General features: G+C 38.8%; 2 protein-coding genes and 7 long non-coding RNA genes across 17 annotated transcripts; 2 read left to right on the top strand and 7 right to left on the bottom strand.

Moving 5' to 3' along the window:
- Positions 1 to 718: 718 nt before the first annotated feature.
- On the bottom strand, positions 719 to 51,444 carry ATF2 (activating transcription factor 2). 8 transcript variants are annotated; one of them, XM_032114146.1, is made up of 15 exons: positions 51,379 to 51,424; positions 47,685 to 47,718; positions 43,790 to 43,899; positions 42,076 to 42,150; positions 41,376 to 41,445; positions 38,839 to 38,935; positions 37,042 to 37,160; positions 34,861 to 34,989; positions 30,069 to 30,247; positions 29,637 to 29,751; positions 29,372 to 29,458; positions 17,760 to 17,909; positions 15,740 to 15,946; positions 9,963 to 10,068; positions 719 to 3,377 (listed from the first exon to the last, which is right to left on the bottom strand). In XM_032114146.1, exons 5-15 carry the CDS (start codon positions 41,421 to 41,423, stop codon positions 3,151 to 3,153), a joined length of 1,464 nt encoding a protein of 487 aa, XP_031970037.1. In that variant the 5' UTR covers positions 41,424 to 41,445; positions 42,076 to 42,150; positions 43,790 to 43,899; positions 47,685 to 47,718; positions 51,379 to 51,424; the 3' UTR covers positions 719 to 3,150. The 8 variants fall into 8 exon arrangements, with proteins under 8 accessions (XP_031970037.1, XP_031970038.1, XP_031970033.1 ...); XM_032114147.1 differs by lacking the exon at positions 51,379 to 51,424 and adding an exon at positions 51,092 to 51,238; XM_032114142.1 differs by lacking the exon at positions 43,790 to 43,899 and having other exon boundaries at positions 51,379 to 51,444.
- LOC116446390 lies at positions 14,226 to 21,248 on the top strand. Of its 2 annotated transcripts, none has more exons than XR_004241201.1 (3): positions 14,226 to 14,783; positions 18,044 to 18,208; positions 19,259 to 21,248. It is a non-coding gene; the product is annotated as an uncharacterized LOC116446390 (long non-coding RNA). The 2 variants fall into 2 exon arrangements; XR_004241202.1 differs by lacking the exon at positions 19,259 to 21,248 and adding an exon at positions 18,613 to 18,968.
- Positions 51,445 to 55,503: 4,059 nt separating the features above from the next.
- ATP5MC3 (ATP synthase membrane subunit c locus 3) lies at positions 55,504 to 58,909 on the bottom strand. Its single transcript, XM_032114968.1, has 5 exons — positions 58,843 to 58,909; positions 58,684 to 58,761; positions 57,631 to 57,708; positions 57,085 to 57,278; positions 55,504 to 55,748 (listed from the first exon to the last, which is right to left on the bottom strand). Exons 2-5 carry the CDS (start codon positions 58,720 to 58,722, stop codon positions 55,634 to 55,636), a joined length of 426 nt encoding a protein of 141 aa, XP_031970859.1. The 5' UTR covers positions 58,723 to 58,761; positions 58,843 to 58,909; the 3' UTR covers positions 55,504 to 55,633.
- A 6,812-nt stretch (positions 58,910 to 65,721) lies between these two features.
- On the top strand, positions 65,722 to 78,258 carry LOC116446815. Its single transcript, XR_004241388.1, has 3 exons — positions 65,722 to 66,686; positions 73,600 to 73,707; positions 75,653 to 78,258. It is a non-coding gene; the product is annotated as an uncharacterized LOC116446815 (long non-coding RNA).
- LOC116446817 lies at positions 77,177 to 80,871 on the bottom strand. The gene is made up of 3 exons (XR_004241390.1): positions 80,766 to 80,871; positions 78,358 to 78,413; positions 77,177 to 77,264 (listed from the first exon to the last, which is right to left on the bottom strand). It is a non-coding gene; the product is annotated as an uncharacterized LOC116446817 (long non-coding RNA).
- Positions 80,872 to 80,883: 12 nt separating this feature from the next.
- On the bottom strand, positions 80,884 to 87,762 carry LOC116446816. The gene is made up of 3 exons (XR_004241389.1): positions 87,588 to 87,762; positions 83,253 to 83,384; positions 80,884 to 80,968 (listed from the first exon to the last, which is right to left on the bottom strand). It is a non-coding gene; the product is annotated as an uncharacterized LOC116446816 (long non-coding RNA).
- Positions 87,763 to 110,122: 22,360 nt separating this feature from the next.
- LOC116446269 lies at positions 110,123 to 117,182 on the bottom strand. The gene is made up of 4 exons (XR_004241108.1): positions 117,013 to 117,182; positions 116,543 to 116,606; positions 112,119 to 112,339; positions 110,123 to 110,201 (listed from the first exon to the last, which is right to left on the bottom strand). It is a non-coding gene; the product is annotated as an uncharacterized LOC116446269 (long non-coding RNA).
- A 9,551-nt stretch (positions 117,183 to 126,733) lies between these two features.
- LOC116446814 lies at positions 126,734 to 137,451 on the bottom strand. The gene is made up of 3 exons (XR_004241387.1): positions 137,313 to 137,451; positions 129,767 to 129,895; positions 126,734 to 126,817 (listed from the first exon to the last, which is right to left on the bottom strand). It is a non-coding gene; the product is annotated as an uncharacterized LOC116446814 (long non-coding RNA).
- Positions 137,452 to 157,491: 20,040 nt separating this feature from the next.
- LOC116446399 lies at positions 157,492 to 159,957 on the bottom strand. The gene is made up of 3 exons (XR_004241208.1): positions 159,826 to 159,957; positions 159,041 to 159,131; positions 157,492 to 157,601 (listed from the first exon to the last, which is right to left on the bottom strand). It is a non-coding gene; the product is annotated as an uncharacterized LOC116446399 (long non-coding RNA).
- Positions 159,958 to 215,395: the final 55,438 nt, after the last annotated feature.

Below are 215,395 nucleotides of genomic sequence, written 5' to 3'. Positions count from 1 at the left end.
CAAGTGTAGCTCATATAGTCAGAAAAAAACCATAATGAAGCAAGGGAAGCCTCAGGCATTGTTCTCAGATTGGGATGAAAGTTGTGCGCAGCTTCACTTCATTTGGTCCATGCATGGAACAAATGCAAACATGCAGCAACTTTACCCTTTTGCTTCCTCCCAAGCCTGCATATTGGGGTTCTCTCATGAGCTTTTCAAATGATAACAGAATGTGCCATTCCACGCATGTTCCCAGCATCCATAAACAAGCCCAAACCATTTTTACTATTCTAAAAAGTATCAGGCGCGAGGGCGTAATTTTTTCTGAACCTTTGACAACACAACTGCGAGCCATTCATTTGACTACAGCTGTTATTTCTGGCTTCATGTATACTGAAATAAGATTAAAATAACTGGAAGTTAGGTGGAAATTCTGATTACACACAGTGCTTCTGCTGTGGAACTCAGGGCAAGCAGAAATGGCTGAGCAACATCTGGGATCACCAAGCTATGCTTATGAACTCATTTATCTGTGGATTACCTTGGGCTCCTGGAACTAATGATACAAGGCTTGTTCCTCAGAAGCTGCTGGAACTCAGCTGCAGAGCAATGGTATTTGCCTTATTTTCTAAAGAAACATACTTGTTCTCGTTTACATAACTACTTTGACATTACAGTAATGACTTTCAGAAAAACGCTGATAATTGCAAGGATGAAGAAATAAGTCTGAAGACAGTGCTGCCTTTTAGAACAATTATAATTTCATTAAAATAGGAACATAACTTAAAGATAGATTTTATTCTCTTTGATGATTTACTCATGCAAACTGCACATAAAAGAAAACAGTACAGTTTGTGAAACATGTCAAATGTAAAGACCCAAAATGCTAAGTACAGAAGTAGTGTGACAACGTCTCAAAACGGAATCCATGGTAGTACGGCTAATACCTTTTCCTATTTGCTGAACACAGATTTTAATGGTTCTTTTGCCAGCCCCACTGTTAAATTCATGAACTGTTTACACATCTCCCATACACTTATGTAGACTTATTTTACAAGCGCAACAGTTTTGTTATAAAAAAACTCCACGTATATGATTTAAAAGCCTTTGTGTTTAGGAGAGCAAATTATAGTATAATCAATGAGGCCTCATCTAGTCCACCAAAACTACAATGAAAAGTGACTGTAGAGCTTTCTTGCAGAATTCACATTTTGTGCCTTAGCAACTCATTTCTTTCTCGCAAGAGGTCCATTGTATTTAACCATCCTGGAAACGTTCAATAACTGTTACAGATTTTTATCTTGAAATTGGGAAAGTAAGACTTTCAAACACATGAGGTTATCAACACAACTTTCTTAGTTTTAAAATACAAAATATTTAGAATCCCTAATATTTTCATGCTTAAAGCCCTGCAATGATACATATATGACTTAGATACTTCTTTGTCCAGTTTTCATTATAGTATGGTTGTATATATATTGCAGAAATTATATTTTCCTGTGGATCAATTACATTTTTAGATTTAAAACTGAACCAAATAGAAATTTGATGGCACTGACACTTAAAAACTCATGATATAGTGTGGAGAAGGAAGAGCAAATGAACTACACAACCCATTATAAATGCATTAAATCTTTGTTATATACATAATGGAATCCTGCTTTACTGCCAGTTGCTACTATGCATCTGTTTTTCCTATTATACAAAGTTTTCCGACCTGAAAGCACACATCTACTTTTTTTAAAACAACTTAATCTATTGTAAAATATTGTACTGTATTTTGAACATGAGTACAGAATCAAAATAGATAATGGCACATTTAAAAAACTCAATATCCTACAGATGATTGGATAATGAGAAAAAGTGTACCTACAATCATCTCATCAGAAACAAACTACATCATGGAATGTTAGTTATCCAAGTTCGCACAGTAAATAACATTTTAAAACTGCAATCACCTATCAGCCAGCATCACATTGAAGGCATCTTTAAACATTCAAGCAAAAGACTGCTGGCATTAACTACTGAACCATTCTCACACACACACCACACACACCACATTATAATTACATTGTTTCCAAGATACGGTAGATACTGATTTTTTTTTTTCCACAAGAAAGGTATCAAAATTTTTGCTACTAAAAGATGACAGTGCTTACACAAGAAATAAGTACAAGTTAGCTTGCAAGTACAAGACAATGACAAAAAAAAGTCGAGTTGTCTGAAGAAGGATTTTAGGCTTTTCTGGCATCCAAAACCATGAGTAAAACTCCTTAGTCTGCAACTCAAAAATCCACAAAATATCATCCTACTTTGGAATACTAAGTATTCCATACTTGATAACCCTGTATTTTACAATATGCTTACTGGTTTCAGCCTAGCAACAAGGGGTGGTTATAGATATCTATTCTGACTGGAGAATTAAAGCTCTCCTCCCACCAGAATCAAGTGTTAGTGTGGGGAAAAAACCCACCTGACATCAATTTAAAATTTAAAAAAAAATCAAATCTATTTAGTAATGATCCTCACCTAGGATTGGTATGTGCATAAGTACTGTATGTCATATACTGTACTGGCCCTATTAAACAAATTAAAAACCCCAACAGTTAAAAGCCAACCAAAATGCTATACATAAAAACCCAAATGTTCTTCTTCCAATGTTCTTCCTCTCATAATGTGCAAAACAACAAAAAGGCAAAAAGACTAAAAGCAAATTTACTGTTACTGTCTTTCTCTTGCCTAGTGCTTTATGACCTTGCTAACGTTACAAAGTCAATAGGGACTATGCAGAACTTTGGTATAAAAATGTCACATAATATTACTATCACAGTCTTGGGGATGACCTTCAGTAATTCACCCCAAAGTTTGTTAAAATAATACCAAATTAAAAATGAAATAAACCACATTGTACTGTACACACACTTTACACATTAAGCACAAAAAATAACTAGTAAAACTAATACTTAAAAAAAAAAAGTCTTTTGTAAAGAGACTAGAACTGGTGTTCTGTGTCATCTCCACCTGCCAATCGTTAAAGCCAAATTTGAGTTGGATTTTTAAAAATGAATAATTTTAAGCTACAATTTCTCCTAGATGGAGACTGGTCTGTTGTTGGTTTCCCTTTAAAGTCACAGATGTGTATCTAAGGAACTGATGCAACCAAGTTTTTAATCAACTTCCTGACGGCTGGGCCTGGGAGGGAGGCGCCAGGACGATCTGGGACAGCACGGGCTCCGTGCTCTGGTCCGCCATCTGCGTGAGCACCGAGGTGGCCACCGCCTCCGCCTTGGACGTGGAGCTCACGCCGTTGGAAGTGCTGACAGAGCTGTGCTGGATTGCTTCGGTGTGCGGGCTGCTGGGCACCGAGATGTCTTCGGAGCTGTCATCTTTATCTGCAGCTGAACAAGAAAAATTCATTTATTCTGTCCCCAGGAACACACACCGCCTCATCCCAGTAACAGCAGTCTCCCCTCAACAACTAAAATTCATGGTGTAATGCAGCACAAATTGTAAAACAAGCTTATTTCCGTTTTTTTAAAGAAAATACTACTTTGTGAGCAGAAAAACCGGACTGCAGTATGGACTGTTCAGGAAACCAGAACATTTTCATGTCTTCAAAGCCATGATTAAAATTTCCTGCCTAGTAAATCAGCCAGTGGGTACCATGCCTAATTCTAATGATGCATATTCACATCAGCTGCTGATTAATCAAACAAGAATAATTCTACATTCAGTAATGAATATTTGTGATCATGAGTAAGATATCTGAAAAAATATTACTGACACTGCTATATTTACTGGACAATACTTACATAAGTTTTCAGCCCCCATTCTTTTAACAGAATGAAGTCCCATAACTTTACAAATGCCTCTCAACAGAGTTTAAAATTGTTAAAACTGGTTTTAAAAGTATTTTCAGAGTATTTCACATGTTCTCCACAAAACCAAAGTTAATTAGCCAGAGTTACATCATTTTTTCCCATGACAGACTAAGCAGGTAAAAAAAAAAATCATCACTGTGCAAAACTAGAGTTTCCAAAATGGTCACGACTTAAACTGTCCTTCTTGCACAGACACTCTAAGTCGTGCTAGAATAATTCTTTTTTCCAGAGTTGCAGAAGTTAGCTAAGGTATTATGCAAACAATGCCAAACTAAAAGCTGAATTCAAAACTAAAAAACCAAGAACAGAAAATTATCCTACTGTTTTTCACTCAAAAATAGAAATATGAATGCTGAATTTCATTATAACTTTTTTGTATCACTTTGTGCTACTTAATGTTTGCAAGTACTTTTCACAACAGTTTTATACACTGACCCAAATCAGTACCCAGCTGAAATATTGGAAGTCCCTTTTAAAGTACTACTGACTATCATGATCCACACCAACACAGCCAGAAGCAGGCACAAGCTATTGCTTGGGACAAAGCAATGGAACAACGCTTGGTTTTCTCTAGTCTTGTCTTTGCAATCTCTTTCAGATTTGCCTGAGATTGGCCTACAAGTTCAGAAGTGTCTCAGGGGAAGAGAAACTATGGGAAAGGGTGACACTAACATGAGGAGACAAGCAATGCTGTGGTATCACATCCTCATTTCCACAGAAAGCCAGGCTAACAGCAGCAACTAAAAGGAACATTAAGTGTCAAAAAACAATAATGAAATAAAGTTTGTGTTTTACTGTGGTTTATATGACATGCTAGCTATGGGTAAGAAAATTTACAAACTTAGCAAGTTGAGACCCCAAAATAAAGATCTTTGAGCATCCCTATGCATACTAAGAACACACTCCCCTTCGAAGCTTGAGAACAACCGTTCAATTATTGACTGCTTCTAGAAAAGAATGGTAAGGTCAAAAAGGATGGGTATGCAAGGAAACTGCTTTCTTTCTTTTTAGAAATACTGCCTACAAGAGCAAGGTGGCAATCTCTCCTACAACTCTACTAAAAGAGCATGGACATAATAGCTTAAAAGTTAGAATGCTCTTATCCACAAGGCCAACTGTTTACAAATTTACACTTTTTGAAAAACAGATCTTTCAAACATTAAAGGAGAGAGATATTGATGACAGTGAGCTAGATCTGCTGACAATTACTGCATATCCAAAGGTTTCATGGTAACTGTATACAGCAAGTGCAAGGAAATTAAGATATTTCCAAAAGGCATTTGTAACCCTTAGAAGAGTTTGCCAATTGAAGAACAGAAAGAATATGAACAAGTATCAATTCAGTTAAAAGTATTCAACAGGGTGTCATCTTTACCATACCTCTATTGAGACCTACATGATCTCATGTAAAAACAAGTAAGAAGGAACATATGCAAACTGTTAAAAATAGAAGCTCTAGTGCCACTTCCTGAAAAATACTCCATTACTAATTATGAGTAGCATATTCTTTCCTCAGACAGAATGAAAAGGCAGCAAGTAGGACAACATGTATCAAATACTGTCTCTTTGCTGTAACACCTGCATCTTCAGAGCTGCTGTTATACTCCTATGAATCTCAATCTTCCTCTCAGCTTCTTTTGCTGATTCTCCATGTCTGTGTTGTCCGAAACCTCCTCATTCTCAATAAAAATGGTTAGTTTTAAATGCTAGAGAGGAAGTTAAATTAGATCACCATCTTTCAGCCAGAGAAGGAAGGTCTTCCACTATTCTGTCTTCCTTAACATGTATTTCTTAAATCAAAAGAAATGCCTGCAATGGTATCACAGTGGTAAAGAACAGGAGAAAGGCCTGATTTTCTGACTTTGATGGGTTCAGGAAGATCCTATGAGCAATGTAAGAAACAGTTACAAGTACAGAGATGACCACCAATGTACAAGAGCAGTGTTCATATTGTAGAGCAGATAAACAAACATGCTGAGCTAAAGACAAAAATGTACATGATTGAGGTATTATCAGATGCCAGGGGCTAGAGAGGGGGAGTTTACAGCAGGCAGGTGATTATATAAGACACAGACCTAACACTGATTTATGGTAATAAACTGGACTGGAAGCGTAAATTCTTGCGATAACATACAAACCGATACTTAGAAATGAGCGGACACCCTAAAGAATAGCTATTTGGATTTTCTTCAATGTCCTTCCTTATGTAGCCCCAACTTTACAGGAACAGTGGTCAAAAACTGAATAAAAAACTCCATTTGAAGAATTAAAGCCAAACAAGAATATCTATGCAATGATTATAGAAGGTATTTAGAAGTCATCTTATTACAGAGGTGACTTGTTTTCCTAAGCCTGAAGACTGGGAATGAAGAACAAAGGCTTTCAGAAGAACACAAAAAAGTCATATTTAAATTCTGAATTCTGACAGATTTTTATTTTCCTTTTTTTCTTAATTGACCAGAGAATTGCCAAGCACAGGATTGTGATTTCAAGAGTACAACTGATTCATAACAGAATCATACAGTAGATAACAATGTAAAAAAAAAAAAAAAGTGAAAGCATTTCAGCTTTTTAATGGCTCCCCCAGCTTTGCCTCAAATCAAGGAAAATGCACAGTCCAAATTAGAAATTAATTCACAGAAATAATGTTTGCTGTATATTAGAAGGCTGAAAATTTACAGAGCTATATCACATGAACTTTCCAAGGCTACATAGAGTCTAGACAGGCTGTGTCATGAGGAGCAAGCCTTTGGACATTGAACACAATGTGGGCTATAGGAAAGATTTAAAGAGCAGCAAAACAATCACAGACTTTTGAGGATATACTAAAAAGTACCTTTTTGGAGTAGTCAAATATTGCTGCTATTTGCTTCTTACCAACAGTATTGGTAAGCATTGCTTACCAATAGCTTTCAGTAAGATAAGCAAACAAAGAGGGAGGGATTTCAGTCTTCTGAAGAAAAAAACCCATCTACACCAAAAAGGGAGTGAGTACACAAGCACTGACGTGATCCTGAACTCCTTTCACTCCCCTGATAATCACTAACAAGGAAGAAGCCTCATGGTAATTCTCATCAGCCCATTCAGGGACTATAGAGGGACCTAAGCCTAGAAATGCTTTTTTCCAGGGAGCTGGCCTTTGTGAATATCCTCTGCAGTCACTGAAGAACCATTGCCTGTCCAGAACAGGCTGCAGGAACATAGTGGTTTGAGAGGTTCAAATCATTCAAGGTCTGAAACTGGTCAGTCACCTTCTATCTTCTTTTTTAAAACTAGCTAAGAAAGAACACAAACCTCCCATTTAACGCCACCTACACCATAGCCTCTATTTATCTTCTTTTATATTCAAATATGAACAAATGCTCTTGAATATTATGATGTCCTTGTCAAAAATATGAAAAAAATACCTTAAAAGTCCTTTACCCCTTTTTTTTTTTTTAAAAAAAAAAACCCTCTGAATACCACAACATATTTTCTTCTCACAAGTTTTCACCTTTGTCCTACTATAAAAGTCCAGAAAAATCCTGACAAAATACAGGGAGTATTGTAGAAGACTTTTAGAAATTATCTAGTATGGAAGATAACACAAAAAATAAATGAACAGCATCTGGATTTCTTGTATACAGAGCACTTTCCCCACCATAGCTGAAGATGCAGTCAGAACCAATAGCATCCTTCTTTGGAAAATAAAAAAGTGTAAGCTGGCTGAAAACTAAAACTGCAAGAGAAATTCATCCACACTGACTCAAAGTACAATAACCATTTTTCTGGTTTCTCTGTCCTGATGACATCATCTTTTGAAGCAGGCACAAGACTTTAAAATAAGGAAAATATGATCCCAAAAACAATTTTAGAAGAAAGGGCTACCTGTGCTGTCATGCTTTTCACTTGGCTTGAGAAAAATGTGTCTGGGAAATACAGAAGATCTTAAAAGATATGTAAAAGTAAAGGCCAAAAATACCCTGAAAAGTGATAGATTATTTATTCCTATTTAAGTGTATAATACATGAAAAACCATCAAATTGTGGACTTGGCTGTTAAAATCTGGTCTACTCAGTGCACAATATTCAGCACTGCAGGAGCTCTTAAAACTAGAGTCTTCGATTTCTTCCACAGAGACAAGACTGTTAAACCACTCACTACATTTTAGAAGCAATTCAGCTTTGATTATTTGATGAATATAATATGCTTAATTAAATATACTTTATAGGAACACCATTTTCATGAACACATTGACTGAAACCTTTTTTCCTCTCATAAATTGTACTGTGGGTATGTCACTTAGCCAACATGCTTTCCCAACAATATTCATGCAGAGATAATGTGACAAAATCCTTTCAGAGGGATGGCATTACAACTATCATTCATGTGAAGCTTTTACTTTCAACAGACTTTTCAAGAAACCGCGCTTTGCTTCCAATCTCCTTGCATAATATTTTTTTTTTCTAAAATGTAGGCTTTTGCCACTGATTAGTATTTTAGGTCTGATTCATTTTGTATTCTTTACTGAATCAGAAGCATTATAGTCCTTTTCTGAGGGCTGAAAACAAGCACTACTAGACAGGCCATTCACGCATTCTTCAACAAAGAAATCCTTGGCATGTAATCACTTAGACTTATGATGAAATATTTTTCATCCCAATTCAGGAACATGAATCCTCAGAACATCAAAATTCAAGAAACCTAGGGTTTGTTTTTTGTGTGTGTGTTGGGTTTTTTTTTTTGTTAAAAACCTTGCATGCATAATGCTATCCCCTCGTAGCTTCTGTATGAAATTATGTTGCTCTGTCAGATGGGAGCCATAATGGCCTCATCCCTGCAGCAATCATTGTTAATATAAATCCCAAACGTATTTCTATACTGTTCCAATTTACTCCAAGATGCTATTTTCTGTCTTGTCAAAATGACTGGAGATCAAAGGACCAAGATTTATAAGCTCAAAACTGACAAAATCAGTATTCTAAATACATATGGCAATACAGAGTTGCTAAATCTCCTGAATCTTTTAAATTAAAAAATATTGCCCATTCTGATGAAATTGCTTACAATGACTACAAGTAAAGATGGTGGCTATTAAGTTTTATCGCAAGCACCTGAGGATCTGTTTGCATGCAGTACAAAATGTTCCTTTATCCTCCTGAATTACTGACACTGGCAAATTAAAATGAAGTGGCTACATATGGCAGAAACAATCTTCACATTTACAAATATCTTGAAATATCACTAAATCATGAAAACGAAAGCTGTGGGTTATATATTATGAATGTTGCCTAATGCATTCCCAGCTCAGTTATTTGTAACAAATTTGTGTACAATGGACAAAATTGGCCATTTATTCTACAGCAGCAGCAGCTGGTTCTGGCACTGTGTATCACAGCCAAAAAGGAAGCTACAAGTCAGGAAAGCATAATTAACCTTTAAAATGCTGGAAAGATGAAAAATCAAATGAACAACTTAAAATAAAAACATGGATTAGAAAATACTGGTATTGACAGTGTCAGTATTCCCCTCAATACTAGAACTGTTTTTAAAAACACCCTCTCTACAGAAAAGCAGTCACTTAATGTGGGTATCAAAACAATCTAGAAGACATTGTACAGTAGGAGCCATGAACCTGCATCTGATTATTTTAATGGCTCAACTGATCCTGGATGTTATGGTAAATGAGGACAGCTGTTATAGTACCTCTACTGAAATCTCATTACAATGAAAGAAAAACACCCACAAGGACCTTTCACTGTATTAGGCTACGATAAAGTATAAAAAATGGTTTATCATGTGCTCTTAATACTTTAATTATATTTTCCAAAGCAGGTGCAGTAACTGATAGTTCTTAAATGCTAATTATCATATACATTCATTAAACCAACATAAACCTTTCAATGTTATGCAACAATTCAATTTTGACCTAAAAATACATTTTTAAATATCACGTATTAATTCTTGTCTTCTAATAACTTCAAGATTAAAAAAAAAAAAGGATCTTTCATGTAATATATGTAATATTAGAACTGCACTTCTCAATTTTAATGCTCATTCACTTCACTTTGGCAGTATTTCATTGATGCAGCCTCAGGCTATAGGTAATGAAACATTACTCACTATGATAGCCAGATTTCTTCTGCATGGCAGTTACAGGGCAATCTTTATGAGCCAGAAGAAGCTGTTTCAGCTGTGCCACTTCATTTCTCAGCAGGGTGACTTCATTCTAAAGGAGAAGAAAGTTATGTACTTTACCAGGCTCAAACTACACACGTTTTAAAGGTAAGCATTAAGTTTTATAGGATTTTCAGTTGTTCATTTAGGGGTAGCTGAAATACAAGAAGTTTCCATTTGGTATATATTGCAAAAATGTACATGTTTCTTTTATCTTAGAAAATGTAAATATTAGCTGAAACATGGCTAGCTTTGTTACATTAACTGGGAAATGCTTCGAGTTTTTTTTAAAATACAACATATGTTTTTCAGTTTGCAGATGCAGAGTCTACATATAGTCTCATTCACATGATCCAGCTACTGTGAGACTCTTCTGGAAGGTTTTGTGATGAATTCTAATCAGAGTAAACCTACATTTAGCTATACACATTTTAACAGATGTCACAGCCAACATTAGAAAAGGGAAAATACAAAAGAAAATCCAAAAAGCCAATGCAGAATAATTTTTCAGTGACTATTTATACTTGGACTTCAAAAAAGAAAATCTCATGTACTGGAAAACAATTTAGCAAATATTGGTTGATTTCCAGACTGATTTTTATTTTGGCAGCCATACATAAACATGTTCTATGAAGGAATCATTGATAATAATGACAAAATCCGGAGATGTCAGCTTGTGTCATTAAAGCAGAGTGCAATCTAAGAGACAGCACCTGCACAATCCAGCGACTGGGTTCATTTCCAGACTGTGCCTTTCCACTATTGGGTGACCTTGAACAAGGTCATTTTACTGCTTTGTGCTTCACCTTCTCCATTTGTAAACTGGAGGACAGCAATACTTACCTCCCTGGGAAAGCAGTTTGGTGTCTATAGACGAGAAGTGCTACGTAACCGCGTTACACGGGATAATCCAAATTAAGAATGGCATGGCACTTTGATAGACCCACTTTTACTTTATAGAGTGGAATAATATTTATTAATCAAATGATCTGCAATGCTTTGTGATCCCTATATCTGGACACAATATGTGTTTTTCATGGGTTATTTTATTTTGAATATAAATCTTTCCTATTAATACCTGAAGTTACTTCAAGTGTAAGAACCTTTGCATATTTGTGTAATATACCACATGTGTGACATAATTATTTAGTAAATGCTTATGTTCATACATTTAGGAGCAAGTTAAAGAAGAAAACCAACAGAAGAAAATTGGATTGCATTTGAAATTATCTGAAAAAATAAACTACAAGAAAGTCAACCTATTTACTTGCAAGCAAGAAATAAAGCAATGCTGCCAGAGATGAGATGAATTACAAGTTAAAGGATTCCAAAAGACAACAATTCTTTCAAAACAGAACTTATTATGTTTAATTACACAAAGTAACTAAAATATCAGACTGTTCAAAGAAAAGCTCCTCTTCTGTGTTCTCTCTCTCCATTTAGAAGACAACCAATTCCAAGCCTTTATACAAGCAAAATCCTCTTAAGGTCTCCTTTTCTATTCAGTCCTTTTATTGTGTAAAATACCCTTTAGAAACTTTTTATTAAAACCAAAGGCTGGAAGATGCCAAAAATCTGACTGCACAGACATTTATAATGGAAGAAAAACGTGATCGCAAACAAAAAGGTTTGTAACAAAAGAAACCCAACCAAAAGCCCCACAAATTCTCTACCAGGTGGCATTACATGTCCTGAAACCTTAGGCTGTTAAGAAAGCACAGGACTATTGCCTCCAGCTCTGTCTGCCCTTAGTTCACCATGTTATTTACTGAGGAGCCACAAATCTTGATGCCAAGCAGGCAGCTGCACAGCATTGACAAAGTTTGGGTAGAAAAAACCACACTGATGTAGTTTTGAGACACTTGATAATCTACAGAAGCAACAATGTAATGAAATATGAAATATAGTTCTGTTAGTTCAAAGGAACTCTGGCAATCAGGAAAAGGTTTGCAGAAATCTTCTACCTTGTCTCCCACATTTTAAGGAAGAGTTTTATACACAAACAGCACATGTAAGTATGAAATTGCTGTTCATCTGTGGAAGTAAAATTAGATGTTTCTGAAGAACTTTTATAACACAGTTTATAGATCAGTGTCAGCTGTATTAAAAATATTAAGACTGCTGCTAGCATAAATACAAAAAGGAAATACATTATCCTAAATAGAAGCAAACTTGGAAAACATGGATCAGCATTCCTATAAAAAGAGGTTGAGGTAATCTCTAGAACAATGCTAGCTGTATATTCCATAACAGGAACACTTGTGCCAACAGTACTATATGCAATGCACACATCACTCGTGACACTAGAACAGAGTTCTGTTTGCTAGACACATGCGTGGGGAATGCCACAGAACGACAACCTATGGTTGCCAGTTACATATTACCAGTAAGAACCACTTCTGACTGGTAAAGGGGACTGCTAGAACCAATTCTTACACATACTGCAGTTAATTATCTTGTATGTGACGACAGCAAGTCTTTCCATCTCATTCAAAACATGTGAACGTGTGGTGGTCATTGAATATGTGGTTAACATGGTGAAAACATGGCTACCAAGAAATACATGACACAAACACTTTTAACAGCTGGCATGAAGAAAGATTATTTCAAGTTTTCACACTGGAAAGGTTCTCCTCATTAGTGAGATAGAGGCAAGCGCAGGTATCAACATTTCTTCAAAGCAGCATGTAACATAACTCATATGCTGTGGAGAAGAATTTGTATGTTCCCACATTTTGAAATGTGCTAGCATTAGAAAGCACGTTTCTGGAGAAAAGCATATTGACTTGTACCTGCACTCCATCTTCCAAAAGATGCTTTCCTTTCTGTATTCTTATGCAGGGAGGACACGGTATATGACACATTCTTCTGTATCTGCCTATTTCTCCCTGCACCCAAAATGCAGATGTAACAGTGGGACCATGGGACCACATTAGCCCTTACTCAGCATGGTGTGGGACAACATTTGTGATACATTTACTAGAAGTATCATCAGAGGCAGATAAATGTGACTTCTGGGGATAGGGGATTGTCTGTGGCTGAGTTAAACAGCATTTTTCCCGTTTCTTTTTGGACAACTTCCTTTATGGGAAAGAATCTTTACTTATGGGCATACTTTCATAATTTAGCCTTCCTAAACAGTTCTGCAGCATCAGTACAAACTATCACTTGATTGCTGCTCACTGAAAACCCACTGTGACCTCACAAGGAAGACAGGCCATTCTTCTAAAGCTTCGCCCTCTAAGATTAATAAAGCAACAGGGACCAAATACAGAACCTATAATGCACTTTGGCATCTGATCCTGCAACATGGCTCGGTGGCCACTACAGACATTGTCAATACCTTCTTAATACATTATACAGCACCCCATACCCTGCAGGATTGTGCAAGGCACAGAGGCCACACAAGGTGGTGAATAAAATTTAAGATCAATAAACAGGTCAACACATTAATAGAAAACACAGTCCACAAGAATCGAAACAGTAAATAAACTTCAAAATGTTGGAAGCATGAAAACAACGTACACAGCAGAGCCTATAAAAGACAGCCTACCTAACCTACCTAACCTGTTACTAGTGATGTAATAGACGGAAATTTTCCCTTACGCAAATATTTGAAAAATACTGCTTAAAAATGAAGTTGCTTTCAAACATTTAAAAGAAGAACTTGATAGGAGTTAACGTACAGAACAATATATATACATCAACCAAGCCTTTTCAAAATCCATACATAGTGTTAGTGAGCTTCCAGTCTTAAAAACTGACATCAGAATCTCTGACACAGACATTACGAGAAAGCCAGTAACAAAGTGTTGAAAGGAGTCAGAATTGTTACATGAAGCAATGCAATGCAGTTGTTTTGGTATGAACAAGCTTTTGGAAATGTGACATCTTGGTAAATTCAGCTGAGCAGGCCTCTTAGATATTAAATAAAATATGAACTACTAACCCAAACAGTCTATAAAACTGCACTACGGCAAAACTCCAAACTTACTCAGTTTTCTATTAAATACAAAGTCAGTAATCACGGGTCATTACTGCCCACTCTGCTGATCAGCTGTGTTAGCCTGTCAAGCTGTTATTACGGAAATATAGGATTGATTAATGTTTTCACATAAAGTACAGTTTAATTATTTCTCTGACATCCAATTTCCTTTAAAATTATTCTGTTCTTTACAGTTAACAGTTTTATTTTTGGTATAATGTAAGAAAATCTTTCTTAAATTCACTATTACTGAATTAACTCTTAGAAACCTTTTGGTTATGGTATTTATGTGATTTTTTTAATTATAAAACTTGTTATATATGTGTGAAAGGCAGTTCACATGATACCAAACACTACTTTCACAAAAAACCTGAATTATGGCTGATTTTTTTCATTCTCCTTCACTCCTTTCTTTGATTATTTAAGCTACAGTGCTACATATAATTATGTAATTAATGGACTTAATTGAGGACTATGCATTAAAGGAATATGTCTAAAGACTGTGAACAGGTATGAGAAGAATACATATTTCCAAGAAATTTAACTAATGCTGGTGCACAGTGTTATGATTCTTGCAACACAGGAGAAACCATTTCACGTTGTGTGCTTAGGTAGGAATTTTTTTACATTTCAGGGTCTGGGATGCTGAGTGTTTTTAAAGACATGAACACGAAGACAACTGATACACCGTAATTTTGATTATATGATAAAACGTAACCTCAACATGCCCTACTTTCCTGTTGGTCAAACTGTGATGTTTTCTATACCAAACAGCACGAGAGGTGAGTTTTCATAGGAAGATGATGATTCTGTGAATTTGACTCAGTGAACAGCTCTGATGAAGAAAAACAAGTGACACTTTAACATATACGTTTCACTGCATTTTCTAAATGAATGCTTCCTTTAGGAATTACATAATTTTTCCTTTCAGCAACTTCCAAAACTAAGCTTTTAGACTATTTTGAAAACAATAATTTGTGCCAATTCTTACATGCTGCTGAAAAACATTAGGAAAGTGTGCTTTAACATTTAATAGTAGTTTAAACAAAAGGGTCACAGACTGCCCTATGGGGAAAAAGTGCATTCACACGAGAACTTTCTGAGACTGACAACCTCAGATGAGGTGGAAAAGTGATCTGCAACATACACTGGCCCTACCCTCTTACAGCACACTTTGTTTCTATAGGATTTAGGCGGCGGTGGTGAAAATTTGCCCCGCCACTGCTGTACCCATTTTGTGGACAAAAGAGGCCTTCAGTATCCACTGATGTCAACCTGACACCTTTTACGAGCACTTCGTTCACTTTAAAGGAAAAAAAGTGAAGTTAAAAAGAACCAAAGGAAATAAACCCAACACTTACTCAAATAACTCAGGCTGTGATACAAATTTAGAGCAAGATGTGTTCAAGGTAAGACTATTTCTTTGCTCGTAAGTGTTGCTTCCAACACATCTTGTCATCTCAGTTTAGTATCCTAATCTGAAAGTTATCTCAAATGGAAAAAAGGATAAAAAAGTTATGATCCTAAAGTTTACATATCTTGAAATATGAGTATGCTCTTATCCTCTAGTTTTACTGCTATATGCAGCTAGTTCTGAATTTTCAAGCCTGAGCTGAGCTACCAGCTATAAAACCATTTATATTTCAGATTTCATGCAAAGTTTTAAGTTCCACTGATCAAGGATCACTGTGTAAGAACAAAAAGACTTACTAATTTTTCCTTGAAATAAAAAGTATACCTGTAACTGGCCATTTAGTGAGCTCAGGTCCTCAGCTTTTTTCTCCAATGACTGCACCCAGACTTTCCGTTTCTGTCGGCACCTGGAAGCAGCAGCCCGGTTTCTCTCCAGGAACTTTCTTCTTTTCTCATCAGGGTCTTCATTGGCAGCTCTTCTTCGCCGACCACCTGTATTTGGAGTTTGTGGCGTAGGCTGAGCTGGTGATGCCTGAAAACAGTCATGACTTAACTCACAGCACTGGCATAAAAAGTCATCACATCTTGAGAAAAGCATTCAGGGCATTTCTAAATACATTTTGGTTATATACTTTTTTTTTTTGAAAGCTGTGCTCGTTTAACTCTACTGTGATGTTTTAAAAACTTTTACCCGTACTTACACTCATGATCATCTTACATTAACATATTACACCCAAAATAGCTTTCAAGCTACATTTAGCAGGAAATGAATTTTCTATTTCTGACTCTTCCCACACACCTAGTCACAACTAAAGGATGGCACGATTGCTTATGCCCACTACACAGAAGCTGTTTGACAAATGCTGGCAGTGCTGAGACTCCCTGATCCCTGGATCTCCAGATAGCGATTTCCTACTTGTTGATATGTTCCCCACCACTGAGTAACAATTTCCCTCAATCCACCCACATTATACGACAGTATCAAAATACTTCAATACTTTAACTTACACATTATACTCATTTCAAAGTTGTATACAGACCCTAGACAAAGATTTAATGAAATATGCTAACAATATAACAGATCTTAAAATCCTTTAGAGATAAGATAGAATGTAACTGTCCACATGACATATTCACACATGCACCTCAACATTCCATCTAGCACAGCAAGAAACATTTTAAACTAAAAACCCCAAACACGTACCAGTTGGAATAAATTCTAGATAGCTAATAATAATAAACCCATGGGAACTCAAATCAGTGTCTTAAGAATAAAACACTTGCTATTTTTGATTAATACTAATTGTAAAATAACTCTAGAATAATCAAACAGCAATTTTCATCTTGAAAATTCTGCTATGTAGTATTATGAAAATATTCCTTAAAAAAACTGTATTCAAGGCAGTGTGGGGGAACAGCAACCTTAAGAAGGAGGTCCATTTATGATGGGTCACTTTTTTCCCCTCTTCTGCTCCAAACTATTTGTTTTGATACATTATTTGATTTCACTGGGCAGTGTAAGAATCTGAGGCTTTCATTACAGATGCAGGTCCTTCCAGTTCTGGGCCAGGTGTGTAGCTTTTATAAAATTAATATTCTGCTATGAATTCTGAAAATAACTCCTTGAGATTTTTCAAAGTGTTTTGAAAACACATTTCCAAGAGGTTTTGAGAAATAGAACAGCTGCAATCCTCCAGGATTCACCAGGAAGTGTCTTTCCTCCAGCAGTACTCCCACTTCCAGTCTGACTCAGAGGTTTTGCCTTTTACTCCCCTGTTCTGATCTATCGTCCCAAAAGGACAACACACCACACCTAAAACCAGAGCCCCCCTTCCAGAACCTGAGATGATGAAGTACACTTAAGGACACAGCTGAAACTTTTCCTGTGGCAGCCCAGGAAAGATCCTTCAAGCAAATTAACATAAGCATGATACCTGATGCAAAGAAAAAATTTCTACGCATATTTACGATATAAAATATAATAAAGATAAAGAGATGCAACAGAGGTACAAAATAAAAGCACTTATTTTTTCAAATATATATACTGAGCAGCTGTAAAAATCTCAGCTACCACAGAATCTCCTATCAATGAACTCCAGAAATCAGGACTTAGTCCTAAATTTGAGCAGATAGATACTACCTGTTTTGAAATCATCATCTTGGATAATAGATTTTAGAAGCATTTAAGAACATGGGAGACCTGGAAACATTTTACATGCTACAGAACTATTGACTAAAAGAGGAGTCTGTTAACATCTATTTTACAAACCAAGAGTATAGAAAAAAGATATCAATTTGCAAAATAAAAGGAGGGGGTAGGAGGCACATGTCCACTCTTGTCATACCGGTGTTTCAGTTGTTGAAGTTGCAGGCTGTTGTAGTGACTGTGGTCGTGGTTCCTCTGACTGAGTCCTAACCAACCCACTTGGATGTCCCTTGGCAGTATCTCCATTTGTTACCTGAGGGTGCTGCTGGGTCAAGGCTGCTTTCAATCTCTGAAAGCAGAAAATAAAGAAGAAAAAGAAAATAAATAATCTCTCATGCTAACTTGAATGCTTAATCATTTATATTAGCAGTTACTTCCATTCTGGAAACAGGAACTCCAACTCTTAGTTGTTTCTTTTTACAGGCTTTCAGCAGTGACCTAGGCATATACCTACAAATAGGTGCTAAGTTTCTGCAAACATGACAATAGCAACGAGGCTTACATAAGATCCCAGAAAGGGAAGGAAGGCAAACTGAATGGAGACATAAACAGAAAGCCTCATCTGTGGTGAACTGTGCCCACAAACAGGTGAGTGGATGGCCATAAACAGTTGCTGAAACTGGTAGTACACAAGGGTACCAGAAGAGTAACGAAAACACATGAAGGAAAATAGGTAACAACCAGAACATAAGCACCTTTCCATTTAAAAAATTCTGGTATTCTCTATCTCTATCCCTATCCATTTTTAAATACCTTGTTATGCCTCCACTAATTCATGGTCTTTACAATACTCACCTCTGCAATCCTTCCTACGGGTAATTAGATAAAAGCCAAGATCTTTGCTGAAACATCTTAATAATGTACAAAATACTAAGAAGCTTCAGGTTTTATGTAAAGATTATTTATGTAGAAATATACAAGGTAACTACTACAGCATGCTACTTTGCAGTAAAAAACTGCTAAAAGGTTTGATGTTCTTTTATTGCACACAGCCACTACAAAGAACAGTAATGTGGAAGTTCAGCTGTATATAATACACCCAAGAGTTACTGACAACCTGATGGACGATTTTCAAACATTTTGTTGACTGCCTCTTGAAAAATACTTCATTCAACTTTTGGTGAAACCTATTAAAACTGTAATATAATACATTCTATTTAAAACAATTTCTTAATCTTAAGCGATAAAGTGTCCAATTTCACTAAATACGACTGCCTGTAATTCCAGATTCTTTCTTAAAATTTCATGAATACTGTATAATTTATCATGAATTTTTCAGTTTTACTGAAGAATGTACCTTATGGTGTCAGAAAATGTTTTTCTACTGAGCGCTGGATTTTTAAAGAATCCAATACAAGTTTAAGAAAAGATTAATGAATTAAACATGACAGTTTGTAGAAATTCTGATAACTTGTTTCATCATATTTTGGAATATGAACAAAGTGTCACCCACCTACTAATATTAATAGAATGTCTTAAGAATGCTAGAGAGAGGCAGCATTTGGCCAGCTCAAAATAAACAGAAAACTTTGCACCTATTTACGTAGATATTCTGTATAAACTGTAGTATCCAATGTCTCTCAACAATTAAGTCATTGGAATATACTAACAGCTCTCTCTTACCCTCCATGATGACAGGCTTTCCTGGATCCTATGCTACAATTAAAACAGATTGCAGATTACCTCTGTCAGAACTGCCAAAAATCTTCAGGTCTGAAATATGGCAACTTAAGTCAACTACATGGACTTCATAGCATGTAACCACCACCAGTAGGTATCCTAACTGAGGACTACAAAGACAACCAAGAAACTCCAACATTCCTCTACTGGCTCGCTATTAAGGAATCTTTAGCCAGTGACTTCTGTAGAAAGTCTGTTCTGTAGTGATTGCTCTGGATTGAATTAACAGCACATTACACCAGATAGGAACCATGCAAGTGCACACGAAAACTGGGAGCTAATCAAGTCCTGTTCCTCACCTCATTTATTGTACCAACTTCATAAGTTTCCCAGAATGAAGGAGACACTTCAGAAAAGTACACAAATCAAACTTACTGATCTGTTTCCCCAGTGCTCAACTTTAACAATAAAAAATTTAGGATAGCTGCAATCATTTGGGCAGGATGACAAAAATTGTCAAGATATGTCCATAATTTTTAGTATATGTACAGCACTCTGGAAGTCCTTAGGTAGTTAACACTTTAATTAAACTCAAGAATTGACTTGTACCTTCCTAATCCTCCTTGCAGGAACAAGCTAACAAAAAAAATTTCAGTCCCTGTCTCCACCAGGCTTAAGTGTTCTCTAACTGTCTAATTACAATTACTAAAACCAAACTCTATGATCTACCTGCCAACAACTGCAAAGTTCATGATTGCTCTCTCTCTTCAACTAATCCTGTCTCTAAATTGTAAAACTTTCTACACAGCCACCAGGACTACCAGGGAAACACATCACCTCCAAGTCAGTTTTAAAAAAGTATTTTGTAAAGAAAGTAGCAAGTATTTAACACCAGTATGACAATATCCTTTCCATATGTTATTAACATAAGATTTTTCACTATTTATTTTCATTTATGACTTGAATTACTGTACAAGTATTTCTTTTATCATAACTTGCTGTTAGGCAGGATGTGACAAATTTTCATCAGTGCTAATCAAGAGAGTAGTGACAGCACAAATCAGTTAAAGGATACGCTCTCTTTTATTTCAAGTTGTCATACTATGAGAGTTTTAAAAGTTACCATCTAAAAATTATGTCTATTGGGTTTGCATGGCAAGGTTTTGCACAGGGGTGGGGTGGCAGGGGTGGCTCCTGCGAGCAGCTGCCAGAAGCTCCCTCCTTGTCTGACAGAGCCAATGGCAGCTGGCTCTAGGACAGACCTCCAAAGAGAGTTTGAGGGAGCTGGGTCTATTCAGCCTTGAGAAGAGATGACTGAGACGGGACATCAGCAGTGTCTAGGAGTATCTGAAGGTGGTATTTGAAGTTAAGACACTGGAGCCAGGCTCTGCTCAGTGGCACCAAGCAATGCGACAAGAGGCAATGGGCAGAAACTGATGCATAGGAAGTTCCACCTGAACATGAGGGAGAATGTCTTTACTGTGCAGTGACCAAGCACTGGAACAGATTGCCCAAGGGAGGGAGTCAGGCTTCCCTCTCTGGAGATAGGCGAGAACTCTCTGGATGCAATCCTATGTCATGTGCTCCAGGATGGACCTGCTGGAACAGGGGGGTTGGACCAGATAACCACTGTGGTCCTTTCCAACTTGACCCATTCTGTAACTGTGAAGAGTGAGAGGAGTCCTCCCCAGCAGAGGAAGGAGTGGCAGAGATGTCTGAGGAACTGACCACAGCCACCATTCCCCCTCCTCCTGTGCTGCTGAGAGGCAGGAGACAGAGAAGAGTTAAACCCAGGAAGGAAGTGGGGAAAGGTGTTTTTAAGTTTTGGGTGTATTATCCCACTCAGATGTGATTGGTAATAAAAGAAACTGATTTCCCCAAGACAAGTCTGTTTTGCCCAAGATGGTAATTGATGAGTTTGCACTGGGACGTGCAAACAAAGTTGGACTTAACTCTACTTACTGTAATGCTAACATTTAAACATTATATCCTGTAAATTCATAAGTAAACAAACTCCTTTTGAGAATTACATTGTTAAATGTAATGTACTATGAAAACAGGAATAGAAAATACTTAGATTTCATTTCATATTACAAAATTTTAAAGTTGAAATTAAAGTAGTTAGGATTAAATTATCCACAAATGCAGACATATTGTGAAAATCTGAGGAATATTTACAGATTTTCACAAGGAGACTTCCAGCTCCTGTGTTTAACAGGCTTCATATTTTAAAAGGTAATGCTGGAGTAAAATACTATATGCATGTTGTGCTTCTTGTGAGTAGGGAGATAGTTACTCCAAATTCAATGAGAATCTCATCTTTAACAATCAAGTATACAGAAACAGAATAAATGTATACCAGCATTTTTATCTTGGGAAACCTGATGACAACAGAGGTTGTTTGATATTATTTGCTTATAGGCAAACTAAAACTGTTATTTTCAGATGGGTTAATAGCTTTTAAGATCTTGATTAGCAAGGTTTTATCATTCATGTATATCCTTGAAAACAAATCCTCATCACATCTGTCAAAATTTGGTAGGACTAGATCATTCTATCAAGAGCTCAAAGAAACAAGATAATATACTCCAGAAACAATTTGTGAAAAACTCAGATCCATATTTCATATCTGCCACAAAAGCTCATCAGAGTAATAACCCTCCTTCTCCTGGGTGTTATCCTACCATCTGCTCCTCTATTACTTATCTTTATTTTGCAACTAATTAACAGCATAATCTTCTAAATTCAGCAAGTTAATTATCATTATTGTGGTCTTTGCAGCATCATCAGTCCTTATGAAGTCTTGTCTCTCCACCCCCAGAGAATGTATGAAAATGAAGTAGGTTGTGAGAGGGTCTGTTTCTTTAGAGTAGGCTCATTAGGTGTTTGCTGATTAGCTCGGCACGCAGGGAGACAGGTCAGAAGAATTCTGCTGAACACAAGGTCCCATGCCGGGCTCCAGCAAGTTACTGTCGGTTTCTGAACATTTGCCAAGATGCCCTCTGTCACTTCTCAGTAGAAACCTCCTGCTGAAAGTCTCCTGGTTGCCTACTGAGTGCAAGGTATTTCTCAGATTGTGACAGAAAGTTTTGTACGGGAAGGAGGAGACTGAGGGAAACATTCCATATTAAAGCAGTTCTGAAATTCTTCAGAAACTTCCACAACCCATGCTGAAGAGTCTGAACACTAAGTTTGCACCCACAAGGTGCACACTCAAAAAGGATGCTTTACAGCTGCAACTCAAGGCTCGTGTTTCCTGCACAGAAAGCATACAATTACAGAACTTCTCATAGGAAGATCAGAAGCAATTCTACAGTATTTAGAATCATGTATCCTTATCTTAGTGAGGAAGTTTTTTTGGGGTTTTGAGGCTTTTGGGTTTTTTTAAAAGACAGTTATTTCATCTACTTCTAAGCCTCTCTAAAATACCACGAAACTGACATATATGTGATTTTACTTAAGTATGCGAAAGTTAAGTTTCTTTAGCATGCCAACAAACATGGAATCATGTCAGAAACATGGACAATTTATATTAAGTGAGCCACAGAAATCTGAAACTCATTTTCACTCCTACTGAATGTCATTCTCGGTATAAGATGTAAGGATACTTTCAAAATAATAGCAGTAAAAGACAAGCCTGTGTCTGAATAAAATCTCTAGTCATTTTTTACTTCAGTTCTACAAGCAGTAGAGAAAGAGGATCCAAGAATGTTCAAAACTACAGTTACAGTGCCTTTCACAGCTGTGAATGGACCAGCTCTGTTCACTACAATACATTCAATATTGGGGCAATAAAATTAAAATGCAATCTGATTTCATGCTATTCTTCCACAGCACTGAAACACATAAACCACTGTACACATTACTGTGGTGAAGGAGACCTTAAGACTGTGCTTAGTGCACTCTTTCACTTAATGTCAACTGTTTCAGTCGAGAGCCTCTTGCACTAAGGGCACCAATCATAAGGATTTGGCTCACTGCACAACCCATTTTAAAATTTTTGTCTGTCATCACTTTTATGTATTCCTTTTTTGACTATTTTTTCCTCCCAATTATTAGTCCTTGCAGTTGGTATACATTTTTCTAACTGCTATTTCACTCAGAGAACCTGTTCCTCCATACAGCTGTTCCTCTATGGAATTCATAAAATCATTTAATGTCAGGCAACTTGAACAGTAACCAGAGAAAAGACTATTGCAGCAAAGACTGAACAGAGTTCTAGAGGTGACAGCTCAGTAGCTCGCTTCGCATCAATAATCAAAAGTGCCATGCTGAAGGAGTTTGACACTTCAGACTGAAAACTTCATCAGACATAGAAATAAATACAGTTTTGATTATTACGCATTAAACTTGGACACACTAATATAAAATACTTTCAAATGCTGTAGGAGAGATACTTTTCCTTTTACAAAGGGAAAAAGTCTCCAAAAGCTGTCCACAGCAGGAGAAAATTCTCAGCAAGTATCTTAGTTCCTTTATCCTTAAAGGGTTTTATGACTTGAAGGACAGCTGAAGAAAAATTTTAACTATGCTATCAGAAGGCATCCTACGTCCATTAGCAAAGATGTCTCCTGCCAGTTGTTTTAAGGTTTAGATTTTAGAAACAAAAATATCAATTTGTTTTACTAAAGTTCTTTCATGAACTTAAAAAGAAGAAATAAATTTCTTCTTTGTACAATTTGGCAATTTGTTAGGAAACAAAAGGTATGCATAAAAATAAAAATGTGTTGTTTTCATGCCAATAAAAAAACAGAAATGAAGTTTTCTAAATTCATATTTAAATAATTAAATTTCAGAGCATTAGGAAATAATGGCACTACAATCTCTAATTTGACTTTTATCTAATTACTTCTCACATTCACTTTAAAAAAAATGCCTACACAACAGCAGCCTTCTGTAAGCCAGTAAGAGTGAAATGAATGATTGCAATGAGGAATGAAATCAGAGCACGAAGTTCTTTTCTTACTATAAAACTCTAAAACGCATTAGCTCCTTGAAATATGCAGAAATAGCCTCTGCAAAGAAAGGCACAAAGAACAAAAGGAAGTGCCTGGTTCATGCCTTGGTTTGTGCCAGATATTTAACCTCAAACAAAAATTTGTACCTTCTACACAGGACAGCTCTAGATACGGTAACAATTCAACAACTTGGTGTTATTTCACACTGAAGTTACTGCAACCAGTTCTTCAGGAATTTTACTCAACCTCAGAAGTTATTAGATCTGTGTCAACTTAGAATATCTTGAAATAGTATTGTGGTAGGATAGTAGAAAGTGCAAAATACCATCATATCAAGTATGGTCTTTCAATAACAGAAAGGTTCAAACAGCAGCCAAGAGCAGATATGATAAAACCCTTCAGAGATAGAAATAAACCATGTGAACTTTTCAAACTCTGCAGCCCATACAGTACCACACTTAAATAACCAAGGAAGTTAGGGAAGTTAGTTAGGAATCTATTCCAGCACGTTTTTTGTACTTGCTACATATTCTATTCTTACATTTTATAATGCAATATGAAAAACTCCAAGAGATTGCAAGGTCCATCTACAAAGAACAACAAAAACTTTCCTCAAATAATAAGTAACAAATAAAACAAAGCAACAGCCAAAAAAATTCCAAATATCTGTACTCCTGGGAATGTTGTGAAGAGAACACCACAGCTTCACCCGTTTATCTGGCTTTTTGTCCAAGACACTAAGAATACTATGCTGACAGACTTCATAGGTTCATAAAATTGTTTAGGCTGTTAAAGACCTTTAAGATCGAGTCCAACCATTAACCCAGAACTGCCAAGTCCACCACAAAACCATGGCCCTAAGTGTCACATCTCCATGTTGTTTAAACACCTCCAGGGATGGTGACTTCACCACTTCCCTGGGCAGCCTGTTCCAATGCTTGACAACCCTTTCCGAGAAGAAATTTTTCCTAATATCCAATCTAAACGTCCCCTGGTGCAACTTGAGGCTGTTTCCTCTCATTCTATCAGTTGTTACTTAGAACAGACTGAGTCCCACCTGGCTACACCCTCCTTTGAGGTAGCTGTAGAGAGCAAGAAGGTCTCCCTTGAGCCTCTTTTTCTCCAGGCTAAACAGCACCAGCTCCCTCAGCCACTCCTCACAGGACTTTCTCTCTAGACCATTCACCTGCTCCACTGCCCTTCTCTGGACACGCTCCAGCACCTCAATGTCTGTCTTGGAGTGAGGGACCCAAAACTGAACACGGGACTTGAGGTGTGTCCTCACCCCTGCTGAGTACAGAGGAAGAGTCACTACCCTGGTCCTGCTGGCCAAACTATTGCTGATTCTGATACAAGCCAGGATGCTTTCTTGGCCACCAGGGCAATGCTGGCTTACGTTAAGCCGGCTGCTGAGCGGCACCCCCAGATCCTTTTCCGACAAGTAACTTTCCAGCCATCCTGCCCCCAGCCTGTGGTGCTGCCCAGGGTTGTGGCCCGAGTACAGGACCCAGCACTTGGCCTTGTAGAACCTCTTACAAATGGTCTCAGGCCATTGATCCAGCCTGTCCAAAACCCTCTGCAGGGCCTTCCTACCCTCCAGCAGACCAACACTTTTGCCCAGCTTGCTGCCATCTGCAAACTGACTGAGGGAGCACCCCATTCCCTCATCCTGACCACTGATAAAGATACTAAGCAGAACCAGCCCCAACACTGAGCCCTGGGGAACACCACTTTTAACTGGCCACCAACCAGATTTAACTCCATTCACCACCACTTCTTGGACTCAGCCATCCAGCCAGTTTTTTTACCCAGCAGAGTATATCTGTCTAAGCCACGAGCAGTTTCCCCAGGAGAACGCTGTGGCAAACAGTGTCAAAGGCTTTAGTAAAGTCCATGTAGACAACACTGACAGCATTTTCCTCATCCCTAAGTAGGTCACCTTGTCAGAGAAGCCAAGCAAGTCAGTCAAGCAGTCTGCCTATCATAGATCCATGCTGGCTAGATCTGATGCCGGTTGTTCTGTCTATGCTATGACAATCAAGATCATCTGCTCCATGACCTTCCTAAGCACAGAGGTCAACCTGAGGGGCCTGCAGTTCCCTGGATCCTCCTTCCAGCCCTTCATGAAGATGAGCATCAAATTTACTAACCTCCAGTCACCTGGGACCTCCCCAGTTAGCCAGGACTCCTGGTAAATGATTGAAAGTCGCTTTGCTGAGCTTCTTCCCCAGCTCCCTCAGTACCCTTGGGATCCCATCCAGCCCCATAATCTCATCTGTGTTCAAGTGCTGTAGCAAGCTGGATTACAGAGGCTTTGTTCTCCTCCACATGCCTGTCTTCCAGCTCAAGGGGATGGGAGGAACGAGAGAGGAACTAGTCTTACTATTAAAGACTGAAGCAAAGAAGGCATCAAGTACTTCTGCCTTTTCCTCATCCTTTGTCATTATGCTTCCCCCCATATGCAATAAAGGATGGAGATTCTCCTTGGACGTCCTTTTGTTGCTGATGTACTTGCAGAAATATATTTAGTTGTCTTTTACAGCAGTAACCAGATTAAATTTTAGCTGGGCTTTGGCTCTGCATCACTTCACAACATCCACGTAGTCCTCCTGAGTTGCCTGCCCCTCCTTCCACAGGTCACACGCTTTCCTTTTTCTCCTGTCTTCCAGCCAGGCTCTCTGTTCAGCCAGGCCAGTCTCTGCTGCTGGCTCATCTTTCAGCACATGGGGACAGCCTGCTCCTGCACCTTTAAGACTTACTTCTTAAAGGATGTCCTGGACTCCTCTGCCCTTCAGAACTGCCTCCCAACATGAAGAAATGTGGCCATAGTAGGCGAAAGGACACAGGACATGTTCCCAGGGTTCTGCTAACTTAACCATACTAGTAAGTCCACAAATTGCAGTATACCATTAATACATGAAACACACACTGTTCATTTACTAAATTTCAGTGTAATAGCTTATATTTCAACATTAAATGTGCACTATTAATAAAATGAAAAGCAAGCTGTAAAACTAAATACTGTCTTCTGCTGGCTTAACCAGGAACACCAGTGAAAAATAAACCTGGTTAGCAGACCTTCACAGAATTTAGTATGCAGCAAGCAAAATTATTTTTAAGAGAGACATGAAAAGAAAGGGTTTGGTATCACAAAGATTTAAATTTTAAAAATTAAATGGAACTTTGCAGTTAATAAACCATCACATCTGCCAACAATGCATCCTGTGGAACAGAGAATTAGTCTTACTCTTGGAGGCTTTTCTATGTAAACATTAAGCTTCTCATTAAATTTCTTTTACTTTCAGAGGGATAAGAAATTAAGGTTTTTAATTTTGTGAATAGGCACTATATAAAAGTAAATGAGCGTAAGAAATATACATAATTCTGATATTCTTGGATTCTGCTCATGCTTCATATTAAGTAACAAGGAAAGAGGAAATACTGCAAATACCCTTTTTACAGTCTCACTTAAAAAAAAGATAAGCAATCACTGAAGTGCATATATTAGCTAACTTGTAACGAGAAGGCTAATGAGACTGTTAAATTTTAAGTCTAATGATCTTTGTTTTCCTTTGCATTTGAGTGATTGCTTCTTCCAATGTGAGATCGAAGTCTTCACCACATACATGTATTTCCCTTCTGCCTTTAAATCATTCTAAGAGCAAATCACTCAGCAATACACTTAAAATCCTCATTTCTTGCTCAAAATTTATTTGGAGCCAATTCCTCCTGGATTTCAAGCAGAATTCAGAGTGTGAGTCTCCTGACTCTAAAACATGTTCCGTTTCTGAGAAAACAGTTCTTGCTTTCATTTTTTTACATTCTTCTATCCTGGATTTAAGGTACTCTAATTTCATAAGAGCTGGTTACATTTAAATATTTTCTAAGGTATTAAAAGATTCCTTTTCCCATTCCTTGGGGGGCAAGGATGCACAGAAACAGACCTCCTTCCCTTCTGTCTTTCTCAGTACTATTTCAAAAGTCATCATGTTCAACAGAGCAGGACAATGAAGGAAGAGCTGACAGCATCAGGCAGAGCCAGTGCACTGGTAACCACCTCTCCACAGCAGTCCCAGTATTTGGTGAATGTGGTCTAGGTGTGCTCACTCTACTGCAATCCCATTACTCCAGAAAAACCAGACTCACTGTTTTTCATACTATGGCTTGAGGAAACAGGTAAGGAAAGAAAGCCCACAGGTTTACATCAAGAGAAATGAGGTATCTAAGAATGCTAAGGGCACCCTCGCGCTTACCAATATCAATGCAGAAAAATGTATTTTATCTAGCAGGTGTTCCTGATTCTCTTTTAGCACAAAGTAAGAGTTGAAGGAAGAGGAACACAATTTCACACATACTGTTTACGGAGGCATCTTGTAAATATATAAATGGGTTAATTATTGTTTAATAATAGATTTTCTATTCCTTTAGAACAGTTGGAACAAACAAAGACAACAGAAAAAAAGAGAAGCAACTGCCTAATGTTGCATAAAATTTATCAGTAAATTGATTAATTCAAACTACCACTATAAATTATCACTAATATTAAGTAAAAAGAACAGCCCCCGAAAAACAAAAACCAAACCAATTTTTCACTTGTTTTAATCATTTTCCAAATAATCCTCATCCCCCACAAAAAACACCCAACACAATAGAAACAACCTCCACACAGAACAATTTGTTAACTGTATCAGTACTACGCATCTAATTGCAAAACTCTTGCCAAATGGACTATATTCAATTGAGATTCTGAAAACATTTTTAAAAAACACATTTTTCTTTCCTAGCTTTAACAAATATCACTCCTTTGGGAGGAAACATTCTGCTTCTCTGAAGGAAATGTTCACTGTTAACATGCTACTAATCTTGTCTGTCTCCCAGCTAACATTTCTGATCCTCCGATACAAGAAGCAAGAAGGAGTTTAGTTAGAAATCTAATTAATTTAAAATAATGACTAAAAATAAGGTCTAAATGGCCATTAAGAACAGAACTAACATAGGCTGGAATTGGAAAGAACTGTAAAATAAATGCAGCTGTTATTTTTCTATTCTTATTAAATTTGTACTTGCAGAATTTAGACTAACAAAAGAAAACTAAAGCTGTTTTAAAAAGCAATAGAATTTAATTAATTTCTCAAGTTATTCTTCTTGAGGAATAATGGAGTTTTTCACTTACCAATTTAGCCTCAGACTGCACTGGCTGTGGGGAGGAAGGCCCTGGGATTCCTGGGATACTAGGCACCATGGTGACAGGTCTAACAAGCTGACCAGATAAAGTATAAAAATGAAGAAAACCTGAGTATGTTATCATAATAGAGAGCATTTGACAGCACTACCCTCTGAAGCCAAAACAGCTATCAAGGTGCTTAAAACTAAGTTCTATGCTGCACTTATGCAAATCTGCTCCACTTTCAAATTAATATAGCATCATGCTTACTTACTGGAACTGCAGCAGGGACATGCACATTAGAATTTGTGATAGATGCAGGAATAGCAACAGGCATGGTTTGTCCATTAGGAAGATGTAACAGCAGAGGAAAAGGACCTGGAACTGGACTGAAAAAGGAATGAACTATATAAAAGAAAACTTATCCAGAGAAGAGAACAAGTTTACACATTATTTTAAATTGGTTTGTTTCTTTACAGGTGTAATGTAATATTTATCTGGAGATCAAAAATATGAACTTAGTGATGTGGAGAACATGGCATTATATCTCACATGTAGTGAAAGTCCAATGTTTCATGTGTAGTAAAGCACCACATTACACCAAAGCATCTCAAATTCATATATTAACTGCAGAAATAGTAACTGAAAGTAAACAAGATTTTCAAATTCTGCAAGAAAACGTTTTACTAAGACTTATGTAACTTACACTATTGGTCTGTTAGATGATGGAGCTTGGGTGATAACAGTACTAGAAGTTGGTGATGGTATTGCCTGCTGAATAATAACACTTGAGTCAGAACTCGTAAGCAGTACATTAGGAACCTGCAGCGATGCTGGACGAACTATTGTTGATGTAGGCTGTGCAGTCTGCTGCAGTGACACTTCCTGAGGAAAAATAAAGGTTCATCAGTTTGCAAAATACAATTACAGACCACTAATTCCAACTGTTAAATGAACACAGTTTGATGGAACAAATCAGAATTTTTGTAACATTATGCAAACAGAATCAGTTATAAAATTAAAAACATTCAAAACAAACCCCTCTGGATGAATCATTTAAACCACCAAACTAAAAATCGTTTCAACAACAGTGATTTTAGTTTTATGACAAACCTGGCTCAATTTATGCTAAGGCTACCTACTACTTCTTCTTGCTCCTAATTCAGTTTTGATCAGATTTTTTTTTCACAAGAAACCCATGGTACTATCAGCACCATCGTGTTTACCCACACTCTGAATAAAGAAAATGTTTTATGGTGTCCTTATGTACATTTCAGTTTCAGTCCATTGTTCTGGATTTAAACAAGAGAAACAAGAAGTTTATAGTTCAGTAAAAACAATAGCAACAACAACAACAAAAAATTTTAAGCCTTTATCTGTAGCTCTCTAACTAGAGTGACAGAAGTACTTGAGTGTTACATGCAGAGCTCTGCAAAATATATGCATATCCTGATGCAGAAAAAATTATTTGAGCACAGAAATTAAACTTTCTCAGGTGCAAATAAAGAGTAGACAGAAATCACTATAGCTCTTAGCTTAGCAACCAGGTAAATACATTATCAATTGAACTCTCTATCTGTATTTTCTGTTTCTGAAAACCCAGAAAGGCCTTACTGTAACCAATGCCTTCCTTCTCAGGAGACCCTTGATATTGTCAGACTTCAAATTTACCTTCAGACAGGCTTTTTTCCAAGTTATTCTTTTGACAATGGCTACTGCAATCAGTGACACGTAAAATGGCATTCGTAAGGCCAGCAAACTTTAGTTGCTCTGCTGGTAAACCGTAATTCAAAGAGAACATCTCTACACCTGTGTCACACAGGCTGCACTGACTATTATTTCCTTTCAATGAAGCTTAAGTTTTGAAAATTTATCCACAAAGCTGTAAGTAGTAAAGTCTGAGCTCTCCTAGCAGATTGTTTGTCTTTTTATATATTAATGCACAAATGTGTGTGAGCCTCTGAGCAATTAATAGAACTGTAAGTTTGCTGGCAAACTATGGGCTTTACATAAGAAAAGACTTTAGATCAAGAAATTTTCTCCCTCCAAAAGCTCACAGGCTAGATTTGTCATCAGGGTGCACTAGTTCATTCAGGCTTTTTCCCAAAGGACCTGAAAGACTATTTACAGTGAATGAGAGTTCTTGGAGAATAACAGTGAGCTGTGTGGAGGAAAGTGAAATTGTTTTATTATTAATCTGGGGTATAATATCTGAACACTGCACTTAGCATTACAGATGAACTTTCAGTAAAAAGAAGACAACCAGTACAGAATTGTGGAAACAGAGAGAAAAAAAAAAGCCCAATGCGTATTCTTAGGACAGGATTAAACATTTCTTTGGAAATAAGGAATTTGGTGTAACAGCTTACAGATCTTATTCAAGAGTCACAGGGAAAACATAAATGAGACTGAACTGCTTGACTGTGGGAAATTCAGAATTCAGAACACCAGCTGAATCTGTATGCTAGCATGAACAAGCTGCACAATTCAGGCAACATTAAAAATCATGATGGTTCTTACATGTGAACAAAGACTGCAAGATTATATGTGCACTTGATAAAGAATGGACCCTTGGAAGGATTTTTACAGAATCACAGATTGCTTGGAGCTGGAAGTGACCTTTAGAGACCATTCCAGTCCACCCCTTCTGCCTTGCTAACATCTTTCACTAGATCCGGTTGCTCAGAGTCCCAACCAGCCTGCCTCTGAGCACCTTCTGAACCCTGCCTAGAAGTCACTGGCATGTCAGTACCACCTCCTACCTCTGAGTGAGCAGCTGGGATTGATCTCCCAACTGTTGCTGCAACCATGTAACTATGTACAAGTGAGCAAGTCAGTTATGGCATTCTGTGAATACTTCTTTGCTGCTCATAGCAGGAGCTTAATTAATGCATGTTCTAATAAATACAGACTGTAAAACTGGGTCTCTTCCCGGCTTGAACCCCTATTAGGAAAAGGGCAATCTGAAATTTTTAGACACGGTGTTCTACGGAAACCAGATTTCAGCAATAGTCAAAGATTAACATACAAAATTCTGAACTAAATCTAAAATTCTGAAAATGGAAATCTCACATACAATTATTTGTGTTATTAAAGACGGCACTTATTCTTTCTTTACAAGATCAGAAATGATCTTCAGCCACTAAAAAAAGAACATGTTTACTCCTGAGTGTGTTTATACAGCTGAAAAAGTATTTTCAACTTCCTCTTTACACTAACTTGCTCTTTGCTACACTGAAAAATGCATTCAGGTGCCTGTTACCACAACAACGTGGCAAAAACATAAGCTGCAGATTTAAGAAGTATGGCTTTAAAGGAAATTGACATTTAAAGAGTATATATAAACAAAACCATAGCCCCACCAGTCTGATGGAAGATTCCAATTGGTCACCAATGCATTGCACTAACGAAGTATAAATTTTGTCTGGAATAAAATACTTTGTAAATATATTCTGCTAAAGAACAAGAAAAATAGAGTTGAATTTGCAATTATAAGATTAAGTGAAAGTGATCTTACCTTTACCTACCTTTCCTTACAGGACAGAAGTTTAAGCCTACCCAAAGGTACTAGACTTACTAAAAGGACTTCAACTCCTATATTCTCGAAACTAAAACCCACTGAACTGGAAATTACAGAACAGGATAGTTACTTTAAGTGTTCTCAGATGTGCATATTCGCAAGTATTTTCTATCTAAAAGCAAATTTCATGCAATAGCTTTCTAATGCTACCAAAAATACACAGAATTCTTTATACAGAAATATAGAGGGCCAGAACTAATACTGTATTTGATTATGACTGTAAGAAAACAACTGGTTTTAAAGTAATTAAATTAGGCAATTAGCTACTTGGCAACGACTAAGCAACTGCTAAAACTCTGTTGAGGGTCACCCTTTTAAAGTACTGTTAATAAACAACTACAATGTTTGAAAGCTCTTATTACTATTTTAAGGCTTAAAGACTTTCTTCCAATGATATCTTGGTCTATTCAAAGCAGAGTATCAGCTCTTACTGAAGCCCAATAGAACTCATGGAACTCCTGGAAAAGAATTAAGCATACCTTTTTTAAGAGTCTCCAAGAAATTCTTTTGACAACTACAAGGAAAATTAGAACTGCCTTGCACATACATTAATAGCGTGTAATCACTAAAGGCTACTAAAGTCGAAATAGTTACAGTGGCACATATATTTTAAAAACAGCTATACCCTAAAAAAAACCCCTTCTTGCCTTCAATACATCTGTAGAAGGAGAATACAAAAATCTAACTAAGCAACACTCTGCTCACATTTCTCAACTTCTGCAGGTCCTGTTCAGCTGTACACTCCAAGCAGCACCCTCAGCCTTGTTCAGCTTGTCTCTACAATCACACATCAGAACAGCATTGAGCAGCAGCACCGTTACAGTGACACACCGGAACTACATCATCACTGATACAAGTTTATAAATACTGCCAAGCATTGAGACATAATTTTCACTTGTAATGATGCTAATGAGATACTGAACCACTATTGTAAGAAGACAGTAATATTATCTTCTGCCAAAATTAGATTACTTGGAATAAGTACTTGCAGCAAAAAAATAAACTAACCTCTGAAATAAAGAAGACTTAAGATCTGGACTATGATTCACTTAATCCAAGCAGGTCTTTACATATATTCCTTTAAAACACTTTTACTATTTTTGAGACTGCATGATTGCCTTGATTACCCATGATTACTCATCCTTGCTAACTAATGAAACTCAGAAAAGCTTAGTAAAGACAAATCTGAATTGAAACTCTCTTCAACTTCTGTCACACACTTTAGGTTGTTCTTACAGCAGCCTCTCTCCCACAGAGGTTTCAAGACCAGACTGTGCAAAGCACTGAGTAACTTGGTCTGATCTCAGAAGTAACCCTGGCTTTGAGCAGAAAGTTGGACCAGGAAATCCTGCAGTCCCTTCCAATCTGAATTACCTGTGATCCTAAAAGGTCCTGCTGATCTCTGGGAGTAAGGCAGCTAAGCCCCTCATACACAGACTGCCCACTGAAGATGCACATAAAGACTGACCAGAGCAATCTCAGTGCTTTATTATGGTCTGCTCCTAATGTTTTTATTTATTGAATACTAGAAATAATTAATTCACTAACATTGCTTCATTTTCTGTACTTCAAGAGAACTTCACAAGATGAAAACACTGCAAGTCACATAATGAAGTGATCATTGCTAATGATAATGCAAAAACAAGAATAAAGAGGCCTTTTAGTCTTTTCTAAGACAGCATAGATCTTAAATTTTATTTCCTTTCTGGCTTTACTGGATGCAAAGAAATAATTCTAGTGAACAAAGCTAACTGAAGAACTGAACAAGTAACCTATATATCCACTGGAATGTGGCAAATGAAAACTCTTTTCCTTTCAACCAGCTAAGTAGTGTGACTATCACCATATACAATACATTTACTGATCATCAGAAAAGTCAAAAAATAAATTCCAAAAAGAGAAAAAGAAGGTTTCTGACCTTTTCGTCATTGGTAGTAGACTCTGGATGAGGTAAAGGACTATCTTGGTGAGTTGTCTCTACAACTGAAGGTTCTTCAATTTTATTTCTTATAATTGGTGTTGCAAGAGGAGACAGATCTAGAGGCATCTATGAGCAACAACGTAAAACAAAATTAGTCAATGTTTAAAAAATTCAACAGAGCAATAAAATGTAAGTAACTGAAGAGAAATATCAGCCCATTATGACACAGAGGTGCTGATGTTTGAAAGATCTTGATGCAGATGCATTACCAGTCAAGACTATTTTACCAGCACCTACATGAACACCAATCTTCAGTACTATCAATGTCTTTCAACACCAAGGTCAGACTAAGTATTTTCTTCTTGCGAATTAAAAACATTCCTAAACTTTTCCATTTCCAAGAATCACAAGAAAATTATAGCTGCAGAACTGTGCCACAGTTAAAAAATTACAGCTAAAACAAGGTATTTTATTGTGTATATTATTATACCTCATGCCACAAAGCACAAAATCCTAACTACATTTTCAAACTGAGAAAGTTAGTAGAGACAAATAATTTCAAGCTTACTGCAGCTAATAATTATTGAAAAAGCAAATTTTATACTACAACACAGGTAAAATTCACTAGGACATCTGAAATGCCCCAAAGAAATTGAGCTACAAAAGTACTTAATACCATGGATTTGAAAGCCTATATTCCGGTCTAGTCTGCTATCCAAATACTTTTGGAAGACATTTCCCCCAAAGAAGTTTTTCCAAATGTTTTTTTTTTTTCAATTAAATTCCTAGTTTTCCTGTGCAATATATTACTAATAGACAGGGAAGACTCTAAGAAGTGGAATCTCTTCTCATATCACAAGTAACTATGAAATATTACAGAAAAAAACTCAATTACAATCCCCTAGAAAATGTGCTATTATGGAATATTTTTCCACACTTTGCCATTATTGTTTATGTATATAAATCATCCAGAGATAAGGCAGGACTGTGTTTTATCTTGTAACACAGAGGGCAGCTTGGAAAATTAGTATCAATTAAAGAAACAGATAAAATATTTAAAATAATTTGCAATACATATAACTGCCTCCAAGACAGTCATGAATGATACAGAAAATACAGTCTTGGTAAATGAAAAATTGGTTTTTCCATATGTCATGTTATAAAAACTGCCAGCATACAGCAACTAAAAAAAGTAAACTTATAAATCCATTATTTGATACAGTTGTTACAAAGCAAGGGTGAGGCTTGGTCAGGAATGGATAATAATCCATCCTATTCACAAGTACCTCTCAAAGTCTTTACTGAAACAAAGAAAATGAAGCTACCGATTTTGAAGAACTTATATAAATGAGTATAAACCCATGTTTTTAATCACTACCTATGGAAGTCACCCAGATAATCAACTAAAGACAAAATTATTCAAAGGGGACATTGAACAAAATTTTTTATTTGCAGAAGTATTTAAATGTTTAGGTTCTTAACCAGTTATGACTGGGAAGCACTGAAATAAATAACAAGAATAACACTTTAATGTATGGCAAGTTCCTCACAAAAACATGAAGTTGCTAAACAGATATAGTTCAAGTTTTTCTTATATTTCAATCTGTACATTAAAAAATAAGTAGATCTTTATGTTGTAATCAATAATTTCTAGGCAAATGTGATTTCAACATATAGTGAATATAATAATAACCAAATTACTGACACTTCTTTAAATTTAGTCAGTACTTAATTGTCATTATTATGATGATTGATTCTTAGAGTAACATCAGTATTTTAAAACTAATCAAAAGGATCAGTGTTCGCATACTATTGTTTTCACATGGGTTTTTCTTTCTGCTAAAAACTCTACTTTTCAGACCTCTTTCCTCCTTATTCAAGACCTAATGAAATTTCAATCAAAACTAGTGGTTAACTTCAACAGACATGGACTAGACACTTATATGATTAGGACAATGTGTCCCATTGTCAATGCTGACTACGCAAAATGAATCAGCTAAACTAACCTTCAGAAGAATAATCATAGGTTTGTATTCTCTACATAGAACACATATAAGCAGTTAACATGATTATTGCTATAGTTTAGAAGGCAACATATAAATCCAAAGTTTGCTTTTTCAATGGAATTTCAGATTTAAAAAGGTAGAATCTCTGAGGAAAAAAAAGTTTCGAACATACTTTCTTAATGTCATCTTCAGAAGCCTTTTTAAACTCATTTTCAAAAGGACTTGCTAATTCATTGAATAAGCCCACTTCTTCACAGTTCTTCAAGAAACGAGTTGGTGTTGGTGTCTGATCTGAAATGAAGTGGATAAACCCCCCCCAATTTTACTTTTACAATACCATTTATGAACCTGCTTGTTGCAAATATTTTTCAGAACACAAACAAACAGAAAGAGACGAGGTGGTGGGGACCCCTCGGGCTCTGTTCTGCCCTGCGGGGAGGCAGCCAGAGGCAAACTCCACCTGCTGGAGACAAGCACCCGGAGCCTGCAAACCACCAAGCCCCTGACAATTCTGGCAGGGAATCACAGCATTTCTTCTGAGTCTGTGAACCACAGGGAGCTATTCTCCAGTGCACAGCACAACACTTCAATGAGCAAGGAGACTCTGTTTGCAAATAAAGATAACGACTACATGAAGGCTTTTATTTAAAAAAACAAATGAGAAAATTGCATAGCTCAAAGGCAGTTTGCTTCTGTCTTTTCATAATTTGACAACAGTAGTGATTACTTCCAAGTGCATGGAACTTCCAAAGGCAAGTAAAGTGTGACTCTGTACACAAGATTGCACTGGCTTCTCTGATGCCTCTATATCAAGCTGGAATCATAAGACTTCTAGCATCTGGGTGACTATTCCATGAAGTAGTTTCAAAACCATCTTTATATAAAATTTCTGTTAGTATACAAATTTGCCTTATTTCACTCTTATTATCAGGTCAAAATCAACCAGACTTCCCACAAAGTTACTTGCATTTAAAATATTGTAAAGTGGTATGATTGTCTGAACTTTGTAATGTAGCATGGTGTTTACAACAATTCCTACACTGGAATGTGGCTGCACAGAGACACTGTCATGGTTTCATTTTTAAACACCTGATTATTTGAAAGGTCTCTTTTCTTATGGTGTAATTGACAAGGAGCAGATTTAGAATTTTAAAATTTGTAACTGCTAGTTCAAGAGCAATCTTTTTTTTATCTGCTCATTGTAACAAATTAGCCACTTACAAGGAAAAAAAAAATAATCAGAAAATGTCTGAAAGTCTTTGTGAAATTCATTTAGGCTGCTCCACCACTGAAAAAAAACCCAGACTGACTGTAACTACAGAAACTTAGCACATGCCATCTTCATTAAAAAACTCTCAAATATATAATGCAATCAATCATCCATTGGTGATTACTTCTGATCCTGGACAAAAGTTATAATTACTAAGGGTATAACATGAATTTAGAGGTGGAAATAAAGTATTTTGAATTTAAGCCAAAATGAAAACAAAAATTTTGATTTTTCTTCTACTATCCCATCAGAAGAATAATCACTGATTGATTCTTCTAATATCACTGTGATATGTAAAAGATGCTACATACTTTAAAATTTAAGAGACAAGTAATATCAATGAATAATTAAAACGGAAATACAGCTTAATTTAGTTCCAGATCCTCTTAGGCATAGCCTTTGCTAGCATGTTCTTACTGAATGCTTACATAATTTAATCAATTATTTAAGTATTGATAATTTAAAAATATTTGGATTACATACCAGATCCAAATAAAAGTAACTTATGGAGAATAATACTGACTTCAAATTTTGACATGAATTATGTAAGAAAACACTGCCTAAGCACACACTGCAGACAAGTATAGTGAAGAAAATGTATCACATTCTCTTAATCTGTGTATCATGTACAGAAAATGCATAAAACATATGCCTATTCCAGCAGAAAAGTGAATAAACTTAACAGAAGTATATACTTACCAGCCACAATGACACTATCGTTACGAGCTGGACCAAATTTCAGTGTCATCTCATGTTTATGTTTATGGACAGCCAAATGATCCTCATTGGTAAAACGCTGCAGCAGAAAGTTTCAAGAAACAGTTGAAACTGGGAGTGTGAACACAGCAAATGCCATACCACAGAAAGCAATTTTTCCAACATGTAAAACTATCATTACTACATTAAAAGACAACCCTCTAACGCAGATATATCTTGTTCCTTGGTCAACAGTACCAAGCAGAAATATTATAAAACTCAAATGATGCTCATAGTAACTAAGTATGGTACCAGGAAAATTGTAGTGTAAGTACCTGCATATATCAAAAGTCCAAGATAACATCTCGGAGTGCTGCCTCCATCAACCAGCAGCAAAACCATTTGCTGTATTAATGGTTCTTGACAATGTCTAGTAATTCATTACCACTACTTGACTACTTCATTGTGTGTATAACCACAATAATGACAATTGATCTGTAATCACAAACCTCACTGCATTTAACAGCATGAAGATAAAATATACTATAGCTCCTGCCCCTGACCATTTACTACATAAACAAGAGGCAGGTAGAAAGGGAAACACTAGAACCATGTCAGACGACTGGAATGCTGTGAATGAACTAAACCTACCAGCACTTTACAAACATCTCAGGTTTGCTTGTTTCATGCACACTTTCCCCAAAATTTGAGGTCTATGCTATAAAAAAAGCAGTAAGCAGACAAACTATGTGCTGTAAAAGAGATATTCTTACTTTCACTATTTATTTACTTTCACCAATTTGCTATGTATCTGTAATTGTGGGTGAAGTTAGTGTTTCAATTGACACGATCTAAAAAAATGTTTCCCGAGCTGCAGCTTTCCTAAAAAGAACACATTTTACACAAAACATAGTAATTCTTAATGTGTTTTGTGAACATTTGAGCCACAAATTATGTTTCTCTTATGCCTCACTAATTTAAGTCACTCCACATGTACCTTACAACAGATACACACCAAGAATCACCTCTCAGGAACTAACATACAAGCTGAATTGCCCTCAGAGTACAGTAACTCAGAATGTTTCCATGAGAAAGGACATGTACGTGTGGAACTGTGAGGGAAATTAAAAATGCGGGATCACTGTAAGGGTGAAACAGGCAAGGGACTTTTTTTCCCTTACAACTCTATTGCCCAGGGTTGCAAATACCCAGCTCTCCGTAACTCCTGTGCCTTATCTCTGCATACAGAGTAAGTCAGAAATTTCTGCGTTCTATCACCTCAAAAGACTTAAATGTAGCTTTCTGTCCTCACAAAGTGGTGCACCAGCTCTTCCAGAGGGAAGAGGATGTCCAGATCCTGACTCCCTCTCTCCGTCCTACAGCACGAAGCTGGCATCTGGAGAAGCCTTGCCCATTTTCCAGGACACGAACTTCTCTCTTCACCTTCCCTGGAAACATGCACTGCTGTAGACCCCGTGATATGTCTTCTGTGAGATTTAGTTACCAAAACTTCTGACAGTATACACTGCAATGAGATTCAATTAGGATGGGGACAAACACGTTGCTTAGGAGAAAGCAATCCTCTTCTGTTACTTTTGATATCTCTGAACATACTAGACATAACAAGAAATCTTAGTCCTCTCCTGCTTTAAATACAGAAGACTACATTAATATAACATTAATACTGTCGTTCATCATAAAAGCTAAGTTTCCAGAATAAAAATGAGAGTATTTTGAACTCAAAATCCAAATAAATTGAAGTGCACAAATATAAGGAAAAACATCTTGTTTATGAAATCGATTCTATATAAAGGCAGCAACCATTATATTATGAAAAAAAATCAGCTTATGAAATAATTTTATACACAGGATGCAGGGATGTCCACCACACACAGCAGATAATGCAAATGCATTTATTTTCAGGATACTAAATAAAAGTGTTAAGACAGCTTCCTTTTAAGCAACCATCTGCTAAAATACTCCACAATATTTTCACTTTTCTGTTCACATTCACCTATATATATATATACACACACACACACACTAATGCTATTTACTAGAATACATTAAAACTACAATAGGAATTGAAATATATTCTGTGGCATGCATAGTGTTACAATCTTCCTATACACAACAACATACATAAAACAAACTTATGCCAATAAATATCTGCAGTCACCACAGCTATGAAGAGTAGTGACAAGGAACCTTCACACTGAGCTCCCCACCAACTGAAATATCCTAGAAAATGCAGGTTATCTCATACAAGTTAGGTCTTGATTATTTTCCTAATGAAAGCAAGTAAAGCAGGGCTAGCAAATTAAATTATTTTTAGCTCAGAAAGAATAATTTAATTAGTTTTTTCTTCTGTGGATAGCATTTTGGATAAACATATAACATGCTACAAATTCTTGCCTTTCAGCAAAATAAAAATACTTTCTAGCAATTATCATAAGCCCCTTTCCGTCAATCCCTAAAAATACATTTCACTGTTTTACTTTTATTTGATCAGTGCTAGTAACTTCAGTTCAGACCATTACCTGGCCACATCCAGGGGCAGTACATAAAAAGGGTTTGTCATCACTCATATTCCACAGGTCGTTGTGCTACCTGTATTAAAATTAGAATGGAACAAATTTTACAAATATTGCAACGAATTATCAATACATCAACATCCACAGGCTATTTTAATATCCTATGGGCAAGAATTTCTACCTTCTGACTACACTAATATTCTAAATACCCATGATTCAAATGGATTTTCAAGCTCTGTCAGGAAGGTACACAAAATCCACCACAGCAGTTTCTGAACATTACACCTCAATCAGAAATCCACATGTTTGTATGTAACCTGACTAATTGCAAAAAGTATCTGAAAGCATAGTAAGAACAACTTGTCACTGAAATCAAATGCATTGTATTAATGATCCAATTCTCACAGTTAAAAAGAGATCAAAGCAGCAGACAATACCACACAGTCAAGGTTATGGTGCCAACAGATGAGGAAGAAGTGTTGATTACTTAGCCTTTTCACAATCTTTATTTAAAGCTTATCATTAAAGGTAAGTTGGCACACAGCCCTTTGTGTAAACCGTTACAAATCTAATTACAAAAACATGCACTATACTAATGTTTCAGCTACTAAATTATTGACAGACTAAAAATACTTAGGAAAGAAGTAAGATATTAATTATACTTGGCGCTGTTTTGCATACTCACCCCACACAATAATACACATACCTGCCAAATTTCACATATAAACCTGTTTCATACGGCAAACTATCATATCCTCCTTTTCATGGCAATGAACTGTAACTAAAAGAAGATATTAATTACTATGCATGCTAAAAATGAAATAATGCATGATTTTGTAAAGATAAATGATAAAATGTCCACTATCCACCCATGAAACACAACAGTTTTTCAAAGAAATTGTTTACTTCAATACATCCTCTAATTAGTGTGGCATCTGTGGCTTTACGCTGGAGGAAATACATTCATCTTTAAATGAATATTTGTATGAAGAACTAACAGTGTTAGTTCTGAACACTACTTAGACTGATGAAGCAAATAAAGATGAATAAAGATGTTTTTATGATTAAATATCATAGGCAGAATAAATCCATCTCTCCCCCAGCATGCTGGTCATGTAGAGTTGCAAGGATTCTCAAATTGTTTAACCATCCTAAGAATGCACACTTCTGGTACACACCTGGGCACTAGACACAAGACATATCAAGTAAGCATAAGCAAACCATTTCAGACTCATTACTGCACAGTACCTGATCCTTCTGGATGTACCTGTACAGTAAAAAACTACTGTGTATAGACTTTTTGGATATTCCTTCAAGGAGGAGGAGATCCCAGTGTCCTTTGTAATGTACACCCAACAGCAAAGAAAGGAAAACATGGCATGGAGGAGATTTTAAACTGTCACTTCTAAATATATACATTTAAAGGAATGAGGATACTGAGCTGAGATCAGAAGTCGAGAAGAGACGAATGGCTGCCAGAAAACTTTAGAGTCTTTGGCACTGACAGCTCAGGGAAACATTTACATCCCAAAGGAAGGATGCCAAAGCAAATCAGGGATGAAGACTGTTCCACTGTTCTTTGCAAAGAGTTCACAACCTGTCTCAAGTTTCTGAATGAATGAAGTATTTTTTGAACTGTGCAAACTGTGAACTTGGTACTTTCACTAATAAGGAATATTAACGAGGTTATGGGCAAGTCTGAATACTCATGACTAAGGCTCCAGGGTAAGAAATAAGGTCCTTATCCATGACACTTTAGGAATATATCCTTACAATATGTGGAACTTCAATAGACTTAACAGCTATCCCACAAGCTTATTACTCTTCTTCAGCTATGCAACAATCTTATTTCTTTAAATGCAGGCTCAAACTAACAGAGTTAGTCTCATTTAGATCTCAAGAGGAATTAGTTTTGTTAAACCTGTGATCATAGGGCACCATATACTTACATAATGGCTACATATGCCACCATATGCCAATATGCACATATGGCTATGTATTATGAGCAGACTAGTAATATCCATATCAGAAATGTCAGATGATGTAAGAAACAATTCTGATTTTTTTTTTTTATCCAAAGGATGAAGATTTTGATTAACTAAAGGGCATGTAGGACATTTTTTCTACTCAGTTACTGTATCTTGTTGCCAGTCTCTGAGAGATGCAGTTTTGGCCATAAAACCTACTCCCTCCATGCTGTTAGTATTTCTCCTAGGTGAGAAGACGTAAAGATCAATTTTTAAAGTCCACTCATTTTCTCTTTCAAAAGAGTATTACCAGAGCTCGTATTTGCATGTGAAGTTGTATCTGGTTCCATGTTTTGGTTTGCAAAGCCTGTGAATTTTGAATGCCTGATGTACAAGTTAAAAAATCAATCCTTGTGAAAAAGAAAAGCAGCGCTGTCCTTCTGGCAAACTTACTGGAAAAAAATTGGAGATAAATTCATTTCCTCATCTTTGTAACATTATTTGACTGCAGACCACATGGAATTTTGTGAGGTAATCCCTTGTAAAGAGATTCCGGATAACATCTGAGGAAAAAAAATTATGTTGAAGCACTGAAATTTTTGCACCTAAAAGAGAAAAGAAGTTCACTCGCATTCCAAGCAAGACCTTGGACGTTTAAAATCTAAACAGAAACTAGATCTGACAGGATGGGAAAACAAAGGGCTCACATTCATTAGTGCAGCCAAATTGGTTAGAATTGTATTTACCTATTACAAAGACAAATGCAAGGCTTGCACCTAGAACAAAATAACTCCATGCAACAGTGGAGGCTGAGGGGCAACTGGTGCCAAGCAGCTTTGGGGCAGAACCTGTAACTCCTGGTGGACAACAAAGCCAGTTGGATTCAGCATCATGTCAGTTGCAGCACTGAAAGACAAGAGGCTACTGGGATGAATTAGCAATGGCACAGCAATGAGATGAAGGGAAGTGATTATCCTCCTCTATCTGGCACCATAAGGCTATATAGCTCAAGTGCCATATCCAGTGCTGAGCCCCTCAAGACAGCTGATGAACTGGAGAGCAAACATCTGGGGGCCCCATCAAAATGGTTAGGAGGCTGGACTACTACATAACAAGAGGAACATCAGGAAGCAAATTCAGAATGGAGAAGGAGTGCTAAAGAAGCATCTACTTGCTGTCTTAAACTATCTAATGTGTTGATGCAGAGAAGTCAGATCCAGACTTTAGGTAGAGTATAATAAAAGGATGAGATGTAACATTCACAAGACACAAGTTAACAAGAAAGTTAAGGGCAAGTGTAGAGGAAGAAGAAAACACAGTATTAAAAAAAAAAAAAAAAAATCCCACAGTGAGGGCTGCTGAACACTGGAACAGGTTGCCAAGTGGGGCTGTGGAATCTCCACCCTTGCAGAAATTCAAAATTTGACTGGATGACATTCTGAGCAATCCAAGATAACTCTGAAATTTAAAGCATACCATAAAGATACCATAGCAAGGAACAGTGGTTAACAACTGCAATAGACCATCCAAACCTGGGTAATATTCTGACACCTTTAGAAGACTCTGCATGATCAAAAACCCGCTGCTGCTACAAAACACACACAAACCCCATCCTTTGCCTCCTCTTTTCCTTGTGGATTGCATGTTGCCTGACAGGCATAACAAAACTAACACAGAGAAGGCAAATTTTCAGAAAAAAAAAGCCTGTAATTGCCACTCTAATTTCAAAAGAGTCTCTCTCTCTTGTAGACTGATTGCTCCAAGTGAGAATATCACAGTAAGAAAGAACAATTTAGGAAATACCTTTCCCTTGAAAGCCAAAATAGCAACTTAGATGCCATCTTGACAAAAATGTTACTCTCAAAGCCAAATGAGAAATGTAATAGATGAAGTGATAACCCTGTCACTAAAGGGGAATTATAGACACCCTGGACTGTTACCTAGGCAACAGCTAACACCTTGTCCCATAGAAAAAAAGACAGTTCCTGAAGGAATCCAACACGAATGTGAAACTCCAGCCTTAACTCATCTCTTCAGATAGAATGAACATTCAGTGAAATGGTTCTTACTACAGTCCACTGAACTGCAACTTTCTTCTGTAAGCTTCAAACCCTACATTCCTTTCAGTAGCATAAAGAAATCCATATGTAGAATTCCAGTCACACAGTAACAGGATCAGAGCTGAACACAGGAAAAACTTGAAATAACCTTGGCAGGATAATCAACTTCAGTACTAAAATCAGAAAATAATCTCAGTTTTTTGGTGTTTGCTCTGTACTTTCACCACAAAAGTAAAATACATTCACATCATGCCTATTTAAAATGTAGCAAGCCTCTTTTATCATGTTTGGAATGTAAATGATACAGTAAATATATAAATAAGTACACATCCATCTTGAAAATATATATAATATGGAGAAATAAAAATGAGTTTGCAGGTAATTCACTAATATTTAGAGCAGTGTGCTTATTTAAAAAATAAAGATGTCTCTACAAAATGTCACCTTAATATTTATCTAAATTTGCTACAAAAATAGCTTCAACAATTATCTGAATATTTCCATAAGATTTTAATTAAACACCTTGGGTACACTTTGTGGAAACTATTATTACATAGTCTGAGGCTTGCTTTCAAAATACCTTTCTGCAGACAATGTTACAAAGAATACAATCATACACTGACTTAAGTCATGTCTTGTTGGCTTATTTAACTGCTACAGATTCTTCTGTTTTCTCTTAATTGCCTACATATGGGAGCATGGAAAACACAACTGACACCTTGTTTCAAAATTTTTCTACTGAACATTTAAACAGCTGTTTAAAATGTATATATATCGATAGTCTTTGCAAAAACTTATTCAAATTTGCTGAGAAAAGTAATTCTTCACACACACCTACTAAAGACTCACCAAACTTGCAGCTAAAGCCTCTACTTTACCATATGTAAATGGTACCATATGTACCTGTAGAAAGCAAGGTGTGTGCAAAAAGTCACAAGTCCATGTGACACAAGTCAGTGACAAGTCCATGCACAGAGCCACTCACAGGCTGTGCAGTCTTACCCTGTGATTACTTATTTTAAGCACTGTAGCAATACAGAGACTGCCCTCCTGTAACATCAGGGCTGACACAAACAGCACAGAAGAAAACTGCCAGAACTGAACACAGAAAACACAAGCACGAACACACACAGCCCCAAGAGCAAACAAAAATGTTAAAACTTTTGATGACAGCATTCTTCTTTTGGCCAACATGCAAGAAGAGATACACGTTCTTACAAGTGTGCCACCCTCCCAAACTGGGTAGTCCACAGAGGACAATGTGTCAGTCTGCAGCTACAGTAGCAGCTGATTTATCTCCTACTGCTTACATGAGCAGCACACCCAAGCCTTGCAGCTACACTGACCACTTGCATGTGGCTCCAACCCAAGAAACACCTGTACCGTCTGGTTTGAAAAAGATGAAAAGTTGGACAAAAACTGTATCAGGCCACTGAGACAAGTAAGAATTATAGTAGTCCATCAGCATTTGATCTCCTCTGAGTCCAAACATTACAAAGTGCTTATGTTAGAGTAACAGTGATGCATTTTCCAACGGATGTTTGCATTTCCTCAAGCCTGATCATGTCTAGTCAACATTTCCTTTTATTCATTACATTGGATCTGGGATTGTGCCCCCTTTTACTGCAACATACAAAGCCTTACTGTATAGAGAATTATTAACTCTTACTAAACTTTTCTGTTGATCTCATCATAGTGTATAACTACTTTAGGTAATGTAAGACTTTACTTTAAAGCTTCATTTTATAACAGGAAACTGAAGCATAAAAGAATCAGGTCAAAAACTTTAAGTTTTATCAACTTTTACGAGTTCTACTTAGAGTACATACTTATTGAAAGTAAAGTGAACTGAACATATTTGCCACAGTAAAGAATAACAGCCTCTTAATGGTTACCTGAAGAGCTGAATTTAGTGTTTTGCTTAGCTCCTTCCAAGACTTCTTTAGATGGGGGGAGGTAGCTATTTTTGTTTTCTAAATTTAAACGCCTCACAATTAAGAGATGGCTTTCTTATACAACCAAACAAATATCAACAAAAATCAAAATGAACACGGTGCCCTTATACTTTCAATGCTTGCATACAGCAGCCACATCATAAATTTCAATCACTTCTCACATTTGAGTCTATCTTTATTTCCACAATTTACTATACAGGTAGATTTGCAAGTTGTGATTTCAGTAAAAATCCGATGTTAGTAGGTAGAATACACCACTTAAAAAGAAGAGACATAAATTTGAAAAAATTAATTTGTATTTTAAAAGGAAGAAAATCCCATTGCTCTACTTACCTGGAGGGACTGGAACAGCTGTATTTTCTGTTTCCTATAAAGCAAAAGAAGAAAGGTGAAGCAAAAGTGGTGTAGTTAATACTTGACCATTACAGGACACTTTCAGAAGTGATCTGACTCTATTTCCATAACACTGTCGAATTTGGCATTCCTAAAAAATAAAACTGAACAATGAAGGAAATGGAGGAGATAAAACTTGAAAAACTAAAACATTACTCCTCATAATGAAAGTGGGATTGGCAGAAAGTAACCTAATAGATTCTGCTGTAGTCCAGAATATTTAAGTTTGTAAATAGCAATAGCTGGCAAACAGGAAAACAGGAGCTCCTTCTTCACACTACGCTGCTAGCATAATGCTCAAATTTTTTCTTCTAGAAAGTCAAATGTTAGGCACTTTTTGCTGATATTATTAAGTAGCTGCTTGTATCTGATGTCTAAAGTTAATTCCATACCTTCCCCAATTTGTCTAAATTCTATAAAGGGCAGAGCATCTGGACAAGAAGGAAAGATACAAGTAAGGATGATTGACTTAACAAGCTGCAATAAGAACAAGAAAGCCAGTTGGACAGATAGTCACATATGCAGAAACAAAGCAATAAATTCCTTCAGCTGCAGGAGTGGCTTCTTCCACAAGAAGACACATTTCTGGTAAACAGAGAGCACTAATGGCATAAAGAAAGGTCCTTAGGCCTAACACTTCCTGTTGGCTGAACATGGTGGCTTCTAATTCAACCCTCGGCTTAAGTATTTTTCAGAGACACCCCTGATCTTTCTTTAACTTAGTAAAAATTCAGGCTATGTGAATACAGCTCTTGTAGATAAGCAAAAAGTCAATGAACCTCAGAAAAGAGCACAGAGGGGTTAATATTCCTCCCATCTTTTCACAATTTGCTTAGAGATATTAGGGCTTACTTGCCCCAGTTCATTTATCTAGGTTTGAACATCTTCAACCTAACACACATTAGAAATCCAAGCTCATTTTTATACACTAGCTTCAAAAAATTAAAAAAAAAAAAAAAAAAAAAAGCTTAACAAAAAGTTACTTCATTTTTACATTTTCTTAGATGGCATCCCTGAAGTCTAAAATTGAATTAATTAATTAAGAATTTAATTCTAAAAATCTTTAAATATATCAAATATTCCACTACAGGATTCCTCCTGCTCATTAAAACAGAATGATCTTTTTCTTTCCTGTAAGCACTTATAGAAATGACCACTGGCTTTACGTAGAAAGGAAACACGATATATTTCTTGGAACGCCTTCCTGAAGAGAAGTTCTTATCTGAAGGGAAGCTAATGGAAAAGTTCTCAGGCTGAACCAAAGCTGACACTGAACAAAGTTGAAAACAGTACAGCATAAATGTGAAAAAAAACCATTTATTGCATAATTATTAAATACTGACTAATATTTCTGTCACTAACTATATTCAATGCCTCCTTAGAGTGCATATTATATGTGAAACAAATATAGTTCAGTTATGCAGAACAATGGTAACTTGAAATCTATTCAGTATCAAAATAAAAGTTAAAAGTATTGAGTCACATTTGCTTCTTTGAAAATCGAAAATGCGTAATTTTTATGCAGAAACTCAAGACTATGTTAAGAGACCATTAAGAATATTATAAATAACTTTAAGTTAGGAAAACTTCATGGAGGTAAAAATGTATATTTTTAAGTTCAAGTTAATTAAGAGTAGAAGAAGAAAAAGCTGATGACAGAAAAGGGATTTTTAGCACTAGGCACATTCAAAATTTAATGACAAAAGAATGAAAATAATACCATAGTTCATGCTGTTCAATGTGGTCATAAAAGAAAAGCAGCATGAAAAACAAGATTATTAATAAAAGTAAGTATGATTAAATTTATGATCTGAAAGCATTTTATTAGATACTACATAGTCTAGAAGTTTCTGGAAAAAGACCTACCAAACATATTCGTATTTCTAGAATTCAAGTCAGGATAGAATATCAACAACATTATGAAGAAGATCAAAAGCTCAACTACTTGAGTAAGCATTAGCATGCAACGTCAGTACTGAAACATAAAATCCCAATGGATTTTTAAAAGAGCTGCTTCACTTTATGTACACATTAAGGTTTCTTATTATTTGACAATTCTTTTGAAGCATTATATAACAACCAGTCCCTGACAAAATTATTGTTTTGTTTTTTAACAAGACAACTTGACAATTTTGATTCTGGATTGCATAATTATAAACACTTCAGAGTTAATCCAAGTGAATGCCAAACTGGACTACAGCTTGTCCCTCTGAAATTACGTCTGCAATGGGATGTCCATTAACAGACAACAACCTGTTTCAGCAGATGGCTCAAGAAATCCCACCTAAAACACCTGTGGAAGACCAGAACCACAAGGACTGGTCCACATCCTATCGGGAGGGCTGAATTCAGCATCTAACACAGACCTAGCAGTCTTATGACCCAAACTTCACAACGTTTGTTTTTATTACCTCTTACCTGGCTTTACGCTCAGCAAGAAGTAGGGATGTGACATTCACTGCCATGAGCAGAATATGTCAAAAAGAAAACAAACCCACTGTTTTAAAAAGTGGTATATAAAATACATTTTAGCCATGTTTGTGGTCATTATTTGGAAAGTAGAGGATGATTCAGAGTATTCAGGTCATTCAAATTTCTCATTTCAGTGCAAGGAAACAGGTGACAGCAACACTATTGGAAGATAAACACCTCTGGGAGAAAGCAACAGAACGAAAAGCAAATGAGGGACACACAGTGCATGAACAGGGCATAAAAACACACGAATGGATCTCCCTCCAAGAACAGGGATGCAAAAAGGCTGTAGAATGAGTAAGACTGCAGAAGCAACATGGCAGCACACATATCCCCTAACTCCAAACATGAGGTTGCATCTTGGCATAAAACATTTGTGCTTAAAGCACCGTGCAGCTACCACTAATTGAGGGTCTGTGGCATGTTTTTTCACGTGAAACCTTCAGAAACCTTTTATTAGACAACTAGAGAGACATTATGCACAATAACAGGCAAAGTCAATGAGGCAACTGGTCCAGGAGGTTCAGTTCCACGGCCAGACCCCAGGCAGGCCAACACCTCCCTCTGGTGCAGAAAAGCTGTTCTTACCCCCGCGCCCAACATCCCCCACACCCGTACCCTTCTCCGCACCCTCCACTCCAGCACCGGCACGGACCAAGTTCTCCTTCCAGAGACGACGATGGATGCAGACGGAGGCCTCCTCTGGAGCAAAGACGAGGCGGAAAGGCGAGGCCCGGCTGCTCCCTCCTCCCGCCCTCCGCGCCGGTCCCGGCGATGCCGCCGTGGGGCACCCCGCGTCCCGGATGCGCTGCCCCTTCACTCCCCCACCCACTCGCCTCGCCGCCCCGCGTCCCGGGCCGCCCGCCAGGCCCTACCTCCAGGCGGGTACCGGTGTCCGCGGCGCCGGCCGGGCCGCCCCGCCCCGCTCTAGGGGCGGCGGGAGCCGCAGGCCGCGCTGGGGGAGGGGGCTGCCGCGGAGAGGAGCAGCGGCGCCATGTTACTGCCTCCCGGGCATCCCCCGCCTACCGCCGCGCCGTGCCGCTCCCGCGCCGTGCCGCTCCCGCCCCGCCGCCCCCGCCCCCGCCCGGCGCCGCCGCAGCGCGGAGGGAGGAGGAGCCACCGCGCCGGGCCGAGCCGGGCCGGGCCGTGTTTACAAACTCACCCGGAACGCGGCCGGACCGCACATTAAAGGCCGGGTCCCCCGCGGGCTTCCGTCGGCTCTCGCGAGAGCTGCGCGGACACCCCCGCGGGGGCGGGGCGGTGACGCGGCGCGGGGGCGCGGCGGCGGGCGGGGCCATGCCCTGCTCCCCACAGCGGCCGCGGCGGAGCGCGGCTGGGCAGCGCCTCTGCTGCGCTCGGCAAAGCTCGTGTGGTTGAGCAGGATTTGTGCAGCCGTGGCGGAGGGGAGCTCAGGATGAGGTGCCCATCCTCTGCGGCGGGATCTGCAGGAGGCCCGGCAGCTGCTGCCAGGGGAGGACGACAGGCACCACGTAGAGACTAAACCACTGCAAGTCTTCGCTCAGCGGCAAGTCTTCATGCGCTTGTCACATCTAACTTTTGGAATAATCAGCGCTCCAAAGCCTGTACTGGCGAGATTCCTCATCTCTCAACACACCTCCATTCAGGGCAGGAGCGAGGTGTATGCCTGAAGCCATGGTTGTGCTAAACATTCACCTTAGTTAATGTATCAAAAATGCTGCAGCACTGTAGAATAATGGCAAACGCCTACATTTTACACAGGAGGAACTAAAAGAGTTTTGGATTCGTTAAAGAAGTAGCATAACCCTATACGGCAACTCAGTTTAGCTAGTATGTGCTCTGAATCACACATTAAGCTTTAATTCTGTACATGTGTATCATTTGGTCTTGTTCTGAGAGTGATCTGAGAGTCCAAGGCCATAACAATAAAGTACTTCTAAAAAAGTAGTATCAGTTCCAGTAACATACATTTTGTCCGAGTTTCTCTGAACTTGCACAAGACAGTATGGTATGTTTCATGTCTTGGTGTGTTGTTTTGGTGGGCACTGTATAGCACTTCTGCAAAGTTCTTTAATATATGGTAGGATAGAAAGCACCACATAAAAGTACCCTGTTTACCTAAAGGTGGAATTATTCTTTAAAGTAGCATGTTGCAAGGACTCAATTTTAAGTGCAGAAGAGAGGAATAGAGATCTTACTTCTTTGTTCAGGGAGCAACTAAGAGCTGTATTAGATATAAGTATTTTTTGATGGTTTAGCTTCACCATTACATAGCAGCAGCAGTCCTAAGCCTAGACTAAAAAACTGAACTGCAAGTGCCTTTCTTCAGTCTGAAATTGATGCAAACAGCAAACAAAGGGAAAGCAGGAAAACAGCAGCAGGATGTTCACTTATACCTGCAGCAAGGGATTAATTACTTTTACCTGCAGCAATAACTTAAGAGCATAATTGGTAACTTTAACAGTTCCTTCATTTTCTATTAAAATAACATGGCTATTTCAGAGGTGGTATGATGTCTGATCTACTGGGACAGCAGGCAGAACAGTTATTCAGAGACAATGAAGATCTCTGCTTTAGCTGGCTTCAACAACAAAACATGAACAGTCCTTCAATCTAGAGAACCTACAAGACAAATTTTCATGAGCTGACAATCTCTAAGTTCAGCACGGTCCATATCAGAAGAAACTGAAAAAGGTTTCAGGGAAGTGAAGCCTACAGTAACACCTCATAAAACTTAAGTTTGGTTTCTCTGACGTACAGGAAGATTTCTTGATGTAAACTCTTACAGACAAGATCAAGAGACCTTGGTCTGTTGCTGCCCTATTAATGCAAAGAGACTGGGTTGGCGGTTTTTTTGTAAGAAAAAAATTGATCTTTTATACATTCATAATTGCTACTTTTGTGAGCATTTTAGGAAAACTGAGTGTAGTCTCTGTCAGACCACTCAAATTGACCAACTAAGCTCTGTTGGAAAGGGATTCCATGTTCCCTGTAATAGTTCACCGGTCAGTATCTGCTCATCACTCATTAACCCTAAGCTCCTTATTGTCTATAAGGAGGATAATCCTCTGGGTGAAGGTTTGTTGCTGTGTTTTGAAAAGTCCTTGATTAATCTTTATCTGTAGAACCCAGATCTGATTCTTTCATGACTGGTATAACTAAATAGCCACTTTGCCTGAGTCTGGCCTATGCTCACCAGTCTAAGAGCGACTTAAAAGGAAACAAGCTTGGGGAGATGCTACTACTAAAACAACCTTCACATCCACATACAGGATCACCCAAGATGTCCACTGCCTTTCAGGCAAGGCTGATCACAAGAAAAAGGGTTCATGTTGAGAGGGTGGTGCATGTGGTAAAAGATGGGATGTAAATCCACAAATTGTTTTTCAAACCCGATTCAAGTAACTCACGGTGACTCAGGTGGCTTTCTTACTGAAGTTACAGAGCAATAGCTCAGCTGGGTCTTCTATCTACACCAAACACAATTACAGCTTAGCAGAAACATTTTATATGCAAACAAATTCCTAAGCAGAATTAACAGAATGGGAGCTGGACTTGACCGAGAGAAGTCTGAAGATACCTGTTTGGCCAAATCCCAGTGATACGGAAATCTGAAGCTTGAATTAAGCTAGTCCACTAGACTGTCCATGATTTTAGGAAATATAGATTGCCACCTCAGATGCCTGTAGAGATCTCTGCTGTACTGAAAGAAGAGAAACAAGTTCACCACCTACCAGGATATCAGGACAGCAGTAAACAGATGAGCTTTAGAGTCTAGGATACCTTCCAGCCAGGACAAATGGACTGTCAGCTTTGCAAATCAACAGCTTCCAAGAACGCATAATAGCAAGTCCCTAAAGTCACCACTGCATGAGCATAAACCACATGGAAGGTACCTGCAAAATGCTTCACCTCCTACCCCCTCTCACTCCTCAAAACCCCCACTTCCTGATCTAGTCACTTAAGACACTAATATTGTTCTAAAGCTACAAATGTAAGATGCTACATATTCTACACTCCTAAAGTTCACATATATAGAAGAACATTCTCTAACAGAGATTGCTATTTTCTACTAAGAACATGTGGGGGAAGTTATTTCTCATGCTGGGTTCTAGAATTTTGTTACACAAATTCTAGAATAATTTAGGTTCGGAAACACCTTTAAGGAAAAGTCTTTTAGACCTTTAAGATCATTAAGTCCAACTGTTAACACTGCAAAGTCCACCATAAACTGAAGTGGACTAAAGTCCACTAAACTTTATCTCTATGAATACCCACTTGGTACTTTTACATTCAGATTAAAACAAAATCTTACCCACACCTTGCACTTATCTGAGTCACTAATAATTTCTCCATTTCCTCCATTAAAGTTTCCCATATTTAATTCAGTAATTACTTAACAGCAAGATGACAAAACATTTAACAAGTTTGCCTTACATTCTTAAAAAGTTCAGCTTGTAATTGTTGTTATATGATCAGATTATTTAATATTCTGAATAAAGTTTGAGATGCTATCAACCCCCTCACCAGGTTAGTATAGTAGCATAAATGCATGTAGATTGTTACAAGACAGATACTACAAGGAGTAAAAGTAGATACTGCAAGGAGCAAAGGTAGATACTGCAGCTATTTTTTTTAACCAAAACGCTTTAATCCTAACCCTCTTAAAAGAATGTGCAAGATACTGTGAGGCTGACTAAAACATTAGAAAGCTGGAAGCTCTCCTTTTAATTAGGTGATCCCAAAAATGCACTAACTATTTAAAATGTAACATCAGTGTATCACAACTAAATGCCTTAGACCAAACGAAAGCAGTGGTTTATTTAGCTCAATGGGGACGCCCTCCAGATCCAAGTGGAAAATCTACCACGGGAATCAAAATATCTAGTGTACTTGAAAACTGATACGAAGTTTCCTATCACTTTCATGGATTTGTGTTTAGCTCCTTCCATCAAGAGGTGCCAGAACGTGTGTGTCACTAGCTTGGGAAAAAACAAATTGTGTAGAAGAACAGCTCTGGAAGTTTAAAACACAAGCGAAGGAACAAGGCCAGCAGTACAGCCTTTCACACCTAATCTGCATCCTTTGATCTTTCAAGTACATGCCACAATAATTTAAACAAATAAGATGTTTGACTGGAAGGCTTCTATGCAGTATGTCATTATCAGGAGTGTGGGGAAACACAAAAGGTGCTCCCCATCCTGTTTGTCACCGAAAACACCGACAAGGAGTAATCCATGGAGACTGAATTACAAAATTCCACCTTCCAGATATCCCAGTGACAAAGACAATAAATGCAGGCAACAAGTTGACAGTTAAAGTTGTTATCTTTAATGAAATGACTTTGGAAATAGCATCAATTTCCATGACACCAACATTTTGGGAGTCCCATAAAATGCAGTTACATTCCAATGCCAATATTACAGGCAGATCTCCATTCACATGGCAAACAGGATCAAGAAAGCAACCATCAGACAGAAGAGACCCATAGCTTCAGACAGGGCGAATCCCAGGATAGCATATGAGAACAGCTGCTGCTTCAGAGAAGGATTTCTAAAAGAAAGAGAAGGTGTAAGACCTTTTTATCCTTACAATTAAATGTTTTTCATACAGTTTAACCTCACACTTCCTTGCCGCAGATTCTGAAACAGGAAAATCCAATAAATCCAAGCAATTCTTTTGCAAGGCTTTCACTCAAGATAAACTAGTTGGCAACTAAGACTAGATTCAGGTTATGCAGATGGTGTAACAGTTTTCCAAATGTGCACAGTTTTTGTGACTGTACTAATGTAACTTTTGAATTTGACTTGTCTCCATCCTCCCATGCAGAAACTATCAGCACTATGCTTCAGAAGTTTATTTCACATCTGTGATATGAGAACTATACTCCAAGGAATTCTCTGCATATCGTGTTTTAGGCAGCTCTCAAGACAAATACAGGAACTGAAACCACGTAAGAGCAGGACAAACAAACAAAGAAATATGCAGCAGTTTGTTGCAAAAATGCAATGACTATACCTTCAAGAAGTGAGAGGAGAAAATGTCCAACATAAAACTATGAAGCAATGTTCTACAACCTCTTATTGTCACGTTCATGCCAAATTCAAAACTCAATATATGAATTTTGTAGTGAAAACACTTGTTTCTTCAGGTGGAAAGTGAACTTCCTCGTCTTCAGAAGGGCTTAAAAATCCTTATTAAGAAGTAAGACTTAACTGGTTGGAAAAGTAGTGAAGAACATGAAACCTCTTCTATGCCTGTGTAAGTTCTGCTCTTTCATGATGCCACGTGAACTACTTCTATTACAGGAATGCTGTAAAATTATCTGAAAGTTCATCCCTACTACAAAATCCTCACCCTTGCCCCCTTCAGATTTCTAGAAGGAATAACTCATTTGCTGAAGTAACTGCGTATTCTGAGATGCAAAGGTGAATGTGTTAGAAAAGCAAATCAGGCCTCTATTTCTAAGCCATGATTCTGACTATGAAGACTAAAGCATACAGACTCTCATTCCTTACTACCAGTTCTCACACTGTTTTTCTTTAGCATTTTCCCCCTTACACAGAAAAGATCCAGTCTGGATTTTTAGTTCATTTCTGGAACCAAATGCTCAAACACTGGACTTCCATGACCATAAGACTGACCAAGTCTAATGATGCAATTTCTTTCATGGCTCTCCTCCAGGAAGAGTGTAGAAAGTTCTGAATTTAACAACAGAGCCATCCTGACGAATATGGTACAGTTTCATACAATTCTCTTCAGCCATGTTTGTCAGTAACAGTAATCATTAACAGGATTTATTACTGTGCCATCATCCTTTCTACAGCTCAGCTGTCTTAAGATACATCTGCATACAATTCAAGAGTTTTTAAAGAGAGAGATTGATTACCTGGCATAACCAATGATTAGACTACCGAAGACTGTTCCAATACCAGCACCAGAACCAGCCACACCTACTGTGGCTGCACCAGCACCAATAAATTTGGCAGCAGTGTCAATGTCCCTGCTGATAGCACTAGTCTGGAATTCTCTAAGTGCTAGTCGGGAGACAGTATTTTGGGCCCCGTTAACTGTTGAGTTGCCCTAAGAAAACAAAACATGAAAAAGCATTATATTCAGACAAAAGACCAGGTGATAGCGTTATTATGCAGTTTTAAAAGCTGTATTAGATCCAATGTCTAGTTATTCTTCAGAGTGATGAGACTGTAAGAGTCATAAACTTCAGAATGTTACCTGTTCCACCTGAAAGCACCAACTTTATATGTAAAAGACTTCTCAGGGGAAACAGCAAGACAGCAATGAGTATTATCAGGTGTTTGACTTAAACCAAGTTTCACACTATTGGTATTTGAGTTAGTACAAGTGAACTCTAAGTTGAGGACATTTAGGCTCACCAGGTAATTTAGGAAGATACAGAATTTTGTTTATAAGGTACCTCTCCATTCTTGACCTCTGGCCTAGACAACACAGATGCCGAAATTGGTCTGTACAAGACTCTTGATCCAGCACGGATCTGTAAGAGAAGGAAAAAAACTATAAAAAAAGAAACACTTTATCATAGCTATTCCATACAATAGTAAGTGAATAAGACTATAAGCTACTAAGCCATTTATCTTCCTTGAAAGACAGGAATCTCTGAACAGCTGGATATCCAATAAACAATACAGAAGCAAGCACTGCCATGCAATCTGACAGCACTGTTCTCAGGAGATATTATTGTAAACAGCTGCATCCTTCAGTGAACATATACATGCATTATGCTGACACAAAATAGAGCAAAACAGCGATAAAAAAGCCCGACCGACCAGTAGGCAGTGAAACACATTTTGAAATGAATAAATAAAAGTCATCAAAATTAATTTCAAAGTTGTTAAACGCACAGATGTAACCTAGACTTTTGAATTTAGCAAGGCACAAATGAATGAATCCTTTTTCACAAGCCGCCTGCATGTGTCCTTGGGCTCCCAGCAGTCTAAGGTCATATCGGCTCTTGCACAAAGCTCTTCCTGCAGGGGAAACCTGGGCCTGCACCATGCAAAATGAGACCTTCTGCAGGCCAGAGAGGGCATTTTCATGCAGGACAGTCTCTCATCTCTGCAGGGGCAAAAAATCCCGGCCCTCCACAGGACAAGCAACAGGCTGGAGTTTGACCTAGAGCGAGGCACAGAGCGCAGGAGGCCCAGGAGCTGCTGGCTGCGCTGACCTCCCTCTCCTCCGCCGCCCGTGTGCGAAGGCCCCTCACCTTGGCACAGGGCCCCGGCCGCGCCAAGGAGGCGGGAAGGAGAACGCGGCGCTGCCGCAGTCTGCCCGACCCCCACCCCTTCGCTCTCGGCTGAGCAGCGCTCGGTACGGGCTCGTCCCAGGGCGCTGCCGCGGGGCTCGGAGGTCCGCCCAACCCGCGGCAGCCTCGCGGCCGTCACCGACCCTGTCGCCGACAGGGACGGAGGCGGTGAGGAGGCGCAGGCGTCCCCCGCGCACCCCCACTCACCAGGGAGGGCGAGGTGGCGAGCTTGGCGCAAGCGAACATCTTAGCGGGCGGCGTCCCGGGGGTCGCGATCCAGCGTCTCTGCGGAGAGAGCGAGAGGGTGAGGGTGCGGCGGGTGGGGGCGGCGATGGGCGCGGATGGCGCGGGTGGCGCGGCTCTCACCGTGGCGGTGCCGCGCTCGGGCCGACGGGCGGGCGGGCTGGGCCAGCTGTGCGCAGGCGCGGCGGGGCCGGGCGGCGGAAGGGGCGGGGCGCGGCCAAGGTCACTTTGTGCCGGCGCCATTGGCAGCGGCGGGGGGCGTGGGCGCGCGCCGCTTTCCCGCGCAGCCGCAGCGCGCCCGGGGGCGGAGCCGCCGCGAGGGTCTTTGTCGCGCCCCCTCCCTGGGGCTCGGATCGCGGCAAGGAAAGGGGGCGTGTCGGAGGACACCTGCTGTGTAAAAAGCCCCTACTGTTTAATTAGTCATTTCTGCACGATGAGCAGCTTCACACCCAAGTAACGAAAAAATCCTTTTTAATCAAGATTAACCGAAATAGGATTATCTTCACTGAGTTGAGCATGTGTTCCCGAGATTCCCGCTTTAATCACTTACATGTGCTTTGATGTTTTTCATTTGCTAACGGGATTATTATTTTAATGGTCATTTGCTATTGTAAGTAGTGTTAGCGCCAACTAGTAAAGATGCTGAAAAATCGAGGTTTCGAGTAAAACACTGGAAAATATATATTTAGGTTATAAAATTTTCATTTGATACAATCTGTGCCATAAAAATCTAAAATTGTGTGCTGCAAACGCTCTCCAATGGACCAAGTAAGGGGCTGTGTGTGCTCTATTTAGGGATGGGAACAGTCTCTTAGGTCTTAGGTGCTGGGCTCCTGCAGACTTACAGGACGATTGATATTGCTGTCACTGGTTAAACCGCAGGTGCCACAAAGCTGAGACATGGTCCATATCAGCAGCTTGAACACCCTCAGCAAACATGGACAATAGGTGCTTTCAACAGCTTCATACTAATGTTAAGCATAATGTTGCTTTTATAACCTACAGCGTGGTGTCTTCTGATCATTAGGTACCAGGGAGGTGTACTCAGCTGTAGGTCTGAAGGTGAGAAACAACAGTACAATTTGAATTTCCCAGCCTTCTGCTCCCTGCCTCAATCCAGCAGCAAGCTTGGTTTGGTTCCAGTGTGCATCTGTCTTAGTAACAGAGCAGTAAAAATTCAGTCTGTAAAGGCCAGCAAAACAGCTTATAAGTTGCCAGTGGTTTTGGTTTTCTGTTTTCTTTTTTTTTCTCTCTTCATAGCTTACACGCATTTTTTGGGAACTGAGGTGCATGGGCAGATCTGCATTGTCTGCCACGTCGTTCTTCCATAGACCAACACTAAGAAATAAGTATCAATGGCAAAACCTTTTAATGGTTAGGCAGAACTTTTCACTCAAAAAAAAATTTCAGTCCATATGCTGTTGTGGGAACAAGAATTTCCAGCACCATGAATAAAACCATAAAGCCAAGGTGAATGCTGTACTGTTGGAATGACTTAAATGTGACCTGCTGCTGTATAGTAGCATACAGAGTACCCCATTTATGAGGATGAGTACAACAAAGAAGATCTCGGCAACAAAGAAATTCGCTTGCTCACGGAAGGAAGAGCAGCAGTTAGAGACATGCTTTCTCCTTGGGAAACTGGAGGTCTGGACCTCCAGGCATGAAACAAACCTTCCTCCAGCTCTCATGAATGGAGAAGAAAGTGGAAATTACACTCCTGTATACACACAGCACAAAGCTGCACGGATTCAAAACTGCATTAAACGGAAACCCTCTTCTTTCACAAAAGAAGTGCCCTGTTCTGTCATAATTCCCACCCCGGAATGTTTCGCAAAAAATGCATTCACAAGCTGTTTGTTGTGAACAGTGTCAAAACCACTATTAAACACTAGTTTATTGTTACTTTTAAGGCATAGCAGCTGATACTGTATTTTGAATGTGAGTCAGCTGTTCTTTTCAGGAGGATTTTGAAGAGCAGTTACTGATCTCTGGGGCCGGGCTGAGTTTAGTTCAAGCAGATCTTCATAAAGAAAGACTTGTTAATCTCACACCATTTCCTATCCTATGGCTGGCCTGCTGGTAGGTCCCCAAGGAAGTGCATCAGTGCACTAAAGACAGTGTAATTTCTAGTTTCTCACCACGTTTCTGAAAATCTTTGAGAGTAGGTTCCCAGTTTTCCAATTGTCTCTCCCCATCAGGACCAGTTATGCGTGTGGACAGCAGCCAAGGATGCCGGAGGAAGTTTTCTCCCCATTTTGCCTCTAGCAAGGAAGACAGAGTGCAGATGTTTGAGCAGTACATGGTGCCTGAAGAGCCACTCCAGTCCTCTCCCACAGCTCCTGCGGCCTTACAGCTCCCTGCTGCTGAGCCAGGTTTCTGTCAGGGCAATAAGAACAGCGACCACTAGCTGTGGTTCACCAGTATGGCCTTCTTCTTTCCCAGAAAGGAAAGAAAAAAGGTCATCCCGAGTTTTCCAAGCTTTCTAAAGACTTCTCCCGGAACCATAAAGCTTCTCCCAGTCTTTTTGTCCTTACTTTTGGAACAGCAACATCTGTTTCACCCTTGCTGCCAAGCAGCTCATTTCCTAGGTTCCCCATGCAATGGATCAGTCCTACAGTGACATGCACTTCCGCTTTATAACCCTGAAATGAATTGGTATCTACACGGATCGGGCTCTGAATGCTACCACGCACGAGTATCAGCAGAATGGATGTTGCATACAAATGGCATTTTTCTGGTGACTTCTTAAAGAGTACTATCAAACCTTGTATCTGTCCAGAAAGCAGGTAATAAGGCAACTTGGCACAGTATCCATAAACTGGAATGCCTGCCTGGTAGATATGGGTTGGTTTTCCTCCAGGTACAGACAAATCATGGCAGTTGCACATTGGTTCAGTTGAACAAGTAAAATCCTGTACAAGGCTAAATAAATGAGCATGTCCTGAGTGCTTTGCACTGGAGGGTCTGCCAGAATTCAACATTTATTATTAATAGCTTATAAAAGATGAATGTCTGTATCTGAATGTTCTATATTTGCTGAAGGAGGAATCTTGGCTTTTTAAGAGAAATCCCATTGTCCAAAGCCTAAATAAAATGTTCTCCTGCTAGATCGAAACCAATTCCTTCAGGTTAAATTTTATCTCCCAGCAGAGGATTATTAACTCAAAACATGTCACACACTCACACTAGTCTTTCTTTTAAAATCTGTTTTGAAGAGGAGATGTGTCTGGAAAACCAATATATTCCAATAACTCTTAATTGTTGGAAGACCCCCAAAGGATGAAATTGGATCAAAGGCCTCCTGAGATTATCCTAATGTTTGTGAAATATTTAAAAACTTAAGGGGTATTACCTCAGGGTTAGCTCTCTTGAACATCCAGATTTATGATGTACTTTGCAGGGCATTGATTGATATTGATTTACAAAGTCAGGGGTTTTCAGTGTTTTTCACAGCCTGGGCCATGTTTCAGTCCTACCTCTTCCATTCACAGCTCTGTGGTTGAATTTTCCCATTCAAGAATGAATCTTCCCATTCAGGACTCATAGAACTGGAGCACTGGTTTGTGGAAAGAAGATACATAAAAGAGAATAAATACACTCGGAGTATTTAAACCATTTTTGCTCTGGGAAGAAGGAACAAAGCCATTATTAGATGGCTCTGCTTTAAGTAGAAATTCTCTTGGTAGCACTGTCTTAATACCTGTTTACCTTACGGATTATTAGTAGGTGCCAAATTTTGACATAAGTAATGTTGTTTTAATTGCAGACTGGACTGGATTATAAGAGATGCTTCATAGGAATACAGATGATAAAGTTTTTTCTCTAAATTCTAAACTTCTCCTTCACAAGGGAAAGGGAGAAACTGTTTCTTCAGTAATCTTTGTCCCTGAGAGCACTTACCCAAGCAATTTTTTTTCCTAAAATTAGGTTTTTTATAGTCTCAATGGCTTCTTTCAGTGGAGAGCAGGAGGCAATTAACAAAGTAGAGCTAATTTAGGCTGTAGAGCATTCTGGTCAACAGACCATTGATTATTTTAACACCTGAGTTCTAGAAATGGGTGAGGTTAACCACAAACATCATACCATGTTCATACTAGGTAAGATTTGGAACATATGCTAATACTCTTCAGAACATTCACACAACTTGAATGGGAAATCATGATAATCCTTATCATTAAATTTTTGGGTCTTTAAGATCTGCTTTAAATATCACAATGATTATATAAGTAGGATCTGCTACACCATAGCCTATATATGTCAAAATGGGATGTTGTCAAGAGGAGAAACATTCTGCTTCAGCAGAAATTCAGCATGGAAGAGAGGCATACTCATCTTCATCCTAGCTATTGGATTCTGGTGGAAAGTGACATCAAGGCTCTAAGGATGCCAGAAAAGACTGGTGGAGCTGCTTTCCCTCTGGATAACAAGTCCTATTGTCTAGCATTCAGGTTCTACTGGTTACTTTTATGATGCTGTACAACAGTATAAACATTAAAACATACAGCCGTCCTTTTGTAAAACCGAGCATGTCACAAGGTGGAAGATAATACTGTATTTTTGAAATTAATTTTATATGTCAGCAAAAATTATAATTTGTCTATAAAATTATGATTCCCTATTTTAATGTAACTTTTATTTGTATTTCATACAACGATAGAATTTTTTAAATTCTCAGAGATTATTGAGTGCAACCATTAACCAATGTAACTTAAAGTGGAAGGTTCATGAATAGTTTCACTTTATGCTTTACATCTATTACACTGTGTGTGTCAGCATTGCCGCATTCAGGGTGAGCTCTTGTGTTTAAATATCATTATTATGTACCTACCCAGTATTTTTTGGAAATCGATTTTTGAGTGAAATCTGTAATAAGACAATCCACTGATGTTTAAACAAAGTAATTTTTATAAATGCACAGAAGATTCAGAACTTTTAGAATGAATATACCTCTTACCTCTTACCTTAGAACATGAACTCCTTTAACTAAGTTTTCTTACTCATGATATTTCTCAAGGCTGTGCTGCAAAAAACAGCTGATACCTGAAATGGTCAGTCAGTTCACTGGGTAACACACACATGGATTTCTAGGTTACAAAATATTACTGGACTTAAATGAAGAGAAATTCAGCAATGCTTTATATTCCTACTAACAGTACTAAACACCTTTTGAACAGAAAACAAAGTTCAGCTGTAAGCTGACACTATTGGCTGCACTGGTTAGAACACAACATTGGCAATCCAATTTTAACACCTTTCATATAATACACAGCACAGCCAGCCAAGACTTTGCCCAAAGTATAGCCATTTTTTTTCAGAAGCATCCATAGATTTTCATAGCTGAAGTTGAAGAAATCCAAAATGGAGGAAAGTTTTCTTAATGGGCTCTTCTGGCTTTTTGTGCAGGGAGAATTGCAACACCAGAGTTTTAGTTTTTAAACAGAAATACCTAAGCAACTTTTTTTAGATTTGTTGTTTTTCTTGTTTCCCAGAATTATATAAATGATACTAGACAAGGCTTTTTGGGTAATACATTTTGGCTGTTCACAATCTGAAAAGAGAAATAGGAAAGGTAACTGTTCAGTGCTCAAAAAAACCCCACAGGAATTAGTAAATCTTGTTTGGATATTAAATTAGTGTTTTGGATAACTGATCTGTTATGGCTGTTTGTGCCATGTAAAGAGCAGAAGTGGGGTACACATGTATCTGCCAGGACTGTGGCAGAAGGATTTTGCCTTCCTCCCCCTTTTCACAGAGGCTCTAGTTCCAGTTGATGATCCCTGGTTGCAGGGGAGATGGGGCTATAGCCCATTAATACATGCGAGATTCATCTGCATAATTGTAAATGACACACCTCCCAACTACGAGTTTAGATGCTCATACCCCTGCAAATTGCTTCAGGCTCACAGCCTAAAAGGCAGTGTATAAATGAACAATATTCATTATCATCTGAAAGCTTTTCAGTCTGAACCACTGAGCAGAAAACCTGTGGAATCCTTTGACTCCAGTGCACAGGTTGTGCCCTCTAGGATCTGGTGCCAGTCTGAATCCAGAGAAAAAGTTGCTGTAGTTCAGCTGCCTACTGTCATGCTTTGCATGGCTCAGATGAGCTATTTTTAAATTACTATAATTAATTTTGCTCACAGTTACACAAGACATCATATATTCTCATGTTTCATACCTAAAGTAGACAAACTCTGGACAGCCTGCCATTTCTAAATTCTTGGAAAGGACTCTGTCCCTAATACTCAGACTCAATGAACATCCTGGTTCTCTGGCATGCCTGTATTCATTCCCATCTGTCATGCTGGCATTGTTCCCACTCAGAATTATTGATGCCAATTTTAACAGGGCATAGGTGCTAACCAAACATGGTTTTAGAGGGACAGCTTTCATAACACAGCAAGTGCCATCTCTTTTGCCAGGAGATCCTGCTGTTTGCAAATAATTCCAGCTTAAGGCCACATGCTTCATTACATGGGATCACATCTGTAGATGCTTGTGGGTATTATTAAAAAAAAATCAACAAATGTCTACTGTATTTCTCTTTCAGTTTGGCTCAGTGCTTGGAATTCTGTGTGTGGAGAATGAATGAACTTGTTAGCAGGAGTGAGCCATAGGCTGTTAGATACTCTGAGCAGTCTTAACAGGTTACTGCATCAAAGCTGGCACAACAAACTGCAGAGTTTAGCAGAGCTGTGCTGCTTTTTTCAGGTGCCTTTTGACTGCTTTGTGTCTGTAGTTTGTTCTGAGGAGAGAATGATAGAGCATTGTGTTTTGCACCACAGCTTTTGCCTTTCCAGGTTCTCAACAGATTTGTGTGTAAGGCATATTCTGCCCCCACCCAATTGTAAAATGGCACATATGTACTACAACATTAATACTGCTTATTAAAGTTATTAGTCTATATAATGCTCTATAAAAGATACATATTGTACATATAAGGATACATATATTGTATTTATATGTATATCATATTAGTATCATAGTAGTATATTGTAGCTGCACTTGACTCCTGTTTTGCCCCCTGAACAGATTACTTGTGTTAGTAGAATTACACTGTACTGTATAAAAGCTAGAAATAGCTTAGGAAAGAGCAAAACCTGTTCATGAGCCTCAACTGGACCGCCCACTAAGCTCAAATTTTGAAATAGAACTTTGTAGTGAAGCAAAAGAATATTTTGCCCAGAATATACCTCAGAAAATACTGTTTGGAATAAAATAAGATTCAGGGTAGATAATTTCCAGCCATGTGTTTCCAGTCATCATTTTTGACTCTTAGATATTCCATCGTTCAGCCAGGATCTGTGGAAAATAAACCAAAAAACGCAACCCCCTCGACACCCGTAGTGTTTTGGCTGAATAGCACCAGGAAGACCTCGGTTCACATGCTGTGCATAGAAATGTATTTTTGCAAATCAGAAAAGGTATTTTCAGTTGTTCTCTTTACTAGCAAAAACCACCGAAGGCTGTTTTCAGTTGTATTTTACCTCTGTCTAAAAAATGTTGAATCTAAGAATGTACAGAAGAGTCAAACGTTTTTTAGAGTCCTAGCACTTCAAGGACGCAGAGTGACAAGTAGACACATGAATATATTGAAAAATTCTGTTGGGAATCAAGGTTTAAAATAACCGAACATTTCTACTGACTGTACATTTCAGAGTAGTAATATGTACATTTCTGATCATTTTGTTATTGTTTAGCATGTTTATGAAATTGGGTACAGTTCACAAGATTTCATAGGCTTTGAAGGATACTTAATGTGCTTTTCCTATGCTTTTGATAACTTCAAAATACTGTATTGAGCTCAAGAAACAAAAAGCCTCATTTCACAGTAGATTACTGTATCAATTGTAACTGATCTTTACATCCTCTCACCTGTCTTCTGTCCTTAGTCTTTTTGGCAGCTAACCTGACCTTGTGGGCTGTCAGCACTGATTTGTTTTCCGTACCACTTGGACTCAGAGGTATTTTGTTTTTCTTTTTCTTATCTTCCCCTGCCTCCTAAAAGTGCCCCCTCATAATAATTGTACACCTTAGAAATCATCTGTCCCTCCGGTAAGGGCAGCAGAGTGGCAGAAGAGGTGTACGTTATTAGTGCCATGGAATGAAAAACTTCAAGGCATATGCTGGAGAGAACAAGGGTTTTCCAACCCAATAGCTCAGGAGAGGTGAAAAGAAGGTTCTACTTCAGCACAGTCAGACCAGGAGCTGCCTCATGGGAGGGCTGTTGCACTTTTGGGTAAGTTGTATTTTGATTGTTTCTTACCAGCCATAACAGCAAAGTTATAAGGCTGCCTGGTTGGAGTCTCATCTCTGAGATGTTGCAGTCAACAGCCAGTCCATTATCTCTCTGTACAAACCGCAAATCTTTTCCCTAAAATATGAAGTCAGACGTGGTATGCTTGTTAGGGAATACCTACCAGCAGCATTGCCGGGGCACACAGTTGAGTAGCTGTAAAAAATGACTGGTGCATGTCTAGGCAGCTTGGAAGCTTTGGCTCATTGAAACTGCTATCTCTAGAACACCAATAATTAAAGATAGCTGATTTGAAAAAAGCCATGTCTGGATTGCTCCAATTCATGGCTGGACTGTGTTTTTAATGCCTCTAAAATGACTAATAGTGTGTATAAATAGTGACATCCAGTGTTCAGTTAGATCAACCACAGGTCTGTGTTCCGTAAAGCCTTTTAATTAAAAGATTTATTACAGACCCTATTTAAAATGCCTATGTAAAGATAGTAGATAACCTGCCAAATGCAACACACCTCCACAATAAAAATTTCCTTCCTGGCTTGTTGGGGAACAAGAATGGTGTGGCTCTTGTATAATGCTTTAACTTTCTTTTTTTATGACAGCAAGAGTCTGATTATTCCCAGGTGTTTTTGATTTCTTCTTTCTTTGCTTCTGTTGCTGTGAATGTGGCCATTAGGGCAGCAGTCATAAAGGATGTGTTCACCACTTCCTTCTCCGTCTGTCTCTTAACAGAGCCACAAGTCCACCGTCTTCTATCCACATTAATTCCCTGAGGTATCCACACAGTATTTGTGTTGACTGCCTTAATTTTGATCTTCTCTAATCATTCCCTGCCAGATGGCAGTTAAAGTTTAATGGTCCCTGTAAAAATAGTTCCCTTTCTTCTTTTAATCAGTCATGTGTGTTTGCTTAGCTAACTGTTAGATGTTCAGAAAGCACGAAGGGACCACCAACACAATTACTTCAAAATACACATCCGTATTGTGATTTCAGTGTTACGTAAAAGTGAAGAGTTATAGTGTAAGTAAGATTCCTGGAAATTAGTATGGGCTACATTACCTTAAATTTTCTTTGTTTCTTTAGATTTATTAAAAAGATTAAACTAATAATTTGTGACATTTCATGTAATCACATGTAGATTACTTTCAGTATTTTCTAGGCTCAAATGTTTGTGTTTTCTAGAAAGCATATGAGTATTATGCTTTTAGGGATGAATTGAGCAATACACTTAAGCATCTGCTTAACTTTAAGTACCTGTGTATAGCTAATGATAGATAATAGGGCCTTGAGCAAGGTATTTCGAAGTATGCTTCACCTTAGGCCCCTAAGTACTTCCAATGAAATGATTTACCTTCTTGAATTTTTAAGAGTATGTATCGACACCTAATGACACAGAACTTGAAATTTTCCAGCACGTGTTTACTTGATTGAAGCTTATTAGAGGTTCAGGCTTTTGCTGAATAGAGAATTTAATTCAATTGCATATTCATGCTATGCCTAAGTAGCAAATCACTTCAGAGGCAAATGGTTTCAGCTATATCAGACACCTATGGAGTGAGCAGGTAAGGTTATACCTCTGAGGAATACGGAGAGCCTGGGAAAGTGATAAATTAGCACTCTAATCCAGCTCAGAGTACTGCCAGAGAAAGGGGTTCTGTGGAATTAAATGGAGACTGGATCAGGGTCTGAACGCCTTGCCTAAAGCAATACAGGAAATATATGGCAGAGTCACTAACAGAACCCAGATCTCCTGATCCAAATTAGATTTCGTTTGTATCTAACATCTGTGTATGCTGCAACTGGATGTGTCATCACAGCCTGCACAGGCCAGCTTCTAGATTAAAGCTCGCATGATAACTCCTACGCACACTGCAGGAATCACACCCACTTACACATCCCAGTAAGATGAGACTTAGCAGAAGTGCAGACCATCCTACTTTATTCTCCCTAGTAGAAGGCTGAGAAAATAGGGATCCTTGTACCTTCCTTGAAATCATATTTTAACAACCATGTCCAGAAGTTTTAAGATATGACAAACTATGCACTATGACAGTACTCTGAACCTTCTGATCACTTAGTGCTTTTTGATTTTGCCATCAATGCCAGGGAGTTGCTCCAGCTCCAATTTTCCTCATTATACCTTAATTAGCAATAAGCAATTTGGTTCTAACATAATAGAAATTTTGACCCAAAGGAAAAATTCTCTGTCCTCCATCTAGGTATTTTTCCTCAGTTCCTTTCTACATGCAGGTTTTTTGGGTAAGATCTAGGCCTGAGAGCAGAGATGTGGATGGGACGGTTTGCATTATGATAATAACCAGATGACCTCACTGAGATCAGAGCCTCAGGGTACTGGATTCTGGCAAAAACATAGTAAAAGTCAATCCCTGCACAAAAGAATGTGAAGTATAAATACACAAGCTCTTTGGTAACTCTGGGATGGAGAGGTTGATTTGCCCACTGTCAGACTGTGGCCATTGCTAGTGACTCACTCTTGATCTCTTGTGCCTTAGCCAATGGCCTTAAACCCAGAAGAACCCTTCTTCTCTACTTACAATTAATTAGAAAGAGAGCCCAGCTTTGTTACTTTTGGTATGTCAGAGTTGTAAAATCTGTCTGCTGTGGAAGAGTGGACATACCTTTATCTTTCTGTACCCTGGTTTCCTCTCCTGTTTCCATATCAGACAAGCATACACTGGTTCCTTACTTGGTTGGCTAAATATTGCAAAGATAAACAAGCCAAGCAGAGCTTGCTGGGCTGATGATGGTTACTAGCAGGCATCAAAGTGAAGGTGTTCCCCTGTGGACACAACCCATCATGGTTGGGCTGATGCCCAGTTCATAGGAGGGAACATGAATCTTCCAAATGGAAAGGGAGATAAATTGCATCTAAACATGCTAATGATGATAATGTAGAGAGACAGATGTGGTAACTGAGCATTCAAATCCCTCCATACACTCTTTACTTCTGCTACACTATCACATCATATACTACTGACTAATATAACCCAGATGCAAAACCAGAATGTTGTTTGAATTTATATTCTTGACGTCTCCAGATCTGTACAGCTTATAGATAGAACATTTTTCCCTGGCAAATTCACACAAAGGTCATTTTTATGAGCTCATATAAAGAGTGAATTGGAAAGCAATCACTGGTGTTTGTTTCAGCTGCACCACTTCTGTTAAGGAATTCTTACTATAAAAATCAAGGCAAAGCACAGCTCAGAAATCTGGATTCCGTGCAAGGAATTTTGTTTCCTTGTCCGTTGTGTGGCCACTCACACCTTTGCAAAGAGGATGCCATTTAAAGGCTTGTAATTCAGAAGTGGCTTGGATCAGCCTTACATAAATGTAAATGTAATATGTAAATGACATAACGATTTCCCAAGGTGAAAGGCAGCAGAGGAGGAGACACAGAGCTCTGCCAAGTGAGGTCAAGTGTGGAGAATACGCAACAACCATGCAGAACACTTATACACCTGGTACAGTACATGCCAGTTGTAAAGGCAGAAAGCCAAAGGTAATGAGCACTGTGAGAATTACCAAGAGCTCCTTTTTGGCCCAGGTTCTTGCTTGTAATTGAAGCGCTATCCTCTACTGATCCTTCAGGTAGTGTCGGAACAGTTTTATCCAGGCAGGTTTCAAGGGAGAATCAATCCCTACCGAGTAAAAGAAACTTCCTTTACATTATAGCTCTGTGCTACAAGCAAGCTATGGATGTGACTCGTGAGTATTCTTAATAGTTTCCAAAGAAAGTGAAATTCCTGAGAGAGATTTTGATTTTAATTTAGAAAGTGGTTTTTATGTGTGCTCCAAGATGACTAGAAAACTGTATGTATGTTTACATACTTATGTTATTAGAACATATAATGAAATGTACGTTAAAGCGCCTTTATTGCATTTATTAGAATATATGTTTTAAAATACTTCTGTACAGTACTAGGAAAGAATAAATCAAATATTAGCCATCCAGGAATATTCTCCATTAGTCTGTACTCTCCATCAATTTCAACAATGGGCTATTTATTTTTCTTTAACTGGATTCTAATGTATTCACAGACATAGAGTGGTTATAAGACACCATAATGTTATTCCTGGATAACAGATTTTAGCTTTTATATATCCTAGTGAGCTCCTTCTCTACAATATTGAATTTTAAGAAATTGGTGGCTACTCTGTGATGTTGAAAATTTCCTTCTATACGTCTTCAGCTGCCAGTCTTTGAAATCTCTTTTAAAGGATAATCTATACTTGAGAAAATAGCCAGACTGAAAAATCAAAGTCTAACTTGGCAATCTCACTGAAGTGCATGTAGTAGTTGCTTGGCTTTCCTTGCCTTCCACACTCTTCCTTCATATGTTTTTATTTCAGTTACAAACTATTTAGGACTAACACTTGCTTTTGCTTTTGAAAGGGGATCTGGGATAATTGTGTGCTTCCTAAATAATCAAATATATTTTTTATTCTTTTCATTTTATGGGTATGGGGCATCTGAGTTCAGAAGCATCCTTCAGAAATGTCCATTTGGGAAAAACATTCTGAGACTTTTAAAGATAGAGTAGTAAACCTGGGAAGCACTGAATGTTTAACTGAAAAATCAGAAATACCAGCAAAATAATTATTGGAGCTGCAGAGAATCTGCAGGTTTACAGAAGACTATAATGCAAACATTTTTTGCTGATAGTTCTTTTTTTCCCCCCTTCTTTTTAACTTTTTTTTTTCCCCTGGAAGTTCAGTGATGTACTATAGTGAAAGGAAGGAACTGTTAAATTAATTTGAAACTGAAAATTAAAAACCAATAGACTTTACTGCAAATAGGAAACGGTGGAAACCCCCTGTGATTCAATCACTGCAAACCAGACTGGGAAGAGCAGTACACTTGATGGCACAGCTGCAAGGACGAAGCAAGCTGGCCTCTCTGTTACTGTTGATATTGGTCTGGGAAGACACATACTTAGTAAGTAACACTAAATACACTATTTCTATTACAATTTTCTATTTCAAATCATGGAAGGACCTCCCCTTTGGCTGTCTGTAACTGCTGAAGAGCATCACGTAGTTAATTTCTCTGTTTATCAGTAAGGCATCCTTTGAATCACACAAAATGAGTACACTGGTAGAATACAAAACCAAAACACCACACACAAACAAGAGAAAGGAGATAATACTAAATTATATTTTAGCTACTAGTGTACGTAGACTGACAAGTCTAATATAAAAGAATCTTCCATACTACCGACTATCTTTTTATCTTTTGGTAACAATAAGAGAGAGTTTAACAGGACATTTACATCTGATTTAATGCAGAAGGCTTTTTTTGAGAAACAGAAACCCAAATTATAGCTGAGAGAACTTCAGAAAAGAAAATTCATCTTCCTCAGAAGAAACAATGTAAAGAAAACTTAGTAGTTGTATAATGTATCACTGCTTCAGCGTTCCTAAGTGGAAGTTAGCGGGTATATTAAACTGGCAGTTTATCCTCTTTGAATATATTGTATCCACCTAACTCCTGAGGAAAGCAAAAGAACATTAAAGAAGTGCTTTTGCACCTGTTACACTACACTTTGCATTTTTAATGCTTTCCAGAAGCTGTTAGTGTTTTAAAATCTTCACCAAATGTATCCATGCAGCATGGAAAAAGCTGAAGTCGTTAAACTGCATATCACACAACAGAATCATCTTGCATTTAATGACTAGATTTCTAAAGCAATTACTAAATTTGGACCACGTGCTGCCCTAGGGGGAAGCCAAGTTTTGGTTCGTTTTGAGAAATTAGTATCCCCGGTGTGCAGTAAGAGCGCTGCTGTTGACATAGGCAGCCACCAGCATGCAGGATGGCACACAGGATGTGTGAGCACAGACGGGCACGGTGTGTGGAGGGAGACCTGTCACGATGGAGCAGGTACAGGTGGTGGCTTCCCCTGCCCAGCAGCATGTGGGAGGCACTGTCAAGGCAAGCTGACTTTTCTGCAGGAGGTAGAAAGAGCCGGCCTTCCCTTTTTGATTGAATACAACTATTTTTTTCTTTACAGAGTCTACATCCTTGAGTTTTTCTCTCATTTGCCCCTTGTGTTCCCATGATAACTTGACACAGAGTAAACCTAAAATTTGTTCTTAACTCCAAACAGGCATTTAGTAATTGCCAGAGATAAAGAAACACTAAGAGTTTGGAAAAAAGTAAACAGCAGTCACAGCAAAAGTGTGTTAAAGAAATTGGCGCATCTAATCTAAAATAGTAAAATGACCAAGTTCCAGGGCTGAATTATTCCCAGAAGTAATACCATGACTTCATTCAGGAAGCATTACTCAGTGGATTATAGCTGGAACATTTTCAACCTTAAGGATTCATCTCCAGAAACATCATTCTTGGAGTGCAAAATATCCTGAACCTCCCAGACTTAGAATAGGTTCTCTGTTAATAACTCACATTTCTGCATATCATAAACTTCAATTTGCTTGTGAGTCATTTTTCTGTTCAAGAATTGTGTAAAATACGAATTTTATATCAGTAAGGATTGAGAGTCCAAGGAATTAAGCTTTCACTGAAATGTGGAATTTCCCTACACACTCTTGAAAATCCTGTCTCCAGTATAAAAATATTTCATTTTTTTTCTTTACAGAAGAAAATTCCATGCAGTTATTTACGGCCTCCCTGTAAGACGTGATAACCTACATCCAGAGATGTGAGATAAGGTGGTCTCCTACCATGAAGTGGACTGTTCAGTGTGGTGAGAAAAAGAAGTTGTTTTTATTTATTTATTTACCAAAAAAAAAAAAAAAAAAAAAAAAAAAAATTTAAAAGTACCCAGAAAATTGACATTAATTGAAGCATGCAAAGCTATATGACATCAAGAGCTTTGGGGAGCTTTTTCCCTTGGTGCTTAAGACATGCTATGGAAATTTCTTGCCTGGTGGGATAAACTAATGGGCTGACAAAAATACAAACTCTCCCTAGCAGGAATTGCAGTAAAGGAGTGTCTTAGTTCAGAGTGCACTGGAGAAAACACCATGTTCATTGTATCTTGACTTTCTTTCTATTACACAAGAACTCAAACTGAGCAAGAGTGTCCTTGATTTCACTCATAAATACTGTGTAGAAAACTGACAGTCCTTTTATTTTTCTTTAAAACTGATATGGGGGTGGTGGTCCTGAATAAATATTTTCATCTGGAAAAACATGTGGAGTAATGTTCATTATACTAAATACTTAACCTAATTTAAACTTAGGGTTTTTTTCTTGAATGTCATTCTTCCATGATCGTGAAACTTTGGTGCTTCCTTGGATGACGCCTTGGACGCCCACATGGAAATTTCCGTTGGAATTAGCTTAAAGTAACTCACTCCTGTAAGAGAGTAAATCAAGAAACTGGAACTATACTGTAGTTCTCATTGCATTCCTCTCAAAAATGCGGTTGCTGCCACTGGTGGTGGTTTTTTGTGCTGGACAGCCAATTTAAGAATTACGAGTAATTGGAAAGCTTTTCTGTATTTGTCATAAAACTGTATTTTAATGTTGGTAGCTCAGATCACTAATCTAAACCTCGCTCCTTGTGTACCTGCATGCAAATGTGTAGTCAGCACTCCTATTATCATGTCACTGCTTCCAAGTGTACCCTTGACAGCTCACAGACAAGAATATCTCTTGAGGAGAAAGTAATTTAGTTATGTAGATCTCCCTATTATTTCAGTCCAAAAAGCTCAGCTTAAATAGACTATCAACTGAATTGAAATGTTTTTTGCAATATGCACTGATGTGAGACCAACAAACCTATTTTGCTAAGGTGCCTTAAGTAGACTTGGATCTTTAGTTTTAGCTGTGCTATTACATTTCCTTGAAAGCTCCCTTATTCATAAAAATAAAAAGGGGGGAGACACATTTTCTTGTGACTTAAAGGCACCTGGCTGTTGGGATTTTTGTCTTTCAGTTTAGGGAATAATGAGTGGGAAATCTACACGCCTTGTGTCTGAATTATCAACACTTGCATTGCCATGTGCTTTCCTGTTAGTGTGGAGGTACAAGCTGTGTGCTAAACACTAAAGTCAGGCTCAGATTCTTCTTCCAGATGCACATGTGCAACTTCTATAGCAGTGAGTGAAAGTTGCATACACAGATGAAATTTTAAATCAATACAACCTTGCATCCATTTGCCTCAGATGAGAATTTTAGTTTAAAGAATTAACAATTTACTGTCATTAAGTCCTTTAGCCCTTTACCATATTCATATTATGAAAATAAGAATACCTTTCACACACACGGTGTTAAAGAAAGACATAGTAGGAGGTGTGGAGTGTCTTGGCTGGGAAATCGTGTGAGTACTATGCACATACATTTCCTGAGTAAGCTGCTTATTGTTTCTGTTATTGTACTTCTGAACAATTTCTGTTGGCAACAGGGTATTGGCCATACATTCACAAATTTTGGGGCAGAATCCATTCTGGATGCTAGCTTGCATCCTGATTTTTATCAAATGGCTGCTTCAAAACGAGGTTTTTTTACATTAGATAGTTCAGCACTTTATAAAAAGAAACATGGTTGAAAATACATTAAATTGCAGTAGGTATGCCACACTGAACACATCAGATAAAAAAGAGCTCAGTTTGACACAAAAATTGTGGATATTAGCTAATTTACACATATAAACTGTGAATATTTTATTTTGTATTCTGGAACAGGTATAACTCCACGACGTTGATTGTAATTTCATCTTTCATCACCAGCAGAGGGAGCAGCAGTGACTGAGCTGCACAAACCGTGGGGGTTTAATCCACTCCATCAGCCAAATTCCCTCTGCAAACACCCTGAAAAACCTCTAGTGCTGTCAGCAGGAACCAAAGAAAAATGTCTGATCCTTGAATACGTTAAAATATTCCTATTTTCTTCAAAGTAAACTCTTGTGTACCCCCTTAATTAAATGAGTAGCATCACATTCACAGCTTTGTGAAAAATATACGGCATACGAGTGGTATTTGGAAAGAGATCAGAGACCTGACTACACAGACCATAGCCATCACATCTCATAAGCCAAAATCATGCTTCAGAGATATTTAGCAAACTCTGTTCCTGATTTTGCAACTTAAACCACAGTTCTGTGGGAAGACACAGTTCAAATATGAAAACTATAGTTACTTGAGACCTAAGATTTTGAAAGATGTTGGAATGCATTTCAAAATTGTCAGTTGTTGTAGTTTGCTTTCAGACAGTGTTTAAAAGTGTCAGAATCCTTAAATCAGTCCTCATTTTAGCATTTTCATTCAAACAATCTAAAAAAAAAAAAAAAAAAAAAAGGGAAATTCACAGCTGTTAAAAAAACTTCTAAGAGAAGACTGGATTTAAAGCAGTGTAGTCCATTACCAAAGCTCTGGGTTTGAACACTTCTGCTGTGGGAAGGCAGTAGAGAGACCCTCTGCTACACAACTCCTAATTGAGTCCTAATGTGCCAGTGAATACATTAGTTGGCTCTCTGACATTTCACCCATTTCAGTAATCATCTTCACCAAATATGAACACCTATGCTATTGTAGACTAGATGACAAGGTTGTGCACATGAACTCTGTCTTCCTTCAACCTTATCAGCACCTCTAATGGAAGATACTTTGACTACAAACATGATGTGCTTATAAACACAGCCAAGACAAACCCAGCAGCCCAGTTCCTGCCCAGGATCATGTCAGTTCAGCTCATCCCAAAACCAGCCATCTAAAACTGAAAGCCTATCTACCATCATCAGCCTGACGTTTATTACATTATTTCTGATGAATGTAAAGCAGTAATAATATTGGGGAAAATGGTAATTATGGAGACTTCATATTACAGGCAGAGAAAAGATCAAGGGTTTGCTGGTGGTCTTGCAGGAAAAGAAGTGAGGGATCTCAGAGTTGCTCTGGGCTCTCCCTCACTGTGGTATCAACTCGCCTGGCTGTCAGAGATGGTGCCTAAGGAAGCACTACTGCAGGTTACTCTCAGCCTGTCTAACCTGCTAAGGATCTGGTCAGAATGCCTGGCAGGTAGGAGGTGGACACATGCTATTTGAAATGTTCACAGTGTTTCATAAGTAAATTATACTTAGTCACCAAAATTTCATTTATCCACTCTCAGTTTCCTGACATGTCACTGGCACTCTGGAGTCTTTTAGCTATTGGTGTCAATAATATGAAAAAATTAAATCTTCTTACCTTGGGAGGCTTTACAGTAATGACACACCACTCTTCAGAATCCACATCAGCATGGTCCTCCTAGTCACTCATTTGGTTGAGGGCAGGGCATTGACCATACATTTTTTAATACCTGCAAAGAAAGAAATTTCGTATCTTTCCTGATCAAAAGTATCTTTGATAAATGTCAGTGTTACTGTGTCCAAACAGCTTATTCAATGGGCTATCCTGCCATAGGGGCTAAACAAAAGTCACAAGGCTTTATTTTGTTAAAGAAATATAATTTTAGCCACTTTGAAGAAAGGGCAGAGGATGGATTACAAGTGTAACTGTAGCATTTCTTGTGTTTATCACACTTAAAATACAGCAGTGTAGTTTGGTTTGCAGCATGTGATCTTATTAATTTATATGCGTTCATATTAATAATTAATATTAAAATCACTTTAATTAACTTTTGCCATTGGATTCCTTGAAAGGGAATTTAAAGCATGCTTTCACTGTATATTTAACACAGTCCATTTTTTCAATTTTGCTATATGTGATTCCTCTTGAATTTCTAAAGTCATTTTTATCATTTCCCAGAATTGTCTACCATGTAAGAAAAGAACCAACAATTTCGGAACTCAGAAGGATGAGTGACACTATTAACAGTGATACTAATAATAATTCAGCGATTGAAGTTCTGTGTATCTCTTTCATATAGCACTAGTCACTGGATATTAATTAATTACATGGTATTTACTAATGTAGCTAAAATGGGTCTGAGTTGTTGGACCCATAAGCTGTTTTTGTCTGCAATCTGCAAAGGTGATAATTTATCTTTAAAAAATATTTCTTTACAATGTTGCTTTCTGATCACTGCATCATTGATCACTAAATCAGAAACATTTTTGCCACTAGTACTGAAAGGCTAAAGTTTCCACATGCTTTAGGTGCATACATATTCATCAGCAACATAATTGCTTACTTTCCTATAGTTTAATTTGCCCAAACATACAGAAATCTGCTCCAATGTTTTCATTGAAGATGACAAATACGCAATGATACTGTGGGCTGTCTGGTTTTGGTTATGATCCATAAGTGTATGTGCTATTTAACAACCAATAAAATATGACAGGCATATATAATTCTGTCTGAGCAGGAAAGAAGATTTTATTGCTCAGGTTTTAGTCACACATGCCTTACATAAAGTTGTACAGTCAGATCAGTATTTTATTGTTACTTACCATATGTGTTACACCCCTTAGGCATGAAAGAGCAAGCTCAAAAGCATTAACCTTATCTGCAGAAAAAGAAATTACTTCAAATAAGTTTATAGTCAATACAGTCTTTCTTTAGGAGCAAAACAAAAAAAACTGGAAACAAATCTACATATCTCATAGACTTCAGCCACGGAAGAAAGGAACCATTATTACAATCTTAGCTTTATCAGCTTCTTTCTTAAACACCTTATCTCCTCTTACATGCCAAAATAATTCAGTATGCACTACTATGGATCGCTGACATCAATAAGTGCTATCTGTCATCACCCTACCCACTGTATCCCCCCAAAGCTCCTGGTATTGGGGGTCTTGGCCTCACACAGAGAAAACATTGCTAATCTTATAACAAGGTTATGTGCATAAATTTATGCATACATTTATCAGAATCACCAGGTATGTTGTGCAGAGGCAGATCAGTGGTGAACAGAGAACTCAGCAGGACACATCTGCACTCTGTTCACACTTCTCAGGTTCCTTGTACAGCTCAGCAGGAGAGGGCAAAAGGAGAGGTGATGATTTTGAGGCACTTCTGCAGTTACGGAAGAATTCCACAACAAATTCCACTGTCTTGTTTTTTCAGAATACACAGATTATATTTTCTTTAATACACATGGGAACCAGAATTTATTTTTATGATGCACTACCTGCATTTATCTCCACCAGTTGAAGAAGTACGCTAACAGCCTGCAAAGCATTACCAGGGCAGGATATGAACCTACACAGGATATGAATTTATAAATGTCAAAGGAGTGTAGTAGTAGCAACATGTAAATCAAAGTTCAGAAAGCCAGAAAATCTTACTTTAAGATCAGCTGATGCAAGGTAGCAACATAGTTATTTTTTGGAAAAACAAGTACTTTTGTGGCACCAGACTGAGGGACTGAATCATTAGCAGGCTATGACCTGACAATGATTGATTCATGATAGAAGAAAGGGAGAGAAAATGAGTTGTATTTCAGATTCCAGCATGCAACATACCAAAAACACTGAGCAGGGTCTCTGAAAGCCAAGTAAAGAAGCTTTCCAGCTTTCCTGTTTCTTTGGGCACTTTATTTATCAAGACAAACTGAAAAAAGAAAGAGCTACAATATCTTCATTTAAAATGTACTAGGTAGCTGTCTGAGATATTTTTAAGCAACACTGGCAGAAATAAAGGAGGATCAAAGAAATAACATTAAGAATATTTAAGACATTTATCCTGGATAAAGTTGCTATTCTCAAGCTTCAAATAAACTAATACAGAGCTCACCCAAGCAAAACTTCAGTGCAAGTTCCTTAGAAAGAAGAAAAAAGTGTAATTTTTCTCTGCAATCACATATTCACACAGAAATAGTGTATTTTTATATATAGCTAATGCTGGATGACTTTATGGCTGACTATAGAAGTCTGAGGATTACAGAACCATTGCCTGAAGAGTGAACACTTGAATTTAGCCTTACTAGTTGCTAATATTTTTCTGATTCTATTTTTTTTTTTAATAAAGTGATTTCAGGTTTGTGAGCAGCTACCTATAATAAGAAACAATCCATTTGAAACACTGGAGAGTGTAAGTAGAAGGTGTTAATTATAGCTAAATGCCCAATTCCCCTCCCCCCCTCTGGGCTAAACCCTACAGTTTTAGGCTGCTTTCATTTCAGTAACCATTTGATCTTTCCCAGGAGAGGATTTCGTACTACTTCTTTTAATCTTCTCTGCATGCAGTTCAAAACTGGCTTGCTGAACTCAATTTAAGTTAGTGTTTGCGTTTATGAGGAAAGGATCGCATGGTCTACAACAAAACAAATAAAAATAATGGTTATAAATGTCAGTTAAGAAAATTGTGTGAAGTAAATTAGGTGCTTATGAATGCATCTATGCAAATTTTAGAATGATGCTATTACTCCCTCTGCTCACTATGATCTGCAGGGAAAATATGATTTAGAAACCTTCGACCTTTGGTAAGTACAATAAGCTTTTACTATGGTGCCTTTGCAACTAGTAAACAATTAGGCAAGAAACTTAAAAAATATTTTGAGAATAAAACACATTGATGTTTCACTCTATACACATAAGGATCTTCAGTGACTATAAGTAATTAACCAGACAGAACAAAGTTAAACAAACACGTAAATCTTTGCAGGCTGGACATTCTATGCAGTAAATAATGCAACACCTCCACTGTCACCAGATAATGTGCACTGTGCTAAATTCGACTGAGCCACATTTTGGCACTAGCATCAGTGCCAAACAGACTTATCTTGTAACTTTTACCTCTAAGGATCAAGTCTCCAGAAATCAAAATGGCTCCACTGAATCAAACTAGATAGGATTTACATTAAAGTAAAAGCAGGTCATGCAGTCAGCTAAAAAAATTGCAAAATGTGTTTACCCACCTCAAAATATTGCTCCATATCTCATTCCTTTTGTAAGAATGTTTGTAAATCTACAAGAATTATTTTTCACATCCATTGTTTTAATAAAGTTCCAAAGAGACATTCATTTCCCAACTTCCTGCTAGCGCTGCAATAGCAAAATATGCTGCTGGTGCTGGCCATAGTCATGTCCACAGTTGGGTTCAGACAAAGTGACAAATCAGCTGTAAGAGCCAAATGCACACAGGAGAAGTTGCAGCAATACCCTAATTATGCTTACAACAGAAAAATACACTGCCAGAAATACTGAATAAATACTTTGCAAACAAACAGAAAAACCAAGACACAAGGAAAATAGAAAATAGAAAAAAAAAAAAAAAAAGAGGAATCTAGCACAATATGTACTGGTCAGGACCCCAGAGAATAAGGATTTTCATGCATTAATACATCAAAACCAATTGGTAGCTTCATTTGGATTGCCTGTACCAGTCCAAATAAAATGTAGCAAAGCAAATTTATACTCAGGCCCCATTAAAACTGACTAATTTCAGAGTTGTTGAATTTAGGACCATTTTATCATATAACTGGAACCAGAAGTTAATGTACTGAGAGTTGAGTTTCACTAAGATGAAATATTAATTCATGTTTATTGTAAATGTTGATTGTTTTAATATCCTGAATTTAGATGCAGAAGATTAGATGTAATGGGTTCTTTCCATATGTCACAATTAATCTAGTTGCTCTTTTAACTGTAAATTCTGCAAGATTTCTTTTTCTTACCTAAAAATTCAAGCAAATGATTTAAAATTAAACCATTTTTCCAGCACATGTAAAAATGTGTAAATGATAGAACTGGCAGTATGATGATTGTTTTACAGATAAGCATTTTCTTCATCATCTTCAAGGACATCCAGATTTATGATCTAATCACTCAGACCTTTAACAGGATGCATTTGAGTTTGATTAAAAAAGAAAACAAACAGCAGTGTGGATTTATTACTGAAATCTGGGTGACCTTTTCACGTGTGGAACACTCTCAAAATAGCAACCTTAAAGTTGAGTATGGTCTCCTTAGCTGCTTTAGCTTTGCCCATCCTAGTGTACAGCACGTTTTTGTTATGCTTTTTTAAATTGGCAAGTGCAAATTTTGGGAAACCATTTCCCCCTCCCCCTCCTTGAACTTTAATTGCTTAACCTACATCCTAATTCAAGCTGCTCATAAACCTTAGCCTTTGTTGTAGGTCCGACAGCTGCGTTATGTCAGTAGCAAGTAAAACCTTCACAAAGTTCCGGAATGCTGCAAGACATTTTATAGGTGCTGCAATAAAAGGCAAATTGAATTTACAAAAATGCATTTGTCACTGATTAAAAACTTACAAAGTTAATTGGAAACACAGTGTAGGTGTTGCCACACAACTAGAGGTGTAATTGGTGGTTTTAATTCAGTTGGAGCATGGGGGAGAGTAGCTGTTCATGTAAGGCCAGCAATCTTTTTCATATTTCTTTTCCCTTGAAGAAGCAGGGTGTTTTTACTGGAAGACTTGCATGAATGGTCAATAGCATTAAGATGCTAGCTGAGGAGTAGGGACCACCTCCATGCCTAGCTTTCAAGGCTGTATCAAAGTAAAATTTGCAAGTACCAGTCAGTGCCCATTAGTAATTGCAGGGTCCTTTGGGAAAGTTTTCCAGTCCTTTTCTTGTTTTAGGTTGGCAAAGCTGACACAGCAAGTGAGAAGGGGAGAGGGAGGTAACCAACAGCCCTGGCAATCAGCACCCTCCCCCTGGAGCTGAGTGAATTATCTCCACATAATCCACTTAACCTTTGCCATTGTGGGACCTGGGAAGTTGAAGGTATTTTTAAACTTGAGTCTTTTAATTGCCAGTTTATAGTGTCACTAGTCCAGCTCAGCTGGAAGGAGGAGGATTGGAAAATAGTTCCATGAGGCAATAGCTTTTCACCTCGGCTAGGAGTCCTAATTATTATTGGTTTTGTGGCTCAATGTCCTCTAAGACTGTGGGGACAGTGATCTACAGTGAATCCACAGGTGATGGAGTTTCTTTAATCACCACTTCTGGTTAACATGGCTAAAATATCAGAGATTGTAAACTGCTTACAATGTTCAACTTGGGTAACAAACATAGTGTCATCAATTCTCAATATGCAGAAAAATCCAAGCTAACAAAAAATGTTGTGAAAACAGCTCTGTAACAATAAAATTTAAGAATATGAGAAAGCTCCTTTGCAGTTTCTGTTCTTGGCAATCTCCACTTGATATAAAAGTTATTATTTTATTATTTACTTGATATTAAATTTTTTAAAATATCAAATAATCCCCTTATCAGAAAAACATTCCTTGAACAAATGCTGAAGGATGCTTCTGGGTAGTTTTCCAAAAACAAGATATGGAATATTTAATTAGGAGTGATTAGTTCAGTAGATTGCAATAGCTTGTGAGAGCCTTCTGCTACATTTTTATTCTTGGCTGCTTAAATTTAAATACCACTTACCTATTTTGTTGATAAATATTCCACTGTGCTGGACTGCATGTATGTCCACATTTCAGGGATCATCAAATCAGGCAAGGAATCATGCACGTGTTCTTCACAGAGACACCAAGAAATGGACACTGCACCTTTTCCCTGAATTTTCAAAAAAGCCCCAAAGAGTTAGGCATTCAGCTTCTTTGTACATCTAAATTTTAGACTTACTGGATTGTATAGGTCCCTTAAGATTTTTTGGTTAAAAATGGGATACTGATTCCTTTTATTAATACTCAGGAAATTCTCACTCCTATAGTTTTTACCCCTTGTTCTCTTCACAGTTTTAAGTTTCCCACCCACTGGTAGAGACGAGGGGAGCATGTGGATGTCCTGCACTGCCAGGTGCACTCATACTTCACTGGGCAAGGATGTGGCAGACCTATAATGTTAGTTATTTTGCAGCAACACCGATAATCAGTGTCCATCATGCTTGTATTATATATACCAATCCAAAAAACCCCAATGGTGCACAGTCCCAGAGCATTTCTGAAAGGGAATTACTAACTCAACCATCTCTTTTATTAACATTCTTTGGTGCATACTCAACCAGTAGAAAACCTCCCTGTGTGATACTTCAGCATCAGTACAGAAACAGAATTATTCTTGGAAATTCATGTCAAAACAGACTTGCTGTTTCTCACCACGGTCTCTGTGTCATCTCCTTGATCTTTTATTAATGATAAGGAAGTGAACAGCAGTAGTCAGGACTGAGAAGCAACAGCAGGGATGATCCAAATATTCCATTCCCACTCCTGCTTCTAAAATTCAGCAATATATATGGGAAAGTCCCTATTACATATTTTCACTTGCAATCATTGAAAAGAAACACACACTAGAGTAGGAAAAAGAAACAAACAAAAATTTTTTTCGAATTCTAAATGTATGCTTTTATCCAGGCCTACTGAGTAAGAAAGATACCCACTTTGTTTGGTATCCCTTCTCACCTTCACATGTTCACATCAGATGCTTGGCTTTTCAGAGAACTTAGAAAATTGAGAGAAAGAGAGAATGACATGGAAGACTGTAGTCACGTCTGTGACTTAGCCAGGTCTTCCACTGGGATAGTTCTGGGCTAGAATTTTGGCAGATTTTTGTGAAAATTCATTTTTCTTGACCCATATACCAAGATTACCAAACATATGTTGTAGGAAGGAAGAAATGGGATTAAATAAAAGAGAAAGTGTTTGGCTTACTTTTCTAATTTTTCTGTTATTTCTGTGGATAAGACTTTTTTGGAATGATCAGGATTGATATAACATTTTGCAATGAAAGGATAGGCAGAAAGAGGGGACTACTGTCTTTGATGAAAGACCAAAGGAGCAGCACATCAGCCATACCTTTCATTCCACTGGACAGGTTCCAAATACGAAAAAGATTAAACAAAACCCTGTACTCATCTTGATATTGGGAACACTCAAAAAAAATTTAAGTATCTGCTCTGGTTTAGATGTTAATTTAACTTTTTTAGATGAGGATTTAGAGAGGTTTTGTGAACAAATGGAAAAGCTTCTCTTGTTTCCAATTCAACCTAATTTTTTTTCAACTTCCCCCTCCCCTTCTCTGTTTTTTGTAAAAACCTTGGAGGCATTTCCAGGTTATATCTTAAAGAGTTGAGATTTCTCCTCTGAGAAGATCCCTTTGTGTCTGGCTATGGCGTAGTGAAACTGGCCATTACAGACAGATGCAAGTCTTAAGTACCTTCCCCTATTAAAGCCATGGAAGAGCCATAGAGCCATGCCCTGGCCACCTTCTCTCCCAGCTGTCATGTCCCAGACAGGCTGCCATGGCTCCAGCCGTGACTGCTGGGGTGCCTGGGTGCCCACTGAACCACCCTGAAATTAACAAAGGGCTTTGTACTGCTGCATAAATGAGCACTGGTAACTGATACTTAGCGGGGGTACAACTCTGTATTAAAACAAAAAAAAATTACAGATTTCCTCCCAAGTGTTACAGTCTCCATTCTGACCCTCTGTACTATCCCTAAAGCCTCCAACAGCCTCATGAATGGGAGATGTTTTTCTTAACAGTGGTGGTAGGTAAAACACGGTGCAATCTGCATGGTAAGGGTTTTGCCATGGCCTTCAGCTTCTCATCTTTCCTGAACAGCTGTGAGCATGTAAAATAGCTTACACTCATGTTTCCTCTGCTAGAAATGGTCACATAGATGGAGAGAGACAAAATACTTTCAGAAAATACTAGCAGCTCCTGAATACAGGAGCTGATATCATCTAAAGTGATATTTTGTATAGCCTGAGCAAAGTGTCTTTTATATATATGTTCTCCTTTAGCAGCTTAACTTCACTTGCAGCTGATGAGATGGATCTTTCACTGAGTCACAATAAGGTTCTTAAGACCTCAGTCATATTTTTCCCCACAAAGGAAAGGCACATCTCACTGTCAGCCGAAGGATTGTAACTCCAGATTAAAGTGAAAGAGCAGAAATGAAGCCTCTCTGAAGGAGCATGGTGCTTCCCTCCTTCCTGTAATCGGCTGCAGCTCACCACACAGCAGACAGACAGCTTCTAAAATTGTACATGTGCATTATACCATAAACTAAATTGGAAGTTACATACCCATATACCCACCACTTTCATCTCCACCATGTAGGTGCATATATTGCTGCCTCTCTGAGCAAAAATTCTTGACCTTGATCCAGGATGGTAGAGCACACTGTTGAACAATTTAGCCAATTTCATTCATTCATTTTCATGAACATGTGACACGATATTACTGCTATTAATTTAATAATATTATCCAAAGCTGGTAAAATCCTTATCACTTTTGTCTGATCTCAAATTAGGGAAAAAAATAATCACCCATTTCTTACAAGAACCTTATAGTAAAGTCAGGTCAGGTTGCCCAAACAGACCTGCAAGATCCCATGGACAGGAGCTCAAACAGTTTTGATTAACGAACCTAAGTTATGAACTGCCATCTCCTTTTTGATCCCACCACCCCTATCATTAGCACAATTCATATGCTTCTTTTGTGTTTGCAAATATATGTAAGCTGTGCTTGCTCATCTACTTAGGATGAAATGTGAGAGAAATTGTTAAAATAGAAAAGGTTCACAGAGTAACAAAGTATTTTTTCCGTCTCATTCCTTGTATCACACTTCCTTCGTAACTGGAAAACACTGTTGTAGTGGTGAAGAGAGACAGAAATTGTGATTGCATTTCAGCAACTTAGGGAGGATATCATCTATTCACATATTGGTTTATTTTCATTTTCAGGAAGTGTTGTTTTTCATGCAATATTTTCTGGGTATAAGGAATAAGAGAAAAGCAAAACAAAGGAAATAATGAAGAGCTGTGGGTGATGCACCAGTTGTTAGAAGGACAGTAAACGATGCTTGGAAAGTAGGGGCTGTGAAGATTTGGAAGTCATTGCTGAAAAGCAGCTGGAAAAGATGTCATAGAATGACAAAGAAAGACCTAATGTGGTTCTTCAAGATGTAGATGGAAATACTGGGAGAAATGTGGTAATAGCAGTGATATATGTGACATTAAATCTATTTCTGAAGCAGGATGTTTGGCGTGGGATGTACCCACCCTTCGGAAGTGTGTTGATGTATCAGAAAAACTCTGAGAAAGAAAAACCCTGAAAAGTGGGTTTCTGCAGAGATTTGGAATAAGCTCAGTCTATTTAGTTCATCCACAGTTAATTAAGAGATAATTTGATCACGGTCCATAATTATCTACAGATGAAGACATCTGATACCTATAAACAGACACGAGTATAGGAAGATGTAATGATTGGAGAGAAGACAGTGAAGCATAAAGCGAGAATAAAGTGCAAAGGGTACTTAAACACTGGAACTATTTCCACATGGCAGATTCATCTTCATCTGAAGATTTTATATCAAGTTTAATGTCAGTCTGAAGAAGCAGGATATCTTGCCAAGAACTCGGAAGCTTGATGCATGGACCGTGAGGTGAATTTCTACAGCCTCTTTCATGCAGGAGGCCAGGTAATATCAGATGAATGCAGGGTTGATGAAGGATTAATAAGAATTTGTGATCATTGCTGATAAATGTGAGCTCCTAGAGAATGAGTATGTCTGCCTATTCATATAAAGATAAGACATTTTGAAGGTGTTTATTGGTTTGGCTGAATGAGCTGTTGTTCAGTTATATACCACAAAACTTCATTTTTAATCAGAAAACAAGGCATATGATCATTTCTTTGCAATATCAGTGTGAAAGTCTATTGGCAGGAGCCAGCTGTCCATAAAGTTCAGCATATTACTTAAATCACTAAAAAAATAATTATCTAATTATGTACATACTTTACAATTCTTACCTTGTAGCTGGTTTTCTGGTTCAACTAGAGCCTCTTCCAAGTCTTCATCTGTGAAAGCTGCTTCAGCATGCAGAGCTCCTAATAAATGGAAACAAAATGAGGAACATTCATTCTGGAAGAAAAGCACACATTACTAATGTAGTTTTATGTTGATTAGAGATCAGTTCTGCTGTAACTTGTTACTCTAATCTGACCAGATTAGAGTCAACAACAAGCTATATCCAAGGCAAGGACATCAAAGGTCTAATCAGTTCAGTATTTTCTTTGAAAGTCCTTTCCAAATTATTCTTGACAGAGTTTGCTTTGTGAAAACTAAGGAATACCAAGTTCATGGTTTTAAGAAGCAACCCAATCTGAGATGTCCTCCTTGAGTGGCAGTAGTTTTCTCAGAGCTGATTTCTTCATACACTTCATACACTTCAGCATGTATATTTTGCCCTTACTGAATTTCAGCTACCATTTTATTACCCAGACAGTTATTATGACAGCTGCAGGCAATTTCTATTTATGGTTTTACATTTGACTATTCCCAATAATTGTATGTCTTCAAACTTTGTCCTTGGATAACATGCATTGTTTTTCCGGCTTAGTTGTTAATTGAAAAAAAGGAGAGAAATAAAGGGAAATATCTGTATATATATGCAAATATAGAAAAACGAACATTTAAACACCATTTCATCTGCTACTTTTCTTCTTTTAATTTCCCTCAATTTTTTTTCTAGTTTGTATTATCAAAAAAATCCAATCTGTGTGGAAAATTAGTGACCGATTATGAATATTTCTTTAATCACAGATTCTGAGTACTGGTAATATTACTTCTAAGGTAGATGCTATCTGACTTACAAATCTTACATTTTATTGTCTGTCTCATTTTGATTTCTATCATATTTCACATTTATGATTTGTTCAGACATACTCCTGTTTTGTTCAGTAGGAATCTGTGTGGTCTTTGATATAAGGCATAATTTATTTGACAAGGATATATGAGATGGTGCCTTGAATCTGCATTTAATTGATGGATTGAGAATTTTTAGCATTGCAACAAGACAGATTCTCATCCAATGTGTCATGGAAGGAGCGTTCTCTTAATCTGTTCTCCTGTGGATTAAAATACATGTATATGTATTTTGAGGAGTAATTTTTAAAGTTCTTTATTGAAGGTAGTTAGCAGGGTTTTCATATATATCTGACATTCAAATACTAAAAGTGATTGATGCTCTTATCTGTTCATAAGGGTATTTTTATATCTATGAGAAGTGAGTGTTCCATTCTGACAAGTCTTCTGGAAATATCACTAACATTGCAATGAAGACCAGCCCTTGGTAGCACATTAAGGCTGGATATAAATATAACCTTTAACCAGCAACGCAAACCTGATGTGAGTTTGTGCTTGCAATTAAACTTTCTGCCATCTAAACATCAGTCAGCCCCATTAAAAAAATTCTTAATTGATAATTGCATTATTCTTCTCCATGGTTTTCCATAGGGCTGTATAGCACACCAAGAGCTTTCAGAGGTTTCAGTAAAGTGTGGTATGCTCGACCTTGCCATCTTGTACAGTCTTCTGCTCATTACTCTTTCTGTTTATCATCCTCACAGCTCCTCCAGCTATCACTTAAACTTAGGGGATGCCCTTAATCTGAGACAACTGTCTTTTAACACTTATGTATTTTTTAATGCCAATGCAATCCCTGGTTACTGGTACTTCTTGAGGCATTTTCATATAGAATATAAAGACGGGTTTTTGGTCATCTTTTCTGACAGAGTTCTGCTTCTTAAGTATTACAAAGCTATTTTGGAGCCCTGGGGACGCTGGCAACTAACAAAGCCTCTGAACATCAGGTTTTCAGTATATGTTTGTCTACCTTTTGTAAAGGGAAATTTTAAGCATGGCTACCTCCAGCAAACTTTACTGCCTTCCTTCCACTTCACCCAGCCACGATTAACCAGGAAAACACTACTGGCCTATGCAAACTATCGGGTTTTTACTGGTTCAGTATTTTGGCTGTTTGGAGAGGTTTTGTGTTTGGTTCCACCCCTAACCCCAAGTATAATTTTAGTGCTTTATAGAAGACCAAGTTTTGTGTCCAGTGCTCTTGATGCCTTGAAGTGGCTACCTGTAAACAGAGACTAGACAAGATTAAGAGAATAAAAGCAGGTGTTTATTTGAAGGGCCTTCAAAGGTACACCTTGGGCAGTCAAAAGCCTCCAAGGGGCTCCATCCAAGATGGACGATGGGTCATGGGTTTTTCACACTTTTATAAGTTTGGTCCATTTGCATATCAAGGTTAATTCTCCAGTTATAATTTCAGGTAGTGATGTAATCACCCCAAGTTTGCTCCTCCTGTCAGAGGCTTTAGTTTATATATTTTGGGGCCTGGGACAACAAGGTGTCCTTGAGTTCAGGCCCAGAGAGGGTTTGTTATATCTAACCAGCATGAGAGAACAGTAGCTAACAGGCTGTATGAAGTTTCAGAGTTACATATGGGATTTGAAAAATACAAAAGTTGAAACCTAAGGCATCATTCTGACATAAACCTGAAAGTGAGCTAAGAAACTCCCAAACAACCGTGATGGCATTCCTCAGACAGTGCTCCATGGAAATCGCACAGTACAGCAGAGAGCAGCTGCGGCCACATCAGTGGCACTGCAGCAGTAGAGAACCACTACTGAGAGTCAACATCAGAAGGCACTCATTCACTAGCTAAACATGAAAGTCAAAGGAAGAGGCAGATAATGTTTATTTACCTACAAGACAAATGGCAACAAAGTATTCTAATATCCCTTAACAGAACAATGGCAATCTGTGTTAAAATCAGTATCAAGACTTCACTCTTAAAAACTTATTGAAAGGCAAATTTTGTATTTTCGTGACATCTTACAAAGCCTCTAGGGACTGGACTGGTAATCTAGAAAACGTGTCATTTATTGTCTGAATAAGGATTGCAAAAATCAGACAGTATATTCCAAAATTAAAATTAAAATAAAGGTGAGGTATTATATTGCAATGGCCTACTTCAATTGTAGCAATCTCTCTCTGTTTTTTACCTTGCCTTCAGATTTATGCAATAAAATAATTGACATTTTTCATCATTATGTCTTTATATCTTTCATGAGAGAACCACTCTCCTAGTTATCTTTATTCAATGCTGTTAAAAAAAAAAAAAAAAGATAATGTCCCTTACCTCATAACACAATGCCTTTTAAAAGCATTCAGTTTAGAGCTAGTGTGAGGCCATGATGAATTGCTGAATGGTTGATTTCCTGACACTGTTTCTTACTAACCTTTTGTGACAGCTTCTGGATTACTCTACCTGGTAATTTGCACTATAATAATGGCTACAGTGAGATGTCTCCTAACTATTTCCTTTATTTTTAACAAGATTCTTAACACCCTCTGTAGGTGACAAAATGCAGTTACAGACATGAAGTGTCCCCTCGAGGAAGGCTGTTCACAGATGCCACCAGTACTTTAGTAGTGCAACTGTTAAATGAAACAAAAACAAAGAATCAGATTTTCTAAACATCCAGTTCAAATAAAAATTTAATTAAAAGTTATGAAGGCATTTTATTGATTAACAATCTTAGTAATTAAATACTGTCGTTGACTTTTTTTTTGGTTGGATTTGTCCCTCCTTGGAGATCTCTAATTGTGGTATGGCTTTACATTTATTGATAACTCTTTTTGATGAATACAGATGCCACCTTTTATGGCAGTCGTTGACAGAGTAATCATATTGTGAGAAATACCAGGCTTATGTAGTAACAGGTGTTGCAGTTATACATGCTGATATCCACTGGGAAAATGTGTTTGCTGCTATCATGGGTACACAATAAATGGAAGGTGCAATAAAGCACAAGCTAACATTTTGAAAATCCTTACAACTCTAGGAACTTTATTGCAGATTACAAGCACTTTGATCTCTGTCCAGTACTTAAATCTTAATTATCAGACTAATTGCACAGACTATGTTCATTTTCAGTGGTAATTCTTTTGTGAAATGCTATGTGAAATGATGTGCTATGGAGGAAAAGGTTCTGCAGTTTTGCCCAGGGCCACTGCAATGCAACTGTTTGAAAGACTACAAAGCAAATCCAGTCATCAATGCCCAAGTGTGTAGACTCTGCCAAAAAGCCAGATGCTGCTATGGGAAGCATTATGTATCTTTTCTAGTTTGGCACCTGGGTCCTGCTATGAGCAGCCATGTCTAATGTCAGTCTGTAACTTCAGATTCTACTGGTGCCTTAATAACAGCCTTTGTTTTGGTAATGTGTACAGTTAAAGGTTCCCTTCTAATCCCTCTTCCTCACCGTTCATCATTCAGATTGATTCCAAAGCAAGACACATGCAAAGTTCTAAAATGTGCTCTCCTCACTCACTCGTGGTAGTGTGGTACCTGTGCTCATTTCATGTACCTTTTTCTCTTTCTTCTTGTTATGGTGAAGGAACCTGATCAAACCAGACTTCTTCCAGACAATCTTCTTCACTGAAATTGTTTGTTTTCTACGCCCGTTAGTTTGGGGCTAAGAGGTAACTTTTTGTTTCTTGCCAGTAACAAAGACTAGTAACTATTAAACATCTGCTCAAAAGACTTACAAATTGAAGAGGAAAATTTATCATATCCCATCCATATTTAAAGTAGCAACAGTACTCCCATAATTTTATTGGAACTAATATCTCACTTTCAAAGAAAAAAGAAAAATCCTTCTTTTTATGTGCCCCATTCCAGAAATTGAGATAAAGCAGCATTGCCTCTATCTAAGAGTTCCTCCAATGTGTTCCTTTTGATACTCTTATGATATACATAGTGGGGGTGGCCCAGCCACACTCTTTCCTGAATGGAATGGAGATAAAAGCGGCATTGTATTTGAAATCAATAGAAGTGACTTGTGGCCTGTGATGGGAGTGTCTGGCTCCAGAATTATTAGCTGGTGCTAAGTGCTGACAATGCAATAGGATCTTTACAAGAAAGAAATACACTGAGGGATCTCCAAAAGCCTAATGCTGTCCTGGGAAGCAAGGCTGTCTAGACTGCTTGTATGGAGTATGATGGGAAGAGACTTACACCCACACTTTTGTGAGAAAAATGAAGAGCCCAAACGGAAGCATCTCCTGTCACATGTAGAATGAAAGGCTGAAAGGCTCTGCATTAAACTTTACACATGTGCTATTCTAAGCACTTTAATCAACAGCATATTTAACTGAGTTCAGAAAGTTGTGAGTGGGCCAGGGACTTGGACACATTTTCTGAAAGTTACTGACGTTCATATATTGGCAAATTTGAGGAATACCTTGCATTTAACTATAGTAATCTGATGGTTTTTGGTAATTCCTTATTTGGACTAAGACTGCTGATATTCATTGTTGTTTACATAGTCATAGCTAGCCAATTTTTAGGTGTCTGATAAAAAAATTTGAAAACTCAAGGGGAATTGTGATGGCTGGCATAGTCACTTAATATTTTGAAAAACAAGGACTGTATGTGGGGGAGACCTGTCCCTTTTCACTGACTGCAGAGAAAGATGAGCCTGCCTACACTAAAGCTGGTGTCTCTCCCCAAACCCCTTGCTCTCTCCCTCCCTGTGTATGCTAATTAATTTGAGTAGCTGCACAGAGCCACTGCCCAGGGAGATGACAATCCAGGCAGGGAGCCCATAGGTCTCTATTCACAGGGAGATCTAAAAGCAGTAGGCAAACCATGACATGGCACAGTGGTATGAAGGTCATCACCCAGTCTGCAGTTTGAGTCATGCTGGACATCAGTGAGCTCCAGTTATGCAATTAGGATAAAAGAATCATGGAGAGAAATGAGCACATCCATGTCACTGAGAGACAATCACGGATACAATTATGGATGTGAAATGCTGCCAAAGTTACCTGCTACTGGAATTACCAAACCACAGAAGCAAAGAGATCTAGTATAGCCTCCAGCAATGCAAATACAAATGAAGTACCAGAAGGCCTGCAGTCAGGGAAACAGATGCTGTTCTGCCATCTTTTTCTGTTGTAGAGCACTGGGCTACCCAGTACAGCTCGTTCAATCTCACTGACACCACATGCAGGATCCACAGGAGCAGTGGGAACACAGGACAAAAGAATGCTCCAGGAAAATCTGACAAAGCAAAGGCAGAAGATACTACATAATTATTTCCCTTAAAACCACAAAGACTATTGAAGGACATTCCTTATTTCTTCATTGTGACCTTCCCAGGAAAACAGTTTTTTTCCCCTGTATATTTGATTGTGGTTTCCCTTAGTCTGGGTCTTGAGGTAGTAAAAACTATCATACTCTTGAGCATAAAGGAAAAGCCTTTTCTTACATAAACATTTACCTGTTTGTGAATGATAAAAAGCAAACATTCTCAGCAGGTGCTGAGACCACCAAAAAAAACATTGCAGTGGTATTAAGAAAACCGGAATTTCCTTTTACACCTGCAGTCATTGCAACACTGTCAATACCTGCTGCACCTGAGTGGCCTTGGAATGACCTACTGCAGTCTAATCCTCACCTCATCTACTCCATAGTTACCTGCAACTTCTGACAATGCACAGAAAACAAATTTATAAACAGAAAACAGCATCCAGTTTTGTTTTTCTTGTCTTCTGTTTGGTTTTTTTGTGGGGGGATGGTGGTGACAGGGGCAGAAGTCAAAGGTCTGTTAGAACAGCAGATCACCTAGGTAACAAAATTCAAAACATTCTATTCATTCACATCATAGGCAGGGTGTGATTACACAACTATTTGGTTCTGTGTGATCTTCTTTCTCTCTTACCTAGCTAACATCCATTTAACTATTTCATTCACTCTGCAGCACCATCCTAGTAAATCAGCTGTTATGTTTCCAAGGCCCCAGTTCAATATGGTACTGAGACCATTCCTAACTTTTACCTTGAGTATGAATCTACTAATAAAGCTTTGCTACAAACCTATTAATATTACTGTACTGTGTCAAGACTAACATCCTGGGAATATCAATGCATTTCAAATGATAGCATGAGAACCCTAAATTCTTATGAGAACCCTAAAACCACCGTGAAATACAGCTAAAGCATATCAGTGCTTACTGTAACTGTAAAACTGAATAAGGGAATTAAAATGAGTGGGGAGGTTCTTATGTGGAAGTAATTACTGAAATCCTGCCCAGAAAATATGCTTAAGCTCCACATTTAAAATAGGAGATACTCATAAGGAATTGTGCTATTATTTATTGAAAAATAGCTTAGCTCCATATTGTAATAGATGATAATCAGACATTTTCATCTGGATACTCCCACACTGAAAGAAGCTCCTGGACAAACAGGAGCTTTTGTCCCTGACTGAATTCTGACTGCCAATTTTAGATGGTTGGGATGTGGCTTTCTCATCTGCACCAGAGCAGACGTATCAACCTATCATGTTCCTGTTGCTGGCAGCTCTTTGCTAATTTGTACAATGATAAGCACCTATTTCCATCGCTCCTGGTAATCTTGTCATTTCCATGTCATCAGCACAAGTCAGAAGAGAAAAGGTCAGTGGTACAATGATGAACCGTATATAAAATGAGCCATTAAAAAAAGAAAAATGGCTGGGTATTTAAAGGCCCAAGCTTGCTCAGCACAGTAACAGCTATTCTGACCATCTCAGAATGTATTTCTTACGTTATTCCCATCATAAGCAAAAAAATTCCCTCCCCACTGCATTTTCCCAGAGTGGTGCTTCGTTTACTGCACAAGGGAGCCCAGTTATGCCCAGGGAGACCATTGTGATTCTGGATGAATGTACTTTTAATAACAGCCCCTATGAGTATTTACTGAATTTTTTGAGCATCCACAGTCTGCCTTTTCTTTTCTCCAGTTTCTATACTACAGAAATACATACTTAAATGTGGCATATGAATTTTTATTTCTTTATGTAAAGAGAGTTACCAAAAGCAATGCAACAAAACCTTTGTGCGCTAGAAATGAAACAGGAAATAAAGTAAAAATTCAGACAAAAACCAATGTTACAAAAAACTTTGGAAATCCAGTGACTGTTTATAGATAATGGGGGGAATAAGAGAGGGGAGGGAGAAAATAGAGAGACAAGGAGCCACGTTGAGAGACTGCCACCAGGTAACTAGTGCTATGTTACTGCTCAGCCTGCAGCCAGACCCCATGATAGGCACTACTCAAGGAGCCCTCTGTTGCTCTTGTGTTACAGTTATCAGTGAAAGCAAAGCTGGTGAAAAAATGATGCCATTTCAGAAGGTAACCAGCTGCAGGATTCTGGCTTAAAGTGGAAAGCTGGGGATTGAAGTAGGTGAGCTGAAATGTTACTATGTCCTTGGCTGCAGGGACAAGATCTAGCAGATCACAAACATCATGTGCAGAACAAGGGAAATGCCTCTTTGTCAGAGCTTACACATTGTTTAGGAACAGAGAGCTCAAGAAATTTCTAGTATTACTGGCTACTTTTCCTTGTCCTTCTCTCCAGCCTCTCTCTTTAGAATTATCATTCGTATCCTTTCAGTTAACTTCAGAGCACATCACCCTGCTCCACTTAGCCTGCAGCTCTCTCCAAACAGACAGAATCAGCAGGATTTGGTATGCATACACAAGCGCATTATCTGCATTTTAAATTTGGGATAGTCACAGTACTTTGTGGATTTCCATCACTATTGCTTACAAAACTAGTGATGAGCTAAGAAGAATGTGAGATGTAGTTGTTGTCAAGTAAATATTTCAGTCACTGATTCATTGCTCATTTCTATGAGATGCTGTTGCTGAAGTCAGGAAGTGAAAGGGTGGAAAGCACAGCACTGTTCTATGCCAGAACTGAGGGATGATCAGCAATATGCTGTGGATAAGAGCGAACAGACGCTTGCCCTCATGGCTAATGCTGGCACGGTAAGGCAGCAGATAGTACTGGTTGAATTACAAATTCTATTGCTTTCCTTATTTATCAGTGATCTTTGACCACAGATGAACACTGAGGTGATAAAAGGCACAGATTACACAGATAAAGTGCACTAAATTATTCAGCTAGGTAAAGACCAGGGAAGGCTGTGAGCTTGAGAGGAACTTAACTAAGCCAAATACAAGATGTGCAACAGTGTTTGAAATCCACTGCCAACCAAGTGGAAGTAACACATGCAAGAAAGGACATGCCAGGCTTTTCATCTTTTAACTCCAACTGCTTTGGAGAAGAGCTTGGGCATTTTCTGGGTGAGTGTACTACTGACAAGCTGACTCTGTGAGAAAAGCTAAGCAGTTTCCTGCACATGGGCTCTTTAAACTGTGTTACTCTGAAACTCCAGGTTTTGGTATCTCCTACAACTTGGGTTTTGGCAAATGCAGCAACCAGTTCCTTTCAGGAGTGCAGTCCCTATATTCTTCAAGTTAAACATAGCCAGTTTCATACCACTGTTTGTATTGCGCTTCTGCAATTCAATGTTTTGTTTTTGAAATGTGGGGAAGTCATGTGATTTTTACGAAGCCTACACCACCAGTCTATTTGTATTGTATTTTTAGAGACATTGTATTGATTGAGAGGGAACTGGCTAACCTGAGATGTAAACAATGACTGGCATTTGCCTTAACCCGTGTGGTTAATATCACTGATTTGTCATGCTGAATGATGTGAGAAGAGGACCGATTGGTTGCTGATTATTGAACAGCTCAACACAGGGCACATTTGGCACCTCAGATGAGGGGCTATTCTAATGAGTAGCGCTGCTGCCAATTACTTAAGGGCCAGTGCCTCCTCTACAAGAGAGATTTTGTACATCTTCAAGATGTTTAACTAAATTCTAGCTCAGTAACAGATTGTAAATGAGATGGTTAGATTTGAGGCTCCATGCATATATATTCCTTTAACATCATTTCACATGCACCTGCCTGCTAATGGAGCCCTTCATTCTCTGTTGATGACTAATTAACATACCACACAGCAGTCAGTTTAAGAAATGTTTTGTTCTTTGTATAGGTTGTTCTTTGTATAGGTTGTGTAATTGAAACATCCCCTCGTATTTTTATTTACTTATTGGATTCAGGAATAAAGATTTTATCAGCCTTGAAAATTGTTAGAAGAAATAAGGCTGGAAAGAAACATCTCTGATCATGTATGGCCCATTATAATGACACTGTTTACTTTCAGATCAAAGCTGTAGGCATTAGAGAACCAGTAAAATATAAATATTATATCCCTGATTGTATCTCAGCACCGAGCATGGTGGTCATAAATATCTGTACTTCAGTATCAGACGAAATTCTCATTTTATATTTTCGTGGTTGTGAAATCAAATTTTTCTTTTTCCAATAGCATAAACAATATCCATGCTCAGACCGTCTGTAAACATGTCTTAAACCAAAAAAAGTACTCCAGCCAGGCCCATCCAGATACTTGACTCACTCCCTCTGCATAGAGCATATATGTGGATGTGTGATCTTGGGATACAAACACATAGCCCAAAAAACTGGGATTAACACTATTACCCTCAAATATTTTAGTTGCTGCTGATCAGCAATTATTTTAACTGGTAATTAACAACTAGCTAGCATATTTCCATTTCAAATATGATAAGTGATTTAAAGCTGTACCCACGTTAATCCAGACTTTCTAGAGCATCGAGTCTGCTCATATGAACATGGGACCTTCGGTGGCAACAACCTACACTGTGTGTACAAGTAATGACAGGAGAATATTTTCCATTTTCCCATGCATTGTGTTGGGTCAAATCAGTTGCTTATGGCCATGGTACATGCTAGTAATGTTAAAGAAGCAAAATCACATAACAGTGTATTTTTGACAGAAAATATTACTGAAAAATATGTATGATTAACTTTATATTGATGTGGGGACACATACCTCTTCTAATAATGGGACCATGAATTTTGTTTAAAAATAGATATTTAAAATTCTGAATATTTATTTAAATCTGAATTTAACAGAATCAGTGTACTTGTCCAGGAAACTCCAGAAGTTCCCGCCTTTGTCGTTTTATTGTGCTATCTAGATAGTCCTAACAACAACAACAACAACAACCAAAATCTTCATTCAATTAATGATTTAATTTGTGGTCTATATTATTATTATTCAAAAGATTCTTTATAGGATCTGCCTGTAAACTGGATATTGAAGAAATGTGAGCTTTTGTGAGCCTGATGGCTCTCGATAGGCTTGCAGTTGTAATACATATTTGCTTTCATTTTTGTGCAGGTTACCACACAGTAAGCCCTTTAGCACATGTGTTCAGAACAGAAATAACACTGAAGTACCCTGAATTTCATGGTCACAGAGCCTGAGTAAAACCTCACTGCAAATGCAAGGTATATTTAGGTACACTAGCACCATAATTTATGGGTATTAAAATTAATCATTTTCTTCTCGTTTTCCTCTAGATATGTAGGATATGAATGTCTCCTAAAATAAAAGGGGGTTTTAATAATATGTTTGGGGTTCTGCAGTTGAAGCACCTTTATATTTTTTTCCTGATGAAATATTTGCTGTTTTCAATCACCTGGGGGACATTATCTTGATGAAGCCACTGAAATATGCTCCATCAGTCTCAAAGGGTTTTCCTAGCCTACTTTTCACCCTCTTCTTGCCAATTAAGCTGCCACATTATGTATGATAGTGAGGGTCACTTGTTTTTTCCAAGTGTTATTCTGAATTGGTGAAGATGACAGCAGCATACCAGTCTAGTGAATAATTAGAATGTCTTAAACTCCCAAATCACCACCTTGAACAGCTACATACTAACTATTTTTAACCTCAGCTCCTGTCTTCTAGCAGGCTACATGCATTTTTGCCAGAAAAACTTACTGTGATATTCTGTGCTGCATGCCTATATTTTATATTAAAGACCTACCAGATAAAATAACTAGAGAGATGATGTTGAAAAATAGGAAACATTTGAAGTAAAAAAATATGCAATGCAGGACTTGCCTCCACAGGGCAACATTGCTCTAGGACCTCATAGCATTACTTACGCTATATCTTGTAAATATTGATAGGCAATCCTTCAGGTTTTGAATTTGCATACATCAGTTTGAACATGGTAAAAAGGCAATTCTTCTCAATGCTTTAAAACCATGAAGTGCTATTCTAATAATCCTATATCGGTAGTGTCCGCTGCACTCAATCAGAGTTTTCTACCCAATGGCAATTATTTATTATCTTTTAAAATAACCATCCTAGAATTTCTGCAGAGCAGCTTTGCCACTACACAACCTCAGAACAAAGTGGAAGCAGAGGACAGTACAGGTCAGTATGTTTCCTGCATATTATGAGCCTAAACCAGCCTTTCCAAAAGGGAGACAAATATCCTAAATGTTCAGGCTTAATCCACTGCCCAAGACATTTAACAAAAAGGCTTAAAGGAAGAGCTACTGACACTGGGTGAAGTTTTTAGTGAAAAAGCAGAGATGCCTCAGCTTGGCTAGCTTTCCTCACATAGCTATTAACAGTGACCACTAAAAACAAAGGAGAAAATGGTACAGTAACAAAGGGATGACCTTCCTCCCTCTTTCACCTCATTTTTTAAGTCGAGGCAATGATGCATCCTGTGACCAAACACCTTAATTGATCTCTAATTCTGTACAGAGTGTGAGAACTAGATTTGCAACATAGATCAAACATTTAAAACCAAAATAAAAAAAGACTAGCCACTGGGAAGTACTCCAGTGGCTTTCAGTCATCTTTTTCTTTCAAAGTGTAGCCACACAAGTATAACTTCCCCCAACCTCACCCTCTTCTTTGTTACACTCTCTTCCTGAATCTCAGTTCAAGGTGAGTTGTTTATTATTCTTGGTTTACCCAGCTCTGGCATAATAAGATCCCTTATACTGAGAGGATCACTGGACTCTTATCTCAAACATAAGCATATATCCACAATTTATTGGAGTTGTTCCTCTGAAACGGCTGCAGCCTGTGATTTGTTAACCGAGAGGCAGGCAACATGTGCTAAGGCAGAGAACTACAGGTTCCACTTTTCTTATGCCTTGGGTCACCGTGATCTTTCAGCTACAAGAAATCACCTTCTTAACTCTACTGGAAACAGGGCTATTAGTTACTTGCAAAAGTGGCTGGAAGTGGAAAACAGGCGGCTGATTTCACAAACGGAGACATTGTGGGCAGCTCACAGAAGAATTACATCTTAAACCATGGTCTATGCCTGTTTCAAGCTATTGAGGGTTGCACAGACTCACCCAGCCCCAAATACATAGGTGAAAAGATCCTTTCAGCCTTTAGAGTACAGCATACCTTATATTTTAGTGAGTTTTCCCTTTCCCCTAGTACATGAAAATTCTTCCACTCAGCATACTTCCAATAAGAAAATTTCAGCGCTGGTTCCTACGTGTGAGTTTGCCTTCTCTAGATAGGATTTCAGCTGGCAATTCTGGTTTTGTTTCTCTCCCTTTCACTTAATACTATTTGAAAAAATACATGTGGCAACAATACTAAAACAGAGTGCAGGCAAAAAAAACCCCAAGCCCAACAAACCCACATCAGTGTTCATATGCTGGGTCTTTAAGATATTTTGAAATGGCATAGCAAGGGCAATAGCAAGCAGGTAAGTTGGATATAATGTTTATTTTAGAGTTAGTGATAAATCACTGTGAGATAATAATGGGAGCATATGTCTCCAACAGCTTTTCAGAAAAGGTGTTCTATACTAAACATAAACTAGTGGACTAAAGAGATAGTGAAGATTTATTTCCTCTTTCTTGGCAGAAATAGATTTCTTTCCTTAGCATATTAATGATGATACATTAAAAATGTTTACAAAATACCATCACTTGAAATTATGAAATGAATGTAATTAGATTGCCTACAAGCCCTTAGGGCTATGAGCACCAGCTTAAGCATTAGTGAGACAGATTGCAAGCCAGGATTCGAGTTGTTTCCCTCATGCTGAGGAGAAATGGAAACAGTAGTGCAACTGAGAGCTGTACCACTGCATGAAGTGTAAGTCTGGAATACGGCAGTGAAGCAAATGTCCAGCAAAAGCTAGCACCAACCTGAAAACCCATTCAGATGAGCAGCACTGGTAACTGGCATCCCTGACCAAGGTTATCCTGGAGAACATTCACTATCATCTATTTGCTAAACAGTTCACTGTGGACTTCAATAGTCAGACTGAAAAGGCCTTTGTTTAGGTAAAACAAAAATAAAATAGGAGGCAGACCAAAAAGGGATCTTGACCTGAAAAAATAAGTTTTCCCAATGAATGTCATCATCCTCTTGGCACACAGTTGTCCTGAGGACAGAACCAAGCTCTTCCAGCAAGGTCGTGTGACTGGACTAAAAAGGATCTGTATTTATAGGTTCTGGAGTCACCACTCTCTTGCAGCTCCTCTGGGTGCTTATTATCACCAGTGTCTGACCCAGCTGCTCTACAGGCTGGTGCTTTTTGAGGTGACTGGTTCCCTCAGAGCCACTTGCCTGTGTGCTAGAATTTAAGGTGGGATCCTCTATTCACCACTTGTCAGACATGATTTCTTGTTAATCTTGGCTGTAAAGGGTGGAAACAACCAAGTGTTCCAACCAAGGAACGGGAGGTGGAAAGAAAGTCAGGAGATGAGACAGGAATGGGGATGAATGTTTTCAAAAAAAAGATTTAACTTTTAAGACCTTATTAATGAGTCAACTTCATCATCTACTTTTATTTTCCTTCAGCTTCCACCCAGAATATTTTGGAGAATATCATTGCAGAGAAGAGCTATGAAACATTGTTTGAAATCATCTTAAAATGAAGAAATTTAAACTTGTACTTATGTATGTATTTGTACTCTAAGGCATCTCTGCAGCACTGCATGGTAGAAAACACTCAGAGATCTCTCATTCACTGCAAAGTCTGAATACAATTTTCTAAACGTGTGTTGGGGAGAATGGTCTCACAATTAAGACAGTTGCCTATGGCATATTCCATCTCAGTTTGATGGTTATCTCAGCAACAGGGCAAGTGTTGAACAACTGATTGAAGAAAAAATTTTCCACAAGAAAACACTAACTGCTGATCATAATTTCTTTTTCGTTTTCCCCCCACCCCAGTCTGGCAACCATGCTTATTTCAAATATATTAAACATACATGCATTTGGGGAAATGATCCATAAAAAAGAAGGGTAGGATATGCCAAGAAGAAGAAGCTCCAAGTTTAAAATTGAGCTTGGTTTTGGGTTTTTTTCGCTATGTACTCCTCTCAGTAAGTAATTTTCTTTGTAATCTTCATGTATAAATTGATAAAAACAAAGCTTATGAACCTGTGCTTCAGAGCTATCATGCAGCTTAAACAACTGATGCTCAAGCAGTTCTTTAAACACAGTCTCAATCTTTCCAAAGACTTGCATTTCCAAAGCAGAATGTTTAAGAAGCATCCAAAATTAATTGAGACTTAATCTCCCTTTTTCAGCTTGCCTATCTGCCTATGTGGTATAAAGGCAATTTCCAAAGTGAATATGATAACAACACCAAGCTGTAACTCCGAAAAATCCTTATGACAGTAATTTCTTCACTAAGCACTTGTCCCAGATCTTGGAAAACATCCATCCAGTGGGATTGGAGTTTTGTGTAAAAATTAGGTAAGGTAATGTTATTCTGTTACATAGGACATGTCCCAAAAGGTATTTGAATATGAATAAATTATCAGTAAGAAGTTATAACTCTACAAAATCCCTATGGCAATGTTTCCTTACCTAGCTCAGGAGGTTAATGCCAAGCAGGCTGGCATGGATTCACATGGTGAAGAGAATTAAAAGCCATGCTGAGAAGTTTTCTTGTTTCTTGGGAATCATCCATCCAGGGAAATTTGGGGGGGTTATAAAAGGTATGTAAGAAAATGTAATGAAATGTAGTAAAACGGCTCTATTACATGTTACAGGCTGGAAAAGGGTCACATTTACAGTGCAATGTGAACTTCCAATTTCATATAGTAAGTCTAGACATATATGAGCAGCTGAGTACTGCAGACAAACTCTCTAAACAGGAGAAGCATACACTCCTACAAGGAGTTACATTGTGTGCAACAGGCTTTTCTATGCCCACTGCACATCAAGCAGGAAACACCTTCCTGAGCATTTTTGAGAGGTTGCAAGTACCCTTTCTCCCCTCAGGCTGCAGAGTTGTATGCCTGGACTGCCTTCTCCCTGGGCAGGCATCACACAGGGACACCAATAAAATGTGGTTTTAGCAAGTTTGTGACAACTGCTGAGATACAGCAGACACATGACAAATTCTCCATCCACCTGGTCAGCACAGATCCCACCTGAAACTGTATTCATTACTGCAAAGCAGAGCATCCAAACAAAGCACTGAACTTCACATGAACAATTGCACACTATTTCTGTATGAGATGTGCTACTGTGGACAGCCAGAAGACAAAAGCAGAATATTTCACCAGAGAAATTTCACAAACAAATCAGTGGATCTGAAATGTTCTCCCACAACCCACGTCACTGGTGTCTTACCCTATGCTGCTCCTCTTGGATGCACAAGAAATCCTTTCAACACGTATCAGAGGGTCATCTAACTCAGCAGCCAAGTCCAGAATGTAGTTTCTCTGTGCTACTCATTGCCACCTTCCTGAAACATTTTTACACTTAGTTAAAGCCTGCCTCAAAATCTGGAGCTCTCCAAACTGAGAAAGACAGGTGTACTGAGAGCAAGTCCCAAAGGGTTCTTTCCAGTTAGCATGGACACTTGCCACAGCACTCAGGGGATGGCTTTTGCTGAAGAATGAATGCATCAGCCTAGAGTTTGTGAAAACAGAGCTAAATTAACACTAGTTTAGTGTTGATTTCTCATGTGAAAAACAAAACTACAGGATGAGGGAGTCATTTGCTGCTTTGTTAATTCAGTGTTCCCCTTTAACCACTGTTTAAAATCCATCTTATTTTCCTGTACCTTTGTGGATTGTACAAAATCTCAATGCATCTGGTTTCAGAGAACAATTTCAAACAGCCATGTTTGCCACTTGGTACAGGTCCTGAGTCCTAATCACACTAAAACCAGATTGATGTGCAAGCCCCAGTCTTCCAGCTCTGACCTGATAAGGTGATCTAGCTGACTGGGGCAGGAGAAGGCCACAGGGCTATGGCCTCTGAGAAAGAGCACTGGAAACACTTTGTATTAAACAAACTGGGAAAATATAAAGGTTTATTTGCTCCAATATGGAAAGAGATCCTCTTGCAACACAAATTTAGTTAGTTTCAGATCAAATAACTCTTCATTTCTGTATCAGGCTATTTTGAGGAAAGTCAGGACACCCACTCAGGGTACCAGCACTTGACCATGTGCTTTCCTCAGGTGATTGTTTCCTCCAATTCATGTTTCCCTGGGCATAATGATTCAGCTTTGGCAGCTGTGGTGTTTCAGGCCTCATCCCTAGAACCATATGAAATATCTAGGGTAGCTCAGTCCAACACATGTGGCCTCTTGTTGGAAGTTCCTCACTTTCCATCTTTGTACACCAGGATGTGTTCGGCCATCTCTCGTACCCTCCAAGAAGGGCAAGCGGGCTGGGCTGGTCCAGGGCTCTTGGCAGCTCAGCTGCTGTGAGTCTCCTCTATTCTGCTGGGAAAGCCATGCCTCTTTGTGCTTTGGAGTACCCAAAATTAGAATGCCAAGTGAGATGTGGAGCCAGCAGACAATAGTTATCTCCTGCTGTGTAATGTGCTATATGGAGTAGCAGCAGAAAATACTGAAAGGAGCTCATCTTTGAATAACCTTACTGTTGTGGTTCCATGCTTTCCTGGGAAACATTTAATTCCTGCATTCCAAAAAGGCAACCTAACAATCTCCAGTGAGAACTTTGTATCTCCTGGTTTATAGGATTAACAAAAAAAAAAAAAAAAAAAGAGAGAGCTCCTCCTTCATTTTGTGTGTTTAAAATGAAAACATGGCCCTTCAGAAGTATCAAAGGACTTAAAAGCACCACAGTGTTTCAGTTCACCTGGAAAATCTATTTTAAGACATAAAATAATTTATAAGAGCATAAAAAAGTACCCTCCCATGAGGGAGTGACATGAATTACAGTTACAGCATATCTATATCCAAATTTGAAGGATCCATACAGAGGAGCTCTGTAAGCAGGCATCTGTATTTTCTGAGCCTTTGGATATACATTTTTTTGATCAGAGTTGTATCTTTTCTCATTTTGTGTTCCAATGCTCCTCTGAGGCTACTCATGTACCAGACTGGCTTGAAGTGGTACATCTGTTCCTTCATTATGCTCTGCTCAGGTCTTTAAATACCTGGAGCAAACCCCAGACTCCAGATTTACCTGCTATTTTAATATAGCTGAACTATCTTTTCTCTACTTGGCAGTCACTGTTATTGCACAGGCTGTATAGTTGAAGATCATAAATTTTTCTTTGTGCCCAATAAATGCATTCTTTCAATAGGCTAATGCTTGTATCCTGCAATTATTCCAAACAGGTGGGCACTCTGACACTTGCCATTAGCCAGCCCACAACACACAAATGTATTGATCAAGGCAAAGATGCACTTCTGACTTGTGCTAATCAATGTATCTGTTCTCCATGGGTTTTTACAGTGTAATGAGCAGGAAATATATATACCACTCCTAAGTTTCTCTCTCTTCAGGGAGTAACTGAGTGCACTTATAGAAGAGCTGATGTACTGATTCACAGTAAAGTGAAATGACATCTCCAAATAAAATTTTAATCTTAAGTATGTATGTAAAGTTTTGAGGAAGACTGATGGGCAAACTTGCAAAGTTTGCAGTATTATAGGGCTTAATATACAGCTATGGAGCTCCTATGCAATTGTACCTTTTACTGTGAGCTTTCCAAAGTTAACTAGAGTTCGACCTGCTTTTAGATCCCCCCCAAGGAAACCAAATGATGCCACAGGAAGTGGGTTTTTTATGAGGAATTAGTAGTTTCTGTTCCCACCAAGTGTGTTCTTGAGCTTTTAGCTTTCAGACGTGATATTCTCAAACTCTGAGTTAGTGGCTGATCTTTAATTTACCACATTTTGCCTTCAGCTTTGGAAGTGCAGCTCCGCATTAACAGTGTCAAGCAGCAGTCACACATTGTCTGTTTATTTACCAAAATGAGCAAGTCAGTTCTCTGCACACAGCCATAAAACCCAAGCTTTCTGAAGACTGGCATTGTAATCACACTGCATTCAAATTTACAGTTAAGACTGAAGACCTCTTATTCACATTAGATTTGTTAAGCCTCTCTCCACTGGTTCTTTCATTCAATGTTCAGAGAATTACACAACTTACCTCCAGTCAGTGGCATGATTTGTCACCTTCAGTAAAGTTTGACATGCTGTTTCTGGTATAGCAGCAAATAAAGGACTTTAATAAGCTGCACTCAGGATTCTGAGTCAGTGCAAACCAGTGCTGACTCTGGGGGAGGTCACGAAGAGTGTCTAAGATTACCTAAGGTTTAAGTAGCACAGCAAAAAACAGCATAGAGGGAAAAACATCCGCTAAGAACTTTTGTTTACAGTGAACCAGTTAACCTGCAATGGATGATAAAAAGTATACTGCAAGCAATCCCTGCAATTTTTACTGTAGTCTCATAGTTATACTCTGCTCATAATGACAGGATGGGAATTCAATAACTCTTTTTGTCTGGATCTCGAAGTCCATACACCAAATACGCTCATTTGGCTCTTAAGTATCTCTGAACCAATGGCAACCAAACCAGACATTTTTATGAAGTCTTTTGATACCTGAACACTTATACCAGTTTTATGTAAAAATGTAACAACACTATCACTAGCTGACCCATTTCTCATTGCCTACTCTTTTCAGGGGGCAAAACTCCTTCTGAAACAAGTTTTTGTGCCTTCTGAGAGGCACAAAAGGAACCTAGGAATTCTTAATCTCAAAATTCAATGTGTAATCCACCAGCACAGCATGAGTCACATATTTTAATGGCCAGTGTACACAGATGTAAGTGTACAACTGCAAGCAGCTAATGGGTTTACTCTTTTAATGGAGGAAGCCAGCAGCTAATCTGAGGGCCTGGCGTTCAAACTCTACCCATGACCCAACTTAAATTATTGCTTTGTTAAGCAAAGACTTAAATATGATTGATACAGTGCAAGCTATTTAATCTGCCATTATATAATGATTAACATTCATCCATCTGTTCTATAATCAAAGATGTTAATAAAGTTATGAAGATAATAGTATAACAAGTGTTTGTTTTTGCTAATCCCAAATTGTTGGGATAGTTCTCATCTGGGAGCAGTGAGGGACACAGCAGGGGTAAGAGCCCATCTCTATTAGGAGTGATTAATATAATTTTAAGCTATAATTCCTTGGATACATTCACACAGGAGACTGCTACCCAGCCATTAAGTATCCTTAAGAGGATGATCTTTTGTACCAAAAGGTCCAGCAGTTTTTCTGACTTTCTGACAGTTGGGAATTTTATCTCCACCTGGTGCCTAAAGGGTGACTCACACATAGAAAATGCTTCAAAGGTGGCTGACAATGACAAAAAAAAAGTTGATATATCATCTTTCCAAGCATATTTCTCTAAGGGGATGCCCAGCAGTTATGTGGCATGAAGGTTTTACTGAGCTGAAGGCAGCTACTGTCTCCCTAGTCACCCTGGAGAATCAAGAGCAGCACTGGCTGTTTGGCGTTGCCACTTGAAAATCAGTTAGAACTAAACTGATGGACAACATGTGAAATCTCAGGGGAATGCCTTCTTCCCTTGAGTCTGACAACCACGGTGTACAACCACAGCATGCCATTCTTGGGTGCCTGCCAGGAAGAGCTGCAGGCAGGAGGGGTCCGGCAGCTTATGGGTATCTATCGATAAAGCAGCAAAACAGTGACACCTCATCCCTTCCACTGTGCTCATGCACTCTCTTCCTCAACCACGTCATGCTTGCAGTTAGTTTGCCTGAACATTCATGAAAAGTACACTGAGGTCTAGAACTCAGGAAAACCCTCTTTTCTCCACAGAGATATACAAATAGAAGATTCAAAAGGTAAAACTTATATCTTAAAATATTGAGAACTGCATTTGCAAGACTGTGAGTCTCCAGAAAGTTAACAACACAACGTGCAGATGAAAGAGTTTTGATAATCTTTTCTGGATACTGTTTAATGTTAGTTTAATGGTCAGTTTTGATTTCTGAGAGGAGCTGAAGATGCACCCAAAGGTGCTACTGCAATTTAGCCAAACTATCAAATGAAGAAAACATTGCTCAGAGGGCTTAGAAGCCATAAATAATCATGTCATTGTAAGGGATCCACCATAACAATCACATTCCACACATTCTGCTTTCCTTAAAACTCAGGTTTCTGGTGAGCTGGATGGACCTTCTCTCATTTTCCATTTAAATTTTAAACTGGCCTGAAATCAGTCTTTTTCTATTTGGCATAAATTTTTAAATGGAATCTTCTTTCTCTCTGTTTTGTTTTTTTTTTTTCTTTTAGGTTATATGCAAAGCCAGAATCATATATCCTTGTCAGCTTTATTATTAGTAGGCTAGACAAACCTTGCATACCTGGAGCACACCCATGTTCTGAAATACAACAACATGCAAAAACACAGAGGGAGCCCTGAACTCTTACATCTTTACTACATGTGTTGCATTGGTGGCTTGAACTTGTACATGTTGACTGATTAAAGGGTACTTTCACTTCATCTGATGTTTCTGATGAAATTCCAGATTACAGCTAGAGTTCTTTTGAACATTGCATTTAGTTTTACTTCAAACTTTTTTCTCCCTAAGTTCTGACCTTATGATACTCCAGACACGTTCCAAACCATCAGTGCCTTCAAAATTTGCATCATCTGCAGTGTTCATTAACACACCTATTTTGTGTCAAGGTAGTCATAATAACATTTTTTCAGCCCTTTATATTTGATCAGCCTTTGAACCAATACCCTCTTTCCAAGAACTTTCCCTTTCAGCGCAGATAAATATCTACTGTTAGGGCAGTTTCTTGCTCATCTGATTCTTTTGCCAATGCTTTATTGACATTTCTGAGACACTTCACCAAAACCTTAGCTGAACCGGTGCTTCAACAACTTTTACTCACAGTGCCACATTCTACTTTTCAGGCTTTTTACCTTCAGGGTTCTCAACTTTTCATAAGACCGTATTCTATTTCTTATACATTAACAACTAGAACTGAAGAAAAGTAAAAGGGCAACAAAAGCGTGCTCATCTAGGGAAAAAAAAAAAGACAGGAAATATTTATTCTGTCTTCAAAATTCTGAAAGTTTTCAGAACTTAACTCCAATAAAAATGCTCAAAGTAGAAGTGGAAATAAAGAATAATAATTAAGATATGAAATGAAGACACGTAAAATAGAAATATTAAATCTAGAGTCATCTAGAAATTTCTTCAGTGCCTTTTAAAGGTTACTGCCCTCTGTTTATGTCCTTATAGGTTTTAATGAGTTTCAAACTTTTTATTCAATGTTCCTAAGGAAGAAGCTGAGCCAGGACTACAGTTAGTTTTGACATCTTATTTACTCAATAGTGAGATAACTTTCAAAGATAAAATATCTGTTTTAGTTTTCCTCCTGAATAAGTAAGCTTTGTGGTTTTTTTCCTACTTATCTGCTTTCCTGTTTGCAAGCTGCATCCTTTACTGCCACAAAGAAGTTTTATCTCATGGGCAAAGAATCAACGTTCATGTTTTTACCTACAAAGGGAAATAAAGGGGAATCGGTTTTCTACCTTTTTCCACCACCTGTGGAATCAGCAAAGAGACCTTACTTTATTTTATCAAAAAGTCGAATATATTTAGAATCCTATACTTACCTTAGTTTACATTTTAAGTCACTTACTCTGGTAACTGTTTTGTTACATTTGGAAAGCATCTCTAAGCTGCAGAGTTCTTGATACAACTGGAAAAATTAAGCCTTTCTATTTGTAAATGAGTAAAACCAGATAACTGCAATATAAGCAAAATATCAGCCTCTTTCTCCTGCCCTACAAGGAATAGCAAGTGCTCAGATCTGTGTATGTATCAAAGAAATAAACATGCATGGATTGAAGTGAATGCAATAGAGGGAGTAAATATGACACCTAGTTCAGATTAAACAAAAATGCTGCTGTAGTACTGTGACTGCTATAGAAAGGACACTTGCTTAAGAGGAAAAAATACTACATGCCATAAAACTGCAAAGCCTTCCTACCCTGCCTTTACAAGCAGGTGGTTATGTCCATCACTAGGTCTATACACAAAATCTGCCATAAATTGTCTCTGCAGTTAGATGTTGTTGTTTCAGCAAAACACAGATTTGTAGCAGACTACTAGGAGGTCCAGCTTAAACCCTGTACCTCCTAGTAAAAATAGCCTGATACAGGAGTGTAGCCTGCACTCTGGATCACCATTGCTAAAGCTTTCCGAAGGTCTTATCTGTTTGCCTCATTTCAAAAATCATGAAATGTCAAGTGTTCTCTGTATCTCTGTGCACTGAGTTACAGTCTGGATTAGAGCCTGAATCCAGAAGATGATAAGTAGTCTCATTGCTGCTCTGTTTAGACAGTGTGAGATTGAGACCTTTTGTTTCAGCCCTTCCATAAAACACAGAAATAAATGGAGCAGTTTATTCTGCAAAGATCCTTGAATTCCCAGAGCTTTCTGCCTCATCCCTGGGGTAAGTATCACACCTATTCCCTGCTGTAATGTTCCAGCCTTAAAGATTTGGGCTGAGCTGAAGCAGTTAAGACTCACAGTCCTTTTCAGTGTTTGTGAGTCAGCCAAGGTGGCAATTTAATAACTTTTCCAAAAAGCCAACTGGTCAGGTACAATGCCTATATTCTAACAAACCAGAGTACTGTGGCCTCCTTAAGATCAAATTACACTCTTAACAGTGATCAGGAGCATCGGATTAATTGTAAACTTGAGGTTTACAAAACAGTTAATGGTAGATATTGGTAGTATTCAACCTGTTCCCATTTCTTCATCTTTCAGCAGTAAAACTTCCCATTGCAGTGCATTACAATATGGGAAATAAATATAATCCCTCTATCAACACAGCTGTACAAACATGTCAGAACCACTCTGAACAGGAAAAATTGCTAAACAGCTCACATTATAAAAATTAAATATCGGACCAAAACACTGAACACTTCGCAGAGTTTTCACTTCATTTTACAAAAGAGATTAACTGGATTCAAGGTGGGCTTGCAGACAGGCTATTGTAAATTGGACCAGAAATCATCAGCCACCTACAGTCTGAATTTGACCCCATTATATTAAACAAAGAGCCCTGAGAAATAATTGAGCTGGGAGCTGCACAACAGCCTAAACCCCTGCTGGCTGACAGTGCCCAGCAGAGAACAAATGAACCCACTACTAATGGTAGTCAACAGCTTCTGCAGAAGACTGAACTTATCAGCCTCTAAAGAAAAAACATTATTCTGCATAGTCCTTAAACCAACATGATGTAGAAAGCTGGCCAAATTCTAGGCTCCTGTAGATTGCTAAAAATTTCTTCTGAAATCAAAAGACCATTGAGAATTTAGATTATGACCTTGTCAGCTTCTCCTTACAAAACAAGCATGTGAAAATAGTACCAAACAAGCTGCAACATTATTGTGTGTGTAGGACCTTGCACTGGCATTACAGATGGGATGATCTCTCGGCAGTCTGGGTGCAATGGCAGAGTCCCCGGAAGCACTGATGCACGATTATCATATGTTATCATGCACATGGGCTGACTGAACAGGTGTGCTCCTCCTCAGGTGAACGTGTAGATCTCTAATGTGCCAATAGCTCATAAGAAAACACTGTCACAGGCTCTGAAGTTGGTCCTTCCCCAGTGACAACACCTGTCAGAGAGATGGAAGCAAGATCAGTTTTTTTCACTTTTGCTTTTTTAACATAGTTGAGCTTTAAGTAGTTCCTGTTCTAGAATAAATAGCTATGTGTTTTACAGGCATAATAAGGAGTACTGTGAATCTACAAACGTAAAAGCATTGGTGAATTTCTGGCAGTGGTCGCTGCTATCAGCTACGGTTGGTGATATTCATGCTGCAAGTCAATGAAATAAAAGAAAGCTTCCTACCTAAATTAGTTGGAATACAAAGCCCAGCTGCTATGCGGAGGAAAGAGAATTAAATAAGCCATGCCCCACTTAAACTCCCCAGCACACCATGATTTCTCTCTGAACCTGCCACATCTCAAAAAATTGCTTCCATTCCTTTGCAGAAGTCAAAAGAGCAGGTAATTAAACCAGAACCTGAAGGTGCTCCTCAAGCCAGGCCTGACCTGCTGCTTCCATGATGCTCAGGCAGCTTCCCCCGGGGCAGGACAGACACAGACCCTGCATGACACTGCTCTCTGCTGAGCTCTTGGCTAGGGACAGGGCAAACCCTTCTGTCTAGTCAGATAAAGTGGTGGGGAGACCATCCTCCCTTCCCTCCTGGGGCAGTTTCAAGCTTCACTCATTCCTCCACAGAGGCCTCAGCTGTCTGCAGGGCTTGGCTTTTACAAGGTTTATACTGGGGAAGAGAGTGGCCAGCACAGAAATCTTAGTTAATCCACAGAAGAGCTTGTACTTGCTGGGAGTGTCTTGCATTTTGTGAGAAACTTGGTTTATATTTGAAGTTTCACAATGAACATAATTTACTTGACAAATTGATCAGTTAAGGTCTTCTCAGGTTGTTCCAGCCGCCCTACTGAGTACTGGAACTTGTGGTGAAGGTCTGAATCTCAGCACAGTCCGATGCAGAGACAGTATATCATCTGCAGCATGTATACAGGGTACACTGATAATTCTGGTGCCACGTAGCAGGTCAGTCTGATTAGAACTCTTTTGCCATATTCTGTGTTCTGTCTTTTTTCCTGCAACTGATCAGGGAATCTCAGAATTAATTAAATCTCTTGATGTACTTAGACAGCTTGTGGAATAAGTAGTAAGATGTTAGAGATACTGAACTTGTTCATTTGATTTCATCTCTGTAACCTGAGCTCCAATTTAATGCTGTACTTCTACCCTCTTGAAGACTAATTACTGCATGAGTTAGCAAGTCATCTCACCAGCTTTCATTTGTGAAGAGTGTAAGTCAGTGGAAATGTAATTCAGGTATTACTCTGGCTTTGTACATGACCGGTGAAAATTCAAAGATTTAGCAGTTAAATATATTTAACACTACAACTCTCTTTTCTTGAAGCCAACTCAAGCATGGTTATAGGTGAAGGAATATGCCTAACATTTAAACTCTGCTCTCAGCTCCCTCAGTAGAGACAAACTCAGTCACAGCTCCCAGTACCAGAGGAGTTTTCAGGATTTACACTTGTGCCAGTGAAGAGATGGTAATTCTTTAGATTTCAATTTTTTAAAAACATATCACAGCTTTGTGGAAATAACAGCCTTAACATTGGCAGGAGCGTCACAGGACTGATTTTATAGTTATAGCACATGACTGTCCTGTTCCTGCTGGGTCTGCAGTGCTGCAGTGAAGCAGCTCTGAGCTCCAGGGTACCAAGATGTCCTGTTCACAGATACCTCTGCTCTGGACCCTTCATCTCTCTAAGATGAGGTACACGAAGAACTTAGTGAGACTCCATGTTCTTATAGCTCTGCCATTAGGACACTCCAGTGAAGGGGACCAGCTGTGTTTGTGCCAGAAATGAAATTTTGGTAGCAAAAGAAAGATCAACAACTTGAAAATATAGCAAGGTAGAGACATAGGAAAGGAAAGCGGTACAGACAGACTCTTCAGTTTAAGAATGACACATTCAAGAAGCTTTAGATTGTGGGACAGTAACTTCCTTGAAAAGTTCATGGCCAAAATAATATTAATTCTAATTTCCAGGCACTCAGAGAAGCATATTTTCTTGTCAAAATGAAATTGATTAATCTCCATCCATTTTCAGAACTCCATAATAGGTGCAAATCTACCCTTAACACAGCTGAGGTTTTAGATTGTCTTGTTCAATGCACTTAAGTCCAGCAAACTCAAGCACTAGCCACATACAGAAAGGTTCAGAAAGATGTTACATGCAAGCCCAGGTAAACCTAAGTCTGCATTGCTGCTTCCACAGAGGTCCTTTCCTTGCTTCCAAGAGCAGAGGTAGCTTCGGTGACAACCACTCCTTGTAATCTTGACGCTTGTCAGAATTATACCTCATACAAAAAAATAACCCTCCAAACCTGTGCTTCCTGATGTGCAGAAACCCGGCCCAGCCCTAGTGGGCACTTGTTTTGCCAAGGAAACACTTACCCATCCCTAGGATCACTGTAGTTCTTACATTACTGTCAATATTGTCATTGCTCCTTGCAATGCCTGCTAACCTTGTTGTTCTGCCTAATGGCACCAACATTCCCACCCTCAGTATCTGACATACAGTACCTACAGTCTGCTCACAACACAGACATCAGTTATTCTTTCCTAGAAGGCCTTGTCCCAGGAGGGCCAAAGGTGGCTTCTCGATTTATACCCTTTGGGTTAACGGATTTTTCCAATGGATTGTTACCCCCAGGATTCAATCTCTACATTGTTTCTCCATACACCTTTGAAAGGATTGCTTACAGGACCATTAATAACCCATAGCAGTTGCCTCCAGGAACACTATGACTAGTATTTGTTTTCTTAAGTTTCTTCTAGGTTGCTTCAGTTATACACCCTAGAAATGCATCCAAGCACAAGCATCACTGTCTGCTTTAGCAGGGCACCAGGTTGTCTGTTACAGAAAGCATGCAACAAGTCTTGCATTAATTCAGACGTCCATCCCTTATCTTGACATCTGAAAATGGCACCTTCTGGCAGCTTCCTCTTTGGTATTGTCTTTCTTTTAAGGATGATGTATAGTGGCAATTTTGCTTTATCTGCTAAGACCATCAGCAAAGTGACAAACCTGTTTTTTCATTGGCAGTGTTTTTGATAAGCCATTTGGGCTGCTTTAGTGCATGGTAATATGGTGTCTAAAACATCCAATGCATGTCTAAATTAAAAAGGGGATGCCTAATTTGTGTTGCCTGTGTGCATTTGTAAATATTTGTAAATTTTCTACATTGCTGCAAAGTGTTGAAATTCTAATGCTTTTTCATATAGTTAAACTTTATCCTAGTGTTATTTTACATCTAATATCTTGAGTATTACATCATTTTTACATACCTAAAAATTAATGGTTTGACTGTCAGTCCAGCAAGACCTGTCCTGCAAAGTAATTTTTAATTGTCATGCGAACTCTGAAAGGACCTCTTTCTAAAACTAATGAGAAATTTTTGTTAGAAGTTTCCTAATCTGAATAGCTCATTCAGAAAGTCATTATTAGTAAAATAATAATTTTCTTCTTTCTATAAAACTTTTAGAAAGAAATGGTCATGAATCTACTTGGAAGTTTTCATATTTCTCATACCATAAAACATAAGGCTTCCAAAGCCTCTTCAAAAGGTGTGGATCTATGCCTTAAAGTACTCAGTAGCAATGGTAATCAAGATGTTTCAGAGACAAGGGAGAAAATTACACATATTATAAAATATAAACTATATTATATGCAAGCTAGGAGTAAGCAAGCAGTAGAAGGTGTTCACTCTGTTCTCAACTTTGAAGGAGCCAGTGGCTCAGAGCAGCTGCATTGGCTGCTTTTGTTTGTCACATTGAAGAGGAAGAGCAGGAAAGCAGCAGCTCTCAGAGTTTCTCCTCCCTGGGGTAAGAGGTGGAGGCTAATTAGGCAACACTGCTAGTGAGTGGCTACACTGGAGTAGCTAAAAAATATATCTGTCAATTTTTACCATCTTAATAATGCACCTTCTTATTTCATCCTTTCTAACATCTGCCTGTTTCTGTAAATCTATGCTTTCAAGTGAAAAAAGAAATTCTATAACATCTAGTGTTGAAACGGAAAAGTATTTTATATTCCCAGTGCTGATATCCTTAAAACTGGGGTACAAGGCTTCTCCCTCAGTATCCAGCACCCTGGTGTATTCCTTCAAAGTGTTAAGAGCTGAGAAGACTATTAATTCTTTTCCCCTGAATGATATAGCCCAGTTTATGAGCTGGAAACATGTCAAAAGAAGCTTTTACCTGCTGTCATCACACATTGTTACGCCATATGATCTCCCTCCTCGTCTGCAGTGTCCCCCTTGAGCTAAGGCAGAGAAGATGATTTTCCTTAAGAAAAAGAGAAAACCACAGTCCAGCACTATGTTCTTGTCCCTCCCCAGCCTGGCAGCTCCTTTGCTTCTTGTGTCACTGCCAGGTTAACTAATGATACTTGTTCCCCTTTTTGGCTAAGAGGCTAAGAGGATCCACACAGTTTCATCCAAGGGTCTTTTCTAATCTTTCTTACAACAACACAGTTGTTACAGAGGCTAAAACAGAAATCAGTGTTTGGTCACCACTTTAAATTGTTCATGTTTCTTTGTCCATGGTTTCCTCCTTCAGGCCCAATACTCCCCAGGGGTTTGCAGAGCTTACCCCTCTGAGATTGTTCTACCAGACATCTTCTTACAGCATCTTTCACTTACATTTGTAAGCCAACAGACACTACTTACAGTCTTGACTTCATTTTGAAGACCAGTAAGTTCCAATCAACCAGAAAAATAATCTTGATAAATCTTTTTTTATTTTCTTGTCTTCTCATTCCATTAAAGAACTGGAAAAAAAAGTGAAATATCTGAATTTTCTACAAAATGGAAATTCTGGCTCCGCACTGACACTCTAAATGGGTGTTGAGACTCACCTTCCTACCAGCAAAGCAGCTTTTGACTTTTCTGTTTAAGTGTGTCACTTTGTATCATGTTGTGTCACAAGCCGATAATAATAATAATAATCAGAAGGCATCTGTATTAGGCATCTCCACACCTGTCTTTTTGGGAAGTTTGTATTTTGATATGGATCCAGACTTTGCACCTGAGGCCCAGACCTAGGAGATGTGAGGCTTTGGAAAATAAAGCAGTGCCATGACAATGAGCATCAAATTAGACTGTCCTGGAAATTGCAGCAGCGATGACTTCAGCTTGTTTAAAGGTGTGAGGTTCTCAAGCACAGACAAAAGCCAAGGCTGGAGGAAGTCATCCAGCCTTGCTAGAGCTGAGTAAAGGCAGTGGTCCCAACCCCAGGGCTGAGATCATTGGGAAAGCCGACTTTCCAAATGCTGTTACTCCCCTGCCAGCCTACACGTCTGACACAGAGGTGAGGTGACAGCCAAGACGCCCAGCACAGTAAGAGCAGAGGCTAGAGAGAGACGTAGAGGGGACTGCAAAGGCTGGGAACAGCAGATGATGTGAGCTGGGTGGGAGCCCCATCCCACCCCAGCAGACACTCCAGGCACCATTCTGAAAAATTGGAACCACATTGCAGGATACACCCTGCAAATAGCTGCACTGTCCAGTCCTTCAGGCAAAAAGCCCATTTCCCCACATGTTTCAGGCTCAATTCATCTATATGTGGGAGGAAGTGCTTGCCATCAGGACTGCATAGTGTTAGCATGGGAGCACTGGGCTCGTGTAGGGGAAGGGCTCCAGGACTCCTCCTTACAAGGCCAGTACTGTCTGGATGGGATATGTCTTTTGGTGGTTACGGTTGGGAACCATTTGTATTTTAATAAGGAAAGTTTGCGCAGTAGGAGTTTTGCCTGAAGTCTGAGAGACTGAAGGTCCTCAGAGCAAAGGGTGTGCTCTGCCCCACAGCCAAAGCTCAGGGGAACTAACCTACTCTGCACAGTTAACAGGTACAGTTGGGAAGGCTCTTAGGCGCCTTTTTTTTGGTGAACAAATATGTCCCCCCACCCCCTTCCACTTAGGCAACACAGAGTGTGGCTGTTTTTATTATGGTTCTGTTGCTTCACATAGTCCAGCTTTACTTCAATAATAAAAATATAGAAATATAATTAGCATCTTTGTTTCAAGGCACTGAGTTTTTAAATTACCATGTGTGACAACCGTTATGGCAGTGAAATCGTTAAAATCATGTAAATACTTAAACCATGTAGGCCTGGGAGATTATAGTTTCATTAGAGAAAAGGCTATAAAGTTAGACCTAGGTAATTACCTTTCCCATTAATGCTCGAAAATTCTTTGCTCCACTGAGAAGTGATTGTGGTGCATCATGCCTTCTGTGCTTTTACATTCAAACTGCAGGAGCTTTTATTTCATCAGCACAAACTGCAAGGAAACAGCGGCAGCCTTCCAGGTGTACTTTGCAAATTGGGGTTTAAATGTGGAACACATCAAATTAAAATTCAATATTAATTATTTTGTCTTGCTAGGAGCCTGAGTAGTTTAAAGCAGCAAGGGTAATTGTCTAACTCATTGTATGTGTCTACAGTGAACTTAATCATTATGTCAGCTTCCTAATAAAAGGTTATTATAGAAACAAAGATCCCAATTTTACATATGGTAGGCAAGGGAGAATTCGAAGAGCTAGTCTCCAAGGTAGACTTGAGGTTCTTGACAAATGATGCCCATGCTGTGATCAGATACTTAACAAGAAATCTCGTTATTAACTAGGCCTGTACAGATAATTAGCACTTGAGCTTCAAATTTTAAATCTGGCTTGAGATGTATAATTTATCAAAAGCTCCAGCTCACTGTCAAAGTCCTATAATAAGGCAGTGTTATTGATGAATTGAGATTAAGAGCAGATTGAAGAGAAAATTAGGCCACTGGTTAGTCTGAAAGGTCTGATTTCAATATTTGCAGTACTAATTTGGTATTATTTTGGTAAATGGATGTGGTCCCCAAGTGCTACACAGTATAAAAGAATAAACTGTAAGTCATTATTCTAACAAAAAAAGTATTGTTTACTGCATGCTGAATTTTGCAGCATAGCAGTCTGCTTAATAAGCTTCTTTACAGGATAAGTGTACCTGGTTTTATTGCATTAATTTATTATAACACATAGAGAATGCTGGACTTTTATTCAGGGTTAGAAAATGTAGCTTCTTCACATTAAAGATTATATTATGTTAGACTAATGATGATCATGTACGCCAATCCCTAGTTTAGCTGTTTCATTTATATCTTTGAATTGTCTTTGAAGCATTCTTCACACCAGAATGCAGATAGTAGCATTTCATCTATTCAAGCTACATAAAAAGAGCAATCTTTTTTTAATGATCGCCGGTAGCAATTCATTGCAAGTGGTTCCAAGAAAAAAAATGAAAGAGTGACTGTATGCGAACTATCTACAGTAAACTGCAGCTGCAAAGGTGTTAGATACACATTCATGACCCTTAGCATAATAAGTCTTTTTGATACACATAATAAAATGACATTTAGGGCAATGTCTGATATCCAGAATTACGTTGGGTAAAACATAAAGTGGGGACAAGTTTGGGGTTTTTTTCTCAGTGTTTAATTCCTACCCAAACCACACGGATCATATCAAAAAGGTGCTGTTTTACTGTATATCCTATCAAATATTTATCAAACGCAACTGCGTATCATTGCATATATCTTATATATCACATCAGTATCCTCCAACAAAATAATAATGTCAGTCGCTGCCTGCTTCCAGGAAACTTTGCACCGGCAATCCCCTGTAACCCGTTATTGGCAGCAGCTCCTTTTCTCTCAGTTTCCAGCTGTCCAGCGGGGTATGCCAAGTCACAGCAGGACCTGAGGAGTGTTTGTATTCAACTGTGGCACTGAGCTTTATGGAGATTTGCCTTGTATATTGTGCACTTGCAGACAAGTGGGATTTCCAGGACCCAGCAGGGGCTCCCCAGTGTTTATGCTGAGGTGGTTTGCTGGTTGGCAAATTGCTTTGGGCCAGAAACGTGTGACAGAAGAAAATGTATTGCATTAGCTTTTCTATCAATAACATCTTAACACTGACTTATAACACAATTGCTTTCATGCTGATCCAGCCTCCTAATTTTAATTTTCGGACTGATTGAATTTTGCAATCAGGCATCCTTGGCTATACTGGAAAGAAAAGCCTTTTTTTCCTTCCTTAGAAATAATACGCTTTTAAAAACATAAGTAACAAAAATATAAACAACTTCTACCACTCTAATAAGTCTTTGTTTAATACAGATTTACACAAATGTCAAAACCCTCTAATCTTTGATATATACATTATAATAATTTTAAGAAGGCTTAAAATAATTCATTCTTTTAGCTGTTACTCAGATGTACATACTGGAGTATCACTTTGCAGAACTGCTTGAGTCTTAGTAGATTTGTAAGGGATCCAAAAAAGGAGGGTACTGAATTCTCAGCACATAGAAATGATAATATAGACTTTTGTGTGGGTTTTCATTCAGTCATTTACATTTATTACCCACATATTATGGGCTGATCCTGATCTTGTTTATGCTGATGAGACTTCTGAAATTTGAGATCAAGAGACTCTCCTGATTGAACTCAAACTTATATCGGTGTAAGATGTAAATCTGAAGAGTTTTAAGGATAATTTAAGATTAAAGTGATCAATAAGCTCCAGTTTAATGTTAGTCAGAAAAATAATTCAGGAAGTATGTTAGAACTTTAATTGACATTTTCAAGCATACTTAGAGGTAAAAATATTTAGACATTCCAGAATTTGGGAGGAAAAAATGGTAAGTATATGCCAAATAGAAACATGGGGCACATCTTGAGGCTCTGTCAATTTAGGACACTGGAACTCCTCAGATAAGGCTGCTTTCTAATAAGTTTAGCTACCCAATTGCCTGACTTTGAAGTGTTTTCACACGAAACATTCACACAGCTTATAAGGGGAGCTGCACGCAAAAGTGGTGGTAGAATGTATGTTTCTATACTTGATTGTAGTCATATAGTAAATCTAATAGCAATATAACACTTTTCATGAATTGAGGTAGGAAGTAACAGCTACCAAGTGATCACCGAGTAAAAGAATGGAAATGTTTATAATATGATACCTGGCATCTTACACTGCCTCATTAAAAACAAATGGGTTTTATAGCCAGGTGGTTCGTACTGTCGTTCCTGCATCCCCTTTTTAAGCGATTTGGACGCGCCGGTGTAAATGCCATTGGTGTATGAAGAGCAGCACATAAGAGAACAGGGCTTGAGGATTCCTGTCGACATAATTACAGACTGTGACTACTTAGTGCAGGGTGGCACACGAAAACGGGATTTTGCCATGACAAAGTCCTTCAGCTAGCCCAGACACACTCAACGCTATAGGTACTAATGTCATCCCAGTTACAAAATTCCAGGCGCAGAATTTCCTGCGCTTGGAGATCGCTAGAAGAAAGGCAGAATTCTGCCTTTTCTGCGTTCCCCCAGCAGCTGCGGCACACGAGGCTGGCGCTAGGAGCTCAGGAGCGGAGCGCAGGGGGCAGGGGCCGGCGGGCGCGCCCCGGGCGGAGCGGACCCGTGCGAGGGGCAGGCAGCCCGGCCGCTCCCGGCGGGAGCCGCGCCCGGCGGGAACCGCGCCCGGCGGGAATCGCGCCCGGGACCTCCCGCCCGCGGCACGGCCAGCCCTGGCGCGCGGCTGCCGACAGGGGGCGCCCGCGCTCCGCGGAACGCCCGGTGCTGAGGGGCCGCGGGGCCCGCCCGCTCCCGCTCCCGCTGCAGCCGCGGCCGGGCCGGCGGGGACGGCCTGGGGGTGGTGAGCAGCTGGAGGTGGCGGCGCCGGGTTCTGTTTACATCGGGCGGAAGGGAACGTGATGCGGAACTGCCGGGTTTTGGCTTTTTCCGTGAAAAGGGCGAGAGCGGCCGCCTGGGCGGGAGGGCTGGGATGCGGTGCGCTCCCAAACTTAGGCTAAATAAAGCTTTCGGGATACAGACCGAAGCAGAACAGCGGCCGGCTGTCACCGAGCGGTCCCCGTCGGGTTTACATCCCCCAAGGCAGCCCTGGCGCTCTGCGGTGCCTTAGAGCGGACAGCAGAAGCCGGAGCAGCCCGATTCGAACAGGCGATAGTAAAGACCAGCGCCTGCTACTACAGAGCTGCACATTCCCGGACGGGTTTTAAAACATACGCAGGATTTGAATTCTCTCCCCCCTCCCCCCCCCCCCGTTGTTTTTTGTTGTTGTTGGGTTTTTTTGGTTGTTTTTTTTTAAATTTAATTATTCCGGAAGACAACTGTCCAGGAAACTCAGGTATTTTCCAAGTGGAATACAGCTCTATAGCCTGTGACAATGCACGGTGGTTGATGAGCTAGTTCTAGAGGCTTCTGAATTTTAATGATGTTGGAGATGATATTGTGTGTCCTTCAGCTTGTTAGAGTGACACCAGCACTCCATAAATCATAATACCTGTGTATTGTAAAATCAATACCAAAGTGCTATCTCAGCGCTAAACCTTAATAAGTTTTTCAGTGCTCTAGCAGCCTAAACTTTGCTGTAATGCCATTGGACCTGTGGGTTGAGATCAGAGCATGCTTAATTTGTTTTGTAATAGAGACTTTTCTTTAATGAAGGACCGATTAGTAAAGCTTTGGTTGCCACTCTAGTGATCAGTTGGCAGAACAGCCTCTGCAATTAAACTCGTGTATCTCTGTCCTGAAGCAAAAAAGCAGGCTTAAACAGTCAATAAATGTTAATCCAGTCAGAACCTGTCTGTGCCTTTGAAGGCTGCCCATGAGGGGTTTTTCAAATCACATTTTTTTCATCATTTTAAATATGGAGGTCCCTATAGAGCTGGTACATAGTGTACAAGGCCTCCCACTGCTCTGTAATAAGATCTGGCATACTAACAGCTTTCTGTACAGATCTGTCATCTTTAGGTTTGTTTGTCCCTCCCCATTCCAGCATAACTATCTGTATAGTTACTGGTTATGAAAAAAAAGCATTTTGCCTTTCTTACACATGAGAGTAAAAAGGCTACTTCAAAAATCTTCATACAAAACATGTCACTATGGATGCATATGATTTTATAATTTACAAGCATCTCCCTCAAACTTTTTTCCATTATTATTTGTTTCTTTGTGGGATGATACCCAGGGGAGGAAGTTTACGTTTATGCACAAACTGCAAAGTATACACAGGAAGTATGGAGCTGCCAAACTGTCCTTAAAACAAGCACAAAGAAAAGTTGAACCTTATCTAGATTGTTGTTGCTCTCTAGGATATGCTTCTCATGAAACACTGACAGATACTCATCTTACTGCTTTCCAGTCTTTTCTGCTTGCTTTCTTTTCCTATGAACAGGATAACAAAAGCAAGCTGATAACTAAAAGCAGAGTGAGAGTTAGCAGAAAGGTGTCAGATAGCGCTGGGAGGGAAACTTTTCTAGAGTAAAAGAAAGAAGCAATTCCCAGTCTTTCTGTTTGGGGAAACAGTCTTTGCTATGAACTTCATTTTCTTCCATTTCCCAGCTTATTTTTCTATCTACCCCTTTAGCTGCATGCATGATGTACATAAAACACTTACATACACGGGAGAGTGTGTTAAATTTAGCCTAATCATAACTGGCATCTCCCTTACGTTGTTCTGTAGGATTTAGCTTTTGTTCTTCATTGTGGGACTGAGAGCTTCACACAAAAAGATGAAGAGATTTGTATGAATCATTGGATTAGAAAGAAGAATTTCCTGCTGGAGAGAGAGAGAAGGAAAAGAAGGGTACCAGTCTCTTTTTACAAAGGACCAAATTCATCAGTAGCACAACATTCTGATTTCCCTGTAAGTCACTGTTCCCTGCCAGCATGGCTTGGGAGTGTTTGGAGACCACAGACTGAGAAAGGAAACTTGTGATGGCCTTCTGGACAATGCAACCAGTACAGTGCAATCATACAGGGTTTCAGCATAGGCAGTAGGTGCCAGTACTGTGATGGGATGTTCTCTGCTCTTTCCTGTTGGCTGCCAAAATGTTACAAACCACCAAGTTGGCTTTAGTTTAAGGAAGAAAGCCAAGGAAGTAATAGCTAAGTGTAGTACTGTAGGCATTATTAAATACATATTACTTACAAATATGTACATATAACCGCCATATAATTATTTTAATCATTTTTAAATTTTTGATTTTGATGAAGAATATTATGAAATTTTTAAAAATACAAATATATACATTTAAAAAACTACCACTCTCCCTTCCTGTTTTTTCGACCCCTGGCCGGTGCAAGACCAGTCACAGGCAGTGACAGAAGTCATAGTGTAACCACCCAGTATATATCAGGTGGGTCAGGTTCAGCCTGAGGTACACATTTTCTGATAATTGAAGCTCAAAAAGCAATAGGAATGTATTTCGTACTATCATTTGCTGTATTCCCCTTTTCATGTACATGGTTCCATGGTTTCGATCGTTTAATTCAGACTAGTTTATGATACAGGTACTTATGACTTACCTCTTACACCACCTCTGATTTTAGCCCTCTGTAGGTATTTCTTCCAGCAGCCAGAATTATGTAAGACTGAGCTTGAGTTTTGTCTTCCTCCACCCTCCTGTGTTCACAGCAGTCACTGGCAGCAGACCTTGGGTTCCCATTCAGTCGGGTTGTATGCAACGTTGCAGAAATCATAGAGGAGATTCTTGTAGAAATACAGAAATCAAAACTGCTGGGAAAAAGGAGCCAGACAGTGCCTTTCAGAAAAAAAATAGAACAAGCAAAGGGATTCCAAATAGGCAAAGGATATCTTTAAATATTGGCAATTGCTTATTCAGCATGTGAAGCTGTAGAAGCCATACAGTCCTAGGCAACGACAGCACAATAGCATGGATATTGATGGCCTGAAAGTCCTACTGATCCACAAAAGATTATGTTATTATGTTCCTCTACTATAATACATGAATTTTTGCATGTAAAAATCTTTTTTTTAATCTAGTGGGATATGCTAAATGATATTCTTACATGTTTTTGACTGCATTTGGCTCGTCATGTAGTGTAGTCAGCACATCCCCAAATTTAAGAAAACAGGACTTAAGCCAGCCAGCTGTTGAGTACTCCCAGAAGGGAATCAAAGGGAGCAAACACCTCTTAAGCAAAACTGTACGTGAGATATTTACTATCACAGAAGACCTGCTAAAGGATGAAGAAACATACAGCATTTAAAGAGAGAGGATGTCTTCATGCTCACAGTGTCTAATAAGACAGGCAGAAGTGAACATGACGATGAACAGAGACTGGCTGTGGCCTTGGGGTTGGCCCATGACTGTGTATAAAATCTCTCTAGGTGTTCTCTGATATGTCTGCTCACCTCGCCCTACAGTCTGTTTAAGTATTAATTAACCTTGCAAGAAAACAAAGCTCAGATGAACAGAATCAATGTTGATTTCTTAGCTTGGGTCAGTGAAACTGGCTTCTGACAACATCTGCTTCACGTGCTTTTCCACTTGCACACTCTTGGGTTGCCCACAGGTGTAGGTCAGGTCGAAGTCACACCAGCTACTCTGAGTGGGTACTACCTCAGCAGCTGGAAGGAGTAAAAAATTTGGAGCAATTCTCCTGTGAGCCACAGTGATCTGGGCAGCCTCTAATTCTGAGACAACTCAAAGACTCTCCCAGAAATTTAGGAGCCTCTGTTGTTTCAGTGGACTCCCAGGGTCAACTGTGAGTGGCTGCAGGAGGTGAAACTTTAAGCAGACTACAGCCTTATAAAATTTCAGCAGACACATACTTGAAAGCCTAATGATCAGTTTAGCTTGGCTTAATTGGGTTTATGTGTTCAAGGACATCCTGGCAGCTACTCTGGGAGAAAATTAAAGCTGGAACAAAATTTTGTTGATCTAATGGAGGACCTGAGCCTACCTCTGCATGAGAGGCTGCTCTTAGCTGGCTCCTCGTAGCTGGGGAGATGGGCTGAGCCCAAATATTTCACTGTTAATCAGTCATAAACTCTGTTTTGGGGAAGTGACAAAGCTCTGTGCTTGGGAAGCTGGTGAGTTGGCTCAGTGCTGCTTGCTCACTCACTTTCTCTCCCTTTCAAGTCTCATCCACCCATTGCAAAAATGAGTCCATGATGAATAGACTTTTGAATTGGCTTATAATTGGTTATTCTACTCTATAATATTAATTTTCATCTTCAACTGTTCATTGATCGAGGAATACTGGATGTGGATTGTTAGTTTTCTTTGTGACACTTAAATTGAAGAATGATTTGGAGAGCATGTTACTGCATATTGATGACATTCTCCATCTCTTATGTGTTTTTAGAGTCTTTCTCTTTGCTTCTTTGGAAGAAGCAAATTTAGCTTCCAAGGCTTGCATATTTTACCTATTTTTATTTAATAACTATTATTAACTTCTAAAAATGCTGAAGAAAAATAACAAAACATGCAACTCTATTAAAATGAAGAGAACTCCCCTCGAAAAAGAATTAGTCAGCTTTGCCCCTCTTACCAGTCTTTCTGATTTGCTTTCAAATACTTCCACTTCTCTGTCTATGCTGCAGTATTTCCAGGTGCATGGTAGCATCCTGACTTCTTGGGCTTTCTTGCAGACCACAGCGAAGCTGAAACAGAAGCATTTACAGTCAAGATTATTTATGCTAGTCAGCTCACTGCAAAATGTGTGAATACAATGGATTATGTGAACGCTTATGAACAAATAACGCACTGAGAGCATCCATAATATGGAAATTCAACAATCAGCAGTTTGCCACCCACAACTGGAAGAGATGACTCAGTTTGATCTCTGGGAAAGGCTGACATTGTCATTGCTACATGCAAAGTGGAGAAGGGCACTGATGGCTGCTCCACGTGAGCATTTAGTGGCCTGGACACTCCTGCAACTCAGGGGACACTGATCCTCCCTTTGGCACAGCTGTTCCAAGGGCTTCAGGGACTGTGCGCCCTCATGTGAGTTGCTTTCGTGGGGAATTTTTCTGTCAAAGCTGCTTGGTGGCTTTCATGCAGTCAGTCACACCCTGCGAAATAAGTTCATCATGCAAGTGCAATAACCTGCTTTCAAGCTTCCATTGATGATTTAATTTCAAACAAAAAAGTATCACAAGGCTGTACTCTTTGCACCTCAAACTTCCATACTTCTAACAACTTGCTGCTAGAGCCTGCCAAATTATGTAACTTTGTTCATTTAAAAATTCGTTTATTTTATCGTTGTCTTCCAAGAAGTGCCAAAATTAATTTTAATTAAAATTTGTATTTAGGAAACAATCAACAAACCACACACATAACCACATGCACAGCTTGATTTGCTGCTGGGGTGAACCCTGGTATGCCAAGCTTCAGCCTGAAGCTAATTTTTTACAGCCAAGTTATAAAGCCCTGAAAAGGGGGTTTTATTGTGGAAATGCTGACAGAACCATAGTGGTGCTACTAGCTGCCTCTCTAATTAGTTTAAAGAATGGAAAGTTGTATTTTGCAATATGTGGTAAGCCCTCTTTTCCTGATGTTGCTGGTTTATGCCAAAACTACAGGATTAATTTGATGTTATTACAAGTTTGAAAAGAGGAGTTTTTTGCTGTCATGAGAGTTTAGTACTTTCAGGCAGTAAACTGGATTTGTACTTTCAATTATATAAATATTAAAAGGTGCAGTTTTGATTTGGTTTTGGTGACAGTAGCAGATCCCTGCTGTGTTCACTCTACTTTGAAGAAGATGTGGAGTCCACATGGTGTTTCTTGCATGTTTTCCAGAGACTACTTTTAAATTCCTTCAATAAAAGTTACTTTTATTCCTGCTTAAGTGTTTTGTGGTAATGTTTACAGACAAACATCCTGCCAGCAGATTAAAGTGAATAAAAGACAGGACACCAGTAACATAAAACACATCATTTTACTACTGTTCTCCCACCACCTGCACTCCATCTTCTCCAGAGCTGCCCATTTGTAATTATGCCTACCTGCTCTGGGTTCCACTGATTTCAACTTTTGCAGTGTACAGGGAAGGCAGCAGAAGCCATTTACCCTCCCACTTTCATTGTCTACTGCAGGGTTGCTGTAGTATCACTGGTGTCGAGCAACTTCTGTAATTTACCATCTCTTCAACAATAAGTAGTTACTTAGTCTGTGGCTGTGCATCCTATTGCAGTTCTTACCAGCTCCTGCTAACAAGCCCACACCTCATACACCAGCTACCCATGACCAGTAACAAAAGAGCATTCCTTCCTCCAAAGGTAGGGCAAGCATAAGGGAAATGAATAGCTGCAATTATAAGATTACACAGTCCCATGACATACCAAGCATGTCTTAAAAACATGCATAATTACACAAAAATGAGTCGACCCACTGATTTAAATGAGACAACTATGTGATTAAGTGCTGTGCTATACTTTCATTTTGCTAATTTGTTTGCTTGGGTTTTTTTTTCTCCTAACACAGTACCCACAGTGTCTGGAAAATGTTACTCACTTACAGTTGCTATATAATTGCTGTTTCTGCTATTGTTAGTGTGCTGGGGCTGGGCACAGACCTCTGCATCAGGGAAGAGCTGTAGTGAGGGTCTAAAAACTCATACATATTTGTTTAAAAAATACTGCTATTCCTTCAAGAGCCTACAAATCCTCATTAGTTATTATACTGTCAGGAAAAAGTGTTATATTTACACCTGAAAACAAGCCATTGCAATCCCTCTCTCCTTTTTGGATATGTCTCCTGTTGTAGTCAACATTATGCTATTTTGCACTACATGGATTAATTGAGAGACAATAAGAAATTAATCTGTTCTCTTTCTTCCAGTCCCTGCTTTCTACTCCCATCCATCTACAAGGAGTGCCTGTCTGGTACTTGACAGTACCTGCAAAGGCTTTGACACTGAATTTAGTATGTCTGCTGAGATTACACTAACGGGAACAGCGGATTATTTTCTAAGTGCTAATCCTTAATGCAGAAATTTGTGCTTGTTCAGCAAAGCAAGGTCTTCATTTCCTTTCTCCTTTGTATTTTATTTGCTGCCACCTAGGTGGGAGGCAGCCCCTTAGGAAGGACCCGATGGGCTGGTGCATCGCAATTTAACTCAACCAGATCTGACCCAAGAAGCAGTGCTCAGAATTAGATCACAGTCTCTGCATGCATTAAGATCTGCAATCTACAGTAGCTCTGCTAGTCTGCTGAGCAACCAGACTGGCTCTGATTGAAATTACCATTTTGATGCTCTGACCTTCAAATCTCTTAATAAAGCAGAAAACGACTTGTCCGCTTGTCCTTCTGGCTCTGGGGAGGCAGAGTGGCACCAGCTGAGCGAGCCAGTACAAGATTTAACTTAATACATGCTCCCAAATAAGCACCAAGGCAAGAAGGAGAAAACAATTGAAGAGGCTGATCCTCATTTACAGTAGGGGCTGCTCCCACTGTCACACACACAAGGTCAACAGGGGTCCTGCCAGTGCTTTGCTAAATGGGCAGTAACAAACACCTCCTGCTTCAGCTCCAGCACCTGGGTACAGTTTAAAACCCACCACCAATCACACACTGCAACATTCACTCCAAATACTTTGTACTTACATGACCATGTACAGATGTCTGGCCACTCTGGAACTGTGAGCTCCTCTTCACAGCTCAGAGAAGGAACGGAAATGGGGAGTTTCTTCAAAGGTGGTGCTTGTAGCAAAGGGAAATAACTTCTGTGCTAATCTGAAGATGACATATAAAGTAGATAGAATCAGTGATACCCCCTCCTAGGGCAGTTGTACCCCAGGAAGCCTGGAGGAAAAGACAACCTCATCTCTGAAAAATAAATTTTTCCTTTAAGTGTTGTGTCACCATTTGATACTAAGTAGTAGGTAAAAGCTAGTATTCTGGTATAAGCAAGAGAGGATCCAGTGAAATAAACTGGATTATTTTATATCTGTTTGCATTGATTCCAGAATAAATACAGGAAAATACCAAGACAACAGCTCTCAAGGACAGTAAGAATTGCAAGATTCTTTTTCAGCCAAGAGATATAAAAATAATTATGTCATGCTCTATGCAAAAATCACTGAAACAAGATACACCCATTTCCCTGACAGACTTCCTCACAAAAATAAATAACCATTCTGCATGAAACTACTCATCCTGAAATTCAAAGCAAAAGGAGTAAAGTAAAACAATTTGCCAAGGTCTATTGTAAAAATAAATAAATAAATTGGAGAAATAGTAAAAGCAAATTGAGGAGACTGGTAAAAATAAAAATGAAATGCATAGATATGTGAGAAAAGATTTTATGTTGTATTATCCATGAAGCTGGTAACTGGATCTTATTTATTAAACATTGTCATTATTAAAACTAAAATATATTGATGTTTTTCATGAGAATCTACAAGTACTTTTATTGCTTTGTAAAATACTATTGAATTTTACTCCATAAATCTAATCTGTGTATAGATTTTAAGGGTGTTCACTTACATATACTTACAAGCATGCATAATTAATTTTGAAATGTACCATTTTTTTCTTTTAGTAAAATCCAAATCTCATACATTGCAGCTGATCTCGTTTTTTAATATAAAAATCTGTAAATTGCAACTTAGTGTATCTAAATAACTTTGGTCTGGAAATCTTGTAGGAATAGAACTTGATGTTATATTTCCAGTAATTCCTGACCTCAGCCTTGGGGAACTATGCTATACACACCTTTCCAATGCTATTTACTCTTTCAGATTAAAGTAGTAAGAATAATAATTAGTATTATTACTATGGTATGTTGTCAAAGTAGATGAAAAGGATGATTAAGTAAGCACTGAAGAATTGTCTGAAACCTGTATCAATGTTCCAAAGAGTCTGATTAGCTGCTAAGAGAGGACCTGGTTTGGTTTGACTAATTTTGAAGAAAGGTTCAGGTTGTTGTAACTGACCACAGATAAACCCATAATGAAGACCCGGTAGGTGCACATTCAGGCTTTTGATGTTTGAGGAAATGTTACACACCACCATTTCCCTGGGAAAGCAGGAACTTCCATACGGAAGAAAAATGACCAGAGAACACAAAGTGCCTCTAAGGGGTGGAGCATCTGTTTGTCCCAGATGTAAAGAGCATTAGAGGTACAGATCCTGAAGGTGACATCCAGCTGGAATTTGCAAGTTTCATTCACACTACATTGACAGCAGCCTCAGGGAAAGGGCTTTGTGCCAACAGAGGCACTGTACCAGAAGGGACAAGAGGAAGGAGAAACATCTGATTCCTACTCATCTTACATCTATCTCTCCTCCTGCTGCCTACAAGCACCATGAGCAGGAAAGCCAGCAGCGCTGTAAGGGCAGCCTGGGCATCTCCCCCACGCCTTTGCAGGGCCCCAGCCAAGGGGCTCTCCATTCCCTGGTGCTCCTGCAGTGGAGCAGTGCAGAGTTTCTGTACCTCTTGCTACTGGGGCCAAAACTGCGTCACAGCTGGGCTGTGAGGACCTCACCTTCGCCTCTTGGGAGGGAAACTGAAACAGAGGGAAAAACGGTGTGTGGAGAGAGCACTAAACCTGAGATGAGTAAGACAGTAGTTTTCCTCCAGAAATGTACACTGGGTGACACTGTAGGGAGGTGGCCAGCATGGCTCCAGCTCAGCCATCAGCAGCTTGTGGCTCCCAGGCACCAAACCAGCAGTGGGCTGAGGCCAGCACAAAATAAGCTGGTTTTGAAAATGCTCTGATGCTTTGTTCTTGGAGCCACGGAGTTTTATTTTGTTTCCATTGATACCAGTCATGCATAGCAAGAGACTTTTGTGGACCCAAAATTAGCAGGGCTGTTATATGGGCTTTTTTCCCTCCAGAAAAATTGTTATATACCTGAGACTTCTCTCAGGGAGGGAGTGCACCATAAAAATTTTATGTGTGTAGTAGAACTCTAAAAGCACTGTGATAACAAGCCCTGTGTTTTAAACAAAATATAAATACCGAATTCCATATTAGAAATGGTGTAGTGGAGGCTCAAAGGATCACTCTAAAAATTAAGGACCACTAACTCTAAACCAAAATGAAATCCAGGGAGCTGGGAATACCAGACTGATTATTAACAAAGGTGTGTCATCCACAATGAGTTTGGGTGATCAAAGACGAAAAATATTCACCCAAACACAAATGAGATTTAGGAGCTGGACATGGGGGCCAGCAGAGCAGGGGAGTGGGCTGGATTCAATGGTGTTCTCATTGCTGAATGAAGCAGACGAGATGCAGGCTTCCCATCCCTCTGCCTTCTTCCTGCTATCCTTGTCCTTGTGCCACCACTCACCCATGACCCTGTGTCCAATCTCAAAAGATTCTCCCTACTCACACTGGGGCCCCATGCAGGCAGAAGAGACCATGGCAGCCTGTAGCCTCTTCTCCAGTTCTCTGTTCTATCACCTTCACAGAACTCTGTGTCAGATCCCTTCAGGAATGTGCAGCCAGTTCCCTGCAGGGGAAGAGGCAAGAATTGGTGTTGGCTGCCACATGCACTTCTCAGTATGAGGTCCAAATCTGACACAAGTGAATCTCCAAATGTGCTGTGCATTGAAATATTTAGAATTGTTTTCTAGGCAGGTCTCACCAGTAATGTGTGTTTAACCTCAGCTGTATAGTAGCTCAGAACTTAGCTCATTTTTTGTAATTGGACTGCATATTGTCTAGTGTACTGGTAGCTATAGCCTGAGTCTCCCAATTTACCCTCCCCTATCATTTATCCCTCTGCAAAAGAATTGCTAAGTGGATCTAGAAGATGCCATTCTAATCCAATAGGCTTCTATCTCCATTTTCTATTCTTGCTCCACAAGTACAAGCCACAATTTTAGGGATGCAGGTTTATATGGAATACACATTGAGTGCTACTCAACACTGCTTCTACTGAACAATATGATAACTGTTCTGGTTCTTTGTTAATCAACAGGCAAAGAATAGGCAAAATATGCTTCAATAAGCAAAAAATTCATTACCCCAAAAATGACTAGGAAGAAGAAAATACTTAGTACTATGCTTTCCTTCTGTTCCTTTTGAAAAATTTTAATGACATGTTCCAAATGTCTAAAACGTTTATTAAAAACATGTGAAGCTATCATCTGTATACTTTTCTTTTAGGACTCTTTAACAGACCTTCTGAGAAGTCCCAGAGATGTTAGCCAACCCATTAAGGGTAATGAATCTTGGCATGAAAGAACAGCACAGCAGCAGCTACACATGAAGCAGCCTATACCATAAATTATCTCAAATACAAACCCAATTCCCCTTGTTTATCATGTATATAGAGCACCAGCATTCAAGATTCCCTCCAGAAGTGCTGGACTGTGTGTAATATTACTCATAGCATAACAAGGTCTAGTTCTGTCATTGCAATTGCTTCTTTCCTCAGATGATAAACTACAGACATGCAGCAATAGGAAGGCTATCCAGAGAAATAAAAATATCAACAGGTTTAACAAAAAGTCTGGGGCAACTGCATGAAGAGGTGAATAAACGTTACTGCAGATGTCCTTGAAGTATGTAATTAAGTCACCATCGCTGACAGAAGCTCTTTGCTGGTGCAGCACAGTGCAGCCCTGTGGACCTCAATACTGAGAATGGGTTGATTAAGAGTAACTCAAGATCAGAATATAGCACAGAATGTGCTAAGCCCACCATTCTGCATGGAGATAGATTTATATCACAAGTAATGCCCCTTAGTGCCAATATTTACCTGCCTGTGCTACCTCCAAGAAGGAATCCCCACATGTATGTCTGGGACATTGCTAAATCTATGAAAATAGCCCATTTTAGTACAGCCCTACCTGCTTCAGCTATGCAGAAATAATCCCACCAAAGGTCTAAGGGATGGTCAAAATCTGCAGGAATCAGAATTCAAGTCTGGAAGTCATAAAGAATTAGAAGCAGAGAGGTTCCTGAACAAGGAGCTCTTGCCTTGGATGCCACAGGCACGTATTTTTAGGCAGGCAGGCAATGCTGACATGATGCTCTGCCAGTTTAGCTGTGGTTTGTAAATGTATTTATTTACAAATGCAACGGAGACCTCAGCCTGTACATGTTGCATTTGCACATCAAATAATATTGGTTTGGTGCGTCTTCCTGATTGTATTTCAGCAGTCCAGGTTTCCCTGCCTTTTTAAACGGCATAAATGGCAAACTGTAGGTGAGGTGATTTCCCCTAAACACCTGAGGTACAAGGTTATGCAGGTACAATCAAAATTGGATGCTCTTCCCAAGGAATGAGGTGAAACCAATGTTGTTTGAGAAATGTATAACCCTGTAATTATAACATTTCCTGTGCTGGGGTGGTCAGAGTTTTACACTTAAGATGCACATTACAGTTTTACTGACTGAAAAGTCACCCAAAGACTGGATGGGAAACTGGACACCAAGGTAGGCGGCTCTTCTGGAATTCAGTTCTACAGTGCAAGGAAAATGGAAGCATTAATCTATCAGATTGCTTGAAAGAGAAGATTGTAATTAATTGAAAGCCCTTGGAGGTTTCCAATGTTGGAAACAATTTCCAGAGAGGAAGGTATCAGTACATGGTCACAAAAAAGCTGTTGGCAGGTATGGGCTGTATATCAGATTTCTGCAACATTTATCTGCCATAGTACCATAGCGTTTTTCCTACAAGCAAGTACAGTATACACTTATTGTGTATATTTATGTGTACAGAATATCCATCTCCTGGTATCTATCACCTGTTTACATACACACATAAATGACATCCTGTTAAAATTTAAGTACAGTCAAATTTGAGCATCTGCAACATCTTTTTTGCTGTTACATATTTCTTGAAAAGAGTTCTTTTGTATGATTATTGCCAACCCTTAAAAATTATCCCATGGAGCAACAATGTATGAAGCAGATGCAGCCAATAAGAACGTAAAAAAAAAAGAAAGTATTTCCACAAGACTTATGCTGCTTGGGAATTTGTTATCTCTTGTAGCTGGAAGATTCTGTTGGAATTTGTGTATAAGCCACGTTAGTTTTCTGTGGCAGGTTTTGTACATAACAGCAAGTTTCTTGTTAGTTCAGGGCAAAAAGTCATCTTTGGAGCAGTTGCCCCAGCAGGAGGATAAAAAGATGATGGTTGGTAATTACATCAGGTTTGCACTGTTGAGCAGATGTTCTTGCAGATAGATTTTGGCTGGCATTTATAGAACAACACTAGTGAATCTCATGATAGCATTGGAGGAATGCTGCCACAAGTAGATGGAGCTGCCTGCTTCTAATAAAAAGATTTTTAACAGAAGAAATAAATTAAAATAAGAAAGAAGTGAAAAGTGTACAAGATAAACTACCTCACAAAATGGTTTTTGGGGTTTGAGAGTTAGACTTAACCCTGAGTAACCTGAATGTGGCCCAGCCAGTTAGACCTTGTCTTAATATGGTACCAGTTCTCAATATCCGGAATGGTCACAATGCTCTGCATAGGGCCAACATTAGAGAAATGGAGGCAGATTCAGGGCTGGGGGACATGGGAGCAGCAAAGAAATAGAAAACTAAGAATACCCCTTACCTGCCTAAAGCTGACAGCAGTTTGATGAAAACTGGACAGCAACCAAAAATTCAACATAAAAGGTGTTAGAAAGAGAACTCAGCTCAACTTCCATGTCTGACTTTATAGGGATAGAAGCAATATAGTGGGAAAAAGGATTCTACTTACATCTTCGAAGACAAATCTAAATGTTTAAAAATATTAACTAGTTGTAAACCAACATTACTCACTGCTGGGAGAGAGAAGCATTATTTCATTCACTTTATGCTTGGAAAATAAGCTGCTTAAGCCAAACAGCAACTTGGCTGCAAAAACGTAATTGTAGCTCAAAATCTCCCACTCTCAATCCTGTTCTCAGTCTGTAGATAGGTTTCTGAACAGGTTCTTTTTTAAGTGTTAAGCTCAATGTAAAAGGCAGAATGGTGAAAATATGCCACAGTCTGGGAAATTCTCAGTATTTCTACCAAAAAAAGCTTCTGAAGACTGAACACATTTCTAAATCATCTAATTCAATGTAACTTTCTACAAATTTGTTGTGCATTGAATAATGGAAATAAAATATCATAACTGGAGCCGGACTCCTGATTTGACTGTGCTGAGGGCTGCCAGAATGTCTGTTAATGGAAAGATTTATTGACAAGAAGTGTTTTAAAAACAGGGCATTTACAATTAGATTAGAACCATTCCCCTTCATTCTACCTATCCTCAGGAATGCTGACTTTCAAAATCCCCTCTTTATTGTGTTGGGTGAACAATGCTAAAAAAAGCTGCAAACCTGTCCTTACTGGCAGGTGCCAGCTTGCAGAATCAGATCTGTGAGCTCCACTCGCTCTATCCTGAACAGGGCATCAGACACTGCAAGGAGTGTCAAGTGGAGTTTCCTGTGCAACGCCAAGGGTGTTGGGAGTAATAAAAGAGACTGTGTGCTTGCCCAGTACTTTGCTTTTAGCTCTAAGTTCCAAGAGGGAAAATTTCATCCAACAGTCAAATTACAATAAATTCAGAACATTTCTTAAGGCATTCAGGGCTAATACATGCCTCAACTGCAGCTAAAGCTGTTGTTTATTGTACTCACTCCAGGACTGAATTTTGCTGCAGTTCTTCAAGAAGAAGAACTGTGTTACTGTCAGGAGAAAGATGTGAATAAGAAGATGGCTTAGAGCAAGGTTGCTAGAAGAGAAAGTGTCAGGAATGGGGAGGGACAAACCAGCCAGTTTAAAAACTTGACTTTTAAATATAAATTAAAAATAGCCTCAAAATCTCTCTCTCAAATTATGTTCTTTTATTCCTTTCTCCCAGTTTTGAATTGAACTAGACAACAGAATTGCCGTGAGGAGGGTATTGCCTCAGGGTCCACAATGGGACAGTGCTGATGCAGGGGGCTCTGGTCAGTATAGACTTCTAGAAGGAGAAAGCAAGCAGCCCATCTCAGTCCCAGATCTGTAGTGTCACTGCTCACAGTGCATATTTGCCCAAACTGCCAGAAGACAAGAGAAAACCTTTTCTCTCAAGTTTACACTTAGGTAATAGGCATATTTTTTTTCAAATGTGTTTGACTCCTCCACCTAAGGAATAATTTGATTATTCTCAACAGTATGGTTTACCTTTGCAAATGCAAAAGAGAAAATGGAATACAGCAACTCACATGGGTAACTCCTGATTCCATTGTGGTTTTCTCATGGTCTCTCCTGTCCACTGGCAAGGTGAGGTCATTCTGCCTTGCTTCCTTTCAACCCTCTTCAAGTGCACTGAAGTGCAACTGGTTCAGTTTTCCTGGAAATCTACAGTCTGAAAAAGAGGAAGTGCAATTCAGGGATACACTTCAGGTGTCATATGGAAAGGCACCCCAAGGAAAGCGAGAGGATAAAGAATCAAAAAGTGGAGGATAAAGGGAAGGTTGAAAATACCTTGCTTCAAAAAGGTAAAATGAGATCACCTCAGTTATTATGTGATCCATACAGTGTGTTCTTGACCTTTTTTGAAGAAATGGTACTCAATTCACCATACCATCACCTATATTTGTAATAAATCAAATGACAAATGTCATTTATTAGAACACTAAGGTTTACTGTTTAAGTGATTAACCGAGAATTATCTGTATGATTAAATGCTGGAAAATAATTTGATTTCACCATGAACCTATAGCATAGTTCTCATTACACAGAAGTGCTGCATATTAGTTGAAGCAAATTTACATTCAAAGAGTTTCTGGAGTGGCTGCTAATCACAGGCTGTTAATTACTGTCATTACATTCGACTGCTGAAGAGACTAACCGAGGAATCAGTCTCATGATCTTGGTATTTGAAAGTGATCTTCACCAATAAAAACACATCAGACATACAGAAATTGCAAATTGCTGAATTTGCTGACGCAGTGGAAAATTCTGCTGACTATAAGTACCCATCTGGTGATAGATGCATTCTTGACACAGTTTCAGTGTTTGGACTTAGGAAATAATGAGTATCAATGTCCTAGCTAGGGAATATGCAAAGATGAAGGAGCCCTTTGTATCGTTAATTAAGGAAAGTAGTAGCAGAGCTCGTTCACAGATAAGTGACTGTACATAATAATCATGTATTTATATGAGGAACTGTTATGCTATATAACTATAGTAGCAATTAGGTTTTCACAAAGTAGTTTTAATGAAAGGCATACTTACGTAATAAATAAACAATTAATTTCCATGGCAGATTAATTACACGCAGCTTAAAATGGTCACCATGCTAAGTGAAACCTATAGAGGCAGATTCTTACAAATGCAAATGTACAACTACATGCTTACAAGTGAACATATTTTTCACTTGTAAATCAAAAACTTACATGCAGGAATTTCAGAATAGATACCTCTGTAAAAAGCAGACCCATACATGATTTTTGAGTGAAAGAAAGACCCAAGCTTTCTGTATTCAGGGGACATGGATGGCCAGCCTATAAACAGTCCCAAGCAAAGAGAGGAATCTCTTGAAAATGTCAGATGCCCCACTTAGAACTTTTAACCTGATGATGTGAGAAATCTTTCCTGTGGCGTCTTCTAACATCTTTTCTTAGCTTGGTCTTTAACCTCATGAAAAGAACAGGGAGGGGATAGCTCTATTTTCATCTATATGGCAGGGAACCATTAACATGCTTTCTCTGATACAGAATAGAATTTATATATACAGAATATATATATACAGAATATAGAATTTGGAATTAATACATTGTTTATATTATTTCTCACATAACTCTAAATTATATTCAAAACACTGCAATGATATAGCAAAGCCAGATGCTGTACTATATTAATATTTCATAAAAATACGGTTTAACACTTTTTCAGTTCATGAATTATCTGTAAACAGACAACCGCCTTCTTGAATACATTCATTATTGGAAGTTATTGTACTATAACGCAAGGAAATAATTCCTGATTAGTTGCTTGTTTACAAAATAATTTGTTGCAGATACTCTATATTCCTGTTGATGGCATGCTGCAAAAGCTAACAAGCTTTTCTGGACAGAAGAAGGGTTACGCTTCTGAGATGACGGTCACCTACAGACAACATATTGAGAGTTTTGCATGCTATGAATGTTGAGGAACTCAAAAAGCTCAATTACATTTCAAAGAAATGCAATCTCTTTTTGGGTGTTATCAGTAACCTTCATGGGAGGGAGTACACTGGGAATAACAGCTCAGAAAACTGTGTGGCAAAGTAGCATATAAATTTAGTATGTTCTCATTCGAAGTAAATTAATGCTCTGTATTGTCCATGCCATGCTCTTGGAAAAATACAGATTAGGATACAAATCCTGCCTTTGAACATGCACATGAAGCTCCTGTTTGTTGCAGTGGCTAAATTCACTTTATACCCCCCAAGCTACCCTAAAAGTGGTCTCTCCTGGAAGGTTCTCCCTTTGTCTAGCTTCTGCTGGCCACTGGCCCTCTCCCCCCTCCCATCCCTTCTCCCACTGGCCCCTGTTATATCATTCAACCTTGTCTCTGCCCCCTAGCCCTCAGACTACTGGTTTTGGATACTCTGCCCGCCTTTGGGAGTTTTCAGGATAAAACCGGCGCAGGCTTTCGGTTTTGTGTTCTTCTTGCCTCTGTTCCCTTCGGGGTGCTGCCATTAAACACCTCGGAATTGCACGCAGAGAACCCCTCTCGCCTCTGTCTCTGGTTCATGCACGGCCTGTGGGTGTGAGCGGCTGTTCGCGACCACCTGTGAGGGTGGGGTTGTGTGCACACGTGGGTGCTGCCAGAGCGCCGCCTGAGCGTCTCCACGAGGGACCCAGTAGGAATAAACACGGCATCGATCCACTGAAGCTCTCATTCAATACCTGTTGTGTTCCAGTTTAATGAGCACCATTTATTTTCTGTAATTGATTTGAAATTTCTTCAAAGAGATTCTTTTAAATTATTCTTACTTTCCTGGCTACAAGGGAAACCCTCTTCTTCATCCACAAATAGTGCTGCAGGACTTAAGGGCAGCTAAGTTTAAAAGTTGAGATACCCAGATGTTTTGAGGTGGTGGCGGTGTCTTGGATTTTGCTTTTGTTTGGGTCCCCTGCCCCTACCATCCTACAGATTTGGAGCAATACAGAAACAGTAACTTTCAGATTATCTAAGTAGAGATGGATCAAGTGATATTGGCATGATTTGACACTGCACCTGAAGAGCCTTAGTAGCTAGAGATTTAAGGAATTTTGGGCATCTATATATTTTTTCATAATTCTAACTTCCTCTGCAACATAGAGAATTAGAACTCAGCCTAGTACAAGCAAGTACAACCTAGGTAAAGCCCAGGTAACTTAAGAGTCATGTGTCTAGTTTCACTTGTAGAAATGACTCTGTATCACCAAAATAAACTTACTAAAGTTAAAAAAAAAAAGTCTACAGAACAAAACATAGCTATAGACTCTTTTAAAAATGTTTAATGCACTGAGGATTATCTGTGTCTACTTAATTCCTCCTAAGGGAGTCTGAATTACTGCCCTTGGTAGGCTACCCAAGGATGACAGTGTCAGTAGATCTGAACAAAAGTTCTGAGTTGTCAAATTCTTTGTGCTTACACCACAGCCACAGCAGTACTTTGAATAAATAATCAGAAAAATTGCTCTGCAACGTAATGTTCTTTTCCACTTAGGTTCATTGGGGTAGTAGCTTTTGAGGTCTACTAAGTCACTATTAGAGATGTTACAAAAATAATGATTGCATCATTGGACAAAAAAGGGATGTTTATAAGCAATATTTTTCCAGTTCTCAGGCAGCTCTATCTGCCAAGTTTATGGATTTGCCTTTGTACACCACCATTGTGTTTCAAAGTGGAATGCAAAGGTGTAGGTAAGTGTCTGAGGCATGAAGCCATTACACAGCAAACCCTGTGCCTCTAGCATTTCACAGGAAAATAAAAGCAGCTTAAGCAGCCTCTGTCATCTTCTTTTTCCCTATTGGAGACCTCCCACAAGACTCATCCTGAAAAGTATTGGAAAGAGAGAACTTTCCATCTGCTGAGTCTCCTCCCAGTTTATGGCACAAGCTGCTGTGAGAAGCCTCCAAATCTAGTGTGGTGTTTTCCTCTCCTTACCCTTTCCTGCAGGATTTTCTGTAGCAGAAAGGATTTGGACCACATAAATTTGGTAGGATTTTGTTGCTGCTGTTGCCAATATTATGTGCTACTAAGAAGATATGACAAAGTTCCATTATAAAATCACATACATGGGAGACGCTTAAAGCATTCCAGGAATCCTGCTCCCCTGCACTGAGGCCACACTACATTTACCTACAACAATGGCTAAACAGCTTCTGATAACCACTGAGAATTCAGGGACTGTGTAGAGACCTGCAAGAGGCAGCAAAGACAAGCAAGCTGTTTTATCAGCAAGCTATATTCCCATCATGAGGGGCCACAATTCTATCAGGTGATAAAGGCTTTTAAAAACGCAAAATATTGGAAGTTACTGCTCTTGATCATTCCTGAGTGATGATCCTCTCTCTTTTAAAGAAATATTCTCCTGAGAAAAACTTCAACACAGCCAATTCTACTGTTTTTCTGTGCCTGGCGCTGTAAATTTTCCCCCCAATATTTAAATTTTGCCTGTACAAGTGAAATACAAGAGATTTTTCTACTAATTTAAGCAGACATTGCATATTCTGTACTTTTTATTTCTTCATCATTGAGAGTAACTATAATTGTTTTAAGAGATAGGTACTCAAAAAATCAGATTAATTTTTCCCTTTCCTTAGTGTTTCCTTTATTTTATGTTGCCATTTGTGGCAGAAATAAGATCAAGTTGCATTATTTAATATTTGCTGCGGACTTTCAGTAAGTAATCTGAAATATTTACTAAGATTTTCTGCTGCCACAGAAGATGATGTTCCAGACCCCAAAGCTGTCCCAGCTCTATTTCTCAGAAGGAACTGCCCGTGGCAGTCAGGGTCCCTCCTGAGATGCAGGTTACCTTTGGTCCCACTTACTGATGTAATGGTTCCCTCTCTTGAACCTCTGCCTCGTGTTTGAAGCCAGGCTCTCCACATGGAGACACAAACCAGCCGATCCCTTCACAGCTGCCCCAAGCAGAGAACTGTCTGTCTGTCACCACAGGGGTGGCACTGTAGGTGATCAAAACGAGACAGTCTCATAAAAATTCCCAGTAGTGCCTCAGCTTACTCAAACTGAATCCTAATCATTTCACACAACTAAACTACCCATCTTCTTGTCTGGTTTGGATCTTTGCTGCAGGCTGCTTGTGTTGTGCAAGGCTTTGTCCTTACTGAAGAACTAGCAGGGACAATGACGCTTCTTTCCAGGTGGTAGAAGTATGAACAATGAGCCCAGTATGTGCCTGGTCACCATGACACGTGACATTTAGAAGAAACCACTCTTTCTGTCCTTTTGACCCATGCTTTATTTGCATGGAAATTTTGTCCAGTTAACTTACCTCATCTATTAAATCAGCAAAGTACTGAATAATGTTTGAAACACAGCAACTTTATTACTAAAAATCAGTCTGTGTATTATTCAAATGCCCAGAAGATTAACTGCACATAAAAATGGTAAGTTTCAAGATGAAAGATACTTGCTGTGTTAAATGTTTTCTTGATCACATTTGAGTCTCCACTGGAGTAGTCACCTCACAGAGTTCAAATAATTAAACACTGTTTCTTTCACTGCAACCATAAGTTATATGTCCTTTTGGTTAAATGTGATTTTTGTGGATTGTGGTTATCCAGATTGTTCTCAGTGATAAATTTTTCCTGCATAATTGATTAAATAATCTGTTTGCCAGTTTATCTTGTTAAAATATGTTTGTTCATTGTTTTAAGTGTGGATGACTGCAAAGAATGGAAGCCAGGAAGAGGGTAACAACCTGACAGTCAAATGTGTGCAGAAGGGACCTGCCTCAGGTAATCCTTGCATTGCAAGACCCTGCCTGGAAAACATGGAGGTGTTGCCCAGAAAAAGGTTTCATCAGGGACCCCTGATGAAAAGGAGAGCAGTTCGAGGACTGCAACAAAGGCGGTCAGCCACAAACACAGACAAAATGCTTCGGTTAGCTCAGGGCACATTCTGAACATACAAATCAATGACAATTAGAGCAGATTATGAAAAAGCAATAGTAGATAGTTGGGTCTTTGTGTGATTAAAGTGAGCTGAAGGTGCAGGGCCAGATTCTTCCCATATGCTGATGGGTTAGAGATTACAGTAACTCTGAGGAGGCAAAGTCTCATTTCCTGGGGACCTTTGAACCCCTTCCTGATGGGAGATCACATAATGACTGGGGGGCCAGTTCTATTACTGAGACTCTGCTGTTGCTGCAGGCACAGTGACTCAACTGCCCATGCTCAGACAAGACATACTGCTATAGCAACTCGTGTGATTTTTTTCTTAGGATACTTCAGGTCAGTTTTAATGTATCTTTGATTAGCCTGTTTCTAAAAATGATCTTACAAGATTCCAAAGGCCACAAACATTGTCTAAAAGTATAAACTGGGTTAGGACAGATATCCTCCAACAGCTCTGGTTCTCTAGGAAGAGAGTAAAAAGTCTAAGATGTGTGCAGAGTAGTTTCTCGTCAGCTACATTAACTGAATTTCCAGTAACCAGCCATTCATGGACTGGTATTGAGAGTTTTCTCAGGATCACTTCATTTAATTATTACTAAATAGCTGAAATATCTATGAATTTATCTAATCACTTAAAAAACTTATTAATAATTTTGGTCTTTGGGATATCCTGTGGCAAGGAGTTTCTCAGGACCATTGCTGTTTGTACTTGACAGGGCTCTGCGAATCCAAAGAGTCTGACCCATTGATTTGAAGCAATTTTTCTTGAAAGCCAGCCACAAGAATAAAGAGCAGTAATGGCCCTAGAGAACCTATCATGTGAGAGCAGTGTGTTTAAGAGAGGTAGTTTCCATAAAGAGGTAAAAATAACCACACAGTTTGCACAGTTTCCAGTGGAAGAATTATATGTACATTTTAGGAAGTAAGAGAAATGAGTTTCCACATTTATGAATGAACACAACTGTTCAAAAGCCAGGTATAAGAGCAAATAAACTTCAAGGTTCCCTGCTGCAACACAGCAAAATTAGTGAAGTGCTTTCAGCACAGAAATAATGAACATGCTCAAGGCTTTTGGCTGCAGGGAGAAGTCTGGTTCTGGAGATCTGCACAAACTGCAAAAGCTCGAAAAATAATAAAGGGGGAAATGAATTGCAATTAACAAGAGATTATTTTAAAGCAAAAGAAGGTCTGAACAGTTCCATAAACATACTGAAAGAATGTTTGAGGATGACAGGGTAGGTGACCTGAAGAGATTGCTACTATGAGATGCTAAAAATGATTTTACAATAAATCAAATCTTCAGCTGGATATATGAACTCAACAGTGTCTTTCTACACATAAACTTGGGAAACTGAAATAGCAGAAATAACCTGCAAATTAAACAGGTATAGTGAGGGCAGTGTTACTGCTGTCTATTCCAATCAATAGCTACTCTCTCTTATCGATGATCAAATTATTTAGCAATGCAAATGGGGACATTAAGGAGCCAACACAGCTGGAGGGATGTTGCAATCCCTAACAACTACGTCATTTTCCACTGGCACACAGACTTACAAACCTGAGAACGAACCATGCCACAAAGGAAATTTGGTCTATGTGTGTGTGTTTGAATAACCACTGAGGCAAAAACTTGGGTACAGCCAACATCATCTCAAAATAGCGTGGGCAATGCATTATGGATTAGGAACTGGAGTTACGTAGACTGTAGGTGAGTACAGAACTACCAGCAGTTGGTGTCAGAACTCAGAAATCAAGTGGGACTATCTGAACTCAAGTATAGTGTTTGATTAAAGTGCACCTGATTGCCCTCAGCCAGGGTCCTCTACCAGCAAGGATTGCTAGAAACTGGCAATCTACCACAGTTCTATCACAACACAAAATATACCTGTGTATGGAAATGAGAGGAAGACCTTTGCTGCTAAGAACGGAACCCATGTTCCTAAATTACCCAAACTTCAGAGCTAAGTGACAATGACACTGAACTGCAGTGGTAGCTGGGAATAGTGGTAGAATAAAAGGCCAAAGCAGGGAACAAAGACAAATATAAGTTTAGAAGATGCAGCAACAGTTTGTCAACACCTCTGTCAATTCTTCAAGATACAATTCTACATCTTCATAATCAGAAGCAACATCAATGCATTGCATTTTCTCTGGTGGTGGGCTCACTCTTTCTCCCCAAATACTTCAGTGCCCCTCATTCTGTCACTGGAAAGCTACCAATCTGTCAGTCATAGCCCCTGATGTCTCACCAGCAATTCTTCCTCTTGCTTTCCAAAAGCAATTGCTGCATTCACAGCACTCACAGCAAATCAATCTCTGCATCCTGCCAGATCACCAACTGCTTCCAGCACCTCCCAGCCCAGCTCCTTCCATGCTGCCCTTCTACTCACTGGCAACAGCTTTCAGGAGCTTTCTCTGCCAGTGCTGCTTTGCTCTTAGACACATGCTCTTGGGCAGAGTTGAACAAAGCTCCTCAGTGCTACCCTGAAATCTTAATAACACTCTTTCCCATCAGTGCCATATAAAGATAACAAGGGAAAAACACAACCAATTTCAACTCCAGTGTGAAGTGTGACATTTCAAAGAAGTCTTTGGCAGATATTTGTATGACAGATACCTCACAGTTGTTCAGAAACCTCCTTCACTCTCTGGTGCAATTATAGCATTTTTATAGAATTATGAGGAGCAATTCCATATAGTTTTTCTGCCTGCAGAGTGCAGCAAAAACCACACTGTCTGAATCCGAGTTGGGCTACTCCTTGCTCACCTCCATAGTCTGTGGTCACCTCAAACAGGAAAGGGAAACTGGCTCACCTCATCCTGCCAGTGGTTTCCCCTTCATCTTAACTCATCCTTGAGAGCCAGTGTGCTAGGACACAGCAACCATCCCCACCCACCTGCAAAGCAGTGAGAATAACTTAATCCAACAGAGGGGTGTCAGTGGGCTTTGCGAAGAAGGGCTTGGTAGTTAGAGGGAGAATCCAAATCACAGAGACTGGAGAATACTTGCCCACAGCCACGCAGGTGACTGCAGCACAGCAAAGCCCAAACCCCACAACTCCAGACTTTGCCCCACGACTTACCCAGGACAACAAAGCACAGAACTGCCTTTTTTTCTTTCAGCTCTCCCACACAAGTACATGACTAAGGTGACAGCAACAGGAACTACAAGAAAGTTTTCCAGTTCCTTGTTAATCCTGATGAACATTTAGAGTAACAGTTCCAGCACAGGTATGTAAAATCTAGAAAATATACAACTAGCAATTTCAGGCCAATATGAGTAGTACAAATACCCTTATTTGCAAGAGGGCATGTTGCACTTATCAGGATTACTTCAGCCTTTGAGTTTTTTGTATGGCTTTTCCCCTTGTTCTCTTTTTGCCTCAGTTAATTCTAATGAATATGTGTGTGCATGTGTAGGGGATGCTATTTCAGTTGTACTACAGTAGGTAATGTTATAAATGTGTGCCCTTTCAAAACCAAAAAGATGTATGTGGTACCTCTCCTGCTTTGAGAGACAGGCCTGCAGCACTGAGCAGCTAAATGCTTTCTTGTGGCAGCAGTATTTTTCCGTGGCTGCGTGCTGCTGAAGTGTTTATCTTTGCTCGAGTTGCCTGAATATTGCAAAGCTACTTGAAATGATTCATGGGTCTGACAGATGTCTGGTACAGCTGGATGTGTCCTTGATTATCCCAAAAGTCTGGACAATGCTGTCATTCACCATTGCCCAAATTATCTCTGTATTGACTGCAGAAGCCTCTGTGACAGTACTGTAATGGCTAATTACCCAGGATACCTTTGATACTTACTTTATAGTGCTTTAGAAGAGCTTAAAAAAAAGGAGACAGAGGAAGAGAAAAGGAAAGAATTGGAGCAAAAACATACCAGTGAAAGTTATATTCTTAAATGTTCTAAAACAGTATATGCTTTAGTCTACATGAAACTGTACTGCATGGGTTATTATTCAGCCTGTCCTTTGAAAATGGTCAGATTTCCAACAAAATAGATAAGGAGGAAATGCAAAGAATCCTGACAATGATAAGTCATGGACAATAGAAGGAGCTATTAGCCAGGAGAGAATTGTATGTACAACATTCTTGAAAAGAAGATGATGAGCAGCCATTTGCCTGCTTTATATGTTGCTGGAAAAATAACGTTCTGCTTAGTAGATAACAAAGACTGTCATAGGTAGTGATGCTAAACATGTATATTGCTATCTTGTAAAACTGCCAATAAGGAGGTATGAAAGTAAAGATCTCCTTTTTCCATGCTATCATTAGCCTGCTTTGAAAAAAGCAGTTTCTGCAAAGTACAACTATATTAAGAAAAAAGGGTGAAAGAAGATAGAGTACAAAAATGTCATTTTTGTGAAGATGAGGTCTTAATGACAACTCATGTGAAAAATAATAGCAAATCTCTGCTTTTTAGGGCAGTCTCTCCTCGTGGTTCAGCATAGGTCCTGACTGGAAAAGCATGTGTAACCCTTTTCCCCATGAGTTTCAAACAAATCAGAAATTGCCCAAGATCCGCCACAGTGAGGTTGTTCCCACAAAGTCAGTGATGACATTCCCATTGGCTTTGGTGGAGGAAGAATTTACTTACCAGAACCAAAGCTTCCAGTTCAGACTTATGTGCCATCTATCCTGAACTGGAAGATGGCACCCTAGCAGCTTCTGTGGTGATGAATAAATGATTCTGTCTAGAAACCAAATTAGAATTAGGTGACCCAAATGCATGTGCCAGGTACTGCCTTAGTGACATCAATATAGAGAACATGAAAAGAAAGATCACACCTCTGGTCGTGTGTTTGTTCATCTTGCTTACTATTTATCTTTGTTATCTCAGACTAAATAATGTATTTGTTAGAAGGTGATGAATTATTGACCAAAACATTTGGATACCCCTTCAGATAAAAATAATAACTTTCTTTATAACTCAGAAGTTAACAGTCAAATTCCAGTTAAATACTTAAGAGAAAGGTGCCTTCTCCTTGTTTTTCAGGCCCTCCAAAGAGTTTATGTTATTTGCAGGTAGATGTGTTATACAAAGTCATTTGCTAAAATATAACAGTTAAATAAAAAAACAACAATTAGAATGTTTGCTGTTTAAAATGCAAGGGTTATCCATTCATTTTATTTGGGTAGAAGATGATATGCTATTATTTACATTTCTTACTACGATGGCATTATTTTTACAACTAGGGTTCCGCTACTGTTATTTAAATTTCAAAAATTCTTCTTTTTATGGCTGAAAATTTCCTTACCTTTCATTACCAGCAGAAGTGTCTATTTGTCAATCTGCTACAATATCTGTAAAAATTAAGAAATAATATTTCAACATTTGTAGCAGAGGAACTAACCACAAACAATCACAGGAAAATATTGTCTACCTCTTTGCATGTTTATGGCACTGCAAATGGAAAGGCCACATACTAAATATTGAGCAGAACTGTAACATATGTAGTCCCATTGCTCAGGCTTCTGGAGGCTCAGACTCAAGTGCATGCAGACAAATGAAGTTTCTACTTCTTGCAGTGTGAGGTAAATCCTGACTGCTGCAAAATCTTGAAAAACTTTGTTACAAGGCAGGACAAATATTTGGTAGCACAGGCCCACTGAGAACATGCAGCAAGGTGTCAGCTAAGGATCTGCCCTGACAACATATATTTGAAACTTGTAATAAGTATTAGAAAGGTTTGGATAGAATAAAACTAACTAATCTAAATAATCACCTGTGCTGATTTCAGTTTTAATTTTGCAGTATCTCAATACCTTGAAGACATACATAGGGGCTGAATATATAAATGAAAACTGTCAGGGAAATGACAAAAAAATTCAAGTACTTTTTTCTGCTAGAAATACAGACTCTTTCTCATGCAGTCCTTTTGAGCTGAGCAGTCAGGAACAGAATCATTTCTGATATTTACCTTTTCAGCTGCCTAAACAGGATTGTGTGGGGTTGGGAATATGGAAAACCCCAAGGTTGTTTAACACCAGTTATATTTGGTGACAGGCTTTGCCGTGCATTAGGTTTCAGCTCTGGACTTCCCAATGGCTTTTGATCACATTGCATGGTACAATTACTGGTTACTTAATTTGGGGCCATACATAAAAATTCTCTGAGATGAGTGTATGTTTTGCAAGCTCTCCTTCAACTCAGCATGTAGGAGTGAGACACTGACTGATGGTGTCCTGATGTGAAAATGTAGAGTGTTTTAGTGGAAATTTCTGAAAAGATTTAATTTACCAAAAAAAACCCCAACAAAACCAAAGCATTTTTGTATTTTGCATTTCCATACAATTCACCAAGATCATTTGGCTGGGGCTGGACAGATTGGCAGGAAAAGGTGGCACAGAGCAGTGCTCTGCCAATCCACAGCCCTTAAACCCACTCTTGATGGTGGAGCCAAGAGATCTCCATAGCAGGTACTGGCCCTTATGTTTCAGTACTTCTTTCTTTTGTTCCAAATTACTGAATATTCTAAAGACAAGTTTTGTATTAGTATTCCATACCTGTGGTACTGGGGACGAAGTACTTGATACACTCACCAGCCAGGTACCCAAGGAATGCATGTTCCCTGCTTTGACTGACCTTTTCTGCTGAATCTTTGTACCATGATTTTCAAGGGACCACATATTTCTACTTGTTGTACCTGAAGCACTTCAGATGAGTTTTAAAAAGAAGGTCCATAGTGTTTTCTAAGAAAGGCTGTATGAAGGACTCCCAGATTAATCTCTCACTCTTCCTTCTTCCTAGTCACTTTTGAAAACCTAAAGGAAAAGAACAGTGTGACACAGATTTTAGATGCCACAACAGACTGTTAATTGTGAAACAGTGCAACAGTAATGATATCCATTCAGCAGCTTTTCCATAGACTCAGTCTTGAACAGGATCAGTCTCTAAAAAACAATCACTCTCCCAGCTAGCTATCAAAGCCATATTTCTCCTCTCTCATCTCTTGTCCAACTGCAGGTAACAAAGCTAATTGTTTTACTACAGTCACTCAAGGCTGAGAACTGCAGTCACATCACCTTTACTCACAAAAGGAATTTCTACAAGTCTTCCTGATTGGGTTTGAGCCAGTCCGTACATTTATGCTCAGATCCAGATGGGACCTGAATTGGGACTATCCAATTCATGATTGTGAAATGAGAACTGGGATGCATAACAGGTTGTATGTGGAACAAAAATATTTCACCGCTGCAATAACTTTTGTTTTGGGAACACAGAAAATAGATAGGGAAAATGTTTTCTAAGGGAGAGGGGGCCCGAGCTCTGTGGAGAAAGTGCCGTGCCCTGGTCACATCCCATGGCAATGGCTGCAGGGGGACTGGATGACATTTCTTTTATGCTTCCTATGGAAAAGAGGCAGACTGTGAACTGCAGAGCTCAAATCCACTTCATGGTAATGCAGCAATTCAGAAATGTTAATTTTAATCAAGACTTCCTTTAGTATGCAGGAAATATGCTATACACCTAGGTCTTAAGAGTTTTACTGCAATTTTGTTTTAATACTGTAAATCAAACACTTGGCAAGAGATGAAAAAATGGGCATTTTGCACAATAGGCAATATATCCTAGAATTTAAATAGGATTTAAAGGTTGACAAACACAATTTTTGCTTTTCATAATTTTTAAAGACTTAACCACAATGTATAAAAGAATGAACATTGTATTAGTTATTTTCACCAGAGTTTTTGAAAGATCTAGGGGGGCTGGGGGCAAAATAAAAATCTGTTTAGAAAATTGTCACAGAGCCCCATATATCTCAGTATTCCAACTACTAACAAGATCATTGCAACTTTCTTACCAGCTGTCATACACATTTACAATTCCAATGATTAAAAGTTGCAAATATATTATAAACTTCACCACATGATATTTTCCAATAATACAAACAGCCTTTGCAGCTAGAGTAACGTGAAATTTGAAGAAGCATTTTGATTACATCTAATCTGGTAAAGAACTGAAATCATAAGCATGCTTATTTCAACCAACAAGGAAAGAAAGCAAAATAATGCATCAAATCCCTGACTAAGCAGTCACAATAGACCTTTAAATAACCCAACTTTCTACCATATTTTATTATCCTTTCCTAGTTTTATAGCATTATCTGCTATAGAAATGCAGAGAGATTTGTAAAACACTATAGCATTTAAGTCATTACATTTTATAGCTAATTTCTAATGTGGATTTGATTTTTTACGAGCACAAAAAGAATCTAATTTGCATTAGTGACAGTAACTAGAGAAATTTAACACCTGGCACTGGTTGTACCAGAAATTGAATATTAGTTACTTGGGTGCTAAAAAGCACATTCATACCTTCAAGGGGGATTTTTCATTTATTTATGCTGTACTCTCATGTTTATCATTACAGAAGTGTTCTTACATCATGATGGAGGAAAACTCTCAGGAATGTAAAAATACTATGCACTCGATAAAGGGAGTTTGCAGCAACAGCAGCACAATGAATCATTTATACACTAAAGAATGGACAAACCCAGAAATAAATCTCCATTGAGATATAAAATTAGAACAGCAGCAATGTACAGACAATTCATTTCCATGAATGCCTTTTATTTATTTTTCCACAGATACTGCTGCTTTCTTGGAGCAATGTATTAGACCCAAATTAAACCTCCATTTAAGGAGGAAAAAACCCCAACAAACTATAGCTGACATGAAAAAGAACCACATTTCCACATGAACAATCCACGTATTTATAAAGGGTGGAAAATTAGGAGCTGCAAAATAGGCAAAGCCGCTGTAAAATGATATGGGAAGTGACATTTTACATAGCCGGCTACAATTAACACATTGATGGCATTTTGCTGGGCTCCTTGCAGTGATAATGCTGTTGTCAAATGTGTTTAGTGCACCAAATCTCCTGGAGCCTTCAGCTAGGCAGCAAGCTTTTGACAGATTGAAGGTTCGGAGATAGGCTATCATGACAGATGGAAACTGGCACCGATGTTCAGCTTTCGCCGATCACAGGGGACCTGCCCCCCTTATTCTTCAGGGCTCAGCTCTGCAACCTTCCCCCTTCTGATGAAAGCAGGGGATGGCATTGTTAAATAGTGCATCTGTGTGAGTTAGACTACTCTGATGAAAGCATAAGGCAGACGCTCTGTGAAGCAAAAGACAGCCTCTGCTCTAACTGCATTTTAGATAGACTTGGGGAGGACTCCAGGGAGCTGGGATAAAACTTTGGTAAATTTCAGACAAAAAGTAAAAGCCCACACTAACCATTAAATGGTGCTTCTTAGAGATCTGTATTCATGGGCTGGAGGAATCCATATATATGAGCAACCAGGAGCTATTGTGCGAGACTCCGTAGTAGCCTCTTCATTAGTGTTTGGATCATTTATTGAAATTGGTCTCTAAGAACCCCATCCAGACAGCAGATCCAAATAGAACAGAGATCCACATAAAAGGAGGCTGTGAGAACAAGTCTGCTTTGCTGTGAGCATCCAGCTTGTTCAGAGGCTAATTAAATTATTAGGAGAGGCTGTTCTTGCAACTGGTCTTGATTCTTGGATGCAATGTTAAAACCAGGGTGGGAGCTTGTGTTATTGAGCTTTACACAGCTGGGCATAAACAGGCAGATAATACAGTTAATTAACCTTTCACCCCCCAACACCTTTTGAAGAAAGGCATTTGTAATTTTTTTTAATCAGCCTCAGGATATTTTCAAGGCACTTGTCCTGGCTATATCTGCTTCTTTCTATCCCTGACAAATTCCTATTTGATTTCTTTAAACTGGGCTGTAGAGCTTTCTTTTTGCTGTCTTAATCTTCAATTCCACTCTCGCTGATATAGTATTTGGAGCAGCACACTGCAGCCCATTTGAGGTATGATAATCAGCTGATTAGCTAGTGAAGTCGTTTTCCCTGAGGCTCTTTTGTGTGCAAAATCCTCACACTCAATTGACATGTGGACATCATAAAGCTGATGAAATGCAATTGTAATGAACAAGAGGGAGAGGCATCTGCAGCAGCCTAAATGAAAGACCCTTCCCTCTCGACATGCTAATTCAGAAAATCTGCTCTTAGCTTGTACTCCCTCTGGATCCCGATGGATGCGAGTCTCCATGAATGCATATTCAAAACAGCATATTAGCCTCAGTAGCAAGTGAAATTTGAGCCTGGATGGACCAATTCTAGTTTCAAGACAGATTATGCTGCATCAAACGTAGTAATGATTTGACAGTTCATTTGTGACGAGAGTCCTACAGTCAAGGTTTAATGCACAGACAGGCGCAGGTGTGCAGCCAGTACCAACAAAATCCAAAGGCTGCCAGTTAGGAAACCTCATGCATGTGGAAAGGTGAAAAATATTTAAGAAGTTAACACCATCTTCTTTAAAGCATCTCCTAGCAGTGGTTCTACAGCCAGCCCTTCCTTGTAACTCCATCGAGTCCTGGTTCGGAGGGACTGGGAAGGACAGCCCAATATTCCACAGTTGCTACACATTAGTCCCAGGATGAAACAAATTGGAAAACAACATGAGAGGATGGATTGCTTTCTTAACCATACTCTAGAGAAATAACTGTGTGTGCCTTCTGGTAATTTAGGCAAGCTCTGTCTCTGTCCCTGGAGAAAGTGTGGGGATGCAGACTGCTGGGACTAAGCAGGCACCCACAGCACCGCTGAGCTGTGCCAGGCTCTGCCTATGTGTGTGCTGGATGCAGTTTTTCAGTTCTTCCCCAGTATCTACCAGTGTCCATTTTGGGCCCCTCTGCCTCAAAATGCTCTAAATTGTTAATTGCTTTTACCGTGTGGACACTATATACACATAAGATTTTTTCATTCCTTTGTGATTTTTAAGACAGGGAGAGAAATTCTAACCTGTATATTTGTTACATAAGTGTGTGCGTGTGTGTGTGCATTTATATCTATGTATTTTTTAAACAACACTTGTCTTGAGAGATCAGAAATTCTTGAAAAAATATAAACTTTTATGAGTTAAAAATAATTTCAATTTAACATAAAATTCATACATATACAGCCTTTGCTACACAGATGTTTAAATACTAATTAGCTGACATGCTCTGGTAGCCAGAAAACTCCATCTAAGCTCAGGAAGAGTCATGGCTTGACAGGACCTTCATGTTAACCCAGTGAAATTTGTGCCATTGGGCAGGAAACCATGCCTCAAGGAGTCTGCTCTTGCCTCTTTTCCTCTGTGGTGGCCAGGCATTCAATATGCAGGTAAAAGGGAGGGGGTGTGGGGTGTGTGCACCATAGTTCCCTTTAGTAAGATTTGTTCTAAATCCAATGCACATTAGGCATGACTCACGACTGGTATGAGAAGTTATCTACAACAGGGTTGAAAAGCACTCAATCCCCAGCAGTACTTCCATTGCTGATGTTCAGTCCACATGACTGTGGTTATACTGTGCCTACTTCAAGTTAAAATACATCTTCTATTTGCAGGGACATTTCCTATAAAGATTTAATTCACAGTTCCATGTCTTAAGGTTTTCCACACAACTGTTTCACCAGGACACAGTTTAAAGGAACCATAAAACCTCCTTAGATTACAAGAATTCCTACTTTTCAGTGTGTAGTGTGGCTCTTTCAGCAGCACAAAAGAATCTCACCATACACTCTAAATAAATATCAGTGTTAACAACTGCTGGTTAAATAGTAGCCTCCTAAAAAGCCTAAGGACTCATCTTCACTCTGACAATACTGAATGGGTGGAACACTGGTGTCCTCTACGTTCTTTTTTTTCCTGTTCCAAGTTGGCTTTTGGGGAATGTGAGGAACAAGTTTTAGCATCTTAACAGTTTAACTTGCCTTTTTTTTTTTTTCTTTTCTTCAGAAGAGGAAAAAATGGGCCAGAAAGTACAGCAAGGAAGGTATCTTGAAATGGCACGGCTCCTGCCATGGATCTACTGAGAACAGCACTTCCCCTTGCCAGGAGATGTGGAAAGAAGGGTGATTTCTCTCAGTTGGCCTGCAACTGCCTTGGCTGGTTTTATTATGACCAGCTGGCTGATACCAAGGCCCCAGCATACTCCTCTCTAAGTACTTCACTGCTCGTGAGCCAAATGATTGACTAGCTGCCTTCATTGTATTACAAGGTGGCAAAGCTACCAGAAAGTGGACTTGGGAGAAATCCCCCTGGCTAAGAAGTCTGGATTTGGGAACATTCTATCCCCATACTGCAGGAATCGATCCATATTGATTGGTCCCCAAAGTAATGGGTCTGAGCCAGTTTCCTCTCTTGGGAGAAGGGCTGTGCCAGCGATTTAACTATGTTGTTTTAAAACCTAATTAGCCAAAGAGCCCACCAAAACATGTACAGATACCATTTTGTGATGGCACACACATGCTCTGCATGGAAGAGCAACATTATCAGGGGATGTGGCTACAGACGTTTTCTGCTTACAAGGTACTTGTGTAAGATATAAACAAAGTAATAGATTAATTTGTGTAACTTTAGTTTCTTACTGAGCCTCCCCAAAATAGGGATATTATAGAGTCTTTACAGGACTGAAGAATCAGGGACCAATAGTTATTGCAGAAAGACTAACAAGATAAACATCACAGATGTTGCTCAGACACACAAACATCATATAATACCAGCACTTTTAAACATTTCCCTTCACTCACCAACTCAATAGGTACTTTTTAGTAATAGTCATGGCTTGGATATTATGCAGTCACTACCCATAATGTATTTTGAGGGCTGGGAGAGGTAAGGGAAGCAAAAAACCTGCAGAATCACATTAAGTTTCTCATTTAGTTCTACTTACATATTCATGAACACAACAGAACCAGTGGTTTGAGATCTTGCAACTCCTTATCTCCTGGTTTCTGCCATGTGTGCTTAGTGAGGCTTAGAAAGTGGACTTCTATTTTCTTCTTCTCAACAGTCTACAAGAGTTATATGGAATCATTAATCACGAAAATCAGTATCATTCTAAACATCAGACTTTGATAAGATGATAAATGACATTCCTACTATACATCACAAGCTTGGTTCATATTTTGTGCTGTCTTCAAATCTGCTCAAGTAGAGTGTGAACCAGTGCCACATTAATACATTACAGCAAGAATACCTAGTATTTGTTGCCTGTTGCTCCAGAAGCATCAGATTACAAAGATGTTTAACAGAGGGGTTTTTTCCTTTTTTTTTTTCCTCCACTGAATGCTTCAAACCAGTTTGGCAATATTTAAAAGGTTAATGAGTACTGTCTGCTACAGAATACCAAACTGATTTAATTCAGAAAATGAGAAAGCATTCCTAAAATGTAATCAGCTGTCACTTAGGAAATGACATACAACAAGATAAAGGTGTTTTACATTTAATTTCCTAAGCAGAACTTCTGAGAGGTCGAGAGAAAATGTCAGGTGGTTCCTGCGCAAAATGCGTCTCCAAAATTGTTTCTACCTGGAAAAGCAAACAGTACTCATTCAGTGCCCTGGTTTCTTTCCCTCCAGGTTGTCACGGCCTTGATCCTCCTTTTCATGTGCAGCACCTTGCACATGTCTCATTGAGTGGCAGCTTTTGTGCATCCCAGTCCTCCTCCAGAATCTCAGGATGATCTGAACACAGCCTAGCTGGGACAGTGCACAGGAGCTCAGCAGTTTCAGGACCTCCTTCTTGTCCTTGGGGATGCCTTCCTGGGGCTGGAAGAAGTCTCCTTCAAGTCTATTCTACCCAGAAGAGTAGAGAAAAATGAGCCTGGGTGTGTGGGCTGGGGAGGTAAGAGAAGGCAGCACTTCTTTGCTCTGTGCAGACCACACACCCAGGAGCAATCCTCTACCAACAGCTTTTCAACACAGACCCATGGACAACAGAGCTTCAGAGGCCTTGCACTTCTCCTTATCAACATCTGCTGCAGGCCAGTTTGGCAGGCACACATTCTGCAGTTTTGGCAAATCCTCAGAAGAGTTGTAGAAATTACATCATTTTTCCTGAGTTGAAATGCTAAGCAATTTTAAATTGATAAAATTAGGAAAACAATTTCAGATAGTACAATCTCAGAATAAATGCAATGTCTTGCAGATCTTCAGACTCTACAATTTCCTGTGATCCTGAAATTCTTGTGACAGAAATGAGCTCTAAGCTGGCTGCCAGATCCTGCCCCTTTACACAGCACCATCCTGCCACACTCTTTGAACAACATTTCTGCACCACTAAAGCCTTTAGTAGTGATACCTGACATAGAAGGCTTTTGGCCTACAAGCAGTAAAGATAAATAATTTTTATTTCTTTTATAGAGTAGAATTAAAAGAAAAATCCATCTTGAGTCACTTGCCAAAGGCTGCTGGACATCCAGAGCATGGTCCAGTTTTGCTGCTTTCCCAGCTCCATTTTTCTGCAGTCTCTGTGCCCAGCTCCATGAAACTCCCAGGAACGATCCCCAGAACTTTTCTGAAGTAATATGCAAACAAACCATTATTAGGTGCAAGCTACTTGCTGATATTGTTGGAATATGATACAATGTGCTTCCAGCACTCTTCTTCTGATCACTTTACCCCTGCACTGCACTCCATAGCAGAGGAATATCCATAACCAAGATCAGCGTTAATTACAAAAATTTAATCCATTAACACCATAATTTTTAATTTTTTTCTTCACAGTTGTATTTAGTGAGCCTCACTTTCTGTCAGCAGAAGGAGCCCTTCTTGCTTCATCTCCAAATTCACAGAAGTACAATGTGTTTCTGCTTGCTGGCTGGCACAAACCGCCTTCCATACATTCTGAATGTATCAAGAATGCTGTAAAGTTTAAATTGGGCTATCTGTAATTAGCTATGTTTTTAAGAGTTTGTAGGCAATTTCAGAGCAGGGCTCTACCATATTAACAGTTTCACAAGGAGGAAGCAGAATTTAAACAGAGGAAACAAACACAAACACATTCTTTATTTGATGGCAATGAAATTCATTTTAAAAAAAGTGGGATTGCAGTAAACTGTTTTTTTTTTTTTTTTTTTGCATGGCAGCTTCCTACAGACAATATTTAATTAACTACTCAATTAATTAAATTAACAAAAACACAAGTAAATTATAATTCTTGGTAAACAATGTCACCTAAAAACTCATTAGCTCAATTTTTATCCCATTTGGAGTTGGTGTAAGTGTAATGGTTTTTTAGTTTACCTGCAGTAATGATTGTTTCCTTAATGGTCTTTTATTTAATGGCATACAGGGAGAAGCAACACCAGATTCCAGGAATTTGGAGATAGACACAGAAAAGAAGTTACTTTCCACTGACTGAGAGGTTTTCCTCCTGCCAGCTCAATGTAAGGAATTGCTACAAACAAGTATTTTTATTCTGGGTCTTTACAGAGAAGTTCTGGTGTTGGTTTTATTTCCAATGGTTTCAACAGATACACAGGAAAAGAAAGCATTAGTAGGTTTCACAGCAGACTCTGAGAAACTTTGACAGAAAAGCATAAAGTAAAATTTGACAGAAGAGCAGCAATTCTAATTGTTACTCTAATTGTCCTCTAACATAGAGGACAAAAGAACAGCAGAAGAACATATTTCATAGCCCTCTTATGTCCAGGCATCTTGTGGGGGTTTTTTTCTCGACACCTCAGAAACAAAGACAAGAAGGGTAGTAGCAGGAGGAATGGGGACAAAACTGATAAAATGCTGCTTATCTCTTAGCTCATGTGAGCTTTACTCAAGGACCATCCTATACCTTAGTAAAGCATGAGAGTCACGTCCTGAGCACCTCTGAGCCCCGCCAGAGTGCTGAACAGGCTGCAATGCCTGTGGGAGGTTTGGGACCAAGACCTCACAGTTCCCTCTCTCCCTGAGAAGCCCAAAACACAGCCTGGGCCTGGCACACGTTTCCTACCTTACCTTCCCTCTGTAGAGACTTTGAGTTGTAAGCGTAGGAGCAGACTGCAAACTCTCTGGGACAAGCAGGAGGGTCTGGTTTAACAGCATGGTTCTGCAGCAATATAAAGGAGTGGTTATTAATAATGATAGCTTGGAGCTTATCCTTCAATAGTATGCTGCCTTCAAATAATAACTTTCTAATTAATCAGCTGATACTTTGTTCAGGATCAGCAATAACATCTCCACATCACCTCACTCTGCTGGTGCAGTGGGTGCATAGGACAGTGGCTGTGGTGAAATACAGCAATGCTCACAGCTATCACACATTCCCAGGTCTGGCAATCGATAGAAAGGACCCCGCCTCTTTTATTTTCTATCACCTCTTTAATGTCTTTATTGATACAGTACTTAAGGTTTGCCATTAGCTCATACATATTCTTCTATCCTTTCTCTTTTGCACTTTAGAGTACCATACAAAAAATAAGAAACAAAATGTATTACTTTTCTAAACAGGCAGGAAGATTTAAAGGTTATGGTGTAGTATGGTTTGATAGAAATCTGTTGATTGTCTGTGTGCAGTACTTCAGATCATGTGGAAACTGCACATTTATATAAGGGTTCTCACAGTTTTGAATGGATTTTAAGTTCAAACTTATTTACAGTCACTTACTTCAATGAAGACTGAGAATAAAAAAATTAACCATATAGTGAGAAAAATGGCCTGTAAATACAGGGCTTCACCAGATCTCAGGACACCCCATTTCCCCACCCCAAACTGCAGTGCCCCCACCATGCTGCCTGCTCACCTCCTGCAGTTCCAGGCTTACATGCTCTCTCAATCCCCAGCTGAGCCCGTGTCTTCAGAGGCAAGGAGACACTTGACACGGCTGCCCACCCTGACACAGTGGTACAGCACCTTTCAACTCATCCTCCACAGACTTGCAGTTGGTGCTTACCTGAAATTTAGAGTTAAATTGTGGGTTGATGCAGCTGAAAAAAGAAAATTAAAAACTTCTGGATATGCAGTGTTTTGAAAATAAATTACTAGTTTCCTGAGTCGTATCTAGGAATAACATTACCTGCAGCTAATAAGGCAAACCAAAGCCATCCCAAGTAGTCTTGCATGCATGCCACTGGCTGACAGTACCTCAGGTGACCCTGCCTCAAATCAATGGTCGAGTGCTGGACTTCACTCCTACATACGACAAATACATGATATAAATATGAAGATTCATCCTAGGTGTTCACTGACACACCCTTCTTCATTCAGATAATTGCTTCTCCCTTTTACTTAGTCTGGACAAAGCTCTCTCATCTTGCCAAGACTTTAGAAGATTTTAGGGAGTTGTGTGGTTTTTACCATTTATCAAAGGTGGAGAGGTGAAGGTACTGCCTTGCTTGAAGAGAACCATGCATGCAAGTGCTGGACCACAGGTGCTCTAGTAAACCCCACATACGACAGCAGTGAACTCTATACTCCAATAATTAGATGAACACACTTAATCGGGCTAAAAAGTGAACCTGCTTTTTGTTTCCCAGTACAAATCATGAAATCGAGAAGGAGTGCTTCCCCTTAATTCAGCCCAAACATACGTAACCTGCTTATAAACCCCAAGCTTATTTTTTCTTCAAAGACAATTAAAGAGCAGACAGTTCTGCCTAAAGTCTCAGTAAATTAATCACTGGCACTGAAGTTACTGATTGTGTCTGAATATCTCTGCCCAGATCAGAGGATGGTTTCTGCTGTCTTGACTGTTCACCTCAAGTGAACCTCAAAATCGAGCACCTCTGAACTGCACCTCTAACAAAGCAGTCGTGTACTCTGCTGATGCTACTGTTGCTTTTGAATGGCTCCACAAAGACAAAAATAATGGATAAAGCTTTCTACAGTTTTGCTTTTGTCAAAATGAATGGCTAAAATGATTTATTTTATTCTCTTGCCTCAAATATCTTTTCAGAGTTCAGAATCATCGCATAATCTTCAGTGATTGCTTTCACTAAGAACAGTATTTTCACAAAGCACTTTAACTAAAACGTTTTCCCTGTTTTTCAGGGCTACCCAGCATAAATTTCCTGGTGGTGAAATGGCTGAGTCCATCCCTGGGTGAAGCACCCTAACACAGCCGATAGCTTTGGGGAGTTATTGTAGAAAAGTCCCTGAAACCATCAGCCTAGTGCACAGCAGCAGACAGGGGCAAATATCAAGTGGCATTAGCAAGGGGATAAAGCAGTAAACAGGAGGTGATATGTTTTCTACAGAAGATGATCCTTAGTAGCTGTAACCCATACGGAGCTCGCCCAGACCTGGTTGCAGAACCGTGCTGCAGGAAGCACAGTACTGCCTTGCCAAGGGTGCACCATAGGCCAATGAAGATGCTATCAGGTCTCTAGAATCTCAGTTGTAAGAAAAGGCTAGGGAGGTTGAGTTATTCTACCTGGAAAATAACAGCCACAGATGTGTCCTAAAAGACATCTTAATAATTATGGGAAGGCTCTGATGACATTCTTAAGGATGCTTTGGTCACAGCAGCAAGACACTCACAAGAAGAGAAGTGTAAACATAAAAATGGGGTTAAAGAAGAATTCAGAAAACTGAAATATTTCATGCATAGATAATAAAAAATAGAGGTAGTGTTCATTCCCACAGAAGTCAATGAATAATTGTCATTGATCTGAATTAGGTAGAGCTATCCTGCAGTAAATTCCCAAGATGAACAAAAACTTATTGCACAGCTGTTAAAATGGTGTTTTCCTCAGCTATTAATTTGTGAACAAAAGCAGCAATGGAAGAGAACCAAATAAATGGTTAAATTACAGTAGAAAGAACAGGTGATGTTTCTTCTTTCTTCCTGAGAGATCGCACGTTGAGGGAAGTTTCTGGATCTGAGTTTTCCTGGGCAGGCACAGAAAGCTGTATTTTTCACAGGTGAGAAGCAAATGTCTATAAACCAAGATTTTACTGCTTTGTGTCCCTGTCTGTGCATTCAGAGATAGGGAAGAGAAATTGTTGAACGTTGCCACTTGGACAAGAAACCAAGGCCATAGGAGTGGGGATCTGTATCCTGCAAATCAGGTCACTGTTGAGGCTGATTTAGGCAGGAATGTCCCTGCCATTGAAACAAAGCAGCTGTGCTTCTCCTACCCAGGAGCACATGTGGGGAGAGAAGGAGCTTTTGTGATCCCTAACCAAGGAAAGGTATGGGTAACCATCAATCCTGCCTGAAACAGGGGAGAAGCAAGTTTATCCAGCACACTGCAGGAATGGAAATGCTTCCCAGAGCTCTGACAGAAATGCTGGACAAGCAGCTAAATTCCTTCCCAGAAACTGCTCTGGTGACAATGCAATACCTCCTGGCTCCCTTCAGCACACCTCTTGCAATAAATGTCAGCCTGCAGCCGTATTGGGCATAATTAGCCTTTGATAATAAATTACCCACATTTTCAGGAAAATATTAGAGACCATCATTATTTGGAATAGAGCTGCATTCAGCTGCACAACCCTACCTAATATGATGGATGGAGTAGTCATAGCACTGAATACATTTATCTAGAATGAAGTGATTATTTTGAAGATGAACACAGTCAGATGTAAGTGCATATGAATCATATACTACTGCACACTGGAGAGTATCAGAGTAGCAGGGGTTGTAGGTCAGCTGACCAGCCCGTAGGTTTTAGTTGGTAGATTATTTCACACATATACCCCAGGATTTTAAAGCTCAGTCTCAAAATCCCTCTGAATTTAAAAATGATTCCATGTTTTCTCTTGGAAAGAGAAGAAAAAAAAAAAAAAAAAAAAAAAGATACGAGAAGGTTTTTTTTCCTCCTACCTTAGAGAAAATCTTTGGTATTATTTGACTCCATTGCCTGCCCACAGATATTGCCTAAAATACCCAGGCAAGCATATTGTTAAAATAATGTCGCTAATTCCTAGTTATTCTAAGAAAAATAAAGTAAAAACTAAAGGGCTTCTTGTGAGAACTCACTCATGTCCAACTGACTGCAGGAAAAAACAGGAGTCATTACAGTAGAAGAGACTTATTAGTGCTACAACAAAACCATGCTTCTCTTTTTGACACGTTCTAATTCCCAATAATATTTCTTTGCTATTTTCCAATCGTTTTAGTGAAGGAAATCATTCAGGATCATGGGCAAGGCTCACAACTCTGTTCTGCAACAGTACCCTGGCACTGGCAGCATCTTGCCTTTTTTTCCATGTGTTCTGATAGTAGAGAGGGTCACTGAAGACATCAAGCTGGCATACCTGTGAATGAAGATAGGCCCCCTCCTCAGAGTCTGGGGTCTGCAAAGGACTCCAAACAAAGTTAGAGGCTTTGAACAGAGTATTGGAATATGCAGCTGTGTGTAGATTTGCCTTTCCAAAATGCTGTAGCATAAATATAATTTCTGCACATTCCTCTGAATTATGAGCATACTTGGTTTATGCATTTGGAACAACGCATGGACACTTCAGGCAAAGGAACTGTACCTTGCAACTCAAGCAGAAACAAAGCTCAATGACTTTTTGGTTGTATTCCATGTTCTCAGCATCATCATCACTGGAAGAGATGGTGTTTTTCCTCCATCTGTCCCAATCACAAAAAAAAACTTTGCCATCAGAAGCCACATCTAGATTTCTGCAAACACAGGTGGTGTAGTCAGTTTGTGGAAAAGCTTGTTTACCAACAGTAGTAACTGTTGTATGAAACATCTCCAGCTGTGAAAAACTAATAAATTGACCTCTCTTACTGTGACTCAGACTAGTGAAAACATCTGTTTGGATAAGAAAACCAAAAGCAATTTTTTAAAAGTGGAAGTTATCTGCTGTTAGACGTATTTAAGATGAGTTACCACTACACGTACGGCTGCTTTTTTTATTTTAGATTTATTGTATTTCTTTATAGGTCATCAGTTAAAGATCTTTATTACAACAATAACATGGTACAATTCATATCCTAGAGCCAAGTCATAACCAGTGAAAACAATATTATAATTGCATAAGACTTAATGCAAAGGGATATTTCTTTGGATATAAAGTGTTTTCTGTATGAAATGAAGTCTAACCTTTTTTTTTTTTTTTTTTGAGATTTCCCCAAATTACATAATTGTTTTAAACCATAGACCTGGTTAAAGGTAGGAATCAATACTACTCCCAAATTGCAAGTGTTGAATATTTCAAACCTACAACAAATTCAGAGAAGTTTAAATATTTTAGGATAATCTGAATATTTGTTTTCATATGTTTATGTTTTACCATTTAGGAAGTACTGAGACAGCTGAAGCTCTTTAATAACGCTTGCTGAAAGTCGCATACCAGTAAAAAAAAAAAAGGAGGGAGGAGCCTTTCATAGCTCAGCCCATATTCAAGAGCTGTGATGCTTGAAGGAAACACTCACATTGCATCTGATTTTTCAGACTCTACAGAACAGTGTGCTACTTTTTCTTTGGATGGAAAGTCTGTACAAAGAGCTGAGTAAGCCTCTTCTGCTCTCCTGCACCGAGCTGTCTACACAAAGCCCTAATGCATTGCTTCAGGGTTAGTGTTCAACCCAGAAAGGGCACTGCCACAGCATCTCTGATGTTAACAGGGAGAAAAATTCCCTCTCTTCTTATTCTCATATGAGAGCAGTGTCTCTTCAGCTCTCCTCTCTTTCACCAGCTGATAACTAAAAACTTGTCAGGCAGAGTGAACTCCAACGTGAATAGAAAATATTAGAAAAATATTTCGTCTGTTTTGTTAGTGCTTTGGGTTCTCACCTGCACGTGGTCATACAAGAAGAAATTTCCAGATTTCTTTACTCTTGCTATGGAGGTATTTCACTCATAGTTTGTCTGTTCACCCGAAGAAGGCAAAAAAGGGAACATCACACCCTTCCATAGCCAGACTTGTTTCTTCATAATTCCTGGTAAGTTGAGAGGAAAATTAATTCAAGATTGAGGGATTGAAGAACAGGAAAGTGAAAAAGAACAGCATAAGAAATAGAAAATAGTGAACTTTCTGTTTCCTCTTTTGTTCTTTTATATAGTTAATTGGTCTTTTTCTGTAAAATTGGTATTTTTGGGTAGGTGCTCATGCCCCAGCCTAGGTGAAAATTAATATTAAAACTTATTACTCCTTCAGAAATAGGCTGCTCCAGCATGGCTCCCCCAGAGGGTCAATGAGTCTTGCCAGCAAACCAGCTCCTGTGTGAGCTGTTCTCTCCAATGGTCCACAGATACTGCCAGGAGCCTGCTTCACCATAGGCTTCCTACAGTCTCCTTCAGGACTCCAGCTGCTCCAGTGTGGGGTCCTCCAGGGGCATCTCTGCCTGGGGCACCTCCTCCCTCTCCTTTGCTGACCTCGGTGCCTGCAGAGCTGTCCCTCTCACATATTCTCACTCCTCTCTTCTTTGGCTGCAACTGCTTGTGAGTAATAACTTCTTTTGCTGCCTTAAATCTGTTATCCCAGAAGTGCTACTGCCATCTCAGATGGGCTCAGCCTTGGCCAGTGGTGGGTCTGTCTTGGAGCCAGCTGGCATTGGCTTCACAGGGAAGCTTCCAGCAGCTTCTCACAGGGGCCAACCCTAGGCACCCCCCTCCACATCCCCCCCCACAACCTTGCCACACAAACCCAGTAGCATTTCCTTTATGCAGTTTAGCTAATCCATGTGGGCACACTTACAAAACAGACACACACTTGCAAATTTTGATACTGAAATAATTTCATGACTAGAACTTGGCGTTTATAAGAAAGAGTTTGCTAGGTAACACCAACCAATACCCTCTCTGTCAAGGCAGAATTAAGCCATCATATTTCTTTAAGTGTTAAAAAACCTTCCTTTATAAATTTCATAAAATGAACTCGAATACGGAATAGAGATGTAATGATCATCTGCTTTGCTTTTCTGATAGGAGTTTGACTCAAATCCCAAACCTCTGAAGGTATAAGACAAATAGGAGACTTGCTCAAATTAATTTGCTAAAAGAACAGGTAATCATGGAAATTATCCCCACATTTGATGACAGGGAAGCCTGTGGTCATGCACACCCAGTCACCCACGCATCCTGTCACTGAAAACAAAGGATGCATATCAGAACTGAATTGCTAGGAAACCACTGCATAAGAGCTATTCATATATTCACAGGTAAATTAATTAGTAAATAAGCAGCAGCTTATATGAAGCTGCTGCATCCTCAGCAAACTTACAAAGCCACCAGAGGCAGCAGGTCAAAAACATAATTTTTTTCATTGTCATTCTGCAGGTATGTAGCAATTATTCAGTGTAGTGCACTAAACACAGGGTCAACCTTTTCCCACAAAAGGCAATGTCAAAACTCCAATTGACTGCAATGGGAACAGAAATGGGCATTAAGTGGGCAGGAAGATTTTTCTCCATCTCCACTAAGATACATAATTACTTAATACATTCTTTGTAATCTTTCTCTAAAGCTGTTAGTATTCCATGAGATTTATTCTCCAAAATACTTGTCTAATCTTTGGACATTGATTACTCAGAGATTACTAAATACACAGTAAAATTTTCGAATTACTATTTTGCAAGGGATTCTTCTATTTCTCTGTGCATTTTGGCTACATTTTTACTGTACATTTACATTTTACACCCTGGGAGGTGTGTTTTGGATAGTCTTTCCTTTCATTCATCCTCCTCTCACCAGCCAGAAGGTTGCTAGTATTCACCTTCACCCCAGTCAAACTGCTCAGAGACATGTTGCTTTGGAATAGTCACCATTGAACGAAAAAGTTTTACAGAAGATTACATGGAACTGAATTTCATCTCTGTCTATGGAGTCAATGTTCCAGATCTCACTGACACAAGGATAAGCCATTAGATGTGATCTTATTTTAAGAAAATCTGTACATAGTGTTCTCTTTTCTTTTCTGTCATAACTTTTGCCTTTCATAAACATTTGTAAACTATGTTTTCAAGTTTTTTATTTTTACAAATATATGCCATTTGATGCACTTTACCTTACATTGGTTTGAGTTATGTGAGTTAAGAAAACTGAAGAACAGCAAGGCAGTGTTGATCCTAAGGCCTGGCAAAACCTGCTCTCCTGCACTGCCTGTGTCCTCTGCCTCACCACAGCATCCTTGCCAGTGTCCAGCAAGCTGCAGAGAAAATCTTTGTCTGAGCTACACAGGTCAGGTGGAGAAGTGACACCACAAAGCTCGAGAGGGAAAAGTTTTTTCCAGAGACTCTGATGGCTCTAAACAATCTCCAGCCAGCAATAAGGTACCAGCATATGCCTTCAAACCTGAAAGCCAGAGGGGAAAGTATCCATCACATTTGCATGCAAACCCACATTAATCCTTTCTTACAATGTGTTTGCCAGGTCACTGTGTTTTGCAGTGAGGCTGCAGACACTTAGTTTCTCACTGTTTTACAGTGATACATTCCATACAACAATAAACATTCTATATGTTTACTTTGGCTGAGGGCCTTCGACCATTTCCACTCAACAACCCTTACCTGACATGACAGCCACCACAAGTGACAACTATTTTACATCTCTTCTCAAAATTATTTATTACTGCCATGCAAGTGTTATGTATAGCAATACAGGCAGACTTCCCATGAAATTAACTTTAAAAATTTCTTTCCATCCAAAATCTATTTTTCTAAAAATGAAGCATTTCTATAAGATATTGCTGTTCTATGGAAGGTGCATTTCTTTTGGAGTAACATCGTTGTCACCACCAACAAGGAAACATGAAGACAACACCCTTATTTTCAGAAAAAGAATACTCTCTGAATGTCATGGCATCTACCAAGAGTTCTCTTGTACCAACAGCTCATAGCCAACCAGCTATGAAGAGAAAGAAATATTAGTGGAAGCAGTCTGTTGCAACTGGAATGGGAAAGTCCCTAACAGCAAATACCTGCTGATCAATAGCCCCTGTGCATCAGATTTACTTTTGAAATAAAACCTTCAGGAAATACACGAATTTTGCTAAAACAGTATTTATATAAGTTTAGATGATACTCCTTTTTAGCTCCTTGTACAGTTCCTTAACTACAGAATCCAATTTTGATTTTTTTTTATTTAAAAGAAGAGTACAAACTCTAATTCAGTCTGTGCTCAAACTACTAAGATTGCACCAGTTTCTAGTCAGATCAGTGAAATTATCCCAGATCCACTAAAGATTTACTTCAGATTGAAATGTAGTTTTCAGGGATGGCCAGCTGAACAATTTGGGTAAACCATGGCATTTAACAAACTTTTGGTAAAGCTTGCTGGAATATCTCATTTCCAGGTCTAGTAGCAAAAAGAATAAAACCCACATAAAGTGTAAAGCATGTTTTTTTTCTCCAAATATAGAGGGATTTTAAAATTACATCAGTGGTGAATTTAATATTAAGGGGGGGGAAAAAGCTATGATGCAACATATTTAGGTAAAAATTAAAGGAACAAGACCAACCTAAGAGCACCCTTGGCAGGGTTTTCCTTCCCAGCCTCCAGCAATTGATTGTGTAGGAGTTTCATGAGCTGGAAGATGAACCTAGTCCATTGTTATGAATAACTGCTGCTGAGCTCTCTTCCACAAATGTCTCTAATCCATTTGGGTCTTCAGCTTCTATAACATCACAAAAGTATGAATTCCAGCTGAAGAATCCCTTCATGTGGGTCCTGTGTCCTCTTACTTTTTCCCAAGGCATCTTCAGATCATCACTGGCTCAGGTGCAGTTAAAAAACACCAGGGTTTTGGCTAATAAAATGTCACAACAATTACTTTAGCAATACAAGCAGTTGAGCATTATGTTCCTGAAGGACAATCTTATGTAATTTATATATACTCTTCCATTATCTTTGTGTCTTCTATATAAAAACACACTCATGCCACAACAGGGATTTTTAAAAAGGCAACATATTTCACACTTTTAAGCCATCCTGCTGTATTTCTTGCTAATCCAAGTTTTTAGTACATTTAGTACACTCAAAAATGCAAGCATATTTTTGGCTGCTCACACAGGAGTACTTCTTTTATTGGACTTGCCTAATTCTTACTTGATTCCTTATTTAATCATGGGAACAGCAAGTTTCATGACCACTCCTACCATAAAATTCTTCCTATATTCTTTCCCAAAGGAGATGCAAGAGAGAAAATCAGGATCAAGGGTAACTCACGGTCCAACACAACTAAGGCCACAAAATATTGTTACATTATTCACCCACTATGTAAAATTCATATGTGGATATCATAGAAAAGGGGTCACATACAGTTACATCTGGTACTTCTGGCTAAAGAATTCAAGGACGTTTTATTCACCATTTCAAAACACCTTCTCAATCACATTAGTACATCATCAAAAATCCTCCTCAGTCCTAATGCTACATTTGTTCTCATTTGCTAAAAAGAACCATAAGAAGGAAGTAAAGCAGATATGCATGTGTTTCTGCCTCAAAAAGCATGTATTACTGGTGTGTTTGTCATGGGCTCGGAGATGAGGATGCATCCCAAATCTCTATGTCTGCAAACATACTTCCCCAAATTCAGGGGAAAACTGAATTTTAAGGTTTTTTTACTTAGTTTAAGCTCATAGAGATTTAGTGCAGCAGTGAAGCCTCCTCCATCCCCAGCCTTGGCTCAACCCTTCCATTCAGACTGGCACTGCTTTTTCTACAAGAGTGGTTCAAGATCAGCCCCTGACTCAGGATCTGGTCCTTACCAAATGCCCAAAGCTTCTGACCCTGGTGCAATGCTCTGGAAATGACTTGCTAATAAGGGTTTTTCAAAATAAATTTTAAAAAACACATGGGAAAAATCTAAGGTAGCAGCAAGCAAACATATATCAACATCAGTAAAAAAATCAAAGCATGAATATACAAAAATGCAAACAACCTCCCCTCAGAAAATGGGTCCCGTTCTCAAAGTTTGCATTCCTGTGACAAATGCACAAACAAAGCACCACTTGGTGCTGCTAACCATGGTGTTCAAAGAACGTGCCTCTTGCTTCTCTTTTACAGCATTTCCAGCCCAGCCTTTTTGTCTGTGGGGAGAGGCAAATATGTAAATGCTTCCACACTTTCTGCAAAATAAAAAGGAGGTCCTGGGAATTGAAATTCTATTTATATTTATCGTAACTTGATAAGATAGAGTGTGTTTATATAAATACCCTACCATTATTTCTTCTTAACAACAGGCAGCTCTGAAGTGCAGTTATAAGTCTGTTTACACCACACAGATATCAAATTGACTTGCTAATGGTAACTTTTATTCGGTATCCATGGGTTACTGTGTCATGTGATTTGACATCAAGTACAGACAGTGCTGATTAGTAGCATCCAGTTCTGTCCATCTCTGTGCATCACTGAACCATCTGGTCATTTATTCACTAATAAGCCCCTAATGGCCCAAATATTCACCGGCCTGTCATTGTGACATGGCATAAAATGCCTACATCTTTCAACTTGCTTTGACATGTTGCTTGTTTCACATCAAAACCCGTCATTTACAGGAAAAGAGCTCAGAGGGGTAAAAACTTGACCTAATCTGCAGTGTTAACACAAAGACAGAGGCTTTGTTATCTGGTAGCCTGACTGAAAGCATGTAAATGGGCATGAATTCATTTTGTACATTTTTCCATGCTTATTTTACAACATTCTTTAAGTTTGGTATCACTCCTAATATTGGTTTTTATGTGGGTTTTGCTGTGAAATCTCTTTTCTTAATCTGTTAATATGCTTAGGAGTGCTTTAAAGAGAGCTGGATTTCCAGAGACATTTGTCAGTTTTCTATAAGGAAAATATGTATCAATGGGAATATTACAGGCAGCCACAGAAGTTTCTAAACCCTTCTATTAAAAATTAGTATGATTAATAATTTTACTTTGCATTTCTTTTATCTTTGCCTAGATAGCAATAGCCAGTGTATTACTTTCTGCCCTGAAGGATGTGAGATGCAATAATTATTTCCAGTTTAACGTGTTAGATTTTGCAGAATCTTTGCAGATGAGAAGAATTCCGCAGTATATAATCACATAGCACGTTATTAACTTAACAGTCATGAATACTCAGTAACTGAAAAATCTCCCTCTTCAGTCCCATAACACAAAATTGCTGGAGAAGAAGGAGGTCACAATCAATGCTTTATTTTTTTTTAATCTTACTGGATATAGCCACAGTTAAAAATAGTTTAAAAAAAGCAAACACCCATTAAACTAATTGCTGTTGAAATCTTGGTTAATACATCATTAAAATGTGATTAAAGCATGATGTAATTGATTGTAACTAGAACACTTAGGGTGGTTTTATTGCTCTGCAGTCATTGGTGTGATGGGACACATAATTCACCCAGTATGTTAGCTTCTCTTGGTGTGTGCCTCTATTGGCACACTAGCTCCTTGAAGCAAGCACACTCTGCTCCACAAAAACTTCCATTGTGTCGCCTTGTGGCTGTTACACTGGGTGTAAAGTGATAAGTAAAGCAAAAATAACAGTATTTTAACATGACAGAGATTTGCTTTTTTTTTCCCCCCCCAAATAACTGTAGTGTTTGAAATGGTCTATTATTTTCTCTTTTTTTGTGGGCTGACATTGTGTATGTTGCCGGTGGTAGTTCCTGTTAATGACACAAACATCATCCGGGATAAATCCTCTGACTGTGCCTGCTACTAAATTTTATCAGAGAATTCAGGTCAGCTAATGAATCAATTTGAATGTTGGCATCTTCATGCTGAGACTCAATCAAGTCTAAATTTCATTTAATATTAGTTAGTTTACAATACTTACAGACAAATCCTTAAGCCGGTCTTAGGACACACACACAGAATTTAGCCTATGCATTCAAATGTTTCTATTTTTTGATTATTCACTTCACCAATCCTTGCTGCACAATGTGATCCTCAAGGGCATCAATAAACACATTCACTCCTGTCTCATAAGCTTGAGAATACCTTTTGCACTTACTCAGAGCCCTAAAACCTTGAGAGGGCTGAAAAACAGTTGTGTTTTGTGAAAAATGTTGAGGTTTCGAAATTAATCTCTATTCAGCATTAAAATAAATCCTAACAAGAACCAAGTCAGTCAATATATCAAGTGATATCTGATTCCCTAAATGGGCATCTTATTCATAATGCTGTTAATTTCTCTTACTCTTAAAAAAAAAAAATTCTCTTACTCTTAAAAAAAAGTCCAATCTGATACATGCAAAATCTTTTTAAAAACATTTAATCAAAGTGAAAAATTTCTATTAACAACAAAAAAAAAAATCTGTTTTGATGACCTGTCATCTTCTGATAGAAAAATCAGTTTTGTCAACAACACAAACACTGATCAATTCAGGATACATTCCCATTTGTACAAACTGGACTTAATACCAAAATACTAAATGTGGGTTCTCAGATCCTTGTAGGATTTGGGTATGGGTTCCAATATCTCTAACAAGCTGAGCATTCTCAAATCAGTACTTACAACATTAAGTAATGTTAAATATATCTATTGAGTACAAGTGGTATCTGGACAGTCATTCTTTTGTATCTTGGTTTTTTCAGATTTTGAAAATAAATTCATGTTAGCTGAAAATTTTCATTTTAGCTGTTTCAGTCTTACTGACACTTCCAAGAAACTTTTACAGTTTTAATTTGTTTTCAGATACTGAACCTTTGAAATTCAGTTTTAAATTTTTATTATTTTAAATTTAGTTGGAATAAAAGGGAATACTTGAAATAAATCAGAAAGAATAAAAGATATTGTTTTAGTTAGGTACATTATTGAAGTGAACTGGTTTGTTATTGAAAAAAATTATAATGTTGAGTAAGAGAACAAATTTTAACTACTGCCATGACCCTGATGTCTCTCAGAGAAGATGTGCTGCTTGTCTAATGGGCAGTGTCTCAGAAAAATTTCAGTTCTGCTCAGAGCCTAATAAGCCTGGGCTTACCACCAGCTCTCATGGAATAGTGCTGGTGGAATGGGAAATGGATAGAAGTGTTTACTTCTGTGATTTAGGGGAAAACTTCCTCAAAAGAGTTACACTGCTCTGTCTGGAATAATTTTTTTTTCAGGAAGATGCAGCACAGAGTATCTTAAATGCATCTTGAACTTTGTGTTTTATCTTATTACAAGATTTGCAAAAACTTTAATGATGTTGTTAGTAGCAGGAATGCAGACACAAATGGCACATTTTTTGAACTAAAAAGGCATGATTCATTTGAACAAGTGTAAATGTGTCATGCAATGACAGTCATAGGTATTGGGTGCTAATATCTGCAATCATCAGCTGGCTTATTTTGCATACAGAACACTTACAAAATTTTTTTCCTGTTTTTAACTCTATAAATGCAATATCATGTTTCTGACATGTGCAGTTAATAGCAGAAAGACAACTGTGCACATATTGATAATGCATAGGTATTTCAATTATTGGACCATGACTTCAGCTAGATCCCTTTCAATCAGAATTAGCAAAAGACAGCACCACCTATTTTTCTAAAAACAAAACAAAACAGAAGACATAAACCAATTGCTTGGCTACTGCTAAAACTCAAAAGCTGTACTTTTTCAGGAAAAGGCATTTTTAATGGCTGATCTACTACACTTACCAGACACAAGTGGGTGCATCCTCAAGGTGGCCATTTAAGAAGCCAATTAATAAGTATTTAAAATAAATCTTAATATTTCCATCTGAAATACAAGATTGTATTTATATCACATTATTTAACCAAAGATCATACAATATTGAAAATAGGAATGGATGCTATTAATAAATTTAAAGCAGGTGAAAAAAATTACATTTGAACAGATGAGAAAGGAGTTAAAAAATGCTGCAAGCCCAATCAGTGGAGTAGCACGGCTGTCCTGGATACATTGCTGCTATTGACAGGATAACTTTGGCCATCTTCCCCAGATCTCTTTTGCAGAGTGTTTAATTCCTTGCTCTTCAGAATAAGTAACAGTGTCTTAACACTGGTAGCATGACAAACTGTCTCTCTGCAGCAAGCAGCGATGCTTCATTTTTAATGCATTTTTAATTCAATGTAATAACAAGGAAATAGTTTCTGGCCACTGATGAAAAAAATCTGCCACCAAGCTTATACACACTGAAACAGCAACATATTGCTACTGTTCACTTAGATGGAAATTAATGTGGTAACAGCACATTTTAATACTGAAAGCCAAAAATGTAAAATCTATTAAACCAGCCTCTGGGTATTTTTCTTGAAAATATCCATTTCATATATATGTTTGTGAAAGTGGTACATGTACAACCAACTAAAACAGCAAGCATTAATACTGCATGCTTTTAGATTAGATAAGATCATAATGGTATTTTTTAACGTTCCACTTAATTACCTCCCAATCCTGCAAAGACATTTATGCATTTGCTTAACATTTCATAGATGAATATTTCCATTGATTTAATATGTATCCAAGTCTTTGAAATATTAGGGCCTGAGCACAAGGCTAATTATATGCGAAGAGCATTTGTAACTCTTTTTATGACATCAAATGTCCCATATTTGAACCTAAACATGCCTACTGCTGTGGTTAATTGAGGACTTTCTATTAAATGTTTTACTTGGAAAGCGAGTGGTAAAAAAATTGAATTTTAAACTTGCATATTCATGTATTCAGACCCAAAGTGATGCTGGTCATACAGAAATAAACATCATTTACTAATGCAGCAGAAGTACTGCTGATACATTAACCACACTATAATCAAGAATCTCAAAAATGGCATATGGGTCTGCATTGGCAGACACACAAAGTGCACACTGTATGAACCCACATGTGAGAAAATTTATAAAATTCACATCCATTAGTACTTACAAACTGTTAAAAGAAACTCTCTAATTAAATAAATCTCAAGTTGGGTTAAATAGCTATTGTAAGCTGCTGAACAGGTTATAGTGATATTCATAAGGTGATTTGAGATGCTGACCTAGATTTTTAGTGATCTTAGTCTGATTCCCTCTTTTGAAACCATCACCACAACCACTCTGAGCAGTCACACAAACTCCCCCTTTTTACTACAGCAATGTCAAACATTTAATAGGCGATACAGAGGAGCAGAAGAACAAACAGTCCACTTCCACACATGTACAAAGTTATCAGCCTCCTTGCATTTCCAGACCCACTAATCACTCACAAATTATCTGATCCCATGTTTGCTCCCCGAAGTAATTAACTAACAAAGGTGATTATCCCAGGTCACCAGCAGGCTACCAAGAAGCAATTGCTACTACAAACAGGACAACTGGAAGCGAGAAAACCACAATTGTGAGAGCAAACACATAGCTCTGCACATGGAGTACACTCTTCTGCAATAAGAAAATAGTGACTTAAAGTCCAGCATGTCTTTGTGTGTTTGATACAACACTCTGAGCTCTACAGCAGAGATGCATCAAATGCTGCTTCGCCTGCCTACTTAGGCAAGCAGTCTTTCATTATATTCTACCAGAACCCATTGTTGCTGTAGCTTATTTTTTAGGTTTGCATAGGAACTAACCTCTGCCATACTGCATTTTCTGCCAAGATATTAATTAACATATTTTAAAATTCCATGACAGAAAAACATATGATTGGTACAGCAGATATTATGTCATCCCTAATATTAACAAAAACTTTAGCCTCCATCAGCTGAAATGTACCTATCATACAAAAAGTAAGTAAATAAATTTGAGATAGAGCTGTCATATGAGCCTATCACTAATGTTTGTCACTAACAACAGGCTTTCCTGGCTCAGCAATAGAAGGCTTTATAAATGTTTTCTTGATCCACTGTATCCGATGACAATTTCATTTGTGAACTGGCTTTCTACAAAACTTCTACTTCAAAAACCACACATATTCTCTCAGCAGTCAGCCTTAAAAAAAAAAAAAATCTGTTTTGTTTTGGAAACACACTTTCTAGCAATATACCTGGAGTCTCCTGAGAGATTCTTAGATTTTAATAGGTATGAAACAATCCAAAATTAATGGCATTTAAGGATGTACAGTAATTCTGAAAAGAGAGTCAAAACAAACTCAGAAACTCAAAATCACAGATGCTTTAGTAGGACAGAGGCTCCTGGTGTACACCCACCATAGATCAAATTAAAGCTGTAGCACAAGGCTTGATCTTGCTCTACAACCAAGTGTAAGAGAGAGCATTCATCAGCATGCATTTCCCAAAGGGCCCAGTCCTGAAAACTTCACTCAGACAAGTGTTTTTTGGTTTGGCTCTAAGAGTTCATATTTTCACCCTTCAACCATCACCCTGCTGCTGCCTCCTTTTCCCCTCTGCACTGAGCAGATGGTGTCCTTTGATCTGTGACACCACCAGTTTTGCCACTGTAAATTGGCAGAAGTATATCCTGTTTTGCAATGAAAGCCAATACTAAATACACGCAGAACTGCTCTTCCTTCAGATTTTTAAATGTATCAGGCTCTATTTCTGCTAAGAAAAATGTGGAGGAATACTTGACTCATCCTTACCTGCCTATTGCAAGAATGACTTGCAGACAAGAGCAGAAGTAGAAGGAGTATGGGAGCCATTCCATACAGGTTATTGTTGCTACAGCAGACCCTGGAAAATGAAGCATTGCTGCTTTTTTTCTGCTATTATACAGTTAAGTATCTAAATTTTGGATGTAGTTAAACTGAAAGTCTTCCTATGCTTTTCTCAAGCTTGTACCCTACTTTCCTCTTATACCCTTATTCATCCCAATCCAAATTTATGGACAATGTCAGTAGCCCACTATAGTGGCAAGACCCAATTCATACATTCTTTGCATTCCAATTTCTGACTCGTATTCTTTTCTCACGTAACACATCCAAAATTCAATTCTCAGAAATAAGCATTAGGGCACAAATCACCAGACCTTTCTCTCCCTTGTCATGCTGCACTGCTCACTTACTTTAAGAGAAAGATGAGCTTCCCTTTAGCTGGCTTGCCTCCAGAACTAATTATCTGAGATTAGTGACCTACACAAACCTCACTGATTTCAAGGAAATTCACCAAGCAGGCTCCAAAACAAAAGCAAAACCAATTGTTTTTCACACTGATAACAGCAATTTATTTAAAGTATTCTTTCCTTCTCTAAAGTCATGTAAGAAAATTCAGACCAAAGTAGAAACTAGGAGGGCGTCACTCTATGGTTTCAGACACTGTATTAACAAATCTCCCCGGTTTTATACATTTATTTACATTTTCTTTTTCCCCATTGATTTATTTCCTTGATTTACCCCCATAGGGTAACTCCTACTAAAGACTATATCCTGTCATTACTCTGTTTCAGGTCTCGTTTTCGTGCTTTTTTTCTTATCAATTGTGTTGTGCTTTGTCCAACTAGACAGATACAGCCATCAACCCTAGTAAGTTTCTAGTGTAAGCAGAAAAAGGAGAAAACCAGAGAACAAAGGGTAGGATAAGCCTTTCCATTACAGTCCAAACCAACAAGGTTTGATTGATAAGCTTGTTCTAGATAAAGGATTGATAAACTGTTCTAAAGACTGTCTTCTCACTGGTATGAGCATCTGATAGTAAAATGAGATGTTAAGTGTGGGGATAAATACCACAATAAAGGAATAACAATGGTGTTATTAATATTGCTTCTGCTTTGACTCATTTTCTTGTGACAACTTAAAAATGCTTCCCAATCGCTGAGCTCAAAGCTGCTGTATACACAGTGCTTGGCACAATCTTGAACAGTATCAAGGGCAGCTTAACAAAAGCAGCACGGAGCCACCTGCATCAGCATGGGCTGGGCTAGATCCTGCTATCTCACACAGCTCCCTCTCCTCTCTTGTCACCCTCAGTTTACAGCAGTATTTTCACAAAGGCCTTTGTGCATGACCCTTGCAGGGGATGCTGCAGTTTTGAGCAGTTCACCATCATTACTGATTTTTAACAATATTTAGGCCACAGCAGCCAACTCTATTTACATGTTCAGGACATTCATTGACTTTTCCTAGGGGATCACAGGTATCTAAAATCTAGAGCTAGGATCATTCCCAAGTTCATGTGTCACATAAGGAACTTCATCATATCTGAGCCTCTTAAATGCAATGAAAACACTTTCTTCTCCAAGTCAAGATATCTTCTAAGGAAAAGCAAAGTTTCCCTAAGTTAGAGGTTTCTCACAGTTTAAATGAGAGAAAATTGTTTATTAGTAATTTCCAGCTCATTTTTAACACATAAAAGTGAAGCCTAGTTAGACTACTTAGCCCGACAGGTTAAGGAGGCTGGGAATTAAAAGTTTGGGTTTGGAAGGATTATATCACTGGAAAGAGAATAATCAATACTACTTAGTTTTGGCACTTTTATATTCTTTTAATTTCTACCTACTGTAAGAAAAACAGTGCTAGGCAGCATTCCAGAAAATGTTGCTGAAACAAAGTATAATACAGAGGGCTGTAACTTTTAATAAAAGAAAGAAACCAAGATGCTGAGATAAATCATTCATATTTATTCATATGCTTGTCTGTAGAAGGAGCATAACTTTTATATTCATTCCAAGACTAAGTCTTTTGACTGAGTTTTTACTGGCAATATTCTATTCTATAAACAAAATTGTATCAACCTCTAAGACTGCATGTTAAAGCCAGAAGGGTTATCTTCATATATAATTAAATCCAATGTATAAGTAAGTAGCACTTACTGACACAAACTGTAGTGCTTTCTTATTCTGAGCATAGAAGAAATATAGTCTGAATTAAGTCAAAGAAATGTAGGGGATTCTCTATTTACAAAGGAAACATTAAAATGCAGTTGCAGAACTTCATTAATTCCATTGACTACAGCATTGCAGGGAGGTGCTTTTTTTTCGTGCTTTGTTGGTGGTGGTATTTTCTTTGGGTTTCTTACAATTAACTAAGTTTGCACATTTTAATTTTTTTTTTAATGTGTAGCACTGTGAACGAGTGTGCTAAGCATTATTTGCTTATTTTCCCCAAACTTGTCAAATGGACAGCTGTAAAAGTGTTCAAGCATTTGTATCATACACAGACTCGCTGCCTTTTAATTTTGCATGGTGTCAAACCAATCTAGAACTTCAGCTCAAAAGGGCAACCTCTAAGTCTGCCAGACAACAAGCATCCCGATATCAGATACTACATATAAAAGAATAAGTCAGTTCAATGCTCTAATGGTTCTAGTATAATCACAATTCATACAGATATTCTATTCCTTCCTCAAACAGGTATTTTCCTCTGATGTTGATCAGAGGAGAATTTTAACACCTCCCTCAGTTTAATGAAGGTAAGATTCCTGCCATGCAGTAATAATTTAAGTTTATAGTACAGAGCGTTATAGGAAGAAAAGGCAGAGGCAACAAACTGAGGAGACCAAGACCCATCATTCCCAGTTCCACTTCAAGTCTGAATACTTACTGGCTGGAATGATCTCAAGCCTATCACTTGTTACTTAACCACTTTATTCACAAAACAGAAATACGGGTAGTAGAGTCTCAGGAGCACTGAGAAAAAAGTTGAGATGACCCATAGATCCCAGGAAAACATTAATTTCTCTCCTGAGTTTTGTAAGCCAATGAATCCTGTCAGAAATTAAATGGTTGTGAAAGAAATGGTCACACACATTTATTTGTACGCTTTTTCTAAACTCCATTAAAGCTCCTGCTTGCAGACCTTTAGCAAAAGATGAGAAAATTTTTATTTATTCTCTGAGAGAAAAGCCTTCTGTGTATTTAACTTACACTTTATTTGTTTTTAAAATATATTCAGGCACTCCTATGTGATTTCTTGCTAATGCTTAATGAACCGAATCCTTTTAGGTATTTGTCTACAGCTGTAAAATTCTCAGCTGGCTTCTTCCTCAAACTAGAGGTTTTAGCCCCAACTTATTAACGGATGCCAGTGAAATCATCAACTCCAGAGACCTTCCCAGGTGCCTTGTTCAGCCCGCTGCCCTTTACACTTTTCTTGTAACCGATAGAGAGCCTTAACGTGCATATCCACAGGTGTGTAAGGCAGCCCAGGAAACACTATCTATGCACTGGCATCACTCTGAAGGGCAAGCCAGGCAATCAAGCATCTTGATTTAGTCTCCATCCAAAAGGTCAGATTAGGCACTCTCTTGAGGTCCTCACTATGTTTCCAATTCTGTGCTCATGCTGTGACGCCTACAAGAAATCCAATAGCTAGATAAAGTGGGGTTGTAAGGAACATGTGATGAAAAAAATCAGCATTTGTTACTCAAAAAAAGAGAAATTCAAAACTATGACACACAGCCTCCTATCTGCCCTTTCTCGATATTTTTATTATTCTTTATACAAATCCTACCTAAACAACAAGCTTTTTACGTCCAGGATGGCAGCCAAACCCCCACAAGGAGGTTTGACTACCTTGCCTCACCACTCAGGTAGGGTCTGCACCCCCAGTACCTCAGCTCCTACACTGGCAACTGAGACTTCTGCCACAGGGAGTTTCCTCCCTGGCACACAGCCACCAGCTTGACCAGAGCCCTGCACAGTGTGGAGGAGCCCTGTTCTTGAATGTGGAAACCTAGCAATGGTGCTTTGTTCCCCACTGGAAGTCCTATCTGAGGGCATCACGCTCTTCCTCACAATCCCGGTAGGAAAAGCTGCTCAGCAGGCAGACAGTGATTGCTTGTATTAGCTGGAGGTTCAACACTGCTTTCCAGAGTAGTTCCATAGAGGGACTAATTCAGTCTGGGAGTGAAGAACACCAGCAGGGAACCTGGTGAGGTTCACCCGCCTCCCCAAAAAAGCTCCTTTGCTAAGTGTGCAGTCAGCAATCTCTTCCAAGAATGTTTAACCCCGCCAAGATTTAGGCAGACTGTGTGTGGCAGCAGTACTCAGCTCTAACAGGCTGTACGCTGGAGAGCCTGGAAGGGACAGGGCTGCGTGTGTGGTCAGCACCATCAGTAACAAAATTCCCTTGCGTGGGGAAATTTGGGTCCTCTTTCCTTGTGGAGAACATCACACAGTAGATCTGGAGAAGACCAGCTCTCTTGGGCCCTGTTGGTAACCTGCTCTCCAGAATTACAGTAGCAGCATCAGAGTTAACTAAACTCTAAAACTGTTAAGATGGAGAAACCTTAGATGAATACAGCACTGCTGGGAAATGAAAAATTAGAAGAAATTCAGCTGTAACCAATCCTGACTTCCTTTAGACATGGCAAGTAAAGAAAGAAAGACCTGTAAGAGCCCTCTGTAGGCTATTCAGACACCTTATTTAAGTTTTGTGAGAAGATCTGAAACCATAATGATGGTCACATGTAAATATCAAATAGCTCAGTTATGTCAGGGATCACTTACCCACAATTTTTTTTTTTTCTGCAGAGGATGCCAAACACCTATGGATTTAAAAATAAGATTCTAATACATAACAAAAGCTTTATTTCTCTTTAACAGTAAAATCAGAAAGATCTCATGCCAAAGCTACAGCCAGAGAAAATCCTAACACGGTCTTGAATCCACTTTCTGCCAAAAGGTCTTCCCCTAAATTTTTAACGAAACACATCTTTGGGTCCTAATTTTCAAAAATATTGATACAGAACCTATCTTTCATAAATAAAATCATATGTGTTTAGCAGATACGTATATAAATCAGGCCCTGGGGCTCTATAATCACTGCATTTTAAAATTTCTTTTAAAATGCAGTGCAGTTGTCAAATATGTGCTCATTTTAGTTATGCATAGGTAGGTTTGCAGTGGCATCAAGTGTTCAATTAGCCTATTCCCAGGTGAACATTCTCTGCAGATATGTCACTGGAGAGATCTCTTTCACATCTTTGCCTATTTGAAGATGGCAGTAAACCACTTCTCATAGCCTACTCATCTCAAACTGATTTCTTGAGCTATGTTGTGACAATACCTTCCTACAAGACAGCACTCTAGTAGTTCTGAAATACTCATTGCAGGAAGCTACAGAGGAAGGGATTTGCTTTGATGTGGTACATTTCTTGGGAGAGGGCTGTAGCCACAGTAGCAACTCCTAAGCAAAGACACTGATTAATAATGCTACTTTAATGGGACCTGCCTGTAAGTCAAGCAAAACAGGGTGGCTGAAGCACCATAGCACTCTTCCAGTAATTGTTTGAGAAACATCCAAGTCTAATCCTTCACAAACACCAACTAAATGACACCAGGGCAGTCTTTGGTTCAAGCTGGTGGAGCCTGAGTTGAGCATGGCCAGTTTAGTCCAGCAGAGCCTCTACCTTCACCTTTGCATTCTAAAAGCATCACATAGTAAATAAAGACATAAAAATTAAAAAGAATCAAAGCATTTTCATTTTCCCTTCTTGGCTGTTTCTCCCAGCGCCATCATATAGGTAATTGTTAAATCACTACCCACCCACTCCTGGAGCAGTATGCAACCATGTTAGAAATCTCTTTTCAAATGGTTGGTGTAAAATGAACATACTCTGACATGACAGCCCTTACACAGGGCAGTACAGGCAGGTGGCTCTCGGTTTCCCCTATTTGCTGTTAAGTACCACCAAAAAGCAACCCAAAAGACCCTCGCCATTCTAGCTGACCATTAATATGCTGCTTTCCTATGCTCCAAGCCCCTGATCCCCTCCTGAAGGCCAGAGCATGCTGCAGTGGCACAAATGGACAACTGAGGCTGGAGGACAGGGGTCTGAGGTCCCACAGTGCCCCAGTGGCCAGCATGCCACCCTCCCTCCCTCCCTCTGCAGGTCTCTCGTGCCAGCCGCCTGCGCTCCTGGTGTTTGTCACCATGGGACAGACCGCAGGGCGCTCCCAAGGCTTTACAACCAGTGAAAATCGGCACCAGCTTCGTAATTCTGGCACAACATGTCTTTGCTTTGAAGTCTGGTTACTGGTTTTTACAGTTCTATTTTTAAAATGTATTAAAGATGTTTAAAAGTGGCAGGGACTTCCAATAAAAGCCATGTTGTCCAGAATCAGGATGCTAGTCCCAATTTAAACCGGCTGTTAAACAATAGTATAACCAAATAAAAGTTGTCTGATTTACAAAATACCTCAGACTGATTGAACATTTATTATCCAGTTTTTCTCTTTTCAGGTCTGCAGAGGTCATTCTCTCTACTTTTTTTCATTTAGATCTGCAATGCTTTTCACAACTACTGTATGGAAAATGAATTCACCTACCGTATTTTAAAAATAACTGTTAATGGCATATAATAAAGTATAATAAAGCAAAGAAGCTAATAAATATTTCTATTTCTCTTGGCTCTATGACTGGTTTAAACAGCTTACATCATTGTCAGAGCTCCATCTTCTGAAACACACCCAGGAAATACTGCTTCTGTTTTTACCATTGGGCATTTCTATCTCCCAATATAACTTATATTTAAAATTTTATTTCTGCAACACATTTAAATTTCTATTTGGAGAAGAGAAAGAAGATAAACAGGACAACGCCTTAAGGAGAACATCACTCCAAAGAGGAGCCTAAAGGAGCCAGGGCAGCCTAATACCCTAAGTCTTCCTGGAGTTCAAAGACCTTATGACCTCCTGTTTCTGGGGTGATCCTGGGTGAATAATTTCACATCTCCATCTGTCTCATCTGTTAAAGCTGAGCTCCTCAGAAGAGGGGCTTTATTTTGCTTTGTATACTTAAGCAGGGTAACTCTGTAACTTAAGAACTTAAGGTGCTTGTATTATAAAGCAGTACAAACCAAGCACAACGTGAGTAAAAAAAGTCTAAGGTTTAATATACAAAGGGTCCGAGTTTGATGACCCAGGAGGAGTCAGCCTCTGTATAAAACTTTTGTGCAGATTTTCATCACTAAACGTTGCATTTCAATGCTCTGTGTTCATATCTTTTAGTTATGTTCTAGAAACACACAACTAAGACAGGCTTCCTGTCCTATCAAGCCCTCTGGTCACGTAATTCCACCACAGAGCTTCATACTAATATCCAAAAATCTACAGTATTTTCTAATACCTTGGGCAGACACATGTAGTAAAAACTTTGTGCAAGACTGATATGTAAGAAACACACTTGAACCTTCTCTCCTGTCAATCCCTTTCCTATAAATGGGAAAATCTCTATTTCCCATTCCACAGACCGGAAAATTGGGGCAAAGGACAAATAAAGTAACCTGCTCAAGGTGATGCTGACTTGCACTTGTACATCATCTGCAATAGATGACACCCCTTGTCAGATAAATTGCACAGTAATAGCTAAGTAGTTAGGCCTTCAAGATTCATGGTTAGCAAGTATCCCTAAAATTCTGATTAAACATTTTGTTTCCTAGTGGTTTTAAATTGGATGTGTCATTTTGTAAATGACAGATGGCTACAACAGAGTTAGTGATCAGGTTTTTAGTTTAGAACAGCAAATACACAAATACATTGGCATCAAGTTTCAGGTAATTCTTTCTACTGAACCCTTGCCAAAAGTTATGTATTTGTGTTACGCTTCTAGAAACATAGAGATCCGTAAGCAGGTTTGTTTGCCTTAAGTAAAATCTAGTGTGCTGAAAAAAATCACATTAAATAGTTGTTGAAATAAAACACTAAGCTGCAAGGAAATAAAAACAAATCCTAGCTTACCACTTTAAAAAAGGAAAAAGAAAAACCCAAACACAAACACACACACACAAAAACATTAACCCACTCCCACCCCAAATTAACCAAACCATCACACTGAAAAACACAGCATATATCTATATATACACACACATATATAATGGAACAAATGTGGAAGTATGCTGTATATTTTATAGGATTATTAACTACATTTAATATATTCATATAATTTTCACTTACTTCCTGTTGACTGTTTTTGAAAACAGTGAGGTTTGACCTTCACACAGAATACTTTCAGTCACATATTTAGTTCTACTCATTGGCCTCACCAGCTCAAAAAATTGGAACCTACATCATATAAATGTTCAAGAAATCCAAAACACATGGAGGAATGAAAACAATTATTTGTTCAGGTCAGAGCAGAACTTTTTAGAAATTTCACGGCAGCATAAAGGACTTCAACAAAGAAGTCACCATGTTGTCAGTTCACAATGACACCCAAAAACTCCTCCAGAATCTACAGGTCTCATTAAGCCAGCCCATGTAACACATCTATCCATGAGGTCCACAGCACCCTGGGCTGGGCAGGACTGGCCATACTCACAGCCATCTACAGGCACAAGCTCTTCCACATACCTGGAGCAAAGCCTGCAACTATGCCTCTGTCTTCAAACAGAAGTGCTTCCACCACTGGTCTTCCATCTTCACAAAAAATTCTGTTTAAAGGCAATAATTGGACAATGGGTAGCAACGGATGAAAATTACTCCAGCCTTGACTATTCACCTACTGGCTATCAAATCATGTGCACGTTTTAGCAGCTTTTTCCTGTGAACTCTTCATTCTTCTGTCAGTGGCCATTATTTGGCCATTCTTTTTCCTTGGCAATTAGAATCTGAGTTGCTTTTAAACCTGATCTGATTAATTTTTCTTATAAACCTCTATTCCCCAGAAAATGCAGTCAACAAGCAGAAGAGACATAAAATTGAGTCTTACCTCTATTCGACTAGATTCCATTCACAGACCAGAGCTACATAAAGTAATCTAATGGAAAGGAGAGGTGATTTCCTGAAACTATCTGGAAGAAAAGGGGGGGGGGGGGGGGAAAGACATATAACTAAAAGAAACAAAAAAACCCACAAAAGAAAACCTAACTGCAGGATCACTTTGATATTGGGAAAACAATTATACAGATTTTTGAAGAATTAGTAGATGGTACAAGGTGGCTTAAACTGTAGAATGGTGCTGTTTCTACTTGAAAAGTCAGCTAATACATGTGGTTTCTAGCACCCACTAAGCATGGGTGCCAAATGAGGGATCTGAAGGATAGTACTAGGGACAGTGGAAATGAAGAGCTAGCTGCCTATAGAATTAAGCTTCTGTGTAAACAAAAAACCAAAAAATTCATTTCAAAATTTGATTAAATATTGTATTTTATATGAAAACCAAGAAAAACAGAGCAGAAAAAAATTTAAGAGCTTTGCTGAAAAAGGAACATCTCAGGAACATTAAAAGAAATATTAAAAAGTGCTTGTCCATAGCAGATTCAGATCCTGCTATAACAAAGGACCCCATTTGTAACACCTGGAGCTTCACAATACCAGTCAACTGCTTAACTGCTACACAATGCTAAACCTTTTCATATTTCCTTATTAGCCCCTTTTTTTCCAGCACATCTATGTATGAGTCTACAGTAGAGTATCACACCCAGATTTCTCCATTACTTAACATTTGGACTGGGATGCAGCTATTTCAATTATTAATGTATTTTTTCAATATTGAGAACATCCTTAATTTAACCTGCAAGATGCTGAGTGTGGCACTTTCATTATTTCTATCTTTAGGGGGGTGTGCACTAATTGCCCTTCTGCTAGCTTTTTCCTTAGACACCAGAGCAAAAGTAACAAAGGCATGAGTAGATTATTATCCACTGAAAAAAAATATGTATTTAAGTTTCTGGCAGAGTGGGTTTACAGCTGTTGCATGTTTGCTTTGAGAATCTGCCACTGTAAACTGGCTTCTGGAGCTCAATATCCACATGCAATCTTCCTGGCCTGTATGGGCAATCATAGCACTTCATTGTCCAGTGCTATCATTACAATATTGTTATCATCTGAGCTTGAGTCTGACACTTTCTCTAAGACCTTTCAAATAACCCCTTTACTAGGCCTCAGTACCAAACCATTCAGGGCAAATCTCTGCTTTGTGCTTGTCAGCCTTAATAGACTGGATGTCACTTTTGCCTGTAAAAAGTGCCCGCTCTTCAGCTGTCAGTCAGTCCTTGCGGTGTCAGCCGAGAGCGTGGCTGGAGCTGCTGAATTAGAGGGTAGTTACCATAGCTGTCAGATTACTGACAACCTGACACCCACATCCCCAACTTCCTTTGACTGTATTTGGTTTCCATCTCACTCCTTGGACCTTTCTTAAGGTGGATCCCTATGCTCAAGTTAAACAATGTTGTAGCCAACTAGGAAAGTTTTGTTCTCGTCTCCAACTCCGCTTTTAGCCTGGTTTGTCTTTTGTAGACAACACTGTCAAAGTGTTTTACAGAACATTTTGCTAATTTATAAGGGGAGAAAATAAATTTTCACTGGTCTCTAAGTTAATAGCATTATTTTTTTGAATCATGCCTCTGTGTTTAGAGGCATTTTAGTTATTCATATCTACCTTTAGTCAAAGGTGTTGGAGAGCTTATACAGTTTTCTCCACATATTTTAAATGTACTCAACACCCTGCTCTTTCAATGCTTCTTTAGTTCTACTCTCAAAAGGTTACAGACTATGCAGTTCTGTGAATAGTTTACAATTATTTAAAGTGGTGTGCATTATACCAACACTTTATAGAACCTGCCTTGTGTTTCATATTCCAGAGTTGACACATATGTTTCTCCTACTTTTAGAGGATAAACTAGAACTAAGCAGAAAGAAAACAAAAACCACACCAAAAGTTATGCTATTTAGGATCAGAAATAAACTCACAGTCTTGGCTGTGTCTTCACTTTTGAGGGACATAGTTTGCTTGAGCTTGTTCCATTGCTGTTACACCTCCCAAGGGACAAATCCAGTGGCTCCATTCTAACCATGGCTCATCAGGGTAAATCATCTGTATTCTGCCTGTAGTTGATCTCAACCAACTAGGCTGACACAAAGACTAGTTTTACCCTCTCTGCTTAGATTGCAAATAGAAATATCTATCTTTAATATTGCCTCTGTAGGCTTATGGAGAATTGAAGGGAAGAACAATTTACTAGGAGTCCCTCCTGTGATCAAAGACAGCACATATGGAAAGCTGGACAAAATTCGTACTCAGATCTTCCTTACCTACATTAATATCTAAATTTCTCTGTAAAAAGAGTCTGGTTTTAGTCATTTGTTTCAAGATAATTGTAACATGTTATATAAGCCCAGCCACTATATTTTTATCTCCTTGTATACAAATCTCATGGAAACAGACCCATGTAGTGGAGAAAAATGTGGTGATGCATCATTAACACCAAATACTGTGGGGTAACCTATACCTTAGCATACATAAAATGGAAAGTATCCAGACTATAATAAACACTGTTCTTTCTATTTCTGTTCTTCCTGATTGCACACTCATTCTTTGGGTTCTTGCAGTTTCAGTACACTTGGGTGCATTGCCCCAAAAAGCTAACGAGATATATCCTATCTTCATTAGCTGCTGAATAAGCACATACCAAACAGCTTTTTCAGGAAAGATCAGAGAACTGGAACACAACATGAATTATTTTGCCCAGATGACACCTGCTTGCTCCTTTGTCTCAATTTTTAATTTGCAATTCTTCTACAAGATTGCAAACACAAATTGCTTCTTTTTTGTAAAATCTAAAACATAAGATGGCTTATACCTAATGAGCTTTACAGAGATACTATTAGCTCCTCCATAAACAAGGCCACTTCAATTTTAAAATTGAATTTAAATTCGTGTTTAGATAGAAGCTACATTATGATGCATGAACTTTGCTACCTTTTCACATTTCTTTTCTGTGTTTTCTTTCTTATTACATTTCACGCTCGTGCAGCTATCGCCTCGCAAGGCAGATGTGATTATGGATACTCCACACCTCATCTGAGCTTGCTATTCAGAAAGGCAGGCAGCAATGGTTTTCTCTCTGGAACCAGGAGGTGAATCATCCAGACACCGGGAGCACATCAGTGTGACCACCTCAGAGCAAGGCAGCCTGGATCAGCTGCTGCAGGGCTGGAACAGACAGTGCAGACGTGCCCCATGACAGCCACTTTCTGGATTGGTGTTGCCCTGTGGGCAGGTACCGTGGCAACTACAAGGATACAGATATGGTGACTGTACAGAACTTAATGGCAGTCTATTTGTGAGGAGGGGAACTAAGGGAAGCTGGTAGGGTCCGAAGTTCAATATCATACCAAGCTGCTTTCATTAACAGACTGATTTCTGGTTTGTCATCACTATCATAGAGCAAAAAGAAATAAGCAAGCAAACATGGATTCTTGTTGTGCTTGTCACACATTTTTCCAATTTGTATGAACTGCCACCTCAAAACACGATTGATATGCTTTAATTTCCAAAATCTTGCCATTGTTCCAGGTGCCTTTATACTTTTTTTCAAGTTCTAGACACTTTACTCGGTTCTATGGTGGGGACCTTGAAACATTGCAAACAGACCCAAGACCTAGGAAAAACTTCAGGATTTGGTCCTTTGCTCTTATGGTAAAAGATACAGCACTGGCATTTCCCAGCCACATTTCTGGCACATGACATTTCCTTGTGAAATCAATTAAGGGGAAAGACAGAAAACACCTCCAAATTAGTGACAAGGCTTCAAGAACATGCATTGAGTGTTTTTCTTCTTTTGCCCATGTCTACCCCAAATGAGCCAACTTTAAATATATTTAAACTATATCTTTTAAAACTAGAGGCTATCTCAATACATTGCACTGTAATATATTTTTAAGTGAAAAGAGGATCATAAAAATGCATTATTAATCCATTTCAGCTGAACAACTGTCAGAAATGTCATACCTAAATCTATTTGCAGAAATTAACGCATAATATTACCCAGTAGATACTAAGGCACAATTCACAGTAGTGGATAAATCCCTGTTTGAACAGATGGGCTGAAATGTTGGGACATCAAGCTGACTAATTTGGGTACCTCCCAAGTAACCTCCATAACCATGGGTGTGCTGTTATTTTTCTTTCTCACTGCCAGGTACAGTTACAGAGCAAAATCCAACATTGCTCTTCCATCCACCATGCTGGCACCTGGACAATATTCACAGGATTAACTAAAGGAAAGAGCACTGCAAATGACAGCCACACCTTCCCCTTCCAGATGTGAGGAGAGGCGGTATCACAACTCCTGTATAACAAGTCCTCAAACTCAACTTGAGGCACATCCCTTCTCTGCTCAAGAGCTTTCAGGGAATTTGTGTCAGGATGAGGGGCTGCATGGCCTCATGACACAGCTGGTGAAAAGTGCCGGTGTGTCACATAGTAGCTGAAGCCATAAATCACCTGGAGACTGAGGAGTGAGCCTCTCCCCACCGAGCAGTTCACCAGTAGGGCTGCCTCCATAGGTATCCGTGTAATGCGAAGCGGGAAGGGAGTTGACCTCCATTGTCTCTGAGGAGGTGCAGTGCCAGGCTTGGTCATACACACAAATGGGAAGGCTCTCAACCCATTTCTAGAAGTTCTCTTAACCTCTACCACTTCCTGATCATTTCTTCCTGCAAGAGTGGAGAGCTTTGAGGAGACATCCTGACACTACAGTGACTGGGGCTGCTGCTGCCATGGATGTGACTTAAAAATCACACCTTGGTTTCCCAAAGAGCCCAAGGAGAAGCCTACTAGGAAACAATTCTTTTCAGTCCTTGGAGGAGTGAGCGCTTCAGAAAAATTAGATCTATGTTTGGTGATGGCAAGGACCAGGTTTATATTCTAGAGCTAAAAAAATTCTTTTGTTAAGAATCATCTACTGCGCTCACTAGTCAATTTTAAGCTGTAGTGTCCTGGTATACAACTCTCTTTTGCAACGCCCAGTCTATATTTCATTTGCAGAACAGCACTAGTGAGTATAACATTAACAGATTGTTTTCTAAATTTCTTTCTCTCTTTTTTAAGAAAGGTTTGTGAGTTACAGAAGTGCAAAAAGTGCTTTAAACCTCTTAATTTGTTTTGTTTACTTCTGTAGCTTAAAAAACAGCCAATTGTTTTTAATTGGTTTAAAAAAAAAAATTGCTCGAGGCAGAAACCTGGAAAACCAATCTTCTGTCTGGAGTAAATTTTTACAGCTGCCTTTTAAACCTCTGAAAATAGGGTTTATAATGGAAGTGCTGACACAACCTTATCTACAATATATCAGTGTGAACTGTACCGCTATAATAAGCGGTTATTATGTATGTGTAAAAATAATGAGAGCCAGTGTCTGAAGAGAGTTAATGTAAAATGCTAAGCAACTGTGGTTGGTTGCACAGTATAGGTTAATATTCTTTCATATAGCTATGCTTTTTCCCCTTTTGTCCTCCAGAACTCCTAATGAAAATTCTGATACCTGACGGTAATGATAAGCAGCTATTCACACATCCTTTGTGTCAAGGCTAGAGCATTAATGCTTTCCTTCATATAACATTTTGCATAGCCTAAAGCATCTATTAAAATCCTTTGTAAAATTCATGAAACAAAAGTGGTGGGTTGAGTCTAGTGGGAGAGCAAGTAAGCTGCTTATTAGCAAAAAGTCAAAAACACAGGGCCAATTACAGATCTGAACAAGAAAGGCTACAGAACAGCATGGGGAGTAATTCTTTCTTCAGCCCAATGGGCTCAAGTGAGAGGCAACCTAGATAAAAATATAGCAAATATTCTAAGCAGTAATTAAACTAAAATGTTTGGAGTTAGAAACAGCTCTATAACAACTGAAGAATATGCTCAAGTAAAACAATTGTCTGGTCTCACATAGATGCTAAATTGGCAGGATTTAAGACTGCTCCCTAAAGGAATGACTAAGGGGTAGCCAAGAAGAGCTGTGAGCTCAGGAGATATGTAAAAAATCTGTTTGGTATTTCAAATGCTATAAATTAGATAAAAAATGAGCTTTTCTACTGAACAAGCAACATAAAACTGAATAAACCACAATAAGATTGCCCTTTTTCTGTTATAAACTTTACATTAAGCCTGTCATGTTCGATGACAGCCTAACAGACCTCATTCTTTACCCTTTGGAATTTGAAAGATTGGCAGATGTCGTGATTTCCTTAACACAAAAGACCTTGCAGATAGTGTTCACCACACATAGTTTTAGTTTCCTAACTTCACTTCCTTCCAGAATCATCAGGTAAAATTTCCAAGTAGAACTTGAGATTTTTCTCTGGTCAATAATTGTTTCTGACCCTGAGGAAAATCTTTTATAGACAAAGAAAAAACGTGACATGGGCAGCAATTTTTATGATTTGCTTTACTAGTCCAAACATGCCCTTACATTCATAATAATGAGCTGCTTTGCACAAAACAGCTCATTATTATGAACAGAGGGGTATAATATTGTTAAGTAAGCTGAGTCAAAGCAGAACTCGTTGAGGCTAGCTCTCAACTGAAAGCAGTTTTCCCTTTAAAACATCCCTCCTACCCTTTAAAATCTTTTGAAAAACCACACACAGTTATTTTTTAAAAATTGGAATGTGGTAAGAATCACAACTGGCATTTTCTAACACTTGGTTAGCAAAGTTTGTGTGTTGTTATTAATTTACTTTTCAATGTAAGAATTGTTCCAAGATGTTCTGTAAGTCAGGGTCATTATGCAACTTCTTAGGGGGTCATGCTTTATTCCTGTGTATCTGAGAGAGAATTTAACACCTATTTAAAACAAGGAAATCCTGGCCCTGCACTTTTGCAGCCAAGCAGTATCAAAATGCAATGGAGCTGCTCTGTCGTATGGTGGGAGGGAGGGAGGCAGAGGCAAAGCTGCAGAGGCTTCTGCAACCTGCCCCATGCAGCCAAACCCTGCATTCACCTTCCTGAGGAGGAGTCTGGGGGAGACCAAGGGAAGGGCGGTGGGAAGTCATTGACTCCCCTTGCTCTGGGGTCAGAGATCACCTCACCACGTGGGAGAGCTGCTGTGCAACCCTCGCCTGGAGGGCAGGGTTGTGAGGAGGATGGCCAGGAAATGCCCTGGATTTCAGGAAGGGTTGGGATTTCATCCCTCCTGCCCTTCATTAAACCACACCTTAAAGACATGTTCTTAAGCAGATAGCAGCAGTGAAGTTCAAGCTACTCCTGATTCAAAAGCTTGCAAAATGTATTAATGTAGCACGATCAATTAAAGAAATTGTAATATGTCTTTCTTAGTCAATAGCAATAATATAATAAAATAATCCATTTCTATTTCTACTACATTTTACTAGAGAGATTTGGGGCCTTCAGGTTTTCAGAAAGTGAAGGTTTGGGGTTTTTTTAAATGGTATCCCAAGTAGTCATATAGCAGTTTAGCTACTACCTCATCAAACATAGAACAGTCTAATTTAAAAAAAAATTGTTCAAGAGGCATATAGCATGGATGACATAATTGCATTAGAATAAGGTAATCAATCGAGCCAGCCTTTCACTCCAGCTAGCCATTTACATACATTAAAGTCACCATGTTGATTGGAGTAGCATAAATATGACTAAAGTATACTAGACTCTCTATCTAAATGAAAAAAAAAAAAACACAAACCAAATCTACAAAATTATTCCAAATATAGCATCAAGAGATTCTTGTGGTTTGTGTTTGCAAAATGAGATTTCTTAAAATAAGATTTTTTAAAAAATACATAACACTGAACAGACAAAAGATTTCAAAGCTCTATCTCCCTGTAGTTTCACTAACATGTTAACCTACTTACAGCAATTAGTGCTTCATTAGTAAGGCTAACTAACTGTTGCTATACCCTGTAATGATTTGCCAGGTTTTCTATATACAAGTGCATAATCAATGTTTTCCAATTACTGCTATAGTGCAACCACTATTTCAAATAAACTAGATAATAATACAAACCCATTACTGAATCTGAAATAGCAGAGGCATTTAATTGCAAGGCAGTTCTTTTCAGCTTTTAAAATTTTTCACACTAATGAAGTGTCATACAAAAAAGTTGTATTGATTTTTCCACCACATGGCTTCAACCACAAATATGTAATTATCCCTTTTATATCTAGCAAGGGGATTAAAATAATCTATAGTATATAGCCTTTACTTATCCCTGATGGGTCTAGTAGTACTTTTACCCTTTTCAAAATATGCAGCTTTTTGATGAATGAACTTTCAGTAAAATGTTGCTTTATTTGCTTCATATCTCTACTTTTTTGAAGCTGTCTAGCACGCAAGGATTGGAATTTTAAGTTTTCAGTTCTACCATCAGCAGAGGAGAAGGAAGCCTGATCCTGCACTGCCAAAACAAGGACAAGTCTCTGCTGCAGATCAGGGCCACATCACCTAATCCTGATCCTCTTTCCCACCTCAGCAGTTCACACCAATTCAATTAAGTGCCCAGAGTCAACATGGTGCTGGTAACATAACTTTTAATTAGTACTTTCCAATTCTTCACAGAGTTTCTGTGCAGCCCTCCTGGCAGAGACCTACATATCTGTGGTACAGCTTGGGCAGGGCAGCTGATCCCTCAGTTTGGCTGGAGCTCCCAGGACCTCTGCAAGCAGAGCATCACCTCTGCCAGGAGGGTTTGGTGGCCACTTTTCCAACAGGAACAATGGGACTATGCCCAACACCTACAGCACTTCGGATGTCCTATTTTCTCAGCACCAGTTGGGTGCCACAATTTAAAACATTATTTTAGAAACAGCAGGATTCACCAGATGCAAACTATATCAAAGGAACTACTGTCCTACCAGATGAGGCTAAGACACATAATAAAAATTATCTCCTTTTCATGGATGTTGTACAGATTATTTTATTCCTCAAATGCCTGAAAGGAATTCCAGCTTGATTTTAATATTGTTTCTATTAAAGAAAGTCTACAAAATGCTTTGACATGGATGGAAGCTAAAACCCCATGCAGAAAAGTTTAAAAAAAAAGCCCAAATGAACACAGTTTTTACATGAAAAGAGGCCACATTCTTCACGTTATTAGGGCCAAAGCAGTATCTCCCAGTAGTAGTTTCACTAATATGTTAATTTATTGGCAGCTATCAGTTCTTCCAGATATGCAGAAATTCACCAAAATCTGCTGGTCTTCTGTCATGTGGAATATATGTTTTAATAAGAAATTTGTGCAAATCAGATATGATTGAAAATCATATACCTATTAAAACTAGATAGATATTCTAAAAAATCTTATAAATGTAAGTTAAAACTCTTGGATAAAATATAAAACCATAGTACAGTCATTGAATGAGAAATATTTTTGTAGAGGTAAGTATCTTTTTTCCCTAGATTTTTATTTACAGGTTAGTATTTGAGGGCCAAATACTGATTACCATCAAAGTAGCCAGATAGAGAAACCTATCTAAGCTTGTTACTAAAATTTAATTTAATTAACAATAAATATATATACTAGACCACTTTACAAAGCTCTGAGGAAAGTTAAAACTTGCAAAAACATTTTAAATATTAGAAAGTATTTAATATGCAAAAGAGCAGAGAAAACTTGAAATATTATAATGCCCATTTCTTTCTCAAATGGATGCATACTATTCCTGGCAGTATATACATGTGTTACAATCATTTTCTTCACTAGTACAATGGACTGGAAAATTCCATTTAAAAATTAATATTTTTAACCATAATAATAGTAAGTAAAAAATTCAATGAAACACAAAATTATGTCTCATCCAATTAGTGCAGAATAAAGCTGCTCTATGATTTTTAACACTGAAACACTCTCAGTGCTGCATTTTGTACTTTTTAAAATAGGTCAGTTGAATATTTCCCTTTCTATTTTCATAGATCTCAAAATACTCTAAAATACTTCTACAGTCATCACAAAGTTTACAATAAGACAATTCAACATTCACTTAATTTCTTTCTGCCTCAGCACGCAGTAATAAATAAAAATTAGTATATTATTCTTCTTTAATTAAAATGCCTTATATATCAGTTATGAAGGACAATGACTAAAATTGTATGCAAAAGTAAAAAAAAAAGTCTCCTCAGAAGAATTTAAGAAAAATATACACACTCCTTGTGGAAGTGTGTTTCCAGGGTAATAAAAGGCCATTACCTTGACCGTTGACATGAAGCCATCAGAGTCATATTTATTGATGAAACTTTCAGCTCCCAATCTGCTGCACTGAATGAGCATCATACAGCTGTCAGCAAAGGCAGAGCACAGAAACAGTGATAGCTTGTGACATTTTCCTTTCATAATTTATGAAAACAAAATACCTTAGGAGTTTGCAGAACACCAGAAGGAAAATTTTAGAATAGTCCCTTTAAGGAAAAAGCCCATAAGATAAATATCTTAATAGTTTATCTCTATTATCAGAGAAATGTACCTGTTAGACTGATACATCCATGCAGAATTAATTGATAATGCCTAAGTAATGTACTCAATGAAAAAAGAAATGCTGCCACACTGCAAATAAACATAAAGTGAAAAAGACCTAAAATTAGAAACTTCAAAGTAATGGTACTGTAAGAATGCTTTGGGGTCCTTTACAGGGAAATAAGCTTTTAAACCTTTATAAAATTAATTGTATTAATAAATTGAAATTAGCATAATTTCAGAGGAACTAAGACACAATTAAATGACAGTATTATAAACTCAAGGTGAACATTTTTTAATATTTTAAAATGTCATTTACACATACTAGAAACAAGCAAAGGGGGAAATAAGTCATGATATCTTGCGTATCTTCCACCTCTTCATTTCACGCTGGTTGGATAAGCTACAAAAATGAAGGTGCTTGAAGTTTCTCAGGTACCAGTACTTTTGCTCACAACTCAACTAAAAAAATGTTTGGATGCCAACACCCACTCTGCAGTATCCCTGTCAGGATGGATGCTGTTAGCATCAGATAAACTCGGGAATCTTAAAGCAGTCCTGCCAACAACCCCAGTTCAGGATGCTCAGCATAGGCCTCCCACTTTGCCCAGGAAGATTCCCTTTACAGGTTGAGGAAGCATTAAAATCCACACAGCACGCGCACAGTAAATATCCTCCCCATGTTTTTCTCCACGTGCTTTTCACACACCAGCTGCCACCAGGGAGGAGACTATGCTCACAGTGGGTTGCAGTTTCTCCCATAACAACCCAGATTAGAATATTGTATATTTCATATACACGTGCATATTTCTGATTAGATGAGGCTTTCCACCTTTGAAGATTCCAAGGGAGAGCTGTGTGCAGCTACCACTGCTTGGCAAAGCTTTGGCAGCAGTTTTGGGGGAAGGAGGTGGGTATCATGAAAGTGTTTATTCACCAATCCATTATACCTGCTGCACATTTTAGAACTATCCACTAGACCCTGGCAGGTGGGTTAAAACGTACTTACAGAAGACTGAGCATTTTAAGATTTTGTTATGACTTCTCTCGACAGGCAGGAGTGAGAGGTGAACACACCCTGGCCAGCATCAGCCCTGGGAAACACCATGTCTCACAGGGAACACTTCACAGACAGCTTCCTTTACCCCTCCTGAAAAGCATTTGAGGAGCTTAGTGACAGCTGGGGAACAGGCGAGAGTGATCAGCTGTCAGGACTCTTTTTAAGAGAAAATGGGCAGGGTCAGTGCATGAAGCTGGCCACCGAAGTGAGTTTTGGGGCACAATAATGCCAGTGGTGCCATTTCCTTGTAGCAAAATCAAAACTGCATCCTTACACTGCCCTTTGTAGGAAGTGGCTTTTCCCATTTTAAAAATTACTTGGAAACATAGATCAGGCAAAGGAAGAAAGAATAACTTACATCAAGTTATCTTAAACTGGAGGAAAAAAAATCTTAGACTTTTTAATAGTGGATGCTCCTTCCTTCTGTTTCTCAGGGAACAAACCCATCTGTCTTCTCTTTCCCCATTTCTTCCCCCACCAGTCCAGCAACAGGGCAAACCCCTCGTGTTGTTTGCATAGCTCTCCTCCTGGTGACAGCCATTCAGCGCTAACCTCGTTAATAAAAGATGATACAAAGTTGCTTTCAAACATCACACGGGTCTCTTCTACAAGATTAATAGCTACAGCAAGAAGCAGTGGCAGCTGCAGAAACAGGACACTTTTTACAGCTACAGTCACATGGCAGATCTTGGAAGTTTCTTGGTTCCGTAGGCAAAACGCTGTGGAGCGGGGTGATGGATGCCCATGCACCCTGGCACCAGATTGCACAAGGGCAACGTCTGGATGGAGCCTGGAAAACAAAGCCAAGAGCAGAAGAGAGAGGCAGTCAGGCAGCGCTGCCAGGCTTGGCTCGGTGAAGGACGGAGTATTTGTATCAGTTAAGGATTTGACCTCGAGCCTTACGGCCATCAGTAGCGAGTTCAGCACCCCCACCACTGCTTGAAGGGAAGATTACCAAAGTCATTAAACGAATGATTAGCCTCCCAGTAGGTCAAAAATAGTGAATCAATCCACTTTTGTAAAGCATTACAGCCAGAATGTGTGAAAGCTTTATAAACCGATACCCTATGGATTTCTGGACGAAACCTCTTCTCTGTCTGCTTATAGCCTTTTTTGGATTTGCTCCTTTTTGCTTAATAGGGTCTTAAAAATTGGATATCTTCTTTGTAGTATTTTATAATAACCTCTGAAGAAGCAGTCAAGTTTTAAGGGAAAATGCTAGGAAAGATGAGTTCAGAAGATCTTCAAAAACAGGAGGAACTGTTGAGAAAGCTGTAAAAGTACTATAGATTGGATATTTACAACCACCTATCTGTGCTTTGAAAAAAAAAAAGTGTTTTTAAAAACAGGATAATTCTGATGAGGACTTACAAAACCACAACTACACAATTGTCCACTGAACACAACTGAGCCTGCTAAGAAATGAAGAATACCTATCTATACCTGTTTTCTTTGGGAGTATTAAAAGCATGCTTTCATTGTCTAAGCAAGTGCACAGACTATCGTGTTTTCAAATAAATTACAAGAGAAGGACTCTGCAAATATTGTATGTGTGTCTATATATTTTAAGGCTTGCCTACCTATATGACCACAAATTAGATGGTCGACTTGGACCCAGCAACCCATCACTTTTCAGATGTTCACAGCCACAAAAAGTTCAGTCTCTTTGACCTCAAAGTAAGAAATTAATCATCTTCAAGTCCTGCATTAGATATTAAAAGAAGTAAATTTAAGCCTAACATAACTGCAAAGTCAAATGCTGAAATTCTTTTTTTTTAACCTCTTCATTGGTAAACTCTTAATTAGGTCAAATTCTGAGAAGCAACAAACATCTGGCAGCGGCAGTGGTTTGCCCAGCATCTGTGCTCCGTTCCCCTCTGGATGCAGCTCCCCGGGAGCTCTGCCAGAACAGCCACTCAGAGAGGTGTTAACACCTAGAAATTATAGTGGCATTTCTAACTAACCCTGCAAACCATACTTGTTGCGTTCACATGGGCATGTGTGGCTTGGGTAAATAATAATTTATGCCAGACTTTTTTCCTCTTGTGACTTTAGTTTTGATATCACATCATGATTCAAAGCCCGGTGCACCATAAATTTTCTCCAAATGTGTAGTAATTCCTTGGCGCAGTCTAAAGTTATGATTCATTTATACTGGAGTGACAGCATAATACCTAGGTGTCAAAATCCATTAAAACTGTTCAATGTCTTCTGTTTATTTTTAGAACCAATTGAGACTTAACTGATGGTGAAAAATATACAGTCAAGTGTGTTTACTTCACCTTTACAAAGAATCCGTTATAGTCCCAATTAATTTGTTATTCCTGTCACAACAGGTACTGGATACTTCAAAACTGTCATTACCGTTTCTCTCGGTTTCTTTTGCCTTTTTTTTTATATGAAGGCTTCTGTTTATTTTTAACCCATTAGTAGGTAATGGCTTTTTTTTTTTTTTGTAAAATAGGGATTTCACATCACTTTCCATTCTAATTGAAATAAATGTGACAAATAAAAATGTTTCCTAATCAACTTACATTTATTGTGCCCAAAATTCTCTCTGTCAAAATCAGGTGTCCTAGCCCTGAGTTTAATGACCATTCACAGGATGATACAAGTTGTATATCAGTACGATTGGCTAGATAGAAATTAAAAATATGCTATGTCACAGGTGCAAACATCAAAACAACTCTTAGCAAAAATTCAGAGCATCTTTTGCCATGCTAAGTTCATTCTTGCTTATAGAAAACTCAGAACATCGTTTCAGGGGGGTAGGGAAGGGCAGGGAGAGAACCCCACAAAACCTCCATGAGATGGGCACCAAATGTCAGAGCCAGGCACCAATGCAAAAGTAATCAGGATAATTCTCTGCAAATAGCTGTAAACATAACTCCAAAGAGTTTGTAGTGGTTGTGTTAAAGAAAGGGCAAATGAAATACTGATGTTCAAATTGGTTTTACAATACTGGAACCAAGTATCTCCCCATCCCACTTGGGGAGATGGGCCCACAGCCTCCTTTTCCCCTTCTCCTTCTCTTGCCTGGGAATTTTGGCACATCGCAGGCACTCATCACATCCCTGCCTACCGAGGGAGCAAAGCAAGGGGTTCCTGGTCACTGCCTCCACTCCAGCAGCAAATGTGACCCAACACTCACAGGGACAAGACAGAAATAGTACCCCACAACTCAAGACCTGTGGCTAAGGCTACCAGCCCAAATACAAGCCAAAGCCAGGGTATCACATCCTCATGGGTTAAGAACCAAATGGGAAGGAGCTCTGGAGTATGTACTGTAGTTCATAGTTTTACAGCACTCAAAATCATCTACTTTCTGGCTTTTACTTCTGGAAAAACAAAATACAGGATTACAATTGTGTAGGACTTGACATTACTTAAGTGTATCACTGATGACCCTGCTTCTGCCCCAGCAGCACGGACTGTCATTCATTTCTGAGGCATGTTAGCTCACTGAAGCAAAATGCGACATGATTCTTTTTTTTATTAATCTGTAATAAGGATTTTATTGCAATTTGGATGATTATACTCTGTAGTCATAACTATGTAAAATTAAGCATAAATAGCTTAAGTGACTCGGAGGAATTAGAAATTAAATAGGCCTGTTGGAGTAAATCTATCCTCCTATCATTATATTATGCTATCTATAGTATATTTTCTGGTCTTTTGACTTGCACAGTTTTTAAAAATCTCAGAAATGGGGCTGTAGTGATTTTTTTCTTTTTACAATTGCTGCCTAACCTAATAGACCTTACACTTAGCTAAATTTTTTAATACTTAGTTTCACTACAATTGGGTCTCTTTGATCCACCCTAAGGACTGTATCTGCTTCCTGCATCCTTAATCATTACACCCTTCCACTTCTTTTACCAGTTGCAAACGCGAGCTCTGCCCTCTCCCATGTTGGTGCTTTAGCTCTCAGAATACAATTTAGAGCTCTTCAGTAATGCCATCATGTCTAAAGCCTGCAGCTGTTGCTGCTGGACACCAGAGTCCCAGCACAGTGGGAAAGACCTGAGCACAAAGCCATGTCTCAGCTCCCCCTTGTACCTTGGACCATTTGCAGATTTCCACACTGACCTCGTGCTGTTGCTTCCCGCCACAGTCATAACCAAGAAAAAAAGTATTTCGATAAGAAAATAAGTGGGTTCTCCTTTACAAAACCATCCACTCTCTTTGCAGGATGGGGGTTTTTTATGAAAGTGAATTAAATTTTTGCAAGAGATAATTTTCAGACATTTCAGAGTAACTATGGCAAGTGAGGGGAAGCACTGCAGTAGGAGGAACAAGCAATGAGAGACTACAAGGGGCTGCTAAATTAGCAGCTTCCTCCATATTATTTCTTGTAAATTATTCCTTTCCTGGTCCAAACTAATTTTTCTGACCCTGTACCTGTAAAATCACATCAGCTTATGCTACCAGTTTACAAAGTTAGAACTCATTCCTCTGAGGCTGCCCAGAGTGACTTAACACACTGGCTTACCTCCTAATCTGCACTGCCTTTGTACAAGAAAATGGAACCAGCAGGAGACAAAAATCCCTCACTGCATCTAGCTGCTCTTTGTGAAAATCAAAAGCAGTAGTTTGGAGCTGCTTGCATATACAAAAGAGGCTTTTTTTTGCAAAATCCATATACAACTCCATGCAATACAGCAAGACCAAATAGCCAAGCACTAGAGGTTTCAGCACAATCACTATCACAGCGAGTCACATTCTAGGACTCTTTTCATGCCAGAAACTCACCACTTTTAAGCCCAGTCATGACCAGGAATAATGTGACTTACACTCAGTTAAAACCAACTGGCCTTGTTTGGGTAGTTTCAATTCTCATCAGCTAACTCTGCCTTCCAACACTTACCTGCCCATAAATCTATATTTTTATAAATGTTGATGTTCTATAATAAAATGTAACTGTCGAGTGAGAATCTCATCTCGATGTGTTAGGGATGAGGAAAAGAAAAGACAATGAAACATTCTGGGGAACCTTGTGTTGATTATCACAAAGCAACCAATGACACATGGCCAGATAAGTACTAACATCATGCAAATACTATTTTAAAAATCTCAGCACTGAATTTGTCTTTAGAAAGAGTGTTGGGGCTTGCATATTGGACTAGTTTAGGAAACAGGCAGAGGTTTGGAGCAAAACTCTTCCCTTCTACAGAGCAGTTTTCAAACATGTGCGACACCCACAATGGAAAAGCTTTAGGGTTCAATTGGACACTTCACTGAATACAGCTGAATTTTTTACTGCAAAGCATCAGCTTGCAGGATTGGAATTTCTAAGACAGAACACATATTTTTCTCAAGAGTGATGTTTGTCCACAAAGGGGTGGTTTTGAACACAGGCTAAGGGGAAGTTTTGAACACAAAGGGTGTTGGACTTGTCCTACCAGCTTTCAGGTCCTCCTCACTACAGACTTTGCAACAGCTGCTTAAGGCTAGTTAATGTATCTTAAATCACAATACACAGATATTCCTCTTTGGGTTTTCAGAAGTGTTTTACACCTGTAAGAAGTGATTCCATAGTTATGAATATCTGGATCCATAAACATGATACTCTGACTTTGAACCAGCTGTAGAACGGAGCAGTGTGTCTATTTCAGAGCTCTTGCTGGCCTGTGGCTTTAGTGGTGAGCTAGTGCCACACGTTGTATGGGTGAGCTGTTTGGGTTTTGTTTGAATGTTGTAATCAATGTCTGTAAGAGACAGACATTGGAATCAAAGGCTAACACACTAGATAAATTGAGAAATTGTTATTCGGTCACTGCAGCTTTTTCTTATTAAAGAAGAAACCTCATGGAAAGCTCTCCCCAGCATTAAGGTGAGCTTTTCTGCCATTTGTTTCATTCACAAAGATTCCTCTCTTTTCTAGAGAAGAGAAACTTAATTTTTGCTAGATGAGCACCCAGTGTCATCCCATATTATCAGTTTCAAACAAAATTTAATACTTTGCACTGGAGAACACGTTCAAATAAAGTAAGTTCCTGAAGAGATAATTTGTGTTAAGAAATAATCTTGAAGGCCTGCGATTTTTTTTTTAACATACAAGGAAAAGAGGAACCAATGCAAGTAGAATGGCAGGAAAATATATCTATTTACAACGACTCCTACAATTTTGTAATAAAGGGGAAGGTTTCTTTAACTTTTAATAAGACCTCACATTCCTCATTCATTCTTTTTTCCCAAATAGTTGTTCCCAACTAACACGTTGCCTTCTTTAGCTGTCACTATATGAGCTCACAACCAAGCTACAAGGTTTTTTGTGCGCACAGTTATGGTCCATCATTATGAAATGTCTCTGGTTGGGCAGGAGAGGTGCTCCATCACAAGCAGCCATTCATCAGCGCTTGCCAAGCCGGCTCACACCTGACCTCTGCAGCAATAATGCCGCATCAAGTAGGCCAACTACCCGGTTTAGCAGCAGAGCAGGGAGAGAGAGCCAGCCTCAAGATTAAGTGCAGTGTTTCAGCTTTGCATTCCCAGGAGCTAGGCGGGCTCATGCTGGATCGATTGGGAAGTTTACCGGTAAGTATCACAAACAACAATAGCCAGGTCAATGATCGGCAGGGCCTGCTTCGGAATCCCCCCGGAACGCCGCGCGCTCCGGGCCCAGGCAGCGCGATCATGACGGCTGAGTGCAGGGTGAACGAGGTTTATGGGGAAGGGAAGAGGGAGAGCCTGCAGCATGAAATGACATTTAAGCAAGTTACACATGGGAGCACAATGGGAGATGATGCAATTATATTTTTCCAAGTTTCCAAATTGGAAAAACCCTGTCAGCTCTCAGTGTTTATGTGTTCAGCCAACTCCACGCTTGTTGCACTAAATAGCTGCTCACGAACAGAAGAAGGATACACAAATGCAGGTATTAGTGAGTATAAACTATAAGAATCTGTTTATAAAATCTCTGTGTGTTTGCTTTGAAGACAGAAAACCCCACAGACTGTTCAAAACCCTGGCCAAACTTTTGAAATAAAATATTTGCTCTGATGCTATGATTAAACGGAAGCCTGCATTTAGATCACACTAGGACCTAAATGAGAGGAGCTTTGAGAGTTGGACTTGATGATCCTTGTGGGTCCCTACCAACTCAAGATATTCTATGGTTATATCAGAATTAACATCCAGACTTACTAGCTATCCTCCCATGTGGAACCAAATCCCACAGACATACTGAAAATCCAGTATTAAATTTTTACGGTGTATTACATTAAATGTCTACCTAAAAGCTCAAACTTAGAAGTGTGGAAATTATACTGAAGTCCCGTTTGATACCAGTGTTAATGAAACAATTTAGAATGATGTTTTAGGAATCTACAGAAATTCCAAAGTCTGCCTAGGACTCCAGCAGTTCTAAACCTATGTTTTAATTATCCTGCTTAGAGGCTCAATTTGCTCTTAAGGTGCTTTGCCTCTATGGAAATTCAAACATTAAAAATAAATGACAGTAAAATTGGAGTTTAATTGTTGCATAGAATACACTTTAACTATAGTTTCCAACCTTTCAAATGATGGAGATTCTAAGGCAGTGTTATAGGGGCTTAACTATGGTATATTTTTTCTTCTACCTGAAAATGAAGACAAAATAATTGTCCATGTGTATCTATGGGAAGAAATTAATAAAACCTGAGCAAACATACTCCTTTTTCTATTTAAATAATAATCTTGTACATCCAAAAATATTTCAGTACCATGCAAACAAATGTCATTTATCAGATTGCAGCAAAGGACCCCTAATGATGCTTTAATTGTTCAGAAAATTAATGCTGGTGTCATTGTAAGTCTATGCAATTACTGAAAGGGTCAATGTATTTAATACAAATATTTTAACTACTGCTGTAACTCAAACAAAGTGCATTGCAAGTTTTGCTTTTGGGACCATATATTTTTATTGTACTAGTTCAGTGGTGTTCAAAAATAATTGAATTAGAAGAAAAAAAAATGTATGGAATTTATATTTTCTTCTGTGAGAATACTGGAGTGGTTCTAAACAATAAGTTAGATGGGTGAAATAAAGAATACACACTCTTATGTCTTGATGAAATTTAAAAAAAAAAAACCTAAAGCTTTTTGCTTTTCTTTAAAAGATAAAGGTATGTACTCCAATAAGACACGGGGTAAGAACATCCCTGATAGCTCAATCTATTCTGAGATAATGTAAGAATTTGGTTACAAGCTTGCCAATTAATGATGCTATTTGACACTTGGGACCAGCTGAAGTCTTGCTGATGTGATTAAACACTTTTTATCTGCTCTATGGAAACATTTATGCTGCAGTATTCGTAATGATTTCATTTTAAAAGTGATTGTTACATAAATTTGATAAGAGAAAACAAAAATTTGAAAATAACTTTAGGCTTTAGACAACAAAAGAATCCAAGTGCCATAATAGGCAGTCCATCTCATCTATATCCTGGCAGTTAATAGGAAAGAAGTCTCACTCCATGATCATTGTTTCATCCCTATTGGTAGAAGTGCTCAGCAAACACGTTAAAACCCACAGGTTTCCATTAGAACAGCACCCAGCACCAGTAGTTTGTGAATAACACAGATCCTGCAACTGTAACAGGGGAATAGCATAACAGCCTAGAAAAAACTCACAGAAATGTTTTTTTAAGGTGCCATTGGGTACAGGTTTTTCTTCACAAGTAACCCCTCAAAGCCACCCTGTAGCAGCAGAGGAAGGTTGGTCTTTCATCAGCTTTCCACATACCCGACACAGTCACAGTTTTCGGATGGGATTGTCTTTCATGAGACAAAACCGTGTGATCCCATCACTGCTGCCCACCCAAGGCATCAGGAAAGTACAAGTGTTACTTTTCTAATCATTCTTTCTGTGTATACGGTAACAATCATAGAGCTCCTTCCTCTAAGCTGAGTGCTGTTACCTGACAGAAGTAATTAAAACAAATAAAGAGAAAAATTTGTCTGGCTGCAGCAGCTAACTAGCCTTGACAGGGTTTGCATGTGACAGCACCAAAGCAACACTTGGTGCCACTGGACTATAGGCAGAAAGTAAAAGGTGGTTGAGGGGAAAAAAAACCAACAACAAATAAATAAAAAGGATTTTTGCCTTTTAACCACTCAGGATAAAATAAAGTCTCTTTGTCATAGTCAGTTTATCACATTAAGCCTGAACGAATATTTTCTAATCATAGTGACCTCATCCTGCCAGAATGCACCAGCCCCTAATCCTTGCTGTAATGTTTTCTCATTAGCTGCTCAGCATTGGCCACACTGGTTGTAGCAGCTAAGCACTGCCTCAGGCACCACTGGAATTAATTACCAGAAGAAACACTGCTGTTTTGAATTGTCATCTTGTATTTATCACTTGCCACTTAATGTACCTCATCTGACCTAATAGCTCCTCCATGTCACCGGCGGCTCGGGACCAGCCCGGGGTGGGCAGCGGGGGGAGCTGCGGGTCCCACCTGCCCGGGCAGCCCGGCGGGCAGCTGCTGCCGGCCTGGCTGCAATCCTGCCCCGCAGGCAGAGCAGGATAACGATGCCCCCAGCAAATTGCAGATTACCCGCAGCTCACGCCGCATCCGAGCCCGAGGAGGGCTCACTGGGAGCTGGAGCTGATCCACACAGCCGGCCCTGCTTGGAGAGAGCGATCTTTCATTTCGCTGGATGGGGACACATCAACCGCTTGTTTCACTCATGTTACATTTTCAAAAAATAATGAAAGTGGCTGTTCACATAGAGAGGAATAAATGGCTGCAGGGGAGCTCACAGAATTAGACCTGTGGCATTTTCTCCCAAATCGTGAAGAAATTGCTCATTAAAACAGAATGGAAGTCAGTAATATAATACCGGTACTCCATCCCTCCCCCCCATACAGTTTCCATGTGTGTCAAGATGAAGGATCTTTCTAGGGTTTGCATCTTTAAAGTCCATAATAAATGCATTCTTTTGCTTAAGGCAAAAACATTTACCCAGTATAAAATACAACTTTTGCTGTGCACACACTCTCATCCCCAAGCCTGAATTTTATTTGTGGAGAACTTATAATTGCAATTGACTCATTCCACCTCTTTCTGACAAAAAACGAAATACCCAGAGCACCCAAATTTCTGCTCAAAGCTGTGTATTTGCAAGCTCCACTGAAGTGCTTAACTCTTTAAGAGATGTAATTTTACTATTGGTGAAAACAGGGATGGCTCAGTGTAATAAGCCAAAACTATCCTACAGATAACATAAATATTAAAAAAATTGCCTTTTAGTAGGCTTCTAACAATAATAATTCTGAACACGTTTCCTAGGCAAAAAGGTTTCCTCTTGTTATCACACTGTATACTCATCACAGTAAACTTAGAGAGATGTATAATGTGATATAAACATTAATAGTTTCACAATTGTGTTTTAGAAAGACTATTTATAGAGAAAATACAAAATGCCTCCCAAAAGTATACTTAGACGTAAGCCACCATAATCTTCTTGCTCATGCAGCAGGAAATCTAATACACCAGCTCAATAAACCTGTAGGAAACAAAGGTTTTATGTAGCATTAAGAGTCACAATATTAAAATACCACATATTATGTTCAACTACTCTTACAACACTCATTTTAAGAGCCAAGAAAATTAAGTGCCAGTTTGAGAGTAATAATATCAGAACATGCAGAAAGAGACTAGAGAAGCACAAAACTAAGAGGACTCTTCATGATATATTTGGTGCTTGGATCAGATCCAAATATTTGATGGTATTGACATTCTGGGTTATCACCAGAAGATACTGCCCCAACACTGTAGTATTCCCTAGAATGTGCTGCAAAATGTAAATTCTCATCAGCTGACTTAAAGATGTTATTTCAAAATGTATACTGTACCCTCTTTATTATTAAGGCCAGTAAAGTCATCATTATCATTGATGTGTCAGTCAAAATCCATGTTTAAATATAGGTGCATGAGAAAATGCATATATGGGCTTGTGAGACTACATTAAAACAGGGTATAGAGATTACTGACCTTGAGGTGGAATAATCTAGATGACTGATAAAAGTACTTGTGATTTAGTCATTAAGTCCTTTCACCAATATATTTTTATTATTTGATGAAGGTGTTTAAGTGTTAACCTAGTAACTGCTCCTCAGATTTTCAGTATAGGCAATGCTTTGTAGGATTCAACTCCTGGACACATGGCTCCAGAACTAAAGGTGAGACCAAGAACTGGGACTCTAAGTTTCCCATTCCCAGAATCCAAAGCCTTTGCTTCACTTCCAGCTAGCAGTGAAATACAAAATCTGTTAACAATTTATATTTTAGATACCACAAAAAGCCTAACATGGCTTTTGCATTTGTTTGTAAGTTCACGACTGGATACTTGGTGGGGTAGGTTTGGGGAAAATAATTGGATGGAGAAGAAAAGAGTCTTTTCCAGCCATTCTTACTTTGTAAATGCTTGCTGGATGGACAGAGCTTTGGAATGTTTTGGTAAAATGGGTTAATAGATGAAGAACAAATGTGGTGATTGAGGTACATTTATCATATAATTCACACTTGAATATATTGTTTATGCATTTATCTAGTTAAAAAAGCTGCTCGGGAGCAATATCAGTTTTACGAAGTCATAGGAAGACTGCAAACCCCTTTAAGATCATGAAAGAAACTTTTTTTTAAATAGCATATCCAATTGTAACTTCAACCAAACTTAGATAAACACATAATTGAATAATACAGTCCTCACAGTGGGAGTATAAGTATTCTGAGCTTATATTTGTATCACACATCTGGAAAAATGACCTTAGGTGTGCATTTGTGGAACATAAGTGTTTATTTCACCCTGTTCTTTAATTATAAAAATCCGTATTATAAACTGGAGGAAGCACCAGCTGGCATAAAGAGATTCCTTACAAGAGTGAAGTATATCTAAAAGCAAATTGTGTATATTTGTTATTGGGAGACTGAGTTTATGCAAGCAATTGTCATGCAAGCAGAGTTGGGAGTAATAATGTGGCCTTTAATGACGGAATGATGGACCTGCCAAACACTAGCTCCTGCCATAGACTGCTTGTATTTCCCTGCACAAAGATGCCCATCTGGGAGTTATTAACATATTCTCGTCAATTCAGAACCTACTTTAACATAATCCATATTTGTTGGAGAAAGTCCAACATCAGCCAGAGAACAGTGGACACGTGATCTGATGACACATTTCAAGCAGCACACATAAAGCATGCTTGGGCAGCTAAGCAATTCAGAAATGCAAATAGCAAAAACATTTCTCTTCCTAGATAAAAAGAACAAATCCCTTCTGGCATAACATCTTCTACACTTTTAATACTGAATGGAAACAACAGAGGTAGGAAAGGGACAGGTAGGTGCTTTTTCATTTCATTCCAAGCACACTGACAGAGTCTTGCACAGAAGCTGCTGTTTCCAATGCCTAGCAAATGCTCTGCTGCATGGAGGCAGTGAGAGAGAGTACAAGTTTTCTTACACCAGCAGAATCTCACACTTGTTTGTACGGCTCTTATGAAAGTGAGTGTTGTTTATTTAAAGCGACCAGAACTCAGCATCAAAGAAGCCCTTCATTAGAAAATTAGTTGGTCCTACAGGACAGTCTACTCTTGGAAGCTCATGTTCTCATACAATTAGATTCTCATTGTTGTTTATAATTTGAGGTGATTCACTATTAATAAGTTTTCTGATGTTTGAAATTTATTTTAAAGTCTTCACTGGTCCTTCTGAGGCCTCACTGCGTTATCAAAACTTCAGTGCCAACAGGAAGTTCTTCTCACCACTGTGGAAGTGTCAGCACTCACAGAGGGTTTGGCATAGCACTCAGATGTACAGTATTCCAGAATGAAAATATATATATACACACACACACACAGAGAGAATGTTGACACCTAAAGACTAAGCCCCTTTTTAAACCCTCAACTCAATGGAATGTGATGTTTATCAACCTCAGTTTCTGAATGGATAAAACCCCAGAAACTGTTTTTTTCCTCCTTTTTCATCCAGTCTTACTCAATTTTATCATTTTTGGTGTTCAAAGTAATATTGCTTATGACCTTTAAAGACTTCAGGGAGATATCACTTTTCCCATCACCCAGCCACTATGGATTGATTCCAACACGTCTGTGAGCTACAAAAGGAGAGTGTAAACAATAGCTTCCCATTAAACTTCAGTTAAACATTAGGCCTGCTGTCCAAAGATCATACTTAAAGATAACTAAAGTGTTACTATATTCCTTTGTGTAGCTCAGTCATGACCCTAATTAATGTGTCTAGTTTAGACATGTATTTCTTTAAGTAATGGGTGGTTTGTTTGGACAATTAGGCAGAGTTGACAAGGAAATTTTCCATCAAACTGGGTCATAAAAAGTACATTATTCAGCATTATTATGAGTAAAACACTATTTATTACCCGAACTTTACAATACACCATTATCAATCATTACCTGTCATTAAGGTATGTTAACATGAGATCAAAGAGACAAAGCCAACTTAAACAAACAGAGGTGCAGAGAAGGCTTTTAGACTAGCTTATTTAAATTGAAACAAGTGTAGCTGAGTCCATTGATTAGCTAGAATTTCCTTTCAGCTGAAGATGCAAATCAGGTAATCACTGCAATCTCAGAGCAGCCCTTATGCCTTGACACAGATCACAGCTGTGCTCTTTCCGAGAGTGAAGTGGCTGGATGCACCCATTGAAATAGAGGAAAATCCTACAGGGCTTTCTAGCTGCAAATTTAGATTTGCTCTCACATTAACTCTCACCTACAATAGTATTTGATCATTCATTTTAAAAAAATCAACAGGAATAATCTAAAACAGAGGGATGTTCCTGATTTTAAGGGATTCATATCTTGCAAAAAACCCAAAGCGCTCATTCAGCAAGTTGTTCCAGGCCCAAGAACCAACTTTTTTAGCTCCTTTCTTAGCAGCAACACCCCAGTGTTTGAGACCTAGCACTGGATCCCCTTTGTCCTAAGCGCCATGCAATGCTCTAAAACACAAACTCAGTACACTTTGTGTCAAATAGAGAAAGGCCTACAAGAGTTCTCTCATCACACTGTGCCATGGATCTCAGCAGCCATCCTGAAAATCAGGAAATGATCCTTGAAAACACAGCCCTGTTGTGCACTCAATAATACTGCTCTATGAGCAACATAACAATCAAACTGATGCAGTATTTCCTTGCAGCTAGCACAACATGTAAACTGTTGGGCAAGGTTTTCACTCAAAATCACAGATTTTAGATGTGTGAGCATGTTTGGATTTTTTCCAGCTACGTTATTTAACAGTCTTGCTGCAGTCTGCAATTTTATTCTGCCCTGCAAGATTCAATCAATGTTCCAGAGAGCTGAGAAGGACAAAACTAGAAGTCTCAAACTATTTCTGATCAACCAATCCTGTGCCAAATCTTTCTGAAATTTTTGAACCATTTGAATTCCTTGTTTCTCAGTACACAGTTAATCACGTTTTTTCTTTTCGAGTAAGATTATAAGTCATAGACACACATCAATCCTCACTTCCATGGAAATGTTTCCCTCAAAAAGAAGTTGCATATCAAATGCGTCCATATCATACTCTAATTTCTTCTATTAATCACAACTTCTGTACTACGATAGAACCAAACACTTAGAAATAATTGACAGCTATCCCCATGTTTTCTCTAACACTATATATAACTGGAAGACTATTGTCAAGGAAATGGTACTGTGTCAGAAATTCAGTTTCAGAATGTGAATGAGGAGTAGACAGGCAGAAATAGAGTATATAGCCCAAATTTGTCAAAGTAAGTAGCGCTGGGGCCAATTTGAAACCTTCCCAATGCAAAGAGAATAGGTGGTAGGGCCAAGCACTTAAGAAGTGAGCGAGACCTATGAGGTAGAAAAAAATTGTAAGAGAAAACATTAATTGTACCTCACACTTTTCTGATTAATTATGGTATTTTCAGGGGGCTTTTATACAGTCTGGGTGCTCCATTAACATGTTATAAATATTCTGAGAAAACAAATCCTGCAAGCATCAGGACACCTGTTGTTGTGAGGGAGCTACCCCTGTTGTCAGAAAAGCTGACTATTCTCCCACATTCCACTTTTAGAAACAATTTCATTGAAAACAACACTCAAAATTAGAGCATTTTCCTTTCATTCTCCTATCTTTTTTTTGGTGTAGTTGTTATGTTGCTTTACTCAGCCTGGTCTATTGCACTGCATATAACTACATGATTTTACTTTTTACAGCTCATTTTTAATTGCATATCATTGCTACCTTTCATGTAAAGAGACAGGGCTCTGCCATTCTTACTAATTATCCAAATCACTAGTCACTGTCTGCATGTGTGTGGCCTGGCCTAAAGCTTTTAACCACAAGTTATGTCACTAAATCAAAGCAAGTTGGAGGTGTCTCTGCTGGAGTGATAAACTAATAAAGGTTGCGTGACATTCCTTTTAAGCCTTTGGAAGTATTGTTTCTAGGATTACAACACTCAAATACAATGAATGATTTGGTGGAGGCAGGCAGACAGGGAAGGCTGGAAGGGTATCCCATGCCGTGGGTTAGTGCACTGCTGTCCCACTGAACTGCAGCCACAGCAGCACTACAGCTCTAACTGCACTGACTCAGTCTCAAACACATTTGGTGACAGAACCCACCACAGTGAGGGCACCACCTTAACTCTTGCCTCAAGATAGCTCCAGATTCAACAGCTGTGTTGGGGAACACTGGAAAAGGTCTTCATCCTATTCACACTGACCAGGGTCTGCCTTTTTTCTCACAGTACACTTCAGCTTACTCTGATTCTTAGGAATTTTACTGTTAATTAACAATATCACATTTATTAAATGAAGTAGTAAGGTCCAAAATTGAGAAAAAGCTGACATGTCCCTCGTTGAGCCACAGTGGCAGTGTGTACAGGCATGTGTGCACTTCTGCCATGTCCTGCTCTTGGACAGGATCAGAGTGATGCAGCCGAAGTGTCATGGCAATGTAGACATCACACCTTGTTTTTCTGAATGGATACACCTTGCCCTGTCTCTCACATGAACATCCACTTCCTCTGTATAGCACTTCATCCTTTATTTTTCACTCTAAATCCATCAAAATAAGAAGTAATGAATTAGCTGTACATGTCCAAATCTTCCCCCTTAGCCTTCTCAATTCCAATCACACGTGAAGCAGGGCAGGAACATTTTTCTTTCTTTCCAGATTTTCTCATGATTTTCTCAGATTTTCCTCAAAAATACTAAGATCTTCTAAAGTACATCACTGCATCATGAGAGAAGGAAAAGGGAAGAGAAAGCGTCTCTCAGTAGATTGAGGGGGCTCATGGAGCAATAATCTGATATAGGGGGGATACTTGCACCATGTCTGACTCTCCAGTTTCCCTTCTCATAAATCAGTCTCTGGGGTAAGACTAAAAGGTAGTTCATGCTGCTCCATTCTCTGGTCTCCCTAAATCTTTAATACAAAGTAGTTCACCTATAGCATTGCAGGTGGAGGTGCTCATTCTGAAAAGGACACTTGGCTGGAATTGCAATGGCAGAAACAGCAATTTTCACCTTACAGCCCTGACCTAGGCCTACATGGTCCAGACTAGAGAGCACACACAGGCCTTTTGATAAGTCTGTGTCCACTCTTACAACACTTTCCACCCTCAGCCCTGCAAACCTTGCCCACAGGAGAGTTGAGACAGGTCACTGTGCTCCTACAGACTATTTAAGCTTTGATGAATCTGCTTTTGCCCTTCACAAGAATATGTTAACAGAAAAAAAAAAAAAAAATCTTGGATTGGGGCTAAATGAAGCAATTGCTGAAATATCAGTTAAAAAGAAAATTAAATTTGATTAGTTCACATTTTCCTCTTTTCCTCTGCATTTGTTTTCCGGGGTTTTTGTAAATACTGGTTAGTAATTTTACATCTTAGCAGGAAAACATTAAATACTTATAATACCACTGCTACAGTGAAAATACTTAGGTTTTATAATGTCTCTCCAGAGACAGATATTTAATACTCTACAGATAGGGTAATTTAGCATAAAATATCTTCCTTATGTAATATCTTCCTTAGTTCTGTTCATTCCTTTTCAAACTATGATGCCAGGCCTAGAACAAGTCACACATCACACACAGATTTCCCATTTCCCTAGGAAATGCAAAAACCTTGCAGCTAACACCAGTTTGTCAGCTCTGCACTACCTCTGTCAGAAAAGAAATGTCTGTACACTGAAAACAAGAGCAACCACTAGTTGTGGTGCTCTGAACTGCCATCACACAGAATTCATTCAGGTCACCACAACTTCATGGTCAAGTACAAGACCTCTGTTTCACAATTTTGCTAGAATTACGCTTGTCCAAATGGGTCTATTAAATTTTTTCTTTGGCCAGTCTTTGATAGAATTCGGAGGAAGTTTTCTCTGAATCAAGAAAAATTTTTCAGCACAGTTTGCCTACACTTCATGGTTATGAGTGCCAGCAAAAGAATGCTCAGAGCCTCTCAAAGGGGGAAGCCTCCCCCAGACATCTCACCAGCACTAGCTCGTGGCTCATGAGGGCAACAAAGGCTCTGTGCTGCAGCTGAGCTGGGTGCTGGCAGAAGGTGGGCTCATCAGGGCTGGGCTCAAATGCTGCTTGCTCTGATACAGCTCTTCTCAAGAAGACCCAGAAAGTTCAGGGAACATGATCTTCAGTTATTATGAACATCAATCAGCTTCATGCGACCACATATTCCTCTTTCAAAAGGATTAACGCAGGGCAAATCCCCAGTAACCGCACTAAAATCCATCTGCAGCAGCTCTAAAGTTGTAGGAATTGTGTGCCTCTTCTCTCATGGCAGGTCACCCACAAGACTGAGCAGGCCTAAATCCTAATCTATTTTGCAATGAAAGTATTGTGTGAAGCATGCAGGATCTGGCCTCAGGGTGGACTGGTAAAAAAACAAACAAAAACCAGGTCACTGCCCCATTAATCCTCATTACAGATGCTACCAAAGAGGAAACCTTTCTCTAAAATTTGCATTTCTGTGTTATCCCTTGCCCTTGGGTCAACTCAGTTTTGACTTTCAGCAACTGGGGTGTTCACAAAGGCATAAAAAGTTATACAACTGACCCAATCTACTGTTAGAGCAATGAGAAAATCATGTGTTGTTGGTAGGTTTTTTGTTAAATCACAGCCTTTGCTATTCACTAACAATCAAGTGCTGAAGAGCCAGTAATTTCCAAAAGGAAATGTAAACAACTTTCTCTGAGGAAGGACTGCATACAGTAGGCTGGAACCTCCTTCAAGTTAATTGCAACACAGTTCACTAATGAAACTTTCCATCTATTAAATCTTAACAGGCATAACTATAAAAATGGCGCCAAGCTCTCTCTCGCCTGCCTAGGAATGCCCCAGACAGCATCTGCAGAGACTTTCACACTTATTGTCTTTGCAAGGATTAGCTATTATCCCTAAG

The sequence above is a fragment of the Corvus moneduloides genome, chromosome 7, assembly GCF_009650955.1.
Source record: "Corvus moneduloides isolate bCorMon1 chromosome 7, bCorMon1.pri, whole genome shotgun sequence".
Lineage (NCBI taxonomy): Eukaryota > Metazoa > Chordata > Aves > Passeriformes > Corvidae > Corvus > Corvus moneduloides.
The sequence above is the reverse complement of the archived record's forward strand: the minus strand, read 5'-3'. Positions and strand labels throughout refer to the sequence as shown.

Bases quoted from the DNA above. Each gene is read 5' to 3' on its own strand.
- ATF2 (XM_032114142.1), bottom strand. From the start codon at position 41,423: ATGAGTGATGACAAACCCTTTTTATGTACTGCCCCTGGATGTGGCCAG. The intron at 38,936-41,375 runs GTAATGGTCTGA...TTTCTGCTGCAG, and splicing joins CTGCCCCTGGATGTGGCCAG to CGTTTTACCAATGAGGATCA. The intron at 37,161-38,838 runs GTAAGTATATAC...ACTTCATTTCAG, and splicing joins CGATAGTGTCATTGTGGCTG to ATCAGACACCAACACCAACT.
- ATP5MC3 (XM_032114968.1), bottom strand. From the start codon at position 58,722: ATGTTCGCTTGCGCCAAGCTCGCCACCTCGCCCTCCCTG. The intron at 57,709-58,683 runs GTGAGTGGGGGT...CTTCTCTTACAG, and splicing joins TCGCCACCTCGCCCTCCCTG to ATCCGTGCTGGATCAAGAGT. The intron at 55,749-57,084 runs GTAATCAATCTC...TCTTTCTTTTAG, and splicing joins CTAATCATTGGTTATGCCAG to AAATCCTTCTCTGAAGCAGC.